The sequence below is a fragment of the Chelon labrosus genome (assembly GCF_963514085.1).
Source record: "Chelon labrosus genome assembly, chromosome: 7".
In the NCBI taxonomy this organism is placed as follows: Eukaryota; Metazoa; Chordata; class Actinopteri; order Mugiliformes; family Mugilidae; genus Chelon; species Chelon labrosus.
In genome coordinates this window covers 13,029,245-13,317,602 of record NC_140343.1, presented here as the reverse complement: position 1 = coordinate 13,317,602, position 288,358 = coordinate 13,029,245, and the positions used below count along the sequence as shown (strand labels likewise).

The 288,358-nt window shown below is 41.4% G+C and overlaps 11 protein-coding genes and 1 long non-coding RNA gene across 19 annotated transcripts; 1 reads left to right on the top strand and 11 right to left on the bottom strand.

Moving 5' to 3' along the window:
* Positions 1-46,536: 46,536 nt before the first annotated feature.
* Positions 46,537-49,160, bottom strand: dmrta2 (DMRT-like family A2). Its single transcript, XM_084547506.1, has 2 exons — positions 48,542-49,160; positions 46,537-48,214 (listed from the first exon to the last, which is right to left on the bottom strand). Exons 1-2 carry the CDS (start codon positions 48,999-49,001, stop codon positions 47,325-47,327), a joined length of 1,350 nt encoding a protein of 449 aa, XP_084403632.1. The 5' UTR covers positions 49,002-49,160; the 3' UTR covers positions 46,537-47,324.
* Positions 49,161-60,376: 11,216 nt separating this feature from the next.
* faf1 (Fas (TNFRSF6) associated factor 1) lies at positions 60,377-117,267 on the bottom strand. Its single transcript, XM_084548103.1, has 19 exons — positions 116,956-117,267; positions 115,047-115,115; positions 111,363-111,409; positions 108,861-109,126; positions 108,658-108,749; positions 107,524-107,615; positions 100,555-100,660; positions 95,433-95,519; positions 87,587-87,682; positions 87,315-87,438; positions 87,146-87,209; positions 86,963-87,044; positions 80,624-80,778; positions 76,451-76,587; positions 76,273-76,361; positions 72,488-72,568; positions 71,970-72,047; positions 68,595-68,810; positions 60,377-61,322 (listed from the first exon to the last, which is right to left on the bottom strand). The coding sequence occupies exons 1-19, from the start codon at positions 117,013-117,015 to the stop codon at positions 61,239-61,241; spliced, it is 2,025 nt and encodes a 674-aa protein (XP_084404229.1). The 5' UTR covers positions 117,016-117,267; the 3' UTR covers positions 60,377-61,238.
* A 2,612-nt stretch (positions 117,268-119,879) lies between these two features.
* On the top strand, positions 119,880-122,659 carry cdkn2c (cyclin-dependent kinase inhibitor 2C (p18, inhibits CDK4)). The gene is made up of 2 exons (XM_084547490.1): positions 119,880-120,212; positions 121,723-122,659. The coding sequence occupies exons 1-2, from the start codon at positions 120,081-120,083 to the stop codon at positions 122,086-122,088; spliced, it is 498 nt and encodes a 165-aa protein (XP_084403616.1). The 5' UTR covers positions 119,880-120,080; the 3' UTR covers positions 122,089-122,659.
* Positions 122,660-127,907: 5,248 nt separating this feature from the next.
* On the bottom strand, positions 127,908-144,591 carry rnf11b (ring finger protein 11b). Its single transcript, XM_084547558.1, has 3 exons — positions 143,614-144,591; positions 131,689-131,858; positions 127,908-130,957 (listed from the first exon to the last, which is right to left on the bottom strand). The coding sequence occupies exons 1-3, from the start codon at positions 143,734-143,736 to the stop codon at positions 130,786-130,788; spliced, it is 465 nt and encodes a 154-aa protein (XP_084403684.1). The 5' UTR covers positions 143,737-144,591; the 3' UTR covers positions 127,908-130,785.
* A 125-nt stretch (positions 144,592-144,716) lies between these two features.
* ttc39a (tetratricopeptide repeat domain 39A) lies at positions 144,717-171,871 on the bottom strand. Its single transcript, XM_084548776.1, has 21 exons — positions 171,662-171,871; positions 170,276-170,326; positions 170,138-170,188; positions 168,934-168,987; positions 161,494-161,598; positions 155,875-156,006; positions 153,130-153,170; positions 152,834-152,901; positions 152,667-152,731; positions 152,434-152,533; positions 152,108-152,173; positions 151,404-151,512; positions 151,235-151,302; positions 151,086-151,145; positions 150,056-150,217; positions 149,631-149,722; positions 147,972-148,092; positions 147,453-147,564; positions 147,157-147,271; positions 146,829-146,945; positions 144,717-146,603 (listed from the first exon to the last, which is right to left on the bottom strand). Exons 1-21 carry the CDS (start codon positions 171,712-171,714, stop codon positions 146,489-146,491), a joined length of 1,857 nt encoding a protein of 618 aa, XP_084404902.1. The 5' UTR covers positions 171,715-171,871; the 3' UTR covers positions 144,717-146,488.
* Positions 171,872-172,764: 893 nt separating this feature from the next.
* Positions 172,765-197,618, bottom strand: eps15 (epidermal growth factor receptor pathway substrate 15). 2 transcript variants are annotated; one of them, XM_084548494.1, is made up of 25 exons: positions 197,355-197,618; positions 193,295-193,336; positions 192,510-192,599; positions 192,384-192,431; positions 192,179-192,274; positions 191,965-192,027; positions 191,477-191,602; positions 191,150-191,209; positions 190,508-190,798; positions 190,148-190,293; positions 188,877-189,033; positions 187,170-187,252; positions 184,004-184,076; positions 182,844-183,005; positions 182,476-182,673; positions 181,866-182,255; positions 181,652-181,720; positions 181,248-181,410; positions 181,050-181,094; positions 180,480-180,886; positions 179,921-179,990; positions 179,738-179,808; positions 177,703-177,838; positions 177,381-177,586; positions 172,765-174,887 (listed from the first exon to the last, which is right to left on the bottom strand). In XM_084548494.1, exons 1-25 carry the CDS (start codon positions 197,406-197,408, stop codon positions 174,747-174,749), a joined length of 3,387 nt encoding a protein of 1,128 aa, XP_084404620.1. In that variant the 5' UTR covers positions 197,409-197,618; the 3' UTR covers positions 172,765-174,746. The 2 variants fall into 2 exon arrangements, with proteins under 2 accessions (XP_084404620.1, XP_084404619.1); XM_084548493.1 differs by having other exon boundaries at positions 181,866-182,282; positions 197,355-197,617.
* A 1,227-nt stretch (positions 197,619-198,845) lies between these two features.
* calr (calreticulin) lies at positions 198,846-204,012 on the bottom strand. The gene is made up of 9 exons (XM_084548495.1): positions 203,564-204,012; positions 202,899-203,000; positions 202,323-202,526; positions 202,124-202,218; positions 201,704-201,913; positions 201,444-201,557; positions 200,635-200,778; positions 200,296-200,388; positions 198,846-200,187 (listed from the first exon to the last, which is right to left on the bottom strand). Exons 1-9 carry the CDS (start codon positions 203,655-203,657, stop codon positions 199,960-199,962), a joined length of 1,284 nt encoding a protein of 427 aa, XP_084404621.1. The 5' UTR covers positions 203,658-204,012; the 3' UTR covers positions 198,846-199,959.
* A 937-nt stretch (positions 204,013-204,949) lies between these two features.
* Positions 204,950-210,039, bottom strand: tor3a (torsin family 3, member A). 2 transcript variants are annotated; one of them, XR_014699178.1, is made up of 7 exons: positions 209,618-210,039; positions 209,346-209,468; positions 207,622-207,887; positions 206,823-206,998; positions 206,375-206,499; positions 205,375-206,189; positions 204,950-205,292 (listed from the first exon to the last, which is right to left on the bottom strand). XR_014699178.1 is itself a non-coding variant. In XM_084549052.1 (6 exons), exons 1-6 carry the CDS (start codon positions 209,784-209,786, stop codon positions 205,942-205,944), a joined length of 1,107 nt encoding a protein of 368 aa, XP_084405178.1. In that variant the 5' UTR covers positions 209,787-210,039; the 3' UTR covers positions 204,950-205,941. The 2 variants fall into 2 exon arrangements, 1 of the variants encoding a protein (XP_084405178.1); XM_084549052.1 differs by having other exon boundaries at positions 204,950-206,189.
* A 633-nt stretch (positions 210,040-210,672) lies between these two features.
* On the bottom strand, positions 210,673-213,669 carry LOC311491029. Of its 3 annotated transcripts, none has more exons than XR_014699173.1 (11): positions 213,654-213,669; positions 213,110-213,154; positions 212,964-213,012; positions 212,746-212,793; positions 212,309-212,572; positions 212,071-212,118; positions 211,850-211,878; positions 211,612-211,658; positions 211,361-211,429; positions 211,153-211,181; positions 210,673-210,936 (listed from the first exon to the last, which is right to left on the bottom strand). It is a non-coding gene; the product is annotated as an uncharacterized lncRNA (long non-coding RNA). The 3 variants fall into 3 exon arrangements; XR_014699174.1 differs by having other exon boundaries at positions 210,683-210,936; positions 212,309-212,348; XR_014699175.1 differs by having other exon boundaries at positions 210,683-210,936; positions 211,850-211,875; positions 212,309-212,348.
* A 2,077-nt stretch (positions 213,670-215,746) lies between these two features.
* On the bottom strand, positions 215,747-246,416 carry osbpl9 (oxysterol binding protein-like 9). Of its 3 annotated transcripts, XM_084548364.1 has the most exons (24): positions 246,278-246,416; positions 244,309-244,359; positions 241,352-241,430; positions 234,281-234,357; positions 230,698-230,793; positions 230,094-230,141; positions 229,088-229,117; positions 228,946-228,996; positions 228,345-228,383; positions 225,568-225,661; positions 223,861-223,959; positions 222,430-222,589; positions 222,068-222,180; positions 221,807-221,922; positions 221,601-221,686; positions 221,316-221,496; positions 220,337-220,421; positions 220,057-220,167; positions 219,904-219,967; positions 219,680-219,820; positions 219,463-219,541; positions 219,259-219,350; positions 219,023-219,158; positions 215,747-217,860 (listed from the first exon to the last, which is right to left on the bottom strand). In XM_084548364.1, the coding sequence occupies exons 1-24, from the start codon at positions 246,386-246,388 to the stop codon at positions 217,786-217,788; spliced, it is 2,214 nt and encodes a 737-aa protein (XP_084404490.1). In that variant the 5' UTR covers positions 246,389-246,416; the 3' UTR covers positions 215,747-217,785. The 3 variants fall into 3 exon arrangements, with proteins under 3 accessions (XP_084404490.1, XP_084404491.1, XP_084404492.1); XM_084548365.1 differs by lacking the exon at positions 228,345-228,383; XM_084548366.1 differs by lacking the exons at positions 234,281-234,357; positions 241,352-241,430; positions 244,309-244,359; positions 246,278-246,416 and adding an exon at positions 232,889-233,452.
* Positions 246,417-250,841: 4,425 nt separating this feature from the next.
* On the bottom strand, positions 250,842-274,455 carry abl2 (c-abl oncogene 2, non-receptor tyrosine kinase). Of its 2 annotated transcripts, none has more exons than XM_084548171.1 (12): positions 274,132-274,455; positions 263,060-263,191; positions 260,505-260,800; positions 260,115-260,387; positions 259,784-259,868; positions 259,500-259,677; positions 259,216-259,400; positions 258,970-259,122; positions 258,700-258,789; positions 258,238-258,420; positions 254,632-256,447; positions 250,842-254,537 (listed from the first exon to the last, which is right to left on the bottom strand). In XM_084548171.1, exons 1-12 carry the CDS (start codon positions 274,346-274,348, stop codon positions 254,519-254,521), a joined length of 3,627 nt encoding a protein of 1,208 aa, XP_084404297.1. In that variant the 5' UTR covers positions 274,349-274,455; the 3' UTR covers positions 250,842-254,518. The 2 variants fall into 2 exon arrangements, with proteins under 2 accessions (XP_084404297.1, XP_084404298.1); XM_084548172.1 differs by having other exon boundaries at positions 263,060-263,188.
* Positions 274,456-275,205: 750 nt separating this feature from the next.
* On the bottom strand, positions 275,206-282,391 carry soat1 (sterol O-acyltransferase 1). Its single transcript, XM_084547986.1, is given in 16 exon segments — positions 275,206-277,149; positions 277,234-277,379; positions 277,469-277,604; positions 277,809-277,907; positions 278,002-278,106; positions 278,108-278,353; positions 278,441-278,486; positions 278,624-278,708; positions 278,831-278,909; positions 279,007-279,292; positions 279,431-279,538; positions 279,704-279,763; positions 279,853-280,001; positions 280,740-280,798; positions 281,664-281,815; positions 282,276-282,391. Coding segments are annotated over 15 exon segments (1,833 nt in total). The 5' UTR covers position 281,815; positions 282,276-282,391; the 3' UTR covers positions 275,206-277,071.
* Between the last annotated feature and the right edge of the window lie 5,967 nt (positions 282,392-288,358).

Below are 288,358 nucleotides of genomic sequence, written 5' to 3'. Positions count from 1 at the left end.
ACGTCTACAGCTGCATCATTCAGAGCATCTTGGCCAGCTGCATCACCGTGTGGTACGGCAGCATTACAGCCATGGACCGAAAACGCCTGCAGAGAGTGGTGAAGACTGCAGAAAGGATCACCAGGACTCCACTTCCCTCTCTGCAGAGCATCTATAAGCATAGAGTCCACAGGAGAGTTACCTCCATCACTAAGGACCGCACCCACCCCCAACACGGATTGTTCACAGTCCTACCCTCAGGCCGGAGGTACAGGAGTGTGAAAAGTAGGACCTCGAGACTGCAGAAGTCCTTCTTCCCCACTGCCATCAGACTCCTTAAGCCAAATAATGCACAGTTCACTTTTCAGCTTCTGTTGACAGTCATCGTTTAAATTTCCATTTGCACTAGTTTATTGTATATTTTGTATTAAATGTATCTTTTATATTCTATTTCTAACATTTTTTCATATTGGCATTTGGGTGAAAGGCAAAAGAAGAATTTCATTGTACAAGGAAACACGTTTCTACACTGTGCACAATCTTGAATGTGTTTTATTCTTTCACAGAACTAAAAAAAGAACATCTTTGTCTAGTTCCATAGCTGTTTCATAACTTTCTCACAACCCAACAGATAGCTATCAGGAGTTTGCTCAGTACATAACGTCTGTGCACATAAAGTGTTATCCAGCAACATGAGGATAATGTTTAAGACTAAAAGCAAATGGGTACATATCTGCAAAGCCTAAAACCAATAACGGAAAAGCATCTAGTTCATCAGAGCAAATGACTTTGGTCTGTAGGAGTCACAAATATGGACAAAACTTCACTCCCTGCAGTATTTCTGCTGAAAAGAAATAATAAGTCCTCTGCCTTGTGCGTATTTCTTTAAAAGGAGAATCACCTGTCCACTCTCCTTGGTATTTTTTTTTTCCAAAGGAGAGTAGGCAGGTTACTCCTGTCACTGTTTCTATTTAAAGGATACCGAGTAGTTCAGGGTGAGACACGGAATAGGAGAGACATGACAGCATAACCCAGAGAACCTCATTCAGTTCAGAAAATATGGTAAAATATATACAGTGGATGATTTTTTTTTTCCCTTTCATGAAGCCTTTAAGTGCAAAACATGAGCATAGCTCTCTGCTTGAATTTTCTCTAAATAGATGTCATCAACATCCTTAGATGGACTATAAATGAAAAAAAAAAAAAATGGTGTGAGTGGAGTGTGCATATACAGTATATGCAGTCCTTTACAGTATATACAGTTACAAACACATTAACTAATAGTAACAGACATTAGCCTGCTAGCCTCCGAGTATGAAATAACCTCAGCCATTTTTTGTTTTTCTTCTTCACTACTTGGCATGTTTCCTTGAGATTATAAGAAGTACAGATTTTACGGAACAAAAAAAAAAAAACAGGTGTTGCTGTTCCACAAATTTTTTATTTTTTTTTCCTTAGCGATTAGAGTTTATTCCACTCAGATCAACAAATACAGGTTTAAATTCAAAATTGCTGCAGAGGAGCAGTTGCATGTTACCCATGCTCAGGTTCACTCAAATGAAAGCAATGGCCTTGCTCTTAAGCCACAGATGAATGAAAAATACATGAATGAAAAAAAAGGACTATAATGTCATTAATCCTTAAAACTGGATACTTTGGGTATCTCAACCTCATCTCTGCATGCCAAGTAAGAAGACAGGAAAAAAAATGTTTGAGTCATAATCCTGCATTTTTTTTATTTATTTTTTTTCGCAGAAACCTTTTATTTTTCTTAGAAGTGATGCAACTTGATTTCATTATTGCCAGGTTAGCTAAGGTTGGGCTCAAGTGAGTCTGGTAAAACACCATTTGGATTTCATTATGGGGCGTGTTTTAAGCAGTACAGAGTAAAAAAACAACTCTGCAGGCAATTTGATCAGGAGTAAATTAAAGTCTTACAACCAGCGAGAGAAACAAACTATGTGACGTATGTTTCTAGACAAAATACCCTGATCGCTGTTAACCGTTTGTTGAGCAATATATTGACACCGAAACATTTTCAGACACATTAGTGGGATCTAAACATCTCTCTTCTCCCATGGCGGCCTTTTTTTTTTTCATGCTGATCTCAGGTCAGTTTATAGTTTATAGTTCAGGCTGATTTTAGGTCAGTTTATAGCTCAGGTGTCTTGACAACTGTTCAACCGATCCATGTTACACTCGGTGGGTGTTTTGCTGAGGACCTATGTAAGTGTAGTGTTTGAAGACCTACTGTATATGAATGACTTGTGATGTTAGCACTACCCTTTTTCTATTGGTAAGGTATACCACCCATTTCATCTCTGATTTTAAAGCTGAAGGAGTTGGGCCTGTCAATGATTTCAGGGTATTCCCACACTGTTCAAACAGGCTCATTTGTTCAAGTCATTTCAAACCAATTTCATCTATAGTGTCCGCCTACTACGTATGTCACTGTGTTGAAATCGAAATGTCTGCATTTATTTTCTCATAATTTTAAATTGTTTGCTTTTTTCTTTTCCGGCAGATTAATTTAATCTAATTTCATTTTATGTTACCCCATAAATGTATTTATCTGTGGATGGACATCTGTACATGTGAATTACCGTAGATGTAATATGGTTTCCCCTACTAGTGGATTTGACAATTAGTGGTTATTACTTTTAACTGGGAGAGGTCTTGCTCGTCCACTCCTTTTACAGCAGGTCAATTAGAATCCAACTGAGTAGTGCACTTAACTGATGGAGCACACTAAAATCTTTGACCCTCCTGATTGCACTGTGTGTCCACTAACAGTATAATGGGCTAAGAGTGCTGAACTACTCATCCCCTGTAAGTGCCAGCCATTAAAAGTTAGAGGGACCATATCTAAGTCAATATGATCTATGAGAGACTTAATAGCCACTCAAAATTTAGATTCATTCACAGCACGGCTCATGGGGAGATGTAGTTGTAATTGATTTTTTTTTTTACAAATTGTACAGCAGCAACAAAATGCGCAGGATTTACTGCAACTCTCATTTTGCTTTGATATCGCAATCTATCAAGTTTGAGCTGTTCATCGGTTTTTCGCTACGGCATCTTAAAAGATTTTTCTACCAGTCTGTTGTTGTACTTTCCTGCGGTTTGTTGGGGGAGCAGTACCAGCAAAAAGGACATCGGTAGGATCGACCGATTGATCCCAAAGGCTGGATATGTGATTGGCAGTGAGGTGGAGACATTTGTGTCAGTGAGGGACAGGAGGACACTTGACAAACTGTCACACCCACTTCACCGGACTATAGAGGGGCAGTGGAGCTCATTATCCAACAGACTGATCCAGCTCCGCTCCCACACTGAACGCTACAGGACTTCTTTCATACCCTACTCTATCCACCCGTACAACAACTCAATGTATATAATGTATATTTTCTTCTGTCTCGATATCTTGTACATTTGTTCATATGCTAAATTTGTACATTTTTGTTTATACCATTTTATTTTATTTCATTTTATTTTTACTTGTGGTTCTCAAGAGTGTTTTTTTGTGTGCACCTAAGCTACTGTGACCAAGCAATTTCCCTTGTGGATGAATAAAGTCCGTCTAAGTCTAAGATCAGCAAAAGTCTGAAAATGCTAATACTGTATAGAAACAAACAGTATGCAGGTATATTTTGTTTTATTTAAAATACACACACACACACACAAAAAAACTCCAGACTGAAACAGCCCTTCTTCTGTATTGTTAATACACATCTACTCAGCAACAAAATCCCTCGCAGATGAAATGGACATGCTGCCATTTTCAGGAGTCAGCTCTTCTGTCCGCTCTCAGCTTGGTCAAATTCCTTAAACACATTCGCAAAGACAAGGCTTTCTCAGCAATATGCTTGTATAGCAGACCAGCTCAGCTCCTGCCCTCGGAGCAGTGCTGCTATATTGAACTGGTATCTGATTCACTGACCTTCTCGCTGCCTCATGCCTTGCTAATGTAATCTAGTGCTGCTGCTGGCTCATGTCTCTCTGACCGCAGCTCTCCCTCGTTCTCCCTCTTCCTGTTTTTCCTTCTCACTCATGTAAGCACAGTCAGATACACACTTGAAAATATCCTGGTGCGAGATCTTGAGTGATTAACTGATTAATCATGGAAAAAAATAATAATTTGAAGTACTTGGAGAGACATTTTTATGTTTTATTATTCAACACACAAACTAAACTGCTAATAGTTGTCCATCCACAAGCCGTCCTTTTCCTACAAAAAGATTCAACGTGGAAAAATTTGGGTTCAGAAAAGAAATATTTAGCTCCAACAAATAATGAACACAGTCACAAAAGCAACCACACGTTCAATGCCACCTTTTGGCTCTTTGTGCAATAAACAAGATATATAAAAAAAATAATAAATCAGTAGTAGGCACCCAAACACAATTACAACTTTGATCTTACCGCCTCCAAACTTGCATGTGTATCCTTGTTTCTTTGTCTTAACCGTGCAGCATTTTGTCCACGTTTTGGGAAAACAAATAAGGTTACCCCTATTTGCATACGCACACACGCTGTATGGTGTAAGAGTTTTATTCACGCACAAGTTTCTGTTCTTTCCCTGTGTTTCTTAATGATACACAAAAGATTTGCAGCAAGGTGTCTGGCGTATAAACAAATCCCGCTTGAAATAAGACATCCCATCTGCTTTACATTTAAGTGGGTGACCAGCTGGTTTGTGGTCGTGGTGCTGAATCTCTCACTCTCCTGCTCTCTCATTCCAGATTCATTGTGCTATCTCGGGAATATGTATCACCATTTATGCCTGGAGCCATCCACTAGTCCAATCTATAAGTCAGACTCGGTGCCACAAAGCAGAGGCCAGAGAACATTCACTGCCAACCGACCCCTTAGCAGCTCTGGCCGGTCTCCCTGGAGGACCATGCTGCATGTGAATATTGTTGGATGAAGGGAATAACGCGATGGAAGGCAGAGTTAAAACATAAGGACAGGAGACATGGGGAGTTAGGCGCAAAACATAAAATTAAAAGCAAAACTGGGGGGGAACAATGGAATTTTTGTTTGAACGTGTATGACCATTTTATATGGTGATGCTTAAAATGGTTATACACACAGTTGAGAAAGCACACACACAAAACAATAGATAGAAGCATAGAGATGAATAATTGTACAGAATATATAGGGGCAAACACACTCACACACTCACACCTAAGCAGGTGGAATTTTGCATGCATGGCTGCGCTTCCCTTAGCTGTGGGCACGGTTGCTAGGTTACGAGCGATTCAAGTCTTTGGAGGGGACCTGACATTAGGGAGAGCAAATTGACCACAGGAGGCTTTAATCTGCCGTGAAACAGCAGCTGGAGTGCGTACACACACACACATACACGCATGCACACACACGAGTAGTGTATTTCAACATATACTGTTCTCTATGATAATCACATTAAAATACATACTATCACTTCTGTTCTATGTCCGCCTTCCCTTTTTTCCTCCTTCCCTCACACACACACAGATATGTACACTGTTAGCATCCTATTTGGTATTTGCAGCCTGACTATCACAGGATGCCGTTTTCCCAGGTTCAATAGAGGAGAGTCTCCAGAGAACACAAAGTTTACCTTTGTTGGTGGGTGCCTCTGTGTATACTGTATGCATTTGCTTGGAAACAAAAGAGGGAGACCAAATATATTGTTGAAACGTCTTAGTTTTATGTCTGTCTAGGGTTAAATCCCACTTTAACACACAAACACACTTGAAGAAAAGAAGGTTTGGAAACTTTTGGTACAGTAAAAGGAGCCTGGTTCTGTTTTTTGTTTTCTTTAAAGTGATAAAAAATGACATTAAAGAACTAACATATAATGTATGCTATAATGTACGTTTCCTCTTTCACTTTCACTGTGTCAATAATGTATTAAGCGTAATCAATCTGCACTCATAAATACTCCCTGAAGGAACAAATGTGTATTTATCCATAAATGAATTGAGGATTACGTGCAACAGACAGAAAAGGGATGTCAGTAAGAGCATTAAAACATATATTGACATTGTTTTGGTATTCTTGTGAGAAGAAATACAATCTCAACCTAACTGTACGTCCACACTATGCTCTATATAGCAGATTCAAAGTCTTCACCGTCATGGCTTGTGTAAATGAATCCAATTAAAATGGATGAAATGTCCCAAAAGTTACGACGTTCTATGCCACTCCTGCTCCAGACACACCACTTTGATAATCTCTTTAACATATTCTTGCTCAAACTCTTACATTTTACACAATTACCATGTATTGGGCCATTTTCTCTATGCCTGCATTATCTAGCAGTCTCTTAAATGAACCTGTAATGCTATCTGATTTAATTGCCAGTGCAGATGATTCTGCTTTATGAGCAATAACCCATTCACCCCAGGGGTATATCAATCCTAATGCATCTATTAAAGTCTGCCTATGACATTATTATGATTAGTCACTTTGTTTTTCCTTGGTTGGAACAGCACAAAATCTGAATATGAATAGAGAAATATTGACATGATTATCCACTGTCACCACACATTAATCACTACTAATCTCCATGATTGATATTAAATGGATTCGTGTGTCCTTTTTGGACGTTGTCACCTTGTTTTTGAGAAACAGATGGTAGAAAGCGCTGTTAAATAATTATTCATGAAGGGACATCACTGTCGTTTCTTTAATGCAAAAGTCTTAATAAACATGAACTGATGTCATCTGGCTTTTCTCTCTGGGGATTTGCTATAACAAAGTGATTCAGCGGGGGAAGTCAGCTTTCTGCCGCCGTGGCTCGCTGCTGGAGACTCCACCCAGCGTGGAGAGACTGTATGATTAAATAAAGATTGGCATTTGCACTTTAATATTTTAGATTCTTTGAGTAGAACAACTTCATCCCACCTGAACTACAACTGTGTGGCAGGCACATCTTCAAAGTCCACATTGCCCTTTCACCTGCTGCAAGATAGCTGGACTAACAACCCCACCAAGTGGTCAGGTGCGTCATATCCACTTCCAAACATCTGCTCATGCCTCTGCCATTTACTCTTCAGATAAATCAGCGATTCATAAATATTAGTGATTAATGATTTGGATGAATCTCAGGACACTGAATGCATTTTGTTCTCATTTAGTAGGCATTGACAGATACCTGGGTAAATCTACGTTTTGCCAGATTCAAACTTACAATTACATTTATCTAAAAGCTGTTATTCCCTAATTTAAGCAAGGTGTTTACACATACTTTTTATTGTGTGTTATGCTAATAGTAAAAGTACAACTTACTTTTACAACTGCAAATCTCTCACGAAGTTTGTGAAGCAACCTGAAAGTATGAAGTCTACAATATGTATAACAGAGACTCCATCTTTTCAGTCCCCTGGGAAAAGGAGAACATTTTCACCGGTATCACGTTCCCATTTTAATCTCTCGCATCTTCTCCTACAAAGAGTAATATAGTTTGATGTGATCTCTTGAATTATTCAGTCAGGTGGTTATTCTGTTCACTTGTATTTTGTCATTTACTTTGGATGCTCATCTTACAAGCAATCTGCACTCCCATTGGACTTGCTCTTTTTGGAGACATACAGGTGTTTTGCATCATAGAGTATTTAAGGACAGTACGCCCACATATATGGAAAAGTACTTGTCCTCATGTAGATGTCAAAACAGTGCAAACCGGTGGCTCAGATTGACCTCTGTACTGCAAAAAAAAAGGTTTAAACGTGAAATCTAAAGCTGCAGATAAATTTTTTTTAAAGCGATGGTTGTCCTAGGATTATCTGAGGTAACAACCAAATATATACCAGAGCTTGATCTCAGGTTTCAAGTAATATGATAAAAATGAAAACTGCTTTTCCCTCTAATAAAGCTTCAACACCACAGAAAAAAGAGAAAATTGTATCTCTGATAAAATGCAACTGGTCTCTACTGAATTTATTACAAGAGTTGGCTGGCATTAACCTCTCTATCTGCACACTGAGCTCTCTTAAGCTGGTATACCAGCGCTCTTGAAATAGCTCTGCACTTTAATAACGTAGGGAACATATCCAACTTGTCCAGAATTTTCACCCTTATGAGTTAAGTTCCAAAAAAGCTGGATCCATTTTGTGCAGCCAGTGCCTTCTATCCATTAATCTCTCCCTGGCAAAGATCCACACTTTAGTTTTGTGAAGATAAAACACCCAGAGAAAACCCAGGTGCTCTTCCTGTTCAGGATGTTCCCTGAATCTTGCCCAATGCCAGCTGAGAAAGGCTTCAGTGTCAGTCTAACAGGGTAAGTGGTTGTAGGTGATGGACGGGTTTTAAAGTTGGTGTATTTCCACTTCCAACATCTATAACGTAAAATACATGTAAAGTCCGGAGCAGTGCCACAACAGAGAACTCCACATCTATTTGTCACGTATTTGTCAAAATGGCTGAGAGTCGTTACCCTGTATGGTATCAAAATTAAAAAGATGTAAAGGCCATTAGCAAAGGACATTTTCAGCAGTTTTCATTAAAACTAAGGATGTAGGAATTAATTTAAAAGAGGCCTTGACTTACAAAGTACGATATATCATGATTAAAATATAAAATCAATTCTCAACTCTAGCAAGTTCAGTGTATTTACTGTGCATAGATTTACAGGACATCATAATAAAACACTATGACTTATATTGCATGTATGCTGTAGATTTACTGTGTGTGTATCAGTAAAGTACAATGGTTTACACACTTCAGGTTCACGCTCGCGGTACACGCATTCATCATTGGATGATATAGATTAGCATTAGGACTGATAGAAAACTGTTGCAGATACACCCCCATAGCTCACCTGGTTGAGAGGGTGCCCCATGAACTGCGACTGCAGGATAGGCACAATTGCCCAAAAAACAAACTTTTACTGTGCAGTTCCTCTCAACACATATCAGACTATCAATCATACCAACTACTGAGTGGTAGAATGTAAGACGATGGTGTAAATTGTAGTTTATCACATAGAAGAGACACATGCAAGGCACAAATATGGATCACAACGTATGCAAGCTGACACTGTGTGCAAACATAAAACCTACAAATGAACCAAACTGCACCAAGCCACAGTAATGGACCACAGGTTTTACCCTTAAGAGCTTCCCCCTTTTGTGTGCAAGCATATCAGCGTCATCGGATGGGATGTGGTAGTCAGTGGTAACGAGAAATTCTGGGTACGGGTGCTCCGTACGGCTCCATTTTTAGCTTGCTTACTTACTTAACCACTTTTTTCCCCCAACAAGGAGAGTTTTACGATGCAAACACATGTCCATAACCTAAGCTAAACTTTACTTTATACTAATGTAAATGAAAATACCACAGCAAATTTTCTCAGATACTGGATATGTAGAAGAAAATGTCATATTTTAACCATCAAATCATCAAGTATTGATTAAGACTGGAGGTTACATCTTTCTACAATGAACATCCTCGTGTTCTGGCTGCTGTGGAAAAGAGAAGCTGCAGGTTATTGACCTTCCTCCCTGTGAGTTCAGTCCACATCCTCTGGCACGTTTTCTTCAGCTGGTTTCTCCATCAGAATGAGACCAGCATCTTCATGACCTCATTACAGGCAGAGAGGAGGAACAGTTTGTGTTTGTTTTGTGACCATATGGCCCCATTAGTAGGGTAACGACCCCGCAGTCCCTCTAGGACACACACTCATTTCTGAATTTGTGTGTGTGTGTGGGTGCGCGCTAAATAACCTTGGAGACCCTCCAGGACACTTAACACTGCCCCCAGTGGCCACTTACACAGATGAAGCTTCTCTATGCGCCATTTGGCCTGTGACCACTGCTTGGACCGTGAGGCTTCACCACACACATACACATCCTGACACATTCAGGGTTCTGCACAGAGCTCCATGCTGGTTCTTTGGACTACTTACGAATACACGGTATACTTGCAGATACGCACAAACATTTGCTCAGTCACGTCAAACAAGCAGAGTCACAGTAAAGTAGATCTCTAGGATGCTAAAAACAACAACTGAGTCTAGGTCCGCGTCAGATGAGTCACTGAGCACTGTTAGCACAGGAGCAGGTTGACTTGTCCTAACTCTTCAATAAGTCAAGCACATATTAAGAAACTTTATAACTTCGTATCCACTTAATCGTTAAAAGTGGTCAACAGCCTTTTCCATGATTAACTTGTTTGTATGTAGCTGACAGTTGATAGCTAGTGGATGTTTCAAAAACATATATATTCCTAGTGTATGGACAAAACTAATACTGCTTTCCATCTTCGTTCACTACTTGAATCTCATCAATGATGTCTGACGTTCCAAACGCGGCGAATTTGGTTGTTCAAACCTTGCATAGTGTTTTCGTGTGGACACATCACCTCGAAGTTGAGATCAGCACAATTTAGAAAGTGTCGTCTTCATGTCACAGTTTCTCTGAAATGCATGACTGAACCTGGACCTTATTTATGGAATAAAATACGATCATTTACTCACCCATATAACTTTTGTGTAATTTGTAGTCAGTCGGGAGATAGTTAGATCAGCGTATATCCATATAGTGGGAGTGACTGGGGCACCGAAACGCAGCCTCTTGCGCATTATCTGCCGCGAAACTCGTTCATTTCACCAATATTTTGTTATCGTACGCTAGTGCTATTCCCCGTTGAGTCCGGAGTTACCCGTAGATTGACCTACAGACCCCTGATGATGGTCTTCTGACCAGGATGATGTCATCTCTGAGCGTTGTGCGCACCCGCGACGGTCGGCTTGTTTACCTGTAATTTGCTACTACTATGGTTTGTCCACAACCTCAGAATTGGAAAAATATGTTGCATATTTTGCATGTTGCAAAAAACTAGCAGTAGGTAGGTAGGAAGACATCATCCTAACTTCGGACTCAGCGGAGAATAGAAACTAGCATACGATAACAAAATATGAAATGAACGAGTTTGCAAATTACACCAAAGTTATATAGGTGAGTAAACGATCGTATTTTATACCAGAAATAAGGTCCAGGTTGTAAAACACAGTAGTTCCCCTTTAAGTAGTGTATTTATTCAAGTGCAGCCAAGAGTTCAAAACAAGTACACATAAATTGGTATAATTTATACTGAAATAATGTGAGAACCTTAGTTGTACCAAAAATGGAGATTTGTTGTGAACAGTGCAATTGAGCACTCGGAGCAATTTCAAAAGACAATATAATATTCATTCATGTGTTTTATTTTTAACGTAAAATAGGTGTACATTATTCATGTTGTATGCTGCTGTGACTCCTGTTTCACCTCCTCCTTCTCTAAGGCCTGCCAGACTAGCTGCTAGGCGGGCATCAGGCAAATGAGCTTCACAGTCACGCAGATAAGCAATGGAAGAAAACGCAGAACGAAAATAAATAAATAGAAATTGTTTCAGGAGCAATGCTTTTCTCTTTGGACTTTTTAGGCTTTGTAACTTTGCAGACCAGACAGAAAGAGTGATATTAAAATAACAAAAGAAGGAAAAACTCCAAAAAGGAACGCATGTCCTCTTTAAGTAAGCAGTAGACTGATGTAAATTAAGAGTAAGAATTATGCTCTTGTGTTGTCCCGTCTCCGGTCAACTGTCCTATAGCAGCAATCTCTGTTTCTTCTGTGTGTTTCTTAATTGACTTTTGAAAAGCTGAAAGTTAATGTTAAAATAATGTTCTTCAAGAGCTTCCTCTTTTCTTAAGCATTTCTGGGTCTGGAAAAAAAACTATACTAACAAGAATTATAATAATTAAATACACCGTCTTTCCATCATGATAAAAATATCCTTAGCAGGCAACAAAACCTGAACCACTTTTATGGTGACAATAACAGACTGCACTCCTACAGCAGACTTTACTCATAGCTCCTACATTAGTGTTGCTGCGAGATAGCTTCTGGCACTATTGAACATGATGTTACTGAGCAGTCAACTATCCAGTTGCTGAGTGAGGAAGTAATTATGAGTCATCTGTGACTGTGGGAGAAGTGGGTAGTTAGCTCGAGCAGCAAAAGCCACCATTAAAGAGACACAGGAAAGAGCAGTCCCTACTCAAATAGAAGGAAAGATACCATCCCGTGTTACTGACGGGCGCTCTCGTAGGAATTTGCTGCTGAAACATTTCACCAATATGTAATCATTACCATGGATGTCGCGAGATTAAATTAACACTGAATTTTGAGTTATCACTTCGAAGAAGAAGTGTTTGACAAACCAGACAGATACCTGTGATTCCATGACAGTGTTTTTGTTGTTGCCATTGTCTTAACGTCTCAGGGGCACAAACGGATACTTCAAATAGCAATTCACGTGTTTGCTTACTTCACTAATTTTGCCCATTTCTTATTTCGCTAAAATTCAACATTAACGACGAATTCTTCCCTTCGCTTCTATGGAGGTAAATACTTGACCAGCTGGTCTGCGTTTTTGATGTTCCTTTCCTCTTTCATATCAGTCTCTCTCTCTCTGCTTCTCTGTCTCTCTCCATCAAACCCTTCTGGGTACCAATTAAGGCTCAAAGCTGCTGCAGTGTGTGTGCATAGGTGTGTGTGTTTTTTTTTGTGTGTGTGTGTGTGTGTGTGTCTCGCCGCGTGTGTGATAACGCCAACTCAGACAACAAGCTATAGGCTACCTGTCAACAGGCACTTCAATGCTCACCATCTGCTCACACTGCAAAATGGTCTTCATTTAGCCACCGCTCACAAACCGACGCTACGCTCACGAGAAAAAATGCGATGCTGATGAAAATATGTTGTAATTGAAATACTAGTACTGTATGTGCACAAGTGGCTCCTTAAAACCGCTCTGATGTCTGTGCTCATCAATAATTTATTTATTTTTTTTAGCATCAGTCCACATTAATCAACAGTGACAGTGCCAAGGTTAGTTCAGCGGCTCATTTGCACCCAGTATTCTTGTGGTAATCAATAATCAATTTTCCCTTTACGGAAAATGTTGATCTTATGTCAATATGAGGTTTTAATTGGGAATGGATCAAATATAGAGGTACCTACGGGACATTCAAAGTCATTCTGCCTCGAGTATTATTGTAGGTCAGTAAGTGTAAAAACAGATGAAGCAAAATGAACATTGAGTGAACTGTAGTTTTCCACCATGTTCGCCCTCTCTCTCCCTCTTTCCCACCCAGGCTTTCCACCTCTCTTTCTGTATAATGTCACACTGACATACATTGCCGGCAGCCTTCAGGCCATGGGGATTGAATGCAGCCTATATTTATAGAGGGGGCGATCTGTTCAAACATATGTTCCCCTTAACAAAGTCATCAATGTCAAACCTTGCTCTCTGGGGCACCACTAATGCTACATTTAGCTTTGGATGCATAACATTAAAAGGCCGCTGGACAGAAAGTCTTGGAGTTGGAGTGAAACTTAATGAGCTACGTTGTTGACCTTGCTGTACCCCAATAATAACATCCATAATAGGTGTGGTATACGTTGTAGAATGCGTGCAAAGCAAAGCCTGCAGACTGCAACAACCGTTAGCCTTAAAAATGTATTTTGACCTTAGTTTACAATTGATTGGTTTTGCTCTAATGCTACACATGAATAGACAAGATTGCTGTACATTAAACTGTAAATATTTCAGTAATGTAGCTTCAAACACACAAAGAGAAACAGTATGTTGGGTGAAGGAATACAAAGAAAGAGCGAGCTGTGTTGGTCATCATAGGAACAGGGAAAGAGGGCTGCTCTCCTTGATGCTGTGTTCAAGGATGCTCCAACATCGAACCAGCAATGAAGTAAAATGTGTATAATTCACTGCCGGTTTATGATAAAACTAGCAGCCAGAGCCGGCAAATGACCCGGTAGGAGGAAAAACTTTTACAACTCAGAGAAGAAGAGCCTTGAGATGAAGGCTTTGCTCAAGGCAGAGAAGCTGGGAAAATCTCTCTTAATCCTCTTGGAAAACCTGGAAAACTCTCTGGAGTCCCAAAGAGTGCAGGGGAAATTTCCCAGGTGGCTCAGCAGAAAGAGAAGTTTGCTAAAAAGAGCAGAATGAAGGCAGCCCAGAGGCGCGGCAAACAGCAGACGAGCAACGAGAACTTCCACAGTGGTAAGTTCTCTGCTCAGGGCCGTAACTGACACAGAAGATCTTGTTTCTGACCCGACAACACCTCCGGTAGGTCAGACGTGGCAACCGAGAGACAAGAGACAGGAGGGAAACTCTGCTGAGCCGGTGGACGGAGGAGTCATATCTAAAAGAGCCGGATAGCATACCAAGCAAACGGCATAGTGGAAGACAGAGAGAGCGCGGCAGAAGAGAACAAAACTGGAAATTAGGCGTATTTCAGAGGTGGAGACAAACACAGGTGTAGACAGATGAACAGATGAAGACAATCTAATTAAAAGTCAGACACAATTTCAATTATGTCAGTTGAATCTTTACACACGCTCCCTAATGAAACACCTGAAAGTGACGTTTTCTTGCTCTACACATGCTGAGCAGAATCATCATAACCCTGTCAGATCTGTAACAAGAAGGAAGGCGAAGGAAAATAATAATTAAGAATACTATAGACAAGGTGCAAAGACTGATAATGTTTTTCTAATTTGTGATTCAAACTGTCTTCTAGCAAAAGAACCAGAGCAGGTTAACTATTGCCCCGTCGGTAATTCACCTCCCAAACTGTCACCTGAACCACACACACATTGTTCTCCATAGCAAAACGATGCTTCGGATGGTTTTTAATATCATGAAATGAGAGGAGAAGCTAATGGAAAAAAATCTATGCTCATATGCAGTTTTTATAATGGCACTCTCACTCACTCTCATCTCTTTTAGTTCAAGCTCTTAAAGTGAGACTATTTACATATTCCCACCGGAGGACTCTGTTAAAAGAGCTGATGCTTTCATTCCATCTATCCATCTTTTCTTTTTGTCCGTTGCTCCATTTTCCGCCCCACCGATACAACTCCCCTGGTTATGGTACACAGAAGTGTGGTGTAAATTATTCTTGTGCACTTTGCTGCGAATGCCTGCTGCTTTTGATACATGATACTTGCAGTAGCCTATCTGGCCTCTACGAAAAACGAAAAAAAAAGCAATTAAAAGAGATTTTGCAGTGGAGTTTATTTTACACGCTTCACTGTCTTTCTCCAAGGCCACACAGAGCAATAATATAAAACCTCTCAGCTTTGTGAGCACTGTATATCAAAATGACATGCACAACCCACAAGCCTTGTTCAAACGTCTGTGTCCAAACACTTTCTCTTTCCAAGTAGTCAATCTCTCACTCTTTCTTTGGCGCCTTGGTTCAGCTATCCAGATATCACTCTGAGCAGGGGCTACTTTGTCCCCCATGGCAGCACCATGCATTATGTAGACATTTTTCTGTGGATAATGTGCTCAAAAAATGCCCCCTGCCTGCCCTTGTTATTGGAAACCCTCTCACGATGAATAATGACAGACATCAGGGTGCCAAATGTCCCGTGCAGGACACCGTAGGCATTTCTCTGCTAACAGGAGGGGAACAACATCTGTTTGGCTGCTGAAAGCAACGCTGATTCATCAGTCTCACAAACACACCTCGTCTTAAAGTCACAGTCAGCCGTTTCTGAAACGCACTGAGGGGTGACTTTAATGCAAAGTCAATCATACGGCATGAATGGGATGAGCTAATCATAAATACTCATATATAACAGCGATGGTCTGAGGCTGAATGACGAGCAAAAAAGATCTTGTTGCTCTCACGCTGCTCAGTTGATGACTGTATCTTTAATTATGATTTGGCTCCACCGCTACTGAAGGACTGCTCTGAAGGACATGCCGCCTGATGTAAATCCCCCCATGAGGGGAGAATATTGCAGACATTTCATTTTAGTGTTTCACCTCTCATCAAACTCAAAACTTGCTCAAAGTTTACAGAGACGCCGATGTGGAGTGTGTGAATGTGACCCAGTAATGGAGAACGTATGAGACATGGTGGAGCTGGAGCTGCTTCACTGCCAGCTTCTTTTTTTGTCATCGTGAAGAGCCCTTGAGGATTATAAGTGGCCTCTTTAACCTCCTTCAGCCCCTTCATTTTGTTTACCCCACTATCTGACAGGTCAGGTCATATCACATGTGTTAGGGAGCGGCTAAGTCGAGTGTACAGTCTGCATGTTAACAGACTCCGTGCCCTGACACCTCCTCACTGGAAGTCGCTTTTATGAGGCTCATTTTGAGTGAAGGCGTTTAATACAAGTCAAAAGTGCGAAAGGATTTCATTTTGTATTCCTGAATAAATCTGCAGTGGAAGGATTGTGGAGGGAGGAACCGACGTGTGAATGGAGAGGAGAAAATGTATGCCTTGAGGAAGTAGACTGGAGAGAGTGAAGGGGGAAAGAGATGGATGAATTGGAGGGATATGAGGGTGCACATAAGCATAAGTCATTTGGAGTAGTGTTTCCTGTTTCAAAGGAACAATCTCTTCCTTCTGACAGGTAATGATAGCGCTGCTTTCAGCATACTTCCCTTCTCTGGCACACACACACAACCACAGCACATTCACACTGAATCTAAATCTCACATGAGACACGACAGCGCTGCACTTCTCTCATGTCTAACCTCTGTTCATTACGATGAAATTCAATCGAGGTTGCTCTAAATACAGTAGGAGAGGGGAACTTTTCAAGTCAGTCAACATGACAAAACTCTAAGGGCAAAACTCCAGTTAAAACAAAGGGCACTTAAATCTCCCACACACTGTCTCGCTTACATCAATCACATTTATTTACAGCATCATCTGCTTCATCTGGAATGTGGACAAGCATCATCGGCATCATCATCGGTCCCATAAATATTCATAGAGAAACCTAAAATATTAGTGCAACGGGAGATTCCTCAGCACACCTAGTTTGGGTAATTTTACCGTGTCTCCTTCGCTAGAGTTGCTCCCCTCATCAGCCCTGGCAAACAGCCATTGCAATGAGAATGCATTGCTACAGGTACATGAGTATAGGAATGTCACCACAGACACCCGATTTAAAACCCCTGCACTGATTAGCTTAATCAGCATCATGTGAAGTCGTTTGGCAAAGGCTTAAATGTAGGGGACGTTCATTTTGCGATAGGCAGTGAGATCCACCTTGCTAATACACCACATGCGTCTATAAATACCAATGCCATGGTTAATATTTTTATCAATTGTAAAATTCAAGCTGGCCTCACAGAGGCTCATGCTAAACATGACACGAAACGAGCCTCGGGACCTGACTGGCAACACGTTATCAGGAGCCAAGTCTGAATCAAATGTTACTTACTTTATCACTGAGCTGCTGTTCATACAGTATAAGGCCTAAAGCTGCAGTTATTCAGCTCAACCATAGAGGAGTGGCTCAACCAGTAAATGTATTGTGCTGTGTTACTGCTTTCCCTCATACTCATTAAAGCCAAACAAACACTTGGACAATGGTTTGATGTGAAGTTACCAGCTTAGACATGCTGTACTACTACACTGCCCTTTTCCTTGGCTCTCTTTTTGTTTCCATCACCTTCAATCAGAAAGTCATGATGCTCAATCTCCCTCCATCTCCGTTTCCATCTGTCTCCCCCCTCAGGCCAAGATGCCTCTGTCCAGGGAGCAGGCTGTTTATGAGCCTCCCCACTGGAAACCCACTAAATGTCACTGTCTGCAGCAAAATTAGCTTTAGTGGGAGTCCTTGGAAAGGGCTCAGGGAGAACAGTAAAGAAGCATATCCTCGGGTTTTCTGCTTTTTTTTTCTTCCCTTTTCATGATTTTTAATTAAGACGGGGTTAAACAGAATTCCGGCGTCCACCAGTGCTGGCTTGCATTTCTTCCTGCTCCTGAGTTTTGTTGTGTTCAAGGAGAGGAGACCGGCTGTAGAGGGACTGTGAGCCAACTGCTACTTACTTTTGAACAAAACCCATTAATGATGCTCTGTTAGTTATTTCAGTTTGGCCCTTTTTCCCCATTCATCCTGGAAATAACTTTTGAGCGTCTCTCACCCACGCCCTTTCACTTACAGGATTTGCATCACAAAGACTAAAACACAATTTTCATAGATGGCTCCTCTCCTGTTGTCTACAGATCTGAGTGTTAGACTAATGGCCTAGGAACGTTCCCTTGCTCTGAGCTGCAGATGCGTCCCAGCACCCACAGCAGCCATTTAATGGCTCAGACTGCGTCTGGCTTTTATGGCCACGAATCTTAAAGAGGCCTTTTTCCAGAATTACTGCACATTGAGGTGTGGCAGAGGAGCAGGACGGGAGCTCTCGGGCATTTTAGGGGACAGGTGTTTTATGTTCTGTGTATGCATGTGCATGTGCATGTGCACGTGCGTGGGTTTGTTGCAGAGTGTGTGAGAGTGTCTACCTGTTTTGTGTGTGTCTTGTGTGGTCTGTTGAAGGCCTGACAGAGGTAATCACTCAGTGAGATGGAGGGACGAAGCAGCTTTAAACACCGACTCTGTTTTAGGCTTCACTGCATAACCAAATAACGCTCTGTGTGTCTCAGAGGCTAATAAGGCATATTCCTTTTCCGAGCAGCTCAAGGAGAAAATAGCCTCGTGCTTTAAAAAAAAAAAAAAACTACTTTTACGAGATACAGACTTTTTTTAAAAAAAATTTTCTTCTAAGCTGACAAATAAATTGCATGCAATTTTAATGGTTTTTCTTCCTTTCCGTGCCGTCGGGAGTGGAAATGACACATTTCACTGCCCCTGCAATGTCTTCATATGGGTATTTATCAGCCCCACTGACTCCTGGCTGTGTTAATAATCCCGTGGCACTGGTGTAATGGATTCAGCCAAACCCCTGCTTTATCCCAGGTATCCTCCCTTTCTCCCACTAAATCCACAGATTATTACGGAAATACTTTTTCTCTCTTATACTTGTTCTGTCAAATTAGCTCTTTTAGCATCCCGGCCCTTTTGAGGAATTACAGGACTTATTTGGTTTTTGCTGAATGCAGGATAATCACCAGTTCACCGTGGGGTTTCAGACTTGGGGTTTTAAAAATAAAGCTCAGTCTATCTCTTTTCTTTTCCCTTGCTGTCTCTGTCATTATTATTTTTTTATGGATAGATCATGTGACTAAAGGCTTCTGGTAGATGCTGTTAAATTGTTCAACTTCATTAGGTTGAAAAAGGGTGTCAGGTTTTATTTTTGGCATGCATGTTAATAAATCACATGCACTCCGCATGGTGGTGCAATGGTTTGCATTGTTGCATCATCGAAAGAAGGTCCTGAGTTTGAATTCACTGATCTGTGCAGCATTTGATGTTCTCCCTGTGCCTGCGTGGGTTTTCTTCCACCAACCTTTCAAAGACATGCTCATCAGGTTCATTGGTGATTCTAAATTGGCCGTAGGGTAGTGTATATGGTTGTTTGTCTCTCTGTGTCAGCCCTGCGATAGACTGGCAACCTGTCCAGGGTTTATATAAAAGGACAAATGATAATAGATGGACTTTATGATGTGCATGAAATGGAGCTGTATGCTATTTTAATGCCATGAACAGTTGGAAACGCAACCCCACAAAACTATTCAAACTGTACTTCAGTAAATCAATCATGCTCAGCATATTTAATATTCCTAAAGTCAAACACAATCCTTGCAGGAAGTAAACCGTTATTCAGAAACACATTCATTAGTCTTCTATAGATACTGTAAATAGGGCGATTTTTCTGCCCATTCTCTGTCAATACATCTTTTCACTCTCTTTCACATGCACTTGCTTGTACTTTTTCAGTCCCTTTCCATCTTTTTCCCCCCATATCCATCCATCAAAGCATTCATTTATCTCTGTATAGCGGTTTCTGATGACTAGCATCCAGCACAATGCCTTGCTCAGGCAGGCAAGGTCTATGGATGTGTGATGGAGTGCTCCGCTCCAAGACCTGGCAGCGACGTGAACAAATTGATTTTCTGACAGATTAAAAAAGATTAAACCAGCCATAAAAACAAGTAGGAAAGTGCTTAATGGACCATATGTGCACATTAAGCTTTCATATGTATTCTTTTCCCTGCTTCTCCTCGGGCCATCCATCTTATTTAGACTGACAGGTCACAGGCCATGCTAACGTGACTGTCACGACAGCTGGACTGTGTCCTTCACGTTATTTTGCAAAAGACGGACGCATTTCCTGATATGTATCCAAAGCAGCAGGCAAAAGGAAATTGTACACGTTCTTACCCTTGCATGTTCTATTCAGTTGTATTCATAAACCACATTCAAACTAAATCAAACACATTTCAACACTGCTGAAACAACCATGTTGCTTGACAGTGCTCAGTATGCGTATGAATGAATGTTTAACAGTAAAACACTTCACACTGAGCCGCCCGCACTGAATCACTGACTAAATGAGAATCTTTTAGCGGTGGAGCTCCCCTAGCTGGTGACTGAGAGCACTGTTGTCAGTTCAGCTGTAATTCTCAGTATGTTACTTCCTCATTAAAAGCCTATTAAGACTGCAAAGGCCATAGAACCATTCATGTGATAATTGTCACAAATGCGAGTATGGCTGCTGAGCTATTAACCTTGTGAAGAGTGCTTATACAGGCCTGACTCCATACTGAACTGAATGTAGCAGCTCACACCAGCAACAGGCTAAATGTAATGAATTGAAGCTTGGATGTGATGACTATTGCATCTGTATGCATGGTGGGGTATTCCATTGCTATTGTGCATAATTAAATGCATTCAAATCAAATAATTCCCATCAGAAAATACACCTTCAGCTATGACAAGACATTACTGCTGACTGTATAAGGATGAAGGAAACCTCTGCGGTGTCACCCATACACTTCGTTGAGATCTGGTGGCTCTGGCTGCTCTTGGCACCCAAACTCCAGGCTAACTCATTAATGGTGGACCGTGAGTGGATTTGAGGCGGGTGGGCTGTTTTAGCTCCACAAGGGGGCAAAAGGGGGCAATAATGTTCTTTTATGAATTACATTGAATGCATTTTGTAGTTCATTTACAAGCAACACGGCCCTGCAGTGTTCTTTGCAGTGCAACCGGTTTTCTTCATTCATTTGTTGCATGTCGTTCGAAGCGTCCATGCCACTAATTATGCATAACTTTAAGCCTTGCTATAATTAAATAGATGAGCTACATACAAATTCACCAACAGTGCAGTACATTAATGGGGAATTCAGTGTTTTCGTTTGTTTGTTTGTTTGTACCAGGTTGCAAATGTGCTTGTTTATGGCTGTGAATTTGGGCATTTTATTATGGAGAGCTATGGTGACTGTCTGCCTCGAGTGGCAAGGAACTGCAGTTCCCGTTGCCAGCCAGTATTAACTTCAAATAATAATTTACCGAATGGAGCAAAGCCGTAAAATCTTTACATGATAATCATTCATTCTTTCTTTTTTTTTTATTTGGACATCAAATGAGCGCCAAATTGATGGACTAAGTAGACATTATTGTCTTTAGGTTTCTTGAGATATTTTATCACTCATCCAAAGTGGCTTCTTCAGTTTCACGGTTCAAACAAAAAACTGAAGAAGCCACTTGAATGAGTGGTGAAATGTCTTCACCTCAAATAAATCCAGTTGTCTTTGTCTTAGCTTTGTGTTTATGATATTGTCTGTAGATTCATGTAAGGGATTACTTGTGAGTTCATGCACCACAGCAAAATAGTTAGTTATAATACAATAGCATATTCACATCTGTCATTATTTAGGAGAAACCAATATACTCTGTGTTATCTTGGGGTTAAATCCATGTTCTGGTCAAATACGTCAAGCGTGCACATCACTCCTAGCTCATTAATTAATCTGATTTATTAAGACTAAGCAAGAAAATCAGTGGTAAACAATGCAATCAGTAAAATCTGAATTAAAAAATACTAAGCAACAATAATAAGTCCATTAATATTCTGAGGATGTAAACTACAACCATTAAAAAAAATATATAAAGCTAATACTGCTTCTCCTTTTGATAGTCCTTAATTAAGTGAACAAAAAATATATGATTGTTCAGCTCTTACATGGTCAGCATCAGTTGCTACAAGCATAGTGCTGGATTTTCATGTTTAAGTCTTCATCTTAAAAAAAAAACAGTCGATTGCAAGAGAGGTTAATAAGGAAACTCTAAAGCTCCAATCCACTGAATGAAAGTGAAAGATATACAGGAATCGTCTTTGCAGGCATGTTCAAGCTGCATAGAGAATGTTTTAACTCATCAAAATAACAGATAATCTGGATACTTTAGAACATGGCACTCACACAAGCACGCCCACGGACATTAAGGCAACAAGAAATCCACCTCAAATCTACTCAAACTTCTCTGAAGGAGTTCAATAAAGCATTCAAAGTCATGGTTGGGGCTAACGTTTAGCTCATGCTTTGACTGTGACCTGTTTGAGGACATGTTTAACCAGTAATTAACCAGGGCAAGAGTCAGAATCCCTCCTGATTGAGTTCACATAAAGTTTACACAAGTCAGAGGGATTCTGGAGTTCAGACGGAGTACATTCATATTTGGGGTCACAAGGAAAATGATATTACAACATATCCTTTTTAAAAAAAAATAAAATAAATCGTGTTTGAATTCCAGTGCATTAGTCTCAAAGACAGGCCCGTGGATTATACCGATTTCCTGCTCAATGGCAATTCAGTTTTAATGTCCTGTGATCTCACAACATGAAAGCCGAGTGGAACGTAAGACAGAAAGGACACAAATATCAGCAGAAACAACAAAACAAATGTTAAGTGTCACAATTTATGTGCCATTATCTGCAGCCGTGGATTTACTCTGAAAACACACAGGATGAACGGCTATCTTTGCCATTTTCTGTAATTGGACCATCAATCATCAGCACCACAACAACAACACAGCAGAAACATGAAGCACACAGTTTGTAAGATGAGCGGCACAATGTGTGACTGCTGGAGTTTATGACCACTCAGATAGAAGACACATAAACAGCACACAATATACAAAAAGGTGAAAACACTGATCACGAAACCACTCCATGTTAACACTTTTGCATGGAATATGTTAACTAGCATCTTAAAAGATGCAAATAAATGCGGCAAAGCTCAGCAGTCTACTATCAAACACTTACCACATGTAGTCTTGAAAGATGACACCCAGGTTCTGGCAGCAGCAGAGCAATGTTCAAGACAACTGGTAGAAGCCAGCCTCCAGGGAAATAGGTTAAATCCAGAAAGTTAGGGAAGTTATTGAAGATGATAAAAGATAAATAATAAAAAATAAATAAATAAAAGCTTGAACATCTCACAAATGAGGCGACACACTCTTTCAGCTCAACAAAGGAAATGGAGGCTGCATACAATGTGACCAGAGGAGCAATCATGGACAGGTGTGTAGGCAGGTTCCTGATCAGGTGACTGCAGAGAAGAGGAAACAATGAGGCCAACTAGGGGAGAGGTGTGGTATGACGGTCTGAAACGCTCCATTTAAAAATGCTGGGGCAAGAACAGGTAGTAAAGTGTAAAGTGACATTTAAAGTCACCAGAAATTTCTGTATAATGTTTTAAAATGTTTCAGCCCAATGCACCGTAGAGGAGTTGATGGCTCAAATACTGAAAAGTATAACTATTTTGCTTCTTCAATTGAGCAAACATGAAATATGAATGGGCTGCACAGTGGAATGGTGGTTAGCACTGACGCCTCACAGCAAGAAGGTTCCGGGTTTGAATCCCATGGGCCGACTGGGGCCTTTCTGTGTGGAGTTTGCATGTTCTCCCTATGTCTGCGTGGGTTCTCTCTGGGTACTCCAGCTTCCTCCCACTGTCCAAAGACATGCTTGTTAGGTTCATTGATGATTCTAAATTGGTCGTAGTTGTGCATGTGAGTGTGAATGGTTGTCTTTCTCTCTGTGTTAGCCCTGAGATAGACTGGCGACCTGTCCAGGGTGTACCCCGCCTCTCGCCCGATGACAGCTCGCGACCCTTCACAGGACAAGCGGTTACAGAAGATGAATGAAATATGAATATGAAAGCATGGGCTGCTTCAGCCTAAACTCTTGTTTATCTCCAAGGAGGCTCTGCCAGAGAGGAGGACAGACAAATACAGTGAACCAGGGAGGCAGGGACACATTCAATGAAAGTGAATGAAATTTATTTTTTGTGAGTCATTTCACAGTGGACAGTTTATGGATGTATCTGGAAAAGAAGAGAACGTGCAGGTGAGTATACATGAGGAGGTGACTGTGGATCGAGAAGAGATGAGTTGGCCGCGGCAGACAGGAAGAAAGACACAGAATGAAGTAATACTGGAGGGAACCATTAAACTTGTGAAACTTGTACTCACATGCACAGACAAACTCAGATTAACAATTATTACAGTACCATAGACATTAGCATCTGCAGTGGATAAAATGGCACAGATCTGGATTACATACAGCAGCATGGTGGCACAGTGGTTAGTGCTCGTGCCTCACAGCAAGAAGGTCCTAGGTTCACTCCAGTTTCCTCCCACCATCATCAAAAAACATGGGTGATCGGCGCCGGGTCAGGTTGGCCCACAGTATCAGCACGCTCGGCCGCAGTGGCTCAGGACTAACTCTCCATTTGATCATGCAATTTCGTTGCACAATTGTATAATGACAAATAAAGCACTTTACCTCTACCTTAGCTTACCTTTACAGCGAAAAAAAAAAGACAGATATGGGAATGTTTTTTAGAGCAGTAACACTGAACTCTTCAGGTTTCACACACCCCTGTTCAGTCAGGCGCATATAGTAATGAAAATAAATGATCAATACAAACTGGTGACTGGTGGTCTTTTTCTCCTCAAAACATCTAAACTGTAGACATTGAGACATTGCCTTGACTCCACCTTACCTACAGCAGAAAGATGTTCTGTTCTGGTTGGCGCAGCGCTCTGTTACTGAGCTGTGGATTATATCCTGTCTACAACAGGTCACACAAAGAAAGAGAGAGAGGCATGTATTCACCTATTTAGACCACATCAGCACTGCTGACTGGGTAGGAGGAAAGAAAGATTAGAAGACCTCAATCTGGCATACACCGAGGCTACAGACTGGGCTTGCAGTCACAGGATGATACTCCTGCAAGTCTTCCTCTTTGAAATTTTGGCTTTTCACAGTGTTTCGCCTCTCCTCTCCATCTTTCTCTGCCCCATCTCTCCCGCTCGCAGGGACCTTCTTCCTTGACACAAGCCCCAGCAGCTGGAGCCAGCGGAGCGGCCCGGTTCGCTTCTTGATTCAGTCACATCTCCACAGATGCCTCCCTGGAACGCTGCAAACGGTTATTACATAAAAGCCGAGTGACTTACGGGCAAATCCTTTCTACCCCAAAACTGCCAGAGCCTCCTGCCAAACCCGAGAGGGAGAGGGAGAGGGATGGTGTATTTTTGGGCGATGACTACTGCAGAATGTCAGCATTTAATCCCAACACGGCTCCTTATTTTCTTCCTTTTACTCTTCAGACCTCAACACCAATAGCAACTCTCCTGGCACACACGGATTGGATTTGACTAGGACATGAAGACAGAAATGTATCCTTGAGACACTTTATTGTTTCTTTTGTGTTAGAAAATACTGGGGGGGGATGGGATGTATATGGTGCTGGTTAGCCTGCTCTAAAATCTGGCTTCCCACATGGAAGTATTTGATCAAATAAAAATCAAGAAAAAACACATAGAGAGGATTCCTTTTGTAATTTAATTCTTATAAGAATGAGAGAAGTTCAGCAGCTGTGTACAAACCATAGTCCACAGATTACAGGGTAGAGGGAGGTATTTATCAAAAAGGTGCGTCACTTCATCCAAAGTGGCACAATGGAAAAGTACTGAGTCACGTGTGCTGAGGCAATGAAGTGAACATCTTCATAGCACATGGATCACTGTCACAATAACGTGCTATTACTTACCAAACCTTTCTTTGTTTCTCTGGCTTCTGTGTTTCTCTGGGTTTCCCTCCAGGTCTCAGCAGGTCTGGGCAAACGATTTGAACGGCTGCACTTAGATGTGAACTCATGTCTGAGATAAATTATGTGAGTATGAATGAGTATCAAACTCGCCAGGATGAAAACATTAACAACATCATATTCATAAAACTGAAGTTCTGTGTGCACGTCACTGTGATAAACAAATACTTAACAAACACGTGCATTGACAGACACTGTACGTAGCCTACATACGCACAAACATTTGTACACGACTCGTGCAGATGCACACTGTGCCACACAAACAGATGCACGCACACACACACACAATGTGTCAGCGATCTCACAGCATCTCTGGCTGGGTTACAGTGTCATCACAGTGTGTGAGCGCCACACTCTGTCACTCTGCCTCGCTGGCAAGCAGCCTATCAAAACGCAGCAGCCCACACTTCCTGGTGTGATGGAATTGAGCCTGTTCCTTTCTTTCTTTTTTTTTTTTTTTTACTTTACTTATTTTACTTCCAAAAGATCCAGCAGTTGTTGTCAGGAATAGTCGTGTCAGGAGTTTTCTCATGCTAATATTCACAAACACCTTGATGTCTATTGACTCAGATGGATTAAAAGTCATTAGAACGTGTGGGCTTTTGTGTGTTGAGCTCTTTTTTTGGCAGGCGCGCATCAAAACAATGTAATAGGATTTCCTGACAGTGAAATGCAAATTTAAAACCTCTCTTTGAAGTGGTAATTAGAACAGGTAAGTATAATGCATATTACCTGTACATAAACCTATAACAGTTATAAACATTCAGTCATGCTCTGTCAGTCAGTTAATACGTATTAGACAATATTAATATATACAAGAAGTAGCAGTGGTTGCAGGTTCGATTCTCCTCCAGCAGGTCGTTGTCTTCTCACCTACTGTAAGGCACTCTAGATAATAACATCAGCTGCTGTACCTAAAATGGAAAACACAATTTTGTCTCTGATGATTTCATTAATTTCTAGGAGCAGGAGATTAAATTGAATTAACTTCCTGGACTCCAAAAACAGGTACTGGTCTTACTGTAAGTGGTCCCTGAAGGTAACAATGCCATTAGTGGCTGATTCTGCTGGGACCCAATACTGTTTATCTTCATCCCGACTCGGCCCATCCGAGCCAGAAAAAAATATTTAGGAGCACTGTTGTACCTGCCCTCGACTCTCAAAATGTATCACTCCCCGGTTCTTCTGGCTTTGCTGAGTGACCAGTCAGAAAATTAGCATTGTAGGTGTGTAGGCCACTGAGGCAGCTGGAGACATGTCTATCAGATGAGACATTTGGCCTTTCATGCTATAAGAGACAAGGGTAGGAATGTATCAAGGATGATTTGATGATGATGCCATGTCTTTTTATTCAAAATGTACCAAACTGGAGAAAGAAACTAAATATATTAAGCATGCCTTGTGCTCCTGATGGCGGTATTTAGTTTACTTGTTAAATGCAGATGGATGTACAGTAGACAAATAGCATATATGAGACAAAGGCTGGGAATGTGCATTTACATGTTTCAGTTGTATCTGGCTACAGGTATAGCCTGCACTCTAAAGAACATATACTGTATACTGTATGCATAGGCACACATTCAGGTGCATTTATAGACACAGATTAACACACACATATATAGAGGCATACATTCCCAAACACTCAAGCACACTAATACACACATACACACACACATACACATACTGCGTTCAGCAGTCATGCCTCTCTGTAGGATTCTCCTCTGGGTGCTGTGTCCAAGGTGAGTGCGCTGGCTGGCAGCTCCTGAGGAGTTGGTAGGAAGAGATAGCTGAGCGAAGCTATTAAAATACGGGCAGGAATTTCCCTTATCTCTCCCACCGAGGCAGCTCGCTCCGCTTTGTGCTATTATGGAGATAAAATGCACAGAGGCTTGGAATGAGGGAGGAAGGAGGGAGGACGAGGAGAGGTGGGCGAGGTTGGGGAGGGAAGGCGTAAGAACGTCAGATTTATGGAGCTAGGGAAGCTTAAGGTTATTAAATCGGAAGATTACTCGACTGCGAAATTGTTGAAGTTTTTACGAGAAGTTGAGGGATTTAGGCCGGTATTAAACAGCGAAGCATTAGGAGTCCGGCAATATACATTATTCACAATTTATTTTTTCACCCCTTTTCTTCCATTCTCTTCACCCTTTTCGTTTTTCCTCCAGCCTCCTTCTTCTACCTCCTTTTATCAACCTCACAGACAATATCGAGCTCCTAAATTCTTATTCAGAGGAACATTTGCACCTCCTCCCCTCTCCCCCTCAAAGAGGAAAGAAAATGAGCAAGAGTCAAAGAGAAAGAAAGAGATACAGTGAGAAAAAGAAAATGCTCTGACTCAGAGGATAGACTTGTCATCCCGTTTCACTATTGACACCACTCATGTAAGCCCGTGCATTCTTCTATCAAGAGCATTCATCATTGTCAGCCTTTTAGAGAGTAGTCTGAGGAAGAAGTGAGTGAAAAGCAGCAGGAAGGGTGTCATGTTTGACATTAAGATTTGAACAGAGTAAGCTGAACTTTACTCACACGTTTACCAAGGCTAAGGAGACTCTAACACATAGTGCAACACAAAGCAAACAGCTTTCATATTGATGTTGGCATTAAGTCTTTGGGCCAGATGACTAACACTTTTTTAACTATTTGTTGTGCTTACTGTGAACAGCAGAAAGGCTTCATCCTATCAGAAAAAATCATTCAAATATTCACCTAAGACTGATAAAAGGGACACCTATTCTCACAAATACGGGTTTACACCTACAGAGTAATACATCTTAATACGTCCAGCCGTCTTTGTTGTTTCCTGCTGACGCTCGCAAATGATAGTAGGGTCCTTGGGTTGCAAAAACCAAATCACTTTTTCTGAAGGGATCATCTGTATCTTTAGATGTGTTGAAAGATGAACTACAGAGTGAGATTGATTTTTTTCATAAATGGATGCACTGACTTCTTCTGGATTAGGAATTTATTTGTGAGTCAATACTCCTGACAGTGTGTGTGTGTGTGTGTGTGTATGTGCCTGTGTGTGCATGCTGATGTGTTTGGGAGGAACATTTCCCTTTGTCTTTTTTTTTCTGAGAAAAAAGCATGTGTCTTTTTCACAGGGGCAGTTAGAAGTGTAAGTTATACAGATACATAAAGCATCACACAGCTCATCATAAATACAGGGTAAAGATACAGACACCTGCAAGAATCAACAGTGCACACTGCAAAGAACAGCTAACACATAAGTTCTGCGCCTGTGGGGATGGTAGTAAGTCATCCACACCTGCAGGTGGCAGAAATCTGTAGTCATCATTCAAAAGGGGAAAGATATTTGTGTATTTGACTGTTAAGATTAGATAAATGAGTTAAGCCTTCTGTATGTTCATTTTCGACATATTTATTCACTCTCAGCCAATCAGAGGCCCTATTCAGACCTTGCATTAACAACGGCCCTGGACAGTCCGTTCGCATGCGGCCAGCTTGAAACATCTATGTGAAACTGCCCAAGATGCATTAAGGATGCATTTAAGTGATCTAATCTCTGTCCACGTTTGGAGGTAGCATGAACACACAATGTGTCCTGGTTCGCATTAAAGACCACCTATACCAGAAGACCACCTATTCACCATGGGTTCCAAAGCATGTTTTGCCTCATTCATTCAGAAAAAAACACCTTATGTGACATTTAATCAGTGCAAGGAGCTGTGCGTAATTAAGTTACGTATTTTAAAAACTCTCTGCAACTCTCTAAAATACCTAATGTCATGGCAAAACGTGTGACAGAGACTTCACAGCTTGTTCCAAAAATAAATACAATTTCCCCAGGCATGGCACACAAACAACAAATGGCTGTTTATGGTTCAAACACAGTGACAGTGATTCATTAGAGACATTACCTGTATACGATATTATATGCGCTCAAAAGAATGTCTGCGTTTATTTGCACCAAACTCAGATCGGATCTTGAGTGCTGGTTGGGGACGCATGTGGAGATGTGTTTTAATGCCAGGCGTAAACACAGGTACTTAAAGCTGGTCACTTGGCGGATACTAATGCAAGGTCTAAACGGGGCCAGAGTGATCTCCAATCTACCGACTCATTCACCTGCCAACTCAACACAATGAATCAGCTAAAAAGTTGCCAACATCGGCCTGACTAATGACAGCCATGTGGGACACATTGCCATAACTAGGGTCACTGACACTCACCGATGGCCTGCCTGTCCGGCCACTAGCTTGTCATGACCTTACTGTATTTCACCCTACATGTACACACACTCAAGCCACAACCCTACAAACTCCACTATCCACCCCATGAGAGGACTGAAAAAAGGGATCTGTCCCTTCGGATGTACAACAGTCTTACACACACACACAGCTCTCCTGGCTGGTACAATCACACACACACACACACACAAATCTGCAGCCACAGTTCCTCCACCTTGTCTATCATTATGTGCTCGGCTTCAAATTACTGTGCCCCTCTCCCCGGTTCTCTGCCTCTGCTAGTCTAATTCAGGTCAGGCTTGTTGTCTCTCAGTAAATAGAAAAAATGGTTTTCTCGCAAAAGAACATCAGAAAAGGAAAAAGTGAATAAAACATTTCTCTCAAAACAAATTCTTTTGATAGCTTACACACAACCGTGTTCGCACACATGCTCACACATAAAACATTTTTTAAAGAGCATCCATCCCCTTGCAGTGTCTCTTCACATATCCCTGAGTTTCTTTCTAAGGAAATTACACAATTTCCATTTGAAGCATCAGAAATTCAATCCATTTTAAATGGGAGATGGTGGAGAGATTTCCTCAGCGATTAAATGAGTGTGTCTGTGTGTGTTGTTGTTGATGCTGTTAGTTGGTAAGCATACAACTGGCCATGCTCTTTGATACACCAGCAGGCCTTGAGGATATTTCACAGACCTTTATACTTGTATTCTGCTACCTACTTTCTCATCCTCTTCTTCTCTTTACCTAATTTGCACAATTCTCCTACTTCCTTCATTGATTCTGATTCTGTTTGCGTATGTTCATGGGGGTATGTCCATATCCAAACTCTTCCATGGATGGAAAAGAGTGTGCTTGCACACACATTTTGCATTTTCTGAACCTCTTTACTTGTGTGGTGAGACTGATGACATTTTCACCAAATACTTGTGAGACGCCAGGCGCATAATACAGCCAAATATGACCAGCTACATCCTGTCATTTATAAAAGACTCCCCCACTGTTTGTTGACAGAAAGAGAGCCAGCCATGTCCCGCTTCACTAGATAATTCTCCTCTGTGGCATGGCAGAAAGAAACTTCATTAACCCCACTGCCACACAGCCAATCCTGAAGATGTGAATGTGTAATGTGGCTGAAAGCATCCTTTTAACGCTGTAAACACCAACTTACAAAACGTCAGGATGTATTACACACTTCAGCTAAATCGTCAAGAGCTGGTCTACCAGCTTGCGTTTCATGGGATGTGGATAATTCCAGAAATTATGTAATAAATATTCTATGAATGCAGATATGGAGTCTCAGCAACAATACAGTCACATTACACGGCCCCGTGAAGCACTTGCATATTTAATTCATGTAGTTTATGACACTTTGCACCAGCGCCGAAACGCTGCATTAAGTGCTTCATTTGTTTGTCGGTTTAAATTTGTTTTTAAATCTATTTTAAACGTGCTTTAACTAACTTCTTCAGCCACCTGGGGGCAGCAGAAACAAGCAGTGAACTCAAAGAACAACTTTTACTTAAGTTGCTTTAGTAAACTTGTCAGCAAAGGGAGTTTTTTTACACATCCAACAAAAACATAGTGGTGATTTCATTATTTGTAGATGCATTTACACCAATCAGGCATAACATGACCACCTTCCTAATATTGTGTAGGTCTCCCTTGTGCCTCCAAATCAGTTGTGACTCATCAGAGAATGGACATGGGTCTTCTGAGGGTGTCCTGTGGTGTCTGGCAACAGAAAGTTGTTAGTGGGGGCCTTTGGGTCCTATGGGTTGAGGGGAGGGTCCTCTGTGGATCAGGATTGTTCCAGTGCATCCCACAGATACTTGATTAGTTTGGTAACTAGTGAATTTGGAGGCCAGGTTTTTTTGTGTGTGCCTGTGTCATGCTTCCTTCTTTTCCCAGCAGAGCACTGAATTGTCACAAGATGGTCAATCTTATTTATTTCTACTGTCAGTGGTTTTAATGTTGTGGCTGATCAGTGTGCGCTATGTTCACCGGCTTGTTCGTAAAGCGGGCATCTCAAGGATCTCATTCTCATTCTTTGTGGCGGCACCTATGGCAAGAGGTGGTAATTGCACGTGTGTTTCTGAAGCTCATTTTGCAGAGATCCAAATCGTATCACCCATGAGACATCATCAGCCGAATGAAAGAATGGAGGGCATTCATCACTACCAAGTACGAACCTCAGACTACTTCTACTTCTAGTACACACTCTGCAGGACAGAAGAACATAGGATGGTCATTCTGTAAATAGAACAGCTACGTACTTGATTATGCTTGCGAAATGCATTATAGCTCCAAGTCCACACATGTTACCTCCTGATGCATCCTCAATAAAATGAGTGAGCAAATGCATACCTTGAATTGGAACAGTACATCCAGTGGTGATGGTTCACGAGTCCACAAGAACAAGAAGACAAAAACGAATATTAAGAACTATGTCCAAAGACACATTTTGTAACTTAATTTAATGATAAATAGAGACTGGCCAGTAAATAGTACATTTAAATGTTGCCACATTTGAGTGTTTAGACATACCCTCTGCCTAATAAATTAGTAGGCCAGATCTGAGCAACACTGCATGCTCAGCTAATCACTAGAATGAAATATTTGTTTGATTCTTTGTTGATAGAAAAATACTGAACATAACACAACAGCTTTAATGAAATTTTATAGCATTACTGTATTCCAAAAAATGTACTCAGCCTAGCACACTAATCTCCACAAACTTTGCCTTGGATGAACAGTATATACAGAATTGTTCATTTTCACACAAAAATAGACTTGTACATACACAGGTCTTAATTTAGCAATTTAGCTCGTGGCTATAAGTGGCTAAATAAAGCCACAAGGGACAAACTCATCCTTTACAACGCCATCTTGCATCCATCCAGTCCTCCCACTCCCTGAAGCCCACAAAGATGCCTCCTCCTGGGATACCTCTCCCGCTTTGCCTCGGGGCTGGAGCACATATAGAAGTGACGTAGAATGCCAGGATAGAAGAACAACACAGTAAAAAGTCTGGTTCATCTACACAAAACTATGCATTTCTCAGGTGATGTGAGCACTTTGTTAATTACCGAAAGTGTTTTTTTTGGTAATTTAAAGTTAAATATGACTCTTGGAGGACACACAGTCAAAAAGTGCCATCGGTGATGGCACCCAGCGTAAACCCTGAGCTGGGCAGCTGCCTGCATGCCGTTTATTTCCTCCAGTATCTGCCTCCAGCACACTCACGCGTACCGGCCAACAGGCTCCTTCTGTTCCTTTATCACGCACACTGATATTCACACATAAGAGTGCAAAGGGAGTAAATGAACACACACACACACGGACATAGATGCACACAGAGAAGATGAAAGGTGCAGCTACTGAGGGAAAAAATAAGAGCGAGAGAGAGACAGTGGAGATTGCAGCTTAACCTCTTGGCTCCACTGTAAAGCAGCACTCACTCTCAGGAGCCTTGCTGATAGCCATCTGTCTGGCAAGGAGAGACAGCTTCACCTTCCCAACACATCAGCACGCTCACAAACACTCAGCCCACAAACACCAGAGCAGGCACTCACGCACGACTAGCCGACGCTTACACACACAAGTAGGCAATGTGAAAAAGATATTTCTGAGCATGACTTTGGTGCTTTAATTTCTGTTATTTATCTAACAGAAATGAAAGCTTAGATACTTCTTTATCTGTAAAATGAATCCCGTGACCCTTAAAAAATTCAAAGAGCATGGTGCCAAGCCTCAGCGTAAAGTCATTTTTCTTCATACATACATAGTTTGCTTTTAAGATATGCGCCATGTGCACCCATAGCAGTGATTACCATCTATTTAAAGTGAGTGGGGGACATTCATGGACAGAAAAATGAACTATAAGTTGGAAATCCTGAGCAGAATGCAAAACACTTCAGATTTTGACTATAAATCTGCAGCTTAGTCAATAGCTCCCTCTCAAGGTGATGGCTGAGCTAAAGAAAACCTTTGCAGTAGCCACATCCTCATCCTCCTCCTCCCTCCTCTCTTCTTCCACACTCACACTAAAACATAAATTCCTTGAAATCCTCCCACTTCTCCACCTCTGCCTCAACTCCACAACCCTCACCCCGCTCCTCTCTGTCCTCTCCACCCCTCGATCCATCTCTGTCGTCCTGATCAATAATCAATCTGCAGGGGCCAAGGCCAGGTTCCCTGTGCCATCTGTCTCCATCGACAAACCTGGGAGAAAGAGAGAGAGGAGAGGGGGAGAAAGAGAGGGGAGAAGGAGGAGATAGAGTTCAATCTATCTCCATCTATCTCCATCTATCTCCATCCATGGTTAGGTCCACTCTGCTGGTATAGATCATAATTTGGAGAGGTGTAATTGCTGGTCAGAGACTGGGGGTGGACGCCTAAGGGGGGGAGGAGGGGAGGAGAAAAGTGGGTGTCAATAATCTTTCTAGAGTCCAGTCCTCCCCACTCTCCTGACCCAGTTTCCCTGTTTTTCTCCTCTTCCTCGTTGTCTGCCTTCCTCTCACTTCTCCCGCTGTCGTCACTTTTCTCGGTTCAATTTACAAAGATCCACATAGCACAACAACATAATTTATCACTCTTCTTCTTCTAGTACTCCAGCGTTGGTGTGTCTGTACCTGTTTGAGGGTGGCGTGCCTGAAGTCTGTTTTTCACTCTAGCTCTGGAGAACCAGCACCGACGTTCACCATCTACTCGACCGCAGTGTTATCCCGACAAGAACACGATGACAAAATGCGCAAAATGTGAGTTTTGTTCATTTATATCACAGATCTGGGTTTTAGAAACATGAAAATGCACTTTCCACTGAAGGTAGAACTGTGAAATAAAGACCAAGAGAAGACCTTATACCTTATACCGCCGTGCACACCTGCGACAGTCGGCTTGTTTACCTGTAATTTGCTACTGCTATGGTTCGTCCACAACCTCAGAATCGGAAAAATATTCAGCCATGTTGCAAAAAAACTAGCAGTAGCAAATTACAAGTAAATAAGCCGACTGTTGCGGATGTGCGTGGCGCACAGAGATGACATCATCCAGGTCAAAAGACATCATCTGGGATCTATAGGTCAATCTACAGACCCCGGATGATGATAACAGGTAACTCCGGACTCAATGGGGAATAGCACTAGCGTACGATAAAGTATTGGTGAAATTAACGAGTTTCGTGGCAGACAATGTGTTATTTAGAGGCTGCATTGCGGTGCCCCAGTCACTCCCACTATATGGATATGCGCAGATCTAAATATCTCCTGGATGACTACAAATGACACAAAAGTTATATGGGTGAGTAAACGATCGTATTTTATGCCAGAAATAAGGTCCAGGTTGTAAAAAACAGTAGTTCCCCTTTTACTGACTGAGGAGCTGTACCTTGAAGTACCTTGAATCTTCAGATCAAAATTTCTGTTTGTCTCATAATTTTGCTTATACACAAATTCTTGCATCATCATTCATGATATTCCATTAGCCTCAGCTGTATTCTGTGCCAGTGCAAGTTTAGAGTTTTTGCCTCAAGCAAATGAGGTCAAATATCTTTCACTGTACTGAAGCATAGTTCCAACGTACCTGTCGCTCTACGTTCCGAAGCCCAGATGACTTTCCTGTGTTGTCACAGTTCTACTTGCAGAAAGTGCATTTTCATGTTCCTAAAACCCACATCTCTGATATAAATGACCACAATCCCCTGGTGCAAGCTTCAAGGTTCAATCAGAGCTTACAGATCTGACACTGAGCAGGAGTTAAAAGTAATTCATGCTATCACTTCTCGGTCCCCTCTGAGCGGTACAAACACTCATTCTTTTGCCTGGTTGCTGTAACACTACTACTATCTCCCATCTTCAGTTAAAACACCAGTAAGAAAAGATGTGCTGATTCGAGATGATCTAACTCAACAGAGCAATGTGTTATAATTTTACTCCTTCATGCTCTTAGTTAAAACATAGTGCTATTAAAGACTATTAAAGTGCATGCACATGTGCTTTGCATCATTGTTATAGTCAAAATGCTAAATTTAGAGACTCTCTCCAAGAATTATGAATTTTAATGTTTCTTGTATCTTCACGTGTTTGTTGTTGCCAAGTTTTTGTGGAGCGTGTCTGGGTCTCAGCAGCTCTTCGCACAATTTTTTCGACTGACTGACAGAAGTAGGTCTGTGTGTGGGGGAAAAAAAAAAAAACATGTTCCCTCTTTGGCTCTCTTCCTGGTGAGATCTCCTCCCCAACATCATCTTCCTCACCATCAGGTGCCTGTCTCACTCCTCTTCCTCTCCCCTTCTCGCTTGTTCACACTCTTTTCCACATTACTCCTTTTACGCCTTTCCTTCTCGCAGTGTTTTTCAGCCTCCCCGCGCCGAGTGAAAGTCATCAAATGAAGATTAAAGACGCTTCTGTTTTCACTGACAAGCACACGCACGTAAACACTCCCTCGCAGAAACGGCCAGCGACGCACACACACACAGACACGTTTGCAGACACACGTACATGCTCAAGTGTGCATGCAGAAATGTTCAAGCATGTGCACACCCATACACTCTCCCTCGCCCCTCGGGAAACCTTCCACAATTACGGCTAGAATGGGATTCATTCGCAGCCTTCAACAACTCATTAACTGCATATTGCAAATCGTACGTTTCAGCAGAAAGCATTGATGAGGAACAGTGAGAATTGGGGCTTTGGGAGAGCCTGGCATTGCTTTAACGTGTGTTCAGAATGTATTAGCATATCACATATAGTACACTGTATGTATATTACATATGGGAAGGAATGGCAAGGAATGGCAAGTTGTTGTTTTTTTTTAGTTAGTAACTGTATTGTAAGGCCCGCGGGTCAAATATTCGCAAAAATTGAGTCTGCATGAAATCCCAGATGGAGAGGTAGAGCTTGTTACACTACAACAATGTAGATAATCTGTGGAATACAACACAGCATATTATAAACATAGCTGTGGATGTGGTTGGCGACTTCACCCAGCAGTTGTAATGTAAATGTGATCTACTTATCAGCGTCATACTGGGTAAACTGGGTTTTTACAATATTCTCAAAATGTTTGGCTTTGAAAAGCAAGTACAAACGATCATGTAGGAAGACGACTCCGTAACCAGCACCAGAAAACCTAAATATATCTTTGGATGTGTTTCTCTCTGTGCATTTTGTTTGAGAAGTGTTGAGTTCCCTTATCGGTCTGTTAGGGGAGAGAAGTTTGCGGTTTAAGAGCAGAGCAGAGGTGCAGCTGTAGCGGGCTTCAGCTGATACGTGACCGGCTCATTAAAGTTTCACTGGCTCTGTGTGTCTTCTCTGGGTTATCATTCACAGACCAGGTACTCTCACTCACACAACCGGCCTTCTCATCTGTATGTGTGAGTGTGTGAACTATATTTTACCATTTTAATCTCAGGGATATAGGTTACGGTGAGGCAAGTAATGTTGTGTCTTAGCAATACCGATGTGTTTTTGGTGAGTTATTTACAAGCAAAAACGTGAAGCCGACATGGAGGTTCCTCTAATGGCCACTAAAGGCTGGCTCCAAGAGCAAGTCAATCCCCATAGACCGCCATGTTAAAATATCCAGTTGTACAGCAAATATAACACGTCTTTATAGCTAATTTACCTCCTCATGACAACTGATCTCTTGCAGAAATTCCAAGACTTAAAGTTATGCATTAATGAGGACGTGGCTGCTTTAAATGACAGGTGAGTTTCATCACCCAGACTCCACCTCTTTGCCCATTTTTCAGAATCACTGGCAAGATGGCGACGGCCACCCACTTAGAGCAGTGGATCACAGGACGGTTTATCTGTCTTTATAAAAGAGCAGTGGTTATTTTTAATAATGGATCAACTACACTTCTTTATAGCCCTAACTCTAACCACCTTGACTAGTAGTTTAAAATGTGTTGCCAGGAAATTACTGTAAGTCAGTGTAAAGGCCTCTGAAGTGATGGAAACACAGCGTGTGTGCCTGTTTGTGTTTTGAGGTTGGTGAAAAGTTGGAAAAGTGCTCGACGAGAAAGACACGCTGAATGTCCTGTACAATTTTATGCACTCACACTATGCACACACAGCAAAACATATGCACATACAATATGCAAACAGAAACCATAAACAACCCAGTGCACACACACACACACACACAAACAAGAAAACACTGTTGCATTCCAGCGCACCTTATCTGCCCCAGCAGTGTTGACTGACACTCTCCACTTGAGGAGATTAAGTGCGCTCGTGCTGTGTCGGCACAGTTTGACGTCCATTTATCCCTAAAACTCATATGAAGCGCCTCCGTGAGCTCCCTGCCAAACGTGTGCACACGCCACCAACCACATGCGAGCTCCCCAGTTTTCACTGTAAACACCTCATGCTTTATTATCACTGCTGTCATTGGAGAAAATAAAAAACCGGCAGCTGCAGTTTTATTATTTTCTGTGTTTACATGAGCATTTGTTTGCTGTAGAGATTTGGGAACACTGTGACCATGAAACTGTGAGATAAAAGACCCTGTTGTACATTTTAAGAAAATGAGGATTCTCCTCTTAAAAACATTTTTTTTTTTTCTTGTATGTGTTTCTCATCCAACATCAATTTTGTGCTGTTTAATTGCCACATAGAGAGAAGGAGCCCGTGGCATTTGTGGTTCCAACAGCAGCAGATTTAACCAACACACTATTAATACACACAGGCCATCTGGGTACTTGTAGGGTACAGATAACTCGCTGGCAACTGCTGATGGTCTCTCCCTGTGCCTGTAACCATTAGTATTTCACCGCTTTTCACCGTTTTACCATCTAAAGAGCTAATGATGGGGCTATGGCAGAGCCTTCATCGTCTAAGGTACTAGACTGCTTTAAGTACACTCCTGTACTGCAAAAATTTGTTGCCAGTTTGAACTGGTAGTGCATTATATGGCTGAATCTTGGTTCTTTTTATGTGTTCTGGGATCAGAGGTCCAAATACAAGCAGGGTCTGGCCCAGGTGGGATTACCACCCATGGTCACTGTGAGGCAGTTGGTTTTTGGTAGTTTGACTACTTCCTAAGTAATTTGGGAATTTGCTCCACAAGGGTACACTGTCACCTGGGTCCCATATTGTTAGGTAATCTTTCGTTCCTGTTTACAAAGTGTTGGTGAGTTAAAATACAGCTCAAAAAACCTTATTATTTCAGTTTCAAAGTAATCCATTGAGAGTTATCTCTAGAGCCACATGTACACCGCAAATGAGGAGAAGATGATAGATCAAATTTGCCAAAATGTAAAACAAATTTAACTAAATCTGTGGCTTAGGTTGTAATCTCACGTAAGTTCACATATCTTCCTGAGTGCTATTGTCTCAGTTTTGTCTGAAGGGTTGGACACGGTGTCCTAAAGTAACTGGCAAAGCAGGGCCATGAACTAGTTCAACATTAGAATACTGGTTAGTTTCTAGACACTCACCTGCACCGTGTGACTTCTAGAGTTCAAACTCTTGGTGTCTTAGAACCAACGCAAATATTTACATTGAAGACATATAAGCATAAATTTGCTGGTATGACCTCAACAGAGAAGGTGCCTGTAATTTAGCACAGATGGCTAGTACCTCAAATCAAGATTATATTAAATATAAATATATAATATAAATAACTTATAAAGAAGTCTTCATAATTGTAAACAAAAACAACATCTGCCACCCCCATTACGTTTGTGAAAGTCAAGACATAACAACTTAGCTTAATAGATTACATTAAGTTTTCATCTAAATATTTTATCATAAGGAGAAAGGACTTACTCTTTGTTGCACACACTGACAAAAGCAATGAAAGACGATGGGAACACACAGCAGGTCTCAAAGTGGGGTCCTAATTTAGGTGACAGTCAGCCTGCCTAACTGTTAATGTCCAGCAGAGGTGCTTCACCACAGCCCACATAAAAACAGCCTGACCATGGACAATAGCTGACCAGTTTATTTAAAAGGAACCTGAACACAACAGGAGTCTAGCTGCATTTTCCCAAATATATTAAACCAGCCATGAAGATGACCAGATTAACTAAGCATGTGAATGAGGTAGCAGCAATGGATGTGACGTGTCACCACTGAGTCGTTTGCTAGAACTGCATAAATCTAGTTCCCAGATTGAGCCACTGTTTTGCATATATAGCAGCCTAGGATTTCTATTGTTATCATAGGTATCGTTGCTACTTTCAGAACTGTAGATAGAATAATGATCTTGCTCTGATGAGACATGACATTAACACAAACAGGATCAACATGTGTATCCAGACTGGAGTCATTCCATCTATCTATTAACAGCGAATGCAACCAGATGCTTTTTAAACACTGAATATATACACAAAAAAATGGACATGAGTCGGGCAGGCCTAATATTCCAGCTCTGTTGAGATGACTCCTGCTGCTTTCATGTTTGGTAATCCTCTCAGAAAAGTGGGTGAGATCCTGAAAGCCTGTTGTTGACCAGGTACCATCCTTGCTGAACAACTCACATGGGAGGCATAAAAGACAGCTGTTTGGTTTACAACAATATCCCATGGCTGGTGTGCACCGAGGCATTTAATCTCCAGGTTTTTTTCAAAAGGCAAACTTTTAAAGTGGTGCTGTAAAAGATAATCCACTTGGTTCATGTCGGTCACAGTTTCTCTTCCTTTCAAAAGAAATACTAACATCTAAAAACTACCAGCAAATGATGACAGAAGTGCTTCTGGCCAATCCAGCTGGACACTGGTGACACATCTGAAACATTCACCTTTATTGCCCAAGAATCTGGTCATGTGTGCTGTTGCTTTCCCTCACATTTTACAGCATCTCCAGCCAAGCTCCTCAGAGGCCCACCACTAAAACAACACTTGCCAGCAGGTGGCTCTGTGCATCATTTGCCTCAAATGACCTGTGGCTTCTGGATGAAAGGTTTAATTGAAAGGGGGGAAGGGGTCAATATGAGAAGAGTGTGTCAGAGAGAAAGAGACATTAAAAAGGTCTGACTGGTGCTCACAGGGCAAACCAATGAAGGCAAAATTTGAAGGACAAGTGGGAATAAGATTTCTGAATCAATACCATCCAAAGATGTTTTGTTATTATTCATACAGAGAGGAGCCTACGTTCAGTACTCCTCTCCTGATGACTCAGGCTTAGGATCTCTCACTCGGTCACACACACTTCTTCACATTCTGCTCTGAGACATTTTATTTGACACTAGGCAGCACCACAGTGCACAATATTCCTCTGGGCAAAACCAGTAACTTTTTTGGTGTTAAAATTTTTATTAGCGTTTCAATTTTAACAAGACCTGTCCAGGGTGTACGCCGCCTTTCGCCCGATGACAGCTCCAGCGCCCCCTGCGATCCTTCACAGGACAAGCGGTTACAGAAGATGAATTAATTAATTTTAACAAACAAGACAAACAAGATGATGCCTTACAATGAAACACAACCAGAACTGAGGCTTACCTCACAAAGGCAAAACACACGAACATCATTTCACTCATATTTCTTACTCATGGGGACAGGAATTTTTTTTTTAAATAAATAAGTGTACAATAATACCCAAGCGTACAGACAGGTCATGAGACAAAAGTCCATGGCAAGCCGTGACTGGAATCACAATGTGTCACACCTATAGAGGAAACCCAGGGGCTGTCGGAGCGGCTACAAGATCCCTATCAGCCTTTCTATGAGTCCAGAAGTGGTCCCAGGAGGTGATCCCATCTTCCATGTTCCCTCTTAATCTATGTAGCACTGACTCATAAGATACTGTCTCAATCATTGCATCAACTCAGTCTTTCAGAGTCTGGCTTTTGTCAGTTTTCCAGTGCCTCAAAAATGTTTCTGGATGCAGTGATTAGTCTGACCACAGTAACAGAAAATGCACTTTTTGAAACTTTTTATCATCCGATCGCAGAAACCGCTTAGGACTCTGATAACTTAACCCCAGAAAGGTTCAATTTACTAGAGGACATTCTCAGATACAACAGAGGAAAGTTCCCACACCTGTTTTACACTTTATGACCCAGCTTGCCATGGGTAAAGGGATGTAACATAAATGAACCAGGTGTGAACCAGGTTTAGTTGGTTGATTATTTTGTGCAATGATTCAAAAATAAAACAAAACACATACACAAAGAGGAAGAGAAGTTATGATGCTACTCAAAAGAAATTAAAATGAGAACAAAGGAAGAACTTCACTGAAGTTTAAATACAATGAATTTCTCAAAAACAAATCAAAGATGTTCACATAAATTCATTCATTCATTCATTTTCTGTAACCGCTTATCCTCTGGAGGGTCACGGGTTCAGGACCCTATCCCAGCTGTCATTGGGCGAGAGGTGGGGTACACCCTGGACAGGTCTTATTCATGTAAATGCTCATCAAAAACAGAAAACAGATGGGAGTAGCTCCCTAAACCTTATGTTTCTAGACAGAATTCTTCTCAGACTGCCAATGTTCGTCTATATACACACAGCTGTCTCACATGTCAGTAGAACGACGCTTTTAAATCAGTTCACCTGATTGAGACAGTCTTTGGATCGGTGGACTGAAGGAAGATCAGGGAGGAACAGGGAAGCTGGAGTTGTCCAGTTGATACAGATTAAACACAGAGACAGACACAGAAATACTGTAGGCCATAATACTAACTAACTGTGTATTTTATTATTATTAATAGACCTAAACTTTGTACCTGTAAGGAAATGGAATAACAACATGTGGATTAAAGCTAAAGTTTTCCAGTGTTTCTTTTTCATATGCAACAGTGGATATTAGTGGACTGGAGATACAGTTACTGTAGTGGCAGGACGTTGTGTTGTCTGAATGCAACAATGCTGACGAGCCAGCAAATCCATAACAACATATTAGTGCATACTAAAGCCCAACAACTCTTTATTTGTCATTTGGTTTATTTATTTATCTTTTCTTCTTTGAGTTTACCGAGCTGTAAGAGTCAAGACACTACACTCAGTCCAGAATGTGCACAGTTTTTGTTTAAGAGCTGGTTTGTTTTGCTGTTATCTATTTGTTATTCTGACAGTAAACCAAGCAGCGTCTCTGAAAATGAAAATGGGTTTTATGTATGGAGTAATAACTTAAATGGATTTCCTTCTCTCTCCCCCTCTGCGTCGCTCTGGGAGCCTGTGGCTATTTATCTGCCTGTGTCTAATTATTCATTAGTGAACACAGAAAAAGGAGCACAGAAAATATAGCTGTGCACTCACTGGAGCAGACCAGCGTTCCTCCACATGCTGATGCGCCTGCTTACTCTTTTCCATAATTCCATCAAAAAAAACAACAACTCTGCATCAGATTTTCACACATTGGTGCCAATGAGCTAACATCTGTAATCACTGTCAATGATGAAATGACTAAGAAAGCCATCAATCCACCGGTAAATATGACTAAACACGACGGCAAAATAGGATGTTTGTGTGTCACCGTCTGCTGCTGCAAACATCATTTTAACCTTCCATGAATGTAAGTCACTGAGCTAAAAACACAAAAGTTCAATCTGGCTAATGAGGCTGCAACAACGCCGAACATGGAGTGAAATGAGTCCCAAAGCAGTCACAAATGCGCGTTCCATGATCCACATGTGAAACATGAGGTCGTTACAGATGCGTATTTTAATTCACACACAACTACAGAGCAATTCGAACGTGTGCAAAATAATTTCATGTAGCAGTCTCAATAAATATTAATATTTTATGAACAATTTTTACAGCAACAATAAACACAAGTATCTTTAATACGCTAGAGGCCAAGAATGGGAAAAGGACAATCAGCATCCCCAGCCGCTCTGTTAAATACACCAACCTCACTATAGACGTCTAGCTAGGCCCCACCAGTTAAAGCCCAAGAGCTGCAAAGGATCTTGTCTTGTCAGGGCAGGGAAAAGACAAGTGTCTGGCTCAGATGAAAGCTGATTGCTGTGTTGCTGGTGTGTTGTACAGATAGGCTTGTTGTGACACAATTCTTTCATTTTCCATAACCGCTTGTCTGGAGCCTATCCCACCTGTCATAGGACGAGAGTCCGGGGTACACCCTGGACAGGTCGCCAGTCTATCACAGGGCTAACACAGAGAGACAGACAATCGTTCACATTCACATGCACACCTACGGCTAATTTCAAATCACGACACTAGCGGTGTTCAAATTTCCGCTGATTCCCCTTGTCAATGCAGACAAGGCCCTGAGCCATGTTCTTCACAAGTGTCTTTGTTTTTATCTTATGATAAATAAAACCAGCAGTGCAGTACATTGCTAATCTCTTAATAGTAGTACATTGTTTGATAAATCATCAGCAATACAGTGCAGGATTTTTAGTACTACATATATTTATAGACACAGTCGTATAAAAGACATCAAACTTGTGAAACAGACAGTGAATGTTTTAACTCAGTGTTTTGCACATAAGTGACCAGCAGAGGGCGCTATGTGTGCTGTAGCAATCAGAACAAAATCCAAGCCAGCACCTAAACTGTACGGACACACGTATGAACTAATAAACTTTCTGTTCATCAGGCTTTCGTCTAAATGACAGACAATAAGGAAATAGAGTAAATAGCTGATCGTTAAATAAAGTATTTGCCCTTAAGAGATGATAGTTCAGACTCGTAATTCAGACTGTATTTAATGATCTAAACCTTTCAGCAATATCACATTAATGCATGTAGGTGAGTTTCCAAGTGTTAGCTATACGTTGAGCCTTACAGAGCTCTGTCTTAATATTTAGAGCGGAACTGCAGATGCTATTTGTTAGACAACACTGCCATCTAGTGGTGCTGCCTGTGCCATGCAAGAGTCAGTGCTGCTGTTCAATACAGTGACTGTGGACTATTCTGCTGGATTTCTGCAGACTGCTCACGGTTTTTCTAGTTAAGGATGTTCTAAACAAATCGAAAAATTAATCAAAATATTATATATTAAGTTTACATTTTTTGTTTCATTGCTAACTTCTGGCTTTTGTGGCCTAAAAGCACGTTCATCGTTTTGATCCCTGTGCTGCTTGTTGTCTCAGCAGAGGAGAACAGAGAGGTGAGATTACATTAGTGGCATCATCTGTAAAGGAAGCACTTTGTTTAACGTTTATGTGCTTACGTTTGTTACAACAGGACCCGTACAAAAATGTAGGCTTAGAAAAATGTTCGGTCTAGATTCAGTCTCCAACCCCCCTCTGCAGCCACGTGCTTCATATTCTACTGTTGTTAACCTGACTGAGTGTTCACCCAATCACTTTATTCAGACACGGCTCCTGCTCCCTCTCAAGCAATCAGCGTTTAGCTTTTAATTGACCCTGGTCTCCAATGGCAGGTGTGAAAACTACTGCTACTGACACAAGATGACCTGCAGGTGGCGCCATTGTTCTTTGGAAATTGTGAGCTTTCCAGTGACGGCAGTAAAAAGCCCTTAAGTGGGTGGAGATAATGATGGCAAAAGCGCAACCCAGTTGGGTCAAGTCTACCAGTTAAACGACGGGACTTCAGGAAAAAAAAATATATATATATTCAATATTATGTTGTTGTTTTTAAAGTTTATTGTATGAGGATTTAGATGTTTCCTTTAAAAAGGTTCTGTTTAATATTTATCAACCCCTCTCAAGGTTTACATATTACAATAAAATAAAATACAGTTAATCCACCCTTCTAGTTTGTCATGATGGTAAGGAACTTGAACACTGAATTCTCCACTGGATAAGTAACCATTTATCTATCTATCTATCCATTTGAACATTACACTCTTCATTTTTTCTTCTTGAAGCTATGGTATTATATACTAGTAACGCTAGTTTAACAGTTTATCTGATAATCAGCTTAAATGAAGACTAAATATATGTGCAAACCTTAGGACGTCCATCGCATGAGGACGTTGAAATACTTTATTGCTTAAAAATAATTAACAGGTGCACCGGTGACTGTCTGTATAATCTGTACTACAAGGTGAGCAACATTTTGCATTAAGATAAAGAAGAAACCACACTGACCCTTTGTCAAGCTGAAAAATAATTAATTCTTCTTGAACTTGATTACAGAGCCCAGTCCCAGTGGATGGTTCATTATTAAAGCTTCCAGAGCGAAGATACGCACGTTTATTAAATTTGCGTAATATTCACCGTTTATTATTTAATTATCTATTTAACTAGATGTATCTATCTATATATATCTCTACATATATGTTCTTATTTTACCCCTTTTATTCTCTTGACTAGTTTTGACTTCTTGGCTATTTTCACTCTCTGCTAGTAAACACCTGTCATCAGCAGGTGATAGTATTTTCTATTTCCTTCAGAAAATGTCCAGATAAGTGTTTAGCCGTTCAGAAGCCTGAAATATGTCATAAATGTAATTTATGTCCTTTGGTGCGTCTTTTCACAAATTAAAAGGTTTTACGCACGGACTGTACACTCTGATATCAGATACAACATTGATAAAAAAAAAAAAAAAAAAAAAAATGGGAGTTTCACTCTTTTTTAAAAATAACATTTATTTCCAGCATATTCATATACAATGTGACAGCACAGCTTGTAACATTTGAAGAGGAACTGACTTGGTCCAGCACTTTGTCACAAAATTCGAACTGACTAACGCATAAATGAAAAGTCAAATATAGCAACAGTGTCTCATATTACCAAACGCAATATATAATACAAGCAGTTGGAAACAAACTAACAGAAATAGGTAAGGGGGACAAAAAAAAAATAAAAATCAATACACATCATTAGTTGAACTTTTACAGCAGGAAATGGGGTTAACATCCGAAAGCTACATGTTTTAATAACTTAATTTCGCACCGTTTAATATGCGTGTGAGGAAAATGCATATTTAAAAATGTTCAGTTTCACCAACCAGCTGTAAATTTTGATGGCTTTAAAAGAGGCATATCAACTATTTGGATAAATAATTTCTTCGCACAGATTTTAAATAAAAATCTGCAATAAAATCAAGCATGTAGTTTTAGCCTGTTGTCTGTGTTTAACTTTTACTTTCTCATCATGATTTATTTTGGAATCTATAAATAAATGTTCAGGTTTACGATATTTTATTGAAGGTATATTAAGGTTCATTGTCGGGGAATGTCATCCAAACGTGTGTAGTCTAACATATAAAATAATTTTTTGAAAATTACACATAAGTGAGTTTAGTATTTTTTTCCCCCCTCTCAGACCATTTGACTACAAGCCAGATAATCCTATTATGTACAGTAGCCTGTAGCCAAAACACGTCACAGATTTTCAACACTTGTGGCTACAAATACAATGGAATGTGTCTCTATGATCAGTCAGCCACAGCCTCACTGTTTGTCCGGCGTGTTGTTGACCAAAGGCCCGTACAGGCCGCTGGCATAGCTTTGCTCCTTGTGTAACATTGTCCTGTCCCTTATCAGGTCGCTAAATGCATAGTCCATCGGGGGTCTGAAGCCCAGAGTGGGCATCAGACCGGTGGTGGAGTAGGGCGTCATGAAAGCCAGTCCCCGGCTGTGCGCAGAGTAGGCGAGTCGCAGCGGGTTCAATCCCAGGTGGGTGCCCAGAGGATAGGTGCTGGGGTCTGCGCCAAAGTGCGGAGCGTTTGGCTGCAGAGGAGAAAACGCAGAGCGGTTACTCAGCGTCATGGCTCCGGGGATCATGGGCCTTGATGGAGCGGTTGTTGTTGCGGAGGCCGGAGAAGGCTGCTGCGCATTTTGGAGCATCCTCTCCGCCGTCCACGTCTCATCTGAGCCGGCCTTGCTGGGGCCATGTGCGCCACTGTTGTTGAGGATCTGCTCGATGGCCTGCACCACATCTTTACCGCAGCCCTGCAGGACGAGCTCCAGGACGCTCCGCTTGTGGCTGGGAAACACACGGGTCAGGATGTCGATGGCATTCATGTGCCGGGAGGCCGCAGAGGAAGGGGAGGGCTCCTGTTCGTCTTTGTCGGTCTCAGAGCCGGAATCTGAGCCAAGCGAGCTGATGGAGCCAGGTGTTTCCTCGCCGTCTTTTAAAGGCTTGGAAACCGGTGAGCTGATGAAAGACTCACTGTCTCCGTTCTCTGAACCCGAGCCTCCGTGCCGGCCGTCCGGGGATGAGATGCCGGGGGCCGAGTCACTCTCTGAGCACGCCGGTTTCCCCACAGACTGCTGAGAGGCGGCTGACTCGGGGAGATGGCTCTTTTGGAACAGCTCGTACTTCTGGATATTTGATTCTGCTGACACAACCACAGCATGACAGTGAATATAAATGTTACAGTAAGGCCACACAGAGACATTTAAATGGCAGCTTCAAACGCGTGTCACCCTCTGTAACAACTTTCACTGGAGCACATAAAACATCATTACCAACTGTGTCACTCAGCCTGAAAGTTTAACCCTGAGAGTAATATGGCAAATTATTAAAATAGTCCATTTAACATAACTTCTAACAGTTACATAAAAAATGTTAGACCAGTCGACCTAGTTAACAAGTGAGTTAAAGCCTTAAGGTTTTTATACAACAGACAACATGTCAAATATTAATGAGTAGCTGCTCCGCTTACTTGAGTTGCCATCGCTGCTCACAGAACCAAACACCTCGTAGTTTGGACGCGGTGGGATGATGCCGTTGGCGGCGGCCAAGGCGAGTCCCTCCGCCGTCCCGTACAGCAGCTGCAGCTCTCGGGCTTCGTTCTCCTCCTGCGCCTGCTGCCGCCGGAGCGCCACCTGCGCCGCCATCACCCGCTGCCTCTCTGCGATCAAGGTGCACTTGGCGCACATACAGTCCTTCCAGCGGCAGTAGCGCTTGTGGCCCTTCAGAGCGGAGACCACGCCGTGGTTCCTGCAGCGGGCACACTTCGGAGTGCGCGGGTACTTGTCCGCGGCCCGCAGGAGGAGCGGAGGGCCGCGCAGCAGGCTGCTGGCCATGGACACCGGAATGGAGGCAGCTGCGGCCGCTGCCGCCGCTCCAGGGTGGACTTGGGAGGCAGAGGAGACTGTCGGGTGCTCCGGTCTCAGATCCATGCCCGCGTTCCTCACTGGTGAAACTAAACTCTGAACAAGAAAAACGGCGAAATAAGAACGATCTATTTTAGTAATACTAACGTTGAGCTTATCACATCTGCTTCGCGGTCCTCAGCATATCTGGCAACAGGTGAAGTCAATGATTTCTACTGACAGACAAAAATGATCGAAACTTTGAAGGAAACTGTCCAAGTGCTCGAGAAAGCAAAAAGACGCCTAGAAACAATCGACTTTAAGTCCGAGGAGAGGAGCCGAGAGGAGCGATCATTCCTCCCCGACATAGAAGTTTAAACTGTCCAGGAGGAGCTGAGGTTGTTACTCGCCGCAGCCTGAGACACTAACTTCCTCCAGAGATTGTCAGTGGATACAGATCCCTCTCTCCTCTCTCTATTGTTGCTCCTACGTTTTCATTAGACAAATTTGACAACAATGTGGCGTCTGTCATTGGCCAAAGGGGGAAGGAGCAATCTGATTGGCCTGCCTCTTTTTTCAACTGTGTCCACCTGAGTTCTTTTTCCAAATATCAAGTGTTAAGAATCTGAAGGGAGTTCCGGGAAAGCTCGAATCGATCCTGTGTATTTCACAAAAAAGATTTTTTTTTTTTTTAGATAGATTTAAAACAATAGCCTGAGTTGTCCAGTTTGGTAAGGAAGCTTTATCACAGCACGTTGTCAAACAGGGCCCTAAACTTTTAAATAACAGCCCTAAAATGAAGGCAACTTCTCATCCTTTCTAAGGACTTTCTGAATATTTCTTAAAGAAATGTTCTGTAAATTTGGAGAAATGGTAATTAGGATATGTGACCGTGTAACTACAGACTATTTTTTTAAAAAAATAATCTATTTTTATTCCCCAAATTAAAGACGATGCCTGCAGGCTGTAAGTTCATCTGTGAGGTAAGTATCGTTTATTTTATTGCTCCAAAAAAATGTTAGGAAAAATATATTTATTTGCTGCAAGTTGTCGACTGCAGGAAGTGAAGCTGTCGACAATGGTAAAGGGCTCATTCACGGTTCATTTAGCATGAAGAAAAACAAACAAGTTGTTTGAAGCACGTTAACATTTATCTACGTTAAGGAAAGTATCTGACTCTACAACTTCATTTTCATCTCTATGTTAGAAGAGAGAAGGAATGAATTTATAGCATTATATTCTTGTGTTCAGTCATGGATTAAATGCGCATGTCAGACCGGTTTTTCCGTCTCTATAGGTTATTTAATTTTTTTTTCTCGTTTTTTTTTCACACTATTTGAAACAGTAACGTAAATATCACTCAAAGGATAATTATTATTATCGATCAGTCGCTGCGTATTTTTGTTCTGTCCTGTTCCACGTGTTTTAAAGAAACAACAATGCCTCGTGTTATTCATTTTTTCCAACCTTCCCTGCTCCGATTTTGTGCCCAGTGACACACACATGCTTGTTAAATGAATCATGGCAATTTACAAACACTCGAATCTATATATACGTTTAATTGTCGATTTTGAGAGTTAGAAATAAGCTGCAGACTGATCGAAATGCCATGTTATTACGAGGAGTATATTTTTTAACATTTGTGACGATAAATGATTAAGTAACATTTATCATTATTTACTGTCACCAACTTGGCGTTTTTATTAGTTTAACGTATACGTATTTTTTAATTAATTAAAGAATACCCCGTGGAAATAATAACAATAATAATAACAATAATAATAATAATAATAATAATAATAGAATTGTGTTGTACGCATTAATCGACCAGCTTTTTATTAAGTGTAATTCCGTTTATAAGCTTCATGTGCGACTGAAGAAAGACGAAGAGGTTGTTGTTCAGTTTCTGATCTTCCTTCTTTATTCTCTTTTTTTTTTTCTGTGAAAGAGAAAAATATGTTCCACTCTTTTCAGTAACCTCTATAAAATAGTTGCTGGCTGCTGGTGTGCTGTCTTCTCATTACCTTCCCTAAAGTGACAAACGATAACGCCGCAGTGCTTCCAGAGATTTAACAAGTCCTTGACGCGCACAGCTCCAAAAGGGCAACGCGCGCAAGCCACCTGCTTCCTCACCTGTTCGCTCAGGAGCTATAATTCACATAGCTACTGGAATCTAGATTAAAAAAGTTATAGATGATTTTTTTTTTTTCTTTTTTGTTTTTTTTTCTGTCAGCACATTGGAGAATGACAACAGTCTTGGTGATCAACAACAACAATTTGGGAGCTGAAAGAAACGGCTGCTTGGTGTGCAGCAGTGTGCAGCCCTGCCTCTCTCCCCTCCCAGGCTCATTGTTTACTTTCTCAATCACTGTAAGCAAATGCCATCTGTTTCCCTCGCCGCTGTCATCTGCACCTTAATTACCTAGCCAACAGGCTAATAGAGACGATATTAAAACTACATCTTTTTGACATTCAAAGTAATTATCTGCAAGGGCGGCGATCTCGCTCGGATGAAAATTGCCCGTCGTGCGCTGCGTGCGTGGGATAGTTGCAAACAGCAGAGAAGGCCTGGCGCTCACTGGGGAGATTATATCCTATGATTTCACACCAGGGTGAATGATTTGAAAATAAATCAGCCTTCTCATCTGTGTGAGTGTGCTGCTGAGACAAAGCAAAAGGAGAAGTTTCTTGTCAGCTTTTCTCATTACGCACAAGTCCCACTGTTGATAACTGTAGAATTCAAGTAACAATGACTTGGACTTGATTAATGTTTATTGAGTTATATTTATAAATAGAGGGCTTATAAGGCTTCTGTGTTGTTTAATAGTTTCACAATTTAATTAATTCGGAATGTTGTCCACTTAAATGATTCGTGTCATTGACAAAATTGTAAATTGACATCCATTTGGTTCACTCTCCGTAAAGTACCTATTTATCATTTTTGGTTCAACCGAGCCCCACGGAAAGTTCATTTTCGAGAAATATGCATTATGATAGGGATTAAGTTCACTATTATTCCTCCCGGGCCAATTAAAAATGCCCCCCGCGCAATTAAAAGTGACTGTGAGCACTTAGAAAAATCCAACATTCTTTTAACCACTTCATTAGGCCTATGCATCAAAAAAACTATGCGATGCTTTCATTTCTTTCAGGAAGGCTACAGACGAGTGGGTTTTTAACACCCTTTTAAGATCACAACAAAGGCCATGCTTGACCCAACATATGTAGCAGCATGTTTCCGCTGCCCCTGCACCCCGGCGCGGCTTTCTAGCGGCCTCTCCCACTGCCGCTGCCCCGCCTGCAGCCCGGCTGGGCCCGGATCCCCTCCCGCGCTCTCCCGCTGCAGCAGCCGGCTCTGTCACACAGAGGCAGAGGTTAGAGTAGCAGTTAGACAAGGGGCCGCGGAGAAAAGAATCGCACGGGGTTTTTCACAGAAGTATTTACACGCTTGACGGGCACACCGAGTAGGCCCGGGCTTACAGACAAGAGGCTGTTAACCTGCCACTTCACACCAGCTCCAATGCGCCGGAGAAATGGATCAGGCTAAATGCATTCCTTTAAAGGCAGAGTCAAGGGAGAAGTGAGAGCTGGGGACACGCAGGACGCGTTGTTTAGCAGGTTTGGACCCTGCATTTTACGCACATATGCAACAAGCAAATGCATAATACTGGGAGTCAAATATTTTTTTTTCTGATAACATGAGGCGGTAATTACCTCATGGAGGGGATATAATTTTCCAAGAATTAAATACCTTTTGCAATAAGCAGCAAAAGACTACAATTACAAAAACAGGCATTTAGAAATGCATCTTCTGATTTAGTCACATATATTTTAGTTCAAATTAAGCTGATTTTAGACTTTTTCTATAATAATCAGTCATATAAAAAAGAGTCAAGAAACAAGCCGTTAGATTCAATTAGTGAGTAAAAAAAAATATAATTTTATCTTTTGAAAAAACCGTGACATTTTAGTAAAGAGTAAAGAATAAACTGTGACTGCTTCACTTGCATCCCTGCAACAGACAGCCTCGCAAAAGTCAAACATTTAGGCTTCATTTCCGCAGGTTTGGCTGGCTGGATGAGGCCATGTGCTGAAGAGGCACTTGAGCTGAAGAGGCAGGCAGAGGTCTCTCAAGCATCACTCTTCACCCGCTAGAATAACACTTATTTGTAAATGGGGGATAACCCTGCCATGGCGTATGAATATTTCAAAGATTTGAAGGGTCCCTCACTGCCAAAGCTGTTGGCCAGCACTCAGACAATCTCTCCCTCTCTCCCTCTCTCCCTCTCTCTCTCTTTTTTTCTCTCCGTGACGCGCACACACACACACTCACGCACACAAAATACGTTTTTGGGCCCTCGAGGCAGGTTGGCAGGGATTATCTTTGTTTAATGAATGGGCTACAAGTATTCATCAACACGGCGAGATTATTGGGCTCCCTCGCTCTCCATTCTGCGCGGCCTATAGTGGCGTGTAACTCCTGCGTGAGCGCGTTGGTGTGTGCGTGCGCGAGAAAAGGGACAAGAGACAGACCTAGTACACACTGCAGCCAATTAAAATGCACTCTCCCCTGCTCTATCCCTCCACATCTGCCTCCTTTTCTCCACCAACGAACGCCGCAGAAAAGAAGGAAGCTCATGAATAGGCGCTCATTGAGATCACAGATGGAGTATGGCTTTCTTTTTGCTAGAAATTTGAGAAACACCATTATCCCCAATCAAAACTCAATGTGTTCGCCTACAATGGTGCCGGCTTTGAGCTCCGCCGCTTCAATTGGCCTTGTTTTTGAAACTTGAAGTGTTCAGCACAAAGACTTGGCCCTCCTAGATGTCACCACCGCTTCGCCTCAGAGTGTGAGTGTGTGTGTGTCTATGCGCGCCCAGAAAGAGAGGAGGAAAAAGAAAAAAAAAAAAAACACAATTAATATGAAGCTGTAATTACTCCCCTCCACGCCACTGCACCCATTCAGGACCCCACTGGCTCATTTATTGCTTTATCCCATGCGGTTGATAATCCGAATACCACAGGTTTTTATAAGGCCTCTGTGGCGTTTTAAGGAGAGATCTGGAAATATAAGAGTGAGGAACATTACTATAAATAATCTGAGCGACAGGACGACAGAGACTGAGGGACGCACTGATGAGTCTTTTATATTCAGTAAGAAATCAGGAGCCATTTTAACTCTCATGCGCTTTAGGGTAATCAATAAATTCGTATTTATATTTAGTATAATCCTCACATCGACGTGGATATTTTAGTGCAGAATCAATCCAACCTTGTGGTAAGACAGTTCATTAAAATGCGTACGCACTTATTAAAATATTAACGTATTTCAAATTAAAACAATATTTACAAAATACGCATTGGCCATTTACGCATTCAGTCGTGAAAAATTAAATAGAACAATGTTGTATAAAAGGTCAATTAATCATTAGTGTCACCTTTTTTTTTTTTTTTTTTTTTTTTTTGGCCTGTTGTAGGACCACACTACCTTATAAACAATTTAAAACAACGTTTTAAATTGTTCTTTATTTTTCATCTCAAACTTTAAAATGCTTTACCGTTTAGGCAACCGCTGGAGCCACATTTAAATGAGACCAGGGGCCCATGTCTGCTGTGCTGAGAGGGCCCCCTGGTACAGTCAGCAACACCTGGAATGGTAAAAATATATATATATTTTTTAAAAAATGTAGAAATATGAAAAAATATTTTGTATTTTGGAATTAATTCCAGGTCCAAACAAAACAATGAGTTAACTGCACTGAGTGTAAACACTAGGCTAGATTTCTTCACCACGTCACACTTTCTAAGAAATATTTGCTTTACAACCACATAACTGTGCTGACTTTAAAATGAATCATGTTCTCCACTGCAGCGTGATCATTATAAATCAAAACAGATGTTTATATTTAGGGTAAATTAACTAAAGGACTGGAAAATCTGCAAATCTGAGCTTATAAATGTCAGTTTGAAACAACTCTTTGAACATAAACTAAAAAACAAACCTGTATATGTTAAGTGCAGTCATAAAAATAGATTAGGACATGATCGCTGCAGATAGTAATATATGTATTTATGTGTAGAAATGTGATTTCTGTTTAAGAATATATCAAAAATAGAAAGACAAAAAGGAGGAATGTGTGGTGGCACATTCCTCCTATGATCTTGTAAGAAGAAAAACAAAAAACAGACAGCAGCGTGTGGCAGTTGACTGGTGAGCTGGTGAATAAAATCGTCTCTTATTCAGAGAAGTTAACCCAATAAAATGTGGGTAATCTCTATTGACCCTGTGTAGCTCATGTCAGGCAGGACGAGGTCCTGACATGTGGCCGCTCTAATTTTGAAGGGTATATATGAGAATAAAATGCATCAAATCAAATAACAAGAACACAAATTAAATCAATTCATGTATTTGCCTAATTGCAGATGTTGTTTTTTTCTTAGTTATTTGTTAATTGCTTGATTAAATTGTATATTATCTAAATTTTACCAAATTCTGACAGATTAAAGGGAATTTAATTTGGCATAAGAAAAAAGCAGCTCTCTTGAAAAAGGATCTGGGCCTTTAGACATTTTAGTTTTTATACAAATGAAGTCCCCTTTCTAAGCCATTTAACTTTTAATCAGATTAGTTACATGCAAAATGTGTTTTGTTTTATCAAGATAAAAACCCAGAGTCTTTACATGTCTGTTGTGCGATTAACAAACAGATCTGTGAAGCGAGGGAGACAGAGAGGGAGAGATGACCCTCCTTTTGTGCCCACCCAACAGTTTAAGCTGCATAGATTCTGTTTCTTTGGGAAGGGACTGCGTCTCTGAGAAAGTAAACTTGGGGTGACCTTGCAGGTTAGGCCAGTCTGGGGTACGGGTGAAGATCCGGCGTTTCAAGGAGCCGCCGTGCTCTGAGATCTCAGTTGGGACCCACTTCAAAAGGAAGGAGGAGAGATCACTTGTGTCAGGAATTTTGTTCCCTCGCCAGTGGGCTGCATTCTTGACCCTGGCGGAGCTGGTTAAACATCATGGGCGCTTTCCTCTTTTGTCGTCAGAGAATCAAGGCAGCAACCTGATGTTGCCATCGCTGAATCTGCGGCCGGGGAAGCAGGCAGAGTAAGCTCATTACCACACGGACACTTTCTTGTACCCCGCCACCCTCCACCCCACCCCGGTGTCGGACTTAAGAGATGCTGCTTGGACAGGCAGTGATTAAGACATCCAAAGAAATAAAATATGGAAACAAAACCACTCGATATTACACAGCCATGCTGATCTCCAGCAGAAAACAGTGTGCTCACGGACAGTCCTTATTTTCATAACTGATTCACTTGATGTATATAAAATGTTTTAATTCCAAGGTGTGTCTTTATGTTCTTGTTAAACCCGAGTACAACTACATACGACTGATATGGGTTTGATTTTCTTTCACATGACAACCAGCCGGAAGTATAGGGCACCTTTAATATGTTTTGCTTGGAAGCAGTACTGACACCAGTTGCTGTTCTACGATGTCTAAAGAATGTGGTGATGGTCATTTCTGAGAGGATTTTAAAGGATGTTTCATGTATTCCAGTCTCTTAAAAAGGGGAAATATAAGAAGAGTCTCTGAAACAGCTTCAGGTAAAGTGAAATAAGTTCTACTCATAAAGACATGAACGGGTCAAAGCTGGGGCCTAGAGGCTTCTGTCAATTAAATAACATTTTTATTTTCAATATCTCTGCTAGAATCTATTTGTTGAATTTCAAAAGTCTAATTTATCTCACTGATGGAGCCTGTTGAACCACTGTCAGCCTTCTTTCCCTCACACAGTTAAAAACCTGCTGACTTTTTCCCAGTAGAACAGAAATAACTAGTGACAAGTTCGGTCAGGTACAAGAGAGGAATATCATTATGTCTCACTGGCATTTCCGACTGCATCACCATCATCAGCTGTGAAAAGTACAAATGAACATGCTCGTGCACATTAAATTCAAAATGCCGCACGATAGAAACTGTAATCTCACAGTTGAGAGGAGCTGCGCTATGCGTGCGGTTGCCTGAGGTGTACACCTTCTGACAGACGAGAGGAGATGCACCTGCCAGTCTCTTTCGTAAACACACTCGGGCTTCGAGCACACGGAGCTCCTCACCGTGTCCTGACCTCACCCTCGCCCCGAGCTTCACGTGTCTGTACAGACACACAAACACACGCACGCACACACGACTATGCAGCAAACTCAAATATCTATGTACACCATAAATCTAAGTAATACAAATGTCATCCATAGACATTTAACTTTTGCCCTTAGAGCTTCATCTTCTTCAAAGTTTAGCCTGAACTAAACTGAGCTACGACTCCCACTGGACACTTTCAAGGCCTCCTCACTGACTTTCAAAGTCTTGTTTGGTAGAACAAGCTGCTGCGCTTTAGGGGTAAGATAAGGTAGTCAGTTTTTAGCATGCGTCAAGACATCACAGTCTAATCACTTTTAAACTTTAAGAGCTCGGCTGTAACACAAATTGTACCACAGGGTTTTCTTCTGAACGGAGCAGCCAAGCTGGGATAGAGCCAGGTTCACTTTTGGCCAATCATATGAAGCCTATAATACATATAATGATCAGTACAAACCTCAGATTTAATGAGGAATGAATTTACTTACTGTTGCCGAATGTTTTCACTGTCAGCCTGGGGTTATCCTAGTCCCTACTGATGAACTTGAATATTACTTATTTCTATGTGTCTTACCTATTATGTCCTCTTCCTGTAAATCCAGCGAAAGCTTCTAAAGCCAGTGAAACATCTTCCTCCGTCTCTTCCACAGCCAGTAGCGTCAGTGCCTCATATAACGACTCCCAAACTGAGGTCTCTGAAAATGCAGCAGTTTGCCATAATACACTTAATGCACAGACAAAATGATTTGAAGAACATTTTTGTTGTCGTGTCTTTCCTTGGAGTTTCGGGAGCCCAAATCTAACACTTGATTTGATGGAGAATGAATTTTCTTCACTCATTAGTGTCACTCACCTCTAGTGATAATAAAGGTAACACCTTTTTTTCTTTTTTAATTAGGGCTGTTGCATAACATGCATTTGTTGCGTCTTCTTTCACAATTCAAGTTGAGAATTATTGACTAAAATGTGACTGCTTCTAACAGAGAGAGACAAGATGATTTGTCCTGCGGTGTTTCTCTCTTTCTCTCTCTCTCTGTCTCTCAAGCCTTCGGCAGTATCTCCTGTCTGGTCAAACCCAGGGAAGTGTGGCTGGCTGAGCACATTAGGTCGACTCATTCCTTGCGTGAGAAACAAGACAAGTCAGAGGGAAACTGACAAACACACACACGCATGTAGGATGCACTCACAGTGTGTAGCACACCAGACGTTTCTCAGAGCAAACATAACTTTTGCAAGAGATTACAACACGGTTTTGAGATTTTCCAACAATAAATGCCGCAGCATGTGACAGAGACAGATAATTGTCTATTTCCCCCACAAGGATTAAGTAGAAGCCTGCAGAATTTGAAAGTGGGCTAACTCAAAAGAGTCCGTACAGGTTTAAACTACACTTGGGCTAATTGAGGTCTTGTGACTTTCCTCCTATGAGTCTGACTTTGACTTGTGAAGAGGTCTGTTGACGGATTTGTTTCACTGTAATTTTAAATACTGAATTCAAAATCCTAAGACTAAAATGATTGGCTGAAATGTAAGTTTAACATTTCAGTGTATTCTTTTTTAACAAAGTCCAAGGTATAGGCACTATTCCCATCACAGTCAGTGATCATGATTTATCGTAGTAAAAGAGGAGAGACATAGGACCTTATATTAAAAAGCCTAAACTAGGTCATTGTTAACAAGCTAAGTTAACCTTTGCCGTCCCTTAAATCATGAGAGGACCTTTTTCTTCAAAGACACATAATCTTAACACAACATCAGCTGATATTCACATTAACGTGGAAAATGAAAATAATGAATTCCCCAAAAATGTTTATGCCCTCTAACCGCAACACCCTTTCAAGGAAATTAAGAATAAAAACGTGGCAGAATAATGCAGGAACTTGAAATCCTGTTCTCAGTTTCTCTCTGTCCTCTCCAGTGTTTCCTATTAATGTTCTCTGTCAAGTATAAAAGGAGGACATTTAATCTGTGAAATGGCAATTTAGAGTATTTCAGTGAACCCCTGCTCTGGTCTGCTTGTCCCGTCTCATTAAGTACGTGTCAGCGTAATCCAGTTCTGGGTGTTTATTCATGAGGGAGCAGCGCTTTGTGCCTGAAGCGGTTTGTTTATGATGCTCTCTCTACCGGGGTTCTCAAACTTTGCCTTTAGCTGACTGAGGAGCACCGCTACAGATGGAGGACTAAGCCTCCGTGATCTCTGCTCACTGAAGGCAGGAAATTAGCCGCGGTGTGCCTGATATTACCAGGTGGTGTGCGAGTGAGAGTATTAAAACATTTGTTAAGAGAAGTATGCAAAAGGTCTTCCTGTCACTACAGAGATGTGATTGTACATATCTAAACTTTGGTATCTACGAAAACAGAAAGTGGACAACCAGGGTCTGTCTGGCATTATGTTCAGGTTATATCAGTTGCAATTAGACTGCGGTGCGTTTTGTGATCGCACGGATTAGACATTAATAATAAGGTGAACACGTCTGCACACACACGGCACAAACAGCTAGTCAGGAGCACGGGAATATTTCCAGGCAGCATGAGTGTAATTTTGTCCTGCTGTGAAAAGTTAACTTAACCAGTGATAATTTAGTGAGCTGAAGGAGCTGAAGGACCAAGGAGAATCCACACGTCATGTAGTTGCCCCTGATTTTGATCAAATATGCCAATATTGGATATCTTGGTAATGCACATGAGGAAAAAAAAGAGGAAAAAACTATACTATGTCTTCTACATTTGCACGTGGTGTGGTTGGTGTATTTTAGGGGTTCACACATAGTTATAGCATACCTTGAAAACTCAGTAAAACGAGTTGTGGGTCAGACAAATGTATTTGTATTTTGTAATTTGGATAATTTTCCTCTCATATGAAATTTAGGTGAATTTTCCAGTGCCCGTTAGATCAACAAGTAGAGTTAGCCAACAAAATTAGCGACCAGCTGGTTATTGTGAACAGGATGAAAAGGGATGGAATTAGGCTGGACATGACGGTCTCAAGAAGCCAGTGCCACAAGCAACCAAATCCTGAATACAATTTACAATATTGTTAATAAAAACAGATTTAAAACTCAACTTATTTATTTATTTATTTTTGCGGCGCCTGCTTTTATCCACTGACATCCCCTAGAGAAGTTTTATGCTATATAAACTGATACTAATTTCCACGTGTGGTATAAAATACTCCATTTCCCATCTACTCTGGAAACTTTAAAATAAAGATTTATGAGCCTTGTTCTTTACAACGGTCAAAGAAAAACAGAGCAATCACATAAATAACGTGTGCATGTGTGAATCAGGTTACAACAAATTTCGGAGCGAGACAAACTGATGTTCATATTCATATATTTTATATAATGTATATCAAACTAAAACTAATACAGCATCAAACTTAAAAAGATCCAGAAAAAAAAAAGAAAAAAGAAAACTGAGCAATCTATTGGCTTGTGGAGCAGTGGATGTTAAAACCAGGGGAGCAGAGATTGATCAGGTGACCCATCAAGTTCCATCCCCACAGTAGACAGCGGACGGAGAGGGTGCAGAGGTGGAAGACAGAGAGAGGCAGGAGGGGAGGGAGGAGGAGGGGAGGGAGGGGAAGAAAGTGGAATTTGGGAAAGGTTAAAGGGGAGCGGATTTTTATTTCAAACACAAAAACCATGTTCTAAAAAAGCAGCGTTGGTGTGTTTTATGAGGAAACGTGGGAACAAGTCTTCAAATTTTTTATTTTTTCCTGTGACAAACATTTGTCTACTCAGTCTCTCGATGCTGTTACCGTACTGTGTTTGTGTTGTGAGAGAAAACCTTGACACAGCAGTTTGAGAACGTGAAGAAGTGAAATGTGTGAAGAGTGAGAGAGGAGAGAGAGAGAGAGAGAGAGAGATAGAGTTTGAGGAGGTGGATGTTTGGCTGTGTGCTTGTGATACTGTCTTTGCTCCTCTGTGCAACACGTGTACACGAGGCATTCCCATACCAGGCCGAGGGCAGAGGAGCTTACTTGCACTTGAGTGTGTCACTGGATGTGCATGCCAGTGTGTTTATGTAAGTCTGAGGGGGGTGTTGTGTGTGTGTTTGTGTGTATGTGTGTGGTATACTGTAGGCCCAGACTGGGGGGAGGAGGGGGCCATGCTCGGTGACTAGTGTGCGTCCAGCCAGTTCATCAGTCAGTCCTCTCTGCTGTGAGAGGGGCAACTCTACTCCTTAGCCTCCAAGAAAAGTGTCTCCTGCGGAAACAACTTGGCCTCCAACAAAGTTGATCCTGGAGCCAGCTGGGTGATCTGAGAAGAAACAAAGAACAGGGGGATCACTTGTCGGTCATTGACTAAAGGCTTTATGCACAGGTCGCAACTTATGATCACATTCATTATCCGTTTATCAGACAAAAAAATAACTTTTCAGTTCCCAAAATCATCAGACTTCAATGAATTCAACCAACAACCTAGAAATATTAAATTTACAAAGAGATGAAACCGAGAATATCAACCACTCTGTAACTACTTCATTAATCATAACCATTGAAGGTCTATTATCCACAGAGAGGAGCCATTTCTATAAAACCATAACAAACCTGAATCAAACATTACCCTATACCCTAAACTTCCTTTTCAGATTGGTTCATATTAGCGCTGCAATCCCTCTGTGACTGTCTCGCCATATATCCCCTGTGATTCAGACGGGAGAACAGTGCAGCCTTAGTGCTGCACTCATTTAATGTGTGCGCCTTTGCAAGAGAATGTGCACAGTGTGTATTATTCTAACATCATGTTTTAAAAAAGCCTAAGCAGTAATCCGAGCAGCAAGTGCTTTGTTTCCCTAAGAGGACCATCAGGTTTGTTTTGTTAAAAAGCCTCGAATCTAGAGCAAACTGATGAAGGTTACAGGACAGGAGTGAGAGAGTGTGTGTGACTAGTGGGAACTGAGCGGATCATTGTATGTGTTTTCTGGGCTAATAATGACTCCTTTCAGCTGTGACTCAGGTCAAATAGAAACATCGCTGACGGCGTTAAGGAGAGAAACATTTATCTGTGATGAAAACTCTACACAACAGCAATTGTCTAAAAAGCAGAGAAATAATGCAGTACCACCCACAACGGAGCTGATCGAGTTAGCCGACATGAAGGGGGTCTGACCTGTGTTTTTTTTAAAACGGGACAATCTGACTCTCTGACACCCGCCAGCCCTGTGGGCCTCTTAGCTTATGTGAGCTAATCACTAGAGGGGTTGTGTTACATTGGGCCAATCTAACACCTGGGCTGAATGGGCAAGGTGGTGAGACACCGAGATGTGTCCAGGGCTTATCTGATGACTGCTGCATCAGCCCCTCTGATTAGGGATCCTATTCTAACCTCATGGTGGGATAATTAGCCAGCTCCCCGTACCTGGTGTAAAAGGTCGGATGGCAAGCCAAGCGTGGTAAAGGTCGGCCTCACAACAAGCAGAGTGGTAAGCCTAAGACAGACTGCTGTAGGGAATGAAATGTGAACTCTGACCATGAACTGGACAACAACTTCACCTACACTGACCATCTGAAGAGTATATACCAAGTGTTTTATCAGTCTTACCAAGTTAGCATCTAAAAAAAAATCACTCTATTGAAAACGTATATGTCTTAATCATAATAAACATCTCTATAAAGGAGCCTGTAATTTTGATTTTGCTTGCAATTCAACTTAATAATAAAATAAGTTCTACTCTTGTCTATCTACACACTTAAACTATAAAATCTGTGAAAGTAGAGGGTACGCAAGGTCTCAGAGAAACGGTGAGAAAAGAAAAAAAGGAGCCAAGTAAATTAGGAGAAGGTGAGGAGGACATTTCAGCATTGGACTACCTATCCATCTCCCATGGGTGTTTGGAAATGTCACACCATGTGCAAGCGGGGTTCTTTGACTCCGTGTCTTTCATCTCCTTGTCCTCATTTCAACGTGTCATTTAGACACTTGACTTCTCAGCGGGGTCCTGGGGAGCCTGGTGCGGGCAGGGAGGGGCTGCCACATCAGCCTTATGCCCCTCACCTCGTCAACTGCCTCCTAGCACAGTGGGAAAGCGAGATGCTACGAAGAGAGGCTGTATGCGTGTAATGAGTGTGTGAGTGTGTGAGTGTGTGCGTGCCGCAAACATATTCCATCCCGTCGGTGGGGAAAACGACCAACGGGGCTGCTGTGCTCCTTTTCCCACCTCAGGAGCAGCGCGTCACAAATGGCTGCCATGCTAATGAACCCGACAGGCTGTTATGACACCATAGCATCAGGTAGGAGTAAATGAGGCTTTGGGGTGGAGCAGGTGTGTGTGTAGATGTGCGCTTGCGGGCTAGGCGCTAGTGTGTGCGTAGATGTGTGCGTTCCGAGTAAAATCAGAATGAGAGTTTGTGCTCGAAGTGCACCAGGGAGACACAACGGGGAGAGAGCAGCATCTGACTCTGAAAAAGAAAGTAGGGAAACAAGATGCCACACTGACACAGGAGACGGGCGCCATCGGTGATTGTTTACATTGTTATCCAATTAACAGACCATAAGCATGGAGGCATCTGTCAACAAACAAAGCTGTTGTTTTTCCTCTGCTCTGCCTAAGCCATATTCTCGCCTCCTTTGCCTACACAGCCATCCATACATACATACATGCATACATTCATAAGACAGACACAATCTAGCTCTCTGCTTTACAGTTTGTTTTTAACCTTGAGTCAATATAATTTCATCAACCAATTCAGATCAAATCAATCAACTCAATTATAGAATAACCTGACTAATTTAAAAAAAGACTTTCAGAAGATTTTCATTTAACTAGCTGTCAAGACAAAAATGGAAAAAAATAATAACTGAAAAACAGATTTTCTTGTTATTGAAATTAAATAAAGGAACAAAATATAAATGTAATTAAGCTCTGTGTGCCTAAATCTAAAGCGATAATACAATGCTAATTGGGGAGCCCCCGCATTCATTACAAAACTGGATCTGAACAAAAAGACAGATGGAGCGTTTCAGCAGTCTTTCATATTTTATCTCTCATCTTATGAAAAATTATATGACTAAAATAATCAGTTTATATCAACCCTGTGTATTTGCCATAATCAAACAGCAGTTTTCAACACAGTTAAAACCACATAATTAGCACTTAGTGTGAAGTTTAAAATAAATAGCACTTGATTCAAATGAATAAAACACACTGATAACAGAAGAGGCGACACTAAGCAACGCTCAGCCGTGAAAGAAAAGAAAAGGAAAATAAACACAGGCCCTCAAGATGTCCGTTTCCAACATAATCAAACGTGCAGCTGAAATAACGCATTTTTAATGAAGCCATTACAGGCCCTGCTATGTTAATTAAAACCAAATAACTTGTCTGTTTTAAACTAGTGTTGTCAAGTGTTTATTTGGCCAATTACAAAAGCAGTGGGAGATCATTATCTGCTGCCAGGAGCGTTGACAGCACGTAGCGCTGGGGTGTGAACAGAAAAGAACACAGCAGAATACGGCACTTCAAAGGGAGAAATGCACCGCACACACTGGACGGGGGGGAGGACTAAAGACAAAAACTGAAAACTAAGGAATTGAGGGAAGAAGAGAAAATGTGCAAGTAAAGCGAGAAAAATAAAGACAGACTAGGGTGATCTTATAAATATATATTTTAAAAAGGGTATTTAAAGTGCTTTAAGGGTAAAAAATTATATTCAGAAAAGGGTTGAAAAGGCTGGAGAAGGAAAAGTATAAATGCTAAAGATGGGGCTGTGTGATCTGGAAAGAGGGCGGTGCCAGAGGCAGCAGAAGAAGGAAAGAGGAGGGAAAAGGGAGACGGAAGGAGGGAAACCTGGAAGGAAGAGTGGGAAGAGAAGGTTGAAGGTGAGGTCCGCAGGGTAAAATTAAGGATTTCCCGGTAGATATATAAAATCCTCTGTGTTAAATAACAATTAGTGTCCGATATGTTTTTTTTTTCCCAATAAAATAATCCATAATATATTTACGAGTTTTTAAAATTACAGCTGTTCCTTCTTTATTCTTGAAAAATCTCACAATCAAGAAAATATATTTCTGTTTCAAAATATATTTCTGTTCCACTTCACTAAAAAGTCCATTGTCCAGTAATGTTCAGAATCAGTTGCATTCTTGAGAAGGACCGACCTTCCAGCCTCTTGCAATATAAAACCATAAAATCCTGCTTAATATGTAAAGCACAAAAATGTGTTAGGCACTGAAACTATAAATTCATAATAATGCAAACAGGTTTTGAATGATCCTTTAACTTCCTACAGAAACGCAATGAACAGACAAAACTTAAAGGAGATGAAAAGGTCTATTTTCTTTTTCAACAAAAGAAGCCCTCAGACACAAACACTTGTCACAGCTCTTCTGTGGACTCGCTCTGTCTCAGTTGCTTCTTTCCCTTTATGTAATCTCAGACTGACTCCATGATGTTTAGATCACAGCTCTGTTGGTTCTACTACACCATCTGTTGCAGGACGTCTTGTTCTTAACGTGCCTGTAAATTGTTCTTGATGACTGTCTGTGGCCGTGTGTTTGATGTCATTCATAATAAATGTGGCAGATTCCTTTCCTCGTAATCACCGTGATGGTTAAGAATGCAAACTCAGGTTTAAAGGGAGCTCAGACAAAAATTTGTCCTGCGGTAGATGAATGTGAAAATAGGCCCAAGTGTTGAAAGATGCGACTTTGGTTCAAGAAAGACTTAAAGCGACCAGGGATACTGGACACCACTTTTCTTAAAGGATGATGCATACTTTGTGTTATATGGAGCGAATATTATAACAAGACTTGAGGACAAAATTTGCAGTGAAACTACTTTCAAAATAAACAGCTGTTCAACTTCCTGTGAGACTTCCTATGACTTTCAGATAGCAGTAAGTAAAACAAAACACACCAGCATTAACAGATGTAAAATCTATTTCAGAACAGAGCACAGCTTCTTCTACACCACTGTTTATTTTTTCTGCATCTCGGGTTTTGTCTAAGAATCCATCAAGTAAATTCTCTGACAGCGCTGGAAGAAGGATTAGAAGAAGGTGAAATAGAGTACAGTATCACAGTGAGAAAACTAATACACTGGACTAACAGTGTTTGGGTGCCAGGCAGGAAGAGCCTATTGCAAATTATTATGACGGCAGTCTAAACATATTCACCACATGATGAGGGAAGAAGACTTCAGGTTTGTGTTCGACAAGTATAAGAGGAAGAGGTGGAAATTCTTGAATGAAAGCTGAAAACTGAAACACTAAAAGTGCCCCTCCTCTTCCTCAAACTCGCTGACAGTCACGGAAATGGAGAAAGGGTTAGTTCCCTGAGCACGACTAAGCCTAGTACAAATGATGCCAGTGTAAGGCCTGCTGTAGTGCTGAAGAGATAAGCCACTGATACCAAATGTTGAGGACGAGACTGAGTCCAAAAAGAGGAGACTAATAGACATTTACTGGTTGAGCTACAGGAAGGTGGAAGAAGCGTGAATCAGAATCGAATGGTTGACGCTTAAGTTGACAAAATAATAAGCCAGCATAGCTCGGTTTAATAATGCACAAGATAGTTCTTTCTCCTGGTGAATAATGTTCATGCCAAAAATATTTTGGTTTCACGTTAGTTTCACGTACATTTCTAAAGTTGGATTAGGCAGAGTGAGTCATTTGGTGCTACAGCTGAATGAATGGCAGTGACAAAAGCAGACTAACGAGGAGGGTAACAGCAAAAGAAAGAGTGACACTGCACAAAGCCACAGAAAACTAGAAAAGGGAAAAAAGGTTTCAACAGTTGTGCAGTATTACAAATGCAATAGTGGTCTATCCTCTATCCTCTGATCCTGGCAGAGCAACATTGAGAGCGTCTGGACGGGATGGAGGCTTTCTATGCTCTCTCTCATTTAATTACAACACAGAGCTGCAGGATTAGACAGGGGCCTGTGTTCACAGCCTCATACTGGCACTACCACCGAGCTGCATGCCTCCTCTCTTTCCCCAAATCTCTCGCCTTTCTGTTTTCTGGAATTATCTCCCATCTTCTTCTTTTTAATATCTTCTCCACTTGTCTTCTATAGAGAAGACTGTTTCTCTGATTAAATCTTTTCTTTGTTTAAGCTTTTGTCTTCTCTGTTCTCTTTCTGACTAGTTCTGCAGTCATCCTGCTCTTCTCGCTTCTCTCCCCCTCTAATCCTCCCATCCTGTTTTTGCCGGAATTTCATCTGCGATGCAGACACATCTTTATCTCTGTCTCAAACACATGTTTACTCTTGATTATAAAGAGACAACTGTGAATCCTTTAAGTGACAAAGTTGTGAGCGGGGCATGTGTTTGCTTGAAAATATTTGTGCATGTGTTGAAGTGTGTGATTGTGACGAAATGGAGGGTGTGAGCTACGCGTTAATGTGTGTGTTACTTTGAGGTGTTTGTGCCCCGGCGGTCTCTGCAGACTATGATGGCACACTGCCTGGGCAAGCCTACACACACACACCTCTATACAACCACCACCCCTCCACATGCACTCCTCTCCTTGATTAATGGAAATCCCATTTTTGTTTCCAGCAGCATGGCTAATTAAACGGGTAGTTAAAACAGTGCTCATTAGCTTGCTACCGCAGAGCGCGGCGACCGAGCCCTCTGGTTGTAGCTAGCCGAATGCTGCCTAGTGTCAGCATAGGAGCCGCAGAGAGTACTAATGTTAGTGCTGACAACAGTATCCTAACACAGTCATAATGTACAGTATTCACAACGGGCTGATACTAATTAATATTCACTGAATAATACGCGTGTGCAGGTGGATGGATAAACAGTCAGCTTAACTTTCTCCATCACAGGTGCGAGTAAACAAAGGCAGTGACGCAGCGGTACTGCTGCGGCAAAAATAAGTCGGAGCGAGAAAGAAAAAATAAATTATCAATCAGTCACAACAGATTGTCTAAACTATTGTCCCTGCAGCTTTCCATTCAGAGCTGTTGCTGGAGATTTAGCTTTCAGGCACAAACAGAAAAGCCAATTACAGCTGTGGATCTCTCCAGCAGAGACATTAGCCCTGGTCGAGAACACTTCATGACCTGCTGCTACGCTTCTGCAGTAAAGACAAATGTAGCACTATTTGTGTGTGGGGCAGAGAGGGATTCAACAGAATAAGATAATTCTACTTACAACTTGATAAAAAGTCTTTATCTCCTCATTTGTGAATTTGACAGCGTAGAAGTGGTGGCTTCAGAAGCAATTTCACGTGGAAATGTTAAAGGTTAAACTTTAGATGTTAAGATTCTCATACATTGTCCTTTCGCATCAGTGAGGAATCCGATCAGCCCCAAAATCAAATAAAAATGGAGCATGATAATGACCCTGAACACAGTCTTCACTCACACAGAGCCCTGATCGCAGCATTATGGAGTCAGTCTGAGATTGAAGACATTAAGTCAGCCTGAATCCACAGAACTGTGACAAGTTCTCCAAAATACTTTAAAGAACGTACCTGTCTTAGGAGAACTGATGCCTGTTTTTAATGATTAGGGACTTTTTTTGTAATACATTTTAGACATGTACCTTTACGAGTTTGTACGACAGTAGGTATGACACTCACATTTCTACGAGGGAAGGTGGTGAGGAGCTTGAATTCTTCAAACGGGTATCCCTTGGAGGCCACAAAGTCAAAGAGGACCTGGAGCTTACAGCTGCCCAAGAAACGCCTTTCCAGAAACTCGCCACTTGGTGTGCGGATTCTCAGTTTGCTGATCTGCTCTCCTGACTCCTCATCGGGCTCTGGAGGTAGGGCCTGCTCCAATGACAGACGGATTGCCTGAAAAAAGAAAATCCAGCATTTTCTCTCAGTACAGTACACTGATGATTTTCACCGACAGTGAAAGCAGACGTATTTGCATACAGGTGAGATGAAGCTGTCATCACTGGTACGGCAATTTATTTATTTATTTTTTCCCATGAGCATTATTATGCAATTGCTTCTTTAAGTCAAATCAGTTATATTTATAATACACAACATCCACAAGCATACAGCCTTAGACCTTCTAACTGACAACCAATTACAAATTTAGTCAAAAATTTTTAAAAGGAAAACAAATTTAGATTATCTCTAACTTAGTTTCTTGCACATTTAAATACAATGTTATAAGATACACAACACTGAATCTGAATGGAACAGACAAATTAATTTATAGTAACCTCAAATCAAAGACTCAACAGTGACCGATATAAATAGATGACCAGCCAAGCATGTATGAACGACAAATCAGAAAGTTTCTCCAAGCGTCTGATTGCAGCACTGTTGCTTCACACTAATTAAACTATTTTCATGTCCTAAGAATGTTATTAAATTAGTCGCCCTGTGTCTCACCCTGTTCCCTAAAGCCCGGTGTAGCATATCGAAAACAACCAAATGTACTTTTCTTCCAGGCTGCCTCTCTGTTTGGTTGATAACATCCACCCTGAGCCTGCTGAATATCTCAGTGTGCACTAGTTTAAAGTCATGTTTTATAGAAAGACAGTACTATGACTATTATTTACAAACAGTAAATGTGGTGGACATTTTGGACACCCAAAAGTGAAGGTGGCTTGTTTAGCACAAACGCAACCATCAACTGTCATCTTCTACAGCAAAGCTAATCAAATCTCCTGAGTTCCAAAAAACGTGCTTCAGCTGCTCCCCTGAGTGTTCCTCTTCTTTCTGCCCCTGCCCCTCACCTCCTCCTCCCCTGGCTTGTTGTTCCTGTTTGGCCAGCCGGGGAGCATATGCTGTGACAACACGCCCCGGCTTTATTTACACACCATAATGCAATTATATTTCATAAGAGTGTACAACAGTAGCTCATTAGCAGCTTCTGGTGTTGGGTGGGCAGGGTAGGGCGCGTGCCGCTCCGCTATCAGCTCCCTCAGGTATAAGGGCTGATGCTGACTGAGTTAAAGGGTCCCCTTGGGGACAAACTAACACACACACACACAAATAACAGACAGAAGTGTGTGCGGAGGTGGACATACAAATGCAGAGACAGTCAACCACAGACACAAGCATAAACGCCCACACAATTGTGAGGTAGCGTCCTAAAGAAACCACAGGACACACGTCTGGTTGAGCCTGAGGCCCAGGTAGCTCCACACAAATAATCAGGAGCATCTCTCTGTCCATTTATCTGCCTTTCCAGCTCCGCTCAGCTAACCACAAAAAACAAACAGATGACGAGCAGGGGGAAGAGGTGCACCTGACAGCCACACAACTGTATGCTAAGACCCTCTGAAGGAGGTAAATAATAATGTCAGCCCACACAGGCACATGAAACACATACACCCCCACCCCCCACCCCAATTCACCAGCTCCTATATTCATCTCTCTTTTCTTTGCACAAAGGCACAAAATCCTAGAGAAAGCATTCCCACTAGCATTGTCCTCTCTCTGGTGGCAACTGGTGTTTTTGTTGTGCCTGCAGTTTTTGTCATACACAGAACAAGGTCACCGCCTCATAAGACTCAACGGAAAACTCCAACAAGAGAAGATCCCAAATATAGCAGCGCACATGCTAGGCTCTCCAACCTTTCAACTTGAAAAGTTAGCCAACAATGTTGATATGAATATATGAACTGAAGCTATAGTAAAACAATGAATCAAACAAAACAGAAATGTCAGTAAAAGACAAAGGCCTGGAGTAGACGCTTCACTGGGCTAGCTTTAATACAGTAACAGTAAAGAGTAAATGTTTAAATGAAAAGCAGCATCTGTGACGTAAATGCTATGAACTCCAAATGAACTCATTTACATTTCATTCAATTGTTCAGTATCAGTTTACCAGTATTTAAAATGTTGTGGTTACCTGTGTATGATGTAGGCTACACTGGTTAGTCTAGTTTAATTGTTATGAATAGTAGTGTGGCTACTTTATCTCTACAGTCCTCAGGCAGGAAGTCGTTTTGTCCAGAGAACATGTTTGTATTCTTGTCCAAAAGCATAAAAGGTAGTGCCGACTCCCAATTTTCCAACTGTTACATATAGCACACACAAACGTTGCACCGTGATAAAAGCAAAACACCCACATTTTACAATAATTATCAGCTATCTTTAACAGTTTAAGAATTGTCCAGGCCGAGCAGCTGCTGCTTCATATTTATGAATATCTAGACAGTAGCACAAGCGTGCTAGCACAGAAGACACCATGGCAAGCTTGACCAGAGAAAATTAATATAAACGCCCAGCCATAATGGCTATTGTTGTTTAAAATACACAAACATGTACACACGATTCAGTTAGTGGACTACAGTGATATAATTAAGAAGGCCAGTCTGTGGCTCTTTTGTTGTCCTCTGTTTAACTTAAGTGACAAATCATCTGAGCGAGCCGAGTCACCCAATACCTCTCACTGCCCTGGGGCTCTCTGCTGTTGAGTAAACAACTACACTGTATTAGTATAGACTGTATTACAACATTAGTGCCATCCTTGCAGACAATTGTTGTTTTTCTGTATGCGTGACATTGTGTCGGCCCATGTATGTGTGCGTGTTTGCCCCCTTTTCACAGACAATAATTGTTTTCAGGTGAATATGTATGTTTGCTTAGGTAGTGTGTATGTTGTGTGCATAGACCAGTCTACATGAATGGCCTCAGTCTTTTGTTCACTTGGGTTTGTATACGAGGCTGTGTGTGCTATACCTGTATAAAGCAGTTAAACAGGACAATACTGTGTGTATGGAAGGTGACATTTACAGGGATTGGATCCACTGTAATTAGGATATTTAATTCTTCAGTCATGGACATATGCCTACACACCCACACTACACCAGCTTCACTGACAGGCAGCTTTCATTACTGTGAAGCCAGAGTAACATAAAAAAAAAAAAGCACCAGTGCAATCATGAAATCATTGTGTACTAGCAAATATATGATTGTTCACCCTTGTACTGATAATAATGAAATATTAATTTGCGTAATCTTGCATATGAAGTTGACGTGACTGACCTCCTTCTCCTCCTCCTGTTCTTTTCTCATCTGTTCCAGGCGAACCTGTTCGGCCTCTTCTCTCTCTTGGGCTTCCCTCTGAAAAACAAGGAAATTAACTTCATTAAATGGGGCAGCAGAACCATTATACAATGCAATGCTGAAATCACTCTGACGGATTAATAATGGTGTTTTAATAGCGACCAAAACAACTGGCTTTTCTGGGCATTTAAGTCTCTAAATGCAGTGTACGCTACGCAAATAGTATTACAATTGTCTGCATCACTGTCAAAATATGTGATTCAGTCTGCCTCTTTATTTTTGTTCGGACAATTGAAATAGGTATTAAGAAATGGAATCACGTCAAAAGTGGTGCTTGGTATATGATACATGGACTGCACCATAACCAGCTGCGCACAGTGAGACAGTAAGATTTGCTCTAAACCTTGATCTTTTCAGTGAGTTTTACTACATGCAAGAGCACAAAATCATGTTAGAACACAACAGCTACAAAAAAATGAGTTTTCTTTTGAAAATACCTTCTTACGATCAGCCTCTAAAGACAAACGATAGGCCTCATCTTGCTCTCTTTTCACCATCTCTCTTGCCTCACGCTCGTCCTGGGTAGAGGGAGAGAAAAAGAAAGTTGGGCCCATTAACTAACAACATAATGAAGGATACTCAAGGACAAAACATCTAAGCTGAGGTGACGGGTGTGGAAGCCATAAAGAACCTGCAAAAGAAAATTCAGTATGTCAAGTGTGGTTAGGTACAAACACCAGGTATGAAAGAGTAGCACCAGAGAGGAATTCATTGTGACCAGGTTGTCATTTACCAGACCCTGGCTCTCTTTTATGTTTCCTCATCTCAGTTTCACCCCCCCCTCCCTTTCTCTTTTATTCTTTCTGCCTCTCTCTTCCTGTTTGTACAGAGGGAAGGGGACAGGCGGCCTTTCTCTTTCTACCTGCTGTGGCTACAAAATGTTTTATAAAGACTGGGACTAAATACGAGTGTCTATTGTGTTAACATTGCACAGCCATTAGGTTTCTATTTTGTGAAGGCCCATGCTGTGTGCCAGCCCGGATATGGCGAAACAAGCTTATTGTGATGATCAGAGGGCTACTGTGCAGCCAGCCAGTGTCTAAGCAAAACGACAGTGTGTATTGTTGTATTGAATTGGAAAATGCAAAGATACATTTGTGCTTTTGGCCCACATAATAGATGAACATTGAAAGGAAACTGTAAAAGAATGGTAGAGAGGGACAAAAGCATCAAAAGTGGCTACCTTCAATAGACTGGCCCGGAGTCACGCAAACACAGTAGCTCATGTTTGATACTCAGTCGAACTAAATGCACGGAATGGCTTAATATAAAGACAGATGAAGAAAAATGCTAATCTGACATGTATCTGCTAAAACGTCGTGTGATTTTAAGGGCCTTTACTTTGGAGGAAAACTGAAACAGATTTTCTACAACTATATCTTGGCGAGTAATCAACTTGGCTCGACGTGTGCCGTCTTTTAGTGGTGAAGATACACTTAGTGTTCAGAAAAACAGGCTGTCACACGTTTAATGTTTGTTCACAAATAACAAATGATAGAACAAATAAAAGCTGTAAATGGCTCTTTGTGAATTGCTATTTAATTTTGGGACCAAGAAGCTTAGAGCTACTAACACTTACTGTTTTCAGGACACATTTATGACTCATTGTGTCACTGAATAGCCAGAAGGGTCAGAATTAAAGTCGGTAGACGTTGTTTTCAACTTGCTGGAATATGCATGCTGGTGTGGCCCTTAACAAAATTAAAATCAAAATTATAATTTATTTTCTACAATACGTTGCACAAAATGGTTGTTGATCCCACAAACTGCGCATTGGTTAGTTGTGGCTGTTTTCAAATAAGCATGTGAAATGACCTGAAAGTGACCTGCTGACAGATGCAGACCGCAAACCCTGCAGTGAGTAGTCACTGGATTACTAACTACTAAGCTAAAACACAGACAACCATAGGAATGACTGGCAAGTCAGTAAGGCTGGTTGAAGTCACAATTTGGCTGTCCAGCTGCTCCGTTTCCAGACAGACACAAAAGTCACTGTCAAAGTGGAATGTCTGGGTTGGGTGGGTGTCTGTGTTCATGTCTGAGTTTGCCTTTGGAAAGGCAAGGTGGAGAAAAAAAGGAGAAAAACAGAAATATGAACGTAGGAAGAGAGCATGTGAAGGAAATGCCTGAAAACTGCCACAGTGAAGATTATCAAAGTCAAGCTTGAGTACAACCTAAAGATGTGATACAACAAAGTCCTGATGTTAATGTCACCAACAGTGAATGACTTGGATATTGTGCTTTCATTATCACGACCTGTTTCTCATTGATAGGCCATGTCTGGGTAATTTTACTTTAATTAATTATTAATCAATATATCCTCTTGGAGCCACTTTACTATACCCTCCTAACAAATCTGAACTCTCTGACGAACGTTGTCAGTGGTTGCAATGACTATAAAACAAGTAACACAGTGAATATAGTGTCAAATAGTGTAAGTGTGTACATATTAATTGTTATAATTGCATACAACTGAGGATCAAATACTGTGCAAGGGAATCAACTCAGCCTTCCAGCGTAAATAGGGTCGGGTACCGAATGTTAACAGGCTCTTTCGCAGATGCCAAAACCCTTGAAGGTATGTTGGAGTATCTCTCCAGTAGGTATTAACCATCCACTATCAGTTTTTTAGGGTTTAAAACAACTTGTGTTTAAACAGCATTTAACATCTGAGGATTTTGGATTAAATGTTAAATGAAAATCTAGCAAAAAGAAAAAAGAAAAGTATTCCTCTGGCACCTGCACTCAAGTATCATACTGGCATTTTGGGTTTTATGAGACAATCGCAAACAACATGTACATACTCTGAATTCTTCTTGTAACAACCTGTCATTAATGATTATTCAAAGAGAGATCAAGAGTTACAAATCCAATTTAAAGACAGAACAGTGTAGAAATAGCTGTCACTCAGAAGTCAGTAACACCCTGATGAAGTCTAACCCTCAGGGTGTGTGTGTGTGTGTGTGTGTGTGTGTGTGTATGTGTAAAGATTTGTTCCTCAAACACGATTCCCATGACTCAGATGCTATGACTCTCACAATAGCATTGTTAAAGAGTGTTTGGTTGACTGATTCTTTAACTGTTAAATACCTAATACCGCCTAACACCTGTCATCTATAGATACAGTAGTCAAAATAAAGGCACACCGGCATTAGAGAGGCTAAAAGAAAAATGCAGAAACAAGACAGACAAATAAAAAGGATTTAAGGGAAGCGTGTGTGACCTCACTTAAGTCACGTAAGTATGCAAATTTGACATCATCACTTCAGTGCAAATTTGTTAGTATATAAAGACAGTATTGACAAATACGTTTTTATTCATAAGACCACATCTCATTAAACTGAAAGACAAAGGGAGGTTTGAGACTTCAAAATACTGCTAATTAAAAAGGCACATATAGTGTATCACTCATTCTCTCTTATTTGATGTCACTGAGTGAACATGTCAGTAGGTGGTTAAGAAGGTCAGGTGCCTTGACAGTGGGAGGCCCTCTCGTTCTGTCCCAGATTCCTCTACAGGACAGGAAATGCTTGCAACATTTTTCAGTTTAACAGCCTTTAGTTCAGCTCAGAATGGTTTCAGTGGTGACTAGAAGTCTTCTAGTCCAAACCCAATGTGCTTAGATTATTTGAACTCAAATGAGCCACAAAGTCATGACAGCCACATGAAAACAAATGTCTGACTTGTGAATGTCTGTAAAATTATACACCTGAGGTTTTGGTTGGGATACTGGTAGGTATAAAAGTTAATTTCTGTTTTGATGCCACAGTAGCTACTTAAACAGAGGTTGAAAATAAATACAGACTGACGACTGTGGTTCAGTCAACAGGAGCAGATTGAGCACCGCTTTCTATGTTGTTGTCAAACTGTATATTACACGGAAACATGTCAATATTATCAAACAGAAACAGGGATGGTTCTTCCATCTGAAAGGATCGGAGCCCCATCATGCAAGTACCCTTAGTGGTGACTAAATAATATAATCAAAAGCATTTTCTGCATCTTTAGGAATATAATCAGACTAAGCACAGTTTCTTTGTGACGCGCCTGATCACACTACATGCATACTGTACAAGTGAACCTTCACAGGCCCATCTCTTCAAGCGTGCCAGGGACTGAAAACACTACTCAAACAAACTGAACTTTCAAGTTAATCACCTGGTGTGAGTACATCCGAAGAATCTGAGCTTGACATTTGTGTTTCTTGCATTCACAAGCTTACCTCATCTTTGATGTCCTCTTGCTGTTGTGCTGTGAAGATCTCCATCGCTCCCATTAACCTCATCATCAGCTCATCCACTGTTGTATTACCTAATGAATAAAACAAATAAATCAAACTCACAGCTCTAATAAAAACAAATAGATAACGCAATCAGTCATTACATCATTAAAACAATTACCTTGAATAACATTTAGAACTTCGTTGGATGTTCGTTTGCCCATGACTATAAGGAGCAGGGGGAACTGGTCTGTCTTGTATGTCCGTATAGTCTGTGTTACCACACTGCCAAAGTGTCTTGTACACATGGTGAGTAGTCTGAAAGACAAATTAAATGATCCGATTTAATACACTTGTTATTCTTGAAACTAAACACATACTTCAGAACATCTCTGCATAAACCACAGAGCAACCACGTACACATATAAGCATGTACTATACATAATTATGCTCACAAATATTCTTAAAACTAATGGAAATGGAGGTGTATGCTTCTCAGACTGCAGCAGAAAAGAGAAATACACACATCTCATGGCATTAAGGACTTTAAAACCAATTCTGCATTTCCTTATTCCATCAGAGTGACATGCCATCTCAATTGGAAGCGTAGATGAATTAGTATTCCTCACCATACACCCAGAATTGATAGGGCAAGAGAGGATTTCTTATTCCATTACAAAGACAGAACTTTTTAAATTAACATTTCAGAGAGGGAAAAGGGTAGCAGGCAGCCAGGGCCCCACCCAGCTCCCTGTAAATGTCATAATATTAATGAATTGCTATAGACTGAATGCAAATATAGATTAGCTTTTTCTCCTGCCTTTTAATAAGATCTACTTTAATAACTGGCTGATAAAATAGAGAAGTAATGGAATGGATGGAGGGACAGCAGGTCAGAGGAAGAAGACAGACAGACGGGATGCTGCCTGAAAGCGGGTGTAACTCATTGAAAGATGAAGTCAAAGCTGAGGGAGCGACTTGCAGACTTTTCATACTGGGAAATTGAGTACTTCAGCTCACTGTGGTAAATTTTAAAGCAATAATCAAAGCCAAAAATATGGATGTTTGACTGAATGATACAAATCTTGAAATATGATCTAAACAAATGCTGAACTTTGAGTGACCTGCAACTTGAAATGAAAAAGTTGGGTACCCTAAATCTTACAGATCATTTTGTTCTGACATTTGTCCCCGTTCAGACCTCGACCCAGCCACACCATAACAATAGCCCACAGGGAAACTCTAACCTGTAATGAAAGACCAGGGAACAATGGACACTAACTTAAAGGGTAACCCAATCTTAAATCTCTCATCAAGCACAAGCCAACCTGCTTCGGTTTCTATCTCAAAACTAAGGAAGTCAGTCCACCACAATGAAAATCACTGTCACAACAACATAAAAATACAATCTGGAACCACAAAACCAACCGTCTGTCAACCATAACTTAGTATGAGATCAATTAAGTATTTGTGAAATCAAAACGAGCATGAACACAACACTAATGGCAGGAGGAACTCAACATACTCCAGGAACTGAGGTGAACAGTTCAGACATCTCATCCAACCATAGCATAAATTAGTAAAGAATGTATCCTGGTCCAAAAAAAACACCTGAATTTAAAGGAGACACCTGCATCTTGCAACTTGATTTGCAACTAACGCGTGTCTCAAACTCTTCTTCAATGGCTAATGCGAGTGACAGCTTCTAATTTGTCACCCTCCCCACCTCCATTTTGCACTGCAGATCCAGACAGCTAAAATAGTTTATGTTTCCCTGAACTGTCAGCTTGCATTTCATAACTTCTAAATGTGGCGTGATGATGCGAGTAGACTGGTTAGACCTGACATTTGCTCCACTGAGCAGCTGATGAGTCAGGCTCGTACAGTAGCACTGCAGGGAATGTTTTTGCCTGCCACCTGTACGAGAGTAGTATGGGAACCGGATGCTCGGATAGCTCACTGTGTCATACGCACTTTGTTTCAGAGTGAACATGGACATGTTTTGATTTGAAAGTGACATTTTGTTCTCCCTCTGAACCAGTTATGTTTTCAGGTAGGATAATGTCAAGAGGAGAAGTCAAGTGTGCAAAACTGGTTCACAGGTTGGCCAATCGTTGCCTTTAGCAGTTAAATCAGGGGTTTAAACTTAAAGGGCATTAGCTAACTAATTAAAAACAAGGTCATCCATATTGTCATTGTACATTGCAAATCTCTACATAAGAATTAGCATTAAGTGACCTTAGTTTCCTTTTCTGAAGCACATATTGTGTAATACTTCTGAAGAAGCACAATGCACACACAGCACATACAATCCATATCTGCCATCTGCAATGGCAGTACATTGCCAGAACAATATATCAAATGAATTTCCCATGAGAGGCAAATACTGGCATCCAATCACCAGTCCCGCATTTATGCATAATTAATCTGGGAGGCCTGTGAAACTACACTGAACTAAGCAACAGGCACATTCCAGTATCAGCAGGTTTATCTCACTCACACAATAATCAGGATACCTTTCTAACAGCCTGTGTGACTGATGCCAATCACCACTCACTTTGGATCAACCAGAGAGCGTGAGAATGCAGCGCAGCAGTGTATGTGTGAGCGAGTTAGTGTGCACATGTGCATGCATGCGTTAGCAAAGCTGTGACTAGCTGTGTGTGATGAAAAGCTCCAGATGTTGCCTCCCTTTTAATGTGCAATAAAAAGGCCCAGCTGGGGCAAAAAGCAAAGGAGGCCAATGGGAGAGAAAGGAGAGTGGAATGAAGGAAGGAGGGAATTTTCTAAAAAGAAATAATGGAGGGTGAGGTCAGGGTGGGAGTCTTTCTTAAACGGCTGCTACCAGAGGGCAGGCTTAACTCAGGAGGCTCAGGAGAGAGTGAGAGGTTTGAGGTAGTGAAATAAACAGAAGACAAAAATAGAAAAATCAGGAATGAGACAAGAAATAAAGACGAAGGAAAGTAGGAGAGAGCTGAGCCCTGGGTACAAAGGTAATAAGCAAACCTTCAGCGCACCCACCATCACCTATACAACATTTGAACCTGCAGGGATCTGATCATCCGTCAGACATTACAGAGTAAAAGATTTTTTTAATTTCATTGTCCAGTCAAATATATCAATCTTAGTAACTGGACTAACGAGCGTTGCACAGTCCAGTAAATAACTAACATAGGGCCACTGGAGTTATGCTACTTTCTGGATAAATGGAGAGATAGAGATGTTTGGACTCCAAGGGAGTCCTTCATCTCCCTCTGACTCTCTATTCAGACAGCTTAGTCAAGATTGCCCAATCAGGGGCCTCACCATGCAAACACAACGCCTTTTGTTAGCATGCAACCTCCGAGCTTCAAAAAGCGAATGAAGCTGAAGAGAGAATGAGAAGACAGAGATACAGGGTGTGAGCACTGGAGTGAGAGCTGAATGCCAGCAATTAAGGACATGTCAAATGGATTTTAAAACGCTGTTTATGTGTCAAATGAGGATTGGTTTACACTAGCATTTTAAGATTATTTTCTAAATGTTTCCCGTCCACACTGGCAATGCAAGTCTCTAAAGTGTACGTTTTTTAAAAACAATGCAACAGTAAGGAGCTGTGATGAAAACTACACTAAAGATAACTACTAAAAAACAATGATATCAGATAATAGCATGTAACAGACTGCTCCACAAACAGAGAATACTGGCTGTTCACAGAGCCTTCAGCCCACCACCAAGCTCCTCCGCTAATGTTATGCATTCAGTATTCACCTTATTAAATACCCTTCTGTATTTACCCACTCCTCCCGACAGTAAGTCACATCCAAACAAAACATAAGGATTAAGTGAGAAATCTGGCCGTTGGAGTTCAGTTATTGCACTACTAAACTTCACACCTTGCAAGAGGTGTTTACAGCCCAATTCCGAATTTTAAACAAAGAACGGTTTTCTCACCAGCTTCACTGTGAGACCATGAAACACACAACACTACACCGAGCTTTGCAACAAAATTCACACATTACAGCAATTTGAGATACGGCGTGTTAAATTTTGTTTTTACACTTGATTTGATAACTTCTTCTATTTCTAGTGTTTGAATACTCAGTAAAATGGAGAAAAAAGAAATGATTTAAGTGGCATTTTTAGACAGATAAAGGTCCAGATTTTTGGGCCTATCTTTTGTAGGTATGCCAAAGAATTCATTTTTTTTTATTTAGTCACACTTTTATAAATAAAGTGATTTGTGACTTGATTGTATTAGCAGCATATTCACAAGGTGAAATTACTAATTTTCACAATTAAAAGAGAATGTGTTGAACAAGTAGTTTTAATTCACAACATAACTGCAATATGCAGTGAATGAACTCTATTGTACCTGGCTTTGTTAGCTTCTTTAGTGACGTCCCAGGCCCATGTGATGAAGTTCTGGCTCAGGTAGGAAACAATGGAGTCGGCACACATCATTTGGGAGCAGAAGACGTTGCTGAGAACACTCTCATCATTGTGGAGGTAGATGGCGAGCAGCTTTCTCTGTGGAGAAGGAAAAATACAGTTGACTACCTCAGGACATTATTCTCGGCCAGTGGAAAGGCCGCTGCAGTCGATGTTTTTTAAATTAAAAGTTCATTTAATTTAAAGTGAAACAAATGCATATAGAATATAGTGGGCAAAAATGTTTAGTTAAATTTAAGAATTACAGATTACGAGCTTGATGATCATTTAAGACTCAAGACTCACACAATGAAATTACATTTTTCAAATAAATTGCTTTCAGATCTGTTGCGTGAGATCATTTAGCCAGGTATAGGTGTTTCATCACTGGGAGACACTTCCACATTACGTGAACATTAAATAACACGTGAGACCACAGAGTGCAGAGCTGCCATGACTTCTACAGGCCACAGCAAGGCCACAACTGGCCAAAAAGCAAATACCACGCAAAATCAAATGGAGAGTGGTGCAAATAAAACTTCTCTTGGAGGCGACGAAGATATGGAGAAAACAAAACAGACAAATCACTCTATTTATTTTACACCAAATGCCAGCAGCCTGTTCAGGTTAGTAGCGGCAGGGCCAGACAATATTGACGAAGCTCCAAATCCAAGGATATTGACACCATCATATAAGCCTAGTAGATTCTCCCTACTGACAATCTAATTAAAAAACAAACACACCCACAAACATAAAAGGCTCCAAAGGACAATGTTGGAAATAATGCTCTTTAAATTACATGTCACTTGCTATAAAAGAATAAATAAATAAAAAACCCTCAGTCTTAGTTCATTTTTAGCCATGGCTGTGAGGGGGGGCGGGTGAGGGGTCTGTTTCTCAGGAACAGTAATTTAGCCTACGTGCGCCAAAAAGCAAAAAAAAATCTACACAGGGCGTAAAACGTGAAGGCAAGTGAAAGAAAAAGTTGTGCTATACTGTGGCCTGTGTAGAATAGGAATGGGAGAGCACTGCTGTGTTTGCTCAACGATTAGTGCTTTAGAATAATCTCCAGGGCTCCTAGAGAGAAGGAGCTGGGGACTCATTCACTGGGCCGATTCAACAGCCTGAAAAGATTAAACACTCATGCTGAGAAGACAAGCAAATTCAGTCTTGAGAGAGGAATGAGTGTGAGGAGAGGGAAAGCTTTACAACATAAAAAAAAAAAAAAAAAAAAAAAAAAACCTGATACACACTCAAACACTGACGTCCTAACACACATGCACTGACGCATAATCTTAACTCTGTACCCGCAAGTGGAGGACTCATACTCATACATGTGCATGCTCAATTAGAGCAAGTGTAAAGACTAATCAAAGTGGGCATTTTGGCCATCTGAACTCCTTCATCTTAGTTAAACTGTCCGTACCCCTCTGTTCCCTCTCCGCTTTCAAGTGAGATCTTTTGTATTGCCTGTCTTAGCAGGGAGGAGCAAATCCCTCAGTTCAGCTAAATTACTAGGTCCAACCTGAGCTAGATAGTGACCCCATAGCCCTTCCTCACACCTGTTCACCTAAATGTAAGCCTGCTTTGTGTGTGAGAAAGAAACTAAAGATTTCACACAGTGGAGCAGTGTTCACACTTGAGCCTCTGTATAATCAATGCTCCTCTTACTCAGAAGTTGATCCATACAGCTTGAGTAATAACCACATTTAAAATATAAGATTTAGATTTTTTTTTTTTTTAATAATATTCTCCAAATGGAACAAAGCCTCATTGTCTTGACCTGGATATTTCATTTGGAGTTGTGTTGCCTTCAGCTAAGATAAGTGGTCAACAAAACGGATATACTATTAAATGCAAGTCAGCACCACAGACGAGTCAATCAGAACAAGACAGAGCCAAGCAAAGTGTACAGTGTGTGGCTACAGTTTACTTAATTGTTGGAATACAACATTTCTATCTTAAGATTATTAACAACTATAACAAGCATTTAAACTAAACTTTTCTCAAATTCTGTACAACGTTTTTGACCAACAAGCACAATATTAATTTATTTGTCTGTTACTTGTCAGAAGCATTAATGAAATCTGTAACATTAAGCGATTAACCCTGCGCAATGTTACAATACATCTTCTATTTGTTAGCATGTTTCATTGCGAGTCACTGAAAAATAACCCCTCCACACCTTTTACTGTGCTGTTCAGACTGCATTAACCCCACATTTGTCACTGTATCTGTCACTGTACCATGTTTTTTTTAACATTTTCAAATTATTAACTTAATTAATGTTAAACAAGTTAATACAGTTTCTATTTATAATGAGAACCGAGCAACCGATGAGTTTAAATCTTCATAATCAGGTATTCTCCACGGCCATGGAGGAAAAATTAGTAATTAAAACCCAAGTAATAATATAATTATACCATGTAGGCTGCTGTCTAATATGCTCTTTCTGAAATCAATCCAGAGTTACCACCTGGTGTACTACACTGACTTTCATCACTGTATTTAGATGTCCTTATGGTGCCCTTTTCAAAATGTACTGGAAATACAGTGCCCACAGTACAGGGTGTAACTTACTGCTAAAAATCCCACCAAGCAACCAAACTAATCCCACTCCAAACCTCTAAATGCCAAGTGTCTTTCCACATTGAGTCACACTCTCAGCACTGAAGGGAAGGCTAATATTGATAATACCAAAATATCAGATGATACTCTTCTCATATAATGAGAATGAGTAAAACTGATATCCATGTGCTATCTAACATTTACTGAGTGCTGTGGCATATCCAACTTTCTGTCATTTTCCATCAGCAGAAATTTAAGACAAAGCTACAACGTATTAGTTAGAGATGTGACTCTGTCATACAGTTAGGTTTCTTATCAATTTGAAGACTATTTAGAGGAACCTGCAGGGGAATCCTCCTAATTACAGCTATTAGTCTCATCAAGTAACGCTTCTCTGTGGATATTTGTGGCACATCAAGATAAGATATTTAATGACAAATAAAGTATTTTTATCAGAGCCAGTGGAGACCAGTGAATGAGATGCAGACATATATAGAAGGACACAAATAGAAGAATGAAAAAAAGAAGCTAAAATTACCTTGCCCACAATGATCAATGAGCAGCTACATAGGAGGCTGTTAACACGCTGCTGAACATACGTATTTACAACAAATTTTAGACTTAATAGTACATGTCTAAATTAAGATAATGAAAACTGCATTTTAGTGTGACATCTCAGCTTTATTTGAAGTATGTTTACACACTTAAAATAAAGTAACTGTGTGAGACATATCAGTCTTTCAACGCATTGTGCATAAGGTTTAGGAGAATAATTGGACAGATGAAATAAAGCAAAAATCATCAAATGTTATTTTTGAGGAAAAGTCTTTGCAGTCAAAGGCCGACCTGAGCCTTCGGCCCATATACATGACCAGAGTCGTCTTATGCTACATGGATATACTCCTGCCACCTTCAGCTTTAACTTGTCCAACAAGTGGAATACAACTCAATCAGACTGAGATCACATGACTGACCATCCTCCAATAAGAATGGCTGAATCTGAACACAAAGAATACTCCTGCATACCTTTGCATTCAATTGGCAGTCATACATTACGCTATGACAGCAGAACCACCACCTTGTTTGGCAGGGCATCATTCTCCTCCTTCCATTATTTTTTATAAAGGTTGTTTTTGTTCTGTGAATCAGCAGATCGTCTCTACACAACGCTGCCGTTTTCTTGTGGTAAATCTTCTGAGGATTAGGTAATTTCATTGTTATTTTTACTATCACCTCTCTACTCCTCATATTAACAGACGATTCCACTTGGACCTAAACAGCCACTCCTGCGCCACCTTTGCGCAAGAACTCAAAAACAAGCAGAAAAGTACTCACTGTCACACACAGTTCTTTCAATTTTAGCCGAAACCTATTCAAATTTAAGCAGGGACTTTGCACTTTGAGGTAGCACTCAGTGGTATACTTTAAATTTAATGTACCGAAGCACATATTCACACCTTGTTTGCTGCATTTTTTTACACTCTTCATTGATGTAACTCTTAACGCATCTATTTATGCCCGACAGTAATCATTCCAGGTTTAGTCAATAACTCATCAGTGCTGTTTACATCCCTCGAGCCAATAGATATACGTACATCTATATGCCATATGCCATTCTGATTGACTGCTGCTCTTCCCTCTTGACTCTGCAAGGCTATTGCTGGTTTTTAAAGTGTATACTTGGCAGTGATAAATCCCTGAACTCCCCTCTCCAGCAAGGCTATGAATTTTGATGTGTCTTTGTGTGTGGCAGGGAGGAGAGAGGAGTGAAGAGCGAAGGAGAGTGGGGTTAGAGTGATTAACCACTGCGTTGATGGGGATTTAGCGGGGATCGTGGTTAGTGATGGGTGGCCTATCTCTCTGTACGCTCTGACTAACCACTGATCCCCAAGAGGGTTCAGCTCAGCTCAGCTCAGCTCAGCAGCCCAAAGCATTTTCATTAAGGATGGATTGAGTCTATCTCAACGGTCCCCCCAACACACACCTTCAGAAACACTTCATCAAATGTAGTGTTTTGCTTAGTGATTAGCCTCTCCCAGGCTATGAGAGAGTGAGACTGATTCCTCTGTTTATAAACCCACGAGAAGCCCCCTTCAGTCAAATCTGCCCTATTCTCATATCCTCTTAATGAAGAAGGCTTTTACTACCATGAGGACACAAAAACTAGATTCCTTTTCGAATGGAAGCAAAGAGCAAAGGATGGGATTGCAGGAGAGATGGAAGAAGGGATGGTGTAACTATGCACATATGCTACTGTGTAATGAAACCATCGAAAGCAGCATGTTTTGGCCTGTCGTCTAGGATGCTTGTGACAAAACAGGACAAACACAGAACAGATCAAATAGCTTCTGTTCATGCAACATCTTTGCACATATTCAGCTTCTCTAAAGCCATTTTAACCACAGCACAGTTGGCAGGCTAAATCAAGCTCACCCAGAATAAAACTAAATACAGCGAAAATGAATACTATTTTGCCCCTGTGCCGTCTAGAGCACAGTGGTACAGTACAGAGTGTGTGAACACCACAGAGACATCAGCCATATTGTGCTGGCTTATGAGAGGAGATCAGCTGGTAAGCAGGCAAGGTTCCAAACTTCTCTTTAGGTTTTTTACATCTTATTTATTTCACGATTTCTCTGTCATTCCTTACTCTTATCCTGCAATGTCGCATACTCTTATTCTTTTCTTTCTTCTCACTTGGTTTCTTCTCGTGACTTTTGCACCCTCATCTCTTTTCAGACCACGTTCAGCCCTGCTATCATCTATTTCACCCTCCCTCTCTGTGTGCCTGGTGATCTGAACCCCCCTAACATCTTGCTGTGTCCTCACAGTCTAATAAGGCTGTAATCCACACAAGCTGTCAGTTGATACAAGCATCCTTAAAAGGACAAAAGCTGAAAAACAAGGGGGAAAGTGGACAGCTAAAGATAAAGCCTCAGCTGTCAGGGTGAAAATTTGATGAGGGTTTTGATGAAATTATATCAATATGGTTATAAAGCCTTGTCCATACAAAAGGCTACAAGAAACTACAAGAAAAAAAGACTTCAACTTTATTTCAGTGCTGGCAACACAATGAAGATTATTAGGCATCTTGCCCCCTGTTACAATAATGTTTTTAATATTTAAACCTCAGTTTAAAAGCTGGCATTTGGCCTAATGCTTTATGTCCTGTGTTTAAAGCAGCATTTGCTCAGATTTCAGTATGAATTCATCTTCTGTAACAGGGAACATTATGTAATCGCTGCACTCTGGCTGCAACACAAACTGAAAGAAGAAAGTTTGTGTGTGTTTACTCTCAACAACTATTAACTTAATCTTTATTTCTGGCTGAAATAGACTACATTATAAAGCTGTGCATTCTGTATTAAATTCCCACCAGTTAAGTAATGAAAGACGAGCTGTGAAGAATGAAGTATCCCCCTAGACAGTTAGAGAATTAATAATACCCTGTTAACTTTGTGCTCCTTCACCGTGTTATCTTAAGCTAAGAAAACTGCTCAAAAAGGACGTGGCTGGACTACATGAAGCAGGAATGACATCAGTGCTGAAGGACAGGCCACCATTGGTAACATCAGTATCTTTCACATAGTCAAAATTCAATGGGTTTGAGACATAAACATAGAAATAAAAAATACACTTTTGTTTCCCATTACTGCATCTCAGTAAATTAAAAAATGTTCCTATGAGGCTTCAAACAGTATAACAGCTTACTTACATCTCTGGCTTTACCATAGAAGGCCTCTTGAGATGCTGCCTCCAAAGACCCAATGAAGAACATTGGGTGGGTCTCTCCATACCTATGGGACACACACGACAGGCAAACAGTTCATGAAGACATTGTTACGTTCTAGCCTTATATGGTTTTATTGTTCTTTGACTCCTAGCACACATAACTCACCTTGAAGAAAATTCGGCAGTAAAGTGAAGTAAGGCATCAGCTTCATTCTCACTATTCTCTGGCACTGCAAGAGGGACAAAAATAAGCATATGTCAAGCTCTGGATGCGGGTTCTTGACATTTAATGCTATACCTGGAGGTATAGTTGAGCTAAATATTAAAGTGCTTACTCATAGGGGCTTTCCGACAGGTTGAGGAGCCCATTCCAAACATCTCTGAATCGTCCACACCAAATTCTGAGGCATCTTCAAAATCATCCCCCTCACTGTCGCTGATCATATGGACGTCTGCACACTGCGCACACATATTACTCACAATTTTCATTTGCAGAAGCATTTATTTTCTTACTGTGTTTAATGAGTTAGCATCTACACAGTGACCACGGGGAAAGTAACCCACAACTCTGAAAATTGTGTTGGAATATAGACACATAACTACATACCTCTTCTGTAGGTTCCTGGGCATTGGCTGGTGAGGACCTTCGGCAAACACTGAGGTGATGGCAGGGATAGCTGATCCCAGAGAGAGCTAGTGTCATCTAAATACAAGAAACATAATAAAAGATCAACATTAAGTCTTCTCTACAAAGGCAACCAGTTATCTATGATTTTAGACTTTTTCATCCAGACTTTTTTTTCCAATTTTCCATCAAACCAAATTGACTCGTTATGTCTGTTCATCAACACACATTACAATTCCTTAAAAAAGACAGAAATCTAACCATCACAACTCAAGTTGTAACCTCCAACAGAGTTACTTTTAAAATACTTTTATAAGCTTTTTAGGGCTTAGTTTCCCAAAGCTACGGAAACATAAGATACTTAATGACTTTCAGACAAAGGCTTGCTCGTCTCTAATGAGGGGAGACCCCGATGAGATATCTGTACACCTGCAGTAGCCCTCCGTATGGTGGTGGTCTACTGTAAAAGAACACCTGACTAATTAGCTCCCAAATCCAAAGCAAGGACTGAAAATGTCAACGTTCAGCAGGGACTCATTACAGCTGGTGTCTCTTAGCTTAGACCTCTAAGGGATATGAACAATATAAGCAAGGCTGTTGCAGGATGTGGAGTGAAACTACAGATACCTTGCTTTTAAAAAGTGATGTGGCAATTTTTTTCATCGACCTCCTCATGTAATAATGTGTAGTTCAGCAGAAAGCCCAGATGCAAATACTTTTCTGGGAGAGTGAACCTCTAAACAACAAGGCTGAGAAGGGCAGGAAAGCTGGTTGTGATAAGAGGCAGGGAAGCTGCTCGTCTCCTGCAGAGGTCCTGTGATCTGCTCCATTGTCAGGTGCTAAGACACACAAAGAGCAGCTGGACATGGTTGAATCAAGAGACGATTACATGCAACGCCAATTGAATCTGAAAAGACCTGCACAGACTAAAGGGAGTTTCTCTCTGTGTCTCTCTTAAAACAGAGTTGTTCCTCATGCTGGCCCCAGCCTCTACAGCGAGAGAGAACAGTGTAACCACTAGACCTTGTCAGCAACATGGAGTCAATAGTGTACTGCCGTTTGCCTGGAACGGATAAGAAGCAAGTATCTGACAAAGTACCCCGCTGTCTATTGTATGTCTTTTCACACTTACTTATCTTGTGAGTGTTAGAAAGTAAGTTAGCAGAAGCCAAAATACCTAAATATTTGTAGAGTAAATATTTGCACAATTGTGAACGACCACCCTACATGTAGGTGCAACATGGGTTGTGCAGCAACAAGTTTGCAGCCTGAGATAATAAAATTTGTCTACACTATTCTGGATGATGTTACAAATAAAAGCACAGAAGTGCTTTTGGTTAAGTTTGAAAAGATCTGGTTTTTTTTTATATATCTTACTTATATCCACGAATTATTTAATCAATTGATGTTCCACAAAAACATACCATTAAAAAATATATACAGATACTGTATGTATGTAAAAACTATCGATTTGTCCAGCTCTAATGCAACCAAGCTTTGTCCATTAAAAGATTTTAAACAATATTTGTTCTTATATATATATATATATATATATATATATAGAGAGAGAGATTTTTCTCCTAAACGCAGAAACTTAGACAAACTTTAATCATCCACACAGTATCTCTCTCCAAATAGATGACAAATCAATTAGAATATTGACCACTGTGTTTTAAATTCCCACCAGCACATCAATGGAGGACAGGACATATGTGAAACTCAGTATCTCCCATGACAGTTCAAGAAGGAATGATATCCTGATGAGTATTGCTCCTCTATGTTGTCTTTAGCACAGACAACTGCTAAAAAAGCAGTGGCTAGACCGACATGCAATACTGAAACTAAACAAAGAATGACATCAACAGGTCAACAGTGGACAGAGCTTTTTTTTGCAGATAAATGTGTTGGGAGAAGGATAATATATGATATATGCAGTATATATTGTTTCTGAGGGAATGGAAATCTTTCCATCAGCAGTCAAGTTGTAGTGACAAACAGAGAGAGAGAGAGAAAAATGTATACACAGATTATAGAGGAATTAGATTGTGTTTTTTGTGAGTTGCTAATGCTAATTAGTAGCAAGTGTAACAATGAAAGCACCAGTGTCTCAGCAAGGACAGGTTGGTACTGTAGGAACACCTACGAAGAACACTTAACTGAATTGCCTCGTCTCTGCTCATGTAACTCAACTCTAACTAGTTTAGCACGGCAGTACTGTTTATTAGATCAATGTGTCATTCATGTCAGAAAACCACAACTTTACAAAGTAATGAAATGAAAACTAATCTTAATATTTAAAAAAAAAAAAAAAAAAAAAAAAAAGTTGTGGTAGCTTTTGAAGACAAAAAAAGTTTTGTCTCCAAAAGCTATGGTTGGTGCCAGGCACAGAAAAAGCTGAGAGAGTGGTATTAAGCCACACAGACTATGAGCCTGAAGGGTGTGAAGGAATAGCCCCAGGTCTATTCTGCCTATCCTCCAATCGTGTGACAATCAAACATGAGAATCTTAGCAGCGACTGCCGAAGGGATCCCCATAAAACCTTTACCCCCACTATTCACAATGAGAGTCTTTTGTCTGAGGGCCTAATAAGTGTATAAATAAAGTTGATCACTTCCCTTGTCAAAGACAGCCTGGAGGGTTTGGGTTGACATGGATGCAAGGAGGGGAGGTGAAAAGGGGAAAAAAATGAGTTGAGCTCTTCCTCGCTTTGACCCGATGGCTTCTCCTGATGTCGAGGTACACAAGTGCAGCTTGGCGGCTCAGTGGAAAACGTGGAAACAAGGTTGAAGCGCCGCAGGGCACAGGGTCTGGGGGGATGAGGTTAACCCCCCTGAATAACCCTCTCCTACATCTCCACACAAAAGGAACTCGCTCCTCTTTTTTGGATTCTTTTAATTAACACTTGCATTGAGGCTCTAAGCATTCAGGGGCCGATACAGGGAAGGAATTTTCTCTCACCCCATTACCCAGTCCCTCCTTTCCCTTTCCCCTTCAACCCTTTTTTCCCTTCTCTACTCTTCTTTTTTTCCTTTCTCTCCCTCCATTCTTTCTGTGTTTCATTTTTTTTTTTTCTTTTCCAGTGTAGGCAGTGTTTGGATTAGGTGTCTGGCTCTGAGTGTGAGATAATTACCACTGACAGCTGAACCAAAGGCAACCACAACCACAGTATACCACCTTACTCCACTATGTCATTTATAGAGCAAGGATGGACGGTGAGAGAAAAGGGGGAATATGAGACAGTATGGGTTAAGGACATGGAGAGAGGAAACAATGTGGATGAGAGTCAATGCAATCATGTGGATAATTTAGGCTTGACGGAGACAAGGAAAACAAAAAACAAAGAGAGGCAGAGTGAACCCCATTCCCCAACAAATGTTTTTCTTATTTTAGGCTATTTTGAGCCTAGCAGAAGAGATGGACAACCATGACAAGAAGCTCAATAACTGTAGTGGTAGTGGTATTACCTTCTAGCATGGTGGCGTGTCCCTACTCGCAAAAATGAGTGGTCTAAAAGGTGACCAAGCTAATAAGGAGAAGCATCTTCCTCCTCAAACAAAGATACAAGCGAGATAGGAACTTCACAGAAACGAAAACGAACAGAGTTAGAGGAGACAGTAAATCAGACAGACTCTCAGTTCTGAATGTCACCTGAAAGAGGGCAATTTCACAAGGGAGGGGCTCTGCCGGAGCTTACCGCTGAGCCCTGTTGCTACGGAAACCACCAGACCCCCCCCCTCAATAAACCCTTGGTTCCTCAGGCCCCTATCAGGTAGAGGAGGATTCCATTAATGCCAGCTGGGAAATGGATGGAGGTGCTGCCCTACAAGGCAAGGCACCTCAGAAGCTCTGCGGCATTAATACATTAGCAAACACCATGAAACACTGCATAAATGTCAGCAATTACTGGCTAGAAAAAAAGTGTGGGTGGTGGCGGAGGGGTGAAGAGATGAGGGAATGTAATAAGGATGTCCCACTGGCTGTCAATCACTCCAACAGGTGTGGAGGAAGGACTGCCAATCAAAGTCGCTCCAATGAGATAAAGCCTGTCTGGAAACTCTCCACGCCGAATTGCTTAGGTGAAGTAGAAGGACACGGGGGACGCTAGGGAAGAGACTAATTCTTTATATTTCCAAAGGCAACGGAAGTTAATGTCCTGTTGGCCTCTTAAATCGTCTGATGCAAAGACCGCCGTCATCATCTTCAGCACTGTTCTGCACAGCTTTGCTAAAGCCGCAAGAATCGGGAAGAATTTGAAGGAAGAAGAGCTAGATCATGGTATTTGCAAATAATTCCAGAGCATTTGTTTTAATCTACTTGGAATAAAATGAATTCCATCAAGTTTTAACTATAGCAAAGTCCAACATACTTCCCTCCCTGACTGGGAACTTCTTCTAGTGCTATCAAGACTGTTGCAGTAAAAGCGATGCAATAAACCCATAGAAAATACAAACAAAATGCTAAAACAAATATTCACAGAAAGGGCTTCTCCACATGATCCTCTACTTGGCAAATCTGGTAAATAACAAATGGGCTTCTGGTGGATCAATAAGAACTATTAGAATTCATCTGAAAATGCTCATGAACATTTCAAATGGCTGACAAGTGACAGACAGCCTGACTTTCAAGAGTGCTTTAGGTAAATGTCAAACTATTGTCTGGAACACTCATTTCAAAGCCAACCTCAATTATTTATAGGACATTAGAGAGAAATAATAATAAAAAACCTGGGATTGCTTTATAACCTTACAAGAGTTTTATATACTGTGAAGCATAAGAAATGTTCAAATTGCTTATTTGCTCAGGACATGATCTGCCTGCTAGAAATGAGCATCACCTCACATTGCTACTGCTTTGTGCCACTTCCACTTCCTTTTATACTCAAGTTCCTTACTCAAACACCCCACACAATTATAATGCACTGAATAAACTGATCTGTTGTTCTCTGCCACTTGAGCATTATATATCCTGATCCAATTTCAATTCTCCATAGGACCTTGAATAATTCAGAGCACAATCGACAATGAAACACACAGAGTGGACAGTATCAGGGGGGGTGACGCAACACATAACTACCAGTTTCCCTGGAAGGTGGGAATTTCTAACGAACTATTTTCTTACACTCCAACAATACGTGACATAATTAAACTAACATTACATCAACTCAAATAACTTTCTCAGAACACAAGAATAAATGACAGGAGAAACTGATACTCGGAGCTAGTTGATCAGTAATATGAACTATGATACAGAAAATGTATTCTTTGTCCCGGCGAAAAGCTACAATGCTACAGCAGCTGCATTAAGGCACCTACACTGACAGTGTCACAGTACGTGCTGGTTATTGCAAAAAAAAACACATATCAGTAATGTTACCAATGAAATGATTAAAGCGATAAAAGCAAAATTACAGTTTTGTAATTTTGTAAAAACGGCATCAACGTGCAATATTGTTTTAGATTGAAGATTTCAACTGAAAGATGTCCATTTTCAAAGCAAAGTTTTCTAAACTAGGGGCTACAGAACCGTGTGCTTAGTTTCAATGACAGGAGAGTACTGGGTTTCAATACCCAGCCTTAGACACAGAGAGTGTACAATAAGATTTACAATACACAAATGCAAAGACACAAGACACACAAACGTAAAAGCAGAGGTAAACTCCGCGATATCACACACTTGATGGCAGAGCAAAGTTAAGTAGTAATCGATTCAACAGCAAGCAGGATAGTGTGCGGAGCTAAACGTAATCTGGGGCCTCTGGCTGCCATGTTTATTGGCCCAAACCCCGGGAGATGAGACTGGGCTAATGAGCTAGACACTAACACTGGCTCCCTACCCGCCTGCTAGGCCAGCCAAGCCCTGGGCTTTCTCTGTTAATACCTTCAGACGTTTCAATAAGAGGGCTATGGCTAGAGCAGAGGCCATTATTACACTTCTGTCTCTTCTCTATGCTTTTTTAATATCTTCTCATCCAGGAAACACAGACACTGCAGATGTGTGTTAGTCAAAGGCTGACCGGGTCTACACAATGAGCTGAAATCTATTCATGATTCCTGGCCATTATATCTACCTTGGGGGACGAGCTGAGCTGATAACCACAGCACATCATAAAAATGCAAAGACCAAACCGTTATTATTGGACCTACATATTTATCTTAACTTTAAATAAGCTTGACACAGCTTAGACATGATATTTGCAAAATAACATACATTACTAGCTGTGTATTGAATGGGCACATCATTTTGCAACCTATATATCTTTTGCTTTATTTTTTTACTAAAATTTTAAATCATTTAATTTTTTTTTATAGATAGCATATGCAGAAGATTTCATAAACATTAATCTTAAAAGTTCATAATTGTTTTATATAGAGGAAAAGAAATTAAGCGCAGATTAAATAACTTAATGTTTCACAATGTACTGCTTCATTCAGTGTCCTCCAAACATGGAGAAATAAACCAAAATGATATCCAGTTAATATGAAGACACCACAGAAGGACACACCTAATATGATGGAGTTAGTTGTAAGTGAATTTCTGTGGTTACCCTCTTCCTCTGCTGGTGTGAACAGAAAAGTCATAAAGCACAAGTTGTGTCTTGCGGCTACAAAATGGAAAAGTAAATCATCTGGTGCCGTAATATAGGAAGCCGTTCACTCAGATCTGAGGTCAGTCATTGTGCCACAAGCCCACAATGTGCTTTCAGATTTGAACATTGTGAGATGAGTATTTCAGTTGCAATCCCGGGCTGTTTACTGATCACATAACTGGAAGTCTACAAAGATAATGCTAACAGTGGTAAATCTGCATCATAGCAGTATGGTTTGTTTGGTGGTTACTGGCTTTACAATTGGCTGCTCTGAGCTGTCATCGAACAAAATAAAGCAAACAATCTTTTGCAGTGTAAAAGAATACATAACCTTTTATCCTTTGGGCTGTTATGCACATTAATGGGTGCAATGTGTTTGCTTTCATTTTTAGTCTTAAAAGCTTTAGTTTAAGTCATAAAAACAGGTGCAGATATTGTTCATTCACTTTGAGTTTTTGAAAGAAACAGTAGAAAACAGACAGAATGAACTGTATCCTCCCCAATGCTGTATTAAACAGCGTTTGTCCTTATTAATCAATGGTGCACTGCTATTACCTCCACGTCTATCATAGTACACATATGACAGGGTATGGAAAAAAAGTGAAAAAGAAAAACAAAGTCAATAGCAATACTCCAAAGCTAACAACAGTCACATAGATCTAAAAGGAAAACGTTAGCTTGGGGTTAACCCAAGAATGTGTGCACAGCAGCTTCAATGTAGCATGATAAACCATCCCAAACAATTAGCATGGGAACACATATGCTGTCAAAGACGAGGTGAGACAAAAGGGGTCAGAGGTTCCTCAAGGTTCTGTATGAGGGCCGCCTCTGATCAGCTTGACTGTGGTCAGACTGAATGGCTGGGAAGAGCACCCTGGGACGGGAGAGGTCAGCGGGACTCAATGATGTGAGCTTTAATGTCCACAGATAGGGGACACAGGATGGGAACCGTCTTTGACATCTTAATTAGCTTCAACATCTTACTCTCATGCTTCTGACAGATGGTTTTGACATGGACAACAGGGTGTGGAACAGTTTCCACTGCAACTCGCAGTGTACATTAATTACTTGTCTTAATGTACATCGGTCCGTGTCAGATTTTTAATTATCTTTAAGGCCACAGTGATTGATCCAAAAAAACAGTAAGAGCAACACATAGAGGGGGTATTTATTAAGAAAAGGAAAAGTCTGGATAACGAGTCTTAATTTAGGATTGCAGTTTTGTGTGTGTGTGCATCTTACAGAATCATCAGACGCTGATGCAGGCCATCCTTCCCACTGCTGATGCCGGACTGGGATGTTGGTCAAGTCTGAAACGTTCCTCTTCACCTGCGAACAGAGGAAAGTTAAATTCGTTACTATATATTCACAAAACAAAACGTAGACCCACATTACACCAGTAATAAGGAGGTAAGTAAAATAAATGTTAATACCAAAACTCATAAGAATTTTAATATCCGACTTTACAATCCTGTCTACAAAAGCACCGGTCTGTCCTTGTATCATTATGATTGAAAAATACACCTGTGATTGTTTCAATTCAATAAACACAATGTTGTAAATTCAGCTATGAGCTATACTTCATTCAGATGCATGGGAGGAAATTAAGATGGAGGCAGATAAAGAAAGAGGACATGAGTCAAAAGGAGGGAGGAGGAGAAAAAAAATAAAAAAAGACAGCCTGTGTTATAAGCATTCTTCAGATGCCATTGCTAATTCCCAGCAACAACAGCTCCACACTCTGAAATGAACAGTATTTCTCTTCTCCCATTCATGCGCGGACGCTGTATCTGCATCACTTAATAACATTCCATGCTTTTAAACAGTTAACAGGCAGCAGCGCCTGTCCCACCAAGCGCCGCATTACACCGTCCAGTGGGTTGTTGGTTTAAAGCCCTAACGCCAGCCTGATGTGCGCCGGTCAGAGCTGATCAAAGCCCCGTCAGCGTCTGAACACTGTCAGCAGTGGATTCTAGTGCATTTGTTCGTCATAATTCTGCCGTTCAGGCCCGCAGGGCTGGACACTGATGCTGAGAAAACTATCTATTGTGGCAAAGATCCTTCCATACATGGGCCAAATCCTGTCTTTGTAAAAAGCATTGAAGAGAGATGGATCCTTGGGCATATACAGCCCTGCTGGTCATAGAGGTGGAAACTTAAAGAACGCTACAAACACAAAGTCAAAGCCAACCTCAAGCAAAACAAGAAGGCATCTGCTAAACACTGAACTGTAAAGATCATTGTGGCAGACTTTGCATGCATGTTTGAACCTTAACATTACTTGTTACACACTACATCTGTATATATACTAGCGTGGCTTTGGGGCTGCATAAACAGAAGAACTTTATTTAAATACGAATTTATATTTTTATCAACAAAATAGTAAATATTTTATCCAAGTTATCAATCTCTTGCTGATTTATTTTTTTTTATTTGTGCTGGGCCGAACAGAGCAAAGCAATTCACAGTACAAACAAGGAGAGAGAAAAAAAGAACAATAATAAAGTGGCACAGTCCATCCTTTGTCTTTCTATCGTAAATCCCACACCACACTGCTCGGTGCCTATCCTTATGAAGAGAAGCTATGGCCAGGATAGCAGTCTAGGGTCAAAGCGGGTGGCCAGTGTTATTACAGAGTGTAATATCTATGTTTGACCAGCCAGACTACAGGGATTTGACTGACCGGCTGGCCAGTCGATGAATAGAGGGGAAAAGGGAGGAAAGGAGAGGCATAAACACTAGTAATGAAGAGGCTGCAGTCAGAGGTTAAAGCAGCATCAGAGAAACAACAAACTAACGCCCACAACAGAGAGTGTGAAGGTGAGAGGTGGAGAAGAAGGAGACTGGAGACAGACAGTGAAAGACACCTGGCAGAGGACAATCTGATCTCAACACAAAAAGAAAACACAGCTACGTACACAGCAGGCCTGCCCACATGAAACTGCACCACCAGAATATGCAGCCAGTTATTCAGCCTTCTCTTGAATAAATACGGCGCCATTATGAAAGTCTGATGAAGCCATTCGGCGGGAAAAAAAACAACACAACTCAGAAGATATAGCAGCCTTAGACCAAGGTGACATAATGTCTTTCCTTAACTTCTCGAGGTAGCTAATTTTTTTGTTGCAACCCTTGTTACAAAGCATTGTATGCAAAGGGCACAGCAGCCATCACACATGGAGCAAGACTGTCTAATGCTGCCCCCTGTCTACGACAATAGCCATCTCACGAAGACTGAAACAAATTAAAACAATTACATTTATTCGCTGACTCCGGGTAACACATTTGCGCTGCAAATTTCTACTTATGTTTACAAGCATAAACATGTTTCACCTAAAACAAGAAAGGACTTTAAGGAATGTAATTTTATTAAACTGGGAAGCATGGCTTAAAAAGCAAGGCATGACTTCAATGGTCAAACACTGCAGCGGTTTGTGAAGAGTATCAAACTGAGTTGTGCATACAGAAAGTGAAGTGTAAAGGAAATGTCTTTAACAGAGCAGAACAGGATTTATATCAACATCAAATACAGGGTTGCTGATTTGTGAGTCTGTTCATGTTGAGATGAGGCAGGAGTGTATGTGCCAGTTATATACAACATTAGCTAGACTGGCTGCGGTGCTGAGCTGCTGGGCAATACGCCTCACGGCAAAATTAATGATCCAATCATTGTAAATGCCAATTGCCTGTAATCCCTGGCTGGAAGCAAATCAAAGAGAAGGAAAGGTTTGCCGTTAAACAGTCACAAGCTCTCTCTTGCGCTCTTTCTTCATCTACCCTAGGCACCAGATGCCTTTCTTTCATTCCTTTTTCGATCCAACCTTCCTTTTCTCCGTTCCTATATGTCTCCCAGCTGCGGAGCAGGGATGGGGCCCAGGCCCAGCCCCGAGGGGCAGTAGATGAGGGAAATCCCCAGGACAACTGGTCTGGTCACGGACAACTCAGGACCCAGCAGCCATCCCTATTCTACCCTCTACTTCCCTGGCAAACATTTGCTCTCCAGCTTAGCTCAGAAGCTAGCCAGCAACTTGCCCCCACACTCTTGTCTGGTAATGCCAATCAGAGTCTACACAGCCTTGAGCTCTAGAGATGGAGAAGAAAGAAGGTGGAAAAGGGACACTGAGAGAGAGAGATGGAGAATGAAGGAATAAAAAGGGAGGGGTAAGGGCAGTTCCCTGAGAGCCACAAGGCAAAGCCAGAGTCTTTGGCAAAGACAAACAAGAAGACAAGACTCCATCCCTATTGATATGCACAAGTAGGGAGCATCGGTTAGTCTTCAGCTAAGACAAAAGGGAGAATAGGGAGAGAAAGGTGCTCTATAGTGGAGTCCCAGTGTGTGAGTGGACACAGTGTGAGCAGAAAAGGGAGTCAGACAATCTGAATATGGTGTTACTTCTTCATTGCATCTTTCACACATTCCTCTTGTTATTGTTTTTATCAGAATTTGATGAAGAATCTAATTCCTCATCTATATCGTGTTTAAGTAAGCCCAATTCAACAAAGTCTTCCACAACTACTATATGACACACTATAAACATCATGCTTGCACCTGTAGCTGGTAACCGAACTTTTTTCAGACTGTCCCTAAATGGTGTATGCACATGATATATGCAGGTTAAAGTTCTGGGTCTCATTTTCACTGCAGGGGGCTGGAGATGGCTAAAGACAAGTATGTGTAAGGAAAAGACCACGACATGGAGGCCTGTTTAAGCCCACATTGTCCCTCCTCTATCCCCTATGGCCTCTTACAGCACCCCCACCAAGCCAACAGTCCTTCGCCTCATTCTGTGACCATGGTTCCCCCCTCCCACACCACAGGGACCCCTCCCCAGTGTTTGTAATCCCAGCAGAAACACTTAAGGTTCACAGTGGGTGCTCATCAAAACCATCTGCCCGAGAGGAGAGAGAGAGAAAAAAAGAGAGATGATCGAGGACGTAAAAAAAAAAAAAAAACGAGAGCGAAGTGAAGAGAAAAAGAAATCCAGGGAGGCAGGCTGCCTCCAGTTCAGATGCTGGTTGTACTAATCTGTTCAATTAGCACCATTACAAGCCTTGCAAGTAGACTGATTATTATTAGTGTAATCTTCGCCCACACTAAGGACCCAGGCCACAGCGATAGAGGCTGCACTGAACAAGGAGGAGGCATGTGATCTACTGTTGCTTATGAGAAAATAACTGGTCAGGATGTAAAAATGGAGACTCTAAAGTGATCCATCCAAAAAAACAAGCTGAAAGAAGGGCAACTGATCATGTAGTGATTCTTGAAGACATTTCATCCAAGTAGCTTCTTCAGTTCTGGTCAACACGTAGAGATGTTCCTATTTAAACCAAAACTCCCCACCAGTCCTTTAGAAGTGAAGAAGTTACTTCGATAAGTGTCGAAGCAAGCGTCTCTACAAGTGTCGTTGCGTTGGTTTCAGCTTGATTTTTGGATATACCATGACTTGGATGACTGGCAACCTTCAAAGGCGGACTCTAAACTGATCTAAAACTCAAGAAAGCCAAATTAAGACCACAATAACAAGAAACAACTAATTGATACAGATATTTCCAAGCCCATACATTCAATGCAAATGACGATAATTTATGAGGTGTAATTGAGAGTAGGACTTTACTATCCCATCTGATCAGTCTTTGTAAAGTGCATTTCCTCTCACCTGTGCAGCAGGCTACACACTCTGAATTATAAATAACCCCTACTCAGGTCTCCCTTCAAACAGGGGTTAGAGCAGGACAGTATAGGGAAGTAATGTATGTTTCCATGTGCTGGCGAGTGCAGACCTGAACTCATCTGCATAAGCAAGCCCACGCTTATATTGTTATGCTCCTTAACCCTATAATCCATTTGCAGCTGCGATAGTAATAACTAATGGACAGAGAGGTCTACTGCCTTCACACTGGGTCCACGATTATAAATATTTCATAGGCTGCAAGATCTACTGTTTATTTTCAGATGAAGAAAATGAACGGACTCTGTCTCTTTCCTTTGCTCCTGCATGCCTAGATCAAACAATGTTCAGTCATTTAAACTGCTTCTAGACTGCTGAGAAAGAGGGAGATAGACACAGCGTAGGGGGAGAGGGGAGAAGAAGGGGGGGGGGGTTGTACCAGACCACAGCTGTGAGAGTAATTATGTGCTCTGAAATGTGATCATTTGTGATGAATAATGAATCGATGGCTGAGATAGACTAGCAATGTTTGGCAAATGGAATGAAAGCTGGAAACTAGTACAATAATATTATGTATTTGAGAGTCCGTGGGTGCATTAGTGAGAACTTTTGCGTTCTCAGTGTGTGTCTGCGCATAAAAAGTGACTGTGAGAGCCGGTCTGGTCTGTTGTCTGTGTGCTGTGACGGTGTCATACCTCTTGTATGGTTCTGGAGCCGGGGAAGTTGAGATTGTACTCCCTCTGAGCCTCACGATGGCTAATGATCAGCAGGAAGTTCTGGTTTAATGACTCTTGGAGAGCACTAAAGGAAGGAAGGAAAAAATGCCGTAAGAGATATGAACGACCACTGCAAAGGAAATTTAAAGACACTGCAAAAACACATGCAAGAGGAAGAATAGAAAGGTGCAAAGAAAAACAAACATTATCACTAAGAGTGACAGAGTCGAGTAAAGGGCAAGCTGAAACTTGTCAAGTAGTGGTAGCCTGCTGGCCTACAGAGAGGTGGGTGCCTACTCAGGGGGGCAGTCGCCCACTTTACTGGTTGTGTCTTAACAAGCCTGGCCAGAGCTATGCTCAGCACAGCAGGCTGCCTCAGCTATGGCCACCTGCACAGAAACAGCATGGAGTCCATTAAGCTGCCTTATTGCTAACAAACCTGGAGGGTATTAAGAAAAAACCCATGAGTAGCTTCAGCACCTTCCTAACAACAAAGTCTAAAGATACCTGAAAAGCAAGATTTTCACTTCTTCAACATCTGATATGGGTCTAAGTGAATACCAACAACTTCACAGTTAATAATTGTACCTCCAACTTGTCCCTGAGAATGGTCCATTTCTCACTTTGTACACATATCTAAACAAAGTCCAAAATATGAAATTGCGACAATATAAAAACTAGGGATGCTCCGAAATGAAAATTCTTGGCCGAAACCGAAAATGGAGACTGACTGTTTCGGCCGTGTTGTTACGGCGATAAAAGTCTTTTGGCAATTTTCAGTTGCCAAATATTTGGTGCATCCCTATTAAAAACACACTTTAGCCACCTAGCATGCTAATAATTGTAAAGCCACGATTATCGTAAACTGACCTAGAGACCTGTTGATGAGGGCATGTCAAAGGGTATGTATTGCTTTTCCACTACTCCTTTTTAGCATGAAGAAACTTCAGAAACGCAAAGTAATAAACACACAGACAAAACTAGTGAATGAAGACATTTTTAAGTTCTGCCATAGAAAACTAAGAATAAGAATAAGAAAACCTTTATTTGTCCCACAATGGGGAAATTGCAGTTTGCAGCAGCATGCAGAAATGGCAGAGATTATTATTATTTCACATCTTAAAATGAATAGAGAACTTGATTAAATATTCTATCAATAAAGTTTCCTTATAATCTGTTAAAATTAGCATGTTTTGTGTAGGGGTTTGTGTTTTGTGTCTTTTTTCTTTTTCATCTTTCCTTCTCAAAGTATGATCAATGACCACAAGCAGAAACCACAGGTAACCACTCCTCTGAGATGTTGTTTCTGGACAGACACCAGAAGCTCACTCAGTAATTTATACCAGCGTCAGGGACGCAGTGTTAGAGAAAAGGAGGTGGGGGAATCAACTTTTGGAAGCTTCATTTACAATAAGCTGTGAGGTTAAGTAGCGTTTTGAGCAAATGCTGGGTCTGTGAGGCTGAATAGCAATGGGAGGCTTAAAGGCCGAAACAGGCACTTAATCAGGGCTCAGAACCCAAGGAGAGGAGGAAGAGTTGAGAGAAAAAGAGGGATGAGGGAATTAATATGTAGCGCACACATTAATTATGCAATCACACCCTTAATCTGCGCAGATCTGGACGAGCTTATGTTAACAGAAGCTCAAATTTACTGTAATGACAGCATATTTACATTGACTAAAACTACGAAATCAATATGTAAATGTAATGTTTGTTGTAGCTAACTGAAGAAGATTGGAAATGTGTGGAGCGGGAAGGATGGATGCATATGTAATAGGGCTGAGCAGAAGGATGACAAAGATGGGTGTGCATGTGTGTGAGGCGGAGAGGAGAAATAGAAGGGGTAGGGACACATAAATAAGGATCTAGCTAATATCACGATTATGTTTGGACACAGTCCCGAGCTGGTGCTGGCAGGCAGCTAGACTCCTAAATAGGCAGAGAAAGAGGGTAAACTGAGTGGAAGTGTTACTCTGTCCTTCCAAGCAAAGAAGGAACATCTTATCAGTCATTTATGGCAGGACGACAAGCCATTTGGTGTGTGCGTGGGTGGAGTTCTGTTCAACATTTACTTTGAAAAATCAGATCCCTCATTGTGCTTTTTAGTACAAATATAGCTACTTAAAACATCACACGTATTCAGTGGAGAAAAACAATTCGTAATCAGTTCCTTGTCATTTCCCATCTGTCTAAAGAGGCCTGCTGGTCCACATATAAACAAAACAACCATGTTTCATGTCTAATATATTAGAGTGTGGACTGCTTTTACCCGCTGATGTTTTCAAAGCTGCCGCCCGCTGATAGAAGCAGGCCCCGCAAGCAGTGAAGGGGTTGAAATGTGGATGTCTCCGTGTTTGCTTCTGCTTTCAGAGGTCTCTTTCTCACTCAACACACACACACTTGGTGACATCTAGGTCGGCCTGCAACATCTCTGGAGGCACTTGACATGGCATAAGGGTGCTGAGAGGAAAATGTCATTTAACTTTATGGACAGCAAAAATAGAGCGTTTTGCAGGGGGAGAGGAGCAGGCTAAACAGATTGGTTTCATTCTGAGGTAAGCCCATCGCCTAAGCTGTGAGTCCCCGCGGCACAGAGCAGACTCTAGACCTTATTAAACTAGCACTGCCAGGCACAGAGATGCACACGCACGCACACTATGTGACATGTACGGCAAAACACAAATACCCATACACACACACACACAGCGTCCCATATGTATTCTCCTCAACCTCAAACTGACATATACTATACTTATATCAAAATGTGTGTTTCAACTGCTTAGAAACATGAAAACACACTGAGCAGAACGGTACATGCTGACTGATCTTGCCACTAATACATACAGAGGAGGTCATGAAGCGCACACAAGGTCTTCTTACCTCCTCCACATTTTGCATCCACAACAAAGCAGAAAAATGCGAAACCATTCAGGCTCTGCTCTGTTTTGGTCTGCCATCTCGTCCCAAAGTTAATTAGCATGTTAACTGCTGGATCCTTCCCATCAGGGGTGCTTTAGCTAACCAGGTAGCTATCACCCAAAAGCATCTGTGTATCTGCTACTGGATAGCTGACACACGGAGGGAGAGGTCAGGGGACAGGAAGCGGCAATAAAAGCCTACAAATTCTAATGAATCATTTTTGCAATTTCGAAGAGTTCAAATTAATATAACCTTTCACTGGCAAACGCGCTTTCTGGGAGCTGGAGCGGAGAATAAACAAGAAAGGTAACAGGCTCCATTGAAATATTCATCAGGCTTTCATCATTTATGCAAGAGATTAGCTCCTCCTCAACACCCTCTTGTATTCACAGGCAGTCATGAGCATGGCCACAGGAAAAAAAAATAGAAAACTTCTCCAGACCAGGCTTTAACACCGCAGTACTAAGTGCACCTCACATCACTAACTAAATAACTACCTGAGATGGATTGGTGCTCAAAGGAAAATCTCCCAAAGCCTCAAGATTTATTTCTAATCAAACAAGACAACCAAGAGAAGTTTGCTCAGCGAGACCATAATGACAGTGCAGCACTATTTAATCAGTCAGTTTGGTTTAGGTGTGTGTGTACTGCATGAGCCAAGCTCTACAAAGTAATTGCCGGGGATATTACCATTTATAGGACATTTGCATTTTTACTCAGCAACAATTTGAAGCAAATAAGCAATGCGAAATTAAATTTGTGGGGGGGTCTCTCTTCAGACTACAACTACAAACTAGCTCGTGGGAGATGGTGATAATTTCATTAGCACATTCAAAATAGAAAAGTAAGGACAGTCATACATTCACACAACAGCATTAGCAGCTACAACACAACGTTTACAGAGACAATTTGAGCATTTAGATATATAGCCCTTTTTTTTATAGCATACACAAAGTTGACATTACTTTCCTAAAGTGGAAATTCATAATTACTTGTAAACCACAGTAGGTCATGTGCAACTTAACTTAAACATGCCATGTGCTGCTCTCTGTTATAGTGTCTATCGTCAAAGGCACGGTCAAAGTTGAAAATGTACACGTCCTAATAAGGACAACAAACTTAATTTGACAAATGAATTGAGAGAACCTGTGTGACAAATGAAGATGTTCTTCTTCCTTAATGTTCCTTTTGTGTTTTCCAAAAAACAAACTGAGATGTGTATAAGAAACTTGGGTTTTGAATTCCAAACTGTGCCACCTCATACGCCGAGTGTACGCTTTATTACCTGCAATCTAAAGTCTAGTTTTTCTTGCCTAAAATGTTCAATTCACATGGGTGTAAGTTTTAAGTTTTAGCAGTAGATTTAGACGTAGCGTTGTAGTGGATTGAATTATGTTCAAATACACATTAAGACAAATGTACACAAATTTACACAACTAGAAGAAATAATAAACTTTAAAAACAAAAGAATTCAGCACTAAATTTTTTTCGTTAAACTGTGCGAGATTGTACAAGTGGAGCTAATAAAAAGGCAACTGACTGTGTGGATGTTTGAGGCAAACACTGTTACCGGGTGCATGTTTGAAAATGGCTTTAGAGCGTGCAACAGCCATCCAAGTTGAGACAAACAAACAGAGAACTTTGAGGAAAATGATCTACATAATGTTAGTAATTACATTTTCTGTTATATTTAGATTTACTGTGGTTAATTGGATGATTATAATCAATATATTTATTTTTTTTTTGTGAAAAGAGGAAAGCAAATTTGATGCCATGGACACAACATTTGTATGTAATGCATAGACAGACTGGCAGTGAGCTGTATAGCCAAGTACAGTGGACATATTTTGAGAAGTTTTTTTTAAGATAACAAAGAAATAATTTAATTTCTTGTAATAAAAAAGACAATAAATTGTGACAAGTGGATTAACAGCCCCAACTTTCAGCAACACTGACAATGGAAAAGTTAAAATATGTAATATTAAGCAGTACAGCAGTACTTTAGTTGGCGTGGCGTTGACAATGTGTACTTCCTTTCTGCAAACTTTATGCTGAGGCCCTTTACTGCCACTGAGCTCTGTCTACTGCAACAAATTTACAGATACTGCACACATATTACTCCTACTGTGGATATATGGTGTGACCACAGTTTATTTTTACTGCTAGCTAACAGCTTGTTTTGTCTCGCTACAGGGGACTGTTCCCCTCATATTCTGTGATCTGTCACCTATCCTCTCCCAGTATGACAGCAGGGCCACCACACACACACATTTATACACAAATGCATTTGCAGCAGCCCACCCACTCCTTTCAGCCCCAACTGTCCGCCATTAAAATAGCTGCCACAGAATAATGAGCTCCTGACACCCAAAATGATATCGATAACACTTGGAGACATGGCAACGGTGCTGCTAAAAAGACACAGCAGTTAGTATGGGAGTGAGAAGATGAGGAGAGGCAGGGTAGAGAGAGCAAGAGAGGATAGACTGGGGAGATGATGGCCATTAGCTGCCAACACAATATAAATGCCACTTAGCCTAACTAGCAGGCAATGCAAACTGCCAAATGATGTCTTTTACAAGCGTTCTGCTGAAGTCTGGATGCTTGTTTCCTTTACATTTAATGGCCCATGTAAATTAGGGCCATTGTTTGTAACACTATTGAAAGCTCTGGGTAATAAAGGATGTGTGCCTGTGAGGAGTGGCAGGGGAATTTTTTGAAAATATCCAATCCAATTTCCTTTTTTATAAAATGGAAAATTTCCATAAACTCAAACAATGGTTTGCAGAATGAATGACTAACTCACAACTTTCCTAAACAAAACTGGATTGTAGAATTTTTATTGAGAATCACAACTAAACACTTATAAACTAAAGAAGACCTTAAAGAAGCATTTCAAAAAGCCTCCCTGGTTTTAAATTTTTAAAGACTACTCCTGCTTTGACTGAAAATAAACCTGAAGGTCTACCTAGCTGTTTGTTCTCATCTTCAATGAACGCCAACTAGCATTGCAGCATTGCTTAAACATTAAATTCAAAAATATGTACTAACTTCAAGAGTGCATAATTCAAGTTTCCTTCTAAAAATATGACCCAGTTCCTTTAATAATATTAGGAGCAGCAGCACTTTGAATCCTCATCATAACTCTCATTTTGCCAAGAAATGTCTGCAAACCACAGATACAGCATCCAGCAAAACACTCACACAAATGCACAGCATATATGGCAAGAAACTAACGCAAAAACATACACCCAGAACCAAAATATGGACCGTTGTACTCATTTTTAGGAGCCTGATGACCCCCAAAATAAAATTTATCTTGGTCGTTCTACAATAAGCAGATAAAACGAAATGAGAAATATTATTTTTGGATGGCGTTTACCTGATACTTATGAAAGGACAATCGCATGTTCATCTGCCACCTATGATTGTATTACAGCTATGACTTTACACTGAGCTGCCTGACATTTCAGATGGAAAGGTTGCTAATATTGGCAGGCATTCACTAAGACAAGCAGAACAACAACTGGATGGAAAACACTGACTTCATGAAGCCTTCTCTCTTTTGTCACTGGGTAAGAACACTAATATAACAGACTGCCTCGATTAAAAAAAAAAGAGAAAAAAAAAAAGGATAAATAATAGATTTGAAGTGTGGATACCGTAAATAAAGCCTCTAAAGACCAATATGTAAAACAGCCCTCAGCAAGCAACAATATCAGGACAGAAAATACAAAGAAGGGAGAGGAAATTATTATTTACACAATACACAGAGATTGTGGCAGCAGACGCTCCTCTCAAAATGTCACAATGGATATGAGAAAATGAATGCGCACGACAGGTCAAATGTCTCTTAATAAACCAGTGAAAATTGTGTTTGCTGGATGGATTCTGAGTGCTGCTCCTTTATACGTGCACATAGACTACCACCTGGTGTTCACTATTGGATACTGCACCCACACAACACCATTCAGTATATGTGCAGTGTATGATAAAAAGAGGAAGAGGGCTTATGGTAGAGTGGTATACCTGTTTGTGCTGGTGCTGGCAGTAGGTGCAATGTCTGGGGTCAGGACATACAGGCTGTTGTTCTTGGGCAAGTGTAAACTTCTCAGCAGCGTCTGATTACAAACACACACAACAAATTCAACATGGTTCTGTTAAATGAAACGGTTTACAGCTGGAGAGAGAGAGTGAGGAATTTGTGCTCAGTACATCAGAACCAATAATTGGCAGTCTTTAAAAATATTCTGAGTAATATTTTAAAGGTGTGTATATATATATATATATATATATATGTATTCGCCCTTCATCATTTTCTACATTTCTGCATAAAACAGTTGGATTTTTTTAAGTCCTAAAAGTAGACAACGACAACTCAATTAAACAAATGAAACAGAAATATCATACTTGTGTATTTACTTATTATATAGTTTACAACATTATATATTTGTGAAGCGTAACCTTTATTTTCTGGTGTGATCCCCCTTGTTCAGCAATAACTGCAACTTAATGTTTTGGACCGCTGGTTAAGAGTTGTCTACAGTAGGGATGTCCCGATCGGTATCGGGGAATCAGTTTTGGGATCGAACCAGGCATTTTTAAAATGATCATATCTGAAAGCTTCAATTAAGCCTGACCTTTTGTATTTATTTATTTTAGGTCTGCCATGAACCAAAACCACGTGCTGGTAGTGTCAAAACGTCTTTATAGTATGACACACGCACACATATATGTATATATATATATGTACGAGCTACTGTCTCCTCGCTACATTAGCTTTGACAGCACCATTTGTTGGACTTAATACAGTCGCACGGTGCACACATGACCTAGGAGAATTGACCTAGAGGCATTCTGATCGGCCAGTACTTAATATAAAAAGATCGGCTAAGGGGGAAAAAGAACTTCTCTCGTCTGCAGCGGTTTGGAAGAATTTTAGCCCATTCCTCAGAACAGAACCACTTCAGTTCTGAGCTGCTGGTGGGTTTCCCTACATAAACTCCTGATGTTTTAAGTCATTTTTATGCAGAAATGTAGAAGATTCTGAAGGGTGCATAAACCTTTAAGCGGAACTGTATGCTATATTCTATATATTCTCATCGTGTTTTGTTTTTTTTTCCCACTTTTTCACTTGTATGTTTGTGACATAAATAAACTCACGCTGTCAGAGACATCTCCAGTCTTCCATCCCTTCAGCTGCATTTTGGACACTGGAACACCAAGCTCTGTCTCAAGGATTTGTTTGATTTCTCCTGTGAGTTGGATTTGGACAAAGACATCCAGTGAGGAGGAAAAATAACTGCTTACCCCTCAGGAAATATTACGTACATGTAGATCAGTGTGCGTGTGTGCGCGATGCTCACCAACTGTGCAAGCCTCCTCGAGCACCAGCTCTACAGTGCGTTGCCGGTACTCCACTCTGAAGTTGAGCATTCGGGATTGACGCTCTACAATGTGTCGGGAGGTGGGGTTGATGGGGCAAAAAGCTGAGGTCGAGGATGATGGAGGAGAAGAGGATGAAGACGAAGAAGAGGCGGGAGGAACTGCACTTCCTGCTGCTGCATCGGCTGCTTCTGCATGGCTGGGAGGTCCGTAACTGGAGGACTGGCTCGCCTCACTGGAAAAGTTGCTGCACAAATGTGACAAGGTTACTTGTCTTCATGTGATAATTTAAAGACATAATATTTTGTCAAAGGTCATAAAGGACAGGCGAATATTTCTGCTCACGTTTTGTCCCCTCAGGCTTCCTCATCATATGACCCATACTTCACACAACACAGTAAATCTTTTTCCTCTTTACCATGAGCATAGTGTGCCCTTTGTTCTTGAAGTGTGCACAGCAACTGTCTTGTAAGTGCACAGTGCCAGAGTCAGTATTTTAAACAAAGGCTCTATTCTATTTGGCCCACAACATTGATGAGGTCACTGTCATGAGGCACAGGTCAACTGCCACAAAACCTACACAAACAGGCTGGAACAATCGGGAGAGACGTTAAGATCCAAGCATATGGAAACATATCATAACTCTCCTCGAAGAGCCACCTAAGTGAGCAACCAAACAAATAGAATAGAAAGAATGGTATAGTGGATGGGGCTTCTTCACGATTATGTTCAGTGTTCAATAACAAATTAATGCAGTCATTTCAAAGCACTCTATTGACACATATAAACTGGAGGAAAGGTGTGGGAATTGCAACCATTTTTTAAGACAGTTTCAACTTTCAGGGGCTCTCATATTATTGGACATTTAAACGTTATCTTCATTCATTCATTTTTAATACTTTACAGACGCTGACTTTCTGCACGTAATGCCTACATTCGAAACTAACTTGGACTGGGACCTAACTTTATTTGACACCTAGATGGTTGTAGAACTTCATTGCGACATTAAAGCATCAAAAAACTGTGATAGTGTAAAATGACAAACGCACAAACCCTTTTGTACCCTTAATAGAGATTTACCAACAAAAGTTTCATGTAACGACATGAAATATAGCATATTTAATGGTCACAGTAGGAATAGCTGAAGACTATCGGAACAGTATCTGGCCCAAAATAAAACTGGCACTTGCCACAAAAGTATCGTGGGGTGCTAGGGGAAATGACAGAGATCTTGATGAGAATATTCATTCATTTCTTGAAGGTGTATGGAACAGATACTAGGTTATAGCAGTGGCTCTACATATGAAAAAAGGATTCAGACTGCAGTTTCACCTAAACTTGGCACAGTTTATTATAGACCGTTAAAATGTTGGCGGTGGCTGGTGCAGTCTCCTGCTTTGCTACAGCTAGATGGCACTCTTGTCCCATTCATTTCAAGAGGTGTCCCAAAACAGCAATTGAAAATGCATTTGGCCCCAGCTCAGGTCACGACAACGTCTGTTTACTGGGCAACGCCAGTCTACTCTTACCAATGCCAGCCACTTAGTAAATGGGTTGGCTGCTGGTCAGCGAGCCTCCATTCACAGCAATGTGTGCCCTCGAGAAAGACCAGCAATATTCTCATGGCCCAAGGGCCTTAAGCACACTACAGCGCATGCATGCATGTGCACACATGCACACAAGTGTGTACACAAAATAAAACGGTTTAACAGAATGTCTCCAGTTTGAGAGGGTTAAGATTAGCTCAGTTCATTCATGAGTGTCAACTAACCGTCGAAGGAAAGTGAAGGGCACAAAGACTCTTAAAGAAACCTTTTCTATTCAGAAACTGTGTACACTCCATTCTTGGCAGAAAGTTTCCTTGCAGTTGCAGTCTTTTATATTATTCCTCTGTTAAACAACAGAACAGAAACAACGGCAGGAGCAATACCCTCCAACTCAGTAGCCACTATTTTGGTGTAATTTGCTGCTTATGTATGTATATGGATAGGTATATGTATCTACTTACTGAGCGCATCCTCTAAGATTTAACATTCAAATATTATTTCATGATATGTGATGAAGTTCTGCACACTTTAAGTGGTGTACAAATTGCACCCACTATAACCATGGCTAAAGTTCACATAGCCTAGTCATAGTGTGGGGTGGGGGAGTTCGATTTCCTGTTAATACAATCAGACTTCGACGTTCATTCAGTATTTCATTTCCTTTTTGCAACACGCATCCATCCTCTAGAAGTGCATCGGTGCTGCAGGCACATATTCCCCTAGTTATATATAGCTAAGCCCCATACCCAGCTATTCATATCTCTTTGGCATTCTCTCAAACTCCTTTACATGATCTTTCTAGTGCGACAAAAATACCACAAAGCAATGAAAGTCATATGTGATGTGCATGACCTCAGGTAGCATCCTACTGTGTTGCAATGTCAGAGGATATATTTTCTCAGGTTAACAGTAAATGTGTGGCAATGTGGTCATTACCTTTGTAAGATCCCATTCTCCTGTGGTATCACGCCATTGATAGCTGCCTGTAATGACAACACAAGTCAGTTATTTATCACAATATAATGTTAGTGTTGTGTTTTAATTAGCAGCTTCCAAAACCACAAAGTTCACCATATCCCGTCTTCTCATCAGGAAATACACAAAAAACAAGTTCACTATGAGCACTATTTACTAAGAGACTATGTGCAGCGTACAGACGTGGACAAAATTGTTGGTACCCTTACGTTAAAGAAATAAAAACCCACGATGGACAATGAAATAACTTGAAACTGACAAAAACAATAATGAATAAAATTTTACTGAAAGGAAAATCAGACAATGCTTTTCAATTGTTCAATAGGATTTCAGATCAGGGTTCATGGAAGGCCACTTCAGAATAGTCCAATGTTTTGTTCTCAGCCATTCTTGGGAATTTTTAGCTGTGTGTTTTGGGTCATTATCCAGTTGGTGGACTACGACTGAGACCAAGCTTTGTGACACAGGGCAGCACATCTCACTCCAGAATGCCTTGATAGTCTTGAGATTGCACTGTACACTGCACAGATTCAAATCCCCCTGTGCCAGATGCAGCAGAGCAGCCCCACAACATAACCGAGCCTTGTCCATGTTTCACAGTTGATCCTGTGTCCTTTTCTTTGGATGCTTCATTTTTGCATCTGTGAAAATATAGCTGATGTGACTTGCCAAAAAAGCTCCGGTTTTGTCTCACCTGTCCAAAGGACAGTCTCCTAGAAGCTTTGTGGCTTGTCAATATACATTAGAGCGAATTCCAACTCATCAGTGGAGTCTTCCTCAGTTGTCTTCCATTAAGTTCATTTTGGCTCAAACAGCGACGCATGGTGTGATCTGACACTTATGTACCTCGACCTTGGAGTTCACCTCTAATCTCTTTGGAAGATGTACTGGGCTCTTTGGTTACCACTCGTATTATCCTTCTCTTCATCATTTTTCTCTTGCAGCCACGTCCAGGGAGCTTGGCTACAGTCCTGTGGACCTTAAACTTCTGAATAATATGAGCAACTGTAGTCACAGGAACATCAAGCTGCTTGGAGGTGGTCTTACAGCCTTTACCTTTAACACGCTTGTCTGTAATTTTCTTTCTAATCTCCTGGGAGAACTCTCACACTCTGTGGTTCATGTTCAGTGTAGTACACACCATGAACACTAAACAGCACAGTGACTACTTTTCACCCTTTAAATAGGCAGACTGACTGATTACAGGTTTGAAGACACCTGTGATGCTAATTAGAGGACACCTTAGTTTAACATGTCCCTACGGTCAAATTATTTTCAATCTTTTCTAGGGGTACCATCATTTTTGTCCAGGCCAGTTTCATTAGTTTGTTTTTTAAAATGGTTCTGTTGAATCACAATTGTTGAAAGACAATGTCTGATTTTCATTAGTTAATTTTCTGTAAATTTTTATTTCTTATTACTTTTGTCAGTTTCAAGTTATTTCAGTGACCGTGGGTTTATATTTCTTTAACGGAAGGGTACCAACAATTTTGTCCATGTGTGTATTTTTATGTATTATTTTGGCGGCAACTAAATTACCAGTTAAGATGACTAGTTGGATCAACTAATCACTCCACATATAACCAGGCAAAATTACTAATTATATTGGCTAACTCTGAAACATTTTGTTTGTCAGATTCACAAGGAGTGTGTGATGTTTTCGAAGGTTTTCAAACAAACCCTGTAAAAACGTGACAGTGTTGGAATATTCAGAGAGGACGACAGATCAGAACAAAGAGAGCTGAAAGGACAAATGTATACGGTGTCAGCTTTGCAGTGTGCTTTTGTTTGAAGGGACAATTGATTGGATTTGTCTCGAACACTCAGTATGATAGACTGAAAAACAAGCCTGCTAAAGTTAGTGTTGCATGTGCTGGTGCGATAATAAAATGTAGGGGAAATCTGATTTGATTTAAAAGAAACTTAAGGGTCTTATATTAAAAATGAATGAACTAATAGGGTTCATACCAAGACAATGCTGCCTGACATGCTTGTGAGGCAAAGATTTGTTTCCTCCTAGTGCCGCATATATCTTGTGGCTGACCTCCAATGCAGCCAATGATCGTTGGTCTCACTAATGTGCGTGTCTGCAGTTTACCAAATTCCACACATTCCTCATTGTTTATAAGTTTACAACGGAAAATTCCACTTTTTGATTAAGCTGTGGCTGCCCCTTCGATAATTATTCTGTTTGTTTAGAGGTTAGAAAATCCTTTTTGTGTTATTAACTAGTTTCTGCCCAGCAGATGAATGGCAAATCTACGTATGGTCCTGTTGTTGTGCGTGCTAGCTCACCGTCTCACTTCCCTGGCTTAATGGACAGCAGAACACAACAGAGCCCTTGTTAACCGTTAGTACCGTGCATTTCCTTCTGAGAAGTCAAAATGTGAATTGTGAAGGCATCAAGCTTTTAATGAAACAATATGCTGTTCTGCAAATAGTGTCATGTTCAGCAGCTAATGTGTACCAAAAGCACTATTGCTCAGATACAAATGTAGTATGAAAAAAGTCTACTCTCTGCCTTGCTACTTAGGAAAACCAAAAGCTGTTGTCTTGGATTCATTAATACATTTCACTGTGCACTGTACTATGTATAACTGTGCATGTGACAAATAAAATCTTATCTTCATTTCAGAAAATACAGTTTATATTAAAACATAAAGACATATACATTAAGTAATCAAATCAGGTGGTGCACTAAGTCTGGTGTTTGTTATAGAGAAAAAGCGGCATGAAGGGAGCTCATCAGTACACTGCAACATATGTTCAGAGCATAGAAGGTGACTGAAGTGGGATTATTATTATTATTATGGAAATATATTTGTTAATGACAGCTAGCAATGGGGAACCTTGATAAATATGAAGAGCATAAGGAAGGCACTATGTTTGTAAAACATGAAATGTATATGGCAATATAGTTTAAGACCAATATGACGGACGTCTCCATGGGCAGTGGAGAAGCTAGTTATAGCGGTCCATTTACAGTTTGCCCATTTTGAACTTTGGATAAATCTTTCTGGAATAAAATTTTAACATTTAAAGGAAAACCACAACCTGGTAGTATTTTCCCACAGAAAATTAATGAATGTATATTGTTTAGATCATCATCTAAACAGTGAATTAATCTCAAAACCAGTTGCATAACTTTCTGCTCTTCTAAACAACTGTCTGTTGGAAACACTGCAGCAGGTATGTTTTTATAAAAACCAAAACCTATTGCAGAGGAACTGCAAGCCATCAGCTTTACAGCTGCAGTGAGTTTCGTTCTCACTGTCTGTCCTGGCTGATTTGAGCTCCTGCCAGCATCAGTCTAAATATAGACTGCACCTTCCAATATGCATTTCACTGTTAAGGGGTTCATCAGGACTGGCAGGACGCATCCTTACTCACAGTATCTCTAAGCACAACATTCACTAATAAACCTCTCAGGATAAATTCACCCTCATAGTACCCTGGGTGAGATGTGACCTGCCTAAATGTGGCCTGCTTAAGAAAAAACACTGAATAAAACAAAGAAAGGATTTGGCCATTATAAATTACTGTGTGTGCTATTAGACATCAACTGCTCTCTCGAACTTGTACTCCAGATAAACTAAGCCTGCATGTCTAAGAGAAAAGCCCAAAGCCTTCAGATAATGAACTTACCACTAAATCCCAGTTATTAAGCTCTAACAGAGTGATTGCCTCTGCAATGTTGTCAATTCCAGTGCAAGCCTGTGAGAAGAAAAAAAACATATAATTATGAGACAGAAATATATTATATGAGATTGACTCCAGTTTGTTATATGAAACATGTAAATTATGTTACATAAACATTTTACAACAAAACACATGAGGAAGAATCAAAACAACAGCAATATATTTTAATGACTATGCTTAACATGCATAAAAACACATTATGGATACTAGTAGCTGTACATTTCTGCTGCTGGAAGTTGTACTGATAGACCCAAAAAAGTCTCCTGAAGTTTCCAAACCATGCCAAACAAGGTGTGTTCATGATGAGGAAAGCATTACAACATCAAAACTGGCTCAGGATACACCACTTGAACACCACTAGAAAAATGGTTTTAAACTTCTACAGAGATTTTGAGTTCCGCTCAGTTGGTCTATAAAATAACAAAGGGGTTGCACCTTGTAGAAATGCTGTGGATTTTTCTTTAGCAAAGACTAGATAGTGCCAAAAGCTTCTTTGGTGTTAGATTAGTAACCCTGACTTCGTTCGTTGTGGACATGCATTTAGACTATTTAGGTCAGGGTTAGGAGCTAGTGATGATGTAACATCTCTGCTGCTTACCAGAAGTTTTAAGACATTTGTAAAATATTTTTTTTTAATCCATATTAGATCTATTAAGAATCTAAACAAATGGAATTAAACTTATACCACTTATACAAATGAAGAATATGTAGAATAAAATGCAAAGTTTACATAGAAGGACGCTCGGTGGAAAAGTCTAAATTAGACAGCGCACATGGCAGATTTAAGGGCTGTCCTGATACTATAACAAAGTACTGTTTATCCATTTTAAGACACTTCCTGTTTAATGCACCTCACTGCACTTTGATATTGCTTACCTCTGCCACAGTTATTAAGCAGACTCCCCAGTGACGCATAACCCTTAATATCTTATCCGAGATAAACAGATTGACTTAAGAATTACAAATATTAGCGCAATGTTTGCGCTCTACGAGACCAAAGGCTACAGGGCAAGTGTCATGTCTCTTTTCGAGTATAAACAGAAGTGGATTTCAGTTACATGTGCAAAGACAAAAAATATTTTAGTTTTGACTCAATGAACTAGTTTGAAAAGTGTGTAAATGTTCTGATATTGATGACCTAGTTAAACAACAGACAGTCATTTACACTCCAAAACAAAACCTATACCACCGTGCTGGCTAGGCCAGTTGTCAAACATTATTAAAGTGAACTTGCAAAAATACAAGGCCAAAATAACAAACTCGTGAGAAGTAGGCTACCAAAGAGGAGGTCTATTATTAATTAAGTGCATATTTTACAGAAGTTACTGTTAAATTTGTGTTTAAATGCCAATGTAAATCAACAAGGCGATAGATAGATAGACTTTATTTGTCCCGAGGGTAAATGCTGTTTGTGATGCAAATGCAAACTGGACTAAACACCTGGCGTCTTTGAAGGTGACACCGTTTCTGGCGAGGATTTAAAACACTGAAAAGACAACGGGAATATGTAAACAAGCTGACAGCCATCGTGAGCGCCGCAGCTCTCCAGTTAGACCATCGTTATTTGTCAAGTAGTCAAACTTGAAACCAGCGAAAAAACACTAATTATTCCCCAGTTTGTATCGGCAGCTTTAGGAAACCGCTGTGTGGTTAGCGAGCATACAGCTAATAAGTGTATTCAGAATCAGTTAGCAACCTGTCAGTTTGTTAGCTTAGTATGCTAACCACAGAGAGCTCAGCTCAGCTCTGCTGTTTACGACTGCAGCCTTGTTGACAGCAGCCCTAACCATTTTAACAACGTCAGACAGACTGCTACACACTGAATACAATATTATGGACACAAAAGGAGACACACCTGAAAGTCGGCTAAAATCATTTCTCTGTCCATGTTGCTATCGCCGCTTTGGGAGGCCATGGCAATGACTGGCTAAAAGCAATTCTTCTTCCACTGGCTCTCGCCGCTTTCTCGCCCCACAGAATGGCACTGAGTATCAATAAAACTGTTTTCTTTGGCGTGGCGACGAGCGAAAGGTTGGCAAATTGGAAATATCAAACTTTATCTGGATTTAACAGCCTCCGGTGGACAGAATTCAGTAAAGTAACGGCGAACTGTTCGATTATCTCATATCATTATTGTGAGCTAGTCCATTGCTTTACGGCAGGACGTAAAGTGGCTGCAGATGTTGCAAACTCACGGACTGTATATGAAGGTAAAATTCGAGCAGAGGCCGTCAGATTAACAATACTCGATGGTGACTTTTCTTTTAGCTTTGTTAACATGGCCGCTTCTCTTTTCCATTTTTTTCCAGAAAGACCTTTGTTTTTCTTCATCAAAATGTTTAATCTGCCAATTTAGTTCTTAAAAGAGTCCCCACAATAGGATTTATCGCCCACCATGTAAACTGTAGAGATCGACACATACTTTTAATGCCGAGTCTTAATGCAACAGACCATTTAGCCTTTATTAACTATATGTGTATCGTATAATCCCGGTTTGTCTTAAAACCTCTTCATCCCATTTTGAGGGCCACTGACATAGCAGTCTGCATTAATGATACGTGATCTGTTTGACACATAGGTGGAAAAATAAGCCTAGCTGGGTGTGAGTTATATTTTAGTACGCCCCATTTCCAAGTAGAGAGACACACAATAATAACAGGCCAAAATGCAATTCAAGGATTTATAAACATTATGTGCAGTTTGCACAGACAACCGACAGGTGTCGCAGTAGTGAGAAACAGGAGCAGAAACTTTGAACTCATATTGGCGACACATGCCAGTTTATAAATGACTGGACAAACTCTGTTTGGCCCCTGGCAGCCATAAATGAATAATTGAAAATAAAAGCACAAAATCAGCCAGCTTTTGTGACTTTATCGTACATTAATTAAATACCCACTGACAGATGGGAGCACCACCCAAATGACCTGATGTCATCAAATATTTATTTTTCATGTGGTGTTATTTGGGGTTTATCTCACTAAATTCTATTAATAGAAAAGTCACTGTACACGTTATTTTAAAGTGCACAAGACAACTGTATTTCATACGCTGCATCAGGCTTAGTGTCCAGCGCTGCAGACCCCACTAGAGGGCAGCACGAGGACATGAAAGACATTCCCCACAGCCTATGATATCGCACTATAAAAAAAAAACAAAAAACATATCTTACTCCCAAAGCGGCGATAGCAACATGGAAATTATAATAAAATATGAAATAGGACACTATACCAGAACACTACAATATGACCGTGGTCTCTGGAATAAAAAGCCTGTATCGCGAGAATGGATGAATGTGGGCATTTCTTTTCCAAAGCTCCGAAAAGACAGCTTCCGCCCATCACTTAGCTTCACCCAATCACACCATCTTATCCTTTTTTGTTAAGTGTTTCAAAAATATTATTCAGTTAAGCTGCAAGGACAAACACCCCGCTTCCCAAACTCTGCAATCACTTCAGATGAGCACATTTTGTGATGCCACTGAGGATAATTCAGGATGTGGACGTTCAAGATATTCGTTGTGACAGTTGTTCGTGGAGGATAATCGAAATCGGAAGGAGGACTGTTTTGAAAAATGAAAGGAGGCTGGCAATGACTTGGCGATCTTTTGGCGCACATCGACTCGCATCTCTCATCTCTCTCTCTCGCTTTCCCCCGCTGACAATATAAACGAACGCCGAAAACAGAAGCACTTTTCATAGTTCGGCATTTTATTTCGAAAATGAGCGGGAAGTGACAGTGAATGACATCACAAATTTGAATAACAGTGAGCGCAGATATGCCGTTTCGTCGGATAATTCATTTCTTTATTTTTATTGACGTTATTTTCGTTGCATGTTCAGCTTTCCTCGCTATGGAGAAAAAGGATGGCACCTACTGACGAACTACATAAAGGAAGGAAGGCTTGAGTTATGGTTTTCATCTTATGTGAGTTTTCTTTGTGGTGTTTCTGTTTTGTTTTGATTTGTGCTTCCTTGTTTTTGTTATTTTTTTGTTATTTTTTTTTTTTTGTCTGTTTTTTGTTTTTGGATATCATTATTACTAATTTAAGACACCAAAACAAACTTACCAAAATTTTTACAGCTGCAGGTATACAGTGTATATCATATTTTACCACTATAGGACTGAAAGACACACAAAAACACATACTGATGGACCTCTCGCTCGATATGACACACTCATTCCACTGCCTACTCAGTGAAAGCAGTTGAATCAGTGTGTTGATTTAGCAGTGGAGGCAATGTGCTTTTTGTTGTTGTTGTTGTTGTTGTTAATCTATGATCATTGCCTACAATTACCCAAAAAGAATCAAAATTGAATATGTCCCTTCTTCAAATGTGTGTAACATGCTAACATTGACTATTACACACTGATGTACTGTAATCTATTTTAATTTCGACTTTAAATTAGGCAGATAATAGAGATAAGGCTTTCTGTCTTACTTTAATGATTCACCTTTCAATCCATTAATCACAATGGTTTGAAAAAAAAATCCTCTCCCTGATATGAGACTAATAAATAATTATCTTAAGTCTCCTTTCATTGGTGTAAAATTAATTGATCTATATGCATGAGTAAAGGTAAAAAAAAAAAGCAGCAAGAAGCATTTTTATTTGTCTTTACTGTAAAGGAATCAGAACAATGAAAGGGTGTGTGACTTATAATTATATTTTGAAAGAAAGAAAGAAAGGGAGAGAGAAAGGAACAAAGAAAGAAAGTTTTCTATAAAAATACATTAAGTGAAATAATATTTGTTGTGCTATTTTACGCTAGGTTCATCATAAACATTTAAAATTGTTTTTTACAGTTTCAGAAGAAGGGCTGTGCAGATCATGCCCATGCATGATGCAAGGGTAGAAGGGAGGTGCTTCTGAGATAGCTATATTTAACATCACCCTGACATGCTGGACTATACACATTTTTCCAAAAAGCCACTTGCAACACCTGGATCTTCTTTGTTCATTTTTATTTTTCGCAAGAATGGCTGACGGGTCACCATCTGACAAGCTCTGCAATGCCTCTGCCTCTGGAAACCTACATGGTGTATTGTCTTTACTGCATGAGGGAGCAGATGTCAATGGACTTAACAGATACAAGAGGACCGCACTGCAGGTTGGCATATAATCTTTCAGATTTGCTCGTTTTTCAAGTGAAGTTAGTCATATTATCTAATTTGTTATGTGTATGTTTGTTTTCCTGACTGCTACAAGTAGCTTGCTAGACTTCCTCATTTGATTGTGCTGGTTTAGGCCTACAGGATATAAGTCCTATTCATATTTTGTCTTAAAACATCCACCAGGTTTTGTTCATTATTATTCTAAATCGAAACGGCTAAATAAATATTTTTTATATAAAAAAATCTGTTGTTGGTAGACAGGAATAAGAACTTTGAAGCCTATCTGATTTAAGAAGTCAAAGTAAACAGATTACCAAAATTCACTGTTTTGCCGGAATTAATTATTTCATGTGAAATCGTTTCAACTATAAAGATTAATATAAATAAATGCTCTTGTGTTTTTTATAGAACAATAAAAAGTTATTTTATCACATGGTCAGTATCACAACAGGAAGACAATAATGTTAGATTACATATTTCTACATGAAAATGATGTTATGCAGGTGTAATAAAGAATCGTAACAATACTTTTAGTATTAATGTGAGAAAAGACATGCATAATACTAGACGAGTAACATTTGAGGCTTGGAGTGAAGTCTGAAGCATGGACAGACAAAATGGTGGAGATGAGGAAATAGCTGCTGAGGGTATTACTTGCCAAAAACAATAAAGATGTTTCTTCTTGAATTCATACAAACCATAGTTCACTAAAGGAAGGGCGAATGCATCAATTATTAATGACAAACTGCATTAAAAAGAGATAAAGAAGCCATAGTTCTGGGGAAATAGCTTTTGTCTTTAACTTCCAACAATAGTTTCACTCTTTTTTTTTCTCTATTTGAACTCTTTAGCTAGCAACTACCCTACAAGGAGGATACTCACTTACACTTGTACTTTTTAAGCTTTAGGAGGCTTTGAATTACCTTCTTATTTTACTTTATAGAACAGCCTTTTCATATTTTATCATTAGTACTGTCCTTTACAAGCTGCACTAAGCACATATTCAGCCATAATAAGATACTAATCAAACATCACTAACATTACATTTACTTGTGTACATTAATAGTCTAAGAATAATAATTAACATCGTTTGTGTGCTAATTTTCAAGTTAATTTTGTCTCCTGATGGTAATGATACTGGTTTGTAATGTTTCAGTTTCAGTTTTATTTAAGTATTTACACATACATTTAGGCAAATCAAATTTTAAGGATGTTATTGCTACATATTAATTCTGCAGTGACAATAGCTCTTCACACATGTCCAGAAAACACATGGATAGTAAATAAGATTAAGGCATTTTTGTGAGCTAGCATTCACAGTGCACAGGCCCTGGCACGCCCATTAATATTTTTATCATTTACACACCCTGCGTTCAGAGAGACTGCTGTTAAAGGGGTACAGCCTGAAAAAGTGGTTAGGTTTTGGTCACGGCCCATATTTTGGCCACTTCTTACTTCCTCTTCGCCTCCCTCATTTGTGTATTTTGCTCCTACCTCTGTCCGCAGGTGGTGAAGTTGGGACACGAGGGGCTCGTCAAGGCACTTCTGAACGCCGGGGCAGACCCCAACATACCTGACCCGTCCTGCGGTCTCACCGTGACGCACGACGCCGCGCGCGAAGGTTTTCTGGAAACCGTGCGTGCGTTGGTGGACGGCCAGGCAGACGTGAACCTCCTGGACAAATGGGGAAACCTGCCGCTGCACCTGGCCGCCAAGGAGGGACACCTGGAGGTGGTCAAGCTGATTATTATACAGACCGCGAACCCCCGGGCAGCCAACAACGAGGGACTCACCGCTTGGCATCTCGCTCAGCCTGAAGTGAGGAACTACCTCGACCAGTATTTTGGCTCAAGTGAGTGGTCTGTATTTTAATTAGTCTCGTTTAATATCTGCGATACAAGTTAGCGCTTTTGACGAGAGGTAAATACTTTTGTTGAGCTTTACAATAAAATTTGTCATGGCAGTAGGCCTACTATCTCAGGCTAGTGTTTTTGTTGTTGTTTGGCTGTTTTGTCAGTGAAATTGCTCAATAGGGTACAAGATATGCAGTACCCTGTGTTACCCAGGATACACAAAAACAGTAATAATTAAAATTAAATAACAATACTAAATAACTATAAAATAAAATTAGGAAACAAATAAAAACAATTGTGCATAATAAAGTGTGGTAAAGGGCACCGCTGTCATTAGCGCCTCCGTTGATAATGCATATTGCTAAAGGTAAAGTAAAGGTAAGGTAAAGTGCTTTATTTGTCATTATACAACGTAGGCTATACACTATACATCATACAACGAAATTACATGATCGGATGGAGGGTTAGTCCTGAGCCGCTGCGACCGAGCTAGCGCGTGGGCCAACCTGACCCGGCGCCTAGCAACCAAGTTTTTGATGATGGGAGGCAACCGGAGTGGCGCCGACCAAACAATCATAATTAGTTCGTTATTACATTTGGAGACACTTAATTTCCATTTTTTTAACATTTCATAGCAACAACTAAAATATTAAGTAGCCTACTACTGTTTGTATGTTTTTTTTTAAAAAAGGTATACTTTATCTGTATTCGTTTCAATCGAAGAAAATATGACAACATTACCTATATAACTGAGAACAGGGGACTCAAACTGAATTCAAAACAATAATACAGTTAAATAATATTAGGCCCATGCGTTGGAGATATTTTAGACCATGCAGGCCTCAAACGCCTGCTCCCTGTTTCTATATGAATTATTCAGCAATGCGAGTAAAATGTTGTTAAGTTGTTGTTGTTCTTTTTTAGACATATTTCCCTTTCATTACAGCCACTTCAGTCTGGCTTTGAACTCAAACGGCAAAAAAAAATAATATCAGGTTCTTTGACAGCAATACCGTTAGCTGTGGCGTCGTGATGAAATGACTACCCATTTGATTGCGGTTTACACTGCCATGCTTGTAGATCTCTGTTTCATTGTCTAAGGGCTGATTCAACTAGTTTCAAAATAAGACGAATACAACAAGAAAAAGGGGACTGCAGTCTGCTCCACGTGGCTTGCTTAGCCAGAAAGCAGAACATAGAAGATGCGTATTTGCCTGCAAGTGACTCGTACTGAAAACGAAAGTCACATGCGGTCTGCTCCTCAGCTTGTTCTACCTATACAGAGCTGGCGTTATTCAAAAACGTGTTCAGGGACTGAAATGTTCGAGATTTCTCTCTCTCTCTCTCTCTCTCTCTCTCTGTGTGTGTGTGTGTGTGTGTGTGTGTGTGTGCCTGCGCGCGCCTCGGATTTGGCCTCAATTAACCTCGTGAACTTTTTTTTTGTTTTTGCGCAGCACAACTCAAGGCTGGTCGACAGTGAATTATCACGACTGTTGACATCATAGTTAGCCCTATATTACAGTAATGTTCATTTGCTATGTTAATCGTGTGTTCAGAAAACATTTTACAGTATTTGTCTGTTTAATTACTGGTACACAGAACAATTCATTCAGACTTAAACTTAGACAGACTTTATTCGTCATTTAGATTTACATCAAAAATGAAATCCCGGACCCGGAGTGGGCAATCCACCCTTTTCCGACTGAGGAGCATGGCCTCAAACTTAGGGGTGCTGATTTTCATCCCACCAGGAACGAGATCCTCCGACCATGGAAACCGACATCCTCCCCCACCAGGCTGCGCCTAGAAATTTCTCCTATATCTCCCTTGAATCAGGGACTGAATTCCCCTATGGGGCCCTTCCACCCCCATACTCCCGGAGCACCGCTCACAGGATACCTTTGAGGACACGGTCGTAAGCCTTCTCCAAATCCACAAAACACACGTGGACCAGTTGGGTAAATTCCCATTTCCCCTCCAGAACCCTGGGGTAAAGAGCTGCTCCATGGTTTCACGTCCGGGACGAAAACCGCATTGTTCCTCCTCCATCTGAGGTTCACCTATCGACCGGACCCACTTTTCCTGACAGAAACAATATATACAACAATAGAATAAATATACATATAAAACTTTTGTATATATATAAAAAAAAGATAAATAAAAGGCAAATATATTGCACAGTTTAGTTACAGGGTAATATTTCACGGCAATACGGCGCAGAGGTCATTATTGGAGCAGTGCTCTGCTCCGTGGTCTGCGGAACCTCCCACAAGAGGGCAGCAGCGACAACAGTCAATGGTGAGAAGTAAAGGGGAGTAAAACGTTGAATTAACCCTCCGACGTCACCACCCTCTCTCTTGGGACGTTCAGTCAGAGGCGCTCCGGGCCCCCGACCAATCAGAGATGCAGCTGCTCAGGATGCCCTCTATAGTAGCTACCTCCGTAGAAGGAAGTGAGAATGTTAGCAGGTAGGCGTACTCTGCTCCTCCGGCGCACAAATTGCATACGCTGCTGGACCCTCTTTACAGTGGTTCCAGTATGGACCAGCTCAAAGATTTCGTTATCTGCACTTTATTTGAGGTTTGATTGTGAGGTGGTGGTGGCTGGGCTGGTTCTTCCTGAGGTCCACAATGATCTCTTTCAGGATCAATTTGTTGGTCTCGCCAGATGTTTCACCCCCTTTCTGAAAGCAATTGGTCATTGTTGTTACAGGTGAGGCCCAGACACAGCGTTGAATCACAAAAACGGATGTGTCATATTTTAGATGATTTAAGAACAAAGAACACACAGTAGAAAAACGGCTTTATCAATGGAAAGACCATCAGTCTGTATTAAAGACAACATGCCTCCTGTTTTCCTTATTTTTTTCGCCTATCAAAAGTTATCTATACACGGATTATTCAATTCAGCTGGCTTAACAGAACCTAGAGTCGGAACCTGTTTTAATTCTACTTTGATTTAACACAACTTCGTGAAAGAAGATCCTTAGTGTTCCGCTTAATTCTAATAATATTTTCCAAATGCCTTTTTAAAATATTGGCTCATCATATTGGCTAAACTGTTTTATAAAGCCATCAATGGGGGTTATGTATTGATTTTACCGTGAGGCTCGGCTTCTTGGCTTCATGCGTTGCTTCAGGCCGTGCGTCTGAATGACTTTTCTATTATTTCAGCCCAGATCACAGCTATGATCATCACTGATTTACTATATATCGCCTCCTACAGTCTTAAAGCGTTTCCTCCAAAATGTGAAATAACGTCAGTGGATCAGTTTCTTTTCTTTCTTTCTTTCTTTTTTTTGTGTGGGTGCAGCCACGGTCTCGAAGTGACAAAGAGGAAGAACGTTTCTTTCTGGAGTGAAATATATGAGTAAATAACTTAAATAAAGTGTCCGTTTGTGTAGAGGCATATGGGTGACTCTGAGGAAGATGTGGGCAGGGCATGATTCAATTAACAAGAAAAAAAAAAGAAAAGAAAACGGAGGAGGGAGGGCCTATATCTGGATGTCTTCTTACCTGGATTGGCCGCGCAGTTGGGAGGAGACCGATATAGAAAACCACTAGACCTGCGTCAAACCTGCATGCTTCAGAGATTGAATTTTTCTGCTTCATTAACATAAGTGTGGCTCTTTCTTTCCTCTTTCAACAGAGGCTTTTTCTCTTTCATGGACCTGGTGCCAAAGTAAAATGCTTGTTTCTGTTACATTATGCCTTTGTTATTGCAATTACTCATCGTTGCATTATTATCACCTATTATCACGTTTGCATATCAACTCACTCATTTTCTTTCTTTCTTTCTTTTCCTCACAGGCTAGATGAAGATGAGATAATGAGGACCTGGAGTTTCAGTTTCGTCGGTCTGAACCCTCAGCCGTCTGACATCTTTTGACGTTTGGGTCTTAAATTCCTTAATATCCAATCAGAGAAATTACACATATTTTAGATTTTAGACCATATATTTAAAGCATGCATTTGTTAGTATTAAAAAAATAAAAAAATAAAAAAAAAAGCTCATCTGGAATACAAAAAATAAAATAATTAGTTAATATACGGTTAGAATAAACTTGATTTATGCTTGATTTTGTTTTTATTCTAATGCACTGCAGTACAACAGCTATTAATAGATACGTTTTTAATAGAAAGGTGTTAATTCTACACAGAGGTCACAGTTCGTGATGGTGTTGCACTGCACTGCATTATACTGTTTCCCAGCTCGTGTTGGTATGTGTGGTGGCATATATAATTCACAATCACCTCACAAATATATTCAATGCAGTTGAATACCACTGCAAACAAAAAAACAAAAAAACCAATCCCAGTAATAAAAGTGCACTTTTATTACTGGGATTGGTTTTTTTGTTGCAAGTTACCTCTGACGTAGCATGATGCGTTGTATTGGACTGCATTAGTGTAGCTAATAAAGTGAGAACCAGTGAGCATATACAAGCCATTATTAGAAAATATATTCTCTGGTATATATATATATAAATGGTTAAGCATACAAAATGTCATTTAAGAAGTTTCACTGCTTTGTCTCGGTTTCATTAACACTTTGGGGGTCTCAGACTAAATCAGATGACGTGAAAATCTCAGAGGGTGACAAACTGCCGCAACCATTTTCATCTTAAATGAGATGAACCATTATATATGCTAAGACAGGAGCCGTTTTCTACTGAGCCACTATAGGAGCACCCTACAATCTGAAACACACACACCACTACAATAAGGCGTATCTTTATAAAGTTTTGATCACAAAAGCATTCATTCAGCTGATAATGTGTTTGAAAGATGGTGGAATCTACTGAGAAGCGTCTCTTTTCTGGTCTAGAACAACAAAAAGATGAACAAATAAGCTCCCATCATTTTCTTTTCTTTCTCTTTTTTATCTGCTTGCTGCTTGAAAGTACAAACACATTAATAAACTTAAGTGACAAACTGCAGTAATGATGTAATGTGTGTTTATGTGGTTTATTGTTTCTTGATGGTGTGTGTGTGACTTTCTCATGTCTGACTCAGATGATATAGTCGTTCATGAAGACACTTCCTGTAGTTGCTACCTAATAGTGTGGGTTTTTGTGAGTGTACATGCCACTGTTGTAGCAGCAGAGTCTAAGAAGCAGCAGAATCTAATATGGAGGACTTATCTTTTAATAGAAACACATACAAAGTTTACTTTTTTTTTGCTGCTGCTGATGTTAAACATGTAAAACATTATCTTTTTATATGCATTATGTCTTTCTCCACCTTTGATTTGTATTTGAAACTACAGTATACAACAATAGTGTGCAATCTAATGTGTTTTATTTAACCCAAAGGATTCATTTGTCAAGGTTTTCCTCTCCAAATATGTCAAAGCAGACATTTGTGCGTTTTATTATTCAGATTATTCTTATTTACTTATAAATATTAGCTAAAATTGCAAATTCAAACAGCCCATGTATAAAATTTAGCACTGAGGCAGCATTTTTGCTTTCAAGCGTCAATACTCTGGTGCATCAGTGTCATGTGAAATTACTACATTCTTCCCCGTCATGAACGCAGCATCAACTGCTGCTGGATCTCAATTAAGATTTTCCAGGACCCGCCCCCACCCTACTTATAATTGGCTAGTATATTCGTTCCGGTGAGGCGTGAAAGCTGGTTTCCTATCATCCTATTGGTCAGCGAACTCAATTGACTCGAACCTGACAATAACCCACATCGGCAAGTTTTTTGTTTGTTTGTTTTTAAATCGCAGTCAAACGTCACACGCCGGAGATCCGGCACGGTGCCGGAATACTTTAAGCCCTGTGTCCACACAGGAAATCAATCACAAATTTCAACCCACCAGCAGTTACGCTCTGTTGCAACGTCTATTTATTATTTGCCTTTAGTACACAGCGTATGCATATTTATGTTTACAAACAAGGAAAGGTTTAACAAGCATCCATTAACAAACACACGACACACATACCTCATTCACATATGAGAAAACCTTGTAATTCAGTCTTGAAGAAGTCCAGAAATTTTTAAATAAAATAAAAATCCACCCGACAACAGCACTCGCTTCCCATCCCCGTGAGTTTAAGTTATTTGAAATATCTGAGTCTCTCCTGATCCAAAGCTCTTTCTGGGTCTTGATTAAGCAACATTTTGGGCAGCTTTTTAAACGTTAGCCAACCGGTTAGTAACAGTGGAACGCCCTTGAGTCATCCTCTGGGAATGTGTGCACTTTTATTCAGATACAGCACTGTTGTATATTAACAGGAAATCAATTGGGCAGAACTAGCTCAAAAATCTTGTGAGGCAACGTTCTGCAGAGTGCCAAGGAAGCAGACGCTCCATTGGGTTTCACGCTGATGAGGGGAGATACAGTACAGACACAATGACATGGTTTAAATTTGTTTATCCTCACCATCTCTTGTACTTAATTAGGTCCAGACAGAGATTAATACTTTTCCTACTCTGAAAAAAAAAAAAAAAAAGGCATCTGTATCCAAAACCTGTCATCTGATATATTGCAGCACTGTCGCAGAGGGCAGATTAAAGTGTTGTTGCAATCCTACAGAGGAAGAGAGCAGGAATGTGATGTGACAGGAAACACCACGGTGCACTGACAATTCATGTCTTGGTTTTCTGGACATGTCTTATGGGTCCTTCATGACATGTACAACATCTGAGAGCTCCGCAACAGCATTTGTGATCCGAACAATCTGTGCATCCTCCCTTTCGCTTCCCTCGGTCATATTTACTCCTAAACAACACAGAGGCCGATTCTTTAGAGTTTAACTGGTCTTTGCTCACTTTTTAGCAGCTGATATAAACAATGACTCGTGTGTGTAACCTAAGGCCAAGACACTCCACCTTAATGATGGAGGACAATGTTCAACACAAAGAGTTAAGTATATTAGAGTGCTGTGCAAAAACTAAGGTGCTGACTGCCACCCACCAGTCTTTCCTAGAAACACACACACACACAGAGGCCATAAAGCCTTGCACAAAACACACGTACACACTCAAACTGGATCTGCATCATGCTGGCTACACAGGGGCACCAATGATTTACAATTTCCTGCAGGATTCACATTTCCCCATTCACCTACATGCCAAAGTTAGCAGAGGGAAGGAAGATCAAAACTGAGCAATCGTATTTCTTTGTGCTTTTACAGTAAACTAGGTGACAAGACACATTTTAAAATGCGGCAAGGGGATGATTTAGATTGAGGCCTCAGCTCGATTCCAAGAAAATGAAGGAACTAAAAATAGAAACATTTCTAAACTGAGAACACGCTGAACTGCCGAACTGCTAATTCTGACCACACGGCTGCATCCTCGGTCATATTTACTAATAATAACACAGAGGCCGATTCTTCTCCTTTGACGTTGTTGCAGTGATGACGGCAACTGCTAGCTGGAATAGTTTCATGAACACTTCGTAACAGAACAGGGATCTGGATATATGCGATGATGTTTGTTTTAATTTCGGCCTTTAAAAACCACTGGCGGCCCACACACTGGAATTAATTCAGTAGTTTGATTATTGTCACCAGTAACAATTTAAGAACCCACTCCTGGTCTACAGAGAAAGTGGCTTTCATTACAAAACAACGATTCATAAAGCAAATGATATACTTCACACTGACATGATTGACTGGATGCATATCTTGTCACAAGTCTGATTAAGAAGTGCAAATATTCAACTTATATCAATGGTTTAACTGGTCTGCTTGTGCTTTGGCCAATAATATCAGAGCTCACTGAATGAGAAAAGTCACTAGGAGTCAACAGTCTACCGGCTATCCATCACATTAGTGACTAAAGCACAAACTGTATTTCCTTTTTTTTTTTTTTTCTAAGTTGTTGGTAAACACTGGTTCAACAGAGCCCTTATGCTGACTGACAAAACAAAGAGAGAACAGATTTCACAAAGCCACAGGACAATCAATCAAGAAATCAAATCCATCGACCTATATTATTCTTCTCTGGAAAGATCTGTACAGGGTGACAGCTAGAGGTGTGTGTGCCACGATATGTCTGGAGAATAAAAGTCTGATGTCCATCTCTAGCACTCTTTAAATCACACATCTGCATCTGTAACAGTTCATGCAGGAGGTATGCTGCTGCTGCTGCTCTGGCAGCTCTTTTGAACAATGCTTCTTTCTTCTTTCTCATTCAGTTTGATAAGATAGTTATCAGACATCAGCAGTCCACAAAACACAGTCTGCAGCTTCTTCACGGTGGTCAGATGTCCTTCCTTCATATTTTGTCATGGGTTCATCTGAATGACGATGAGTCATTAAAGGAAGTAGGCTATGTACGCTTGTGCGTGTGCATCACATATCTAAAAAAAAAAATAAAAAAAACGGATCTAGGAAAGGTTTCTTAATCGTCCGCCCACACCAACTTCCCTCTGCACTCTCTACACTCTCTACACTCCCACACTCTGAGTTCCTGTCTTTCCCTCCAATTTCGTCCTGCTTGTCCTTCAGATCAACACTCTTCATTCCTCCAGTCCTTTCCCAGATGCAGTCCTGTCCAGCAGGCCAACTGAGGAAAATTCTACATCTTTCAGATGACCACTTCTTTGAAATCGCCATCTTACTTAACCATGTTCAAGTTCAATCCAAGTTAGCAAGATGGAAGTTGGGGTGTGTTTCCATTTGTGTGCATGTTCTGTGTGTGTGTGTGCGTGTACATGTGTGTGTTTGTGTGTACAGTCTGGTCAAGGGGTGTTTGTGTCAGTTGGTTTCATAGGAGGAGAGCAGTGCAGCATCCACAGGCTCCATGCAGGAGGGGCAGGTGAAGGATCTCATCAGCCAGTCATCTATGCAGTCCATGTGGTAGATGTGCATGCAGGGCAGGAACCGGATGGGGTCTCCGTATACAAAGTCCATCATACAGATGACGCACCTGCAGAGGGGAACACAGGCTGTCAATATTTCCCATCAAAATGGTACCACACTGGTTAGGACTGGATGTGGACAGCACAGACAGGCAGGAAACAATAAAAGTCTAGAGCTGCCACAATCAGCTGAATGTGTGATTGTAAGAAGCTATTTTAAGAATGGATGTTTCTTTATTAACTTCATTTTTATATATAACATTTCAGCTTCAGGTGAGTTTCTTTTTTCCACCCTGGCCGGGTGCACCAACAGTGTTGGTTGCATGTAGAGTGACTCAGCTATGTCCAACATTGTTTACACATGTTGCACCAACTAAGACTACGACTAGATGCCTACTCTTACAGCCAGGTGTACGCTGAGCCGGTGCAAACAATGAAACCGTTCATTTAGAGAATGACTGTCAATTTAATCAACATCATGCATGAAATTTTAATTTTTACCAAAACATTTACAAACTACAATATATACTACAGACAAAAATATAATACATACATTAACTATGTTTGAAGAAATGTGTACTGCTGTAAAAGGATGCAATAATTTGAATTTATGCAAGTTTATATCACAAGTGGAGGTCTATATAGTTAAAAACAGGCAGTGTGCAAAAAAAAAAAAAAATCTTTTCCTGTTTTCAGACCCTGAACTTCAACTTAAAGCCTTTTTAAGAACACAAAACTCTTTCTAAAACACAGACAGGGTGTAATTGTCCCCACTGAGGCTCTCTGATCTTTTACTCACTCTCTAATCTTCTTCTCAGAGCCATCCCGTCCTGGGTCATACATGCCCTTCGGGAGGTGCTGGATGAGTCCGATGCGCTGGGCGATGCGAACCTGCTCCTCCTCCGTCAACTGGGTGGCCAGTCGGGCTTGGCTGGGCGTTGGGTGGTAGACGGGCACATGGATCTGCTCCTGAGGAAAAGGAGGAGGATAGCGCATAAAGATATCAGACTAAATGATTACACCTAATAATTATGCAACACGAATGTAGCAGGTTCTTGAAAACAATTCTTGGAGGGAAGGACTGCAAACAGGAAGATAAACATTTATTTTAATACTGATGATCTGGTAGTACAATACTGGTAAAGGATTATTAGATACATCTCTCAGCTTAAAGTGTAGATTTCATCTTGGCTCACCACACAATGAGTAATTTCGGCATCCTATGCTTTGATGCACCTGTCCTTCTAAAAAGAACTCAACGGATGTGAAATGCACAGTAACAATTCTCAGAACTGATGCGATCTCACGCTGTAGGTGGCAGTGTTTCCCCATCCCTTGTTCCAAGCAGTCAGTGCAGCAGACAACAGATTTTTCTTTGTTCAGTGTAACGCTTCACTTATTTACTATCAGTCTCATTTTAATTTGATCCCTACAACACATATATCAGCAGCAGAAAGTGAGAAACTGAAAGTTGAGCTCGGGCAAAAAGTCATCAACAGAACAGCCGAGTCACGACCAACTGTAGGACGCGACAGATTGTCAACGTTTCAACATTTCTTGGAAATGTTCGCCACTTCAAGAGAATGGCTGTACGAGCAGCAGCCTACAGTTCCAGCCCTTCAACGAAGAACTTCAAAGCAGCCAAAGCCTCGCTGTCTTGCTGCACTTTGATCAATCACGACGTGCCTTCGGTCTGACGGAGCTAAAATGTAATGTGACAAGGCTTTCACCAGTCCACAAGTCTGTCAGCACACTGGCACACAAAACCATATTAAAGTGTAATGAAAGTGACATCAAATAAAAGTGAGTAAATGTGAATGTTTCAGTACTGGAAACACTCACACTGTAATGAGTCAAACAACAAAGTCTGAATATTGCCACAATCCAAACTAATTGCCGATCACATAATAATAATAATAATAATAATAATAATAATGCAAACGTAAATACAATATATATATATTTTTGTGCAAGTCGCATTTGAGTGTGCTTTGGTTGCACTTTTGCTCTCCACAGACTGTGTGGAGAGCAAAAGTGACAGAACGCCCTGACATACTCTGTTGGCAAACAAGCTAGGACTTTGCATTTGTCTAGCAAATACATTATGTAAAGACCAAGTTAAAAATTGTAGGGGCGTTAACTGATGCACAACTTTATTGTCATACTGTAGTACGGGTACATGCACAAGGGAACAAGCTATAACTATTGTATTAAGAAACAACAAGTTATTTTCAATAATAGTACATAAAAAAAAAATGGAATACTGATTCCATTTTTTTTTTGCTATATGCTATATGCTGCATGGACAGTCAGTATACCTACACATGTATATGCATACATATACATCGATGGAGTCAAAGGGGTTTGAGTCAAAGAATTCTGAGTGCCGCCCTCGTCAAGAGATTAGTCAGTCGTTGTTATTGAAGGGAGTGTTACGCTTGCCACCCACATCATTTTTTGGATGTTTCTGTCTTGATTAAAGGGGTGGGCAGTCAATTTATCCTCTCCTGCTCCTCTTCACAGGATCTTTATAAAAATTAACCTAGTGGGTGGGCCAGCTGCTGTGTGAATAATTGCTGCCCTTACAGTAGAAGGGATAACTTTCCTCCAGGGAAATGATCTGGCAGGCACTCGAGTTCATCCCGGTGATGCACGCTGCTCCCATGTGGATGTTGAGCTGAGTGATGATATTACTCCAATAACACAAGAAGCGCCTTGCAAGACGTCGGCGACGTTCGCCCCAGAAAGGGAACATCCTGAAACCTTTGCGGCTTGTGTGGTGACACATTCTATGTCCCAGTCACTGAATACCTCTGTAAATGAGAAAGAGGAACCACCAGTTGAATTAGTAGACACTTTCTTTACGAGTGGGAGAGTGCAGCCTGTTTTGCAGAGCAGCGCCAGGACCCTTCTGTGACCACGTTGAGAGAAACGGCTATGTCTCTGGAAGAGGGTGAGGAGGTAGCCGAGGGGTTCCTATTGCAGGGTGATGTTTTGATCCAGAGGAGGACAAGCAGCTAGAGAAAATTACTGTCCAGTCTCGTGAATCATTTGAGTCATGAGTGGGGGCTCACAGAAAGGAATTCCCAGGCTGGGTGAAAACCCTGAATAAAAAGCTGTTTGTTTCATGACACCAAAGCAAAAGGACAATCAAAGCAAGGCTACTGTTTAATTTCCTGCACCCACAAGAAGCCGTACATGTTGGTGAAAAATATATACTTGACAATGCTGAGACAGTTTTATCTGTTCCGCCTTGTGTAATCCTCCATTACACAGTATCCTTGCGTTTATTAAAGCAACACTGCACCGCCTGTCGCAAGTCTTCCCACACTAAACGCTACTTTCTATTGACTCAACGGTCTCACTTTGTGGCATTTGGGTCTTCCTTTCTCTACTTCCTCCGTGTTTCCTCATGCAGTCTTATACACTCACTGCAATCTCTTGTGGTGTGGGTGCTAGCTCCTCCCCTGTCATCCCTTCAGTCTAACAACAGCCCTCTCCTACTGCATGCCAAACTTTCGTGTCAGGCAGCGTCAAAGGTCCAAAAGCCATGTCACTGATTTCATTGACTACCTGTGTATCCACACGCCACAGACAACCTTTAGACGCAAATCACCACAAGCTGGAGATCATACAGGCTTCAGCAGAGGGCAAGTGTATCTGGAGCCTCAAACATTTATCAGCTGATTTTTACAAAGTGATATACACTGATCAGCCACAACATCAAAACCATTGACAGGTGAAGTAAATAATATTGACCATCTTGTGACAATTCAATGTTCTGCTGGGAAAATTTTGGACCTGGCATTCATGTGGATGTTACTTGGACATGTAGCACCCACCTAGACCAGACGGGACACTCCAACCCCATAGCAATGACACTATTTGATGGCAACAGCCATACACACACACATGAAAAACAGCACAAGGTGTTGACCTGGCCTCCAAATTCACTAGATCCCAAACTGATCAAGTATCTGTGGGATGATCCACTGAGGCCCCTCCCCTCAAACCACAGGACCCATAGGACCCCCACTAATAACATTCTGTTCCCAGACACCACAGGACACCCTCAGAAGGCCCATGTCCATTCTCTGATGAGTCACAACTGTTTTGGAGGCACAAGGGAGACCTATACAATATTAGGAAGGCGGTACTAATGTTACGTCTGATTGATGCACATTGTAAGTACACACTAGTATAGTAAGTATTTCAAATATTTGGTGCAGATAATCAATTTTAAACTAACTAATTCAAAAACTCATTTTTGAAAAGCTTTCTTTCTAATGGTTTCCACGGGACAAATGCAGAATGATGCTAGCTAGAAGTCATCCTCTCAGTGCCACTGCATTTTAAAGCATGAGTCAGCATAATGAGAGGAGTTGAGGGTGTCTGCCGCTCCGCTGACAGACATTTCTTTGGCCCATGTCAAAAAGGGACAGCGGCCTGGCAGAAAGAACAAAAACTGCAGACAGGGCCTCTGAGGGGGGCAACAGCTGTACTCTGTGTGTTAGAGTCCTTAACTGTGCAGTGGTCAGCAGTGTAATTGTTGTCATATGCCTCTCCCGTTAAATACACAGCATGTCAGCTGGGGTGTGACAACTGTTCATTAAATGACCTCAGGGTGACCAAAAGGACAACAGGCAGAGCGATGCGGACTGAGACAGGGGGAGTAGGTGAGGGTGAAAGGGGAACTAATAGGGGAAGGATGGAGGGTGGTAGCAAGCTGAGCTGAAGAACAGATCTTGGTTGCCTCTGCCAAGCATGCTGCAGGCTGCTGAGCCAAGCACACGGCCGCAGAAACTGTCAGCCTGCCAGGCCCGGGCTGCTAATGGTGAGCGGGAAGCGAGGTGAAAATTACAAGTAACAAGGAGAGAAAGCAGATGCACACAGTTTAAGTGAAAGAAAAACAGACAGAGAGGGGATGTATTTAAAATGCCTCTTCCATCATTCATCACTAATTGAAAGGAATTCAGAGGAAAGAAGAGTGGGCAAAAGGAAGTTAGAAGCACTTACAACCCTCACATTTGATAATAAGCAAGCTTTAGATCCAGGAACTCACACACAGTGGAAAGAGTGGATATTAAAAAATCCCAACCTTGTTAAAATCACAGGTTCTTGTAAATTCAACACTTTTGTACCTTTGATCCAAAAATTACAATCTCTGCTATACCACTGAAAATCAAAGTGACACATTCCTGATAGACTCTTATCCAAAATGGCATAGACATGGTTCAGGTTTAATTAGGTACAGTATCAGCTGCCATTAAATTGCTATACCAGTGTTTTGCCTTTCCGAAGAACATATATTGAAAAACAAATATTAGAACTGTCAAGACAGATGTGGCATTTTATTTTCTTGTCACTGAAGAGCAAGGACTGTCATTGAAACTGACAAAAAAAAAAAAAAAAAGACGGCTTATTTATACTCACAAACTCCCTTGCTTGTGGATTCTGCATTTAGTTTTACAGTTAAATGAATGGACTACTAACATGATAAAACAACACTGCAGTGGCTATTCAAAGATCTTGGCCACGCCAATGCAAAGCAGACATACCACAGCAGCCAGAGCATTTGAGGACTAATGTGCATGTGGGAAAGAAGCTGCAGACATGCAGTGGTAGGACTGGGCATAGTTCCTGTTTTGAAGGCAAGCTGTGAGAACAGCATAGTGACAAGGACTTGGGAGTACAAGAAACGCATTTGTAATTTTCTTATTAAACCTCAGCCATTTCTGGGCCAGAAATATCTACTTGCTAAATGTGGCTATATATTTTGTGCAACCCAAGCGGTTTCCGTATGCACTGAAAGCGATGCATCACCTGAAACATGAAGCGTTTGCAGGCACTGAAATCTTAGCTTTCTGTCCAGGGACTGCAGAGTAACAAAATCTTTGAACAAGGCCTGCACACACCTGCACGCAATGCCGGTAAGCATGCGCATGGACAACAATGGGAGGAGGAGAAGGGATGGACATTAGCATCACAGGATGCGTTTGTTGATGTGATAACAGGACAGGCTGATGGTGTGGCGCCCACAGTATGTGTGTATCACATTACCTCATCAGAGCAGGAAGTTGGGGCATTAGTGCAGGCTTAGATTGCTAACTCTAGCCTTTGCAAAGGACACACACAAACACACACAAATAACACATTACAGAACCTCAACCGTCGCTTAGTAATGCCACTGTAATATAATGACCAAATCCACCTTGGCCCGACTGATCCAAGGTTGCCAAAATGTCAGTGGAAGGAAGATGAGAAGTAAACTGTGAGAAGTCGTCATAGGGAGGACAAAATAATTCGCTGGTGGTTATTTGACCCCAGGCACTTGTGATAAGCACCCGGGGAAGAACAATCTCTATGTGGCTTTGTGTCAAGCGAAGCCCACAGACCTTCACTGACCTGAAGTACAATGACTTGTTTGTCCACACTGTCCTCTCCCAGTGAATCTGTTACCATATTAGGGCACAACAGTAGGTAATCTGTCAGATGGGGAAGTATCCCTGCCTTACAAGGCTGAATACCAACAGCACATGTGGATGGAGTGACTGAATCATACCTGAGGTGAAGGCAGAGGTCATAACATATTACTGTTATCTGAACACAATGAGGAAGTTGCACTATTGTCCTGCCTCCCTGAATGCAGCACCTGCAGATCACATTAGCCAAAAACCTCTAAATTTATTTGTTGTTTTTTTTTTTAGGAACATCTGTGTGTGCTAAAAAAAAAAAATGTAGTTTGGCTCAAGACATTTTTGTCTTATTGGCATTCCACCATTTGTTTATAGATGTTACTCATTTCTCGCACTACTCTACACTCTGAGATGCCTTGGCAATGATCCATATACAATTTTCTTATTGTCTCTTCCTATCCTCTCGCTCACCTCCACTCCAAGGCTGACAGCTAATTAGGAACTACCTCCAAAGCAAACTTTCTTGCCCTGCGTCTTCTGGCCATGCTCACTAAGCTTAAAGCAAACTGCTGACAGCAAGCGCTCTAATCTCGAGGAGCAAAGTTGGCGGACAGACTGTGCTCCTGAACAGTGTGATTGTGAGTATCTACAACAGTGAGGCAGTGGTGCATAGCCCCAGCTTACCAAAAATGCTGAAAGGAGATTTTACCTTGTCTTTGACATGTTTCGGATCCTTTTTTTTTTTTTGATCTTTTAGGTGTGTTTAAGCATAGTCTGCATCTACAGCACCTTACTTATACTATTCTGTTTTTAATGTTCTCTGTGTCTCTAGTGCTGAGCTTTGAAGCTATTCAGTGACAGCATTCTTTAATAGGAGTGCATATGATATTGTAGACGAGGATACTTTTTAGTGGACTGTATTGTATTTGTTTGAATATGCAGCTAGATAAATTAAGGCGAGATCGTAAGATGCTGTCCAGCGAAGAGAAGTTGAGGCTGCAGCTGCACTGGAATACAGCAACTGGTGGTGCCTTTGCTCAAAGTGACAACAGAAAATGAATCATGGTCCTGCCAAGAGTTTAAGCGTGTTTTTGTAGGATGTCACTGACATCAACGTAAGTGCGTGCCTTACAATGCACAAAGGTGGCTTTGTGTCAAGCAAAGCCCACGCACTCAGATGGGGCACTCTGACTCAGATGGGAAGAATCCCGGCGTTACAAGGCTAAAACCCCAACAGCAAACATAGATGAAGCAACTGAATTATACCTGTGGTGAAGGCGGAGGCACTTTAGTTCAGCTTATCTGACATATTCCATATTAGGGTGGTGACACATAGCGATGCTGACAAATAGTATTCTCAAAATGGCTGTACTATCTCCATCGCTTCTTGTTACCCTGTGTTAGTGTTATTCAGTTTATATGCTTTTTTTGGACTGAAACACTGAAGTAACATTATTTCAGACACTTTTACTTTTTATTGCTTCAATTGACATCAATTAACATCAATGCTGACTAGATATCTCTATATTAGGGGTTGTACCGACTAGTCGACTTTACTGCTGTACCATGATATGATTCATATTTTAGATTCTTCAAAACAGCCACCCTTTGCTTTGACTACTGCTTTGCACACTCTCGATGAACTTCATGAGGTAGTCACCTGAAATGGTTTTCCAACAGTCTTGAAGGAGTTCCCAGAGGTGCTGAGCTCTTGTTATCTGCAGTCCATCTCATCCCAAACCATCTCGATTGGGTTTAGGTCAGGTGACTGTGGAGGCCAGGTCATCTGGCGCAGCACTCCATCACTCTCCTTCTTGGTCAAATAGCCCTTACACAGCCTTGAGGTGTGTTTGGGGTCATTGTCCTGTTGAAAAATAAATGATGGTTGCAACTACACGCAAACCGGATGGGATAGCATGCAGCTGCAGGTTGCTGTGGTAGCCATGTTGGTTCAGGGTGCCTTCAGTTTCGAATAAATCCCCAACAGTATCACCAGCAAAGCACCCCCACACCATCACACCTCCTCTTCTATGCTTCACGGTTGTAACCATGCATGTAGAGGAGACCATCCGTTCACCTTTTCTGGGTCACACAAAGACACAGTGGTTGGAACCAAAGATCTCAAATTTGGACTCATCAGACCAAAGCACAGATTTTCGCTGGTCTAATGTCCATTCCTTGTGTTTCTTGGCCCAAACTAATCTCTCCTGCTTGTAGCTTTTTCTTAGTAGTGGTTTTCTAGCAGCTATTTTACCATAAAGGCCTGACTGGTGCAGTCTCCTCTGAACAGTTGATGTAGAGATATGTCTGCTACTAGACCCCTGCGTGGCATTGATCTGGGCTTATCTGAGGTGCTGTGATTTCTGAGACTGGTGACTCGGATGAACTTATCCTCAGCAGCAGAGGTGACTCTTGGTCTTCCTTTCCTGGGGCGGTCCTCATGTGAGCCAGTTTCGTCGTAGCGCTTGATGGTTTTTGCAAATGCACATTCAAAGTTTTTGCAATTTTCCAGATTGACTGATCTTCAGTCTTTAAAGTAATGATGGACTGACTTAGCAGATTAGTTCTTGCCATAATATGAATTCTAACAGTTGTCAAATAGGGCTGTCAGCAGCGTACCAACCTGACTTCTGCACAACACAACCGATGGATGATGGTTGAAGCCTGACAAGGCACACCTGTGAATTGAATTTCAGGTGACTACATCATGAAGGTCATTGAGAGAAGTCCAAGGGTCTGCAGTGCTGTCAACAAAGCAATGGGTGGCTACTTTGAGGACTCTAAAATATGAATCATATTTGGAGTTATTTCACACTTTTTTGTTTACTACATAATTCCATATGTGTTCATTCATAGTTTTGATGTCTTCAGTGAGAATCTACAATGTAAATAGTCATGAAAATATAGAAAAACCATTTTGACACGTGTGTGCGTGTGTGTGTATACTTATTACACAAAGTATATTACAACACCTATTACTGAGTTACTGTCTGACCACACACTAGTTTCAGACAGCAGCAGATGACACAACACAAAAACATTCAGTCAATAAATAACAATTATTAGGCAGCCTTACAATCAATTTTACTAGCTGCTGCATGCCATATTCATTAAGGATGCATGTTTTGGCATCTATTTGCACCATTTATCCCTTGTAAAGCTGTTTTATTTCAAGACATACGATATGCACCATCACTATACCATTGTCACTGAAGAATAAGGGATTTATAACATAGTGATAATGTGACTTTTGTCAGAATACGATCAGCATATTGCAGCCTATCTAAGTTGTTTTTCAGAGTTTGTGAATTGTCCTCATTCAGACCTGTCATTGTTGACCTATGATTTAAGGTGGCCTTGCAGACCTGCGTACTGACCGCATGCAGCCACAAAATTATTTAGCAGCATTGAATGCAGGTTGTGGGCCGGACCCAGGTCCAGACGCTGGAATTCATCTTCCTCTGATTCTCAGCTCACTGTGGATGCCAAGGAAACACGGTCTGATCTGTGGCAATGTAACACACAACTTCAGACTATATAACCCTCAGTGCGAGTGCCTGAAGTGCGGCATGTTACCTGTCAATAATATCAATAATGTGATTAGCTCTGGGATAATAGTATGCCCCTTTTCTTGTTTTATATCATTTTTAGCTAGAAATGAAGTTCCAGACAAACTGGAAAGACAAACTTTTTATTTAGAAATATTTTAGAGATATTCAAATTTTTTTTTAAAGTGTGTTACTTGACAACTAAGCTAAACCTTTCTCCTTCTGAGCCTTTTTCTAACTTGAGCACAGGCAGAGTTCATGTTGTATTTGTTTTGAGTTTCACTGTTGGCGATTGCCAGCATCAAGCTTTGCACCATGACTGGCAAAGTTCACCCTCTGTATGGAGCACGTACCTCCAGCCAGTACCTAGAGTATACTGACATTTGTAGCCACCCCTCGACATCTTTTACAATATGCCAAAATCAATTTCAAGTAGAGCATAGTGCAGAATTTACCCCCACTTCTTACGACACACAGAACTTTTTAAGTGTGTTGAGCTGAACTTTGAGCACACAAAAAATGTGTGCTGTGTTCTCGGGCCGGTTCAGATGGTGAAGGTGCTGATTACTGCGGTCACTAGGGAGAAGCTGGCACGTCTGAAAGAGTCTTTTATAAGCAGGTTTTAACTAGTTAGTTAACCCTCTTACGGAACTCTGTCAGTACAAACACACCGCAACAGAATTTCTCAACTCAACTGAAAGCTTAGTCCGAAACTAAGCAATGCTTGTGTCGTTTATTGCGCCATATCTCTTATGTGAAACCACAGCTGGCTTTGGTTTTGGCATAATTACATACTGGTGTACACCAGACATGGCAAACGTTTTGCAGCTTGGACGCCGATTCACAACAAGGAACACAAGTCATGTTCAAATACAATATTACTGACTCATGCATTTCTTGAGTGAGTAACAAGAAATGAGAAAGACTGTGAATCAGAGGAATATGTCATTTAAGCAGACACCTTGGGCTGCCAAAGTATTTCATGAGCTTGCCTTAACGATTGAGCTGCATCTATCTAGTATGTCTTCAGTAATACCCACGCAGCATATGAAAAATTACATTACACATTAGCTTACATTTAAAGCTAATAGCTGGAAATGTACAAACCCATGATCCGAAAAGCAAATAACATTTACTTTCTTTTTATTCTCCACATCCTGTCTATGTAGTTTCGAGAGGGCAGGCTCTTTGGGCATGATGTGTACAGTGACTCTGATGACATGTAACAGTTGTGTTTTCAAGATCAAAAATGCTGCAGTATTATTAGTGTTTACTCGCTTGTTACGAGGGAATACGTTATAATTAATGCTCCTTCATGACAGTGGTGGTAATTCAATTGTGTGCTCATTTTGGAGGATATATTTTGTGGTTAAATTTGATCAAATTAAACTCTAAAGTGTTTCTGGTATTTAGCCTAGCATACCAAATAAGACGTCATAAATAATAGTACAATGCAACTCAATAGTACGACAAACCACAGCCTGCAAAATGAAAAACATAGTTGAATCAACAGCTTTCCAAGTTATTTTAAACAAATGCTAAATACCATAACTTTAATGACGCTATAATTATGCAGGACTGTTCACTAGCTTTTACTAGTGAACTAGCAAGCGAGCGTATGCTAGTTATATCATGTCTGTGCTTTCTGGACCTAATACTTGACTATATTAATAGTTGATGATGTTGCCAGAAATGTTGAGAACCAACACTGCCATGCACTTTCTTCATATCTGGTCAAGATGCATGGCTGAGCTGCAGATTCCCTGGTCACATACTGTGACTCTCTATCAATGTTTCATTCTCTCAGTGTCATAAAACCTGGCATATTAAATCCATCAATCTTTAATTATGCATTTCATAATAGAAATGTCACCTTTATGTTCCCTTTACTGTTGTAAACAGGTAACAAGAAAGCTCTGATCATGGTTACATTATCTGGAATTATGTGGAAGAGCTGTGGAATAATACTGACCTTAGATTGCCTTCAGTTCCCATGCTTTAAACACACTTATCTTAAATCTACAGATAAGACTTGGCTTAACCTAGTAACAGTCTAACTCTCGGCCAAGTCCTTACATAACACATGCCAAGTCTCCTGTTAACGCGGAAGAACATGCAAAAGAGAAGATGCATCATATTTACAGTTAAAGCATGACCTGGTCTGTTTCTGTTTGCAGACTGTCTAATTCAGGAAATAAGGACAGCAGAACAACAAGGTTGGTGGCCTGGAGGAGATCAGTCAAAGAACCAGTTGGGAAAGTTATGAAAGTCACCTTTTTACGAAACTACAAGCCCTATTTTTGCAAATGGAGAACTGAGGTCTATTTCAGGCCCATTAGGTGAACCACAGAAATGCACGTGTGTCTTAGTTAATGCTCAATTTATGTGACCCAAACATGGGTCGTATACTGTATGTGTTGGAAGACTATAACAAGTCATTCTGCTAAATATCAGTGGAGAGTCTTTCGTTATATGCCTTTAGGGAGGTGTTAGACCTAGACAAGACCTTCTGATATAACAAAACGGATTAGTGTCAATGTTGTGAAGGGACGGGGTCAGTGGGTTGGGTTGCTGCCCAAGGGTGCTGTTGGCTCAAGCCTCACTTATTGTTTGTCTGGCACCAGTTCTTTGGTGTCTTCTCCGTTTCCATCAGCTGTTTCACGGCCAGACCAGCACCAGACTTGCTATACACCGTCTTAACTTCAAGTATTTCATTTATTTCGTTTGCTGAAACAAAAACTGCTGGGTCGTTAAAGTTACCTCATAGGGGGGCGGTGGCTCCTGATCGGGGTCAGCACCGTCTCCGTAGCTGGCCCGGTCCGACTGAGACTCATGTAGCAAAGAAATATCATCCGATGTGGGAGATTTCAGACAGTTACCCATCTCCTCCCTCTTCTATCAAACTCCCCTTTCTCTGTCTGGGTCGATTTAATCGCGGCGAAATTCACTGGCCACTTTCACGGATGAGGTCAGTGATAAGAAAGCGTCGAGAGGGCGTTTTTCCATGCACAGCTGTTGGATCTCCTCTCCCAGACGACGGGAGGGCTGCTCAGTTCAACAACAACAAAACATCGCTCAGCTAGCAGCTAGCCACACAAAGAGCTAGCCTTGCTAACACCAGCTAGCACTCGGAGGGAAGCATTTACCCGACAAGCTGAAAAATCACGACTGAAACAAGCTCCAACAACTTGGCATCAGTGGGCGGAACAAAGCAAAGGAATATTAATATTTGTCATCTGAAATGACAACGCTGACCGCTGTTTTCCTGACTGAAACCTCTCTGGCTGTCAGGGACTTTCCAGTTTGGAGGCAGCTGCCGAACAACGACAAAAGGCGGTGACGTAATAACCAAGCACCGCCCATCAGACGTTAAAAACCAATGGGCTTCCACTTACAATCAGGAAGCTCTTGTTGACAGCCAATCAGATTCGTGATCACATTGCCCTTCGCTAAAAACATAAACACAGGGCTAAAATCAATAAATGAATCTTTGTAACAGCAATGTCGGGGAATTTTTTTATACTCCCAGCTATGTTACGTTAACATATTACTCAGTCACCCACTCTTTAACGGGTTTCTTGCTCGTCAGTTGAAATCCTCTTTGTGCATTTTCAATTAAATATATCCTGATAAGCCTATAGACTGGTGACCTGTCCAGGGTGTACCCCGCCTCTCGCCCCATGACAGCTGGGATAGGCTCCAGTGACCCCCAGTGAATGAATTAATTAATATATTCTGATAGTGTCTTCTTTTCCTTAGATGCCACTGTCGTGCACATTATCAAGATAAAATGACTGTATCTAATGGAGTGGACTACATGGTCAAGAACAATGAGATCAAAGATCTGCAATCAAGAAGTGCTCTGTAAAGAATAACACTTTTGCACCGTGAACAAGGTTTTGTTGAGCTGACATGGGGGGGAAAAAAAGACAACACAAAATGAGATGTTTTGTTACTTATCATCATTTCATCTTAAATTACAACAGAAACATTCAGTATGTACAGGAATGTCGTTCTGCACGGTGGCAGCCATGCCCAGTAAAATATGCATACTGTAAACACTGCAACGCCACTCAGTTTAGTTAGAAGCTTATAAGTGTAAAACCAAAAGGGCAAAAAGAAAAATAAGCTTAATTAATTATTGGAAGGTAAAATATGATTTGTTATCGAAATATTCTGGAAAGCAACTGCTGTTAGAATAATAACACGAATACATCATTTCCTCCACCATTAAAAAAAAAAACAACAACCTGAAACTGACTCCTATTCTTCCCAATCTTCATATTGAATCCCAAACCTCATTCTAATCATGAATAAATCAGCAGCATTCAAATTCCAACACTTGAGACACCATCTGAGTTTCTACGTTGTGAACACTCTCTTGAAGGTAACCTAACCACCGACCATAAAAGTTGACCCCCATTTGTTCGTAAACAGATTACTATTTGATACAGGATGTGGTTATAACATTCAGATGTAGGTGGTTCTAGGCGAGCGCGGCTGACACAGGAGCGGCAGGAGGAAGTTCACGAAGACAGTGAGCGCTTCTTCACCTACTAAAGATGCAGCAGGCAGACGAGCACGCAGGCCCTCGGCTGCTCGCTGTGAATGGCCGGTTTTGTTCAAGCTCAAGTACTGCTGGAGCCCGTCCCACACACCAGGAGGAGAAAAGAAGTGAGTCTGCCTTTCTAAAAGACACATTCATCTGTCCTCTTAAAACGGGACAATTTGTGTAAAAGGTGCCATTTATAGTAAATAAATGCAAAGAACAACTCTCACTGCAGGATTTTAGATTTGATCATTTCTTCAGTAGGAAACTGTAAGAGTATTCCACAAGAATAAAACAGTGTCAGTATGTTTTAGGAACAGAAGGAAAATTTAAAATGCCAACCAAAAATGCTCACCCACTCTGTCAATCTAAATGAACCGAAGATTATGTAAAAAGGCAGCTGGAACATTGAGAATTGATATCTTATTTGGTCTTAATAGTTTTGATCGATGACATTTTAAAAAAGATCCTCATGAGTTGTTTGAGGAATCTGTCAAATTATGCAAGCACATAATTATGTCACACTTTATTAATAATCTCCAATTTACATTACACACAGAAAAGTGGGAGAGCTTTGTAGCTTACAGGTCAAATAGAGATGGAATTAGTGTCAGTCATTTATATGAAGACGGTGTGGTCCAACTCCAAAACCCCTGCAATATCCAGGAGGAGTGGTGGAGGCAAACTGCAGCACACAAATCTGACTTTGTTCTCTACTCTAGTTCGCCCTTTATAGGTCAGCACAATGCTAGACAAATAAGCCTGCTAGAAGCAATGTTTCATAAATATAGGCACATTTTTTAAGTAGTCTCTATTTTAAATCACACACAGAAGTGAGGTTCATTGTTATATATCTCTGAAAGAGGGCGTAGCAAATCCACCTAAACCAGTCAGGGGCACATAGAGCTGAAGTTGCCTGTAAGGGTGGCACATACAAGAAGAATAAGTCTCCCTCTTCCCCTACTATCTTGACAAGAAAAACAAATCTCCCGCCACAATAGGCGGGGTTGAGCTGGTCTTAGTGGTGTATTGTGGGACTGCAGAGACAGAAAACTGTCTCTGCTCTAGTGTGCCCTCCTCTGTCTGTTATGGACTGGAGGGCACGTGAATGCCATTCTCCCCGGTGCCCTTGGCCTTGTGCAAAGCAGCTTGTATACGGAAGTGTGTCCGCGACTCCATCGAGTAGTTTTTGTAATTTTGCCTGAAACAGAGCAAGAAGAGTCATTTAGAGTCACACCACCGGTGAAATTAAATCGCAAAACTATTCACAGTGACGTTGAGTAAACCTTAAAGTAAGATTAATCTTTTATTCTAAAACACAGACATTGATTGAACACTATAAAGATTCATGTATAGGTATAAAAAAAAACAATACCAAAAGTGAGTACAGATTGCTTGAATGTGTTTTGCAGGCTGAAAGTCTTACTTGGCTGATTCTAGGAGTTTGATAGCTTCATCTTTTCTGCCTTGCTGCAGGCACAGCAGACCGTGCTCCAGCAGGGCATTAGGAACCAGGTAGTGGTCATACTTGATCTGAGACTCGCTGCAGCAAAAACAACATGGTGGCGGATGTTAAATCAGCATGAACAAAGGCTCACTTTAACTCTTGAGTTGATTATTTTTCCAAGATGAATGTCTTCACCAGAAGATGCACAAGAAAATTCTATCAGGCTTATCGGCTAATCAACCAACGAGAGAATGTCTAGTTTTGTTATGTCTGCAGTGTAGTGTGCATGTCTAGGTATGTGACTTACTTGCAAAGGACGAGTGTGAAGTAGTGTTCAGCTTCTTCATGGTGTCCCAGATGTTTGAGACATAGTCCCCTCAAGAGGCTCAGCAGACACTGGTCATCTATGGAGAACTCCGTTCCTGACAAAGAGTTTATACCACACATATTTAATAATTATATCTATAAATAACATCCATTTCTAATGTGCTTGCATTTAATCAGGAATCTGAGTTTCTTTGGAATCAACTTAAGCTGATTATTTTCAAAAGAAAATCAAATTAGAAATTCATCTTTATGAATGTGGTTAATTGTTTTATATACTTGGATTGCTTTCAAGTTTAGCTTGTGCCTCGTCCAGTGTTTTCAGCATGCCCTCTGTTAGGTCTTTGTGTTTGCCAATCACTGTATAGCCGTTCCAGATGTACATCATCTCCTAGACAATAAACAAACATATGCAAAAATCACGCACAGGCAACAGAAAGGAATTTTGCATTGACACAGGGGGAACATGAAATGTAATTTGTCTGCATCTTTAATGAAGGTTACTATTAAAATTCAGTCTAACTTTAAAGTAGTATGATTTCTGTTTTACACAGGCTTTGCCCTCTGAGGACTGGTGCAGGCTTAGGACGAAGTTAAATACGACCAGGAGACAATAACAACCCATGAACTTAGACCAAATAAATTGAAGGAGCACAAAACTGATATATTCTGATGCATTACTTAAACCAGTTTAAAGAAATGATCTAACACCTGACAGTCAACTGTGTAAAATCCAGTCATGCTGCCAGAAATGTAAAAGCTGTGTGATAGAGCAGGCAGCCATTGTTCAGTACTGACCAGTGGAGGAGCTGGAAGAGGAACAGGATTTTCTGCAAAGTAGCGGCGGGCTTTCCTGATTGCAAACTTCTCTGTTGGTAAAGATTTTCCCGCTATTTTCTGCTTTAGCCCTGGGACCTGCCTGAAAAATAATACGATGTACACTTACATGTCAGTGGTATTGAGAAAACGTACACTGCAAAAAATAGTCGCCACCAAAAAAAAAGGGTCACACACTCTAATATTTCGTTGAAATATAGCTTTAGCTTTAGCTTTGATTACAGCACGCATTCGCTGTGGCATTGTTTCGATAAGCTTCTGAGATGTCACAGTATTTAAAGCCTTCTCCAGCACATCCCAAAGATTCTCAATGGGGTTAAGGTCTGGACTCTGTTGTGGCCAATCCATGTATGAAAATGATGTCTCGTGCTCCCATAACCACTCTTTCACAATTTGAGCCTGATGAATGCTGGTATTGTCATCTTGGAATATGCCAACTGCAGCAACCCCAGATCATAGCACTACCCCCACAGGCTTGTACAGTAGGCACTATGATGGGTGCATCACTTCATCTGCCTCTCGTCTTACCCTGATGCCATGAGCGTGTTGCAAAACACCCACATTTTCAGCAAGGTGATTTCATCCCTCCCACTTTTTCCTAAGGTATTAAACCGTTTGCCCGCCCTGGCAGTGTACCAGCGTACTGAAATGGAGTGCAACTCAGTCCCCCAGACATGTAAAACCCATTGGTCAAGTTAGATTGATTGACAGCAATTCAGCCAATCACAGCCATTTGACCAAACCCACTAGTCCTGGCCGCCTGGGAAAGTAAACAGTTACAAGTTAACACAGAGCTGCCGTCACTCGGTGTTGCAGACAGTGAACAGAGCAGAGGTTTGCCAAAAAAGGAAGAGGCAGCAGAAGACTGACTTCTTTTTCAAGTCAAGTTGTCATGTAAGTGGTTATGTGACAGGAGGGAAACAGAAAGCTAGCTGTCAATCCATAAATGCATTAATTCAATTTTATAGTAGTACATATTCTTGCATTAATGCCATGTAGGTGTTCATTTACGTAACTTAAAGCTATTTGTTGGAGCTTAAAACCTGAAATTATTAAAATTATTGAAATTAATAAAAAGCAGATAAAAAAACAACGGAAGAAAGGAATGTTTCCTCATCAAAAATCAAGGCTGTAGAGGTTTGTTCTAAGTTTACATAAAATATTTCAACACTTCCATGTTCAGGAATATTAACATTGAGTTCTTTATGTAGGATGAGGAAGGGAAGTCCAGGAGTCGGGACAAAGGAGAGCATGGAGAAGATGAGGGAGAGAACAGGAGAGAAGTTGGAGAGAACAGAAAAGAAGAGGGAGAGAACTTAATACCATGCTTAATACCATGGTTTGTGATTGCTTGTGAATATATATCTTGGGTGAAAGAGCGTTGTGCTATAATGTACATTTTGAATGCAATATTATTTGCATATCCTCATGAAGAAAATCTAGAAATGCATTAGTTTTGGAGACTGAATCTAGGTCGCGACTTTTTTTTTGGCCAGGCATTGTATAATATATTGCATGTAATTTCCAAGGCAGTTTAAAACAGAAGGTCCAATCAGATGTTTAATTAGCAAATTAAACATCAATGTTTCATCGTGGTTGCTGTGAGTAGTTGCTGCGTACCTGAACAGAGTTAGGGCAGTTTCCCCAAAGGTTAGGCAATCATCCTGACTCAGCATGCTGAGGTAGGCTGCTTTCATATACGCATAGGTAGCCTAAGGGAAAGAAAAATGTGGTTACTACTGCAAACGCACCTTACATTTTAAAATCAGACGAGGAGAAAAAAATACATCTGTCAGGTACCACTGGGGCACCTGCAGCAGTGGTATTTTTTTATACACTTCTTTGGTGAGCCAAAGGGTCGACGATATTTCTGCTTATAAAAACTTTGAAAATTCATCCACCATCTCTAAGTGGTTATTATGTAGCTGGAGCCTATTGCAGCTGGAACTGGGCCAGAGGTGGAATACATGTTCGCCCAGTTTATCTTGACTTGTCTAACTTTGACTTTGCATTCATTAATTAGCAAGGCCCATAGGGTGGCCCACCTTGGACCATGAGTTCTCCTTGCTGAGCAGGTCAGCGTAGAAGTAGGCCATCTTCCAGTGTCTCTTGTATGTGAAGCACCACATCAACTCCCAGTAGCACATGTGGTGGAACTGCTTCCACTGCTGCTGAGCCTCGCAGCACTCCTCAAAACGCTTTATAGCCTGGTAGAAAGACACAAACATTAAAAAATCTATTGTTCCTAAACGTGCCAGTGATAAGCTAAGAGAAAACAGAAAAAGAGGTGGCGGTTAAAATGTTTGTATTATTATTTTTACTACTTTAGACGTAACTGAACCCAGAATTATGGCTGTATGCCTTTGCAGTTCACATGTAGGTCTGCCAGAACATATCGCAACATGCAAGGAGTAATGGAGTCTAATAAGTGTTTCTGCAGATCATTATCGTGTCAGAGCAGTGGACTTTTGAGTAATTTTAGGAAATGTCATCATTTCATAAATCCATGCAATCAGACATTCGTGTGACATTTTGTATAATATATTTTGCAAGAATATGAATTGTTGACTCACGGCCAAAAATATGTTGGGGTTTTTTTTTTGCGTTTGGTGAAAAGTTCGAGTGGAAATATTCGTAACAAATATGAAGAAATTCTATCTACACATTCCTGATCATTTCACAAGTCCACTTATAACCGAGAATGTGTTTCATGAGATCACTGGGACCTTTGACCACTGAGTTTGTGCCTAATTTGAAGAAACTGCCTCCAGCCGTGGCTGTCGCATGCACAGAGGCGTATCAAAAGAAGCCTATTCAAGTAAGTTTCGGTTTTCATAGCTATATTACATTACCAGCTAACGAAAGTTTGAGAGCACTAGCAGAATTTTCTGAGAACCCTAATCTTGATCATAATCTCTCATTCCATTCTATAAATTCAGTAATGGGAATATCACATGGGAACAGATTAAAAACACTACATGTGAAGTCAGCTATCTCAACACAAACATTAGACATATGGCGTCATTTAGTCACTTTTATTATAGATAAAACCGAGATCGTGTTTGTTGGACTTACAGCATCCAGGTTGCCTTTGATCTCTTCTATTCGTCCGGCAAAGAACAAAAAGATGGATCCCTGGGAAAAGACAAATCACAGTTTATTTGTGAAAATGGCATTTCTAATCATGTGGAAATTCAAAAAGAAAACACAAATTCGTGACAAACCTTAGGATATTTCTTGAGATACGGCTGCAGCAGTTTCTCTGCATCCTCAACGTCTCCTTCTCCAGTGCCTGGGGAGAGACAAAACCATCTGGTATTTATGACTATTTTTATAGTTGTTTGCAGCTGCATATATGCGTGTGTGTGTGTGTGTGTGTGTGTCATTGCTTACCTAATATAAAGCTCATGAATGTGTGATAACAGAGCAGCAGCATGTTACACAGGAAGGACCTGAACGTGCTTTCTGCAGAGCCCTCCTGGAGCTGCTGGAGACCGAACTCCTGCAAGAATACACACAAAACAAAGAGTCTGAATTGAGTCTCCGTTCATGGAGGAGCTGTTGGTCAGTTAACAGTAAAACCAGCACACAAATATAGTCTGCAGAAATGTTCAGTGTTCTTTTAGGCTGCCACTCCAAACGTAGAGAAGTTAGTGACTGGGTTTGTGTGTAAAATATGACACTACATAATAAAAGGTATACAGTATGTTCATATTTGCTGAATTAACTAAAAGATAAATCAGTCAAATCAGTCATATTAACAGCAACCCAAGTAATACCAGGACCGTAGCCTTGAACAACCTTTCATACATGAATTAAATCAGTAGTGAAAGAATCTAACATCGTTCCTTAAGCACAACAAATAATATAAATTCACAGTGCTGAGTAATGGTACAGTCATCAGACGCTATGATCAAAGCAGCTTTCATGTTATTGGCCTGTAAAGTCTTGGGTTTCATTTCATGCTTCCACTGAAGGTAGTGCTGTCAGCTCAGTACTAGTCAGATGAGTTTTACCAGAAATCAAAATTCTTCAACGGACTTTACGGCGTATTATTCTGTCAGCCACGAGAGCTTCCCTTTTCAAGAGGGACCCACCTTATTACCAGAGAAACCGACAAACTCCAGTAGCTTGAGCGTCCGTGTGGGCAACATGGAAATCATCTGCAGGAAGTAGACAAGCAGTGGATGTTAAGAGATTACGTGGCTGTTCTTTTGTTATTAAAACACTGCTGCTTTCCCATTAAATTATCTTGAATTTTCTGTGAAATGATTGCAAGTATTGCTCAGAACGCATTAGCTTTCTGTTCATTAGATTATAGTCAGTGTAGTTTTTAGTATGTTTTTTTTTTTTTTTTCATTTGGATTAGGCTCAAAGGACGTTTCATCAACCCACGAACAAATACAATAAGTTTTTAACTCACTAGATTGAAGGCTCCTACTCCCAGTTTAACACCGCCCTCAAAATGGCCGTGGTTGTCACCATGAGCGTATCCAGCAGAGTGGAGGACAGTGTGAAGCTCTCTGTGAGGTAAAGATCAAGGAAGTCAGTTGGAAGAAAACATTAAAGTGGCACAAATTAATGTGGAACAACTTAAAAGGTCTGCAAGAAAACAGAGAATGATACAAGCCTGCCTATGATACTGGAGATTCTCACTTGTAAGTCTGGTAGCTGTTCCTCACTTTGATTCCCCCTTTGATGAAACTGATCATGTTTTCATCCTGAGTAAAAAAAAAAAAAAAAAAAAAGGAAGTGAAATTTAAACAGAAAATTATCAATGGTGGCAGATTCAGTGGCATATTTATAGCTGCCTTGAGTCTGACCTGAAGGAAGGTGAGTGCTGCCCTCTGCAGGAGGCACTCCGCATAACACACTTCAGCGTGGAGTTCCTCTGAGGTGAAAATGATTATGGCACAGTTATCTTCTGTCTGATAGCCCAGCAGAGCATACACATGCACATATACTATTTTTAACTTGAGCGCGCACACAAACAACGGAAGTTTCAAACTGGCACATTTCACACAATCTCATACATAATAGTTCAAGCGCTCACACGCGCAAACCATCATCCATTATTCTGCACTAAGGTGACACAGTTAACGCATCAGGTTTTACTGACCTTCTGTGAAGCTTTTGGAGAATGATGACTTCTTGCGGTGTCTGTTGACGAGAAAACACAACACCATCATCACCTAAAAGCTTTTTTTTTTTTTTTTACAGCAGCCTTGGACTGTCCCCAATCGCAGAGACCCGACGCGGAGCTGTATCAGGGTGACGTTACCGCAAGAAAAGTTGCTGACTTGGTCACATTAAAAAAAAACAAAAAAAAAAAAACACACACACACACACAGAGGAGGAACGGACTATAATCATCTGGTATCCATTTCCTGGTGGGGGGATTTTATTTACATCACTCTTTTCAGTACAGCCAGTAGATGCGCGGGTGGCCACCGTGCTTTCCCAGACACATTGTTAAACACATAACCCTTTCGCATTGGTCTTGCGTTAAAAAAATGTCAGCTCAAAAGTTTGTTTCCTATCCGCCGCCCCTTGGCGCACGCTGGTCGGCGGTCCACCCTTTGGCTCGGTGCGCCGCTTTGCAGCGCATTGTTAACCCGTCAACTTTTAGGATCTTCTGAGATGGAGAAAAAAACGCAAAAGAGGCGCAGAGAAACTGCGAGAAAATAATAAATAAACTCGCTCTTCAACAGTCTATATTTGCCACGGCAGCGCCTTCATCAGCTCCTCCCGTGGCTGATGACAGTGGTGGTGGTGGTGGTCAGTTTATATTGTAAACGCAGGGGACATTAGCAGACGTCCTTACCACTGGCGGCTATTTATAAGACATTGTGCACACTGACTGGATGAGAAAATAAGCGTAGGTTAGTACTTTTACGTCTTCCATCTTGAACTAAATAATCTGTGAACGTGAGAACACTTTTTAAAACCACCATTCACCAACATTAGCAGTGACTCAGCGAGCAGCAGGCTAAGCTACTGTTTGGCCCAGGAAAAAATGTGTTATCAAGTTTTTATGTAGGCGGTTAGGGACAATGTACAGAAATGAAAGAAAATCACACTTTAAAATTATATCATTTTGTCTATTATTCTATTATGTTATGCCAGTGCAGCTGTGAGCCTCTTTACGAGAGAATCCAATAAATCTATTTGTAAATGTAAAGCCACCACTCCCTAACATGAAAAGTGAGTCAGCGGGTAGAAGGCCTAGGCTAAGCTACTTTTTAGGCCTGGGAAAAAAGAAAAAAGAAAAAAAAAAGAGTTTGGGGCAGTTTTTATGAAGCCTACGTGGTTAAAAGACAATGTAGACTACAATGAAAGGAAATCACACTTCTTAAAATGACATCATTTTGTTCATTGCCAGTGTTACGCCAATGCAGCTGTGTGTCCCTTTATCAGAGAATACAATAATTCTGGACGTGTCTGGAAAAAAAACCAAAAAAAAACACAGTCTCTATTCATGTTTTGTCGAGCTAGGTTGAGATAGCATCCCCAGAAAAGGAGAGACACAGCCAGAGTGCAGGAGGACATAGATTACTTTGCCCGTCCTGAGTCTTCTGTGTTACAGAGCTTTTTGGATCACCACCCACAAGAAAATGCCAGAAATCCAGAAGCACAAAGGGCACTGACCAGTATAAACGGATTAATGCTGCTTTAGGATTCATTACTGTGATGTAGTGGTGGAGTATACATTTTTGTAGTGTTAATAAATTACACTTTTTGGAAGAATTTAATGTGTCCACTCTCACTGATTCTCGTTAACTCACTGCACGGCTTAAAGTACATGGTTTTAAAGAGTTGCACAGCTGGTATACACATTCAAGACACCAAAAAGACCGAAAAGGTTAGGTCTAAGGGTTAGGGTTAAGGTTAACCCTAGTTTTATTGAATGTGGTGGGCCGGTCTGGTCCAAAATGCCAGGGCTGATTTTTTTTTTGTCCCATTCCGCCCCTAATTGTGATGTTACTAACTGGATCCAGTGTTCAAAAGATGCAGCCAATCTGTTGTGACTCCTGTCAGTGACTGGAAAAAAGGTTAAGGTTCCCCCTGGTGGTGGTTTGGAGTTATTGCAGCTATTTGGGCCGACAGTCGCAAAGCTAACGTTTTAGTGTTTTTTTAACATTAGCAAGAGGATAGTTGAGCATGCTATGGCTAATTTTGTTCACTGTTGAGCTTCATTTGTGTTGCATGGGTGAATTTGCATCTTTATTGCTGCATTTTAAGATTATGATTGCTTTTGTGTTAGGTGCATTAATGTGATAACCTCTGCACCATTGCACTTTAGTCAAATAGCTGCTTTCAAATATTGTAAATGTATGTATATACAAGCTACCCCCACTAAGTTTACAGTCCAGTCCATATTTTATTTTATTGTTCTCAGTTTTACATTTACACTTATATTGTTTACCTTGTGTGCTATCTGCAATTATTACTAGTATTTTACTGTATTACCTTTTACTACTGGCTTGTACTATGTACAACTGTGCATGTGACAAATAAAATCTAAAATAAATCTTATCTGTACTGTAACATGTTGTGTTTTTCATCTGTGTTGCAGTTTTACAAAAAATAACTGAGAAGATTCAGTAAAGCAGCTTCAGTCAAATCTACTGGGTCTCTCATTTTGTTTGCTATCTGTCGATGTTCCAATACAATAGTATTGGAACATCAGACTCTTTTTCACCACATTAAAATAAATAAATAAATAAATAGTTTGTCTGTAGCCACCCCTGGCTTTCAGCAGACAAACAATGCTTCTGAAGCAAGAGAGGAACTAAAAAAAAAACGTTGTCACCGTTTATCAGCTGATCGTAACAGCATCATTTGACTGTGGGAAAAGTCTCACCGTTGACAGATAGCCTGCGCCTCCTTCATGGTGTTCCCCGCAACCAGAATGTGATGGGGGTCAAAGGTCATCATGGCCTGCATTTCCAGTATGGTGGCGTAGGTCAGAGCGTGGTACATGCTGTCTTTGGTTCTGCGAGAAGCAAAAAACAACGACAACACATAATATTGCTGTTATACTGCACTGGCCTCGTAACAAGGTTAGATGGATGATAGAAAACATGCTGCGTGTTGTGGTGTGATCACAGAAATGACGAGGATGGAGAAAAAAAAACTTTAACTAAGATGTCATGAAAGATTCATATAATAGTCACTTGAAAAAAACAACAACTCTCTATTGATGTGTTGTTTGTGTGCCTCATGACACCTTCTGTTTAACAAGAGTGGCTTTTGTTTATTTTAAATTGACACATACAAGTAAAAGTGTTTGTGGGTGATCTTGTTTTTGCCTTTCTGGACCAATATACAAAAAAAGAATTTCTTAAATTTATTAAAGATCTGCAACACTCTCGCCATTAATGTGCGGTCTAACTAAAGCTGGTGATTTAAATAGTGTTACGCTTTCTTTATTTACTGTTGGTTTGTGCGTGTAATACACTCAAGCACACATACACAAGGACACGGTGAGCCACATGACAGCCTCTGTTTGACAAGAATAATTCTTGTTGGCTTTAACGAGATAAGGAGAAGTAAAAGTGTTTGGGTCACATACGTCTCTTCCAGCAGATACACCGATTTCTCAACACAAACAAAGTTAAAATAAAGGATTGCCCCGCAACAATTTACTCTCCTATTGGAGTTAAATAGTTTCAATAGCTTTACATGTTCTTTATTTACATGTGTATTGTTTCAAACACACACAAAGAATTTGTGACACACCAACAAGGGTTTAACAGCAGTTGCTCCTATTCATTTTAATGTGATAAGGGCGAGTAAAAGTGCTTGAGTCACACACATTCCTCCAGTAGATATACTCGTTGAACTAGTTAAAAGGTTTGTTGTTCCACTTTCAAACCATATCTCAAAGCAAATTAACTTAAACTAAAGAACTGCAACACTTCTCAAATTAATACACAGTTGTGTGGTTTAAATAGCCTTATGTATTCTTTATTTACCCACATATGTGTCTGAAATACACTCATGCACACAAATCCACACAGACATATGGCAGAATGATTTTGTTAACATAAAGGCAGAGGTGTGTAGAAAGGAATGCTGTCAGTCTGCATGACTGACATTCCTCTCCTGTTCAATAGACTCATGTAGCCGGTCCCTCTGACGACAGTCTGAGCTGAAACCAGTCGTGAACAATATTTGCATGAACATATTATTTCAACCCATTGAACCTGGGGAGAAATACAGACCAGCAAACCTTAATCATTCATAACTTCACTCATATTAATACACACGGTACGTGGGACGAAAATCAAGATATATTGGTTGATTAAAGTGAAGCAAACTGAGATGACAGACATCTGTGTCACTAAAAAGAAGCACATTTGCCATCACAAGCTATTCGCAAAGCTTCAGCCGACTCGACGAGGAAGCAACAGCAGGCAGTCGAGAGGAGGCGGAGGAGCAGACCCGAGAAGCAACGAAATTTGCCTGCCTTACATTTCCATTGCGTCATTCTCATTTATGCAAGACAGCAACTCAAGTTGAGGAACCTTCCAAGATGGAGCCGCGCAGTGAACTCAGCTCATTGTGCCAAGAGTGGCTGGGAATTCTAAGTATTTCACATCAGCCCTTCAGTCTGCATCGGTGATACGAAGGCCATTGTCCATTTGATGGCTCAGGTTACTAACATATTTTCAGCACAATGTCCCATGACTCGAGGGAGGAGCTGCTTTGAAATTTCCTGAAAGCACATGTGGACAGGCAAGCCTTCTATTGTAAAATATGCAGTTTCTGACTAAGTGCATCCGAATCCAGTAGTTTCAGTTGTAATACTTAATTTAAAAGGTTGCATACATGAGTCCTGAAATGAAACAAAACAACTGTCACCATGTAAGCATGGACGGATATAAGCTAAGACAACTTCTTGTCAAGAGGCATCTCTGTGAGTTGTTGTACTGAATATCATATGGGATATATGGCAATGGGGCATGATGGGATAATAACATTGCACTATTAGGGCTCTACTTGGTCTGGTGGCAAGTTTGAACAGAGATCTGGCAAATGCACCTAAGCCTGCTGCTGGATACCGCTGCAGGATTTGATTGCTGATCAAGAAGAAACAACAAATAACACCTGACAGCAAGCGTGTTGCCACAGTGCGCTAAAGGAGCAGCTCTTTGACTACAATAAATACCTGATCTCTACAATATATCAGCTTAAAGGCATAGATTGGTTATGCACAATACGTGCACGGGAACTCTGATCAGAAATATAAAAACATGAGCGTCCTCTGTAAGGTTGAAATGAAGTACAACAAATACTTCATACGTTCTAGATCCTTTATTAGACATACCTCTCTGACTCTGTGGAGACTGTGCAGCAGTTTGTCAACACTTTGTCTTACAGCTTCTTCTGATCATCAGAAAGAATCAAAAGTGTTTTTAATCTTTTTATCCCCAATATTTACTTTTGGACTCAATCAGCCAGATTTGTCTCCCTCTTCTCTTCCACTCAGGCCTCCACTAGTCACTTTGGTTAAGGTTTTCTGTATTTGACGGCCCCCCCATCACAGAATATACACCTTCAGTTCATAATAATTCCCAATTCCTCCTTTGGTCACAGTTCATGACAGGTGATACGTTTCCTGACATGAAACTGAAAAATTATTTTGTGAATCCTGCTTCCTTCTTTACTGCTGACTATTTTATTTTTTATTTTTTAACACACGTACTTCTACTAGAAATATCAAAGGCGGTCTGTGTCCAGTGTCCCGCTCAGTCCATCTGTAAACCTACATGTTTAGTGAGTGCAAAGGAGTGATACAAATCATATGACCTGACTAACATTTTTTTGACAGAGGGAGCAAGTTGAGTCAGTGTTTTGCTCAGGCACACTTCGGCTTCGTCCTCTCCTTTTCAGTGTGTAACTCAAACCAATTTATGCAAAACAAAAAAAAAACTCCCACGGTCAGGCTTCTGCGTGAGAAATATGTCGCATGTCTCAGTTCCTCCTCATGTTGACGAACAAAATAGAACAATAAAAGGGAGACTTTCAGTATCCAAGCTCTCCTTGGGTATGACTATCAATATTTAAACACTGTGAGGGCTAACCTCGTCTTTCTCCCACTGCATGCTGGGATCGGCCATGTGTGTGCGTGCGTTCCACCTCACAGCCGACAGACAAAGAAAAGGAGGCACGAACTGAAGAGGAAGTAAACACAAGTGGATCTGCGTGGGTTTCACATTTTTTTGGGCTCCTTGTTTCCCACAGAGAGGTCTTTCAGGGTTTCTCTTTAACGCACATTTCAGCAGACATCCTCACTTTACATACTATAATGTACAGTATTCTCAAGTTTGTGACATAATCCTGTTTTGTTCCTCACAAAAACCTTTTTTTTTCCTGAGGAACAAACTGCGAATAAGGCTGCAAATTTGTAAACCAACACTTTCATACGTACTGCCTCCCTACTGAATTATTTTGTTAAACTAATTACAGGCCACGGCATCATGAAGAACTGTTCCCCTTTGGGAAGTCAGCCAGCAGTTTCCGTAACATCTAAACAGTGGAATTTACTGCTAGCGGCTATTACAAAAATCAGTGCTTATCAAAACCTCAGCTGAAGCTGTGGCTCAATCAAAGATTTGAATATTAAGATGGACTTGCTTCCTGCCGCCCTTTTCTGCTGCCTTCCCATCATCTGTTTTATTTGCTCTTGTCTTTGAACTGGTTTGGGTACCACTGTCTCTGAAGTCATGTTATTCTAACTTTTTTATTTTATTTTTTTGCTGTTTAAAAGTTGGTCTGGGGCAACCGGATGAGTTTTCTCTTGGTTGTTGAGAACTGTCCTGGTCCAATAAAATTACTAAATAAAGTGAAATCCCCTAGCCTTTTTTTCTGGCGCTCCTAAAGTGCAGATCCATGTTGCAAATCCAACAACCTGGGCTCAAAAAAAGCTCCAAACATGTAAACACGTATGCGCAACTGAAGGTGCATTTTACTGACTGTAAAAGGAAGAGACGAGTGTGAAGAGTATCAGGACAGACATGAGGACACCAACTGGGCTGACAGACTGCCAAGCATCAGGTGGCAGCAGCTAGAGGCGTTGCCATGGCAGAGTTAGACAGATTGTCATCAATCTGATGGAATATTTCACAAATTGCATTTCAGCTGGCGAAGCATGTTGTGCTTATGACACCAGGACATTGAGACTGAGGTAAGGGATTAAGCAAACTAAAACGCAGAGCTAAAAACACGAAGAAAATACCGGTAACAACTTCACCGAGCACGCAATCTAGCCATAGTGCCAAATTACAAACACAAAGTAGTGGCTGACAGGAAACTGATCTCATGTCTCGCTCTAAGCCAGCAATGAAAAGAAGAAACTGGGTCTAAGGAGTGGCCCACGGCCTCAGAGAGAAGAGATAGAACGCTGAAATAATAGCATCAGTGTGATAAAGGTACTCAGAGAACAATGGAGTAACCTGATGACGCAGTGCTGGAACACAAAACTGTGGCCAAGCGTGCGATTCAGGAGAATTTGTGACTCAAAGCAACACGTCAGTCATGTAAAGCCTTGGCCCTGATGTAGATACTGTATATGTACTACTGTATATGTAACCAGAGTGGCCCTTTAGGGTTTAAACTCTAAAGGGCCACTCTGGTTATTTTTACTTTCAACAAAGTGTGTGATTCACAAAAGCAATTTTAAACAAAAGGATTATGAAATCATTGCAACAGAAGATCCAGCCTTACTCCAACTAATCCAGACTCGTCTACGCAGTGAAGACTTTACATCAATCCCAGAACAGTATGATGACATCATGAACTTTTGACCTTCCTGCGTTTCATTATTTTATCTATTTGACATCTGTGTGAATTTTGAGACAAATTCTTTGGCAAAAGACGCGTCTTGTGAGGTGACCGTTGACCTCTGGGCGCCAAATTTGAATCAGTTCCTCATCTTTGAGTTCAGATGAATAGCTGCACCAGGTTTAAAGACATTCACAAGTATTTGCAGATACAGACGGGTGGAAAACCCCAAACCAGAATGCATGAAAAGGCATGAAAAAATAAGTTAAAGGTTATATGAAGTTTGATCTCATTCCTCTATTGACAGCAAGAGGGTTCTTTCTATAAAACATCCCTGACCTTCAAATATGGAGTAACATGACGACATCAGCGTAGTAAAAACAAGAATCTGTCGCAATGCTAGCAGCTCTGTGAGACTAGATTTTAGGCCCAGCAGGGTGTTGAGCTAAATGTCAGCACCAGAAGCTCACAATGAAAACTCAACCAGCCAATGAAATTCAGCCATTCATTATGTGTGAGGAGCCTCCTGTCCAGATGTTAACATTCAAACAACTAAAAATACGAAAAACACAGACGCTTCTTTGCAGAAAAGCGCTCTGTACGGGCTCCAGTTCATTTTATATATCATGTGTATACATACTGTGTATATACTGTTCTAAAAAGCACAGAGCCAGGTGAGAGAGAGTGCTCTTACCTGCATCGGAGCCGGGTCTGTGCCTCCTCAAAGTTATTTCTGAGGAACAGATCCAGGGCGGCCATGCAGTCCTCCAGAGCCAGCGTCAGGTCTGAGCGCGAGCACCTGCAGAACCAAAATAGACACAGAATCAGAATGAGAAGGGGCTAAGAATTATGCTTTAAAATATCATCAGGAACAAATGCAAAGATGGTTTGAGGAAGTCTAAGTTAATTATTGGACATTAATGGACAAAAATGTGATATATAGTGTACACGTTTAGAGTCGAAAACAAACATTCTGGACACAATTTTACAAGTCAGATTAGACGGATATAACATACTGTAGTTACTTTTCCTTTCATTGCAACTGAGGTATCTAACAAAAACATATTCCACCACCCCCTCAAAATCAAAATAATCTCTGTTTACTGACACATTCCTCTGTTATTAAATCCACTGCAGTCGTGCTCCACTTCTGAAAAAAAAAATAGAAACTAAAACGCGTGCAGACTGAGCCAGACAAGCAAAGTGGCTGGAGGCAGTGTTTGGCTGTTGATGTTGTTTGTACCACACCGCAAATTACAGATCAGCATGAATTACAGCTCGTACAGCCACTTACATTTATAAAAAAAAAATAATAATACAAGCTCTTTTGATACAGTTTTGAATAGAATAGTCTATTGTAGGTGCAGAAGAGATGTCCCTAATGATGGATGATAATGTTGTTTTGTATTTATCTCATGGCGCACATGACCTTCATGTCACAAGTGATATGTGGCCAAACTGGCCACGTGCTCTGTACTTTCGTCACAAGGCTCACCCTGCTTGGATTGCACTGTACTTACAATTAAACTGCATAAGTTCCTACTTCTCCACCTCAGGGTGTCAACACGACACAGTATGTGAAAAACACACATAATGAGCAGAAAAGGGGAATTAGGTTAACGTCTCTTAACATGAAGCTGATTCATTTCTTTGGCTTGGATTGGGACATACTTGTTTTTACAGAGAATTGTGAAAATAAAAATGTATTTCTTAGATTCATGGCAAACTACGTCATGAAGTGTTGCCGTATTTTCCTTTTTTTTTTGAGGTTTCATGCAAAGCTAGTTTCTGCAAGTTCTGCACCACGACTGCTCGTCACTTACTTCTAAGTAAGCCGGGACACAGCGTCAGTGTCAGGCCGTGCAGCCTCTTTAACGCAAACTTTAGCGTGTCCGCAGCAAACCTCAAAGAGACGCGCGCAAGAATAGACGAGAAACTGAGAAGAAACGACTGCCGTAACTAACAGACTTTGCATTCCTGCTCATTAGAAACACAGAGGGCTAAACTGAAATCAAACACACACACCACCACCACCACCACGATAAAGGAGGACAGCTCCGACTAATGACATGCGGGTGACTGCTGCATTCACCATATGACCAGCAGTGAGCTTCCTCGCTGCAGCCAAGACAACTGCTGCCGGGGAGACGTACGCACCACAATGATCCTCATCTATCACTGAGTATGACACGTCTCTTTAAGATTTCCTCATTTTACTAATACAGTGATAACTCAGTAATTTAGATCTGTAACAAAGTAAAAGCACCAATACTGCAATGCAAAAATACTCCATTACATGTAAAAGTTGTGCATTCAAAAAGTAAAGTAATAGCAGCTTTAAACGTACTTAAGAGTATTACAATAAAAGTAGTAGTTTATTCCCTTTGACGGATATATTATTATATATGAGATTACTGCATGTTTAAAACTGAAGCATCAGTGTGTGAGCAGAGTGTTACTGATTTCAACAACGGTTTTATACTTGGCAAACAAATCTGAGATGATCGATGGGAGACGATAGCCGAGATAACACATCATGTTCGGTGTATTTACTGAAAGGAAACCATGTGAAACGCTCAGAGGGGGAATTCACTTTTGGATGGAGCTCTCAGAAGCTCATAACATAAAGTAAATACGACTCTGAAGTTTGGAAACCTTGTTAATCGTGCTAAATATTCATGTAGCAGCTTGTAATTCGCTTGTCAAATGAATGCAATAGGTTTACTATCATGTGAAAATAAAGGAGTCAATGACGCAAACATTAATAATCCTAGAAGGAAATTTAAACCGCGTCACATGTCTTTCCCCTCAGTGGCCTTTGACTAAATCAAACCAGTCCAACCGGCGCTTTCTCCATCGTATCACTACAGTTTTCTCTCTGTGTGAGTCAAGGTACAATGACTGCCCACTGTCACTTTCACTCAAAGTGACAGTAAAGCTATCAATGAAACATATTTGTTTTCTCAGTGTTCATGAATTGAATCTTGGTTGACACACCTATACAACACTGCATGGAGTGGAAGTGCACTTTTTTTAAGAGAAGCCGGGTACCGGAAAGGAGGTTAAGTACAGTTAATGTGGCACTGTGAAACCGCATCGCTTTTTCCTGTCTGCATGTGTTCGGTGGACGGGGCAGCTTTAGCAGTGAGAGATGAATCCGCATGCTCGACAGTACGCCAAAACTGCTCAGTGTTTTTTTTTTAGGGAAACAATTTCAGGGTGCGGGAACAACACGGGGATCTGGAGGTCACATCTCTCGGGGGGCAATGTTGTCCTTCTGGCACCGTGAGCGCCAGCAGCACGCAATGAACATTTTTTGTGGCGCAGCTAGAATGCGGAGCAGCGTCTCCAAATCTGAGGTCGTGCTTCTCTCCTGGAAAAGGATGTTATGCTCCCTTCAGGTGGAGGATGTTAGTCTGTCCCAGGTGGAGGAATTTAAGTGCCTCGGCGTCGTGTTCGAGAGCGATGGAAAAATGATTATTATGTCGACTGTAGGTTTGGTGCAGCTCTTGCAATGATTGCAGTTGCTGTACCTTGCCTTACTGATGTAGAGGGAGCTAAGCCAAAGCACTCGCTTTAAAATTACATCTCTACTCTCCTACGGTCGTAAACTTTGGAACCAGAAGAAACAAGATTAAGGAAACAGGAAACAACTCAAATAAGTTTTCTCTGCGGCCTATCAGGGCATGACCGGGACTTGCTAGAGGGACTGGAGGATCTGGAGAAAGCTACACTAGATAGGGAGGCTGGGGGGGGTCTCTGTTCAACCCATTACTAACCGACCCAGAAATGGAATAAGCTGTTTGGAGAATCCCTTTATTCATCCTAGTCCTGCACCCCCCAAAATTTTCAAACTCCAACCAAGCCCTGACCTCATTTATTTCACATTAGAGTGACCTGTTGAATACAGGCTGCAAAGATAATCCAGTAAATAACACAATCTAATGGTATATTGGCCAGTGTCTTTACTTATCTGACGAAAACAAGACACTTTAACTAGCTGGTACATGTGCGTGTCACATAACAGCTCTAGAGAAAGATTAAAGACTCACTGATCATTATTATGTTTACAGATTCCTGTTGCGATCAAGGTAGAGATTTCATCAGTAAACTAAGAGAAGTTTCCGCGCTGCCAAGATTAATGAGGGCCGACAATCGGTGGCTTCATCATTTCCTTATAGCTGGAAAACCAACTCAACTGGTACTGCCTCACTGGAAAACAAGATTCTGGCAGGTCTACACGGTGAACACTATCTCGAGGCTCGGGGACATGGAAAAGAAAATGAAGCAGCTCGCAAAAATTCTCACACAGTACAGGACTGTGTCTTTTAAACAGAGGGAATAAGTGGCAGTTGTGTGTAGAGGAAGAAGGGGTATGACAGCCACCAAACAAGGAGAGTCCATCGGGTTCAGGATGTGCATACTACGCATTGTCTTGATAATTTAATTTAGCTTCAAGTCAGCAAGACTGAAATTCTGGGTTGATTTCTCCAGAGGGCAACTTGCACAATGATAATCATTATTGGGCAAACGCACACAAAGACACACACATAAAACCCTTTAGCACACTAACACTATTCATTTACACACCACTGCATGTACATGTGCATACACACACACACACACACACACACACACACACATGAAAGCACTTCCAGGAGTGACGAAGCATTAGATTATCAGCTGTGGTTCGCAGCGCTTTCAACACATTAATAGCAGCTGGTCTAAGATGTCCAGAGGCCTCGTCGCGTCAAGCTGTGACACAAAAGAGCCGAGCAGCTTCAACAATAAACTGAGCGGGTTTGTCCACATGCCTGAGTGTCAGCGCGTGCACACACATTTTCCCATCACATGACAAGCACACAGGTATTACAGAGCATCTTTCAGAGGGCGACCGAACGACAAAGACACGTCATCCCAACAACGCAGCGAGTACCTTACCCGTTTGACAGAGCTTCATCCTCTCCTGACATTTTCATCTGGCAAAGTGTGTGTGTGTGTAAAAGAGAAACAGAGAAAGAGACAGAAGTGAGAGATAAAGAAAAATTGCAGAAGTGAACGTGAGCCCGGGGGCCTTTTCCAGCAGTGCAGTGTAATGGTCTGTGTCTCTGTGGCAGCAGAAACAAGAGCAGAAGCAGCAGCAGAAGGGCAGGCTGGTGAAAGAGCAAGAGAAAGAGAGAGGGAGAGATAGAGAGGGGGACGACTGAATGAGAAAGGAGGGGAGGAAGAGAGAGGAGGAAGGAGGTGGGACAACAGCAGCCCTTAATAAGATTGGGATGACTATCACACATGAGGAGAGAATACACAGTCTATCTGGGATGCCTCTAACACACACACACACACACACAGACACACACATAAAGCCTGTCCCACCTACTTCCGATCATCACCCTCATGCTACACATTGCAGTCTGTGCTCTGATTGGCTGGTGCTAAATAGAGGGTGGAGCTAAAATCCCCACTGTGGATTTATTTATTTATTTTTTTTATATAAGACATCAATATTTAAAAACTAGGAGGAAGAAAATGGCTAAAAGAAGAATGACGAGGCTTTCTTTCACTGCCAGCATAAGAACGTGGACGCTTCAAGTGGCCGTAGGTGAAAAGGACAGTGAGGCTTTAAAGGTGGGATAAGAGATTGCTGATGCGCTCTGGTCAGGTCTGCTGCTGCAGCGGCAGAGACTGAACACTGCAGCGAGCAGGGAGTCCAGAAATAGGAGGCACAGATGCAGCGCCGCAGCTCATATGGTAGACGTACAATGTGAACTTCTAAATGAAGGAGCTCTGCAGATTTACCACATTAAATAACAACTTGCTTGCCACTCACCCCTGGCACGTGTGAGCGACTGTGTATGTGTGAAGAAGCGTTATGAGAGCGAATCAGCTATGGCTCAGAGAAGACCGTCTTGACCCACACGGACAGTTTAAACTCAGTAGCACTGGTAATTAAAGATGTGCTGTGCATGACAAATGGGTCTTTATGACATATATACCGCGGGAAACCACTTTATGTAGGAGTTACACTTCATTTAGCTTCATTAGTTTCAGGGTCCTGCTACTGGTCCCTTACGAAGCTTAAATGGAAAATGGGCCGTGACTGCTGGAATTAGTAAGAGCTGTGTCATTGCTGCTATATCCAGAAATATCCAAAGTTATCCATAGATGCAAGCTTTTTGAAAATCAAATGAACACACCCTCTGTTTGAGGCTTTCCAAGTTCCAGTGTAATTCTCACAGAAATGTTTCGTCATTTGGCTCAGACAAGGAAGTGAGAGAAAGAAAAGCAACATATCCTCACATGTGAGAAGCTAAAATATGGAAATGTTATTTTATGAATAAATGTACTTTCGGGCGGCACAGTGGCATGGTGGTTAGCACTGCTGCCTCACAGCGAGTTCCGGGTTCAAATCCATGGGCCGACTGGGAATTTCTGTGTGAAGTTTGCATGTTCTCCCTGTGTCTGCATGGGTTCTCTCTGGGTACTCCAGCTTCCTCTTAATTGGCCGTAGGTGTGCGTGTGAATGGTTGTCTGTCTCTCTGTGTTAGCCCTGCGATGGACTGGAGACCTGTCCAGGGTGTACCCCACCTCTCACCCGATGACAGCTGGGATAGGCTCTAGCCCCCCCGCGACCCTTCACAGGACAAGCGGTTACAGAAGATGAATGAATGAATTAATGTACTTTTAATAACTTTAAGTTTGTTATGCTATGCTATGCTATGCTATGCTATGTTGTTATGTTATGTTATACTGTTAAGTCATACTATGTTATGCTATGCTATGCTATGCTATGCTGTTATGTTATAGTGTTATGCTATGTTGTTATGTTATGTTATACTGTTAAGTCATACTATGTTATGCTATGCTATGCTGTGCTATGCTGTGGGGTGTTGTGTTGGGTCACAGAAGATGAATGAATGAATGAATGTACTTTTAATAACTTTATTAAGTTTGTTATGCTATGCTATGCTATGCTATGCTATGCTATGTTGTTATGTTATACTGTTAAGTCATGCTATGCTATGCTATGCTATACTGTTATGTTATAGTGTTAAGTTATGCTATGCTATGCTATGCTATGCTATGCTATGCTATGCTATGCTATGGGGTGTTGTGTGTTGGGTTACAGAAGATGAATGAACGAATGAATGTTCTTTTGATAACTTTCTTAAGTTTGTTATGCTATGCTATGCTATGCTGTTATGTTATATTGTTAAGTTATGCTGTGCTATGCTATGCTGTTATGTTATATTGTTAAGTTATGCTATGCTATGCTATTCTGTGTTGTATAATAAGTTATTCAATAAAATACAGTGTTACTCTATGTAATGTTACTGCATATGATCTTAGCCACATATCAAACTCCTCTCCCCACAAAGGCACAAAAACAATAGACACAAAGCGGCCACGTTCTATAGCACCCGTACACACGCTATTAGCCACCCGGCAGCATCTCAAAAGCATAAAGTCCAACCTCGTGACAATGTGCTCATCAAATATGACACACTTTTCTCTGCTGTGAAAGCCCATAAAAACACAATCACAAGGGTAAAGCACTTTGGCCAAGCACAGATGCACGAGGGGAGATCCATTACTCTTTACAGAAAGCAATAAAAATAAATGCTTAATTGTTGCTTTTATCTTTGTCTCTGCTATTAGAAGACCTATGAGAGTAATTGGTTTAAGGCAGGGGAAATATGATGCCAGAAACACTACTATTTAAACCTTAATTTTTAAATAAAATAAATATCTATATCCGTTAAGTACAAAGTAGTGTGAAGTTATAACGCAATAGTTAATTTAAGTTATTTACAAGCTGTCGGTCTCTTTGGTAAAAAACATTCAATGAATGTCCAAAAAATACACTAGTGCTCATCATACCTCCAATAAGCAACAGGTATGTGTTCACACTTATAACTTGACAGAATGAGTTGAGAGATGATGTTATTCTCGGGTTCTCTCTGTGAATTATTGATATGATGAACAGCAGGAGAAGCTGCGTTCATATCAGTGACCTTCTTAAGTTTATTTCAGCAGTGGCTTGCAGTCTGCTCACAGCGGCTTCCTCTGACGCAGGGCTTCACACATCATAATACAGGAAGGTTATTATGAAGAAGAGTTCACAGTCTGGTCTTACTCATTTGATGGATTCGTCGATTGCGGTGCATTCTTGTTGTCCTGCAGCTGTAACCTAAGACAGAGGAACAGAAATTGAGGCTGATTAGGGGAAAGAAGGGCATCTCAGGGGATGAAAACCAGCTGAAAGGTCGGCTATTGTTTGAGGAACACGATCGTGAGAGCCATACAAATATGGACACTGATATATGTGGACACTCCCAGGCTGCTTGTTTCTTGACAATGATTTGCAGATATTAGCGATCAGGCTGATTCGGGAGTGCATTTTGCTGACATTTGGTGGTGGTTAAATTTCAAAGTAAAAGATCGAAGTATGGACTCACCGACTTACATCAACTCCACGACGCTGGCAACTTTAAATCATTTGCACAGCTATTGGAGAAATTTAAGCTACCAAGCACAGATTTCTTCAGGTACTTAGAGTTAAGGGATTTCTTATTAAAACACAAAGACTGGGTCAAAGTTGAAGAATTGTTAACAATAAATTTGAATAACACTGCACAGATTAAAGTGAGGTGGGAAATTGATTATTAATTCCAACATAATACATGATATGTGGGAAGAAGTATGTACTGAAGCACATTTGGTAACTAATTCAAATGTATGGATGGAATTTAAATGGAAGGTAATCATGAGGTTCTTACGGCTAAACTTGGCACTACACACTCAAATAAATGCTGGAGAAACTGTAGCCCACACATTGTCAATCAGATCCACATACTTTGGTTATGTACGAAACTGGAAACGTTCTGGGAAGAAGTGTTTGAAACACTTCAATGAAGTATTTGGTGAAGATATTACAATGGGACCAGTGGTGGCTCTACTAGGTCTATTACCAAGAGGCATCGAAGGAAGAGCCAAAAAAATATCTTTTACAGATACTACTAGCAACAGCAATTAAATGCATTACAGTAATGAGGCCTGACTCTCCAACATACAACATTCGGACTGAAAAAATAAAGGAAAAATATCAAATGGAGCAAATGACACACTCCCTGAGACTCCAAAAAGATATAGCCACTAGAAGGTGGAGCCCGATCTATATTATTAATCTGATATTGATTTATTTATTTTTATTCTATTTTCTTATCTTATTTTGTTTCATTCCCATAGTCTCCGTCTCCCTTTATCCTATAAGCACTACATTGCACTGGAAAACTTAAAAAACAGCAGATATGATATGATTCTGTATGTATGACACTTACTTGAAGTCTGTGATGATGGGATCCATGCCTGGATTATTTACGACCGACAACCTGACAATAAATAAATAAATAAATAAATAGTATTAGCACTGTGAGCAGTCGTACGGAGAAGATAAGAAGTGTTTCACGTGAACGTACTGGCTGGGGGAGTTCGGGCTGACAGGGATGTCTTGTGCCTCCATGGTGTCCCTGCGAAGAGGTCAAAGGTCAGTTTAGCGAGAATGTAATGAGCGGATGAAAGGATCTCATGATGGTGAGAGGAGGACGTTAGCTAGCTTACTGGAAGTCTGAGCATCTGAGTAGGACTCAAGTCTCCTGTTCATGTTAAGAGACTTCATGTGTAAGTGAATACACTGTTACCCATTAAGTTGAAATACTTTTGTCTTTTTATTCCTATTGATATGAGTTATACTGTCACAATCATTTCATGAGAAGAGCTCAATCCATTCCTTCAAAAATATTCAATTTTAAACCCCACTAAGTGTAAATTAACTACATATTACCAATACATATAGTATTAATAGCAAAATAAAGTGGTTCTGATATAAAACTGTGGCTGCTATATTACATTAATTAACAATAATGCCACTGCATATAGTGAGGATACAGAAAAAACTAAGTGCAGTTTGGAGTCTATCCAGAAGTTAGTTAATTATACATTACATTTTACATTAAAAGCTTGTTATTATTGATGTGTGAATGTGTAAAAAGGATGTGAGTGATCAACCAAAGGACAACAACATCAGTCTGGTTGATCATGAGGTGGTTCAGAGCGGAAATAAACACATTTTCAGGCTTTTGTCTACTTTCTGTAGAATATTAGACACATTTTTCTAATTGTGGGGCCTCAAACATACATTAAAATCAAATCATCTTTTCGTTTTTTTTTCACATGGAGCCAAAAGGGTTGAGAAACACTGGGTTAGTCTGTGACACCAAGTGTTTTAAGCGTTTGTTGAGTTTATAAAGCTATAAAGGGATTATTTCTGTCAGAGAAATGAAGGTAAACATACAGCACTTCCCTCTGGCTAACAGCCAAGAACACAAATAAGCATAAAATGGTAAATCCTAAAGTAATTTAATAGCTGCAAATGTACTTCAATAGTACCTTGAATTGGCATTAGCTGAGTTAGATCATGCTTTCATTAGTATATGTAGTGATCACATGAATCAGTTTTTATTAAATGCCTGCTCACTGCTTATTGGCTCTAGTCCTGATTGACAGGATCATGAATGTAATGTTGTCTAACAGGCTGCAGACTAGTAACAAAGGATTTACACTCCTGAAAGACCGATAACAAACATCTTCTATAGTTTTTCGTTTTGCTTTAAAAAAATATGGGACTGTAAAAGATGCATCTTTTCTGTAACTCAAATGAATAACCACCTGCGGGCTGCACAGACACATGATGACAACATGATTAAAGAAGAAGTGCGATTAAATCCGCACCGTGGAGACAGACAAGTACCGACAGAGCCAGGACGCGCAGTGATTTCTGAAAGCTTTCCCCGTCCCTTACTCACTTCTTGCGGTCATCTTTCTTCACGCTTCGCCTCCAGCCGGTGATAAAACTCATTCCACAGCGCTGGGGGATCCCGTTAAAACGGCGGAAGACTGGACTGCGGACAGAGCGGCTTTACACTGCGGGCATGGGTGAGCACACACTAATTACACACACACACACACCGGCAGGCTGGAGTGGAGAGGAGAGGACGGAGGCGGCTCACACTCAGTTCACACGGACGCGAATGAAGGGGGAGCCGCTGTGGAGCGTCTTCCTCCTCTGTGACGTGGAAAGGTGCGCTACTGCTGTCATCACCATAATTATGACTCTCACATTTAAATGAACGGGAGTGCGGCCGCTGGCTGCATAGTCCTAAAGCCCGCCATATTAAAGTTTAAACCAAGGTTCCCCCCAGCTAAAGCATGCTGACACAAGCAAATAAACACATACACTTAACAATACTCTTTTTAAAATATAGAATTTTAGTAATATAGTAATATTAGTATATTTAAAAGATAAACCACATGCCTGTTGGTAGTACAGAGAATAATTACTAAATTATGTGTACTTTTATTTTGAAACCACCTCTATGTGGGACTCTACGATAAAGATATATATGTTTTTATTGTTTTGGCCTTGTTAAAGTTTGCCATTCCTCTCATACTATATAACGTAATAATACATAATATACAGTATATAACAAAATTACAGTCTGAAAGATATATTCACTGATCAGCCATTAAAACCGCTGACAAGAGAAGTAAATAACACTGACCATCATGTGACCTGGCATTAGTGTGGGCGTTACTTAGAGATGTACCACCCACCTAGACCAGACCAGGCACCCCCACCCCATAGAAATGACACTCCTTGATGGCAGCAGCCATCCCCAGCAGGATGCAGCCTGACACAGGCACACACACAAAATGGTTCAGGAACAACAACAACAACAAAAAAAACCCTGAAAAACTAGATCCCAAACTGATCAAGTATCTGTGGGATGATCCACAGATGCCCCTCCCCTCAACCCATAGGACCCAAAGGCCCCCACTAAGAACACTGTGTTGCCAGACAGTAGATGACAGTAACGTTGTAGAAATAAAAATGCACCAACAGCAAGACTACATGTTTTAATATTTATTCTTTTTCAGTTTAATGCATTACATATTCTGGCCAAACCTCCCAGTAATGATTTCTCTTTCAAGTTAGAAAATACAAAATAAAATACAATTAGTTTGAGTTTTAAAAAGCCTTTATGGGTACGTCTAGAAACACAAGTGGTTCTGGATTTGTAAAATTTGTCCGTAGAAATGACAGTAACGTGTACGGTGCGGTCTGACTCTATGAACTGTCAGAGAATAGACATGCAACTCCTTGCTCTCTTGTATTTACTATAAACATGAACTTTAACAGAAGCCCTCACTAGGAAGTGATGTATCAAACACTGACAGTAAACCGGTCAAATATGAGCAGAGGAAACTACGCGGTGACGCTCGCTCTACACAAGGCTCAAGACAAAATATGTCTGAAATGTTGTGGTTCATTATTTGGTCAGAAATGTGACAAGAAATGAAAGCAGATGCCTCGAGCACATCAACTGAAGTCTTCCCTCATGTGAAACCTTCTGTCACAGCTCGTCCATTTTTTCCCCATTAACAAACATGAGGATGCAGTGCAGAGTGAACGTTTATCCCCCTCACAGAGTCAGACAGAAAAGACGGCGCTCTAAAAACGCAGAAAAATGCTAAATGACGTGTAGGCTACTATTAATGCATAAGACTCTGACATCCAGCGAGTCCCTCAGAGAGGAGGAAATGTCTCCTGAGAAACATCCTGGTGAAATAAATGGATTTGTACAAAGGCTAACAAAAGAAGCACCATGCGTGGCACGCATTGTAATATTGTGAAAAGACAATTGCACAGTTATATGTGATTTAATAAGGTAGCAGGACACTACTCTAGGGAGGCTACTTTGTGTCCCTACAGGGAAACAATCATTATCAGCAATAAAACTCATTTAAAGTATCGTCCGACAGATCAGTTTGTACATTCATCTATAACAACCTAACTTTAATTCTTGACGTTCCCATTTTACGTACATTCTTTCAAGTCGAGCCACATTAGGTCTGAAATATAATCGTCTAGACCAATTAAAGGATATTAAGTTAGTTCTTGGGTGAATCAAATCTTGGTATTTTAAAACTCTAACCCTCTGTAGCGCGCCCTGTATTTTAATGCTAATCAATGTGTAGTCACATGACATAATGGTTGTAGTTTAATTCCTTGTCACCTCAAAAGAAAACTTAACACTGACAGAACGGATGCTAGGCTAGGCGAGGCAGCGCTGACATTTCTGAGAAAAATAAAAGTCTCTAGAAGCTGATCATGGTACCTGTGGCAGACAATCTACACATTTCACATCTCAGACGTTTGTGAGGTTTCCAGTTACACACGTAGAAAATGCTGAATCTCATCCGCCCTCCGCCATTCTCCGCAAGGCTGGAAGGAATCCATTTTAAAAGGGACTATAATTAAAGATACTACATGTTGTTAAAGAACCCAAACCCTCACATTTTTTTCCCAGGCTTACTGCGGTTGTTTTAAAAAATATCAACAAAGATCAAGAGGAAAGTTGGGGGATTTTTGGGTTCTACAAAATTTGCTTGTCTACTAAAATCTCTTGAAAGGTAGAGGAGATCTAATAAAATGTAGTGAGTTTGGTTAGAGGATTAAAAAGCGGACTTTTGACAGAGGTAATTTCAATCTGGTTTTGAGTGCACATTTGAATAAATTACATTCTGGAGAGTTAATGTGGCATTTAAAGTGTGGGTTCGAAATCCACAGATTAGTCACAAAAGATATTCACTGCCGTTCATTTTTAAACAACCTTGGACATCCTGACCACAGAAATAAACAGGATGGACAAGGGAGTGGTCGGGGGACGAGGGCGCTGAATGATTCAGAGATGGGTTTTAAGTCTCTTCATGGGGTCAGCAGGTGCTGCTGAATCAGTCCTATACAATCCCCACTTTGCTTTGGTGCTTTTTGGGCTGGGCCAGGCTGTGCCGTGCCAAGCCAGACCAGTGGAGAGGAACAGGGCCTCCTCAGGAGAGTTCAGACTTGCTGAGAGCGATGGCCAGCTCCAGGTCTTCTTGTTCCTGCTGGGTGAGTCTTGCGAGTCGCTCCTTTTCCTCTCGCTCGCTCTCGCGCTTTGCCCACTCTATCATGTCTTCCTCGGTTGGATACTGCTCCATGAAAACAGAAAAAAAAAAAAATAACGAAAAAAAAAAAAATATGCACAAAACGGATGCAGTTTGAGACCAAGAGACCAGTTTGACTTGTCATTGCACAACTACACGTGTTAAACAGTTTTATTCTAATTCAGTCCTGGATCAAAATGCTCATGACATCAGTCGCCCCTCATGCAGATGTCGTGACAGATTTTGCGGAGGCATGTGATTAGGATAAAAGCGGCGAATGAAACGGGAGAAAAGCATGCAAATCGGGATCTCCGCCGAGGATAAACAAGAGTCATATGACCAAAATGACAGGCTCACGTTAACAAAACGGCGTAGAGGTATACACAATCCACCCGTTAAATTGGTTAATCATCACAGAGCGCAAGGACACAGTGTCAGCCGGTTCATTATTCTCAGTGGATGACAGACAGAAGCAACACAGGTCATTTATTGTGTTCCCAGCCATGCAAAGGAAAGGAAGCCATGATGACGACGACGACGTTCCCAAAAAAGCCGTTTAAGGTGAAAACATGCATGATGAGAGGATGAAGGAAAAATGTGATGGATTAAACAGAGCCCATGCATTTAGTAGGTAGTGTCCCAGTCATGCTCTCAAACATGAACACAGTCACAGTAATAGTGCTTTTTTTTATGTCACGTCTTTTATTCCACGACCTTTTCACTACTAGTTGCTTAAGTTTACCAAGTTTTACCTAATGTACTGGAAAGTGGCACAAGCAACTCTCGAAAACACGGTTTCCTGCCTTCCTTGTGCAGACACGAAATTAGTTTGAGGTGAATCTACTGTGATTAAAGCATCTTACTTTATTACGGTCAAACGTATGCTTTTGCGGCAGCTGCAGTGGCACAGCGGTCATGATGCGGGAGTTACAGGAACGACAAACGGGCTTCTTCAAAAGTCGGAAATAAATTTTAAAGCATGCTTCACAAAAATTAATTTAAAAAAATGCAAAAAGAAACTCGTTCATTTCAAGCGGGGGGGGGGGATTTGCAGATAGGGGTGTCATGGATGCACATAGAAGCCAGAGATGGTGCCCTTGATTCAACACTTTATTTAACTTTCTTTGACACAGATGTGTAAAGACACACACAGAGAGAGAATACAGGCCATCTGCTTCTCCACAACAAGACAAGGGCTAAGACTCGAATGAACCGATGAACCGATGAACGGGATGAAGGGGGTGAACAGATGGATGGATGGATGGACAGAGGGATGCATGTACAAATAAATAGCGGCAGAGTAAAGGGGGGGCGGGGAACAAACACCGATTCAAGGAATGGTGGAGGAAGTCGTGTGAGCGAACAAAAGCAAGCCAATCAAACACTGTTAGTGCGTGCAGTCACGGTTCAATGAGAGCATGCGGGTACGGTCATGTGACAGGAGAGGTACAGGAATAAACAGTCTTTTCATGAGGTCACCCATCCCAAACTCACAGCATCACAGTTCACTTCTGTGCAGCATTAGAAACGGAAGGATTTCAATGGCATGTGAAATGCTCCACTACGAATTTTCCTCTTTTGTCAATTATAACTTCCACTTGTTTTTCACAGTTAAAGCAATACAGGCAGTATATCAAACTGCACTTAATGTGGCGTCTGGAAAAGGCCTCTGTGGTGCAACCAGTTCTGTCAAGGATTTTCTAAAACTAAGCTTATGGTTCTAAGCAGAACAAACAGTATTTAACTCATAATGCAGCAGGTATTACTCTAATGATGCCTCCTTGCCACAACTGCCAACTCGGAGCCCGGAGGCTGTTGAAAGGCAATTAAATATACCTGAGACGTATTCATTATTAAAAGTAGCAAAAAAAAAATCTCTCAGTAAAAACTGTTTCAGTACAATATATATATATCTCCTTTTAGGTTTAAACTCTTTTTAAACATGCTTCCACATGCACAGGATGTGATGTCCGTAAGAGTTGGGATGAATAGCAAATGCAAGCAGCCTCTCATCTCTCCATCCACTGCCAAACATTAGGGACTTGATATCGTAAAGATATATGTGTATAATTAATTAATTAATTAATTTGAACAGATCTGATAAATCAATATATCTGTAAGGACGAGACAGTGCAAGTAAACTAGGTTGGATCTCAGATAGTAACAGAACAATAATCTTTACATGGCAAGGAAACAGTGCATTGATAATAAGGAACTAAAATAGACACAAGCAGCAAACAGGAGGCAAGAAAGTCTAACTCAAAACAAAGTGAGATTCACAAGATTTGGAGAGCTGCACTTGAGAGAAGCTATCAAATAAACAGGCGTAGCATTAAGAAACCGAGTTACCGTTTGAAACTTTACAGAAGCTTATAGTTGACTTGTTTCTTTACTGGCAGTGGATGGGGTGATTCAAATGCTGGCCTGATTTGTTTGGTTGTCTCAACCTTAGTGAATAATGATTTAGTAGCAGGAAAAGAAAAGAGGGTGTGACTATTCAGGTGGAGGTGAGGGAGATGGCGAGAGGGAGGTGCTCACTTTGTCAAAGCTGGCAAATCGGTCAGCTTCCCGTACGTTGTGACGAGGAGGGGAGGAGGGGGCGAAGGGGTCGGCTAAAGGATCCTTTGCAGGCAGGGAGGAGGAGGAGGAAGAGGAGGAGAAGTCTCCTGAGGTCGGTGGGAGGAAGTGCCCTCGTCGATGGAAGGAGTCAGACGACTCTGTTCTAGAGATGGACGTTCTCTTACCTGATGAGGCACAGACAGGCAGGTTTCATTTGGACAACGTTAACGCCTCCACAGATGTCTGACAGATATACAACTACCGCAACACCTTTGTTACAGTAAGATCATAAAGGACTGACCTGGAGGTGGAGGTGGGGGTCTGGTTGGCGTACCAGTTTTGGGAGGCAGGGCAGGGGGCACGTCAGAGCCGGCAGACTGGCTGTCTTCCTGAAACAGGTTCTTGTTGTTGGTGCCAAACTGGTCGGCACCGTTTGACTGGAACAGAAGGTTCACACCAAATCAGATAAACTTTTAAACTTTTTTAATGCCATGTGGCTCTTTCAAGGGCCAAGATACTCAGAAACTCAGTGTTGATGTGTAGACGAGAAAAACTGAGGCTTGGGTTTTGGCTTTTTTTGTGATATCTTGTTAGTTTGATGCAGGAATGTATTTCGTTTACATGAGGTGAAATAGCTCCGGTGCTTTTTACATGTTTATAAATAAATACTGAGTTACTTTTCCTCTAATGAGGGTCAGAGACTTCAGTGTTTGCTCTGCTACATAATCCCCCTGTTGGTTTGGCATTCTCTTGCCAGTGTTTCAGTTGTGTCTTTGGAAAAAGTCCACCAGACAGTAATGGGCTGGTCTGTGACGGCATGGAGTGAGGGCCAACTTGAGGTTGTAAGTGGGGGAAGTTGTTTCTATACACTCTGTGGATTCCTGTTGGTTTGGCAGCCTCTCGCCAGTGATTCAGCGGTGTTTTTGCATTCTTCTGTGGATTGCATCTTAGAGAGTGACACACAGGCTTAAAAACCACATGTGTACGTGTGGACTGGAGCTTGATATCTCCGACAACCACAGCACACATGATCACATTACAAGCGGCATGTCATCAAGTATGCCAACAAAAATCTGTTACAGATCGAATTTGTGGAACAAAATTGATTCAGTCGTGTTGTCATGTGTTGTGAAATCAGAAGCTCTCCTTGATATAACTCTCATTATCATGTTCACAGGAATGTGCCTGCCGAGTAACATGCTTGTATGATAGCAAAATGGATACTGTATTTGAATGCAGAAAAATCTAACATGACTGCATAAATAACATACATATGCAGCATTTTAGAGAATACAGCTTTCACACCTCTTCCGTTTTATTTTCAGTAAAATATGATGTTGGACATCATATACAGTACTGAATGGGAAATTTCCCTCAGAGGGAAATGTTTGTGGTGTCCAAGCTGTGTACTTCCCTAAAACCACAATACACCCACCGTGCTAAGCCTCTTCATTCTTTCTCCATCACCTTAAAGGGGAACTACAGTGTTTTTCAACCTGGACCTTATTTCTGGCATAAAATACGAGCGTTTACTTACATAACGTTTGTGTCATTTGGAGTCGTTCAGACGATATTTAGATCTGCGTATATCCATATAGTGGGAGTGACTGGGGCACCGAAACGCAGCCTCTAAATAACACATTATCTGCTGCAAAACTCGTTCATTTCACCAATATTTTATTATGATATGCTAGTCCTATTAACTGTTGAGTCCAGAGTTACCTGTTATCATCATCCGGGGTCTGTAGATTAACCTACTAACCTCTGACCTGGATGATGTCATCTCTGAGCGTCCCGCGCACCGCTTGTTTACCTGTAATTTGCTACTGCTCGTTTTTTGCAACATGGCTGAATATTTTTCTGATTCTGAGGTTGTGGATGACGACTTTGTTTATGACGGACATCCTTACCGTTTTGAGTCAGAGTATACGGATGAGGAGCTCATTGAAAGGAGGATGCGGAGGCAGAGAGAGGAACAGCTGGCCAAAGAACAACAAACTACTGCACGTAGATGACAGGCAACTCAAGACTCTCAAGGAATAGCACTAGTGTATCATAACAAAATATTGGTGAAATGAACGAGTTTCATGGCAGATAATGCGTTATTTAGAGGCTGCGTTGTGGTGCCCCAGTCACTCCCACTATATAGATATACGCGGATCTAAATATCGTCTGAACGACTCCAAATTACACAAGTAAACGTTCGTATTTTATGCCAGAAATAAGGTCCAGGTTGTAAAAACGGTAATTCCCCTTTAACTGAAAGCCAGTCTTCAGCGTGTTTCACTTCACTTAAGTACCGTTTCAGTGCAGGAAAAGATTAGCACCAAAATTACCTTCGTCAAGGAACTGAAATCTGCGAAGCCCCCGCCAAAGGATTCGTTACCAAACACAGCAGAAAACGGATCTGGAAGACATTAACATAAAGTGACTCAGCACATGAAAACACTCTGAATACCTTCTGCTGTTCAGAATAACACACGTTTCCCCAGATGAGGGCGCCATGCTACAAGTCATACCTGGATCTGAGGTGGCGCTCACTGTAGTACCACCTGGAGCAAAGGGGTCATTGGTCGCTGCAACATCCTTCTAAAAGCAGAACAAAAACACCTCACTCAGCATGCTGCAGACACACACATCCTAAACTTGAATGTGACAATATTTAACTCCCATTATGAAACAGAAATCACAACACTGGCCCCTTTTAATCTGTTTTGTTAACTGTTCCTTGTCACCAAATTCAAAACAAACAAAACATTAACAATAATTTCCTGACATTTTAATAACTACGGACAACAAGGAAGTGAATTAGTTCAAACTTCAATCAGAAATGTGTTAGATGGAGAAGCAGCCGGAAATACTAAAGCAGAAACACGCTACTACCGAGCAGACCAATCACAGCTCTTGCGTTCTGTGTCGCCACAGTGCACAGTTACATTTCTGGGGAGGTGCACGTCAGCTATGGCGCTAGGGTCTGCATATGGTCTGCGTATGCTTCTGCATCAACTTCATGCAGAAATATAAACTGCCTACAAATCTAGAGTCATTGTGAGCACGTTTTAGGGACAGCTTACTCACCACAGCCAGGTCAGAGCTCGGCGGGGAGGAGCTGAAAGGATCCGCCCCTCCATCCTGAGAACCAAACGGGTCGGCCTCCCCCATGGTGTTCATCTTGCCACCGAACGGGTCTGAATCAGTCGTGTCGTTCGCTGTGGCTTTGAACGGATCCTTGGATGCTAAAGTCGGATTGGCGGGTTTGGAGGTGAAGGGATCCGGATCCGCAGATGACGCAGCCGAAGCAGCTGTTGCCGCGTTAGGCTTGGCTGCAAACAGGTCTGGTTCTGGCACGCCAGCAGTGGCACCAAATGGGTCAGCTGAAGAAGAGAAAGGGTCCTCTGAAGTAAAGGGGGCAGCGGAGGTCTGTGCGAAGAAAGAGTCTGCAGCGAAGGGGTCTGTGCCTTTGAACGGATCTCCTCCAAAGGGATCTGATTTAATGGAAACAGCAGCAGACGCAGAATATGAACATCTGACACAGTTCATGGTAAGACACCAGATACAATAAATACTGATGCACTTGATGGAGATTACATGAAAAAGTTCATTTGTCTGTTCAACAATTCAAATAAGAGTGTGACTTGAAAAATTTACCTGCAACATCGTTTTTACCAAAAGGATCATCTTTGAATGGATCATCTAAAAAGGCAAAAACATGTCAGTATACTCATCAAACACTTGTTACAATACATACAAATATACAGGATCTTTTATAAACCCAATCAAGCTAAGGCCACATCCTAAGAAGTGTAACATCAGTGTGAATCTTGACAATTCAAAGTAGGGACGCACGGTCAGTGAAGGGGTCTGAATGAAAGAAGTCCATCTCAGGGAGTGAGGGAGGGCTGGTCTGTGGCGGCATGGAGCGAGGGCCAACTTGAGGTGGTAACGTGGAGGCAGTTGTTTCTAAGCACTCTGTGGACTCTTCTTTGGAGTCGGGCTCAGGCGATGAAACCTGAGACAATACAGTAAATAATGTGGGTTTACAGCAAATATTTCAATTCAATTAATTCCCAAAATATGTGTCCTATTCATAAACATGAATGAACATATTCATGTAAGTCTCTAACATATATGTGCCAGTCTACAGCATCTATTTGACACATAACAATGGCAATACGCAGAAACTCAAGAAGAAAAAGGGAAGAATTGACCAACGTTTGCAACTGAACAGGAATAATGCATTAACTCTTTACCTTTAGTGGGCTCTCCCTAGGCGATTCATCTGCATCAGATGAGACATCAGGTGCAGGGCTACTGTGTTCCTAGGGAGTTTGAATGACAATACAGTATGACTTACAGAGACATTGGACATTGGAAACTAAAAAGATCCATTTCAGTGTAATTGTGATGTTTTCACAAAAAAAAAAAAAACCCAAAAAACGGAAACTTAAACTGTGCATTCTTTACCCTAACTGTGCTCTCGCGTGGTTTGGCATGGGTTGACAGAGCGTTGTACATATCAGATGAGCCTAGGCTAGTATAGAGATCATCCAAGGGATCAGGTTTCGGCTTTTCCTCCTCTGGAGCCTCCAGACCCTCCACCTCCTTCTCTTGCTCCTCTTCTTTTTCATCTACCCCATCTTTCTCTTTTTCATCTGAATGTTCTTTTTGTTGAAAGCTGACAGGTGCTGTCTCCTTCAGCTCTTTAGGCAGGTTCTCCTGGAACAGATTCTGGTGAAAGGGGTCCCCCTGGTGGAGCTCAGTTGTAGAGCCCACTGAACCATTGACCATGACAGGTGAGCTGTCCTCGAGGGCTCTCTTCCAGCTGAGCTGGGCAGTCACCGACCTCTCCTCCACCTGTAAGTCATTTAGTTTCTGTTGAACCTAAATCAATAAAAAAATAAAATGAGCAGATGTAGGTCCTATAAATCCTGGCTGTTGCCACACATAATGTAGAATGAGCAGCAGCAGATCCAGCGCTCCTATGTCTGCACACAGTCACTGCAGTTAAACGTGCAATACATGGGGAAAAAGAACCGTGTAGACATGTCGTAAGAAAGCCTTCTGAGTTTCTGACCTGGGCAACTTGTGTGAATGAGTCACGCACAGACTCCTGAAGAGGAGTGAGCTGCTCTTGAGCAGCCTCGACCTTCTCCTGCAATTTCCTGCTCTCCTCCTGCAGAGCCAGGAGCTCCTCTCGTGCTTGGACCAGCTCCTCCTCATACTGACATATCTTCTGCTCCTGCTCGTCATGTTCCGACTGCAGAGATGAGATCTGGGAGGACATAACCATAATCTTATAGTCATTACTTACCTTTATAGATAATCCATCTTCAAAATAAAATTCTACGTATGCCTCATTATTTCTATATAATATCATCACTGTGTTTGGTAGGTGTGTGGACAGTGCAATAAATAACTGGCCACTGTTAATAGTAAACCTACGAGTTGGGTCTCTTGGTTGGTCTGCTGCCGAATGTGAGTGAGCTGATCTTCTAGGGAGCCCTTCTGTTGGTCCAGCTCATCCAAAGCCTCCTGGACCTTTTGACGCTGACCCTGGAGTCGCTGCAGCTCCTCGTTCTCCCTCGCCACCTCATCCTGAAGATCCTGGAGACATAAACGGGAGGAGAGGTGTGTTTGTGTGTTCTTCTAAGGGCGAACCAACCAAACAGAGACACAGGAGAGGCATTTCGAAAACAAATGAATAAGAATATTGACTTTTGGATCATTTTGAATGGAGAAAAGGGGGTAAGGGGACAAGAGGTAGTATGTGAAGTGTTAGATGAAAGCTTAAAAGACCACAGATCATTTGAGTTTCTTCTGCAGCTACAGCTGAAAGGACAATGGTATAGACATACTAATATCACAAATACCTTGATGGGCCTTGACATGCAAGCTACGCCCTCAGCCTTGCTTACTTTCAAGTGATGAACATCAAAGCTTGTGTGGGTGCCGCAAATACATTTTCAGTCTCTGAGGGTGTCTTACATGCCAGTAAGTGCAGAGTAAGCTGGAAATACTGACAACTGAAGGTTGCAATATGCAGTGTCAAGTGGGAAACCACAATACACTATAAATAGTCAATGGCAGTCGAGTCAACTCTGCAGTGCAGCTGAGAAATTCAGCTACATCAGTGTGAGACTCTCTTGAGGCCCACCATGGCACATCAGAGTGAATTCCCAAAAGCAGAGCAGACTAGCCCCTTAAGCCAGCAGCTCCCAAAATAAAGCTCATCTCTCAGACTCAGGGGAGGCAGACACGCCTGCAGAAGGACACCAGCCTCTTCCTCTATCAGCAACATTAACTGTATTTCTGGACAAGAATCCCAGATGGCCGGCCAAATGTATAATTAATGTTTTCCTCCAGTACATCCATTACAATGACGGTGAACAAAAGCTTAAGCACCTACAGCTCTTCAGGCTGGATTTTTATTTATATGAAATGCTGCAATAACAAAACAAGACAGCAGAGACAGGGTTGTTCTCCTTGTTATACACATGGACATGATACTGATTTTGTCTGCTCATAAAGCCCCCTTTCCTTTCCGTGTCCACCATACTCGGAAAACAGACGCAAACTCACAGACAGAAAATACAAGACCTTACCTGCACTTCGCCACTGCGCTGTCGGATGGCCTCCTCCTTCTCCTTGATCTCCTCTTCTACAGAGCTCTTCTCTCTGGGGGTCCAGCACAAGAGACAGGAGTACTTAGCGACCAAGGACAGACAGGTTACACCCGGTGCGCCTAACCCACCCAGCCCCAGACAGCTGTCGGCTGAGCACGCTTCAACCTGCCGCTGAACCACCACCACCTCCTCTCCCTGAACCACCATGATTCTGTCCCGAACAGAGAGCTGAACGCAGTTAGAGTCAGTGTGTGATGGAAAATACGGTGGAGTGTGTGTGAGACTTCCAGGACGTACAGTGCTGGGAGTGCAAAGAGGGTGAGTGTTGGAGAAAGTGAGCATGTGTTAGCTCAGTCAAATGTGTGGGAGACGGAGAGTGAGAAGCAGATGGCTGCTTCGCGGATGGAGGGAGGGAGAGAGAGAGAGAGAGAGATGAGTGATGACGGGTCAGCCTACAACATTTATCATTTGTGCTCATCCGTTGTATTTCACCATTTCGTTCAACAGAGAGAAGTGTACTTCTTACAAAACTATACACTGACTACCGTCGTGTTATACTGAAGTGTACACTGAAGTGAAACCAAAACTCAAAGTTATAGATTATAACTGATACACTTAAATTGTTAATATGAAGCAACACAGTTATAATGGAAAGGTTAATCACAACCAGGCAGTCTGTTTGTCCCAAAAACTGAGCTTGAGGGTGACTAACACAGGCATTGACATGATGACAAAGGAAAAACACATAACAGCCGAGGCTTAGCTGAAGCATTTGGGCACAGATATAAAACACAGCGCAATATATCCTGGCCGATTTCATTGATTTTAACGAGCCTGGTAATACGTAACGAGCTGTACTTCAACACATTTTATCGGCCTAGATCGACCCCCTGGAACTATTTGTGTAATTTCCCCCAGACTGCTCCATTGATCCCTCTTAAAACAGCCGGCCACATTAACCAAATGAATATACAAACTACACATTAATCTTGCAGCACTGCATCAGTTTTGAAAAACAATAATGAACCTTGAACGGAAGGTAACCAATCCATTTAATTTCAGACGACAAGATGAAGATAAAAATAGAAGCACTTATCTATAAGCGTCATTTTCAACGCCTGCTAAAAATAACAGCAAAACTTCAAATCTATTTTTATATTCCATCGTGAGCTGCACATCAAAGTGCATAATTATCTTCTGGCAGTGATCTTACCCATCTTCATCATTACCACCGCCATCTTCCTCACGCTGAGCAGAAGACTGCAGCCACACTCTTAAGCAGTTGCAAATATGCATCATCTTTTCAAGCTCATCTTGATTTGCTGCCGGTCTGAGGCCGATCTCTATCTGACACTTAGTTTCCGTTCCTGTCCACCTTTCCAACCTTGAACAGCTGTCAACTAATGGGTGTTTCTGTACTTGTGTGTGTGTATTGAAAGGCAGAGGTGAAGTGGAAGGAGACATTCTCACTTCTCACTCTCAGCCTTCATGAAAAGGGAAGCTGTCTTCTGTTAGATATGAAAATGGAGTCCAAAACAGATGCCGACGACTGACTTATGAAACCAAGAATGTGCAAAGAGTGCATGCAAATGTTTATAAAACAAATGGATCACTGACAACAAAGTAACGGCAAAAGAAAAAGTGCTGCAGCTGTTACTGACCTAAGTATTTTGACATTTAGGATGATGTGGAGTTTAAAGGCAAGACAAAGTGAATACGTGAAGTCTTGTGGACCACGCATGCCATGTCTGCTGCCCTCCTCATTCCATCTCACAGTCAAACAACAGCTATATAAATCACCTTTATAACCATAAGTCGTGTCTGGCAGCTAAAACCTTTACTTATTTATTTTCACTGAAGCCGTGTGTTAAAAGGACGTCATCTAGGAGCATTAAAACCCAAAGTGCTTTACTTTATTGTACCAGCACAACCAAAATAAATCCACACTCATGCAGACATACACTCACTTTGCAGATCATAACACACACTTGGGAAATAAATGTATTATTTTGACAAGCCCATTTCAGTCAGTGGTTATAGGCTAAATAACAGAAACACTATTGTGTTTAATACAATCCAGTTTAACAGCACCACAAACTACAACCTCCAAAACGATCATACTGTTGAATTAGCAATTTCCGACACGGTTTCATCATAAACTGAACGTCTGAACAGTCATGAAAGGGATGCAGGTGTTATATTGAGCGTTACATCCATTAGTTTCCGTTAGTGAGCCTAATGAACTGACAAGTGAGTGTACATTCGTTGTTTGAGGGAAACACTGCTGGTCAGTACAGGACACAGAGATATAGTCACAGGCTATGTCAGCAGACTTTGCATGGGAGAGTTCTGGCCTAACCGATCAGGCATAACATTATGACCACTTTCCTAACATTGTGTAGGTCTCCCTTGTGCCTCCAAAACAGTCGTGACTCATCAGAGAATGGACATGGTCCTTCTGAGGGTGTCCTGTGGTGTCTGGCAACAGAATGTTGTTAGTGGGGGTCTTTTGGTTCTTTGGGAGGGGTCCTCTGTGGATCATCCCACAGATACTTGATCAGTTTGGGATCTAGTGAATTTGGAGGCCAGGTCAACACCTTGTGCTGTTTTTCATGTTTTTTTTAGTTGTTCCTAAACTGTTTGTGTGTGTGTCTGTGTCAGGCTGCATCCTGCTGGGGATGGCTGCTGCCATCAAGGAGTGTCATTGCTATGGGGTGGGGGTGCCTGTTCTGGTCTAGGTGGGTGGTACATGTCTAAGTAACACCTACATGAATGCCAGGTGCAAAAACATTGAATTGTCACAAGAAGGTCAATGTTATTTACTTCTCCTGTCAGCGGTCATAATGTTATGCCTGATTGTTGTATATCAATAATATTACATGGTGCGAGTTAATATGGCAACATTGAAGGATTGCTTAGAATTACTTTCTAAAAATGCATTCTCAAAAGCTAGGCCTCACATATTCGTTTGGCACTTAACCCCCACACTTAGCATCCACTTCCACTCAGTTAGGATGATGAATATCATGGTAAGTGGTGGCCATCATTAGGACACCTATTGTCAGTAGCAGTGATGTAACCTTCACTAACACTACTTCCACATGCACGGTGTCATCTTTAAACGAATATCGGAGCAAAACATTACCTTTGTAGTTCGACAATCTCGTTACTGAGAGAGTCCAGCTCTTTGATGGCAGAGAAGTCAGCTGCTAGGTTAGCCAGATTGTTCTGAGGGAAAACATGAGGACAGAGGACGATTAAAAAGTGGATATAAACTCATCAAAACCATTAAAAAGAATAAAATGAATGTTAATAATACTAAAAAAAGACTGCCTACATTAATGATATGCTCATGAAAGTACTGGATACCAATGACATTTTACAAAGTAAGGGACATCACCGTTACAACACAAACCATTGACACACACAAAGCCACTGATGAAGACAAAACTGTCAGGGGTTGGAGGACAGTATTAAAGCCAGGAGGAGACTGGTAATTGAGTTCTAGCAAAGCTCTGGTCTAGGAGTTTGGTTTGACTACATCTACAGCGCTTGATGGCTCTTTGTTCTCTAATGTTAAGAAGGAAAATGCAACAACTTGTTTTCTGTTGCCAGTTTTATACTGAGAGACTAAAGCTAAATCAAACACATGTCAAGCTGTAGTGATATTATACTGCATCTACAAAAACATTGTCATGGGTACATCTAAAAATCGCTTTGTCGTCATCAGCTCCCCTCAAAAATGAGGGCGCTCTAATCCATTGGTCAACATCCATTGATCTATTACCGCATATCCATAAAGGGTCACAGCGGGCCGGAAACTAAGCATGCTATAACTGGACGAGGGACCGGGGGTTACCTCCTGGACACGTCATCCATTCATCCATCGTCTATCACAGGGCTAACACTATCAGCCAATACTTGCTCTACATAGTTTGGCGAGTGTTGACTATAAAGGTGGAGAAGCCGATCAGCTGACACCGAACTCTGGATAGAAATTCTCTAAAATGGTTTCACTGGCTTCAGCAGCCTCATAGTTAAATCAGGTGTCCATGAAAGATAATAAATTTGTCATGTAAAGGAACACGTTAACGCAGGACCTTCGATGAACTCTATCGCCAGTCACTCAGAGACATTACAGACAGAACAATGCAACGACAGCAAATGGACTAAACTGAATACAAACAATATTCTACTAATCTTCCCCCAAATAATCCTGATCAGAGCACCCTTAGTCAACAGTATTTACAGATGATGATTAAGCAATGGACAAACAAATGTAACGTCTGATTCACAACAGAAAAAATTACTTTAAAGGCAAACTGGAAAAGATGACAAGAGAAGCAGTCTGTTGAGGGTAATGAGATGCACCGGACTCTTCACGACCAAACACACTCACTCGGTATTGTCATGAGGGGCAACGAAACGTCAAATTATAAAGAGCAAGACAGATGAAACAGCAACAAACTGCTGTACAGAGAGGAAATGAAAACCACACACAGCTGCAAGCTTGAAAGAAAAATCCAAGCAGAGAGGAGAAAAAGAAAATCAGTTTATTAGTCAGAACTAATGATATGAGTTAAAAATACATACAGAAAATGCAACCTGTGTATTCTACTTCTACTGCTGTCTTTCCAATGAACAGGGATGCATGCAGTGTCTTCTGTGATGTTGATTCATTTTCATGACACTTTGAATTGTGTGTGAGTCGACCAGTTGTTGGTTTAGATGACTTATCTTCCTACTGTCAACAGAATCTGCTCAACTAAACTCAAATCAGTCTCAAATTAATGCCAAAAATCCAGGCACACCTAATTATTAATCAAAGACTCAAGTGCTCAGGGCGACTGACCTGTTTGATGTTTTGTCTATCAGAGGGAGGGATCATCTCGGGGGTGAGACTCTGTGGAGGTTCCAGGCCTTTAGTCCGCTTCAGATTGATTAGATGAAGAGCCAGGGCAAACTGTTCTCTGGTCAGTTTCCCTATGTCTCCAATGTCACAAAGCTCCCTGAGAACAGGAACTCAGCAAGTTACATAAGGGAATAATGATTTACACCTCAGGCAAGGGCTATTTTTGACGGCCCGACTGGTCATCAATACTCTTTGGTTATGGAAGTCAATACACAGGACAGGCACGACAGGAAAGCATCTAGTCAGCCATGTGAAGACAAAAATCCATATAAAGGGATGTCCTCCTTCCTGGCCGGATGCATAAACATGTGCTGTTAGCCTGCACATATATCACTTTTTACTGTGCTTTTAGAGCTGAATGTACGAATTAATGCCAGATATCGATTATTAAATTGATAATAATAATAATTTCAGGGATGTTTTCTATCAACACTGATTTATTTATTTATTTTTTTAACTGTGAAAATGTAAATTTAATCAACATTCAAGCTTCCGCCACCAAAATGTCTTTTGACAACTACAATAAGCTTCAAATACACTCATTTGCCAGTTCATTAGGTACACTAGTGAAAACAAAGGCAATCAAACACTCCTGCATTAATCTCTGCTTCATGACAGAAAGGTGCTAATTCAACTGTACGATCATGTTGGAGGATGTAGTTTGTGGTTCCGTTACACTGGATTTAATTCAAAACTAAAGATTTCTGTTATTTAGCTTGGCCCACTGGATAAAATGAGGTTGTCAAAATAACAGAAACGTGTCGGTACAACATAATTCAACAGGACTACAAACAACAGCCTCCAAAATGAAAACTCAAGTTAAATCAACAGCTCTTTCATTTATCTTAAACAAATACTGAATATCATAACTTTCATGGAGATAAGATTTAGTGCAGGACAGCAGTACCCATTCGTTTTCGCCAGTGTACCTAATGTTTTGTATGTATATTAGCACTCTATTCAGCAAGCAATGATACATGACACTTATTTGCTTCTTTTCTATACGTAGCCTTTTCTTAGCCTTATTCTTTATTTGAATAGAGGGTGTCTTATGCTTCGCAGATTGCAAAGCCTCTGCAGGCAAATGCATAAAATCATTTTACTCAAGTGTAAAAGGTTTCAAATTATTTGACAGAAATAACCACAGTAGTGGACTGTGTGCTAGACCTTGACAGAAGAACTGAAGAACGTGTTTTCTCATCTGTACTTACCAAATACGTGCAAGTGTGGCAGAAGGGAGCCCCGTCTTGAGGAATATATCTCTGACTTCAGGTCCAGACACCAAGCCGTCCATGTCACCATCCGTTTTGTTGAAGAGCTCATCATATTTGGCTTTGTCCGCTGGCGACACCACCCACTGTCCAGACAACAAAACAGACTTTTAAGTACTTACTTCATAATCACAGGCATAGCTCAAAACAACCTTTGGAGATGACATAACTCAAAAGACACTTACCTTCACACTTCCTCTAGTTTTGTTCTTTTGATTAACACGCTGAGCTAGCCAGTTTGAAATCATTGTAAATGTGTGCTGTTACTGCATGTACAGGAACGATGGGTGATGTACTCACAGGGAGAGCTGCTGGTGCTGGGACAGGAGCTGGGACAGAAGCTGGGACGGGAGCTGGTACAGGAGCTGGGACGGGAGCTGGGACAGGAGCTGGGGTGGGTTTAGGAGGGTGGGGCATGGTCTTCGAGCCAGCGTGGGAGGAGCGACTGTCTTTGACAGAGGGGGGCGAGGGTAACAGGGGCATCACGGGAGGCACAGAGGGTTTTTTCCTCTTGGAGGGTGGAACCAGAGGAGGTGGCAGGGACATGGGAACAGGCTCGCCCTCTAGAGCTCTGTACACCAGATACATAGCCTGGGAAAGGGCAAAAAAAAAAAAAAAAGTCTGTGATAAAAGATGATTACCCAACAATCATGCAGGTATTTAATCTTTGCACTTCTTTCACGTGTCTTAATTTAGTTCCATTCAGCTCAACAGAAATGATTTTCACAACCTGTACAGTGACCAACATGGTTCAAATAATACGAGCATAAATACAAATCAAAGCAAAAATACATGCACAGACCTATAAATATATTCCTGTATAAAAATAATACAAATCTGCTAATAAAGACACTTTCTCTTATCTACCAGAAAACCTCAACGTGAAACTTGAAACAACACTTGTGGTTGCCTTCTTATTCATAATATCAGCTCACATCTTACCACTGAAAATTCATCTTTGTCTAACATGCCGTCTCTGTCGAGGTCACTGAGCTCCCACACCTTCAAGACACAAAGATAATTTAGTTAAGCATCAGTCATTATTAAACTGCGTGACACATAACATATGGCCCTGAAAGATCTGATTCACTACAGATTCTCACTTCCTCTTTGATCTAATATTCTGTTTAACTGAATTCTGATCTTGCATCCGTTTTTTTCTGTGTGCACTTTTGCTGTCATGGGCTTTTGGGGGGGGGGGGGGGGGGGCATAATCACTTTGTCAACAGTTTAAACAAACATTAAAGAGCATTGTTTGTTTAATCATACCCTGCCCAGGATGTCCACTGGCAATTTGGAGTTGAGCAGGACGGGCTTGACCTTCTCTCCTGATAGCATTCCTCCAGCTGGGCCCAGACTGTCAAAGATAGTGTCAAACTTCATCTTCTCCTCAGGCTACGGGGGGAAAAAAAACATTTGTCAAATGGTTAGAGATCGAGAACTCAAATGTGACGTATTCCCAACAGAGCTACAGTAAAAAAGAAAAAAAGAAAAGAGCTAAAATGACCTGAAGCACTTGTTTTTTATAAATTCTGATTCATTTTGGGTTGAAGTTTATGAACAAACAGTACTGACATTACACAGCTGTACAGACTAGCGTCAGGTTTTTAGCTGATGTGATATATTTAACATTTTGCACAACTTTAAAGATCTCACTTCTGTTGTGGTTCTCTTATGGAAGGAGGAAAGAAAAATTACCGTAGATTATTGCATTACTACTCAAAAACAAAAAGATTACAAACTTGAAAGGGCCTCACCTTGACGACCCAGGGAGTGTCGATGGCCACTCCTCCTGCCAACAACGGGCTGCTTGTGTCACGCTGGAGATGAACACAAAGCACAAATCAAAAATACATGAACTAAGAACAGCATGTTTAACCACTATGGCGTATAAAAGGGCATAAGAACTAAGTTCAGGCTGTCTATCATCATACAAATAGCAAAGCTTATAGTACACAGAATCTGACTTACAAATTTGGGTGGTGGAACAGCCACATTAAGACTCTTGAGTGACACCTCCAGGCCATTTTGAGCGCAAGCCACCAACCGCAACGCTATGAAGAATTGCTAAAGGGAGAAGGTGTAGAGCAACAGAGTTATAATCATATAATCCCAAAGCAAAATGAATGAATGTAAAATGAATTAATTAAGATGCTACGCCACATCGCAAATATACCTGTTTGTTGAGTGAACCCTTTCGTTCAGAGTCTGCCAAATCCCAGATCTAAGGAGACAGTTGACACATTTATAATCATCAACGTGAGTTACAAAGCCAGTAGAGATGTGCTGAGTCTCTACTCACCTTCCCCAAGACCAGGTCAGCCAAGCCCGACCTCTTCAGGAACTGAGCTGCATCAGCTGCCGCCACCCGCCCGCTGCCAGTTGGATCGACCTCCACACAGACACACAGCCATTAGAGCTTAAATCACTGTGCAATTATAAACAGAGAACTGCGATGCAACTAAAGACACCATGATTTACGGCACTGTTCACAAAGCCAGCTCACAGCGCTGAGAAATCAACAGTGTTTGGATCTGAAGAGGCAACAAACAGATCCAAAGCTTCAAGAAAAAAAGCGAGGGGCAAATGAAGAACAAATGAAAACTGTGTGAATTGCCCTGTGGGATACAGGAGCTTCTGATTTACTTCAATCAATACAGATAATAAAGCAAAGATATTTTCTCAGCAGTCTATTAGCTTAGAAGTCTTTCACGAGGCTCTCAGAGAGCTCCCCTGACATGTTGGGCAAAGGGAAACATTATTAATTCATAAAGATGCTTCCTTTATTGGAAGCAGAGGCTGGAACTAAGAAGAGAGAAGAGAGATGGCAGCTCACTGCAACACTTCTGTTTATTAATGCAGCTGAATTAGCTCAGTGTTTATAGAGTCAGTGCACCAAAACTACAAAAACAAATGTATTTCCCTCAGTGGTTTGTCTGCAGACATCTAATCAAGAGGAATTTACAAAGCAATGCAGCGATAGTCAAACTATCTAGATTAAAAGATTTCGTGTACGCACATTTTAAGTAATGTGAAAGAAAAACTGTTTTATGAAAAGAGGTCACAGCCAAATCTCAGTTTGCATACCTGTCGATAGTATTTTTCATAGATGTTATGTCCACTGGAGAGCTGTCAAAGAAGAAAGAAAAACATTAAAAACAGATTAAATTCAACCCCATCTTGTGTCTTCTCAATGAAATATCTGATACAGAATAAACTCATTCTTGAAAGGCCTTCCACCAAATTCAGTCCTGAGAGCTCGAATGATCAACAAGTGTTTGCTGGCTACAGTAAGTGTGTCATCCACTGAGCCAAGGAAGCTGTCAAAAACAAGACTGATCTACTACAGATGGCAGCAGCATACACATGACTTTATTGTTACTATGTTCAAAATCAGCTTGATTTTATCATCATTACGCCCACAGACTATTTTGTCACCTAAACAGTGTGTGATGGGAGTCTGTGATACAAACACAAGTAGACGCTAAAAATCTTATCTAAATATCTGCTAAGACAAAAAGATTGTCAGCTTAAGTGAGATATTTAATATGGCTTAGTTTTCTCTTAACTCTTTCATTGAACTACGAATCGTTTAATCTCGAAGATGCCAGAAAAAAACAATTATAACGGCCCAGACATGTACAATGGTTATGTACAGATAACACAAGTAAACACAAAACACAGCTTTTAAATGAATGCTTTTATTATTAAGGGGAAACAAAATCCAAACCAACACGGCCCTGTGTGAAAAAGTGATTTCCTCCTAAACCTAATAACTGGTTGGGCAACCCTCAGCAGCACCTGCAGTGAAGCGTCTGCGATAACTTGCAATGAATCTTTTACAGCCCTGTGGAGGAATTTTGGCCAACTCATCTTTGCAGAATTGTTGTAATTCAGCCACATTGGAGGTTTTTCCGAGCATGGACCGCCTTTTTAAGGTCATGCCACAGCATCTCAATAGGATTCAGGACAGGACTTTGACTAGGCCACTCCAAAGTCTTCATTTTGTATTTCCTTCAGCCATTGAGAGGTGGACTTGCTGGTGTGTTTTGGACCATTGTCCTGCTGCAGAACCCAAGTTCACTTCAGCTGGAGGTCACGAACAGCTGGCCTTCAGGATTCCAGGTCCTGAAGCACCAAACCAGCCCCAGACCATCACACTACCACCATAGGAATGAGGTTCTTTTCCTGAAATGCAGCGTTACTTTTACACCAAATATAATGGGGCACACACCTTCCTTCTCGTCAGTCCACAGAGTATTTTCCCAAAAGTCTTGGGGATCATCAAGATGTTTTCTGGCAAAACTGAGACAAGCTTTTATATTCTTTTTGTCCAGCAGTGGTTTTCGTCTTGGAACTCATTTTTGCCCAGTCTCTTTGTTACGGTGAAGTCATGAACACTGACGTTAACTGAGGCAAGTGAGGCCTGCAGTTCTTTGGATGTTGTTGTGGGGTCTTTTGCAACCTCTTGGATGAGTCACATCTGCGCTACTGGGGTAAATTTAGTCAGCTGGGCAGCCCTGTGAAGGTTCACCACTGTTCCATGTTTTCACCATTTGTGGATAATGGCTCTCACTGTGAATCGCTGAAGCCCCAAAGCTTTAGAAATGGCTTTACAACCTTTTCCAGACTGATAGAGCTCAATTGCTATCTTTCTCATTAGTTCCTGAAATTCTTTGGATCTCAGCATGATGTCTATCTTTTGAGGATCTTTTGGTCTACTTCACTTTGTCAGGCAGGTCCTATTTAAGTGATTTCTTGATTGAGAACTGGTATGGCAGTAAATCAGGCCTAGGTGTGGCTAGAGAAATTGAACTCAGGTGGGATAAACCACAGCCAAGTTATGTTTTAACACTTTTTCACACAGGGCCACGTAGGTTTGGATTTTTTTCCCCTTGATAATAAAAACCTTCATTTACGAACTGCATTTTGTGTTTACTTGTGTTATCTGTGTCTTATATTTAAATTTGTTTGGCGATTTGAAATATTTAGGTGTGACAAACATGCAAAAAAATAAATCAGGAACGGAGTAAACACTTTTCCACACCACTGTAAGTCTGAGGTCAAAGGAGTCAAAACCTGAATATGTCAAATTTATAATTATATAAGGGTTAGGGTTAGACAAAAGTCACAAAGTTAGTCATTATCACACTTCAGAAGCTGAAATTAGCCACTTTTTGCTTGATAATTGATTATCTAAGTTGTTGGTGATCAACTACTAATAGTGGTGAACTTGACTCAGCATGGTATGTCCATTCCTGCTGAGTCTCACGTCTTCAGATGACTGATTCAGGATATAAGCTGTACTTCCTCAGACTCGTGATCAGCTTCAAACAACAGGACATCACTCTACAGGCCATAGCTAACGTGTCCTTCTGTCACATCCTCCCTATACTCCCCTCTTTCCTCTGTTAATACAGATGCCGACTGCTGGGCTGAACAGGAAACAAATCCTCGTTTCCTTCTTCGCGCGGCTCAAACTGCCTGCCGATTGTGATTTTAGATTGACAGGTGCAGGGAAAGAGGAAAGGAGTGGACGGTTAAGTGTTTGCTGAATGAATCGACTGGGGAGTGGCTACGTACCGGGAGGTTAAAAGCTCCCCTTTGCCACAGAGACACAAATCAACATGCAAAACTACTCTCTGCTGTAAAACAAAAGAAAAAGAGACAAGTGGAGATCTGCTCGGATGCCAGTCTCATTACAGCTCGGGCACAGAAGATAACAAACACAGAGAAAAAAAAAAACCACAGCCTGTGATCAGCATAGTCATCTGTCAGCCTTTTCAACTGACAGTTTACAGTGAGATAACTGTTGACACACGCATATCTTTCTCTGGCGTACGCGACTTTTTCCCGCGACACACAATAGTGTGCCTGGAACTGTTGGCGGCCATTAACACTGTGGTCATTGTACTGGGGACTGTTTAAGTGAGCAGTGAAAAAAAACACCCCTCAATCATTCCCCCAGCGTACTAAACTACAGCAGACACCGAGATGTGTGCAGGAGTTGACAGGCCGGTCTAGTGTGCTGCTGGTACGGGAACCACCTAATCCGCAACATTAATGTCACTATCAACACCAAACATGGGCTCACTTTCGGGATTAGCTGAGTAAGTGTTGCTGCCTGATAGGCCAGTGAACTCTCACAACAGAGAGGTGCAACAACACAGGCTCATCTGTGAAAGATAATAATAGTAAACCTGTTGGTGGGAGACAGCTACTGTCTGTTGTCACAGGCAACAGTGGCTCAGGTAACAGGTCTGGGACAGTAGCCTGCTTATTAGACCAGGCTGCTACCTGCTAAATAACTTATTTACAGCACAAGCAAACATATTTCTGACCCCTCAGCTCTAGTTCTTACAGCAGCAGACTGGCGACTACTCAAGTTTACTTCCTCTTAAGTGGTTGCAAAACAGTTGCTGACAAAACTGGGGGGTTTATCTGTTAACATTAACACGAAGTAGTAGAGGTAGCTAACAGGCTAACAGTCCACCTCAGAAAGGTCACAGGGTAAAACACCAACCCACTCACCGCAGCATGTTTACTTCTAATAATAGCAATATCCAGACTGCATTTGCAGTCCAACGACACAGAAAGCTAATATAAAAACATATTCAACGTAGGCTACGACTTTAAATGTCCGCAACTTGCTTATTTGTAATCGGAAAACAATGTTAGCGGAGGCTGAACTAGCACAAATGTGACAGTGAAGCCACATCAAAGCCACACATGAGTGTCTCGCATTATCATCTCTCTTTGGCCGGGACCGACTAGCCTGCAGCAAACCGGGACAGCACAAAAATGTGATCACAAACACACACGAACGAAGCCAAGTGAGGCTAGCTCAACGCGACTTATCTCAAGTTTGATAAAGGGGCTCTAAAACAGCCCAACACTGCACACAAACTAGCTGTTAGCTAGCAGGCTAGCTAGCTAGCTACGCCCTTACGCAGTCCCCAAAGAGATTAGGCAGAAACTTTTCCCAGTCACAGCAGGACTAAACTTCCCAGAGAGGGACGACGATCGAGGAGAGCCCGCGTCTCTGTCGGCCAGGCTCAACACACACAGCTGAAATATCCCCAAGCGGAACAGACAGAGCTCACGAAACGTTTCCCGTCGTTAGATTTGAGTTGTAAGACAGTGTTACCTGAGTAAGAGACAGAGTGGCAGCCATAGTGTTTCTGTTTCCCACTGCTTTCATGCTGCGCTGCTGCCAGGCACAGACAGAGGCCGCTGAAAAACCTGGAACTGGACCTCCAACACAGGAGCTCACACCCAGGACTACACTTTCACATATTAAGGGTTTACCCCTGCTGCAAAAACAAAAATATAATGCTATTTAGCACAAATTCATTTCAGAGGTGACACAACAGCAGCCAGGGCCCAAGCAGGGATGTTTAGCTTTTACAACATCTCTAATCTGTTTATTTTATTTGAAGTTTGGGCTATTTTAATTATATCTTTAAGCAAATTCTTTCACATTTTTTTTTTTTTTTTTTTTAATTGAACTTTTGTTAGTGGGACAGGCTAAATAACAGAAACACTTTAGTGTTTAATTCAATCCACAAACTACATCCTCCAAAATGATCACACAGTTGAATTAGCATCTTCCTTACACTGTTTTATCTTAAACAGGACATTATAACAGTCCTACTGTTTTGGCAAGTGAGAATATATGTATTCTATATATTTATGAATGTGCTAATATTTAGCATTTTTAAAAAGAAGTTCTCTGCTTTGACGTTAATCCTGCCTCTACTGAGTTACAAACAAAATACAAACTGCCAGCAAAATACATTTTTGAGAGAAGGTGTGAATTATATAAGTTTTATTTCACATCAAAGGAATTATTATTGTTTCAAAGACCCCTTCAGAAATTAAAAAATCTAGTAGCGCTGTAAACAATTTATTAGAGGGGAACTACTGTTTTTTACAACATGGACATTATTTCTGGCATAAAATACGGTCATTTACTCACCCATATAACTTCTATGTAATTTGCTACTGCGAGTATTTTTTGCAACATGGCTGAATATTTTCAGACTCTGAGGTTGTGGACGAACCATAGCAGTAGCAAATTACAGGTAAACAAGCTGACCTTCCCGCGTCAGAAGACATCATCTGGGGTCTGTAGGTAACTCCGGACTCCACGAGGAATAGCACTAGCGTATCATAACAAAATATTGGTGAAATGAACGAGTTTCGCGGCAGATAATGCGTTATTTAGAGGCTGCGTTTCATTGCTCCAGTCACTCCCACTACATGGATATACGCTGATCTAATTATCTCCAGAATACAAATTACATAAAAGTTATATGGGTGAGTAAACGACCGTATTTTATGCCAGAAATAACATCCAGGTTGTAAAATAACAGTAGTTCACCTTTAATGTCTGTTTATTGGCCTAAAAGCTTTCGGACTTTAATTTTTAATAGTGGGGAGTAAAACGACCCAGTTTGCTAAAACTTTTGCCAAAAATCCAGAGGACTGTGGACTTGGAAGTGTAAAAAGACTCCAAATGAAAGATCTGCTAAACTTAATCACATAAACCTAATTACTACTATGCTAATATTTCTACTATTAGTTGGAGCAGTGACATTTTAGTCTGAAACATCACTAATAACCATCTAGTTAAAATGGGTTTAATTTCCCTTAAAATAAAATGTAATTAAATATAATAATGATGTAAAAATGGATTAGAATATCTGCTTGTTTTTTTCACGTTGTTTTATTGGACAGCACATCTGTCGTTTCTTTTCTTTTTTTAACACAGCAACATGAAAATTGTTCCACTTCAGTTACTACCATTAGTACAAAATGTCTTTACAAAAGGAGCATCTTTCAGACAGTTTGGGACGGTGTGCTAGGGTACAGCAGTGCAGATATATCGGAGTCAGGAATGAGGAAACTGGTTGTACACAGCAACAACGAGGTAACCTAAAGTGAATACGTACCAGATGATCGGAAGATTTCCTGCTACTGTAGTGTACTTAATGTACGTCTAAGTTTAAGTAGAGTTTATTTAGACACATGAGACTATAGTATGTGCACTGAAGTGAAAAAAGTGTTAACTCTACAGTACAAAACTATGCAAAGGACTTCTTGAAGCACTCCATCCTGTGGCAGACAAGTTGTTTTTATCAGGTTGTCAAATACATATATACAGTGTTAGTTCTGATGCGCTCTAATTCCCATTAACCCTTGTTTAAATAAGAGTAGATAAACCTGCATGATGACGTCTAACCCTATACAATCCTTCCTGACTGACATGGAACAGTTACAAAAACAAAAAAGACGTGTGACACAGATTTATGAGACTAACAAAACACATGAGGTAAACAAAACATATCCATGGTATCATCCACATACCAAATGTAGCTTTTCATGTTACCACAACATCATACTTCATAAAAACCCAGATTTTTGTAAAACACAAATTACAGTTTACATATTTCTGTTGGGTACAACTTTCTGTTTTATAATTTTCGGCCTTGACATTCGTTTGGACATATTAACTCTTTCTATTAATATTCCTTGTTTAATAATTAGAGTAGTAGTAGTAGTAGCACAATGAAACAGGAAACAAAACAGTAATTGCCCCTTTTGACTGATCCCCTTGATTTGTAAACAAACTAATGAAAAACCCCGGCCCACCCCGGCCCCGCCCCAGAGTGTCAGTCGCGAGGGTCCGTCCTCTCAGTCTGCAGTCTCGTTCCAATGGCTCACTGACACAGAATGAATGAGTCCTGAGTTTATAACTCATCCTTGAGTTGAGAGTCTGTGTCTTCATCATCCTCTTCCTCATCTTCTTCCTCCTCATGTTCTTCTCCCTCCTCCTCCTCCTCTTCATCTTCCTCGTCTTTTTCTTCCTCCTCCTCCTCCTCTTCCTCCTTTTCCTCGTCTTTCCTCTTCTTGTCCTCCTCCTCTCGCTTCTTTCTCTCTTCTTCCTCTTGGCTCTCCTTCATCTTCTTCTCAGCATCCTTGACATTTAAAAAAAAAAAAAAAAGAATTAAAAAATAACAACTACAGTACATATGAACTGCATACTGTTATATGCGTACACAGCTGTTTAAAAACTGCTAAAGTACCTTAGTTTTTCCCCATGTGTCGTTGCCGACCTCCTCTGCTAGGCTGGGGTCATTGGTGATTAGGAAGTTATCAAAGATGGTACCAGACTTGACCTATACCAAAACACAAGTGAACAGGTAAGTATTTTCAAGATGTTAATACAAACAAGCACAAAACAGCTAAATTGATTTGAAAACATGTGGAAAACAACCTTTAACTTTAACTCTACCCCATAAATGCTCACTTCATAGCGTCTAACACTTTTCCAGCGTTGATACATGAGTAAACTTGGTTGTTGTTCATTTCAGGAAATTCACACTTCATTAAGCCAGAAAAAATCAGCTACAGAGTCTTCTTACCTGCCACAAGTCGAGCCCAATCACACCAATGCTGTCGTATTTATAGATCTCTGTATCGGCTGTGTACTCTGGGTTTTCAATCTCGGGATGGACCCATTTGCCCTTGTAGGCAGGGTTGCTGATCTCTCTTGGCTTCCACTCGCCCTGCGGACAGCGAACAAAACACAGTTTGGTTAATGTCACAGAAATCACAAGAGAAAATACATCTGCTGATTAACATTAAGAAAGGTCAGGAAAAAAAAAAATCCGACATAAACTACTAATAATATACATAAAGTTCTGCGTGATAGGCTTGGGCAGAATATTTTTTTGATGTCGATGGTGGTGGAAAACTGGCAACGCAAACAAATGGACTTATCATTTGGAAGAAGTTGTAGCAATACACAAAGCAATATCATTCCACATATAGTCGTATCCAATTGATTAGCTAGGAGAGCAAAGGTGACCAGCCAATTATTTCTTGTGTAGTTTCCTGTTGCTTGCAAATCATGCAACATTATCCCCACCACTTGCAGTCACCATCTTTCTCAGCTCAGCTGCCTCTTCAGCCACTAGAGACTGCCCCCTGGTGGCATATGCTCTGAACTACAATATATAACCTAAGTAAGTACACTGTTTCCTCAACAGATTAATAGATGGAGAAATTATTGTAGTTTTTACTGTATTTCGAATCATACATTTGGGATCTCTCAGTACCCTGGTGTACTATATTACTTTGATACTACTGAAGGAAACTCAAGGCCATGCAATAACACTCTTGTACTTTAGACTTTGGACTGTATGAGGCGTTCTAAACATTTGCCATTTACCTTGTAATCAGGGTTGGTGACCATAGGTGGCTCCCACTCTCCGTCCATCTCGTCGTCCCAGTCATCGGGCTTCTTGGCATCAGGATCTGGGATGTTCTCAGGCTTGTCCCAGTCCTACATCAAAAAAAAAAAGTGCACACATGATTATTCTGACATGTATCAAGCATGCTGAATGACACAAAGTGTGGAAGGAGGACCATTTAAATGCTTGCCAACAACCAAACAAACACAAATTTCAAGGATGGCTCAAGTAGACCGACCTCTGGTTTCTTATCGTCAGGGTCGGGAATCTTCTCCCTGTCATCCCAGTCCTCTGGCTTTTTGGCTTCAGGGTCTTTGATCGTTTTCGGAGGCAGGAAGTCCCAGTCATCCTCCAGGTTTCCGGACTCTACCTTCTTGTTGTCGATCTTCACCTCATATGTGTTGTCAGGGTTGACGACCAGTGTGTACAAGTGAGTGTACTCGTCATCCTGAGGGGAATAAAATACATTTAAACTTCTGACATATTGACACGTGGTTAACATTTTATGTGTCTGTATGGCAAAACACATTTCTCTTTCATTATTAAGATTTAGGGTTAAAAAAAAGACTCAAACTTTCATGCAACGGGACAGTTTGAAATTAGGAAGAGCTCATGGCATTTTCAAATTAAATATAGAAACAAGTTATTGACATCTCACCTTGCACCTGATGTCCTTGTTAATTAGATGATTCTTGCCTTTGTAGTTGAAGATTACGTGAACTTTTTTTGTGCCGGGGCCACAAATATCAGGACCTGGACAAATCCACAAATAAATAAATAAGAACGTACACAGTTTCATTACACTTTCAAGGATACATAAGAAATTGTGTCTTTTGAGTCAAACTATTCACACTTACCAAACATGATGTTGTAGACGGAGTCTCCGTGCATCTCCTCCTGGTTGAGCGCAGAGGGGAACAGCTTAATGTAGCCTCCGCCACAGTCGATGCTCTGCTCGTGTTTCACAGTGAACTGGATGACTAAAGGCTGGCCTTGGTTGCTGAAGTCATCAAAACGCGATGACATAGCATAAAAGCGGGCATCCTGGCTCGTCTGCAGACCTGCAGTAAAAACAGCATCACTGCAGGGAACATCCGAGCGCAATTCCTCCCCCATGGTTTAAATAAAAACTTTCAGATTAATCAGAGTTTGTGATTTTATGAGTACACAGACTGTTGTTATGATATGTTATAGTTAGAATATCTAAAAAATGAATGAGATGTGTGCAGTTTCTGCTAAACTTAAACAACTTGTAAAACTATCTACACTTTCCAGGTCACCTGTGATGAGAGATGAATCTTGCATTTAACACAAATTAGGTGCTTTCTCAGTAAACAATGCATTAAAAACGAAAGAAAGAAACAGCGAAATTGTGCAGTGAAGGTCAGTTCTGAACCCGTCTTACTGAACACAAAAGAATCTTCTCCACTCACCTTTGTCTTTCTCCGCATCTCCGTAGAACTTCCCTGCAGTCAGGACAAACTTGCCGTAGTCTGACTTGTGCTTGGATTCCACCCAGCGACTATTCCAGGCATCTGCACAAACAAGTACCAAGTTCAGCCACACAACAATCCCTGCTGTGACTCACAAGCTGCATGTCAACCACCACCCTCCCCAAATGATGCATTGGTGCAGGTGCACCGGGAATGTGTTACTCTGCAGGATTTTGTGACTGCCCTCACTCATGGGAGTACAGGACAGCTGGGTGAGGAGGATGACAGTGAATGACTAGGGAGAGAGATGTGCAATAGGGGAAGGTGGGGGGAGGGGAGGGGGGTACAGATAGCTGGGGGTGGGAAACGGAGAGAATGGCGAGGAAGGGAGGGGGTGAAGAGGGAGTCAAAGATGAATGGAGGTGGTCCTGTAGGCTGAAAAGCTGTCAACCTGATCACTGAGCAGACGATGCATCCCACAAAGCTAAGGTAAAATTATATCATGCAATGTCAAATATCCATTCCAATAACACAAACCCGGATTTCTACAACTCGTGCAGCGTTTCATTATAATAATAATAATAATATCTGCAAACGGCACAGCGTCAACAAAGAAGGAGCAGCACGGTGAAATAAAGCAGGCATAATTGAGTAAAAGACCTCACCCCCATCTTCAAATTGCTCTCGGAAATGCACAGTGGACTCGGCCAGCACAGACGCGACCGAGACGGCCATCAAAAGCAGCGGCAGGGACGTCATAGCGACGAGCTGAGGAAAACCGTCTAATACAAACACGAACTATGAACACAAATACTTCCTACAAAATCTATCCACAACACTGAACACTGTCGGTCGAGCCTCTCATACAGTCATGGTACAGTGAGAACCGCTAAGACGCCGCCGCCGCCGATCTCCTCTCGGCTCGGAACAGATGTCTGAATCTGATTGGACGAGGGCCGAGGACCTCAATAAGGAAGCGTTACCGCTTTCGGCCAATCGGAGGAGAGAGAATATGCTCCGTAGCCAATGGGAACAGACCACGCGTTTGCTTGGTACACCCTCCTTGGAAAGAGTCCTGCGCCGTGAGTGAATCACATGAAGGGGACAAAAATCACGATCACGCGTTGATGTGGATCCCTAAACTAATTGGATATTGTGGTAAAGAAATCTTAGCATGGCATGTTTTGAGATTTAAAAGGATAGTATGCTTCGAAATGTAGTTTCTTATAGGGTTTTGCAACAAGTGCAAAGTAGTAAAGATACTAAGTCTTCCTAAATGGAATGAAAATGAAAAAATCTTATTTCAGGACTTTAAAGACCTATACTTTCTCTCAAAGTTCATACTAGTTGTGCCGTACAGCTACCTTTCAAATTCAGATTTACAGTAAACTCAGACAAACATGTAAACAAACAGCAGTTACTACTGTTTTACTGTAGTACTTATTTTTTACTACTGGCTGCAGGTACAAGAATACATTTCACTGTGCATTGTACTATGTATAACTGTGCATGTGACAAATAAAAACCTATCTATCTATCTATCTATCTATCTATCTATATATATATTTCCTCCTCAGCAGCAGTCAAACTTGTTCTGCACCACAAAGCACAACTTTGATTATGAGGTCACAGCTAACAACCCTTTATCCCAAAAGCTGTGTCCATTTGAGACCCCCCACTCATGTTTTCGAAAAGCCGAGTGTACCCCAGCCCACACACGGACACAAAGGAATAAAGTGAAGGTAGTAGCAAATCTAATTTTGACAACCTCGGGGCAGAAAACCCTTTGCAACCCCTGTGATCTTTGGCAGCCAGCTGACCGAGGCACGGAGCCCAGTTTGGGAACCACAGATTTACATAACGGAAAATGGTTAATACGGTTTCTTGGAGCCAATGTTTGTCTAAAACGTTTGAAGGTTTTGATCTACTATGACGGGAGAGAATAAAATAAACAACCGTAAAAAAAGCAAGCCAATATTTATTTTGGGATGTAGAAATAAGTCAATAACTGAAGCGATTAGGCTTTGCACAATTTCTGCTCTGTCCGTGGATTTTGTGCAGGGGTTTTTAAATGAAACGCAGCATGGTGTGTTTGCTTTACTAAAATATTAACGATAATAAATAAAAACACAGTCCACACAAGAAATTAAAACTGTAAAACTGTTGGTTTACTGAGTGTTTATTTCCTTAAACCATGTCTGACATAATTTCTTTCCGTGTTTCTGTTGTGACGTGACCCATCGCTTTAAAGACATGTGTGAGAGTGAACGTGTGGTTGAAACCGTGACTATGACCCAAAGTAATGTTCTCAATATTAAGTGTTTAAATTGCTGACATCGAAAAGCAATTAATCAATAATTAAAATCATCATTATTAAAGACATTTACACAAAAACTTTCACACAGCTTGACAGCTTTTGACACACGGCCTCTTGACATATTCATCACTGCTGGAATTTAAATGTTAGCCGTCAAACACTTCACATAACACTGTTCCACGTAACAGTAGCAAAAGAACCAACAAGTGACCGGTTAAAAAACAAACAGCACAAATGATATCAATAAATAATCAGTGACAAAACATGAATACAGTGTCTGATATGCTAATACTAACACATGAACTTATCCGAGTTGGAAACAAAGCAGTGCAACTTTGGCTGAGGGTGAACAGACGTATGACAAAGCATGTATCAGTATCCCTCTGTGACACACACACACACTGCAGCCGCTGCCTTCTTCAGCTTCTTTGTCCTGACACCGTGAGGGTTCACAGACCAGGCAGGTCAAGGAGAGCAGCCACACTTTCACGTGACGGTCCTGATATCAATACGCTGATCTCCGCAGAATGCTGCTCCGGATCTGCCTACTGCCGCCTGGCCTTCTCTGAGGGACCTGGGGCAGACACGTGTTGTGTCTGCGGGAGGAGGGGGAAGTACGCAGAGCAGAGAAAAGAAGACACACCTCCTCTGTGGCTCTGTATGCAGATGGGCTGGTGAAGCAATCTTACACCTCCTCCAGGTCTCTCCCTCCGTCTGTCTCACCTTCTAGGGGAGAAAGAAGTTGATCCTTTGTGGTATGGACTTGCATCCTTGGGCTGAGAACAGTCTCTCCTCTTTGGGGACGTAGAGCATCGCCTTGGCAACCTCGTCCAACGTGGCTTCGTCTGTCTCCAGACCCCGCGCTGCGTAGGCATCCCGTGCACAAAGCTTGACGTGACGGTACTCGAGAGGCAGGAAGGGCACGAAGAAGTCAATAAGGTGACCGGACATCAGCTCACTCTGCGCAAACCCACCTGGGAAAGAGAAACACAGTTAAAGAGCCACCAATATATTAATCTCAAAAGGGCTTGCTTTAATGAGAAAAGGTTGCCAGTACCACTCCCATACTTCTTCTTGAAGCTCAAAAGCTGTAAATCTTACATATTCACTCAGAATCTGGCAACCTGAAGAGAGGCTTAAGTTTAAGTTTGCAGCACACCTTGAGACTCCATAGTCTCAGCTCGTAGCCGATGTTCCAGGTCCTCCATACCGATGTCTTCTCTGTTCTGACCAGAGTGCCAGAAGTCCAGCGCTACGTCGTTGATCGTTGCTCCACCGATGTTACTGCAGTGACAACAGACACAAGAATAAACATGAAAATGCAGTTTTCTACACATCAATATACTTATGTTGCTATGCAGTGTTGGTCACCTCCAAATATAAGATTGTAGAGAAAAACGGTTCTCTATGTTTGACTGAACAGACATGATTGATTGGAAACATGGAAAATCCATAAAGAGGCCTAATGGAGACGGAGGAAGAAACATCCTTCATCACAGACGAGCTGCCGGAATATTCGGAACAGAGGTGCAATTCAGTCTGAGCTGCAGTGAGCGTCTGACCCAGCGTCACCACCAGACAGGTTGTTCCTGAAATGATCAACTAACCTGAGGAAGAGGAAGATGGCCCTGCGGTAGGTGACCCCGTCTACGTTGTCATAGTGGTCCATGTAGGGCTTGATGGCGTCGATGAGGCCCGGGTGGAGCTTTTCGGCCTCGTCAAAGATGAACAGAGTCTGAGGGCAGCGCAACACCATGTCTCGGATCGCTTCTCGCAGCTGACCCTGGGCACAACGAAGAGGGACAAAGCACAGCGTCAAAATCACTGAAAGTTTAGACTCGCAGAAGAAAATACAGTCAGCTCACTTAAAGTATTTGCAGGCTAAAGGCTACACATGTCATACCCTGTTACTGTTTTATTGGATGTTTTACCTACTTGTACTATAATACTGTTATATGTAGGTCAAATTTCCAATGTAATTCAGCTGGGAGCAAATAAAAATGTTATTTTAAAGTTCTATTATGTGTTATTTTAATTAATCCTTATAACTTTAGCAGGAGGCCTTATCAGGAAACGTAGGCACAGCAGAGACAGCATTTTGCAGACTCTGCAGGTTATCCTGTAAACTATTTTGAAATCTTATGTGCCGATTGTGAAAAAATAGATGGGAACACGTACAACCCCATGCCCCAGTTGGACAAACGCCAGGTTCCAAAAATCCACGTCTGTCAGTACGTGTGTTGTAGCATCTGCCAAGCGGTGGCCGTTATCATTAATACGCTGGCTTACAAAACGTACACTAAACATGTGACTAAGCAAGCGAGTGCCCAAACAACGCAGCAAGACAACGTGTTCCTGACACAGGGAGGTCAACTCGGTGCCAGGGGGGGGCTCCGTACGTCCCACCTTGTACGTGTCCACCAGCCTGGCGTGTGGGAAGTGGAACGGGGCGATGAACAGGCGGACGCACTCGCTCTTCACCCCGTCTCTGTATAGGTTATCAGCGATGATCCGGGCCACAAAGTTCTTGCCAGTGCCGGACCAGCCGTGGAAGGAGAGCGTCAGCGGCTTGTTGGACTCTGGGTTGTTGATAAAACCCTGGATGGCTTTGAGAACCACAGACTGGGCCAGGTGCTGTCCGTGGAGCTTCGTCTGAAGGTCCCTTGACAGTCCTGAAAATGAGCAGACAGGAAAATATCAGCAGTGACACAGCACTCAGCCTAAAGACATTTTTTAAAGTACAGGATATGTGCTTATTTGAAAAACGAAATGCAGCAACTAATACAAAATATATAGCCCCATAAGTCACCTATCTCATGTACCTGGTATCAGTTGCATAACACTGCAGTATTTTATACTCTGTACGTTTTAGACCACCAAAAATTCATTTAAACTCCATTTCAGTTGTGCTATAAACATTTCCGAGCTTGTTATTACAATTATTTTACTCTACTGTAAGTGAGCGGCAAGTAATTGGCACTAAACCTGCTTTCTGATTCATACTGTATATGTTAAAGTGTAAAAGCCCCTAAAAATAAACTCAGCAGGTCCTGGAGTCTTTCAAAGCAACAAACCTTTTTCCAAGAGTGAGAGGTTAGTTCAGGCTGAACAGGATTTTTACTCAGTTTGCAGAAAATCAGAAAGCTTCTGTTTCAAATGTCTCTCAAGCAGCAGTGGTTCATAGCCTGAATCTATTTGTGACTGTTTTCATGACAAAAAAAGAAAGCGTAAAAAGTCCACTGGTAGTAGTAGCACTAAAAAAAAAAAAAAAGACAAGAAAATGTGACTATATTCTATCATTAGATTATTATTACTCATCCATTAAATTTAGTCTTGACAGCTGGAGCTCATTTTAAACCATTTTGTATTGACTTGTACGCATGTAAGAATGTATGCATGTACATGGACGTATTTGTGTGGCTATACGTTTGGGTATTTTCTTTCTTTCCTACTGTTTGAGTCACTGAACCGAACTAATGCCGTCTCTCTGGTGCTCCCCAGGAAAATGGCATGATATGTGCACAGGCTATATATAGCTTCAGTGCAAGTTAACGCGTAAAAAAACGTCTTAATAGCTGTGCTTATTTATGTGTGAAATCGCAAAAAAGGCCCTAAAAATAAATTCAGTAGGTTCTGCACGGGCTGAAAAGGAACAGACTCTTTTCCAAGAGTGAGATGTTATATGGTTTGGAGTCCAATCCTGTTAAGCTAAATCAAAGTTAAAATAATTCTCAAGATACTGCACTTTTGTTTCTTTCATAAATGTTGTTTCATTCATAAATTAGTGATGTTTTAACTACATGAATATGAGGTTTATCAGCTAGCTGCTACCTGATCTCACAAGACTGAGCCGGGTCACAGAGGCACGACCTGCAAATTAACCTACCAAAAACATATCTTTTAAAATATTCAGACTTTCATCTAGTGTGTTTTTGCTGCACACTAGATCTAATTATGTCTTCAGACAAAGCCTTACTACCCTGAGGAAGGTAATGCACTGAGTTAACCTGCACCACTGCCACCTACTAACAGTTAAAGGCTATCAAAGCTGCTCTGTGTTGAGATACACTGAACAGATGAGACTGTGCTATCACATTAATGATCCTCTGTCCTGGGTGCCAGGGTGTTACCTGTGATGTTGTTGGTTATCCTGCAGTCTCCAGACTCACAGCACTGCCCCAGGCTACAGTACCACTGATGCAGCAGGCTGACATAGTCCGGAAAGAGACCTGTCCAGGGGTCTCTGGTAGGAACTGATCACAGTAAGAGCAACATAAATCAGTGTCACCACCTCCATCCGAGGAGGAAATGGTTCGCAAGGAGAAGAATGGCAATATACACACGATTACATAACGCATTGTGATATGACACCTCCACAAAGAGCCATTTTGATTCCTCCTACCTTGCTGTGTAGCATCGTCTTGGTTCGGCTGACACTCCCCCTCCCATATGTTGCAATAAATGTAATTAAAATAGTAAGTGGAGACATTGCAAAGGCTGTCGAACTGGAAGAAGTCGGCCTCTGCGGACAGGGCGCAGAGCAGAGGCAGCAGCAGCCAGCGCACATACATCAGGGAAGAGGAGGATCCGAGGAGGTCGACGCCAGACTGAACGACGAGCTCCACTCTTCTCTCCCATTTATTTCCAAGCCGGTGGTTTACCGGGGGGCCAGCTCTGCGTGGGATGTTTACCCCCTCTCCCCCCCTGCTTTAGATGGCAGCCATAGAGGAGCGCTCGCTTTGTTCGCTGTTCAACCCTGCTTTCAGTTGGCTCCGCCCATCCGTTTGATATATCCGACATCCGGCCCAAGTGGCGCGACCGGGTATAGAAAATAAACCCACCTTTGGCTCGTATGGTTTAGTATACATTTATTATTTAATTTTTATTTTTTTATTTTAAACTTTATTGAAGACAATTGAATAAATAAAGTATGAAGTATGAACATAAACGAGGTCAGAATTACAAAAAAAATAAATAAATCCAGAGACACTAAAAAATTAAAATTACAGGGATTAAATAGATTTTTATGTGATTAAGAGGACTAAGTTTAAACTCAGAATATATGTTGACACTGCCATTTGTGGCAAGTCCAAAAGACTATAAATTCAATTCATTTTAATGAAGGTGCTGACTTAATCGTCTTGGTTTTATGTGGAACTTTCTGAATAAGATAAAGCACATTTGTCATTACGTCATGTTTTTCCATTTTTCTTCCCCTTCAATGACAATTCACTTGATTTTGCAAAAGACTGGGATTTGTTTTAAGAGAAGTAGCTCCAAAAAAAGCAAATTTTACTTAAATTCAGATGGTAATTATTGTACACATGCTTCCAACATTGGCAGCCGTCCATCCTTTTTCATATAAACGTCAATGCATCCTTTGTAATGATATCATGTGCCATGCTCAAGAGTACTTCAGCTGTAGATGTTTAGTGGAGAGCACTGCTTGCTTATTCCCCACACTCAAAATACAGCAATTTGAATCACTCTCTTCAACCACAAATGCTACAGCTATCCCATGTTTACTGGGCCAGGTTGCACATCCACCCAATTCCACAAATTCAACCACAAACTTTGATGTACAATTACAAATTTTTATTTCTGTAATGTTCCAAGTTACAAATAAACACATTTGCACAAAATGCAAGGGAGAATATTGTAGTCTGAAGCGTCGAGGATCCAAACTACACCATCTTGCTCTTCACTGGCCAAAGGCTTCAACTGTAGAGAGAACAAAAAAATGTGGTTGTAAGAAAGAGAATCTATATTGAATTGAAAACTGATGTTTGACTGACCACATAGCCTCAGAATAAATGGAACGGTATGGGTTATAATCAACACAAGTCATTTGGCAGAATCTTTTCATCACAGGCTGATTGGTCAGCTCAAATCCTTTTAATCTCTGGCATTAAACTTCTCTCAATATAATGTACTTACCAGTTGAATAATCTTGAAATGCTCCTTTCCTGAAAATGGGGGAAAGGAAAAAGTCTTATTACAAGTCAGTGACTGGTTGATCATCATTTAATTCACTGGGCTGCTCAGTAACACATTTGTCTACATTTTAGTTCAGGTCAGACATTTGTTTAGACATCACTGAGCCCATCATCATTTTTGCACCTGGTGGGAGGTCTTGCCATCTTACCTTAGCCACATGTTTGTCCTTTTCTGTCCTCAAAAGCTTCTCCAAGCATTCAAACTCCCATTCTGTGCTCTGTGAAGTAACAGTTTCTGGTCAATGCAAGTAAAAAACCTGTGCAGGCCTTTTCCGGTAAGAAAAGGTCAGATCAGAATTTGCGACTAATTTCCTCAACTGGATCAGCGACCTGATTCAAAAATCATCATATCTGAAGGATGTCAACTGCACAGGAGGCAAATGTACAATAAAATGCTTACCAGCCAGGAGGGAAATCGTGACCAGTCTGCCAAGAAGGTGTAATCATCTGGTGAAGAGAAAAGGCTGTTATTACAGTGTATTAAACACTCCAGGGAAAAGGTGTAAGTTTAAATTGATACATCAGCTAGGAGCGAAAGACAATAGCAAAATCTTCATGGTTTATCCGCTGAACTATGCGATCATCATTGTATCAAGCATTTTTAAATTGCAGAGTGGTGCTTCAGTTTCTGAACTCACCTTCACTTGGCCTTTGGAGGAGGACTCTTCTGGAAAAACAAAAGATAAAATTTAAATTCTGTTCACAAATCAGACAGCCTCACTGGTTGTGGAGGTTGATGCATCAGCTAGGAGCGAAAGACAATAGCAAAATCTTCATGTTTTATCCGCTGAACTATGCTATCATCACCGCATCAGACAAGACTCGAATTTTACAGGTCAACCTTTCAGGACAAACTCACCTGTTACTGCTCCAAGAATCTGAAGACAGGATCCATCATCAGGACCATCTGCAAATCACATACCAGACATTACTCAAAAGTCCAAGTCATAACATTACATTTTATAAATGTAAATACTGCATCAGAAAAAAGTTCTCTTTCACTCTTTTTCAGAGAGATTCCCATTGTTTTTTAACAAAAATCATCATTGACAGTTTGACATAAGAACCCATTAAGTCAACATATTTTAGCTCATTACCTGTTGTGGCTGTCAGAAGGGTTTTCTCACACGAGCACACCTGCAGGTAAGCAAATGAAGAGGGTTAGCCAAAATATCTTCATGTCTAGATAGCAGGCATCACGCTGCCAGTGCCTCAGACAAAGCAAATTGGTGGTTGCAAATATCGTCATCCATCTTGTCGAGAGTAGCAAATAAATGTCATCACAGGAGCACCGGGGGATCATGGTAAAGGCAGACTGATGCTGTCCTGAGGTGTGTCTACACGTAGCATGGATATCATAACTGCAAGAAATATCTCAGAATCAGTGATTAAACCCTACACTAAAATAAAATACAGCCACCTACTGTTGCTAAGCCAAAAACAAAACCCAGTGCTACAGTACAATCACCACATGGTACACCTCAGAGGAGCACACATCCATCGCCACTGCAACTGAAGCAAAACGTGGTCTCACCTTCATTGTTCTGCCTCGTCATGTCTCAGGACTTTTTGCTCCCCACACCTATGAAAAGTAATCTTATTAGTACTTTTGTAGAATGCGTGAAAAGCAAACCCCTAAAAAGTAAAGTCTCAGTGTGAAATTGCTCAGAAATCTCTTCTGTCCACTACTCTTACACTTAAATCATCATCGACTTCGATTCAAGACAAAACAATTAATAGAAGTAAACTTACCTATCAGGTTAAGTGGTGATTTCCAAGAGGTGGAAGCTGCATTAAGAGCCTAAATAAATTTAGAGGAAAAAAAAATTAGCACATGCATCAGGAGGTGCAGTCGAGTAATTTAACTTGACACCATTAATTAACTTCTGGTTCCTCACCATTTGTTGTTCACATTCATCTCCATGAGGATAGGGGTCCCAGACCTGGAGAAACAATCAAATTCTCATATTAATACTTAATGAAAGACTGGATGAATCTGAAGCCTGGGTACATTTTTTACACTTGAAATAAAGTTAAAACGTTGAACATCCTGCAGCTAGAGCTATGCAGCTAACCCTACCCGGCCTATAGCTACTCTTGCAGCCATCGTCCCATGAAGTCAGAATTGTTGGCGTTTCTTCACATTATTCAGATGTCCCTACCAACATTTGTTTCATCATTTAGCCAAGGGACGACGCTGCCACGTGGAATAAAGACCCAATAGATACGTAGACAGTTATTACGCCAACATGCTAGGTGAAGCACGTGGCTGAGGCCTGCTAACGTTAGCGCACTCATTTAAAGTAGATGAACAGTTAAAAAGCAAGTGCGCAGCACTGTAAATATATAGTTTACAAAACCACAGATACTTTAACAACTGAATATTACATGTAAAATCACAGAAGGAGAAGCAGTAGGGTAGAAAAGAAGAGACATATTTACCTCGCAGAGCGCAGTAGAGTGAGAGAGGACGGAGGGCGCGAGGCGTTTTTATACAAGATGTCGCACTGGCTGATGGGTAAAAAGAAATGACCGGATGTCTAGCGCCCCCTCTGGCCCAATGCATTAATATACGCATCAATGTGGATTACGTTGCTATTTCTGTTCCATTCATCAAAACAATTAAAGTAAAGCGCATTCATATAAATATATATAAATAAAATAAACAATAAAATACGTAAAATAAACAACTGGAGGTTGATGGGATAGATAAAAGTCAGAATAGACCAGAATAGATCTGACATTTTGCATCAGAATATCAGTAGTCATGGGAGCAACTCTGGATAATTCATTGAAGAAATATTTAAAAATAGTTCGGAAGATCATCCCAATGTCCAAATGAAACAATTACAGGGGGCTGGGTTGGATTGTCAAAATATATATAGATATACAAGCATTTAAATCTACAATAAAAGGCCAATAAAACGTCGCCACCAAAAAATAAAAGATCCCCGCCTCTAATATTTCATTAAACTGCCTTTAGCTTTAATTACAGCATGCATTCGCCGTGGCATCATTTCGATAAGCTTCTGCAATCTCACAAGATTTATTTCCATCCAGTGTTGCATTAATGTTTCACCAAGATCTCCTATTGATGATGGGAGAGTCTGACCACTGTGCAAAGCCTTCTCCAGCACATCCCAAAGATTCTCGATGGGCTTAAGGTCTGGACTCTGTTGTGGCCAATCCATGTGTGAAAATGATGTCTCATGCTCCCTGAACCACTCTTTCACAATTTGAGCCCCATGAACCCTGGTATTGTCATCTTGGAATATATCCGTGAACATCAGGGAAGAAAAAATCCATTGATGTAATAACCTGGTCATTCAGTATATTCAGGTAGTCAGCTGACCTCATTCTTTGGGCACATAATGTTGCTGAACCAAGACCTGAGCAACTGCAGCAACCCCAGATCATAGCACTGCCCCCACAGGCTTGTACAGTAGGCACTAGGCATGATGGGTGCATCACTTCATCTGCCTCTCTTCTTACCCCGATGCGATGGTTCCCCACTATCCTTCCAGTTTTTAATAATGCGTTGGACAGTTCTTAACCCAGTTTTAGTAGTTTCTACAATCTCCTTAGATGTTTTCTCTTCTTGATGCATGCCAATGATTTGACCCTTCTCAAACAGACTAACATCTTTTCCACGACCACGGGATGTGTCTTTAGACATGGTTGTTTAAGACATGAGAAGCTACTCATTGCATCAGTTGGGGTTAAATAACTTGTTGCCAGCTGAAAGATAATCACCCATGCAGTTAATTATCCAATAGGAGGCTTGTACGACTTTTTTTTTGGCCAGGCAGTGTATATTTATTTGGTGCTGACACAAAACTAGTAGGCCACACCTCTGTGACCCAGCTATAAATCAGTTCCATGACAAGTTCATCCCAGCTCAGTGTCATCTTCCATGAAATTAAGTATAATCACTCTCCAAACATGTGTTTTAGCACCTAGAGTAAACATAAAATTAAAACCAAAGATGACAACTGAAATTTGATATTAAAATTAGCGTTAATATCCATTCAGCTGGAAGATCGGTTCAAACTTCTATTCTATTTTCTATTTATTCCCTATATTTATATTATATACAGAATGTTTACATAGCAGCTGTTTCACTGCCAACTTCACCCACTTTAGGTCTATTTAGGTTTTTATTTCATTTTATTTATTATTATGTGAGAAAGAGAGAGAAACGTTTTTCCATTTTTCTGTATGTTGCAAACGTATTGAGAAATTGACAATAAAGAAATCTTGAATCTTGAAACTGACATCAACTAATTGACATGCTGGAAAGCAGAGACTGGATAGTTTTGGTACCTATGTGTATGAAGATGTCAAGTACTTTTTCATATGCACTGTGCTGTGTTTGATCTTGAGAGTGACACAGGAACCTCAACGCAGCCATGCTCATCTCATCAGGCACATGTTTTCAATAAAGTGAATTGAACTGAGATTCTTTATTTCAGGAAGTAAATAAATAAACCTGGGAGTTGCTCCTCTGAAAGAACCATGACAAAGTCTCTCAGGAATAAACTCATGGAGATTTAATATTATGCTTCAATAAACAGTAGAATCGGATACAATCAATGGTTATGAAGAGGAGAAAACTAAAAACAAATTTGTTTTGATTGCTCTCTATCAGGCAATACTGAAATAAATGGAAAGGCCTCTATTCAACAGAATTTACAAAGACAAAACACGGAGGAAAAAAAATACAAAGTAATAACCTTAAATTTAGTTAGTTTATTCTTATTTCAGTTGGCTTATTTCTGAAGGCATTGTTGACTGCTTTTACAGGAACATTAAAGTCAACGGCTACGACTACGGGATTTTTAATGAGTATGTCACTGGATTTGCATAGAGCACCAGCAATCTTTAGACATCCCTTCACCGGATTAGCTGAACTGATGACTCAAAGGATCTCCTCCCATTTTAATCAGCACACTTACTTAAACATTATGGCCAAATATCGAGTAGGAAACATGATATTTTTAACCACGCAAAGATAAAGGATTGTTATGAGCTTGCTACAACATCTTTTAAGTGAAAATCTTTTTTTCTTTATTATTATTTCTCTATCTCATCCAAATATCATTGCATTTAGATCCAACTCATGTAGCTATAAATAAGAGAATGACGGTTCAAAAAGCATAGGTGTACAGCAGAATAAATACTGCCCTCTATGTGGTTCTTAATCTTTGGAGAAAAAAAAAATTAAGACAAAAAATAATAATATTCCGACAGAGTGAAGCAGTAGAATGTGGTGTGGACTGTAGCAGCACTATGAAACCACAGTGTGCAAGTTTCAAAGGTCTACTCTGGTTCCTCGTTTTCACATCGGAGCAAGGCGATCCACTCCGGTGTCAGAGAGGAAACAAAGGACAGTCGGATGCAGAGAACAAAGGGGGAGACTTTAAATACTCAAGTCCTAACCTTACGTCCTCGCTTGTGGATCAGCTGTCCAGAAAGACAAAAACATGTAAACAATCATTTGTTCATAAATGCCTTCATGTAACATGGAAACCTTCTCAGGGGAGTGTTTGTTCTCCGTCCAGATGGAAGTCCCTTTTTGCCATAGTGACATCCAAACTTCCCCTTTGACCGGCAATGTAATTAACTTCTATCTGTATTGCATATATTCCTTGAATCTTGCACAACTCTCCCAATCAGAGTGTTTAGATGCAATGGCTCATGTTGGGGCGGGGCGGGGCGGGGGGGGGGGGGGGGGAGCTTTGCTTCTGGAGAACAGCGTGGATGATCACACAGGTGGCTAAAAGTTAAATTGGAACAAAACATCAAAAATGCTAAATGGAATGATTCCTAAAGGTGTAAAGCCATCAAGTTCAGATCCTCAAATATTTTTTACACTATTGCCAGAAAGAAAAATGAACAAAAAGAGCATTGAAAATAAAAAGAATATATATTTATATATCCATCATATGTATATCTATATATAAACAAGTAGTTGCAGGCAAGCAGAGAATTTCTCTCCCGCCCCTTTAAGATTTATCCGCTCCACCGGTATAAGGCTGTCAGACTCTGGGAGGGGGCAGCAGCTTTCTTTCCTCAGTCACCAGATTCCCTGAGATGTAGAGCGCTGTTTTATTTGTCAAGCTTTACTTGAATTGAACGCCATCTTGCCCCCCCTGCACAAAACAAAACATGTATGCAGGGAATGACTGCCGCTCGGACTCGTCCTGTAGAACTGCTGAAGGGTTGTGAGAAGCTTGTGGACGGCGGAGAGACGCGTCGCCTCTCCCGTCTCAACTCTGCCCTGCCGAGTCTCGTGTTGGCAGGAGGCGGGTATCGGTGGCGGTGGCGGTGGAGGTGAGATTGCCCGAAGAAGGAGAGGATTTTTACTAATATTCATGTTACATCTTTGATGCTTTTCATTCATTTCCATATTGGTTTACAGTCAAATGCAAAGCAGTGTACATATTCAATCATCAGTCATTCCAAGGCTTGGATAAGAAGTGGTTTTGCAAAAGAGTTCTTATGAAGACTCTGCTGTGTGTGCATTTCTTTATGCATATGCGTGTGTTTTAACAGAGTGTGGGGGCAAGTCTTCTCAGTGCCTCTGAGAGACTATTCTCTTTAGTAGCGGCTCATCGTAGACCCAGCACTCCCCGTCCTCGTGGAATAGCTGCACAAACACACAAGGAACAGCAATTATTAGACTCGGACATTGGAAACAACCGTATCAGAACTAAAATAAAAACCCTGTTCACTTCTAAAGCCACTTGGTTGCTCGTCAGTGTTTCAGCCACTAGTTGCCTAGGTTACCCTCTTGTATACATCCCAAGCTAAATGTTTCCGACTGAAACAAGCAGAACTTAAAAATATTGTTAATGTATGGACAGAGCTAGCTCTCTGAAAAGCTGTAAACGAGGCCAAATGAGGTGGTAGGAACCAAAATTGCGGACGGTGAAAGGTTTGGGGGACATATGTCAATCAACGGTATCAGACACTTCCACTGGTCGTTGTCCCAACCCCAAAGTTGGGATAAGTTCTACTTGTAGCCATTCACTTCATGTCGCCTCAAATCTTTTTTATGCTTTAAATTTAGACTGACTCTCAATCATGAAAATCCTTACCCTATTTTTCCCTTGTGTATGTGTGGTATTCAGATCAGGGGTCACGCTAACCGAATATTTTCTGTCATTGACCGTTCTTTTTAAAACTGTGACAGAAAAATCTGAAGGTCATCTGTCATTTTGACAGATTGCAATTCACACCCTTGACCACTTGGTGGCGAGTGAGGTTATTAATTGGCTCTCATCTCTATTCGCAGTTTGCGTTCCAAACATCGAGGAACTTTTGTCAGTACTGATGCACACGTCAGAGCTCGGCCAACGGAGTAATTGGATGAAAGCCAGTTGCTAGGACTGATGGAAGGCAAATTTTATTAAAAAAAAAAAAAAAATTACCTGATGGAAGCCTTGATAAAAGCGGGGTTTTGTGCAAATTGTGCAAAAAGAAGAGTTTGCATACCACTGAAGCACTTCAACCCTATGGTGCCATCTAAAAAATCATGTTGCAGTAAGCAAAGAAACCACCGGAGCTGCTGGTGCAGTTTTTTTTTTTTTTTTTTTTTTTTTGCTTAAATGAATGAATATTGAATATTATGACGGGATTTTTATGACCCTGTCAGTCAAAATGACAGACAATGAAAAAGTCTAGCGCAACCTCTGATTCAGATTTGGTCATTTGTAATTCATAAGCTTTGAGTCAGTGTTTTCATATTTTAGCAGAAGCAGCGGTTTTGTTCTCTCTGGTGGCTGAAAAACAAAAGCAGAAAGCCTCACCCTGGTCTCCCACTGCTGCTCGTTCTCCTTTCTCTCTCTGGCTTCGGCTCTTTGTTTCTCCTCCAACCTGTGTTTGGCTTCCGTCGCTGCATCGATGTCTTTTAGCTTCAGGTTCAGCGTCACATCCCTCCATAGCCTGTTGGAATGAAAGTGTGGCAGCCAAACTGAGTTTACTTTCAACTGAAAGAAGAGTGTTTTGGAAGACTGCTAAAGCAAGAAACAGATTCTCCTCTCACCTTCGGGACTCGTAGTCGAGCTGGTCCTCCAGCTTCCTCACTTTCTTCTTAACGATGCCCATCTTCTTGGTGTCTATGAACACTGTGTTCTCCTGGAAGCACATTCATTCATGCATGAATTTATCTATTGAATTGAATTCCTAAATTTTGTTTCAACAAATAAATTCAAGAAAAATGTACAGAAAGCAGTAATAAGTGACTCACTCCAGTTGCCCACTTGGCGTACATCACTCCATTCCATTCTCCTTCGATGGAGCAGAAAGACTTCTTGTCATTAGGCGGACTGAAATAGAAAAAGGGATTGTGAAAAAAAGATAATTGTGGTTCTATATTTGTTGAAAAGACTGGGTGCTTTAATCTGCTACGAGTTTTTGACAGTCTATAAACTGTGATTTAAACTGTATATCCTTTTTCATCTTACAAAATCTCAGCTGTGATCCTGTGCTTCTTTCCTCCATAGAAAGGTTTGGTGTGGAACACGATGTTAGCGCTGTAGCCCGACTTGGAGCAAGAAATGTTGCACTCGCCGCCCAGTTCCACCCACGGCACGGTCAGAATCGACCTGAACAGACGGGTTCAGGTAAGTGAAGAAGCTAATAGTAATACAACGATAAAAGATAAATACAGGGGCAGAGTAACCCGTACCTGCCGTATCCATTAGGGAAGGTGAGAATGTAATGTTCATCATGTTCCAAACAGGATACACAGCCTAGATACAAATCAGAGTTATTAGAGGTCCAGGAAGTGTAGAAATGTGTATTTGGGAGCGTATGAGGCAGTGTCTATTGCAGTGTGTACCTTGTCCAATGTTGTGGACACCTATGGACATGCCTAGAAACTTGGACTTAGTCCAGATGTGAGCATTGAACTGGATCTTCCTACGTAAACACTCTGCGTAGAATGCAGAGACTGCAAAAGAAGGAGAGGAAACACAGAGCATTGGTACAAAAGTGGCAACATACCAGTGATATTAAAGTAAAAAACAAGGTAGAGGTCACTTTTCAAAAACAGCCACTGCAGACTTTTAGATCCCATCTGGTTAAAGGTAATCATGCTGAAGAACAAGGTAGACACTCACTGGGTGGGTGGTGAGAGACCTGCTCTGCCACAAAACACACACTATTGGTTGAAGACCAGGGAACTGGACCCTCCGATACCGTCTCCTGGAATCAGAACAAGATGGAAGGAGAGAGAATATATAAAACCCGAGCTGTATCATTTTTCATTTTTTGCGACTGCATGCAATACGAATGCTTGGGTGTGTTAAAGAGTGAACCTCAAGTAATTTGTATTTGTATTCTGCCTGACAAAACACGACTTGGTCATTGTGTCACAAAAGGGAGAGCTGCTGAGCTACATGTAAGAGGTTGAAGATGGAAATGTGCATGAAATACGACAGACCAGAGTCTTATAACTACTGGCCATCCTAACTGTGAAGCATGGGAGTGGCAGCATCATCTTGTCGGGGTGTTAGCTGCACTGTACTGGTGCAGTTCACAAAATCAATGGCACCAATGAGGGAGGAAGAGTATGTGGATATACTGAAGCACCTTGTCAAGACATCAGCCATGGTCACAAATGGTTCTTCCAAATGGACAATGAGCATGTAGCTAAGGTAAAGTAGTGACCCCAGCTGAGCCAAGACAGGGAATGTTTACCAGGATTAAATGTGAGGAACTGTTAAGTCTAAATTTATTTGCCTAAGGTGTATGTACTTCAATTGTAGCCATGACAAACACATTTTGTGGTGGAAAAAGTTCAAATTTACATAAAAAGCAACCAAGCCCTGATGTAAACACAGCTAGTGTTTGCTAAGCTGGTATTTTGAGCTTATTTGCGTAACCAAATATCACCTTCAACGACTCAATGGTCCTTAAAGGCAAAAAGTAAAATAACAGGTTTTGCTTTTCTGACCAAATGCATCAAATTAGACATGAACTACCTTCAGCAGGTAAAATTCACTAGTATTCAGGCACAGATGCTGAGTGAGATGTGTCGTGGTAGTAAGGAGCCAAGCAGCGTTTGACAGCCCTGATGGCAGCATCACAAGGACTCACCGTGTGTGGAGAAGGATCATCTGTGTCGCGGGGAAGATCCCAGTGGCAGTAGAAGACCTCACCCAGGATTGGGTTGTAAGGTTTCTTGGCCACTGAGCCTTTCCTCCCTGCATGGAAAGCTGACAGGTACCACTTCACCACCTGAACCATGCGCTCTCTGGGCTCCGGCTGGTCAGCGATACTAGTGGAAGACAAATGAACGCGTGTTGAGCATTTATAGCTCTTCGATTATCTCAATGAAATGATAACTTGCACACAGGAAACAGGAGAGCTGGTGGTACGTACCTTACGAATAAGTCGGGATGTGCAAAGAAGTCTGCATACATTTCTAGCAAAGATCTCCTTTCTAGGATGAAGGTAGGCAAGACCACCTGCCAAACACAAGGAAGGAGAAAAGTCTAAGTTGTACGCTTTGTTCAGAAGGAACAACTTGCAAACTAGTTAGACCTTAAGACTGGAGTCAAACATCAGTAAGACACAGCGATCCTTACCTTGGTGAGGTCCATGCCTAAACGAACTTGAGAGAGCAGATGCATGATGACACTCTTGTGCTCTTCCACAGACTCCCCCTCACCATCGTCATCGCGGTCATCATGGTCAAACTGGTCTGAAGACAACAGCAGAGGCTCACGTGACTGGAAAAACATGTGGTTCCCAGCCCTTTTCCATGTGTTAAATAGCCCCCCCTCCTACTACTGTCTAGTGAATGAGGCTGTAATATAGCCTCATTCGAGTTCTACTTTTCTGTTTACCTGCATCTGTGGTGCCGTTGGACATGGATGAGTTGAGGGACTCTGTGGTGTTGGGTCGTTTCAACCCCGTTTCTTCATTAGCGAGGGGCGAGGCAGCTGGAGGCCCTGAGGGACTGGAGTGCAGAGGAGGAGAAATATCATTTGGACAGGAAGCAGGAAGCAGGAGAGATATGGTGATAAAGAGTGGGAAGAAATTCTAAGGCAATTTTGTTGTTAGGCTGTCTGACCAAAGCCACTTTTCATTCGCTCCAAGTATCATTGTCCCAGCTGAACTCTATAATAATGGTGTTGCTTTCCAGCTATAAAACAATAGATTATTATGCAGTGTTGTTTGCAGGGAGGCGGGGTGAAGCTTTACTCACTCTATGCAGTGTTTGGGGGAAGTGCTGCTCTGGTAAAACTCGTCGGCATCGTAGAACTCATCCTCGCTGGAGGAATAGGAGAAGTCCGGCACCGAGTGCGAGGGGAGGGGGATGTGAGCCGGGGAGGCGATGCCGCTACTGGGGCCTGACGGGCCACTCCCTGATAGAACAACACAGGAGAACAAACACCACACGTCAAGTGTCTTGTAGCATTTTTCCTTTATCGATGTAATAACTTTATTCACACAGGTCATGATGATCAAATCAACAGCATGTTGTTTAACTGGAGAATAATTTTTGAGCCGTGCTGCGATGCAGACTGTGCATACAGGAACATTAAGCTTGATATAGTGATGGTGTTCTCTGCAGAGCATATTGACAGTACTCTGAAGCATGCAGCCTCTCTCCTTAGTGCACAGCACAGCGATTTAAAACTGCTGCCTCAGCACGGCAGACAAACAGGCAGCAGAATGTGCTTTCCTTTGCTTCGGCTCTCAGGTTTTTAATTTACTTAATATTGTTACTACTTTTGCTTTCATAGTTGAGAATCATTTTAGTTTCAGTTTGTGTGTAAATGTAATAACAGCACTATTTTGGAGTGTTATTTCTATAAAAAAAAGTGTTGCTTGGGAATGAGAAACAGAACACGTCCATGAAACTTGTAATAGAAGCACAGTGCACGTACAGTCTTTTATACATACAAGAGGTTAAGATCATTCTTGAAGACAGCAACCAACAAAACAACCTTCTCATAAAGACTGGATCTCTGGAACAGGTAATAAATACTATCGAGGAGCTACTTAGCAACATAATACTTCATGGATTCAAGTCCAAATTTGGTCTACTTTCGCTCTGTGTGTAGTTTTCACTGTGGTTTCCACTACCTCTTATGAATATCTGCCTCTTTAGCAGCTAGATGCTCCGCTCTGTTAGGTTCTACTTGTGCTCATCTTCGTAGTGCACAGTAGGTTTATAAAACAGCTGCCTGTGCAGCCAAAGCTGCAGCTATGAGAGCAGCGAGATTGAACAAAACCCTTAAATCCACAGATCGGACAGCTAAACAATGAACTGAAACTCTCAGTAATGCTCCATAAAGCAGAGCAAAAGCTGCAGATTCAGCCTCACTGCACTCTCATCACGACAAGTCATCCCTTTCACACTGTTGCAGTGTTTTCGCCCGATCATTTCAGCAATTTCTACTGTAATATATCAAATATAACGGCTTTAAAAATGGATCATTTTAAGACTAATGAAAAGTTCTTCAAGTACTCTGTACAAGTTTCAACTTGCATGCCAACAAGTAAAAGTCTATCAAGTGATATTTATTAATTTTGGATGTTTGATAAATTAATTTAAACCAAAGCATCAAACCAGGAAAACACATTCAGAATATTCACAAAGTATCACTGATCTGTTGGAGTGAACGTTTACCTGTGCTGTTGGGAGTTGGGGTCTGCAAACTTCCCATCACGACGGGACCAACAGGTAATGTGGAGGGTCGTTGGTCTGATTTACACACCTGAGAAGCGTCTTAAACAAAAAAGCGAAAGCAGATGAGTTAAGCACTGAGGCCCCAAAATGAAGCAAGATCACATTAAAACCAGTTCCTCTTCCCACGTGTCGAGAGGCTGAGGCTGAGAAAATGATCTGAGACAGAGGTTTCAGCTGTGAGGGGGTTTACACAGACTTTTAAGAGGACACAATTAGAATGGTCTACTTTGGGCACTTTTGAACCGTCTAGTCATAGTCATTTGACAGTAATAGCCAAAAATGTAGTCAGCAGTGAGGAGAACACGAATCTGCTTCCATGCAGAATAACATAAACAGAATGACGTTTGAAATGCATATAATGCAACAGTTATTTTTATACTTCTGCGCTAAGTTGACGCAGAAGCTACGGCGACAACGCAGACCTCTACGCAGACCCTAGCGCCGTAACCGACGTGCACCTCCCCAGAAATGTAACCATGCGCCGCAGCGACGCAGACTGCAAGAACTGTGATTGACCTGCTTGGTAGTAGTGTGTTTCTGCTTTAGTATTTCCAGCTGCCTCTCCATATCTGCAAATTTTGAATTGGTTGTTTCGGATCAATAAAGCCAGAACACGTCGAAGAAAGTTTAACTGAGGATGTTTGGAGATACAAACGTTTGTATGGCTCGTCTTTGGTGAAATTTCAGTCACTATTGTTAAAAGTGAAGCAGGAAGTAGAAACAAAAATGAACCCGACTGGCAAAAAAGACACGGGGCATTTTTACAGAGCGGGCCAGACTGACGAGCACATAAGCATAAATGGCTCACACCGACGTAGGCTACGTGCATAGGTTACGGCGTCTATGTCCCACTTTACAGCTGTTTTCAGCTCAGTTAGTTTCTAGAGTGTGTTTGCTTGTTTCTGTTTAGTTTAACGTTTTAAAAAAACGACTCCAAACTTCAGCAGATTTTCACACAAGTCCTGCCAGCAGACAAAGAGAACCCATCAAACTGAGCTAAGACAGACACCAGATTTTATTATATATATATATATATATATATATATATATATATATATATATATATATATATATATATATATATATATATATATATGTGTTAAATATACTTAAAGATATTTTGGGTGTGTTGTCACCACAAAGATTAGAATTCAGTCAACAGAAATATTTTTCCACATCTTGAAGTTATCACGCTGCCTGATACTGCTGTCAGTTTTCAACAGTCAGTAACATAACACGTATCAATTAACCTTCAAGGCTGAGAGAACGTTTAGAATAGGTTCCAAAACCATGCACAATGTTGATATTGTTACACTAGAACGTGTCTCAAGTTACGGCACATCTCACTATATGCGTTTCCATTGAAAAACCACAACCTAAAATGTCGAGGGACAAATTATTGATGAATCATAGCCTGTGCAGATTAAATGGCAGAAAGAAGCATTTGTCAGCAAGCACTTATTACATCGCTATAAAAACAGTGAGGACGTTCACAGCTGATCAAGAGGGGGAGCTGTTGTCACCTTTGAAAAATATTACACAACCTCTCTGGATGATGATGAGTCAAACCCATGAACACACATGCCCAGTGCAGGGATAGCTGCTATGTCAAAAAAGCATATGAGACGGAGGCGGATGTCTTAGTACCTGTGGGTAGTGTGGTCTGTGTTGGCATTGTGGTGTTGACTACAGGGGTGTCCAGAGGGGCCTGGTAGATCCCATCCACTGGGTTGATGGTGCTCTGGAGAAAAGAAAGAAGACGAACATCAACAACAAAAACAACCGCCTCAAGGGGACATCAGACACCTGCTCACACCCATACCACTGCCTGCTTACCATCATCACAACACCTAAAACCACATGTTCCTGGATGCTTACCACAACTAAAGCCAGATGTCAATGCACGCTCTCACCCTCCATTATACATCATATGCACACCTATGTGATAACAAGGCCAGTCGACTAAAATCTGCAGCATCCAGTCCGGGCAGATCAATTTCCTTTTACTGCATTCCCTGGAAAGAGGTTTCATTAATGTCGTCGATATGAAATTAACCACGCTGCTCAAAATCTAAACATAAGCAGCAGCAGCAGCTTTACCGGACGACTAACGTCCTCTCTTGAACTCTGGGGTTAATTAACTCCACTGGGTTGACGTCTATGTCCGTAACATGTCTGAACTCTCAGGCTCTTGATTTCCCCGTCGTCAAAATCAGTGGGGACTAATCCACAGTGGCCTGCTCTGATCAGCCCCATCTTATCATCATGTGTCCAACGTATTTGGATCTGTACGTGTGTGTGTGTATATATATATATATATAAAAAAAGCAGACAGTGGGCTTGGTGAAATGAGGTCACCGCCGCCAATGACCCATCCGACAGGAACACCGACAACAACACAAGCTAAAGCGAAACCATATCGACCCTTATTCCCCAACAACTTACCCCCAGGCCTCTTGGTAGCACTGAAATGACATCTAGTCATTGTGTTTTTTTTTTTTTTTTTGTGTCTGTGTGTATGAAAGCTTTGAGATTAACAGGAACAGACAGAATGAGTCAGTACTATGGTGGCGTCCTGAGATTAGGCAGAGGAAAAGCTGTGAGAAGTGTGGTAATGTTTTTTGGGATGGAACATTTTCCTCTAAATACTCTAGCTGTGATCCGAGGCTAAAAATGTCACACGGAGACGACCGGTCAGAAATTTCTGCTCCATTTTTTCCCTCCCGTTCAAACTTCAAGCTTCCTTCCTCTGATCCTTCCTTTCCACCTCTGCTCTGCCCTCGTGCTTTAGTCGGCGGCTGCTAATTATAGCCAATTGCAGAAATATTGGTCTGTCAAGGTGGGACCAGCTCATGACCTGGCTAGCAGGAGATGAAGCAAAAGCAGAAGGAGACAAGCAGCGGGGCATAGACAAAGAACTTGTGTCATGATGGATGTATTTTTCTAACTTCGCCAGTTTAATATTAATGCGGAAGTATCACTGACGGAGCAAACTGATCCCAAAACAATGAAGGGACACAGAAATACGAATACTGAACAGGCTTCTTGTGTGCTGGCTGTTAAACGATCCCTGCGATTTACAGCAGTTCCCATGGCAGTGCAGTGCGTGGTCAATCAAATGAGCTGCTAATGTTTCATGTATTTTAAAACAGAGGTTTGCAGTGCATTTAACGCTTGCCCCATATTACAGGCAACGTGACAGACACTTAGAAGACCTAAAGCTGCAAAGACATCTTTAGCACGAAGCTTATGGCATACGAACACACATGCAGTTATACATGTAGACGGAGCTTATGCTATTAATATTTTATAATACTGTACTTATAACTTTGAGATTAAGTCAGCTATTAGAGCGGCACAGTCGTATGAACTGTGCGGTCACAGCATACCACTAGTATAGAGGTCACCATTATCTGAAAACATTCACATTGCCGTTATATTTTCCAAAGCAGCATAAGGAGCATTTTAAAGATCGATTTTTACTTCACAGGTAGGAGCTTTTCAGTGCATGTTTCTTTTGCCCTTCAGTCCTCACTTTTCTGTCTTGTATTTTCAACTCCAGCTTACTCTGAGGCTTTCCTTGCCTGGAATAGCACAAGTAGAGAGATGTTTCTCCAATTCAAGTTCATCATTTGGGGACACACTCGGAAATACGAGCACCCGTAGTTTCTTTTAACAGAAGGGAGCCCTGTTTACAACTGCATAATCGTAGCTGTAATGACTGAGACAGATTAACCATCAATAGCATGGTTCAGCCCTCCAGCTTTATTTTCACTTAGATGCTAAAAGGAATGCAAAAGCTGCTTGTTGGGTAAGAAATCAATCTAGAAAATGTATAGTAAATGCTTTGGAAAACAGCTGTCAATAATGTTAAGTATACATGGCGTAGTCAAAGCATGCACAACATCTGGTACGGCCTTCGGCGTAAATACACTGCACCTGCAGAGCCCGCGAAGTGCTCTCTGAACGGCTTTCCAGCCATTAGCCTTCAGTGGTTCAATAAGCAGGCAGTGTGTGCAGGATAAATCAATGGTGAATTAGTTGACTCTAATTAGTGGGTGAAGAGATATGCAACACTATATACAGGCATGCAAACACTCACATATTGCATTTTGTGCAGTAAAGCAATAAAGATCGCATGAAGGAAGGATGAAGGAAAGAATAGCTCCCAACCATTTGAACCATTTGCTAGGAAGAATTCAAATCTCAGATGGAATCAGGAAAGAACTGACTTGATCAAGAAGATAGCAGCGGCAGACATGAGGGAAACAGCTAGAGACAGAGCTTATCTCCAAATTAGATGACATGCACTAAAGAGATCTGACTGATCTGCTTTTCTACAGGAGAGTAAATTAAGCCAGAAAAGAAAGTTGTCAGTTTCTTTGATTTCAACTTTTGTCATGGACAGAAAGTGTCAAACTTACTATAAGTCCGTTTGCGTGCTGTTGTTCGTTACTTTGGTCCTTAAAATTTTAAGAAGACAGTGTTAGACTGCTTGCGTAGGAAGGGTCAAGAGTCATATCAAAAAGCATCCTCAGCATCCGCGGTGTGGAGAGCAATGAGATTCATCTCTCTCTCTCTTCACATGGAACTTCGTAATAATCCCCACCTTGCCACATGCAGTGATCCTTTCATCACACGGTGAAATCCGAATTTCTTTCAGTTTCAGAAAGTACAGGATTGTTCCATAACGCCAATCGAAATGTTCCCAAAATGTTATTCATTAGTAAAAGTGTTCCTAGTTTTAAAAAACGGCAGCAAGTTTCACCTCACAGCCGCATGAAGCAGAAATGATTGTTTCACTTCCTTTCAGAGAGCTGAATGGAACATGTGATGAAACGAGCACTGGGCTACACCCTCATCAACCACCTACCCAAATAGCAACTGTAAGCAGGGAACTACCCCAGGGACGCAAGGTAACACAGAGTGCACACGTGTGTGGTCTCCCAAAAACAATGATTATGGAGAAATGGCAGGGCAACACTGCAGAGAAAGGAATCAAACGTACAAAGATACTGTGTTTACCTTGGCAATTTGCAGCAGTACAATACAGTGCTTGATGGACTCTACCATACTCTGAAAGAGAAAAGCAGAAAGGAACTCATTAACTTGGAGCTGACTTTTAAACCCATACAAAGGAAGGGAAATGTGTTAATCTCTGACTTACACAAGTAGTCTCTTTCAAACTTTCAATTTTCTGTCAAAAGAAAACAGAGCAATTTAAAAAAAAATAAAACAAGCCTATGTTTCAAAAGTACAGGAAGCTAAAAAACGACAAGGTAATGGTGTCATTTTTGTTTGCTGGAAATCAACGAGACAATTTCCCAGAGCAACAAGTTTGGGGAACTCACGCTGATCAAAAGCTGGTGTTAAACCCAAGACAGGAAGTTCACACACAAGACACCATGTAACTGAACTGCTTCCTTCAATAAAACGAAGTACCTTTACTCCTCTAACTTTTAAGTTACAATATCATTGGCTTTGCTGACTGAACGTTTCCAAGAAGAGATTAAAAAAAAAAACGGAACTGTCATGTAAATGCCTGATTAATTATGAACTATAATTACATGGCTCCAGTTCCAACAATAGTTCCTGTACTACACACACACACACCCAAATGTTGAAACAGCGTAAGAAAGGTGTGTAAAATGGGGTTGTCAGACTAACAGAAACACGTGTCGGTTCAGCGTAATACAATTCAATATTACTACAACCCACATCCTCCAAAATAAAGTGGAGTTTATTTTTGAACTACTACTGAATACCATAAACTTCATGAAGATACGATTTAGGCCAGGACTGTTATATGAGGATCCGCTCTATTAGCGTACCTAATGAACTGGCATTAGAGTATTATCTGCTGTGTAATTCTGTTAGATTTGCCATTATTAGGTAATTAACTGAGTAGTGGATTGACTGAAAATAATTCAGCAGTTTTTTTTTTTTGTTGCTGATAATTTGTTTTAGTTTAATTTGTCTGTATGTACACTTTCATCATATTTAAATCACTTAATAAGATGCAAAAAATTTTGACGGGCTTAAAACTGCCCACAGAATTCAAACACCCGCACCACACATCCAGCTGTCACTTTTCATTCCCCTGTTGTTAGCCACGGCTCTAATGACGGCAAGAACAGCGGACCAGAGAGCAGAGACACAGGGACACTACTCACTCTGCGTGATTCATCCTCTTTGCAGTCCTTGATCTTCTCATCAAACAGCTGTGTGAGATCAAAAGACGACAAAAAAAAGAAAAAGACAGACGGCATATGAGCTAAGATGATTCCACAGTCAAACGATTATCAGAGGTGAATCTGGACAGACGATCTGGCTTGAGACAATGTGGAGGCAAGCTGTGAGCTATTCTCACTAAGGAGGGACGTTTGAAATGTTTTCATTAAGATGTTCTGACTAAGACAGTATGTGCCTGTGACTTTAAATGCAGTGTGTCCAACTTTGTCACGATGCAACCACAAACCTAATTTGTAATAACTTCTGCTTTAAAAGAGAGATTCAGATCAACAAGGAAATACTTACAAAAATAAGGGGAACGCACAGATTCACACTGTCACAGCGCATGATATAAATGTACAGATTTAGAGTAAAATATATGCCTAAATTATCTGATTTGATTTGATTTCTGTCAAATGCACTATATTATCGTGGGATGTTTAGTTGTTATATGTCAGTCAGTGGTAGATAGCCTATATATCTACTTACTCTGACCAAAAAGAGACCAGATTAAGCACTCGTGTCAAGTTACATGCTCATTCCTACCTTTAACTGGTCAATCAGAATCTGTAGATAGGCGTCTGCTTCGGCAAGCTTTTTGTCAAAGTCTTGAACACTTGGAACAAATCCTGTCTCGGCCTCCTGAAGATGGGAAAACAAACAAAGCTTAGCGTTAGTGCAGCCCTGACCAAACCCCATGGTCAAAGCCACGCTACTATTTGCATATTCAAATTAAAACACAATTATCCAGGGCTGTGTATTATCCATACATTATATATATATATAAAAAATAAAAAAAAACTGTCTCTATCATCACCTCCTAGCCAGGTAGGCTTTGCAAACTGTTACACAAAATGGTGGACAGAAACATCAACAGTTCAGGAGAATCTTCCAGCATCGTACTGTACTGGGGGAGATATGAATACTATTGTTTAAAGGCTAGCCTACATGAAAGGACAGCAGGTCTGTCTGCTGCCTGACTGGAGGCCAGCACATTACAGACGAATGACTGTGTGTGTAAATGGGATGAGGTGCACTCGAATTCATTGTTTGTTAATTAGCTCCCCTTAATAGCTTACAGACTCCACACACACACACACACACACACACATATAAACCCGGGCACAGAGGATTTCATTACATAATATCCATTAAAAGGTAATTACTAGAGTATCGGCAGAAAAGACCCGACCAGGCATCTGTCTCTATATGTCTGAGCAACCCTGGAATAATCCAGTTGGCTGTGACACAAACCAAAAACAGGATAACGGGGGAGATAAATGCAGGCACATACACGAGTTGCCTTAAAATCACATTTAATACCCGAGCACGTCAGCAGCGAGGACACTCTGCACCAATTATAACACAATAACCCCTCTAACGTCAAGCCAGACAATTCAGCAGATGACTAATACAGAGTGTGTCAGTGCAACTTAATGCTACACAGCAGTTACTCCGACACACACACAAATAACACACTCTTAAATAAAAACGCAGCTAGTGATCTAATCTAACAACATGCTAGCAAATCAAGCTCTTATCAAACCGTGTTGGCTGCTGCTGCTGCTGCTGCTATTTGGGATTTGCTGCGTTGCACAGTCTTGCTGTGTCTTGAGTCCGACATGTCTCTTCCTCCTGCTGAAGACAGCCCCAGAGGAAAGTGGAGAAAAGCCATCGAGGCTCTTAGCGGCCGCTGTGGCCCGACGACGGCTAAAGTTTAAACTGTAAAAACATGCTAGCTTTACGGAGTGCCAAGTGTTTGTCAACTCAGCAGCCATGAAGTCAGCTGTGAATGGAGAAACTTCCTCAAAAGATCAAAGGTGCTTTTACTTGGCGTGATAGCAAAAAAAAAAAAATAGCTGGCCACACAAGGGCCTGAGCAAAAATGTCTATTATTTATTATTGTATTAATGACTGTGCTCTTGTATATCCTCTTATTGGGCAGTCATATCAGATAGAGAAACTAACCATAACTAATAAAACACCTCAGTTCAGTGGAAGAGCTTTCTAGTGAATCATTACATCATAATATTTTTTTTTGCTTAAACATCTACAGACTATTATATAAATGAGGTCAGTGGACTAAACACACAGAGCGTGATACAGTTATTTAGTAAACGGCTCGTAAAACTGACTTCTTCAAGTGACATATCCTAATGTACATGTTTACACTGAAGGCCTGAACAGCCGGACGAAACAAAATAAGGCAGATCCCCTTATATTATCACACGGCAAACAATGTCTCATGTTTAGTCAACACACATAATGAAGGGGGAAGTGTTTTTATAGTCGGAGCAGATCAGTGTTCGAGCGGAAAGTCACAGGGCAGGTGGCTGCTTTATAAACAGCTACTGCACCGCCACGTCATAGTGCTCACTTCTTGCTCAGAAATCCTCCCAGACATCCGCACCTCTGCTCCCACTTTGTTCCCACGCCACGGACCGTACATCCCCGTGACATAGTGGGAATATTTTGGGGCAGCCTGCAAAGTCCTGCACATAAACACGACACCCGCTCGACCACCGCCAGACTCCACAAACGCACACACTGTCCTGGCACCCTCCTCCCCCACCTCTCTCCCTCCTCCTCCTTTCTATTTGTCTTTCCAGGCAGTGTGACCCACTTTAAAATGCTCCTGCCCCATCAGCGCACTGCAGCGGTTAAAGTTCACCAAGCAGTGCTGCAGTGACGTTTTTTTTTTTTTGTTTGTTTGTTTGCGTGCGTGTGTTTTACTTACTGGATGCCTCGTTCCAATGGACATGCTGCTTTAAAGCCTTGTGCAACCCTCAGGCCATTTTGCCTGACACAAGATCCTTTTCTCTTTCTCTGCCTCCGTTATTTTGTGTTTTTCTCCCCACAGCAACAAACCGCCAGCTCAAATGAAGTTAGCATTCTTTCTCCTCCCTCCTCCTCCTCCCCACAGAAAGCGAAAACAATCTCCTCCTCTCGCTCTCCACTGCAGTCTGCCAATATCAACCACGGCAGCAGCCTTCAGCCTGCGTGTTAGCCGGGCAGCCTGTCTGGCTACAGCGTATCCTTCAGCGGCAGTTATCAGCTGAGCATTTGGTATGAGGCAGACGGAGCCGAGTTAATCCAGGACCCTCCCCTGGCAGGAAAGCCACACTTCCTCTCACATAGGCAGAAGAGAAAACACACAAAGCAGCTGCAAGTACTAACAGGAACCCGCATTAACAGCAGCCCTGATTGGCCGAGGTGACAGAGGCAGATGTTTGGGTGATCAAGCAACCACGTCTTGGATTGGTGGGCGCACCGTCACATGATGCTACGACAGCAGCGCTCCAACACCGCATTAGTGTGCGTACGTGTGAGTGTGCGCGCTGAGCAAGCAGACAGACGTAGTACATCAGAGGGATTTGCCACGGAAGGAGGAGAGGGAGGGAGAGAAGCTGAAGGAAGGTGGGAGGGAGAGGAAATGAAAAGGTTGGTTATGAGGATGAAAAGGAAAGAAGTAAGATTTGCTTTAGGGGCAGAGACCAGGGAACGTTTGGCAAAGAAACAACGTGAGGGCAGGAGAAGGAGGAAGGTGAACTGACTGAGACGCACTCATAAAAAAGAAAAGAACACCGCCAGCAGTTTAACAGACTTTCCATTAAACCAAGAAGCCTGGTCCCAACACCAGCCCATCCTCACCACATATTGCCATAACATTCGTTATCCGTTTATGATGACACAAATGTCGCCGTTATTTCCATTTATACACAAAAGACTAACCTCTCTACTGCTCCGTTGAGCCAAAAAAATCAGGCGGCACAAGTGACACAAGTACAGCTTTAAAGCGCTGACAACAATATCTGATATGCAAAGTCATCTCGAGTGTTGTGGCGTAACCTAGTAAATCTTTTATAGAGCATGCAAATGCTTATAATCTGAGGCTCAGTGAGAAAATAATCACAGGCGCCATATTTTTCTTTACCTCAGGATACCGGTATTGTTTTTGAATATTTCAAAGAATGTCATATTTGCTTAGTAAAATAGATGGTGCAGAGTAGAACGACAAACAGAAACAGGCTTAAAGAGCCCCAGAGCAAAACGGCTTTTTTTTTTTTTTTTTGTCGTAGCTATAGCTGGATGGATTAGGCACACGTGCACACACGCGGCGGTTACATACCCGGAGCTGGAGGGTGTGCCGGAGGATGGTTCCCTCTAAGGCGTGGATCCACTTCTCCCGCTCGTCTGCATCCCGGGCTGAGGGCAGAAGCACACAGACACACCCGGTGAGCCACGTTTTCCATTCAGACATCATCGGAAGCCCTTAAACTCGTGTTACACTTTAATGCCAACCAGGACACTGAAAACACTGAAATGACATGAGTACTGGTGACGCACTAGGGGGACACTGTATTCATCTAGAAAGGACAGTTTGCTTTTTATCTGGCTGAATTCTGCTTGATCTCATGTCTCATTTGATATTTTCGAGAGATCAACAATACATTACAATACACATTCGCCAGATCAGTCACTATCTAAAGCATAGATTCTCAACCGGGGGTCCGCGGACCCCTAGTGGTCCGTGGTGTAATTGCAAGGGGTCCGTGAAAATAAAATATTTTTCAAAAAAAGATCCTATGACATTTATAGAAATAGAATTATTTTATTCAAATGTGACTGAGACACAACTGAAAGCTCATATTAGCCTCAAAGAGTGAATAAATGCCATAACGCAATTTAAAATGCAGTTTCTGTTGTTTCTATGAAATTGCACCGCCACCCCCCAGAACGGGTGGGGGTTCCTCAGGGTCGATCAAAAATATGCAGGGGTTCCAGGACCCAAAAAAGGTTGAGAACCACTGATCTAAAGTGTCGACAAGTATTGATAAAACTGCAGAAACTGACTACATCCAGCCAAGAGACAGACACTGACACAAGCAGGTAAGCTGTTTCGTCACGCTTTCAGTCTGTATGGTAAGGTAAGGTAAGGTAGCCATCTCCTATCTGTAACTTCATATTTACTATACAGATGTATAGAGCGGGATACGTACCATTCCTTTAAGTTAAGGCTATGAGCACAGTAGTAAGGGCTGTAACTAAACAGCTTTAGCAGCCCCCCCCCCACCTCGCTTTCCTTTTATTGATTTGCTCATGCACTTTACGTCGATGAACATGGGCAAATTTGGTTTAACAGGACTCAGGAAGTCCTGGTCTCTTGCAAAAACTGCATAAATTAAATTTTGTTGCTTTTTGCAGAGATTCAGGATTCAAATTTATTGAACCACCGCCAAAATGACATGCCTAAATTACAAAGGCTATCTGAACGTGCACCTCCTGAACCACTCTGACTGCGTGCCTGAATGAGGAGCTGCCAGTTTGGTTAGAAAGTGTCTTCTTATTGAGTAGGTAGTTGTATAGCTATAATTATATATAACCAAAGACGCTTTTTAATCTTATTTTTCACAAAAAAGAACCTTTGTCATGTGAAATAACAATATAGGTTGCTAAAAGAACATTTTACATGACAGAATTAATCATATACTACACAGGACATTTCTAGTAAAGTGGTTTAAATGCATGTTTTACGGTATTTAAATATGATAGTGAAGGGCAAACAACATCAGAGTAATGAAACAGTACTGACTCATCTATTCCCCCCCCCCCCCCCCCCCACATGGAGCCTTCAGGGTCAGAGTGTGAATGGAGCAGGGCGAGGCTGCACCCTCAGAGCAAAGAGACAGAGAATAAACAGACTGCCAGCGACATTAAACAGTGACCCAGTACAGGCTCTGGCACTTACAACCACGCACATCCACACTGCAAATAGCCTCTGCATGCTTTTTGGTGCCAGAAGCACACAAAGACACAATATTCTTTCCTCTGACACGGACTGGACTCAACTGGAATCCACGTGGACAACAAGTGCTGTATGTTTTCAGCGCTTGGATTTTCAGTTTTTCCTTCTGCAGCTGGTGGTGGTGGTCCAGAGACAAAAAAAAACCCTCAACTATAAAAGGTGTGAATAAAGAAATTAGTAAGATATATGCCCTTAAATTAGCTGGCAAACTATATCTTGTGTAAGAGTCATTTTTCAGCAGATGAACGGCTGCGCTAGCACAGAGTCTGAGCAGCAGGAAAGCTTTTAAAGACATTAAAAGGCAGCCGGAGCTCAGGCCAATCCACTCAGACAGCGCCTCACTGCCGTCTCACTTTCCCCTCTCCAGAGGAGCAGATTACTGCAGCTAACGTTGTTTAGCTCTATTCATGTCAGAAAAGACACAGCGGCAGGGTTATTTAGGAAAAAATAAACACTGTAGCTGAATGAATTGTGTCACGAGTCCAGTCTTTTTCTGGCGATGCGCAACCGACGCGAGCACTCTAGGTACGGTCACACCAAACTGACGTCAAAGGAAATAACTCTTGTTGGCAGTAAACTGTATTTGTTATTCAAAAGGGAAAACCTGAAGAGTTAGTATTAGCGAGGAGGCAAGAAAGCTAGGAAGGGCTACAAACCATCGTACAGAGCTGACCTCTCCAGGATTATGCTGATCAGTTGGTCTGCATTTATTTTTCCATTGCAGATGGTCCAGTCGTTATATGTAGTATTATCTGTATTTATATTATTGGATAAAGATGCAAAACAACATGAGCCGATTCAACATGCTGCTAGGGCCACGGACTCTACGTGATAGCCCGACACCGGAAAACAGACAATAGTCGGCCTAGTGTGCCACGGCCTTTAGTCAAGGCAACATATCCATAAATGACAAAACTGGCCGCCATCTGACGGAAAGTTACACATCTTTTAAACATTTACTTGTCTTCGTTATAAAAAAACAAAGGGGAGAAGGATGAGCCAACTACTACATTACTTCCCAGTAATGTAGAACCACTGCTTGTCACATGCCGTTCTGCATCAGTTTAACACGGGAACGAAAGGGACAAAAGTCTAAAAGTTCAATCTTTTTCTCCTGTAACTCTGCACAAACCTCACATTAACAACACAATCTCAGTTTTATGACGCCGTTTCAATCCCACGAGAACATAACGCCATCTCACAGTCCAGCTGATAAGAAGAGTCATAACAGAGGAAGGTGAGCGAGCTAAACCCTGCTATTAACAGCTACGATGTTGGTCTGCTAGAAACCAGGAGGGGGAGGCAAGCCTGTCAGAAGAGTAAGCACATACAGTACTGGACAAATTCCAACCCATCCACCTTCATTATCACTATATAGTCACATGCTAGATGAAGATCATACGGAGCCAATACAGAGCAGCAGCCCTCAGTCAGGCTGCCGTTCTCTCTACCCTGTTGTCTCCAACGGGACAGTGAAGGTCACCTCATACGGGATGGGGAACTGATACTAGACAAAGGGATTCATGATAAAGGGTACGTGTTAATGTCATTTACCACATGATAAAACTCCTCTCACCACAGCTGAAAGGCAAAACAACCTTATTTGGACCACATGGATGATAGAAAGTGAAAAGTCTATCAAAACCATACAGCAAAGGCTGAGATGATGGATATGAGGTGAACTAAAGTTTGTTATTGTTTTGCTTAAAACTGCAACCAGGCTTGTGAATTTCCCACTAAAGTGATCCATTTACACCAGTTCAGTCTCTACAGCATTTCTAACATGCTTTTTAAATAATCCATTCGTCATTTGTGTGTGTGCACACAGCAGATGTTTGTGGGTTTGACTCTCAGAGGGAAGTGACCAACTTCCATGAACAATGACTGGCATAATAAGTTGCATTCTTCTGTATTTTGGCTATTTCTTTCCTTTTTGTCCGCTTTAGCTGAAAGTGAAGTAATAACGCTGCATCTTAAACCCCTTGGGTAGAAATCTGCCACCAATATTCACCTTTCTATTTATTTATACCATCTTGTATTATGAAAAATACTATGTGAAATAACATTATTATTATATAGGAACCAGTATTATAGTATTATATTAGTAATATAGTGGGAGCAGCATCTTTCTATTTTTTACTTGGTCAACTGTGAAGGAAGCAATTCTGCAACCGCATAGTTCCTGCGTCAAGGTCTGACAGATTTTAATGTAAATCATCTCCTGTTCAAGATTTAAACACACACAACTGAAGTTACTGATAATTACAGCTACCCAGACAGCAGACAGTGGCATCAGAGACCAGTAAACAAAGACAGACGCTGCTGATATCTACATCCAGCATGGGCACCGTCACACAAAGGCAGATATCACATCCTGACAAACAGATCAGAACTAACAAATTAACATATTAAGCCAGTGATGTATCCTTAACAGAAGGATTTCATCTCTGCAAGTGCTGGTCCCATCACAATCATTTCCCTTCACAATGCTCAGCCTTTCTCTAAAAGGACTCTGAATTATTTACCCCTTCCCTCTCCTATCTCCTCCCACCATCTTTAAACAAGCTTTTGACTTGTCCTTGTACATGCTCCAGTGAGCAAGGCGCAGGGTTTGACACTGGACTGCAACCTGTCAATAGCTACCCACATGTGCCCTGAAGAAAAAGCCTAATTTAATTATGACTATAATCTCAGGTCCCTGAAGGAATGTTGTCTTCCTGGGGAAAACCACTAACCATCTTTATAGTACTTTGCACATTTAAGGAACAATTATACTTCATCTATGTGCCAAAACTTCCACTACCCAACTGAATACACTAGACCACAGTCACCCAAAAATGGTCACAAGGCGAAGAGAGCTCCAAGTGCAGGTGATATCGAGGTGAGGGAGGACTCTGAAGACAGACAGGCAATATAAGTGGGTCTCTCATACCGGGACTGATGGTCCGGACAGGCGAGGCCGCCCGACAGCTAGAGAGAGAGAAGACGAGAGATTGATAGATTCTGTAGATAAGAGGAGGCGAGCAAAGAGGGGGAAAGAGGAAAAGGACTCTCAGGCAACTGTGATGCACTGCCGGGGGAGTGGGGTCGATGAATAATGGATGCTTCTCCAAATAGAAGGAGAACAGAGCTGAATTACGGGGCTGGCGGCGCATGGTAAGCTCAAAACTATATTCCAACCTATAAGGTGGACGGTCCCATATCAAGAAGTAACTTCATCCAGCTTTTTTTTTTTTCTTTATAACTTAACATACAAACCACTTAAGAGCTGTTAGGGCAGCTACAATGATCTTTGTAAGTGCAGATGTGTCACAGTTTTATTTCTGGCATCACTTCCTTGTACATAAAACACAGAAACGGACACATTCAGACGCTGCTGTGAATCCTGGGAGACCGGCTTCATGACACGCTTCACCCGGGATCGTTTTACGGCAACAGAGAAATCCACTCCTTCCCAACATCCTGTTCATCTCTCTTAATATCCAGGCTAACAGCTGATGTATCCAGATTATGACGCTCGGCACACATTAAAGTGCTCATTTTCCGCCCGACACATGAGATGGTACAATGCTCCTCTGGGTATCTAGATGTGTCTTACAGTGACATGTCATTGTTTTCTCTCACAAGCATGGGGAGGGGGGGCCATGCAATATGATTCACAGTGTTCAGAGTGTTCCGTGTAAAGCTATGCTGCTCTCGAAGATGATTTATTACACGGCTGGAATTTCAATGATCTAAAAATAGCAAAATGTGATCTTTTCTAATTCTAATGTCTGTATAGTATCAGAGCACAATATTTACTACAAGTGTTCTTACTACAAGTACCCTCTTTGTGGTCTCATTTGTCTGAGAGAAATGAATGTCCCTCTTGGACAGCATTAATAAACGTTCTAGATGAACGCTTGTAAATGTGGGCTTAAATTAGCATATCATTCGATGTTCTTGCGCTCTCTCTCTCTCTCTCTCCGTTATAAAAGTCGTCAGGTAACTCGCTAAGGCGTTGCAGCTAATGCCAAAGAAAGGTTAACAGTGGCACAGAAAGTTCCAGAATAAATTAAGACTGTGACATCTGAGCCATTATTCACAGAGGAACACATTACTATGAAAGTCTGCGAAGAAATACTAGCATCCCAAGGTGAAAAGATTACATCATTGCTCAGCCAAACTTAATAAAACCAGTGAAGGAAAGGATAAGCGTCAGAAAAAGCCCACATCCGAACTGGTACAAACATTTGTTTCTGGACTGCGCTCATACTCTCCTCTCCTTCCATTCCTCTCAGTCGACAGCCACTAAACTGTGCAAACTTAAATCTCGATAATAAGCCTCCACTTCACCCGTGCGCTGCAGAACACACTGCTCCACCCTAACTGTACATCCCAGAAGACAAACAAACAACGCCTCCTCGCGATCCGTTGCCCCGGGACTGGCATGCATGGTGACCATGAGACGTGCATGGTTTTCTCCTTACCCTTGCGTTTGTAGAACCACAGCATACAGCTTCGGAACACAGACATGGGAGAGGGCATGGAGGTGGTGAGAGGGGCGGGGGGCCCATGGACTGTGGCTAGTGACCCACAAGGTGAAAGGGAGTGCTGGTGCTGAAGTGTGCAGGGTTCGGAAGTGGCAAGATGGATACAAATGGACAAATGGAAGGACAGAGATGAAGGAAAGTTAGAGGAGGTTAGTTAAAGACCTGGTGGAGTGAGAGAGTAAAAAAGGGTGTCTGCGGTGTACTGGACTGGACAGCTCCCTGTCAAAAAGGAGGAAAGGCTTGACAGGACGGGAGGGGGGGCGATCCTGTCCCAGTGGAACGAGCGGCGGCAGCGGCGGTGCAGCAAACGGCGAACAGCAGCAGAGACCTGAGCTCAGCTTCCAGCTCAGCAGTATTCCCTTATTATTCCCAGAGGCTCAACTGCAGAGACACACAAGCAGCAACCTTCCTCTTCAGCCGCGGTCCGCGGAAAAATAAAGGTCTTACTCTCTCGTGTTGTTCCAGAGGAATCTGTTTAGCTCGCAGTGGAACAAATCTTGTTCACCTATAATAAACTATCATCTATAATAATATGTGTCAATCCAACTTCACAGAGCTTGGAGAGGTTCCACGGGAGAGGAGAAACGGCTCAGATCCATGCAGCACGCTTTGGCATTGTGTAGATGCCTGTGTGCATGTGTTTCCTGGCATTAGAGCAAACCAATCCAGGTCTTTAAAAGGCGGGGAGGGAAAGAGAAGTGAGGGAGAGAGGGAGAGAGGGTGAGAGAGAGCAAGTAGGCAGCACGGATGGGCGAAAGAGACCACGGAGAAAGAGAGACAGTGATGGCAACAGCAGAGAAGAGAAGGCATAAAGAGGAGGGAAACTATAAGGGGGGGGGGGGGGGGGGGGGGGGCAGCTCACCTTGGAAATGGAAAGTCTTCTGGTCCACAGTGATGGTGAATGTGCTGTCGTCCTCGTCATCAATGCCGATCACAGCTCCCTAGGCAAAGAGAGAGACAGAGAGAGAGAGAGAGTGAGAGAGAGCGACAGCAGGACACGTCACACTCTAGTTTCCATTTCTGTCCTCATGCCCTCCACATGTTCCTGCAGCCCCTGACCAGCTCTCATTCGTAAATTACCCTTGGCTGTCTCAGCAGTGCACTCTCCTCCCTGTAAAAGCTCCATCTCCTCTTACCTTTTCATCTTTTTCTCACAATCACTGTGTTTCTCTCTCCCTCCCTCTCTCTCTCTCTCTCATACACAAATATATGAGAGCAGCCTTTTGGAACATGAGGGAAAGGAAGGGAGGGGAGGAGGTGGGATTTGGGAGAGTGGAGGAGGAGAGAGGAAGGGAAGGGAAGGGTGGACAGAAACACCAGGGACCGGCAGCCAGCAGCAAAGAGAGGGGGGAAAAAAAAGCACCGCAGAGAAACTGCCTGCTGGCTAGTCGGGGCAATTGCTCCTAGCAACGGAAACAGGGCGTGTGTGTGTGTGTGTGACTCAGAGCTTTCTTAGCCAGCAAACCTCTAAATCCGTACAATGACAGCAACTACATGAGATGGATGAAACAATATAAAGAGCTGTATAATACATGTCTAAGTAACACCCACATGAAAGTCCAAAAGTTTCCCAGCAGAACATTGTATTGTCACGAAGATGGTCAGTGTTATTTACTTCTCCTGTCAGTGGTTGTAATGTTGTTGTTGATCGGTGCACACAGTCAAATAAAAACCGAAATATGTGATAAAAAGGAAGCTTGTCGTAAAAGAAACTTATTAAGTAGGTTGTGGATTGAGAACAATACACTGAACTGTCCTTCACAAGGGTGAGCGGAAAAGGGAACCTCCACTTCTGCACCCTCCATGAGTAATCGGTTCAATTTTATGAACTGAACCGATGATGGATGGATGACTGTCCATCATCTAAACAGCTTATCCTATCCTTATCCGTGGGGCTAAAGACTACGCCAGTTGAAACTGGGGAAGACGTGGTGGGTTGTCAGTTTATAATAGGATTAACATAGAGAGACGAACAACCATACTCATTCACAAGCCAACTTAGACACACGGAGAAAATGAAAATGCTCATAGTAAGGCCCCAGACGGTTAGGGAGTTCAAACCCAGGACCTTCCTGCTGTGGGGCTTCAGTGCTAACCACTGCTCCGCTCTCATGTTGAAGACCTTGCCCAGCGGAAACCGAAAAACTGTCTCGTTTGTCATTTCAAAACAACCAAACGCTATTCGAGAGTCTTCCCTGTTATTTCTAACAAGACTAAGCATGCCTCGTGGAACAGGACCAAATATACTGTTACAGCCTTCGGGAACAATAAAGGGAAAAAATTAAAATGAAAGCTTTGATATACACAATAAAAAAAAATAAACACTCTCTCTAAGTTTATCTATTCTCTCTAAGGCATAAGGTATTCATTTATAAAGGTATTGTTTCTTACCGTCGATCAGTTTCTAAGCTCAAGCCCAAGGGAGCTAAATACTTGCGTAATTCCTATCAGGTCACTGTGTCACAGCTCACTGCATAAAATGAACCCAGCGCAGACTGAAACCTTTGTCCCATGACCACGTGTGCATAAATGACACTGGGTTCTCTTTTCAGGTAGTTTCAGGCACTGCTTCCTCCCTACTGTGAAATATGCAGCAGCATTTTAAGGTCACAACAATTCCGCAGTCCTTTCTGGTAAACCCATGAACAACTTTATCTCAGGCCAATAACAGGAGGGACACTCCAACGTGTGGATGTACCTGTCCTGTTCTGTTCTTTCTGGAGCTAGAAGGATGTAAGGCAGTCTACAAATTAACACTGAAAGGGGCTTGGATGATGAAAAGAAGCGACGGTAGACCTGCTGCACCTTTCACAAATTAGTTCAAGACAAGCTAAAAGATCAAATACTCATTAAAGCAGGCAACATAATGAGGTTTCAGTCAAAAAGCATGAAGCACAGGCATGTAGCTTAGACAGCAGCTGATGAATGTAGGCAACTATTTTTATCCTCCTTTGCCTAAAGAAAGCCCAAGTTTGGTTTACTGCCAGCTCACACATAATATATCCATCTCATGTAAAGTTGACATGAAACTCAACCGTTAATTTCAGTCATGTTTGGACACAGTACGAACACAGAGCAGGGACAGACAGACAGACCGTTAGATATCCACAGGTTCAGAAAGCAGAAAGATGTTCTCAAAACCTCAGAGTAAACCCGACTGCGACAAATTACTGACTCACCTGATAAGGAAGGACAAACAAATGGTGTCAGCTTACACCGATGCAGGTATACCTATCTGCTAGGTTTGACTTTCTGTTTGCTTCTTTCCGGAAAAACACGCTCTACTTTATAGCTCATTCTTTCAGTACTGATGTTGGCTCAGCCCCTTTAAAAGCCCACTGCATTAGGAGCCTTCGCTTCCTCTGCTTATACGAAGGTAAACAGGATTTGTGGTAAGGCAACTGACGCCATCTAGTGGACGTTAGTCAACACTGAAAACATACTGTAAGGGCCAAAGCTTTTACTTGAAAAGCTAAAACAGTGTAGCAGCGGGGCTGTGAATACAGCCAGAGGGAAGTGCTGAAACGTGTTAAACTAGACCAGCAAATCAGGAAATTAGAATAGTTACAACGTTCCAGCATAACACCCAGTCTGTTGTGCTGGTCTATGGCATGAAAACTGCGTCATACTGCATGCAGTTTAACAGCCACATTATGATTCAAAAAGACTGACTGCACTGTCAAATAAAACTTGTCAAATAGTCAAAAATACCCATCCAATACTACCAATACTTGGTAAAATGGCGAGCAAGGATGTAGTGGAATGTGCTCAGTTTATCAAAGACAACTGTCTGGAATAGGATGGCTTTGAGAGTCTTACCCTGAGTCGCACACAGCCTCTTCTGGATCCCCGCATCATCTTGTCCTTTGACTGTAAAACCGACAACAGAACAAATCAAGAATTAGGACAATAAATATTGTAAACATTTATGTTCACTAGGCTCCAACAGAGCCATCGTATAGTGTCAACTGCACTCTTTCTGTCAAGCCAAAAGGTCGGATTTGACACACAGACACCATGCACATCTGTGGCATCAGGTAACTTTGATTAAGGTCAGAACATATAAGCTACTGTAAGACTACCAATACTAATGAGCAATTTGATCAGCTATGCTCTAAAAGGGCTCTCCTCTTAACTTGTGTTCTGTATTTGAAATTAACTGAGTTAAAAGTCATATTACAAAAAGCAACATAGAGGGAACTCACACTAAAATCACACACTGGATGATGGAAGAAAAGATTATTGAAGTCATACTACTTGACAGTCTCAAACTAGAAATCTGTTCTTTTTGATTATATATTTTTTTTAACAATGAATTAGTTGAAACTAGAACTTGGTTTCTGTCCTTTAAACTGACTTGATATAAAGCTAATGAAGAGGTGGAAAAACTTTATTGCAGGACCAGTGAGTTTTGGCTTGTGGCTTTCGTCATCATCATCATCATAAGACACTGGCATGATAACCCTAATGAAGGACACAAGCAGAAATGTGTCAGTCTAAAAATAATGTCATTCCATAAACCTTAAACTTAATATAATATTTAGAAACACGATGTGCCGATTTCTTTCTTTGAAATGTACACCGCTCAGTCCTGGTCATAATCAATGGATAGCCTAGTTTTACAAATCCTGTCTATTTTTACATCGGATGGATGGCAGAGTGGGTGCACTTATCTGGGAAACATATGGCACCGGGATGCTTCAACAATGGTAGTATGTGTCAAAGTTGCATCCACATAAATGTCAGGACATTACACTGTATGAGATCACCAATGTCGCTCACTTCACAGATTGGTGGTTTTAAAGTTGCGGCTCACCATGTGTATCACACGTGTTTAAATAGCTTGTACTGTCCAAGCAAAAATAACTCAAAGACATGCTTTTGATTATCACACAGGAAAGAAGACAAGCAATGATATGCTTGGTGTTTATCTTGGAAAATGATTAACTTATTGTTGATGCATGCATGCACACTGTACACTTGCTGTTTCAGCACTAAATCAGACGCTCTTTCTCTACTTTGACCTAATATTTTGCACATATTTTATCAGATTAAAGACTTGAGCTCAGCAAAACTGACCTGTTTATACTTCATTGTGTAGCTAGACTACAAAAAAACAGTGTTAAACAGTTACTGACACTGCTATGCTGATTACTGTGCATGTAAATAAGACACATGAATGCTTCAACTTTCTGAAGGCAGTGTGAGGCTTATCTTCTTTGCAGCTTGATCCACTAAAAGCAATACTTTAGTTTTTTTGTACTGATATAGTTTAGACATTAGACATTAATCACACTACGGTGAATTCACTGCTGAGAGACTGATCAAAAATCGAACTCGCAACCGGCACTGCCTCCTCCCGCGGTGTCTTTTTTAGCTGTGTTGCTAGGAAACCAGCAGCTGTTGGGGCTCTTATCCAACAACCGAGGACAAATGTCGCCTCACAAAAAACATATATACACACACTGTATTCCCTGATACTGTGCAAAAGATTGTTTCGACGGGTATTCTGCTTTTAGCCATTGCTAGCTAGCTAGCTGCATTAGCGGAAGTGTGGGAAGGAATACTGCCATTCTATTGGTCGGTTGTTGTCAGCGGGCCGCTGCTATTGGTCAACGCGCGGTTCTCTCATCGGAAAGACCCGCCTCTTTTTGCCAGCTGAGACTCCCAACTCCTGACAAACACAAGGCCCCTGTCCCACTTGTGTTTGACAACCAGCGACAACTTCCACAGCGGAGCCCCTTGAGCGATTCGCGTTAGCGTCCACAGACGGCGGGCACGGACTTACCGTGTAGTATGACAGCAAGCCGGCGTTGTAGTCCAAAACAAACCAGCGATACTGCCAACCTTTCATGACGTTCGTCCACTTGCTTAGCGGCCCCTCCATGATGGACGCCATCTTTACAACAGGCTACGGTTGGGGAGGAGTCGGATATGGTGTGGGCAGGCGTCACGGCCAGGCTGCTGCTGATGAAGATGATCATACCTTAATTAATGTCATTATATTCAGTGCTGAACGATACACTCCTTCAATAAAAATATACTATTATAAAATCCGTTACTATGGAAGCCCATTTCCGCCACTTGATGAAAAAAAATATGAGACACTAAGTCATAATTATGAGATAGCTAAGTCATAATTATGAGATACTAAGTCAAAATTATGAGATAGCTAAGTCGAAATTATGAGATACTAAGTCATAATTATGAGATACTAAGTCGAAATTATGAGATAGCTAAATCGAAATTATGAGATACTAAGTCGAAATTATGAGATAGCTAAGTCGAAATTATGAGATAGCTAAGTCGAAATTATGAGATACTAAGTCATAATTATGAGATACTAAGTCGAAATTATGAGATAGCTAAATCGAAATTATGAGATAGCTAAATCGAAATTATGAGATACTAAGTCATAATTATGAGATACTAAGTCGAAATTATGAGATACTAAATCGAAATTATGAGATAGCTAAGTCGAAATTATGAGATAGCTAAGTCATAATTATGAGATACTAAGTCATAATTATGAGATACTAAGTCATAATTATGAGATACTAAGTCGAAATTATGAGATAGCTAAGTCGAAATTATGAGATAGCTAAGTCATAATTATGAGATACTAAGTCATAATTATGAGATACTAAGTCGAAATTATGAGATACTAAGTCGAAATTATGAGATAGCTAAATCGAAATTATGAGATAGCTAAGTCATAATTATGAGATAGATAGCTAAGTCATAATTATGAGATACACTTTTGCTGTGTCTTAAAGTATGGAAGCCCATTTCCGCCACTTGATGAAAAAAAATATGAGACACTAAGTCATAATTATGAGATAGCTAAGTCATAATTATGAGATACTAAGTCAAAATTATGAGATAGCTAAGTCGAAATTATGAGATACTAAGTCATAATTATGAGATACTAAGTCGAAATTATGAGATAGCTAAATCGAAATTATGAGATACTAAATCGAAATTATGAGATAGCTAAGTCGAAATTATGAGATAGCTAAATCGAAATTATGAGATACTAAGTCATAATTATGAGATAGCTAAGTCATAATTATGAGATACTAAATCGAAATTATGAGATAGCTAAGTCGAAATTATGAGATACTAAGTCGAAATTATGAGATAGCTAAGTCGAAATTATGAGATACTAAGTCATAATTATGAGATACTAAGTCATAATTATGAGATAGCTAAATCGAAATTATGAGATACTAAATCGAAATTATGAGATAGCTAAGTCGAAATTATGAGATACTAAGTCATAATTATGAGATACTAAGTCGAAATTATGAGATAGCTAAGTCATAATTATGAGATGCTAAGTCATAATTATGAGATACTAAGTCATAATTATGAGATACTAAGTCGAAATTATGAGATAGCTAAGTCGAAATTATGAGATAGCTAAGTCATAATTATGAGATACTAAGTCGAAATTATGAGATAGCTAAGTCATAATTATGAGATACTAAGTCGAAATTATGAGATAGCTAAGTCATAATTATGAGATAGCTAAGTCATAATTATGAGATACTAAGTCAAAATTATGAGATAGCTAAGTCATAATTATGAGATAGCTAAGTCAAAATTATGAGATACACTCTTGCTGTGTCTTAAAGTCATACTACATTTTGATGTGATGGGGTTTGTGTGAATCATCCCGAACAACATTGTGTGATCCACTGATTTATCACTTAGGCCACTTACTTATTATGACAGGAGCTGGACCGATTCACACAAACCCCATCACATCAAAATGTAGTATGACTTTAAGACACAGCAAGAGTGTATCTCATAATTTTGACTTACCGTAAATCCTCTAATACAGGCCCGGGCCTTTATTTTACTCAAGCGCATCGCGGTCCAGGCCTTTATTGGAAGGAGGCCAGAATTAGAGGCAGGCCTCAATTTCTATTTGAGCAAAACGAACTACCAGTAGAATGAATAAAAACAAGATTTTGTGTCTATTTGAACCTATAAAAGACTAGGTTAATTTATTGAAAACGTACAGTTACCATAACATGGTATGCATACAGAACATTAACAACAAATGAGCGGCGCGACGCGGTCGGGGCGCACTGAGGACAGTCCGCAGCCGGTCGGCAGTCGCGCCGGGAGCGAAGGGGCCCCGTCCCTCCCCGCAGGGAGAGAGGGCGCAGTGAGCACTGATTCCACGACCACAGGGAAGCGGTGAGGTGAGATGCGGGGGGTCGCTGTAAAGCTCGCGGCCGGAGCCGGCGAGCCACCTTCGCCTCGAGCACTTCCAGGCCGACCCAGAGCCGGTCGCGGCGCACCGCCACGGAGGAAATGCGCCCGGCGGGGGCCGGCCGACGCCGGGGAGAGGTCCCGCACACCGTGCCGCCGAAATCCTGACCCGCCGAGATGGTTGTAATAATAGCCCCAGCCACTATTAGAGACCGCCCTTTATTTACCTCCGCTGACAGCGACCGGCCAATGTTGGAGACCCGGCCGCTAATGGAATACAGGCCAATATTAGAGGATTTACGGTAGCTATCTCATAATTATGACTTAGCTATCTCATAATTATGACTTAGCTATCTCATAATTTTGACTTAGCTATCTCATAATTTCGACTTAGTATCTCATAATTTCGACTTAGTATCTCATAATTTTGACTTAGCTATCTCATAATTTTGACTTAGTATCTCATAATTTTGACTTAGTATCTCATAATTATGACTTAGCTATCTCATAATTATGACTTAGCTATCTCATAATTTCGACTTAGCTATCTCATAATTTCGACTTAGTATCTCATAATTTCGACTTAGTATCTCATAATTTTGACTTAGCTATCTCATAATTTTGACTTAGTATCTCATAATTATGACTTAGCTATCTCATAATTATGACTTAGTATCTCATAATTATGACTTAGCTATCTCATAATTTTTTTTCATCAAGTGGCGGAAATGGGCTTCCATATGGGCTTCCATAGTATTACCCTCTGAAATGCAGTGTAGCAAATACGCCGATCAGCCATAACATTACAACCACTGACAGGTGAATCAGTGAATAACACTGATTATCCAGTTATAGTGGCCCCTATCAGTGGGTGGGATGAATTAGACAAGCAAGTGAACATTTTGTCCTCAAAGCTGATGTGTTAGAAGAAGGAATAATGGATAAGTAGAAGGACAAGGGGTAAATTATGCTGGCTAGATGACTGGGTCAGAACATCTCCAGAGCTGCAGCTCTTGTGAGGTGTTCCTGGTCTGCAGTGGTCAGTATCTGTTAAAAGTTGGTCTGAGGAAGGAACAGCGGCAAACCAGTGACAGTCATGGGTGATCAATGCTCAGTGAAGCATGTGAGCACATAATGCCCTGATTTAAAGGTATAGTGCATCACATTTTGTTTTGCATTGGGCTGCGTGTAGCCCCAAACCAGTCAGGGTGCTTGTCCTAACAACCGTCCACCTGACCATGGCTTAATGCAAGAATGTGACCTGGTCTGATGAACCCAAATTTCCCCAGATCTCAGTCCAGAGGAGCCTCGGTGGGACACGTTTGGACAAACAAGTCCGATCCACGCAAACCCAACCTCGCAATTTGCAGTAAAAAAAGGGTCTGCTGTCAACGCCTTGGTGCCACGTACCACCGCACCCCTTCAGAGGCCTAGTGGAGTCCATGCCTCGGTGTGCTGGATGTTTTGGTACACAGTATTAGGCAGATGGACATAATGTTATGGCTTATATAGTAGCCTTAATCCTCAATAAATGTACCTCAAAATTAACTACTATTCATTCATTCAGTCATCTTCTTGTCCTGTAAACGCTTGTCCTGTGAAGGGTCACGAGGGGACTGGAGCCTATCCCAGCTGTCATCATGCGAGAGGTGGGGTGCACCCTGGACAGGTCTCCAGTCAATCACAGGGCTAACACAGAGAGACAGACAACCATTCACACTCACACCTACGGCCAATTTAGAATCACCAATTAACCTAACAAGCATGTCTTTGGATGGTGGGAGGAAGCCGGAGTACCCGGAGAGAACCCACGCAGACACAGGGAGAACATGCAAGCTCCACACAGAAAGGCCCTTCTTACTGTGCTTCTGCAATTTGAAAACGTGTCCAGGATTTCGTCGCAAAAAAGATGAGGCTCTGCTAACTGATTATTTCATTGAGATAATTATCTGCAGAATATCTGCTAGAAAAAAGGAAATCACTGAGAGAGGCTTAAACTTCAAAACGAACGATCTGCTTCTTCGAATTCTCAGATAAATCCACGACACAGGAGCACAGGTATCTATTAAAACTGGTATTTGTTTTGTGGATTCAGGCACAAAAACAGGCAACCACAAAAAAGACAGTATTCATCAATATCTTTATTATTTACAATAGGCTTAACACTGATAAGCAGAACTTCACAGTAATATAACGTGAGCTTTAAATAAAAAAAAAAAAACACAAAATATATATTTTGTACAATAAAAAAGTTTATGTTAACATCTGCCATTTTTCATCCCTGTTTAGTTTCACATATTTTATTATGGTGTGTCTGTGTGTGTGTATTGACTTTTTCATTGCACTCATACGACTGAAGAAGAGGCCTTTGGTATAATGATGTGTACACACATTCTCCAGAGCTGTTCTCCGAAACAGGGAGACGTGAGAAAATGAAAAACAGATATGCAGGATAAATGCCGGCGACATAAATAAAGACAATGTAAAAGACTCAGGATGAGAATCTTCAAATATGAAAACGGCCTAGATTTGAGATAATAGGGAGAAAAAAAAATCACAGTTGGTACCAAATTATTTCATGGACACTGTAATCGTGGATTGAATGTCAACAACGTTTATTTCTTTGAAAAAAAAAAAGCAGTCCAGGCTTAAATGTGTTTAATGGGGGTTAGATTTTTTTCTTTCATTATTTAATAAGGCGTTTTGGGAAATAAAAATCGTCAGAAACTCTAAAGGAAAGAGGCCAGACTGGTGCTATTCATAAACATGAACTCTTCTGCGATCAGATTATGAGACAAAGAAGCAGCTTGGGTTTAGTGCAGCAGACTCGTGTGTTACTTTACTCGTGCGGCTGCACTAAAAGTGTTAACAGCCACAGGTATGCAATCTTAGTCACAGAATTTAATTTTTTTTTTTTTAAAATACATAATTTCAAAAAAAGTGTACCATTCAATTTTGCATCTGATCATTAACTCCAAAAGAAGCACATGCTGTGATGAGAAATAAACATTGCCTGTTAGTGTCCTGTACATACATTTCCAAAAAGGCACCAAGAATTGTGAAAAACACGTTATTTTACTCTCACAGTGAATTAAAATTAATCATTAGTTTGTCTCAAAGCATCCTGTTTGGCAAGAAATTGGTACTTTACACTAGAGCCCGACCGGTATTTAAATTTTTTCTCAGTTCATTTCATCAGCTGACATTGGCCAATCGCATAAATAGATCAGTATCAGTGTATATGTATGTAAATATTTAGTCATTTAAAAATGGTGGAATCACAGAGTTTGTCCAGCTGAGTGCGCATCAACGCCTTTGTTTCAAATACTCTCCACACTGCCTGCAGCAAATGTAAACATGCGTGCATCATGGCTGAGCAGACTGTGGTCTGAGTCAAGTTGTGGCTTCATGTAGAGCTTGGATTACATTTCACTGCAACGATTCTACGATGTTGTGAGCGTGTATACTTGTACCTGCTGTGTAAAACACTAGTCAGTGGCTGGTCAGCTGTGGGACACACTGGCGACTGGAAGTGAGCGGCTCGTGAAATAAATGTTGAACAGATACTTTTATTGAAATCACCACTGCACAGAAAAAGAGAGGAGACGTATGAGATTGTGCACGAGGCAAAAAGGAGGTCAAACTTTCTGTGCCTGCCCAGCCACTGAAAGACGAGGAAAAGCATTTTGGACGAGTCACAGTCGTCGTGGTCTGCATCTCTGCAAAAGCTACGCTGCAGGTCGGACGCTCAATTATTAAACAATCACCCCACCATTTGTCCTTCTGAATACAATTTAAACATGCACGCTTATCACATCCGTTTGCTTCGTCCAAAACCCCCAGTATCAGTCGGGCTCGTTGTGATACAGGCTAACATGAAATGATGCACCACAGAAAACTGACAGATCGATCAAGTGTCGATAACAGGCATTTTGAAAGTGTTACGGACCTGCAGTGTTAACAAGATTTTGTAGAAACACGCGTCAGTGAACCAATGCGTCTGAGGCTTAATCCAGTGTACATCAAGATGAAGGCAAACAAACAAAATAATAAAACTCTGTGAGCTGCGTGTGCTGTACACAGTTTTGCTTGTGCTCAGAAAACAGAGCAGCGATCTATGGACTTAATTATTTAGTGTGACCAAAATTAAAGTATGGGCCAGTAATTGTAAAACAAAAAACAAAAAACATAATAATAAATAAAAAAAGAAATATGGCACCTTAAGAGATTAAAGAGTCATGCAGCTGAACATTCGGCCGGGTTCAGAACGGAAGGATAATACATTCATAAAGCAGATATTCAGATCTGGGTGGAGGGGCCTCAGTCTTTGCAATACATCTCATCAGTCAAAAACATTGCTCTTTATGCCGTGACCACACATAAATCTTTTGTTTCCTGGATATGAAATAAATCAAATATTTACATAACTTTTTCTCTCAAAATAGGTCTGTGCTTTAAAAAAAATCAAAAAAAAAAATCAATAATTTAAAATTCAAGTTCATACATAGACATTCTAAAAAGCATTTTTTTCTTTGAACCAAATAATGTACAAATCGCTCATGTGCTGAAGACATACTGCAGTTTTGTTTGTTGAGAGATCAGTACTGTGTGATTAGTGTAAAGTAGGTCTCTGCATATCGCAGTGTTCTCACGTTGAAGAATCTGAGGCACTGAGGCCACGACAAGGCTACAGGGAATCCAGCTCTGTCCATACTCAGAAGGACACTTATAGAAATACTGTCCCAGATCACCTGCTCATGCGCTACCCTGTGCTCTCCCTCCCCTCACGCCACTTCTTTTTTTCTTTTTCTTTTTTTAAACGCTCCCGTCATACAAGGAAGAAATGTAGTGTGCAAAGATAACTGGACATTACTACTGAAATGCTTTAGGGGACCGGGGATGATGACCCCCGTTTATGTGGCACCGTGTTAAAACATGTCACAGAAGCGAAGACAAACGCTGTGCATATGATAAGACGCCCCGCATTCATTTATTCATTCATTCCGTTTCAGTATCGTGGGAAATAAACAGATTCATGTAAATCTACTCAGATTTGATAAGCCTGCGTTTTGCATTACCGAAACGTGACCTTAACGTTTCATTTGAGCCTATTTACACGCTTGTCGACTTTAAATTACGTGAGTGATCCCTTCAATCTGTCTCACCGTAGGTGGACGTGTGGGAATGTCACTGTCAAAAAAATGAAAGTAAAAAATAAAAAATAAATGGCTGTTTTGCTGAAATCTTTGGACAGTTTTATCACATTAGTGAAGAAACTCTCTGCGCAAAATAGAAATGTCAAATTGAGACCCACAAACCTCGAATCACATTGAATCCTCATGCTGCTCCAAGCCTTTATATTACAGGGCTTAAAATGGCTTATGGTCACTTCACTCAGTTCCCCAGACAGAGAGCAAAACACAGAACAGCCAGCTGATGAGTTGCATGTTTGTGAAACAATTCTCCAGTTTCTCATTTTTTTTTTTAGTATTCTCAATAATGACGGTCTATGCGACCGACAGAGAGGCAGAGTGAGCTCTGCCTACTCTCTGGTCCGGCTACACACACAGCTGACACACTTGACATTCATTTAACAAGGAAGCCTCCATCGCGGCCAGATGGAGACTCGCGGCGTAACGTTTCATGGTGAGACTTAAACCACGCTTAGTTTGGTTTAACATTTCTCAATATGTACAGTTTAGAGCAAAGTTAGTGTCCACACTGGCATTTAATGAAACAGAATTTTGTAAACAATAAAAGGAGTACATTTTGTAGTGATTTGATTGAGGTACTTCCGAGATTCGTCTCATTTCGTCCCCAGAAAGCTGTCGATAGAACCAGAAACGTAAAAAATAAATCGGAATATAAGGGATCTGTCGGGTAGTTAGAGCTGACGATTTGTGTTGTCACAGTGGCTACCTCTGTACTACATCACTAATCTCTTTAATACAGCTGTGAAGGTTGTCCAGTACAGTGTTGGACCCCATCCCGCTCAGCCCTCCACCTCCTGAGGCCCTCAGTTCCTGCAGGCTGAGCTCCAGCTTCCCCACTGCCTCTCGAAAGGCAAATTTGTTCCTCATCTGAGGGATGCAGTCCACGTAACCTGAGCAGTAGTCTAGCAGCTGGTGGCCAGCATCCAACACCTGGCTGCTGGAGGGGCTTTCAGAGCTGGCGTGGAGTGCGCTGCTCAGGCACTCGGCACACTCCAGCAAGGCCTCGCGGCTGACCCGCTCCAAGGGCACCCTCTCCACCTGCTGCCGGGTCCTCCGCAGGGCCACTTTGGAGCCGGCAGACGGTGCTGTGTGCGAGGAGGCAGTGGTGGTGGCTCCGTTGGCCATTTTGGTGGGAGTCGTGTTGGTGGTGGCGGGGGAAGAAGAGGAAAAGGAGGAAGAAGATGCAGGAGGCACTTGTGGTGGTGGCACTGATGGTCTGCCTGTTGTCGCTCCTCCTGACATTCGCCCTGACCTATGACTTTTTAACGTGTCTCCGTTTACTTCCACGGGCGCTCCTCCGACCTGCTCCTCTCCGTCGCCGCTGTAGGAGTGTTGCAGGCTGCGAAGAGTGGGGGGAGGAGGAGGAGCACACTTGGGTTTGACAAGCCGTGGCCGGTCCCGGTCTGCCTGGTGCTCAGACAGCAGTTTAAAGCGGTTCCCCTGAGAGTCTAGACCGACTAGATGCACGTCAGCTGGGCTATGCTTCAGTGTGGGGGAGATCAGAACTGGAACTTTGTGGTTGTGAGTCGGCGCACCCGTCGCAGCTGACGACACGCTCGAACTAGACGTTTTAGAGGGAGATGACCAACTCTGCTGCCTGTCTAGTCCTCCGCTCTCCTCTCTAGCCTCCCTGACCCGCGACAGACTATCCGATTCCCCCAACTCCCCCCCAACCCCCGGCGCCCTCATCCCTACAGCAGTTCCCCGGGGTAGTAGCTTGGCTTTGGGCCTTTCCCTGATCTGTGCAGTGCCCTCATCCATCCTCCTCTGCAAAGTTTCTGAGGGCCGTGCAGCCCCGTTCTCTGGCTGAGAGGTGGTGGAGGAAGTCCTTTCCAGAGGGGGTTTAGCACTACGGTTCCTGGGTAAAGTCAGAGCCATACGCTCTAGGTCTGGCAGCCCAGCTGACATTGAGGAGGTAGAATTGGACCGAGGGAAGGGCTTAGGTCCCCCAACTATGCTTCCACTCTCCTCTGTAGAGGCCGTCTTTCCTGTCCGTAACCCCAGGGTCTTTTTGATAAGTCTAGGGGTGAAAAAGCCAGCCAGCCCGCCCCAACTGCTGCCACTTGTCACTTGTGAGCCGAAGCCTCCACTAGAGGGTTTCTGTCCAAAAGCAGCCCCACAGCAGCGGGACTGTGTCTGGGTAGGTTCCCCGTGGGAGTGGGAGGGGGAGGGCGAAAAACCACCTAAACTGTCCGACTGGGGCACTGGAGGAGGAGCGCAGAAATCAGCCGTGGGCTCATATTTCTTGTGAGGCTGCGTTTCCATCTCCCGAAAGGAACTGCTCCTCTTGGGTGGCGTCGGGAGGTTCTGCTGGAGCTGAGAAGACGAGGAGGAGGAAGAGGATGACTTCTTCTTGATGAAGGAGCTAAAGAAGCCGGTCTTGCGGTCTCGCGTGAATGTGCCCATATCCTGTGCATCATCTAAAAGGCTGCTGGGAGATTTATCTCGGGGCTGCTGCTTTCTGGGGAGAGCCGGGGAGCTTCCTGATCGGCCGTCCCCTCCTAGTAAAGTAGAGGCCCAGCCTGGAGAGAGAAGAGAGGAACGGATTATAATCATACAACCGAGCTACAACTGAGCTCCGCATTAATACATCCATCTTTGTTTAAAGGTTGATTAAAACAAACACATAATGAAGAATCAATGAAGTTAGCTTGAATTCTTTGGGTCTTTGAATATGCTCAGCTACACACTGTTGTCACTTATTATATCTGACACCAGCATATTGTGGTAATAAGATGCATTATTTCATCTCTCTCTCTCTCTGAAAGCTGTTCTTTCCTCCTGTGGGACTCATGAGCAGGGGGAAAGCATTTCAGGAAGGTGAATGGAAGGTTTGAGTCCACGCCAGTTACGCACAAGCACACAGTAATTCAATGATTTACAAGTTTCTCTTATGAAAGATGGGATAATGAATACACTGCAGGGAACTGACGAGAACACGAGCCAAAGAGAAACTGCGCAAACTTGGAAGGCGGCTGCGCTGCTGCGCTCAAAGAGGAAGATACATTTCTCACACTTCTGCTGAATGGATTACACAGAATGGGGAACAATTTAAGTGACGGATCAACGGAGAATAATAACGGAGAAGTTAACTGTCAAAACTAACCCATTATGTGAATTTAATAAGGGCACGTATAGTTGCAGGGAGGCCAACCATAAACTTCTAGTATCTTCAATATAAAAGCAAACGAACAAGAGACATTTATTTAGATGTTATGAGTGATCATTACTCAGTCCTCGTGGTTTCATTCTTTTCAGGCAGTCAGTGACTCAATAAAATAGCATTTTAGATGTTTTTTGTGCTTTAGTGAAACTTTCTGTACGTATCATTTTATTGAATATGTGTGAATTAATGAATCATTTATTAGTGAATACTCGTGGTCAAGAACCAAAACAGAAAACACGAACAAAATTGTCACAGTGACAGAAGAGGTGAAAAAAAAGCAAGCCAGACAAAAGACAAATAAAAAGTAGACGGTCTATATTACAAATCAGGTAAACACACAACAAAATATAAATAATATTTCACATACAACAAATAAACAAGTGATTACTTAAGACAACAGACAACAATGTGTACATTTAATATTAGGAAAAAAATGTAATCTTTCTATTTACAAATGTGTTTCACAGTCAAGAAACAATGGTTTAGTGTACCACTCATTATACTTGGCAGTGATCGAGGTATTATTAAATTGCTTTTCTAATGTTAATGCTAAAACGTTGCTTTTTAATGTGCACTGTACAAGGAACTAGTGGATTAAGTGGAGACTGAGTCAAGAGTGAAGAGGTTGGCTAGAATGACAAACGCCGACTCAGCACAACGTGAGCTAGAGTCCGCTAGAGTTTCTTTTCTGGCCATTGTCCCCGAGTACCACACGATGATGTTAAAGATGGCACACACGCTAGTATTTCTATAACTCCTTTATTGTTGATTATTTAAATCTTTGTGTAATACATCTTTATTTTGTGTCTGGACTCATATTTCAGTGAGTCAAGGTTCTGTTATAGTTTAGAGGTACTTTTAACAGCTGGAAGTCGGACACTTTTTGCACAAACTCCAAAGCGATGAACCATTATTGCATTCGTTGACCAATGTGTGTGGACTTTTTCAGGGTGTTGTTGCAGGAAGCAAGAGCAGCTGCTTGCACCAGTGATCAATCGTTAAGGAAAATGACAGCCCTTCTTTTCAGACGGCGTGCTTGGCGGCGCTGCAGTTGACCCTCCGACTCGCCGTCCACCGGCATACCTGCAGAATCATAAATCGACGCACCCGACTGCTTGGTAGTAAGGTGGGCATGCCCGGCTGTACCTGAGTGACTGTGCGTGCTGTGGTCGGCGCGCCCGTCCAGTCCACCCTCGATGTTTTCCTTGTTTTCCGTGTGCTTGTGGAGTGTGCGGGATTTGGAAGGCAACAGGGGCATGTCGTGACTAAAAGAGTGCAGCGGTCCACAGTGACCGGAAGAGGCGGTTTTACAGAGCTCCTCTGCTACCTCTGCAATGTCCAGAGAAGAAAATACTGAGTTGAGAGGCGGCCACAACTGAAATCCAACAAAACTTGTCGTGTATATTTGTATAAAAATTGCATCAGAAAATGTCATTATATGATTTGTGACAGTCTTGTTAAACTTTTCTTTTCCTTTTAATTTTACAGCAGTATCTTTCTGCTTCAAATACATGCTTTCAGCTTTTTCTTCTGACTATTAAATTCTCCCACTTGACTTGGCTAAAAAAAGTGTAAGTTAAAGTGAGAATAACCCACATGTTACTCTACCTTCAGAAATGCTGGAGTCATGGAACATCGTTTCGAAGGCTTGGTGGATCTCTGCAAACGATGGCCGATCTAATGGGCTCCATTGCCAGCCTAGAAAGACACAGACACGTGGTTAGATCCAGTCACAAACCGTGAAAATGCTCCTTTTTTTTGTTAAAGGAGAAGACAAACTGCTTCATCTTTTTTTAAAAACCTGTGCAGTGAACCTCAGCGCAGTGTGCGGTGCAACCTAATGGTAAATAACTGGTAAGTTAAATAGGTAGTACTCACATGCCCTCATAAGTTCATAAACTTTTGGGGGGCATCCCTCCGGTTGCTCCATGCGATAACCCTTCTCCAGGAGATCGTAGACCTGAGACAAATCGATGCCTGGGTATGGCGACATGCCATACGTGGCAATTTCCCACAGCAGCACTCCAAAAGCTGTAGTGGAGAAGAATTTCCATCAAACATGAGCACGTTGGAAATTATTTCAAGCAACCAAATAATAATATAATGAGCCCGTGTATAGCTCACCCCAGACGTCAGACTTGATGGAAAAGGTGTTGTACGCAAGGCTCTCCGGCGCAGTCCATTTGATGGGAAATTTAGCCCCGGCGTGGGCAGTGTAGGTGTCACCAGTCATCAAACGGCTCAGCCCAAAGTCAGCAACCTTCACAACGTGATTTTCTCCGACCAGGCAGTTCCTCGCAGCGAGATCCCTGAGGGCCGAAGGAGAGAGGAAAAATTAGAAATTAGACAAAGGCAAGGAGAAGCATGCGTGTAAACATACAAACAGACAAAACTATCAGCCCCCTCACCTATGAATGAAGTTCTTCTTCTCCAGGTATTCCATGGCAGAGGAGATCTGCGTGGCCATGTAGAGCAGCACCACAGCATTCACCTCCTCCTTCTCACACTCTCTCAAGTAGTCCAGCAGGTTACCGTGTGGCATGTACTCTGTCACAATGTAGAACGGGGGCTCTAATGTACACACACCTGTGGGAGAGGCAGCAGTTTAATTCAGATGAGAAAACCACAAAGGAATAAATAATTCAATAAATAATACAAATTGTAATTTCTACATAAACAATGAGGTACTGACCGAGTAGCTGAACGAGGTTTGGGTGTTTGACCTCTTTCATAACTGCTGCTTCTTTCAGAAACTCTTCCACTTCCATAGTGTCCTCCTGTCATTACAGAAATGCAAAGAATGTTTATTAGTGATCTGCATAACAGGAGGAAAACGCAGCTTGCATTGTCTGTCAGTTGATCTTGTGTAATACCAAAGTCTACCTGCAGGTGGAGGTCTATACCCATTTTCACCAATCCCTAGTCATTAACAGCCTCGAAGGTGCATAATATTTTACATTTCGGCTGCTTAAAAATAAATCTCTGACAAAACTAATTATCTCTGCACAAGGGGCTGCTCTAACCTTTAGTGTTTTGACGGCCACTGTGAGGCTGTACTTCTTCCACACTCCCACGTACACCTCTCCATACTGGCCTCCTCCCAGCTTGTGCTTCATGGTGATGTCTGTGCGCTCCATCTCCCACTTATCGTGGATGGGGGACACGCCGTACACCGTGGGCTTGTTACATTTGGGTGCGGGGTAGTGCAGTGTGGTGACCAGGCCATCGGGCACAGTGGAGTGATGGTGGACCAGCTCAGCCAGAGTGGCAAAACGGCTTTCTGACGTCACATACACCTAGAAGGAGAAGAAGGAGGCGGACAAAGTTTAAAAAAAAAAAAACAATCAAGTCAGGCAGTTCAATGTCGCAAACAATGCTGAACTGGCAGACTCCTAAACTGTTCATGCCGCTACCTTTCCATCAGTGGCTGTATTGATCCGGTAGTGGTACACTCTGCCCTCGTAGCGCAGAGATATGGACAGCTGTCCGGGGCTGCTCTCGCTTTCCCGGACAAGAAAACTGCCATTGATGAGGGATGAGAGCAGGTACTCGGCAGCACTGCGGGAAACGGGTCCGTGGTACCAGCTGTGTTTCTCCAGACTGTTGACCGGTGTGATGTAGTTGGAGGGCACCCAACCCTGGCCGTTCTTAGACCGCACTTCACTCCACTCTCCATTCTGGTTGTAACCCAGCACACGCAGCTTCTCACCTAGAAACAGTAGGAATGGGTGGTTAGACTATATTGAATCATGCCAGAACGGCCTGGAGCTTACAAAGACGTGGGCACAGCTCTGACTTCATTCTGTGTTGCTCTAGCGCTCTTTGTAAACACACTAGACCGCTAATTCAGACTTGAATAAAGTCAATTTAAGAAATTAAAAATTATGCATTGAAACAGAAGATTAACAATACAGATTTTCCTCAAAGGATCACCCCACTGAGATAATAACAGATCTCATACAAAGAAGGGGATGTCATGGAGACGACTCATATCTCAGTGAAACTACATCAAAAGCTGTGGAAAAATGATAGGGTTGGGTAAACAGCATATCTGTCATAGCTGGCTAGGCAAAACCATGCATGTAGTGACACGGTCTGTTTCTATGCGTCTCTGACGTCAGTTCGGGAGACGAGAGGGAGTGGAGAGGCTGCCATGAGAACAACAACAACAACATAACACTGAGTGGATGAATCCTGCCAATTAGATGGAAGATTAGAAGAAAAGAGAGCGAAGATAGAGGCAGCGGTCTAGATATCAAGTCTACCCATCTTCTACACTGGCTTTCCATCCCGTCTACACACCACTTTATCTCACATTCCACTCAGATGCAAAGTTTTCCTCAAAGTATCCATTAATCTCCACCTTTCAGGAGCGCTGGTGACGATGTAGGCTGTCACCATTAAGAGGCCATTGAAACCAGGCAGCTTACTCTGCGTCAGAGTAAGAGCTGATAGTCCAGTTGTAGAAACAGGTTATTGTCTGTCTTTTCTAGGACTATCACATCCTGCAGAACAGTTAAAATTACTCACAGTCAGGCTTTTATGACTCGGGATAGTAGAAATAAACACTGAGCCTGCACTTTTCTGCAAGATGACCATTCAAACGTTTCTGTGCTAGTTGCTTTTTTTTTTAATGCCACATCTAGACTATCATGAGTTGCAGCTACAAGGACTGTGTTGTAGACTGTTAAAATTAAGAAGTGGCACGTAATAAACACCTAACTAAAATAGCTACAGTAAGTCTAGTTAGCAAGACAACCGTGGCCTACCGACAAACATGCAACTACTAACCAAAGCTGCCATTCTAGCCCTTAAAGCTTAACACATGTTACTGGCAATCCATTACACAGAGATGGTTATCCACATCCAGGCCTCCAATCCGCTGGTCTCCTCTGTGTCTGCATTCTGTGCCCCTAAGTTTCGTGGGAGTGGAAACACTGACTGCCTGGCAGTTTCACATTGAGAGCCACATGTGCTTGGAGCGAGCCTGGCCTACCCTAGTTTGGCCTGGCACGGCGAAGAGACGATGATTAGCCACAGACACTGGCACTGCTAAGTCCCCCTTTTGTGATCAGCCGATGCCCGCTGAGCTTATCCACCTGTTATTATTACAGTCAAAGTGATTTCACATCAACGTAGCATTTGTGGCATGCTGGGGCGTTTCCATGAGACGGAGCAAGGAGCCGGGCAGATAGAAAAAGAGCTGTGGAGCCTGGGAGAGCACATGTGCTTGCATGTGGGCAGGAATCGCAGATTCACTCCATGAGTCAGGGTCTAAACACCATTTCCATCCCGGGCAGCTGCCCTGGAAGTCTTAAAATGATGGATAATTAACACACTGCCACGTCTTAGATCGGTTGGACACAAGTCTGGCTGTCTCTGAATAATATTATAAGGATATTTTAAGCTCATTACTCAAGGGAGCGCTGGTTGACTGGTTAATGGCTACTGGATGAAAGAGAAGGGGTCTGGACTGAGAAAATTGGAGAGATGTGAGAAATAAGAAAACAGTCATTGAGTGGAAAGATCAGCGGTATTTCAGTCATACCGTCTGCACAGATTTCAGACAATCCCCTCTGTAACATTTGGCTTACATGCGGCGTAATGGAGGGTGTTGGGTGTGTGGGTGGCTGATGGTCCAGTACTTGCTGCTGTCATAGTGTATTGACACACCACATTCCTTTGGGATAACTACACTGGTCTTGCTGCTAATCTGCCAATCACTGGCCCTGCCTGAGTATTTTACCTATGACTCTCCACCTTTGTTGCAATAAATGTTAATAGTGTAATTTAGGTGCGGTTGAGAACAATCATTGACATGGATACAGAAACTCCCACCATGTAGCCAAGCAACAACGTTAGCAGTTATGATGCATGGAAACAAGTAGAAGAATTAGTCTTCCGAGCATTGTTTTAGCAAATTAAGCAACAAAATATTATTTCTTTTTAATCTCTCTGCATTATTTACCTTTGGTGATGCTGAGGGTGTTGTCTCCGCTAGCGACAAAGTCATAAAGTGCAACGAAGAGGTTGGGGTCGCTCTCGGCCGCCCCCAGTAGGTTTTCCTTGGAGCTCCAACGCACTGCCTCTGTCAGAGCTTCTGGAGGAAGAGAAGAAGTAAGTATCATTAAAACGGAAGATAAACTGGGAAGCTGGAAAATGAAGTGTCAGAACTCTCAGAGCAATATCATTCAAACACGTCGAAAACTGTTACGGGTTACAGCTTCTACTGCAAATAGATACAGTCTACAGCAAAAATAATTTAAACAGGAAGTTGTGTTGACCAATAACAGCTCTGCAGTAGAAGCGGACCACAATAAGCTGTCCTATTCAAATACTATCTAAACACAAACAGTACCTGGGCTGAGCATCTGCCTAGCAGCAGGTCTGATGACCTCTAACAAGCTACAGTTTCTCCAGAATTTTAAGACTCCAAATCGCAGACTATCTACCTGTCAGTCCAGGCTGAGTCCCCTGCCTGAACCCTGTGCGGCGATGATGGCCGCTCAGAGCAGTCCATTCATCTTCAAAACTGTTGTTTGCCTGCAGGCACCTTAAAAGCATCACTTTACCAAATCCACTCACTGAAGAGCACCGTTACCACTGGCTTCACACAGAGGTTTGCCTTGTCTAGCCTGAGCCAGGTAAGATATAAGGTAGGAGTGTATTTGCATGTGCGTATATACGGAGAGAATGAGGGAGGAGCTGGAAAAAAAAAATTATTGGGGTGGGAAGGAGCTACTCGGGATGTTACATGGCACACACCCACAGACACACAGAGATGAATTAGTACATGAGTAGCTAAGATGTACTCAGCAGCTGCTGCCAAAGACACTGCATGTCCGGACAGCTGCTGAACGAGTGGGAGAGGATTGCACCAAAATGGAGGGGCAGAACGGAGAACAAGCACTGCAGTACAAGTAACGACAAGCAAACAGAAAAACTATTATATAACCTGTTATTTACTTTAATCAAAGTGAGATAAGAAAAAAAATCATGCCTCAAACACAGCTACTGTATCCTATCATAAACCAGTAAGGTCCAATAAGAAGGGCTGATTTGGTGTTAACATGAATTCCACTTAAAAACACAATTATAATATAAGATAATAAAGCTGCATTTTATAAACACATAGGAATGTATTACTGCGTGCAGGGGTTTGTCGAGAAAATTACACAAATTCCACAATGATGAGCCTCTTGAACGACGGCAAGACAGGAAGACAAGCACAAGTGACATGCGTTACTTCTGTTTCTCAACACCGGCTGTCACTATACGTACCCACCTTCACATTCGGGTAAATGTTCAACAAAGAGACTAGTTGATTCATAATGATATCATCCACCAGGATCATGTCTATGGCATTCAGCCTAACCTGATAATCTTGATATGCTGTCTCAACTTGAACTATTATGGGGGAGACTGTTGTTGTTGCCGTCATTGACAACAAGATCAGGTTTTGGTCAAATAATAAAAAACAAAAACATTTTAACTGGTTCTTAACTATCAGAAAGACGGTCCCTTTTTGATTTTACAATTATAATCCAGCTGTTAAATACACCAAATGACTTAAATAGTTCTAATGAAATAATAGTCTTCCATCACAAATATTGGCAACGATATGTTCTAGGTCAGGTTATGCGACAAAATACCCAAAGCAAAGTCATGCTGCCAACATCAGATCAAGCCAAACCAAGACAATATGTTTAAAAGCCACTATGAAAACTGGAACCTAAAACCAGCAAATGAATGAACGATCGCACCTAGTTCAGAGGTTAACATTTCTTCCAGGCTTTAATTTAAATTTGAGAGGAGGAAGGTTTTATCCTCAGGCCATGATGAGTGAATCAGTGAAAATGATGCGCTTAAACCAAGCAATACCAAATGCTGTTTTTCCAGCTTATGTTGTCCTACTCAGATACAAAGAAACCAGAGTTCAAACAAGGTTATTGAAGAAATGCATAGAGAAATGAAGCATTTCCATGTTTAGTCTACACCATGTGGCAGGCACATGCCATGCATCCGCAGGAGAGGTTTTTTTTTTTTTTTTTTTTTCGAGCTTTGTGATGTACAAAAGAAACAACACAAAATAAAGATAAAAATTTGAGACTGTTCATTGTCTCTTCCCTCCAGCACATTACAACGTCCACACACAAGATCTGCCCACCTTTGTTCTTGACCAGCATGCACTGCAAGGCAGCAGTGGCGGTGACCTGGCTCAGCCACAGTTCCCAGTACATCTTGTGCTGTGGTCAGTTACCAGTCCCAGTATCCACAGAAACGCAGCGGTTTCCCTTGATCCGCTGTGCTGACGAATAGTCGTTTAAAGCCTGACTATGTCTCAACAGTACATTGTCCTCTCGGAAAAAAGGGTCACAGGCCAGTCATCTAAGCCACCTTATTCACTGTAAAGCACGAAAGGCGGTTTTCGAGAGACAACGACCCCCAAAGACAGATTATTTACCCACGCTGTCTTTGAATGAAGCCATCTAAACATCTGACATCACAGCAGTGACTAGCTGCCTCCTGCTGAAAACTCAACTAGCTTTGAAGTGGCCTAAAGGAGTCAAGATTTCCAAGGTCCAAGCTGGAGAGCACAGACATCCATGACTGATGTTCTCTCTCCGGTTTAATGCACTGTAAAGGATGGCAGAGGGTGGGAGCAAAAAAAAAAAAAAAAAAAGACGTGTGGTTGAGAAGGGGAGGCATGTATGGAGGTTGGGGGTAGGGCAGAGTGTACGGTATGGAGGAAAGTTGAGCTGAATGTGACGTGTGTGCATGTGTGAGAGTGTGAGGGCCGGACCGGTGCTGTGGCCAAGAGCAGATGGCTAGTGCCGTTCCTCCAGGGAGCAGAGGTCCCACTGACCCACACTCTTCTACAGCATCTGTGTGGAAATGTGCTCGACTGCAACTGCTGTAGCCGGACCGAGCCAACTGTCAGAGCTGCTCCTCTTACATAGCTGCGTGTCATGCCACTATTCTCAGGAATGTTTTTAATGAAATACTGATATTATGCCGTGCACATTCGGAATCTCAACGCCAGACGAAGACGAAGGCGAAAGAACCTCCAACGCTAATTAGTCAAGTATTCCAGGGCTCACATCAAACAACCTAATTACATCAAAATGTTTTCATAGCGGGATCCAGTTTCATTAAGTTGATCAAATTTCTTAAATCACTTCTAAATCCATCTTAAACCAGGCCAACAGCAAGACGATGTCCTCCTTGGCTAAGCTCAAACCTCATGTGCTGAAAGTTTTGATTGAGGGAGCAGTTGGCCAGCGTGGGGTATGTCGTGTGCCCGTCCGGGTGCCTCAGAGTGTGTGTGTGTGCTGTGAACTGTAGCACATGTGCGCCCTGAAGAAACTATGGCTTTGTGTTGAGCAGGGGAAAGAGGGCGTTTGCAAGTCTGAGGGGAACGCCAAGCCTGCACCGGCAAGACAGCTGCGACAGAGGTGACCCTGGTCCTTACACACAAACACACACACATACATTACATGTAGACACACATATCCACATCACATACACACATCAGGGGTGACACTATTTCTCTGGCTGTCCCAGCAGCTGCTTGAGTGTTTGTGCCTCCGAATACCTATAAAGCTGTCACTTCACCAAGCAACCACCTTATGCCAAAGTATTAAACAGCACAATAACATCGCCTACACACCCTAATCAAAAACAATACTGATTGTATCTGAAGCCCATAGCCAGCGAGGTACAGCTGTATTTTTAGCTGCTGGAGAACAAAACATAGCAGCATGACATCCAGAAATAACTCTGCTAAGCACATAGTGATGGTGGTGCGGAGATAAACGGCTAACAGCCTGCAGGAAGTCCTAACGAAAACCCGAGACAATGCTGCGGATGAGACCCACGTATACAAGGCATTGCATAAGCCATATACGACATGCCCGATCAGATCCTGTGGCTTACTCAGAGACAAAAGGTGGAGAACATGGAGGAGTCACAGACATCACATAAGACAAGAGGATGGAGACTTAAGTAATCTACTGTAAGTTGTTATAACACCGTTTTTTTGTTTTTTTTTAATCATCTGATATGCCCTTAAAATCTCCAAGTGTTTCACCGACACAAAGAGTCCGTTTCATTCAGATCAAATCATAAACACACCTAAAGTTGATTGTGATATCAGCAGGGGAAGTATGAGACATTGTGTTGTTCCGGTAATATCAGACATTTCAAAGGTAGGGAAAGGCTGAAGACAAACATGAAGTTTGTCATATCAGATAAGGAAGTAGCGTACATAAAACTGATCAAGAAACTAACTAGAAGGGACTTTGGAAGGCAGCTAACAAGAGCTCTCCCATTCAGGAAAGGCAAGACCAAGCGTACACTAAAGACAGAAGCATTAAGAGCTGCAAAGATGAATCGATTAGTTGATCAAAAGTTGCAATCAAAAAGTTGTGTATCTATTGTGAACTGAATCTCTTTAGGTTTTGGACTGCTAACAGACAAAAATGCAGATTGTTGCATAACCCAACTAATCATAATGCAATCTAGCATTACAGTACTGCACTGGAGCTTCATGACCGTTATAATGTTCAGTTTATGTGGGAAATAATTCCAACTACATGATTTACAAACCACGGCATCCAAAATGCAAACCTCCGATTCAACAGCTCTGTGGTATTTTAAACAAATGCTGAATATCATGACCTTCATGAAGTCAAGACTTAGATCAAGACTTATCAGTGCATCCGAGCACAGGATACTACCAAGACAGATTTCATCAAGAGCTTCCAAGTTAAAGGTTAAAACATTCATCAGTCAAGATGAATCACTGCTAGTTTGTTTCTCGCACATCGCTAACACTTTTTATAAGCGATACATCCACATTTTGAGATGCAGTCAAGAGGTTCCCTGGATGGAGAGGCAAGTCAGTTGTTGTTCATGAGGACTAAACAAAGGACAAAGGCCTCATTAATGCCACATCACAAGTGTGTGTGTGTGTGTGTGTGTGTGTGCAGGCCAGGAAAACACTGCCTTGTTTCTGAGGAGTTCAGATTCATAATGTGAAAAACATTACATAAACATTACAAACTTCCTGGTATCAGTCATTCAGTTCACTGCTGCTTCTACACAGGTACACTCAATAATCACGTACATGTATTCACTTGTGTTGTATGCACCGCCGGCTCCTGTTCTCACCTGCAGATTTTCTCTCTGACACACACAGGCCGCTGCCGGGAACGCCTTCGACTGATCTCAATTAAACCCTCATGTCTGCCGTCTACATACAACGATTAGGGAGTGGACACACATCAGCCTGGGCCTAAGGGGCAGTGGATCATTCAGGAATGGAGAAGAATGAATGGCCCTAACCCACCCTGCCCCTCTCAGGGCTTGTTAGGGATTAATAATGGGCTCTAAGTGCTTCCCCGAAGGTGTGCTGGCAACAAAGCTAAGTGCTACTTTATGTGACAGCAGAGAAGATGAGTGGCATATGATGACTTCAAACAAACATTATGCACAGTGCACATAGTGTACTTCACAGACGGGGCAAATGACACGACCTGATAAGCCACCAGAGCGCATATTTTAATAGAGTCATCATATTTCTGCAGAATAGAGGGTGCCAGTGACTAAAAAAGTAAATAAAAAAATCATAAGCATGCATTAAAATGGTTGGCAACATTAAAATATCTACAAATATATATAGAGGAAATATACCACGATTTGGGTAAGAGCACTGTCCTCACTACAAATGTGCCCACTCTTGTCGGATAAATCAGAAATTTTCCGTCGATGATGTAAAACGTCTGCCCACCAAGGTGTGTTTATGTTGCTCCACAACTAAAGAGGCGTGTTCGCCACATTACATCTGTCCAAGGTCTAAACTCTCCTGGTTGCCGCCTCCTTGCTTCCCTCCGTTTCTTTGCGGTTAGGGTTCACAGCACACAAGAAGCGGCGGCGGACTTATGTTGATTTCCGAATGGCTAATCTCTGTGTGGTGTGGTTAAACCGTGTTAGGGTGTGAATTTAAGCTGCTTTACACTGACTCAGTTTAGAGAACTGACTGGAGCCAAAAAGGGAAGATTTTACTTCCTTTTTATGTCGAGATAGCAGCGATGCCTCTGGCTGCAAAACCAGCGCAAGTGAGATTTCACAACATACAGTGTATGCTTTATCGATGCACTACTTCTTTAGACTGTTTCTCCACTCATTTTATCATGTAAAATCAACATCTTTGGACAGTCTCCTCTCAGATTAATCACATGCACCACGCAGGATATTTGAGGACAGCAATGCCCCAGGGCGCTCAGATTAAGGGTTTCTGACTGACTGGTCAGCGGGTGGCAGATTACTTTGAAGGAGCAGATCTCGCTTGATAATCCTCAGCAAGAGCCACACCACATTAGAACTTAAAGGCTGCGAGGAAATGTTTCTTCTGATAGTGTATCTGCATGGACATGCATGTGTGAATGCCTACATCGAGCGTGTGCGCATTGCTAGCCAAGTCTCCTGCCTGCAACCAAGAAGATAAGCAGCAGCGATAATTCAAGGAACAGAGGACGCATCCTGGAAGTGAATCAGGACTTAACAGGCTTGGCACAGAGATTGCTCTCCTTTTTCTTTTTAACCGCGTATCTAATTTTTTTTCCCCTGCTGCGCCATTGCAGCTTAACAGTGATAACTGTGATTTCACTGGCTAAACCGTCCAACAAAGTTTAAAACATTTGGTGTTTTAAAGCTGGCAGATGCCAGGGATGGCTTCACCATCTGCACCGCCAATCACTCACTGTTCTGATTAATCCTCGCTCTTTAATGATAAAAGCCATGGAGAGTCAGGGCCATGGAGTGAAAACCAGGACTGTGGTTTTGGGGAGCGTAGAACATTGACTGGTAGCAGATGCACAGGCTTAAGACTGCAACTGGGAGCCGAGGTACAAAAACTTTGGGGAAAAATTTACACCGCTCTAGATATCTAAAAGTTTTTAAAATCTCCATTAATTATTGTTTCAGTTTCATAAAATATGATTACACGTAGAAACAATGAAATTTCAGAATTGCCTTCCTCATGTGGCGACAGTTTATAGCATGTTCGTCACAAAGCATTAGGGATTAATACTCTTCTGAGACAAATTCGGGACGTATGCTGGGTTCAGCAGAGGTTAGAGTTCTAGTCGGGGAGATCTGGTCAGCTGCAGTGGATGACAGCAGAGGCTCATTCTGGGAGATAGAAGGGTTTGCAAGTTAGTTGTAGTTCAGGGCGCAGGCACAGCGAGACATAAATTATTTAACACGCAACCATTAAAGAGTGCACAATGGTGCATGCAATCTTCAGACATAAACCATGCTTGATTGTGTTAAAATTATCTACGCAGAAACACTCTGCTCTCTCTCTCTGCTTCCAACATGTCCATCACATCGCTCTTACTGCCAACTGTGAGATAATCAGTCAGAGTTTCAGATTTGCCCCAATTTCTAGCTGGTCTCATCCAGAGGAGGTGTGGCCATGGCTCCTCCTAGTGGTTAATGGGAGTCATTAGGAGACTCTTGGAGATCCTTTTTATCAATATATAATCTTTACACCAAGATATGATCTTTTAAATCTCATTATAATCTCACCCATAGCCATTAAAGTGTCTGAATCTTCTTCCCTCATATACTGCACTGGCTGTGGGGATACTTATCCGGGTTGTTGGGGTTTTAGCACACAGAGTCCACAGAAAAGTGGATTTGTCTCTAATCTAATTTCACCCGTGATGCAAATCATCTTAGGTCCTTGAATCCTGGATCCAGGAATCTCTCTTCTCCCCTGGGCAGCTTTAACAGTGCTGTATTTCAGATAGAGCTGGCTCTGTGTGCATCACCAGAACCGGAGCCAAAAAATACTGCAATCCACTTCATCTGCCCCAATTTCTCTGATCTGTTTAGCGTAAAAATAGATAAGCCTATTGCTTTGTTGATTTTATGAAAAGAACATTCAGCAGTGCCGTCGCAGTGTTTTAACGCCACCAGTACGCCGATCGAGACAACCCACTCAGAATTTTTATCTCGCAAGACGTGGGTTTCATTTCGGAGAGGTGACAAATACTGGAGAGAAATAAACTGCAACAGAAATGTCATTAGTGAGGACAGTTTCTCAGCGTGTTCACCACTTCAGTCTTCAGTAGAAGAGGACGCTCCTCACTGCTGCAGTGCATGTATCAGATGAACCCACTGCAGAGATGGAGATCTCTGAACTCCTGACGAGGCTCAAAGTGTGGAACCATCGATATGTTGCAGCCACTGATTCAATATTATGGCAACTGAACCGATACTCCTGAAGGAAGCTGTCTTGCCGGTCACCCTTGATTCAGCTCAGGGGCTGTGTCCTCCTTGTCCGTCCTTGTTTAGCTCAGTGGTTTCAAAGCTGCCTGGTGGGGGCAACTGCTGTCTTGGTTGGAAGACAGGGATGCAATATCAGTGATGAGCTGATGCAAACCTGGCCGGGGGCAAGGGGCAATTCACCTTGTTTGAAGTGGAGAAAGAGGCAGATAGCTCAAAGACGGAATTTACAGGAAATAATCTCTACCAAGAAGGAGAGAGAGATGCGAACAAAGAGGGAAAACTAAGTCCATCGGGCAAGGCATATCAACAGCCAATTTACACCGATGGCTTCCAGACTGATTCGTCGCTCTGAAACGCTGCAGTAGTTTCAGGCACACTAATAGAAACTCAAACCATGTGCAAACCCACTTATCCAAGAAAGACAGGCAGCAACACAGACGCATGAGATCAACAGACATTCCTCATAGACTGGCACCTTTCAATTACAACCCGAGAAGGCGTGATTAAGCTGAAGAAAAATGCTAGTCTGCTATAAAACGGTTAGGAGGCTTGATTAATACAGCCACCTTGTGCATCTCGATGACTCTGGGCAAGAGCGTTTCCTGAAACGTACACGTATAAGCAACACTTTAACCAACTGGTTGACTCACAACAACTACAGAACTATGTATACATGTATTATTGCACTTCGGTTGGCTTCAGTGACACGCAATTTCCTTGCAGTGGTTGAATATAATTCATCTCAACTTTAACTTGAAAAAACGTAACATAAAGTTGTGTCGTCAAATCAAATTAAGTCACCTCATCAGTCTAGCCAACACCAGCTTTGAACAAATCACTGCAGTTACAACAACTGATTGATCTGCTTGCCCATATATTAAGTTATACGTCACACTATGCAGTTATACTCTTATTACACACTTGTTATGAGGCCTTTGGTCAAACTCAAGTAGCAACTGCAATAAATATTTCAGCTAGTAACTTGTACTTGTGATTTACTGACATTACTTCACAAAGTACTCTACAGAAAAATTGATTGACACTTAATGAAAATATTTCCCGGTAACGGACACCGACTTACTTGTAATCAAAACGCCTTCTTTTCAGCCACAAACACGTGTAATATAATGCTGCATCATCATTGCATAAACAGACGACAAGAAGTAAGGCAGCTCGATTTTCAGTGGAAGACTGAGAGCACAGTCCCGAGCGTCGCCACTTAAAGAGTCTTTGTTCTATTATTGTGTGCTTTGAAGAGTAGCAGTCTCTCTGCAGAGTGGCTGTGTGACTGCATCCTGGACGCTATAAAAAGGCTACTCCTGCCCCGACGTCGGAGGGAACAGGCCAGCGCAGACGGGTGAGCGGTGTTGCACTTAGTGGGACTGTCTGTCTGTATATGCACTTCAAGCTCAGGGCTGTTACTTTTAGGATGTGAGAGCCAGGAATTGAAAATGGTTTCCATTCCCAAAAGGTTGCACCTTCTGTGTGTGTCCCTGCTCGCTTCAATGGCGGGGGGGGGGGGGGGGGGGGGGGGAGTTGGGTCTGGGACATCAGTGGAAACTAGGCAAGTTACGCCAGTTGGTTTACACCTATGGAGCAAATGTAAAGTAACTATTTACTTGAGGACATGTCCCCAACCATACTGCCAATTTTGCTCTCTTTTATAGACATTAGGGTGGCGACTGTGTGTGAGTATTAAGCAAAGCTCTACTTAAATAAATTAGCTTATGCTTAGTAGTTGTTCCATCATATCCATTACTTATAAGCCCAGATCAGCCACTAAACTACCAGAGGGTCGAGGGCTGGAAAGAACGAGGCATGACATTTGACTGGGCTCAAATTAGGGGAGCGATACCGAAGATATGCGTGCAAATACCAGTTTGAATGCATAGCAATTGGAGTGAGGCAAAAAGATGGGAGATAGATGCTGAGTGACATATTTTTTTTGTAATACAAGAGTAACCTTACTTCAGCCTTCAATATGAAAGGACAGATATTAATATATTAAAACACAAGCACACGAGAGCAGCTTTTAAATGTTGACGTCCACATGAATCATATGACGACGACAGAAGAGGTGACTTAAATAATTCACATAGATTTCCAATGGGATCAAACTGTGCAGCCAGCCTGCTTGAGTGTGTTGTAACAGCAGACATTATCAGACAGAGGATGTAAGTGAGCATGTGAAAACCACTAGGTATTGTAATGTGAGCCTGTGGTGGCTGCTATAAGGAGTTAATGGAGTGGAATGGTTAGTCAACCTCCGGAGGCAAGAATCAGCATTACCAAACCAAAGTATCACGAAGAGGCGCCTAAGAGGACTGCTTTGACTAGTCAACCTCCGGCTATAAACCCTCCAAGAAGAGCAAAACAAGAAGACTCGGTCCTCTTTTCAAAAACATAGTGCCTCCTTTTGGGATCATTAGGTCACATGCAGCACAAATGGTATGCTCCAACACACACTACTGCTGCCTTGGTGTCAAATCAGGGCTATTTCGTTATGCCTTTTTTTTTTTTTGTTCCTGAATAAACTGCAAACACAGATAATTAATATTAACGCACACTAAGATGGATGAGGCATGGAAAGCTAATGTTGGTTGGCACGGCTATTTCCGCTAACGCGTCGTTGTCAAATAGCACGGACTCGGCTAGCAAAACGCTAATCAGCAGCAAAAGCAATATAAAGTCAAAAAGCGGACTCCCTCATCGATACTTTTATAAACACGGATATCTCTTTACCTGAATGCTTCGTGAATATATTGAACCCTGGATCGGGCACGTTGACTGCACCGTCCCTGCCTGGCGGAGTCCCGGTGCTACTGCCGGGTTCTCGGGGTCTTCTCCCGGCGACGCTCCCCCGGTTCCCCTTCCCTTGGTGTGGTTGGGGCGCGTGGGGCTGTGGTGGCTGGAGTCCGGTCGATGTACCCTCACCGACGCGGCCTACCTGCTGTCCCATCCCGGTAGTTTGGCGTGAGGACGTTTGGGACGAAGCGAGCAAACCCCCTTGCGCACCTCTGGTTCACATTCCCCCGAGCTGGAGCGGCCTGGCCCGAATACTCTTCCTCAATCCCCTCCCCGCTGTTCTTCAATCGAGCTACCGTTGACTAGCCCGTATTAGCTCGCTAGGTTAGCCCCTTTAGCTAACGTTAGCAGCTATGTGTGAAACCCACCCACCCTGCCTTTAACAATAAAAATCACAGCCCCGGCGTGTGACAGCGTTTCTCCCAACTCCGGTGATCCAGATAGTATCCGAGCAGTAATCGATAGTACCTGACGCGCGAGGTTCCGTCAAACGGGACCTATTCAGAGTCGTTTTGCCGTTGTCCGGCCGCTGTGCGCCCCCTCTGACGCCGCCATCTTTACCGCAGAACAGAAGATGTGTTGCACAAGGCGGGGGGTTCGCCTCGATCCCCTGTCAGCGTGATCCTCCACCTCTCCAGCACCAAACATCCACACAGTCCCCGTGCACCCGTAACAGCGGGCGAGGGGGTGGGGTGAGGGGGGGTCCCATGTGGGCTTTCTGATCCCAGTGTCCCGGAGGAAAACTACAGAAAAGAGTGTAACCTCTCAGCAAATATGATAATATTAAATAATGAATGCATCAGTAGTTTTAATTTAAATTGGACCTACTGTAAAACTCTAACTATAAACTAGTACAGATTTTACAGGTAATTGATTTCACAATCTAAAACTGATGGATTAATATCCTTTTTTATAAAAAAATACACTACACAGGTATGAATATCAGACATCAACTGTTGTGACAACCACGTGGTAATGTAAACCGACTCTCACTAAAGATATTTATGCTCCTGTTTAATTGGCACATGGAGATTTATACAAAATTATCACATACTGCATAGAGATCAACTTGGATGAAAGAGGCAATGGGAATATACTTTTTTAATTTGAAAGTTCTCATATATATATGTGTGTGTTTTTCAGGAATGCATCAGGCAATTCATAATGATTCATAATGATTCATAAAACAGTGATTCAGAAAAACGTCACCTGACACAATAAGCTATTTAACAACAGACAAAAAAATTGCAATGGACACACATGTGACAATAGATTCTTCTCCCAAAAATAAATATCTAAATAAACAGCACTTGTGCAGTTTGACTCTTCATTATTATAAATATCATAAAATCTCAAAGGCATAAACATGGGATAAAATTTCTCTCAGACGAGGAGTTTTAACTTCCAATATTTCTTCTAATATCTATACATAATATATAATACAATTATTTTCAGGTACCTGTGTTTCTCAATTGTAATTCTGTAAAGGAAAAAAAAATGAGCAGAGAGATGAAATTAAAAGTTTTAATACAGTGCCACCTTGTGGTGATCATTTTTTTTGTAGTAGTGCTGAGTCTGTGCTGGTTTTCTACTTTGTATTGTGTACCTCAGTATTCATAATCTCATTATTATCCCTGCATTGAAATTGAGAGCATTAACCTTAACACAAACATCACTTGAAAGAGCACTACTTCGAAATCACAACAACGGAAAGTACAATAAGCACATTATAAGCCTAATGCCATTAGCTTGACATTGAAATTATTGTTCTGTAAAATGTATGATTTAATCAACGTGCAAATCAAGTATGAGTACCATGCCAATGTTATGACATCCTAGCAGCCAGCTGCAAGTTGTACAGTCGTAGTTACTCTGTAGGGATTTCACATTGCAGCTGAAATCACTGTACACTTCTCTTAACATTGGTCATGGTCAAAATACAACATGTGGCTTCTCAAACAGCTTCCTGATGCGAGATGTATGCTGTAACCAGTTGATTTGAATCATTACTAATTCACCCAGCAGTCACATAATATATAATTACATTCAGTACAACCATCATCTTATTTCATAGAGCTTTTAGAGATTGTCATTTCTAAATTATAATTAACCCAACCTCCTAACTTGTGGCTTGACAGATCCAACACATAAAAAAAATATATTACATTTGGGAAATATAACAGTTCAGATGTATCACAGTGGCAATATGCCTGAATGATCAGATATATCATAAAATAACTTCATCAACAAGAGACCATATGAAATGGCACCATCATCTATCACTTCAAATGAGACGACAGCAGTCTAAAAGTTATAATACAGACACCAGTGCTCCTCAGATTTATAACACCAAACCGTTCTCCAAATGAATCTTATTGGCAGGGAAAATAAATATAATTCTGTATCTGTTTGTCTTTCCAAACAACATACGAAATGTCCTTTATAACAGATTAGCAACCGCAAACCTTGTTAAATATTAACCACCACTGCATACATTTGTACCGTGTAATGTTTGCATTCAGCTGCCATGTCATTATTGCCAGTGTCATGTTGGCACAAGGAGTGCTTTCACAGTTGATCAAGGCAAAAGCAAAAATAAATAGTACATAAAAATAGGAGCTCACAAGTACTTTTATGTGAACCAGTAATTTTGTTGTGGTCTTGCCTCTGAAAACTTAAAACAGATAAGGCATCATTGTGACTTTGCTGTTTTTTGGCATTTTGGCAGACACTCTTCTATACTTTCACGCGCAGACGCATGACCTTAGTGCAATAAAATAAAACAAACAAAGGGCCAAAAGTTATGACGGTATCAGAAAGGCTGGTCTGGTTTATACTGATCAGCGACGGTCCTTCTCTCAGCGGTCCCATCGTAGGTCACAGGCTATTCGCGTCTGCCACCACGGCTCCTTGACAGCTCCAGGAGCGAGGTTTCAGTAACTCTATAAAGGAGGACTGGAACAAAAACACCATCATAGACATGTGAATTTGTGTCTACACTTATGTCTACACTAGCTTTTAAAAACAAAAGTGTGTTACCTCCTTCAGGGGGCAGTAGCGTTGTGCATACCACTCCTGGGAGTACAGACAGATAATGACTCCCTGTCCCAGGAAAAGGGACGTCCACATGATTATGTTCCAGATGGGACCTTTCCTTTGGTCATGCAGAATGAAGTTGAACATCACTTTGAGAGGATGAAAAAAAAAAAAGATGAGAGGGGGGAGCATGATGGAAACATAAATGTGCGAGTTGTGTGATGGTCTTTTCTCTTACTTCCAAAGCACATGAAGAGGCAGAAGAGCACAGGATAGAAGAAACCAAAGCAAATTGCAAGAATGTACTCATGGACCACCGCAGACACTGTGAACACAAACAGCATGGCGGCTGGTCGGAAACGCTTCTGAGACATCTGGAATAACGAGAGAACAGAAACATCGGGTTTAATCATGCCATTTTTTTTTTTTTACATTTGCAGTGACTTGTGAAATATGCTCAAGACATTTTAAAACAGCTCATTATCTGGATGTTTTAATTGTTATCATTAGTATATAGTAACAAAAAAAAAAAAAAAAACAACCTTAAATGAAAGACTATCAACAGATAAGTCACTCACCCACAGGATGTCCCGGTACACATAGTAGTACAGCCAGTCATGGACCACTACATTCCAAGTGCGATAGTAATTGGCAAAAGAGGTTGAATTCCACCAATCCTGTAATGTATAATCACAATTAACCGATTCAAATGTTTTCTGCAGCACAGGGACTTCTTTCTTTAAATTACTACAGTGAGTGTGAAAGCATCACCTTGTAAAACATCCTGTCAGCAAAGCGAAGCATCTCGGCAAAAGCGTTGAGCCAACAGTGGAGGAAGGCAAAGAATCCCAGAAAGAGAATCAAGACTCCTGCAAAAGAAAATAGAAACATTATTTATCTTAAGAACAGCGGTAAACTGCCATTTGCTGGCAAGAAAAACATGACTAAGGCCACGGGTATAGGGAAGGCACATAAGTTTAGGGTTTTTCGTACCTGGCAGGATGGAGTTGAAAACACAGAGGACCATAGAGCGTAGGTCAAACAGCTGCAGACTGATGCTGTGGAACTGAGGTATGCAGAGCCGCACAAACACGTAGTAGGCATAAAACAGACAGCCTAGTACCTGTGGAGGGGTAGGAAAAGTCAGAAAAATGGATTTATATTGTTTGCTTTTAATCTTAAGTAAGGTCACCATGAAAGAGGTTTTTACCTGAAGCAACTTCGAGGCCACGTATCCCCATCTGATCACTGGGTTCCTGCATTAGAGTGAGAAATGATGGCTTTACCACAACACTAGTGTATGGGCCACTGTGTTGAAAAAAAACCCCCACACTGTCCTGTGTTCAGTTCTCAAGAGGGACTCATACTAGACAAATAACAAGAGTCTATTTACCTGGGGTACTTGTCTCTGTAGATAAGCGTGGGTGCAAACAGGAAGTAGAGATACTGAGGGACCTGAGGGACCACTGGGGCAGGGCCTGCAGAGGACAAGGCGGGACAGAAAGAAAGAAAGAGAGAAATACAATGGCCAGTAAAAATTGTGTGGCATATATAGGAAAAAAAGGCACAAATGTGTAGTGTGATTTAGACAGTTACATACTTGTCTTGTCTTTAGCCCACGTCAGGACTCTTGGCACATTTTCCCTAATAAAGGAGTGGGCTTTCATCATAAGACGTACCTGAAATTTAACAAAGGACAATTTGCAGTGGAAGACTCTTTAACAGTGTATGTGGCTACCCTGCATAAAACTAAAAGCAACCCCAACGTCCATCTACCTGCTCCAGGATGATGATAAAACAGGATGCAGGTGGCAAACTGTTGGTCACCACTACATATGTGGGCAGGAATCCCAGACCCAAGGCTTGGTAGAGAAGGAACACAGATCCAAACATCAGACTGTACAACTTGGGGTGACCGTGAGAGCCAGACTGGGTATTTGACCACAGGTGGAAGAGGGTGTAGGGAACCAGCAATGCAGACAGAAACATGCAGATCCACGTGCACACCACCAGGGGGAACTGTCCAAACGCATAGACTAGCAGGTCAAAGTCCAACACCAGCCTGAGGGGTAAAAGACAAAGCAGGGATGGAAAAACCTGAAGGATCAGAAATGATCCGTGACAAAATTAATCACGTTCACTGACTCATTGGACATGGACACAAAAATCAAAAACATAAACCGTAGCAGTTTTATATTACCGGCCTTCATCAAGGAAATCTACCACAAGCGTACTGAGGATGAAGAGAATGAGCAGAGCGATAAACATGTGATAGATAGTCCTGATGTGGTTCACCTCGAACAGCTCACTGTGGAAAAACAGATGACATAAAATGAGTGTGTGTTCAGCTGAAGTTATTACACAGTGCCCAAGCAGCAGTAAAACCCAACGAAGAGCGCCGTGACAAATGCAAATAACCTCCGTCTTGTGCAAACAATATTCATATGACTTTGGCATCGATGTGTTAACTTACTCCAAGAGGGACCTGCGACTTACAAACTGCTTTCCCTGCCCATGAGGAGGTCGGAAATGCCTATAATAAAAACAGCAAATATATAGTTTTTATAGGATGACCAACAGAAGACATTTACATCGACTAAAACAGAAGGTGAATCGCAGTACCTGAGTTTGCTCCTCTCTTTTTCTGAGAGTGGGGGTGAAAACACAGCAGGTACAGGTGCAGGTTCCAGGCTGGCCGATTCCTCAATAAGACTGTCCATGAAGTCGTTCACCTGGTTGTCAAACTGACGCATCAGGTCACTCTTCAGGTACTGGGTAATAAGAAAGGATATAGTTATTCACAGTCTGCAGATACAAATATGACATTGTATAAAAAACGAGTGGATTATTTCCTGCACAGTTGACTGCACTACAAATTCACATTACAGTTCTTTCACGCCAGCAACAACAACTCTGTGTGTCTGTGGAGCAACACAATCACACTTCAACTGTTATTTATCACTGTCGTTTTAAAACACCTTCAGCGGGACAAACAGACGATCACAGGCATGGCTCCTAGTGTTGAAACTGCTTAGAGTGTGATGTACTGATTTAACCTTTAAAAAAAAAAAAGCCCGAATGCATCTTTCGCAAACAGTCATGCAATCTGATTTTACGAAATGGGTCATGAGCCAGTTTAATTGCAATTAGGTGTGATTTCAGAATAATGACTAATTTCCATATGGAACGGTTCTTCTCCTTTTTCTTTTTTTGGACATTACTTCACAGATTGCTTAAGTTTTCTACAATCTAAGCATCTTCAGTTGGAATCAGATCACAGAAATCAACCTAGAAGGGGAATGGATATGTTTTAAGCATACATTAATGCTAAATGCATGCCACTGGTTGAAATAAATCACATAAATAAAACAAAATGTATTGTTTATTCGATAGCAGAGATGCTAAATTACAACTTTTCCAACTTTTATTGCTTTACAGTGAGTCATTCTCACATGCACACTGAGCCACGCGCGGGTTAGCCATCTAACCCACACTACTGACTTACTGACCTCTGCTTTCCTTTTTAGCTGCAGTTTTTTGCTGATCACATGTTCCACTTCAATTTTCCCTGAAAAGAGAATGAGAACACACACATACGTATGACGGGAAACAAGCAGTAGTAGTCGCAGTGCTGTTTGGTAAGTGAGACCTTGCAACATCATAATACACCCATGTGATTCAGACACACCTTAATGAACAATAGAGTCAACTGAGTCAATAGTCACATTGTATCAACAAAACTTTGACCCGGTAAATGTAAACATCAGCTTCCACACATAAATGACCGACAGATAATGCTGTATTGTACAAGTGGCACAATTTTGATCACTGTGCTGCGAATGTGCAACAGCCTGTTAAGCTGAAATCAAATGACATCAGACCTTAGATCCAAAGTTGCAAAATCCAAAAAGGAGACACGCCTACAACAGTGTACAGCAGAAGAGTGTTCAACAGGCAGGACATTTAAGGTCACGATAGGTTATTCATCTTGAGAGTTGTCTGGTGATGAGGTTCAAGTCAAAGAGCAGCAGAAGTGACACCCCACCCATCAAGCAAGTGAATGTCAACGATACACAAAAGAAGAAGTGTCTGAACTTGACATCGTAACAAAAACAGGAAGCATCTTTTCTCAGTGTCCTGTGATTTTCCTCTGAGCGTACAGAAAACTCAACTCAAGTGTTTCACAGTCATCATTTCTCAGGAGGGGTTAGAGTATACTTTCTTGGTTACTGATGACTAGCATGGGAGTCATCAGCAGACAGTAGCTGCTACTGTCATTTCCTATCGTGGTTCACCACAGTAAGTGTACCACAGGTCAAACAAACTGCTTAAGAAGAACATGTCATTACATCATAATGATGTCAGACCTGTGTGGAAGTTTACTGGAAAGAAGTTTGGGTGTTTAATCGACATATAGCATCTTATTCTCTTACCATTGCTGGTGATGTGGTTGTCTCTGCTGCTTTGCTGATGTTTACCAGGACTGCCTTCCCCGTCCAAAGAGCTATCCAAGTCAGAGAAGGTAGGCATCTTAGGAACGTCTCGGCTTCGGGACCGGAGGACACTGTCATCCACACTCTCCATTCTACAGATACACACAAAAAAAGAGTTAAAATAATAAACAGTGGAAGCTACAGGAATAGTGAAGTGTGTCTTTAAGGGATTTTAGCATAAGTACATGGTTTGCTCTTGAACCTCCACATGGGCAGGCAGGAATGCTAAGATTGACAGACAAAGCAAAGCCAGTTGACAATCAAATCACTCTCATATGACACAGACTCGCATGGACACAGACAGCTAACAGTTTGGTTAGCTCCCATCAGCTGACAGGAAGAGTCAGTATTTCAGGCAAGCGGTCCATTCATGAACTAATTACAGAGCTTCTGGATCAGCTAGCACGGCTCTGACATTAGAGCTTCTACCTGGTGATACTCAGACGGTTAGCACTGACTGGGAGCTAGTCAAATTAGCCAACTTGTTGACGTTAGCTGCCAGCAGGTTGACAGAAGCGTTGACTGACACAGGAGGAAATACAAACACGTTACCTGCCGACTTCCTGAATATGTACTCGCTCCAGCCGCCGGGTCCTCTCTCAGTGAGCGTTTCTCCAGCGTAACAGAGTATAAAAGCAGAGGAGCAGGTCCTTCATTCACTACAATCTGTGCTGCTGCTCACCTTCCCCACTGTATAAACACTGAGGACATGATGAGCACGGAGGACGATGCTGATTGGCTGAAAGTCTCTCCTCCTTTTGACGTCATCGCCCTGTCAGACTACTAACGTTGTTGTATCTCTTGTCCATTGTTAAATAGCTAAAATAAATCTGATGATAATATGATATGATATGATATGATATGATATGATATGATATGATATGATATGATATGATATGATATGATATGATATGATATAACTGAAACAATATATGAACATGTATATTTTATTTTGTTTTTCTCGGTGTACATTTACACTTATATTGTTTACCTTGTGTGTTAAGGAAATTGCAATTACTACTGTTTTACTGTAGTACTTTATTTTATTTTATTACTACTGGCTGCAGGTACAAGAATACATTTCACTGTGCATTGTACTATGTATAACTGTGCATGTGACAAATAAAACCTATCTATCTATCTATCTATCTATCTATCTATCTATCTATCTATCTATATGGCCTATTACTGGATGAACTTGCAAGAGCCAACACAATATGAACCGGATTCCTGCTGTTTGGTGGACACTTTAATGGTTATTTTTATTTTTCTGCAGAAGAAAAGTTGAACAAAAGGAAACAGAAACAACTGAAAAAGAAAAACATCTTTAATTTTATGCATTCATAATATTCTAATCGTCACAATATGAATAACCTATCACTCATTTCTAATCTTTACACCGGTTCATAATGCTGCACAAGCAAAGTTAAAGGTCGCAAAGTCACTCCGCTTGAGTCATATTCCTTTTGCAAGTAAAACTTGTTTTTGAGTGGTACAATGAGTGCTCTAAGTAGAGCTTGATGTGTCATAAATGTAAGTGATCTCATGAGCTGAGTGTGGCAAGACCCTTAATGTCAAAGACACAAGGATGCATTTATGATTTTAACTGTGTTAGCTACCCCAATTAGAGCCTTTCCATCTGTGGGTACATGTATCCCCAGCATGATCCGGATGATCAAAAGGAGTCAGTGAATTTGCAAATTAGTTCAGGCTTTGGATATTAAATGCATTTAGTGAAACACATCTGCCTTAGACAATATTGTGTAATGTGCTAAAAAAGACCAGTCAACTCAGTTGCCCTCTACAGTTGAGAAGTGGCTTTTCTCTACAAACAAACCGCACTTATACAAAACCGTGAATCCACCAGATCTTATCAGAGGCAGAACAGGAAGTAAAATTTTATTTTCCCACGTTAAATACAATCATAATGAAAAAAAAAAAGACGTCTCTCATCCAACGTCTCTGTGCACACCTATATAAAGAAGTATTGTCCTCAGTAAAATACAGAAAGTTAAGCCACACAACTGTGACATGTTTTTAACGTGTTCATTTGTCATGCATTAACTGCTGTCATGCTGTATTAACATGACAAATTCATTCCAAGTGCATATGCACGTTTAATACATTTAATCTTTGGTGAAATGATCAACAGTTGTAGTAAATGCCTGTTATCCTGTTGAAGTGGCAGATGGTTTTGAAAGGAGACAACACACTGAGTCATTTTGTTTCGTATCTATGCCGTGAGGTTTTGAAGCTTCTTAAGACATGTCTCAGCAACACACTTTCTGGCAACAGAACGGGTCTGGTCTGTTTCCACCAAAGTGCCGATTGTGTGATATGAGAAATGTAGAGGGACTTAAAATTTAACTTGCTTTAAAAGTAAAAACTGAAATAAAACTAGCTATTAACTCCTGTCACATTTCATATCATGAGCCTGAATCAGCTGGTGTTGTTTTGCTACGCTCTTCTAGCTGACTAATGCTAGGCATATAAGTAAAACGGATGAAGTTATTGTGATTAATTTCAAAATAAAGTCAGTGCATAGAGTGGATAGGCAACATGCTCTAAGTCGTCAAGAATCATTAACAAGTCCAGCTAACAAATTTTTGTCCAAGCTATGCAAAAATGCAGCCACTCCAGGATGTGGACACTGTGGCAAAGACCTGTTGATGGATACTCACCATGTGTTAATGACTTTATGCAAAACATTATTTATTTGTTTCATTCAGGTCATACAGGTGCTATACACAATGCACAAAATACTTCTATTCTATCCTCCATCTTTATGTTCAGCATTAATATGTGGCTTTTATTTTCCAGCTTATACATGACATTGCATTCCTATTATTTGTACATCTTTTTATTTATTGTATGTATGTAATTTCTGCTAATTGTTGTAAATGAAAGTTTTGCTGATTGTATTTTTTATAGCTTTAAAATAAAATTAATTCATCATTCGACATTCACTGTCTATGGATATATGTCACACTAATTGTAGTAAAAAAAAAAAAAAAAAGATTAAAATAAAATATGTTGTACCAACTTACTCTTACAGCGACCTGCGACTTACAAACTGCTTTCCCTGCCCATGAGGAGGTGAAAAAAAAAAAAGAAAACTGTTTTATTTGTTGCTGTTTGCCTGCCTTTCTATGCTCTTTAAAATCTGGGCATGTCTTTATACCCGTGGCAATTAAACTCTAGCATGCCCCCTGCTGGTCATAGCCCAAAGTTCAATTAAAATGCTCATAATAAAAAACGAATTAAGCCCAAATATAGACAACTGTTTAATAATCTACACAAAGAATGCTCTATGGCTAAGAGGAACATAACCCATATGAAACAACGCTGATACTTTAAAGCACTAAAGAGCAAACTGTAATGCAAGGTTCAGCTCTGCTGTTTAGTGTGAATAAAACACGGGACTGGTTCGAATCCATCGGCCGACTAGGGCCTTTCTGTGTGGAGTTTGCATGTTCTCCCTGTGTCTTCTCTGGCTTCCTCCCACCGTCCAAAGACATGCTTGTTAGATTAACTGGTGAGTCTAAATTGGCCATAGGTGTGAATATGAGTGTGAATGGTTGTCTGTTTCTCTGTGTTAGCCCTGTGATAGACTGGCGACCTGTCCAGGGTGTACCCTGCCTCTCGCCTGATGACAGCTGGGATAGGCTCCAGCAGACCCCCGTGACCCTTAACAGGACTAAAAACGGGTATAGAAGATGAATGAATGTTCAGTTTGATGATTTTATTTTGACGGTCCTGTCAGTGTCCCACCTGGAGGCGGTTGACTTGTAACATAAACATTTTAACTTTTGCTAACACCTTATAAAATGTGTCACACAATAAATTCTAATATTTGTACAATTCAATAAATATAGTAAACTGAGCAAATTCATTCTAACAAAGTGATTCATTAAAATTGTTTCAAATACACGGACATCATATTTCCCTGCTTTCTGTATGAAAGAGATATTTACAGAATGTCGTTACACACACACTCACACACACATGCACACACGCGCACACACACACACACACATCTCATTGGTCACAAGAAGCAGAGAGGTCCCAAAGTCACAGGGATCTCAGTGACGAGGTGGGATAGAGCACTTGACTCTACAGCCAGATCTCTGAGAGGAAGTAACTCCATATCACCTCGGTGCAACTCCGTGCTCCCCCGAACCCTCACAACCACGTCCACCTGGGGAACGAACAGACAAAAAGCAAACAGTTTGTTCGTACTGGATGCATAACCTGTCCCAGAAAATTAACCTTTTCACGGCAGAGTATGACAAGAGCAAAAAAACAAACACTCGTGAATCTCCCATTGATTAATTACATTATTTTCTCTCATACCTATAGTATATTACATTGGTAATTTACCTTGTAACTTTCAGTACCAATGATGGAAGGATACCAGTGTTCAGGCAGTGCTGGATTTACTCATATCAGTGCAACTTGATTTATTTGTTATTTTCTTTCATCATTTTGCATTAGAAACATGAATAGTGCCTTTTTTAAATGTCAGTGCTATTAAACTATTAGTGTAACAGTTAAAGAAAGCTCTTGAACAGACAGTATAGAAATCATAGAGTCTGACCTCGCAGCCTTCTCTTGACACGGTGATGAGGTGCGATTCAATTTCTCTGCCACAGTCTCCCAGCAAGAGGGCAATCTGTTCGACTGATTCGGCCGCAGCGGTGGCTTTAGACCGATTTGCCGCGCAGCCGAGAGTAATGTGCTGGAAAGACGTGTGGCTGTGCAGCCGCAGAAACCTCAGCTGGACAACATCCACACCAGCGTACTCAAACTATGAGAAACATTGATAAAGTTAGAAGAAGGATCCACGCGTACGGTATGTTTCATTGAACATGTACTCACCTTGTGTCCGTCATGTTGCTGAGTAAACCACCGCACAGACGTCCTTGACTTCTTAATTTCTGGTTCCAATTTTATATTAATCTAAAAGATGAAACATGACTTGTATTATTAAACTCATTCTTGAGTAAATATTTACGTTAATCAGCAAGTAATGTCCTTCTTTGTCTAGAGTTATTCCTTGTTGGAGGAGATGACTGTACCAGTGAGCGTAGAGGGTCTATGCAGGTCGTTCCTCCTGCTGTGAAGTTACAGAATACCTTCAGAGCATCATAAGGACAGCCTTGGTTGGGATCCATGTAAAAGTAACCTGAAATATAATGGACTCTGACATTCAGACTAATATGGGATGGGATGTTGAAATGTGTGTTAAAACTTGTGGTGGCTACGAACTCTTATAGATTCTCACCGTCTCTCAGATGTGGATGTATGAGTCCCAGCTCATGGCAGGTGGTGCCAGGATCATCTTTGGTTCCTAGCGGCCAGCTGAAGTATTCCTCAGCCTCATCTTCTTGGGTCCATCTCTTAGTCACCCGCCTTGGCTGCAACAGTAGAATCCAACATTCAGATCATGCTTGGCTGTATTCAGTGAGTCAATTAATACACTCATTGAACGTAAACAAATGTCATATACAGAATATGACAAGAAAGCTTGTACCAACTTTTTGTTGTCCTTTCCTTTTCTTTGGGCGGTGGGGAGTTTGCTTTGAACTCGGCACAGTTTTCAGTCTGGATCTTGTCCTGGGTCTGGTTTTGGGCCTTTGCTCAATTCTCAGCCCTGGTCTTGGCTCGGGTTTTGATCCTCGTCTTTGTGCAGGCCTGCGATAACCTGGTGCACCTGGATTTCCCTGTCAAAGAAATGACATGATAAATTTTTTTTTATCAACCTCAACATTAAGCCTTACATGCATGTAAAGGCAGCACAGTGTAAGGATCAGGTCTTACTGGAGGCCCAGGCCGGCCCTTAATTCCCTTTGGTCCTCTCCTGCCTTGGACACCTTTATGTCCCTGTAAAGGCCCAAACACAGTTAAGCAATAATAAAGGATGGCTAATCTAATTTAAATGAATCAGAAATATAGATTACAGCTTTTAATAAACAGTTTTGACATTCAACCAGTAGAGGCACAGAAAGACATAATCTCTCACCTTCTTTCCAAGATGACCCTTTAACAGATAGAGCAGATATTACTGGTGAGATTTAAAATTCAAAAGCCTAATAACTCACAATTTTATGGTTGAGTCAAAGTCTATCCAGCATGTGATGTTTTTTACTTTCAGATTTGGCTACACATTTGAGTCATTTGTTTCAGTAATTCATTATAAATTTCAGAATATCTAACAAACTCACAGTCTTCCCAAGAAAGCCTTTCTGCCCCCGTGGGCCACGAGGACCGGTGACCCCCTGTGGAAATTGGTCAGTTTATGAATATCTTGCGCTCATTTACTAGAACGTTGTAAAATGTGGAGCAAAACAGAACTTGCCTGCTTTCCTTTCTGACCCGTTTGACCTTTTAGCCCCTGCAAACCAGGATTCCCCTAAGATAAGAGTTAAACATGACTTAGATCAACGTAAAAGCGTGCTATTGCTTTTAAACCCATTCATATTTAAAACATTTAAACTAACCTTTAGCCCTGGTGGTCCCATCGGCCCGAGAATCCCCATGGCACCGGGGAGACCCTGTATTTCAAGAATATGATTTACAATTCCCAGATGATGCAGTCATAATCACTGTATGACCTTTTGCATGTGTCAGGGCTT

What these genes read in the sequence shown, in the direction of transcription:
- dmrta2 (XM_084547506.1), bottom strand. Translation starts at nt 49,001, where the DNA reads ATGGATCTGAGACCGGAGCACCCGACAGTCTCCTCTGCCTCCCAAGTC. An exon ending in GAGCAGCGATGGCAACTCAA is followed by an intron (nt 48,215 to 48,541) that starts GTAAGCGGAGCA and finishes TGGTTGTGTCAG; the next exon opens with CAGAATCAAATATCCAGAAG.
- faf1 (XM_084548103.1), bottom strand. Translation starts at nt 117,015, where the DNA reads ATGGCCTCCCAAAGCGGCGATAGCAACATGGACAGAGAAATGATTTTA. An exon ending in TGATTTTAGCCGACTTTCAG is followed by an intron (nt 115,116 to 116,955) that starts GTGTGTCTCCTT and finishes TTCTTCTCACAG; the next exon opens with GCTTGCACTGGAATTGACAA. An exon ending in GAGAATGGGATCTTACAAAG is followed by an intron (nt 109,127 to 111,362) that starts GTAATGACCACA and finishes ACATTTGTGCAG; the next exon opens with CAACTTTTCCAGTGAGGCGA.
- cdkn2c (XM_084547490.1), top strand. Translation starts at nt 120,081, where the DNA reads ATGGCTGACGGGTCACCATCTGACAAGCTCTGCAATGCCTCTGCCTCT. An exon ending in ACAAGAGGACCGCACTGCAG is followed by an intron (nt 120,213 to 121,722) that starts GTTGGCATATAA and finishes CTCTGTCCGCAG; the next exon opens with GTGGTGAAGTTGGGACACGA.
- rnf11b (XM_084547558.1), bottom strand. Translation starts at nt 143,736, where the DNA reads ATGGGTAACTGTCTGAAATCTCCCACATCGGATGATATTTCTTTGCTA. An exon ending in AGCCACCGCCCCCCTATGAG is followed by an intron (nt 131,859 to 143,613) that starts GTAACTTTAACG and finishes CCTTTTCCTCAG; the next exon opens with GAGCAGATCCATGTGCCCGT. An exon ending in TCTGAGAAGAAGATTAGAGA is followed by an intron (nt 130,958 to 131,688) that starts GTGAGTAAAAGA and finishes TCCCCTCTGCAG; the next exon opens with GTGCGTCATCTGTATGATGG.
- ttc39a (XM_084548776.1), bottom strand. Translation starts at nt 171,714, where the DNA reads ATGAGTTTTATCACCGGCTGGAGGCGAAGCGTGAAGAAAGATGACCGC. An exon ending in CTCCAAAAGCTTCACAGAAG is followed by an intron (nt 152,902 to 153,129) that starts GTCAGTAAAACC and finishes TTTTCACCTCAG; the next exon opens with AGGAACTCCACGCTGAAGTG. An exon ending in TCAAAGGCAACCTGGATGCT is followed by an intron (nt 150,218 to 151,085) that starts GTAAGTCCAACA and finishes TCTTTCTACCAG; the next exon opens with GCTATAAAGCGTTTTGAGGA.
- eps15 (XM_084548493.1), bottom strand. Translation starts at nt 197,408, where the DNA reads ATGAAAGCAGTGGGAAACAGAAACACTATGGCTGCCACTCTGTCTCTT. An exon ending in GCCACACTTGCACGTATTTG is followed by an intron (nt 189,034 to 190,147) that starts GTAAGTACAGAT and finishes TCCTGTTCTCAG; the next exon opens with GGAGCTTTGTGACATTGGAG. An exon ending in CCAACCAAGAGACCCAACTC is followed by an intron (nt 182,674 to 182,843) that starts GTAGGTTTACTA and finishes ATGTCCTCCCAG; the next exon opens with ATCTCATCTCTGCAGTCGGA.
- calr (XM_084548495.1), bottom strand. Translation starts at nt 203,657, where the DNA reads ATGACGTCCCTGCCGCTGCTTTTGATGGCCGTCTCGGTCGCGTCTGTG. An exon ending in AGATGCGGAGAAAGACAAAG is followed by an intron (nt 202,527 to 202,898) that starts GTGAGTGGAGAA and finishes TTTTTACTGCAG; the next exon opens with GTCTGCAGACGAGCCAGGAT. An exon ending in CGTCTACAACATCATGTTTG is followed by an intron (nt 202,219 to 202,322) that starts GTAAGTGTGAAT and finishes GGATTTGTCCAG; the next exon opens with GTCCTGATATTTGTGGCCCC.
- tor3a (XM_084549052.1), bottom strand. Translation starts at nt 209,786, where the DNA reads ATGTATGTGCGCTGGCTGCTGCTGCCTCTGCTCTGCGCCCTGTCCGCA. An exon ending in AGACGATGCTACACAGCAAG is followed by an intron (nt 209,469 to 209,617) that starts GTAGGAGGAATC and finishes TACTGTGATCAG; the next exon opens with TTCCTACCAGAGACCCCTGG. An exon ending in GCCATCTTCCTCTTCCTCAG is followed by an intron (nt 206,500 to 206,822) that starts GTTAGTTGATCA and finishes TTGTCACTGCAG; the next exon opens with TAACATCGGTGGAGCAACGA.
- osbpl9 (XM_084548364.1), bottom strand. Translation starts at nt 246,388, where the DNA reads ATGGCGTCCATCATGGAGGGGCCGCTAAGCAAGTGGACGAACGTCATG. An exon ending in TTCTGATTGACCAGTTAAAG is followed by an intron (nt 230,142 to 230,697) that starts GTAGGAATGAGC and finishes GATCTCACACAG; the next exon opens with CTGTTTGATGAGAAGATCAA. An exon ending in TGTCCACAACATTGGACAAG is followed by an intron (nt 219,968 to 220,056) that starts GTACACACTGCA and finishes ATTTGTATCTAG; the next exon opens with GCTGTGTATCCTGTTTGGAA.
- abl2 (XM_084548171.1), bottom strand. Translation starts at nt 274,348, where the DNA reads ATGGGACAGCAGGTAGGCCGCGTCGGTGAGGGTACATCGACCGGACTC. An exon ending in AAGAAGAACTTCATTCATAG is followed by an intron (nt 259,401 to 259,499) that starts GTGAGGGGGCTG and finishes TTCGGCCCTCAG; the next exon opens with GGATCTCGCTGCGAGGAACT. An exon ending in CATCAAGTCTGACGTCTGGG is followed by an intron (nt 259,123 to 259,215) that starts GTGAGCTATACA and finishes TCTCCACTACAG; the next exon opens with CTTTTGGAGTGCTGCTGTGG.